The sequence below is a fragment of the Lepus europaeus genome, chromosome 2 (genome assembly GCF_033115175.1).
Source record: "Lepus europaeus isolate LE1 chromosome 2, mLepTim1.pri, whole genome shotgun sequence".
NCBI classification, from domain to species: domain Eukaryota; kingdom Metazoa; phylum Chordata; class Mammalia; order Lagomorpha; family Leporidae; genus Lepus; species Lepus europaeus.
In genome coordinates this window covers 76,645,650-76,934,007 of record NC_084828.1, presented here as the reverse complement: position 1 = coordinate 76,934,007, position 288,358 = coordinate 76,645,650, and the positions used below count along the sequence as shown (strand labels likewise).

The 288,358-nt window shown below is 45.0% G+C and overlaps 4 protein-coding genes and 2 pseudogenes across 5 annotated transcripts; 4 read left to right on the top strand and 2 right to left on the bottom strand.

Annotated features, from left to right (window-relative positions):
- Positions 1-10,383: 10,383 nt before the first annotated feature.
- On the top strand, positions 10,384-11,225 carry LOC133748261 (small ribosomal subunit protein uS5-like; annotated as a pseudogene).
- An 8,311-nt stretch (positions 11,226-19,536) lies between these two features.
- Positions 19,537-78,684, top strand: FSTL1 (follistatin like 1). The gene is made up of 11 exons (XM_062208670.1): positions 19,537-19,648; positions 19,801-19,857; positions 58,705-58,809; positions 61,648-61,777; positions 62,986-63,018; positions 64,357-64,487; positions 68,852-68,970; positions 70,307-70,419; positions 70,724-70,834; positions 73,255-73,331; positions 76,040-78,684. The coding sequence occupies exons 1-11, from the start codon at positions 19,646-19,648 to the stop codon at positions 76,082-76,084; spliced, it is 924 nt and encodes a 307-aa protein (XP_062064654.1). The 5' UTR covers positions 19,537-19,645; the 3' UTR covers positions 76,085-78,684.
- LOC133777142 (prefoldin subunit 3-like) lies at positions 30,962-31,882 on the bottom strand (annotated as a pseudogene).
- Positions 78,685-89,185: 10,501 nt separating the features above from the next.
- LOC133748252 (butyrophilin-like protein 2) lies at positions 89,186-112,382 on the bottom strand. The gene is made up of 5 exons (XM_062176937.1): positions 112,195-112,382; positions 108,807-108,859; positions 104,705-105,112; positions 103,160-103,444; positions 89,186-89,350 (listed from the first exon to the last, which is right to left on the bottom strand). The coding sequence occupies exons 2-5, from the start codon at positions 108,856-108,858 to the stop codon at positions 89,316-89,318; spliced, it is 780 nt and encodes a 259-aa protein (XP_062032921.1). The 5' UTR covers position 108,859; positions 112,195-112,382; the 3' UTR covers positions 89,186-89,315.
- A 5,877-nt stretch (positions 112,383-118,259) lies between these two features.
- LRRC58 (leucine rich repeat containing 58) lies at positions 118,260-137,902 on the top strand. Its single transcript, XM_062208666.1, has 4 exons — positions 118,260-118,816; positions 127,656-127,784; positions 129,131-129,408; positions 132,107-137,902. The coding sequence occupies exons 1-4, from the start codon at positions 118,317-118,319 to the stop codon at positions 132,313-132,315; spliced, it is 1,116 nt and encodes a 371-aa protein (XP_062064650.1). The 5' UTR covers positions 118,260-118,316; the 3' UTR covers positions 132,316-137,902.
- Positions 137,903-169,229: 31,327 nt separating this feature from the next.
- GPR156 (G protein-coupled receptor 156) lies at positions 169,230-282,843 on the top strand. 2 transcript variants are annotated; one of them, XM_062208663.1, is made up of 10 exons: positions 169,230-169,311; positions 218,405-218,847; positions 219,027-219,163; positions 254,572-254,701; positions 254,986-255,096; positions 262,550-262,675; positions 263,624-263,719; positions 266,843-267,079; positions 274,214-274,372; positions 279,869-282,843. In XM_062208663.1, exons 2-10 carry the CDS (start codon positions 218,752-218,754, stop codon positions 281,180-281,182), a joined length of 2,406 nt encoding a protein of 801 aa, XP_062064647.1. In that variant the 5' UTR covers positions 169,230-169,311; positions 218,405-218,751; the 3' UTR covers positions 281,183-282,843. The 2 variants fall into 2 exon arrangements, with proteins under 2 accessions (XP_062064647.1, XP_062064649.1); XM_062208665.1 differs by lacking the exons at positions 169,230-169,311; positions 218,405-218,847 and adding an exon at positions 237,779-237,861 and having other exon boundaries at positions 219,079-219,163.
- The last annotated feature ends 5,515 nt before the right edge of the window (positions 282,844-288,358 follow it).

The window sequence follows — 288,358 nt, the reverse complement described above, 5'->3', positions numbered from 1 at the left end:
GCACCTCAGAGGCAGCCAGAGGAGCTAGCCAGGTGCTGACCCGGAACTAGGCCTCCGGAGCCAGAACCAGGGCTTCAAGACCCTGAGACTCTGCGGCTCTCTCCCTCCCACTTGTCTCTCTACCTCTGCGTCCCTGCCTCTCTCCGGACCCCAGCGTTCTCATCCCATGCCTCTGGACACTACCACCCTAATGCACATGGAGTTTCTCAGCTCAAAGCCCGGGACTGAGGACCAGAGGCTCAGGAGTGAACCTTGAACTCAAGGACTTCTTAAAACATCTTTTGAAGGGGGCATGTTTTTTCCATCACATCAAAGAAGACTCCAAAGAACAGTACAACACACGCTCGTATACCATTTAGTGAAGTTTGCCAGTTGTTAGCACTCTCTGATGTTTGCATTTTCTCTCTCTCTAATATACATACACTTAAAAAAAAAACCTGGACTGCTTGAAAAGTAAAGGCAGATATCATGAGATGCTAATTCAATTTCTTCTTCCTGTGTCTCCTAAGAACAAGAATGATCCAGGAGGGAAATCGCAGTGACTCAAACACCAAATTAGCTCTCCCTGGGTGGTGTGTCCACCTCCTGGTGCAATCATTGTAGTGAAGGGGTCACAAGGCACAATCTCTGCACAGGGGGTGGTTCTCAAAGAAAGACATGGCTGGACAGGTATTCCAAAGGATTCTACTGCATTGACATTTTATACCTTTTAGAAATCTAGGTGGATAGATATGGTATATGTAAAATACCCTGTGGTCTATTAACAGCTAAACCTGTAAAACTTAAATCCACAAGTACCAAAAGTCCACTCCATTTTATAATTGACCCACATCTGCCCTTGGTAAATGTCTGTTTACCATTTCCAATGATGGAATTTGTATCTTGCAAAGTACAAGTAATAAAATAATCATGGAAAATGCAGTACTTATGAATGAATAAAATAAACAGCTAATAGTAATTGAGCAGTTACTCTGTGTTGGGCCCTATGTGACATATTTTCAATGCATTATCCAAATCTATCCTCACAAAAATCCTGTGTGATATTATTATGATCGTTATTATTACTCCCATTTCACAGAAGAAGAATCTAAGAAGTGCAGGGCTTGGGTCACTGGCCCAAGCAGCTAATAAGTTCAGATCTCTAAGACTCCTGAAGCTACAGCCTCAACCAATACTCTGGATTCAAAAGCTAAACTGTGCCCCAAATTCTTAAGGAAGCAACTCACTCACTTTCACCTGCCCCTAAAGGGGAAAAAAAGCCCATTTTTCATAACAAAGAGTGGAAATGACTCCAATACCCTAACTGGATAGGCCCAACTCAACCCTTATCGCGCTTACTGCAGGAAGTTCACTGGGGACAAATCTTCACAAAGTATGCTTTGCCATGGAGCGTTATCTCCGAACAGCCACAGAGTGAGCCAAGTACAACTAAAAGGCCACACGCCACGTAAAGGAAGGTTGTCCTTTCCTTAAGAAGGTGACAGTGTTGGAATGAAACTCTCCTTTCTAATCACAACCCTGCTTCAGCCGACAGCACATCAGTGGGCGTCTCTGTGGGCACTTAGTGAGAGCAGGAGGTGCGTCCTGGGACACCGATCCCATGTTCTGAGGGTCCTTTCCCAGGGACCCCTGGGGCTGAGCAGGGTCCACCAGGTACACTTCTAATTGCCCTCAGGCTTGAGATGGATTTAGTTCACACATGACAGATACACTACACTCCTGCCTCAGAGCAGAGGGTGCGTATTGGCGTCAAGGAACCTGTCAGGATGTTGCTGCTCACTGTTTGAGTCTGGTTTGGGGCCTCCGGGATCAGATCCTGGGGTTAGTGTCAACTTCTCAGCCCCTGCTGGCAGTCTCACCAAGAGGCACCCTTGCTCCTAGGATTGTGTGTGACAAGGATATGAGGGCCACTGGTGGGAGGACCTTAGTCCCCTCTCTGGCATCTTCCTAGTAGGAGAGGAATAGTCCCCACATATTGAATTTTTCTCAGTAACTGCATGTGGTTCCAACACGCAGGTAGATGTTAAGCTTTTCTAAGGCTAGTTGTGGCCTCTGCCACTGGATGGGATGGCAGGTGCTCTAGCGCCTCCTCAGCCACACTCTCTCACCTTTCCTGGGGTGTTCTCCAGGACAACTATTCTCGTTTTAGTTGCTGAACCCCTTGGTAAAGGAAGTATGTACCCCTACATGAGTAGGTCTTCTGGACTGCTTGGAAAAGACACATTCCCATTAGTGAGGAAAATGTGTTCATTCTTCCCAGAGCTCTGAAACAGCAGCATTGCTCTCGTTCAGTCGGAGCTCTAGCAGCTTTTCTTGCTTTCTCCAGCTGGGAGTTCTGCTTCCAAAAACAGTGCATTTGACCAGCTCATCACCACCCCGCCAGCGAGCTCCCCTTATTGGTCAGATTCTAGAACTCCTGGTCTCAATCATGTCTAGCTTATACCTATTAGCATTCAACTCGAGGAGAAATTCCTTGTTCCACCATGTATGGCCAGGGATGCACATGGTATGTGAACACCATCCAGAAGAAAGCTGGAGGCGTGACAGACGTTTGAAGCCTCATAGGCTATCTCCTAACTTATATTTATTAAATTCTGTTTCATAACTTTAGAGTTTCCTTAACACAGAAAATGCTATGGCCACAGTCGTGGAGATGACAGAAGTGAGAAGTTCCATTGTCACTGTGTGCAGAAGAGTCAACATGGCGAGCCTGGGATTGCTGTGCTTAGAGATCGCTCCATGTGTGGCATTAGGAAACTCGGGCTTTCAAGCTTCCTACCATCTCCAGAGCTGTTATGCAAACACTGTGATTTAGGATGAAGGCTGGGATGCGGTAGGTCGAAAGTGCCTCCATAACCAGCCCAGCCCTCATACGGGCCTTAAATACTGAATCTGTAGTGAGCGTCCCTGGTAGATGAGACTTCGCACACGTTCTCTCATTAAGTCACAATGTGTCCCTGGAGGAATTGTGTCCTGTGTGACTCTAACGGACGTGTTCTCTTCCCAGCTGTCACCTGATTTAACCTGGTTTTTGCCCCATGTGCCTTTTCCCCTTACTGACTTTGCTTTGTGTCCTTTTTGCTGTAATAACTCATGGGCCTGAGCATGACTCCATGCTCAATCCTGAGTCCTCCTCACCGAGCCTGGGCGTGGTCGTGGGACCTCCTACACACAATCAATGGGATCCATAGGCTTTCATTCATATTAGAGCTGTGTATTTCCACACAGTAAAAAAAAAGAAATCATAAGCTTCCCCCTTGCAGAGACACTACTTTGCTCCACCCCCTAATTTCATTGCAGCTCTTTAAGTCAGTAATTTGAAAGAGTCAGCTTTCTTTGGAAGTAGCCATAAGCATCTAAAGACTTAATGAGGGCAAAGAGGAGATGGCAGGGGGACAGGCCCAGCTGGAGGAGGTACCATCTGATAGGCTCCCTCTGAGCGATTATTCAGCAAGTTAGTGGCAACGTTTCTATTTACCTCCAAGAGCCGGTAAAAATGAGAGTTTTCTGCCGCATCCACACATTCCTAATAAGCCAGATGCCTTTCCTGCGTGACCTTTCTGTGCAGATAAGTTCCTTGGAGAAGCTGCATTTATTCTCTTCCATTCTTAGATTTCACTGGTACACTAAAAATAGGACCTGAGGGGCTGAAAGAGGCCCTACCGTTGCTCAAACATACCTGATTTACTCTCGGGGAGCAGCCCGGAGCCTGGGGATCTGTCAGTGCAGTTTCGTGATGAATGTCAGCAAATATGCTGATAATAGGGTGCTCCACCAAAACTAAGCGAGGAAGGCATTTTCTCTCCAGTGGGCTAAAAAGAGGCATAGGCATAACTTCTGCCTACAAAACTCATGGCTAGGGTGTTAGGATCCTACTGCTTCTCCCGAGGAAGGGAGTGGGAGAGATAGAAGGTATTGGAGGGAGGGAGAGCAACAGGGGGAAGACAGGGCAAGGAAGCTGCCGGAGAATGAGGCAAAGGCTCTCTCCAGCTTTGGGCCTCTATCCCTGGGGTCTTCTCAGAAGAACTCATCCCCACCCATAACTGGAAGCTTCCACCTACTCACCTGGCCTAGACCTATACCTCTGTTGACTATAAGAGGTGGGGGCATCATGTTGATCCAACATGCGGCTTTTCCGGTTTGCTCATCCTTTCTGAAGGCAGCCATCTACTCCTGAGTCTGGAGCTAGAAGGGGGAATATTCCATGTCCTGTGCTCAGGGACAAACTGTTGTTCTGCCCATGACCCTACATGTCCTCAAGCTGTCCCTGGGCTGAGAAAGAACCAGGGGAGCTGCCCAAATGCCTTGCAATGGATATTGGTTATTTCCGTCTGCCCCGTGTGCCTTCCTGGGAGATAGTTCTTCACCCATTCCACATGGTCTGGGAAGGTTTCAGTAAGAGTGTGTGGCCTCTCTAGGGATGGCATCATGACCCCACACACAGCCAATCACAAGGCTTTCCCCTTGACAATATGTTCTGTGCAAGAGCAGCACAGGCGAGGCCAATCAGAACTCTTCCCTGGGTTGGCTATTGGATCTTGGGAGAACAGGCTGTCCTTGTGGCAATTCAAAGCTGAGAGAATATAATCTGGGGACTGGCCTCAGCCTCTTCTCAGTTCTACGGGAAAACTAAGACATGGAATAAGCTGAGAACCTGGGGACAGAGAGGAGAGAGAGAGGGAAGGTAGTCTGCGGGATTAGGTTTTGCGTTAGTTTCCTAGGACTTCCACACACTTGGTGGCCTGAAATAACAGAAATTTATTTTCTCATAGTCCTGGAGGCCCAAAGCCTGAAATCAAGGCATCAGCAAGGCAGGGCTCCTCCCCAGCCTCTAGGGGACAACTCATTCCTTGCCTCTTGCAGTTCTTGGTGGCTGCCAGCATTCCCTGATGTTTCTTGGCTTGTGGCTGCATCACTCCCGTCCCTGTCTGTATGAGCATATTTCCTTCTCCTCCATGCGAATCTCCTCCCCTCTCCTCCCCTTTGCCTCTCTGTCTTTTTTTTTTTTTTTTGACAGACAGAGTTAGACAGTGAGAGAGAGAGAGAGAGAGAGACAGAGAGAGAGAGAGAGACAGAGAGAGAGACAGAGAGAAAGGTCGACCTTCCATTGGTTCACCCCCCAAATAGCCAGGTGCTTCCTCCTGGTCTCCCATGTGGGTGCAGGGCCCAAACACTTGGGCCATCCTCCACTGCCTTCCCAGGCCACAGCAGAGAGCTGGACTGGAAGAGGAGCAATCGGGACAGAATCTGGCGCCCCACCGGGACTAGAACCTGGGGTGCCGGCGCCGCAGGTGGAGGATTAGCCTAGTGAGCCGCAGCGCCGGCTCCCTCTGCCTCTCTCTTATAAGGATGTGTACTATTGCATTCAGGGCCTACTTAGATAATGCACACTAAATCCTGCTCTCAAAATCCTCAGGTTAATCAGGTTTCTGCCATAGAAGATAATATTCACTCTTTTGCCACATAAGGTACATGTACAGATTCCAGGAAGTGAGTACTATCTTGATGGTGGCATTTTTTTTAAGTGATCACAAGTCCCTCTCAAGTCTCTGGGCCATGGCCATTCGTTCCTTCCTGCAGCTCTTGCTTCAGCCCAGGAGCCAATGCAGCCTCCTCACCACTCATTAGGCTCCCTCTTGGCTTAGGTTAGCATGAGTTAGGGCTAGTCACCTGCATTAAAGTTCTTTTAAATGACACAGATTCCTGGATATGCCACAGACTGGGCAATTGTACAGAGGACAGAACATTTGTTCTTCTGCAAATGTTTGGGAAACTCACCTACCTTTATTAGTTCTGAATTTTACAACTCTGGATTTTAGGCTTCAAGGTCTTCCCTGATGGGAAAAAGAAAATTATTGGCATTGGATTTCATTTGCCCTATTGGCCTTCTTTTGTTGAATTTCTACTCTGAACTTTACGACTGTTCTGCAGGGTTTAGCCTGGGTCATTGCTTTACCTCCAGAGTGCGGTGGTGCAGGTTGCAGGGTAGAAGAGAAATGGTATCAGGAAGGAGCCTGGGCCCTGTTGCCTAAAGTGCAATTGAGAGCATGTGGAATGCAGAATCACAAATGTCCCTTTATTTATAAATAAATAAAATCCTTTTATTTATCCAAATTAATAGGTCTGACAAACTCATGATAAGCAGATGGATTATTAGCAATCATAATATGAAAACTTATACTACCAATTTACAGAAGTTTCTGACATCACCCTGGAGAAGAAGCCATGGGTGTAATATCTTTACATAGGACATAAATAAACACACATGTAACTATGCATTGTGAGGCCCCAGATTTTGGTACAGTTGGTTAAGGTACCACTTGCGACGCTGGCATCTCATATCAGAGTGCTGATTCATGCCTCCCAGCTACTCAGCTGATGATCCAGTTTCCTGCAGATGTGCCTGGGAAGACAGGATGGTGGCCCAAGCACTTGGGCCCCTGCTAGCCACACTGGAGATCCACATGGAGTTCCTGGCTCCCTGGCTTCAGTCTGGCCCATCTCAGGCTGTTGTGAGCATTGGCGGATTGAACCAGCAGAGGAAAAGCGTGTGTGTGTGTGTGTGTGTTGTTCTGCCTTTCAAATAAATCTTTTAAAAATGCATTTCTCTGGATGCAGCAATAAATACAAAAAAAAACTTTATTCCAAGTTTCTGAAGGCATCTTGTCATGGGTATTCTTAATGATACAATAAATTGTCGTAGTGAATGTGACTAATTAACTGTAATAAATATTGCACTCAATTCTCAGAGTGTCCTTTTGGCCTACCTGTGAGCTTTGGTTCTCTGTAGCAGTGGTCCTTAAACTTGATGGTCACGCACTCCTATCAACAACCACGGAGCTAACACATGCACTACAAAACACAGAACAATGTGAAATAACAAGAAGAAATGAAGACAAGGTAAATGGCATTTTAAAATATTTATTTTAGGGGCTGGCACTGTGGTGCAATAGGTTAACACACTGGCCTGAAGCCCCAGCATCCCATATGGGCACTGGTTTGAGACCTGGCTGCTCCACTTCCAATCCAGCTCTCTGCTATGGCCTGGGAAAGCAGTAGAAGATGGCCCAAGTCCTTGGGTTCCCGCACCCGCATGGGAGACCCAGAAGAAGCTCCTGGCTCCTGGCTCCTGGCTTTGGATTGGCGCAGCTCCGGCTGTTGCAGCCATTTGGGGAGTGAACCATTGGATGGAAGACCTTTCTCTCTGTTTCTCCCTCTCACTGTCTGTAACTCTACCTCTCAAATAAAAAAAGAAAGGAAGGAAGGAAGGAAGGAAGAAAGAAAGGAAGGAAGGAAGGGAGAAAGGAAGAAAGGAAGAAAGAAAAGAAAAGAAAGAAAGGAAGAAAGAAAGAAACTGTGCTGTCAATACAATGCTCTCAATATCACTGAGAGTGAGAGAAGGTACTGGAATCGGCGCAGCTCTGGCCGTTGCAGCCAATTGGGGAGTGAACCATCAGATGGAAGACCTCTCTCTCTGCCTCTCTTCTCTCTGTGTAACTCTGACTTTCAAATAAATAAATAAAATTTTTAAAAATATATTTATTTTTCTTATTAATGATTTTAAAAGCTTTCTAAAAATCTCACTGAAAGAAGAGTAATAAAAAATTTAGTGGAAAATGATGTCTTTATTTCCTTTAGAAAATATTTGCTTAATATTTTGTGACAGAAAGTCAACATTTTGACTCTAAGTTCAGTTTATTTTGACATTTGGTTTCACAACTCTCAGAGCTGAGAAAGATAACTCTTAGGCACTGAATAACGTTCCCCCAAACCCACGTGTTGAAGCCCTAATCTCTAAAGTGACTAAATTTGGAGACGGGGTCTTCAAGGAGGTAATGAGGTTAAATAAGGCGATAAGGGTGAAGCCCTAATCAGGTAGGACGAGTGTTTTATAAGAGGAGGAAGAGACCCCAGGGAAAAGGCAATGTGAGGACACAGTGAGGAGGGGGTCATCTGGAAACCAGGCCCAGAGGCCTCAGAAGAAACCAAGTCTGCTGGCACTTTGATCCTGGGCCTCTGGTTTCCAGAACTGAGAAAAAAAACATATTTTTGCTGTTTATGCTACCCTGTCTGTGTGGTATTCTGCTATGATAGTCCTTGAAGATGAAAACACTCACAAATGTATGTAGCCCTAGATGGAAGATATGCACCACTGGCTCATCAGACTATAACACATATTTTCAGTCTTGGAAACCGATCATGCAAATGCTATTGTTGACAGTAGGCTGGTAGATTTCTATCTGCTCTACAGATCACTTAGTCTTCATCTTAATTGGAAGTTATTGGATTTTAATACTATTTAAATTTTGTTTAAAGATTTGTTTTATTATTTGAAAGGCATATTGATAGAGAGAGAAGGAAATGCAGATGGAGAAAGAAATTTTCCAGCCTCTGGTTCACTTTCCAAATGGCTACAATGATTGGAGCTGAGCTATTCTGAAGCCAGGAGCCAGGCGCTTTCTCCAGGTCTCTCACATGGGTGCAGGGGCCCAAGCACTTGGGCTGTCTTCTGCTGCTTTCCCAGGTGCTTCAGCATGGAGCTGGATCAGAAGAGATGCCTGCACATGAACCTGAACTCTTACATGGAAACCTGGTGTTGCAAACAGCAATTTAACCCACTGTGCTACAATGCCAGCCCCATATTTTGATATTTTAAACAATTTTTTCATTTGTGGGTAACTAAATGATATTTCAATATATGTATAAACTGTATAATGTCCCATCAGGGTAAATATACCTACTTCCTCAAATATTAAAATTTCTTTTTGGTAAAAAAAAAATTCCAAATTCTATCTGTTTGGTGTATTTTTATTTTTTAAAAGATTGATTTATCTATTAGAAAGGCAGAGTTACAGAGACAGAGGGAGGGGAAAAAGAGAGATTGATCGATCTTCTATCCACTGGCTCACTCCCCAAATGGCTTTCATGACCAGGGTTGGTCTATGCAGAGTCAGCAGCCCAGAATTCCAGTGCAGAGAAGCCAGCACTCAAACTGGTGCTCTTCCGGGATGCTAGCATTGCAGATGGCACAGCCGAATCTGCTGAACGGCAACACTGACCCCTGTTTGTTTTAAACAGGGAAATACATAGTATTTTACCTGTGGACACACTACTATGCAATGGAACTCCGGGGCTTCTTACTCCTATCTAGCAATAACTTAGTATCCAGTAATCGATGTTTCCCTACCCTCCCTTCCCACTACTCTTCCCTGTCTCTAGTAGGCATCACTATGCTTTGAACATCCACGAGGTCACCTTTTTTCAGACTCCATATAGGAATGCAATCGTGTGACACTGTCTTCCTGTGCTTTGCTTATTTCACATAACACAATCACCTCCAGCTCCATTCCCGTTGGTGCAGATGACAAGATTCTATCCTTTTTTTGTGGTTGAGTAGCATTTGTTCTGTAAAGGTACCACATTTCTTTCTTTCTTTCTTTCTTTCTTTCTTTCTTTCTTTTTTTTTTTTTTTTGGACAGGCAGAGTTAGTGACAGAAAGAAACAGAGAGAAAGGCCTTCCTTCTGTTGGTTCACCCCCCAAATGGCCACCACAGCCAGCGCGCTGCGCCGATCTGAAACCAGGAGCCAGGTGCTTCCTCCTGGTCTCCTATGCGGGTGCAGGGCCCAAGGACTTTGGCCATCCTCCACTGCCTTTCCAGGCCACAACAGAGAGCTGGACTGGAAGAGGGGCAACCAGGACAGAACCGGCGCCCCGACCGGGACTAGAACCCTGAGTGCCAGCACCGCAGGCGAAGGATTAGCCAAGTGAGCCGTGGCACCAGCCAGGTATCACATTTCTTTTATCCACTCATCAGAGGATGGACACTTATACTGCTTCTGTTCTCCATTCCTTGGCTATTGTGAATAAACACAGGAGTACAGAAGCTAGGGTGCAGTGGGTTACAGCCACTATTGGTGAGACCAACATCCCATACCAAAGTTCTGCTTCCAGTCCTGGCTGCTCTGCTTCTGATCCAAGTCCCTGCTAATGAGTCTGGGAAGACAGTAGATGATGGCTCAACTGCTAGGGCCCCTGCCTCCCACAGGTGAAACCCGAATGGAATTTCTGGCTCCTGACTTCAGCCTGTCCCAGCCCTGGTTATTGGGGCCGATTGGAGAGTGAACCAGCGATGGAAGATGTCTGTCTCTGCTTCTCAGATAAGGATATAATTAAATCTTTTTGTGGGCATTTGCAGAATGAACCAGTGGATCTCTCTTCCTCTCTCTCTCTTTGTATGTATGTGTGTGTGTGACTGCCTTTCAAATAGACAAAACATTTTTAAAAGAGAATGTTTTTTCCAATATAGCTTTTAGTTACACACATGCACATGCACATTGCAGAACAAAACAAAAAACTTGCTTCTTCGAGAGAGAGAACACCAAATGATGCATGACGCCGGTGCAGCAGGAGGGCCCGGAGGCCCCAGGGCCCTGGAATGGGAGGTCTCGGGTGTGGCCAGGGCCGGGGCCGGGGCCAGGGCTGAGGCCGTGGCGCCCACGTAGGCAAGGCGAGGACAGGGAGTGGCTGCGGGTCACCAAGCTGGGCCACCTGGTTAAGGACATGAAGATCAAGTCCCTGGAGGAGATCTACCTGTTCTCCTTGCCCCATCAGGGAGTCCGAGATCATCGACTTCTTCCTGGGCACGGCCCTCAAGGACGAGGTGCTGAAGATCATGCCGGTGCAGAAGCCGACGCGGGCCGGCCGGTGGACCAGGTTCAAGGCATTTGTTGCCTTCGGGGACTACAACGGCCACATCGGCCTGGGCGTGAAGTTCCCCAAGGAGGTGGCCACCGCCATCCGAGGGGCCATCATCCTGGCCAAGCTGTCCATCATACCCGTGCAGAGAGGCTACTGGGGGAACAAGATCGGCAAGCCCCATACCGTGCTGTGCAAGGTGACCAGCCGCTGTGGCTCTGTGCTGGTGCGCCTCATTCCTGCTCCCAGGGGCACCAGGATTGTCTCTGCCCCTGTCCCCAAGAAGCTGCTGATGGCTGGCATTGACGACTGCTACACCTCAGCCCGGGGCTGCACTGCCACCCTCGGCAACTTCTCCAAGGCCACCTTCGATGCCATCTCCAAGACCTACAGCTACCTGACCCCCGACCTCTGGAAAGAGACCGTGTTTACCAAATCTCCCTAGTAGGAGTTCATGGACCATCTCGTGAAGACTCAAACCAGGGTGTCCGTGAAGAGGACCCAGGCTCCAGCTGTGGCCACAACATAGGTTTTTACAGGATAAAAATAAAGTGGATGGAGCCTGAAAAAAAAAATTTATTTGTGTATTTCATTATTGAAACAAAATTCAGCCAATATAAGAATCCAAGAAACATTTTTTTAAAAGATTTATTTATTTATTTATTTGAAAGGCTGAGTTACAGAGAGGCTGAGGCAGAGAGAGAGAGAGAGAGAGGGAGAGTGAGAGAGACCTTCCATCTGTTGATTCACTCCCCAGATGGCCGCAATGGCCAGAGCTGCACCAATCCGAAGCCAGGAGCCAGGAGTTTATTCCAGGTCTCCCACATAGGTGCAGGGACTCAAAGACTTGGGCCATCTTCCACTGCTTTCCCAGGCCATAGCAGAGAGCTGGGTCAGAAGAGGAGCAGCTAGGACTCGAACCAGTGCCCATTTGGGATGTCAGCACTGCAGGTGGCAGCTTTACCCGCTACGCCACAGCGCCAGCACCCAAGAAACATTTGAGACAATACATTTACAATCACTATATAACAAGCCTCCCAATCACTATATAACAAGTCTCCCACATGGTATAATATATTTCCTGCTAATCTTCAGCAATATATATGCACAGGTGATCATCCCTTGGTATCCTGGGAGATTGCTTCCAGGGCTTCCTGAGGATATTCCAACTCCGTGGGTGCTCAGATCTCTCATATAAAATGGTGTAATACTTGCATACAGCATACGCACATCCCTCTATATACTTTAAATCATCTCTAGGGGCTGATGTTATGGCGCAGTGGGTTAAGCTGCCACCTGTGACTCCAGCATCCCATATGAGCTCCAGTTTGAGTCCTGGCTGTTGCATTTCTGATCTAGCTCCCTGCTAATGCACCTAGGAAAACAACAGAACATGGTCCAAATGCTTGGACCCCTGCTATCCGCATGGGAGATGCAGATGGAGTTTCAGGTTCCTGGCTTCAGCCTGGCCCATCCCTGGCTGTTGTGGCCATTTGGGAAGTGACCCAGCAGATGGAAGATGTTTCTCTCTCTCTCTCTCTCTCTCTCTCTCTCTCTCTCTCTCTCATCCTGCTTTCAAATAAGTAAATAAATAAATCTTTAAAAACAATTAAATCCTCTCTAGATTACTTTTAATACCTAATACAAGGTAAATGCTATGTATTATTTAGGAAAGAGTGACAAGGAAAAAAGTTGGTATCTATTCATTGCAGAAGCAAATTCTTTTCCTGAATATTTCCCACTTAAGGATGCTTAAATCTACAAATGAGAAACTTATGAACTGGGGCTAGCACTGTGGCATAGCAGGTAAAACCCCTTGCCTACAGCCCTGGCATCCTATATGGGGGCTAATTTGAGTCCTGGCTGCTCTGCTTCCAATTCACCTCCCTTCTAATATGCCTGAGAAAGCAGCAGAAGGTGGCCCAAGTGTTTGGGCCTCTGCACCCCCACGGAGGCCCAGTTGAAGCTCCTGGCTCCTGGCTTTGGCCTGGCCCAGCCCCAGCTGTTGCAGCCATTTGGGAAGTGACCCAGCAGATGGAAGATCTCTCTCTCCTCTCTCTCTCTCTCTCTCTCTCTCTCTCTCTGCCTTTCCTTCTCTGTAACTTTGACTTTCAAATAAATAAATCAATCTTTAAAAAATAAAAAAACCCTATGAACACAGAAGGCTGACTGTGTATACTGGAGATCTTCTCATGGAAAACATGTGTGATAAAAAAAATGCATGGACTTCAAAAAATTTTGCACCAAAATAAACCCATCTTTTAATTCCATTTTCCATGAACTTTTTGAAATACCCTCGCATTTTGGTCAATCCCAATGGCATGTATTGACCAGAGTTGGTTTTAGGTTGTCATCATATTGTTTTCTGCCACGCCCACAGCTGTGATACCCGCGTGGCAAGATGTTGCTGCGTAGTTTTCCATGAGCTATTTCTACTATTTCTGACTAAAATAGGAAGACGATGATTTCTCCCAGAGTTATGTCTTCTCTGAATGAGTGAGGGATCTGAAAGGAAGTCTTTAAACATTGAGTGGGGGCCAATGTTGTGGCAGAGCAGGTTAAGCTACCTCTTGTGATTCCAGAATCCCATATCAAAGTGCAGTTGGCGCTCTAGTCACTCCACTTCCAGTGTAGCTCCCCACTAATGCACCTGAGAAATCAGTGAGAGATGGTTCCAGTGCTTGAGCCCCGGCCTCCCATGTGGAAGACCTGGATGGAGTTCCTAACTCCTGCCTTTGGCTTGGCCCAGACCTGGCTATTGGGACCATTTGGACAGTAAACCAGCAGATGGAAGATCTCTCTCTCTCTCTCTCCCTCCCTCCCTCCCTCTCTGTCACTCTGCCTTTCAAATGAATAAATCCTTTTTTAAAAAAACCTAGATAGTATAATCTATAAATGCATCCAAATGATCACACTGCAGAACATCAACAGTTTGTTCAGGAAACTCACTGCTGTCAGTTCCTTTGAATGGAAGAACGCCCACTCTCTCTTCATGGTATTTGGCAAACGGAGTTTAACTCATCATGACTGTCGCACATACCGACCAAATATGGGTGCAAAGTCAATGTATATGTTTGCAAAGTTGATTTCTACTTCCAGATAGAACATAAGTAAAAATAGAAATTCTCAAATCCTTTCACTGTGCCTTCTGGGGAGCTGTACCCCTCTTGGCAGAGCACTGACTGCACTGTGCAAGTTGCTGATTCATTGCTAACTAGACACCATCTAGCTACTCCCAGTGTCCAGTCCCTGTTTCTCCATTAGCCTGCTTTTCTACTAGATGTTCCCAAGAGTGGGTCCTCTTGACTTAAGGCAGTCAGCCCAACCCAGCCCCCCATTCATAGTAATCAGTTTGGTGATGTCAAGAAACTCAATTTGGGCTTTTAAAAAAGATATCCTAGACTCTATAGCAGCTCCAGAAAGATGTTATCTCCCTCACCCAGTTGGTGTGCTGAGGCCAGCCCTGCGGTCAATTTATCACCTTAAGAACACAGACCCGAGTTCCCAGGTTTCACACTCTGGACCAGGTATGAAATGAGATGGCTGAACCTACAAGAAGAGATGGTAAGAAATTTCATCCTTGGAGACTTTAACTTGAGCTCCCTGTTGAAGGTTTATCTAAGTTCAGTCTTTTCTCTAATGTCTCAGCTATATGGGCCAGTAAATTCCATAGCCATTTATCTAAGTTGGCTTGTCTTCTACAACCAAAAACTCTCCTATTGATGTAGCTGCCAACTCCTTCTTGCAGTTTGTTTTGTTGTTACTTCTATTTGTTTTGTTTATTGTAGGGTTAATCATACTCTGTAGCATAGGTACCTGCAAGATCCCTTTGTTGATTTATTTCCATAGTAGTGAAATTAATTATATGCTTTCGATGTACCAAGTATTATTCTAAGTACTTCACATATTGATACATTTAATCTATACAATAACCCTACAGAATCCATATTATTATTATTTAAAGATTTATTTTATTTATTTGAAAGATAGAGTTACAGATAGAGATAGAGCCAGAGAGAGAGGTCTTCCATCCGCTGGTTCATCCCCAAATGGCTGCAATGGCTACAGCTGTGCCAATCTGAAGTCAGGAGCCAGGAGCTTCCTCCGGGTCTCCCACGTGGGTGCAGGGGCCCAAGCACTTAGGCTATCTACTGCTTTCCCAGGCCCTGAATCCATATTATTTTATCTCCATTTTTCTGATGAGAAAACTGATATGCAGTGAGATTATGTTACTTACCCACAATTACATAGAAAATAGTAAATCCACGGTTTACAACCAAGGTAATTTTGAACCAATACAGTGTGTCTCATAAACCCTTGGTATTTAAAGCTACAGGGTACCAGAAAGACTGCACTACTTACACACCAATGTTTGACATTGACCAATTGTCTAATCTTCACCAATATCATGAGTATAAAGTGTATTTACCATTTATTACATAACATTGCACTAAAACTCTGTGTGTCCCAGGTTCCTCAGCTATGAAATGAAGATAGTAGGAGCCTTTGCTCCTGCGTGGTGAGTTAAGCTGACACTTGCAACCCAGATGCCAGCATCCCATTCTTATTGTCCAAATGGAGTTCCCCTTTTGGGAACTGCCTGTTCATACCCTTGACCCACTTTTCTATTGTTTTTCCTGTATTTTTATTATTGGTTTGCAGAATGTGTGTGTGTGTTTGTGTGTGTGTGTGTGTGTGTATATATATAATATGAGTTATGAATCCCAAGTCAATTTTAGATATTGATTTCCCCTCTATCACTTGTTTATGGTGCCTTTGAACACAAACCTTTCATTTTGATTTTTTTAATTTATTTTTTATTTATTTTTTAAGGAATATAAATTTTATAAGTACAACTTTAGGAATATAGTTATTTTTCCCACCATACCAGCCCTCCCACCTACACTTCCACCCTTCCTCCTCCTCCTTCTCCCCTCACAAGTCCCATTCTCCATTAAGATTCATTTTCAATTAACTTTGTACACAGAAGACCAACTCTATATGAAGTAAAGATTTAAACAATTTGCACACAGATTTCAACATGCACACACACACACAAAAAAAAAAACCCTGAGAACTAGTTTTACAGTTAATTCTCAGTACAACTCATTGAGGACAGAGGTGCATGAGGAGTTAGTGCACAGTGACTCCTGTTGTTAATTTAAGAATTCACACTCTCATGTATGATGTCAGTGACCACCTGAGGCTCTTGCCATGAGCTACCAAAGATATGGAAGCCTTTTGAGGCCACAAACTCTGTAAGTATTTGGACAAGGCCATAAACAATGTGGAAGTTCTCTCCTCCCTTTAGAGAAAAGTACATCCTTCTTTGATGGCCACTTCTTTCCACTGGAGTCTCTCTCATAGAGGTCCTTCATGTAGAACATTTTTTTTCCAGTGTCTTGGCTTTCCATGCCTGCAATGCTCTCACAGGCTATTCAGCCAGGAAGACTTAAGGGCTGATTCTGAGGTCAGGATGTTACTTAAAATGACTGTCATTCTATGAATCTGCTGTGTAGACTGCTTCCCATGTTGGACATTTACTCCTTTTTAATTCTATTATTATTACTACCAGGCACTTGATCCTATTTCTATGATCTCTTTAACACTTAATCCTATCCATATGTTCATTTTAACACTTAATATGATCACTTTAATAATGAAGATGTCATTTTTACCACCAAGATTAATGGGATTTGGAGTCCCATAACAAGTTTTTAAACGGTACCCTTAGAAGTAAGTCAGTAGGAATGTATGTAGAGCTATACAGCTTTACAGTTACAAACTTCCTCCTCCTTCTCTTATTCCAAATCTTATTTTTTACTGAGAGTTTATTTTTAATTGACTTTATACACATATGATTAACCCTATATTAAGTAAAGAGTTCAACACATAGTATGAAGAAAGAAAAAAAAAAAGACAAAAAAAACAAAGAAAATGAAACTGTTCCTTGACAGTCAAGACAAGGGCAGCTCAAGTCACTCCTTCTTGAAGTATCAATTTCACTTCTACAGATTTATTTTTAGGTGAAGCCTTTCATTTTGAAATACTCAAATTTATTAGTTGTACTCTCAAGTAGACAGGATAAAAATACAAAAAGCATTTCTGCTCTAAGCAACTAAAAATCTAGTTGAAGAATCAAGGAAAACTATATAAGTGTTAACCATTGCATATGTAAAAATATGCAATAAAATTCCAAGTTATGGGGCCAGCATTGGGATGCAGCAGGTTAAGCCGCTGCTTACAACATTGGCATCCCAGATTTGATTGCTGGTTCAAGATCTGGCTGTTTGGCTTCTAATCCAGCTTCCTGCTAGTGAACTTGGAAAAGCAGCAAAAGATGGCCCAAGAAGTTGGGCCCTTGTTACCCATGTGAGAGACACAGACTGGGTTCCTGGTTCTGGGCTTTAGCCAGTGGCCATTTGGGGAGTGAACCCGCAGATAGAAAAGTTCTCTCTCTCTCTCTCTCTCTCTCTCTCTCTCTCAGTCACTCTACCCTTCAAATAAATAAAATCTTTTTTTAATGCAAAGTTTCAAAGCTGTATAACCATCTCTATAATCTTTGGAAAGTATTTAAAATTTTTCTGAGCTTCAATTTTATTTGGAAAATGGAAGTAATGAAAAATGCCTTTCAGCTTGCTGAGATAATTAAATAAGACATGTTGAATGTCTCTCATAGTACCTGGCATATAGTACCAGCCTCAATTTAGATGCAAAGCAAATCAATGAAATTATAATGGTTCCATTTATAGAGGTGCTGCTAGGGTACCTACTGGGGCACTTTTTAAAATGCATCTACTTAATTTTCACTCAGTCAGATGCTGAAACCCAGGTTCAGAGAACATACATCTTTTGACCGAAGTTCATGCAGTAAATGGCATTGTCAGGCTGCGAAGCCAGCTTGGTTTGACCTCAAATCTCATGTGCTTTCTACCATGCCAAGCTGTTGTCAGAAGAGGTGGGAGACATGCAACGACGCTTGACATGGGTTCTGAAAACAACAACACAAGAATTTCAGCAGAGAAGGAGAAAGGGGGTCATTCCAGATTCCGCGGGGTGCTGCGAATGCACAAAGCTACAGAGCCTTGTGCAGTACAAAAGTGCAGAAGCACAGCATTGTCCTTCCAAGTTCCCTAGAGTATCTGGTGTGTATGCATGTGTGTGTGTGTGGGGGGGGGGTCTATTCTCTGCTCCTCTTGTCCCAGTAATAAAGACACTGGAATGAGTTGTCTGCCACCAGAGCCTCACAGAACCATGCGTATGTCACTCTCCTCACCCAAGTTTAGGGAGCAGGCTTATCCCAGGAAGCATGTTTTCTGCATTTCCACGCAGTTACACAGGAGCGAGTTTCCCAACTCTGCCTGGGATTGGGTGGGTATGGCTAATGTACAGCCAATTCTGGCGCACAGAAATAGAGGTCATTGCCCCTGCCACTCAAAAGCCATGGCTGCTGCTCCAGTGTTCACCAGGGGCAAATCTAACTTTGGCTATGGGGCAGACTCCTGTGGCTTTGTCAATGGAATCTGAAATTGCACAGGGAACACGGGTGTCATTTTGAAGCCCCTAAAAAGCACAACAGCAGCCATTCAAACCTTGGAAGAAGCCAGAACATGACAAGTTCAGAGGACAATGAGAAGACTGGCCTGATGGAGCCAGGCGAGCACATTGAGGTAGTGGAAGAGAGGTTAGACTAAAGGTGGACCCAGCAAGCCAGGGCTTCCCCAAGACAGAGTTTGGATCTGATACTGGTCGAAGAGAACAGAAAGTGACTAGAGTGAGGAGGAAGAGGGCGTTAGACGACACAGTGAGAGACGCAGTCGCACCTATGACTGTGGAGCAGACTCCGCGGGCAGAGGTCCTGGAGACGCGGAGCGAGCACGGGTGGTTTCCAGAGTGGGCAGGGAGGAACAAGAATGTGCGGCCTAGGGTACTGGAAGGTGACCGGGGAGAAGCGAAGCCTACGAGATCCAAAGGGAAAAATGCCAGGCCTCGGTGACCCCTGGGCTGGGGGAGAAAGAGCTAGTTGTCGAAGGCTGGGATCCAGGGAGTCAACATCGTGTAAGAGATACCGTGCCGTTAACGCGACTGGGAAGAAGTGGGTAGAGGTGGTGAACCCGAACCCTGAGGCCACGAAGGGTGGCATGGATGGGCTCAAGGACACAGGGGAGGAGTGGGCGGCAGGAACGGGACAGGCACGCTCCGGCACGAGGAAAGGGCAGGATGAGGCTGCCGGCCAACGCTGGGCTCAAGATCTCTGCAGAGCAGGACGACCGCCACTTCTCCCCCCCAGGAACCCACAGCTGCACCCAAAGCAGCCCTCTCCGCGGCGGGTCTGCGGCCTCTGCGGCCACTGTCCGCGCTCCGCCTGCAGTGACCCCTGGGGCGCGGGCCCCTAGCACTCCAGGCCCGCTCCCTTTCAGCTGTAGCGGGCGGCTCCGGCTCCCCAGGCCGCCGGGCGCCTTTCCCTCGAGGTTCTCCCCCGAGTCGGGGCCCAGGCCCCCAACGGCACCGCCCACCGGCCACCGCCGCAGCCCGCGCCCGCAGCCAGCCCGGGCCGCCCCTCCCCGGGGTGGGGTTTCGCCTCTGCCCCACCTCCCCTCCCCCCCCGCTCCGCCTTGGTTGCAGCGCCCCCAGGGTACCCCCTTGCTCTTCTGCCTCCGCGTCCTGGGGTCCCGGGGGTGCGGAGCGAGGGGCTTGCGTGGAGCGGGGCTCGGACGGCTCCAGGGCGCCGGGCGCCCGGGGCGGGAGGCGGGCGGGGAGCCGCCGCGGCAGAAGTGGGAGGAGACTGGGGAGGAGCTGGGGGGCAGGCAGGCGGGGAAGGAGGGGTCTTAAGGGGCTGCGAGCTCAGGTCGGATTTCCTCCCAGGCTGGCGATCGGCGGGGCTCCCACCTTGTCTTAGAGCTCGCCGCCGCCGCCCTGCCCCGCGCCTTCCGGACCCCGGGACCGACCATGGTGAGCGCGGGACGCAGGGCGCAGGGTCCGGACCCCGGCGGGCGGCCGGGGGCGCCTGGGCGGAGGGGGGCGAGCCTGCGGGACCCAGGGAAGTTTCCGGGGTGGGCGCGGGGCCCGGCGCCTTCAGCCCCGTTGCCCTCTCTCTTCCGCAGATGTGGAAACGCTGGCTCGCGCTCGCGCTGGTGGCCGTCGCCTGGGTCCACGCCGAGGTAGGTGAGGGGTCGGGACACGGGCCGAGGCCACTCGAGGTGCGCGCCGGACCGGCCGGGCGCGCGTCGCGGAGATGCGCTCCCGGGGCGGCACTGGGAGTTTCTGGCACTTGGGGTGGGGTGCGGTGCGGTGGGGTGGGCCGGGCCGCGCTGGGCTGGGGGGCGCTCGGAGCAGAAATGCTACTTGGGGAACTTAGATCTCAAGATCTGGGAAAGTCGTTCGGGCCGGGAACGGGAGCCCCACGGCAGCTAAAATGGAGGGAGAGTGGGGAGGGGCAGCGGGCACGAGCCGGGCCGAGCGGGACGGAGGCGGCGAGCAGAGGGGCAGCCGAGTTCAAAAGGGGGCCCGAGTTCTTCCCATCCCTTCAGAGGAAATTGAGAACAGTTAGGGACCTTCCTGAGGGGCCCGGGGGCCCTCAGGAGGCTCTCCTTGGGGGTTAAGATAACATTTCCTTTCTTTTTTATAAAATGATACTATGAGGCCCCGACATTTGCTTTTTCTTTGTAAAGAGTCCTGGGGTTCTGTGATAATACCCGGGCCACATAGCAGCCTTTTAAAACCTAACTTTTTCCCGGCAACTGCCGTTGCGCGCTGGGACGAGGGCCACGGCCGGCCCTCCGGGGACTAAGCGGCCAGCCAAAGCATTTCAGCGCTGCTCTCTCTAATGTTTTCTTTCCAACTCCGGTGACCTTCCGAGACACCCCAGACTGACCAACAGACCCTCCGCTCGCAGGCCCTTCCATTAACTTGAAGGTTTATGGGCACAGAATAAACAATTCGAAACTCCCTGGGCTCTGGGTCTCCAGAAAAGTGAGGTCAGAAGCTCAGCATTTGATAATGATGGCAGGAAATGTGGAAGGAATTAAGCATGAGAGAGAAGAAATGGAATGCACATTACAAAAGAAATAGCTCCCTGGTGGCTGGTTGATACTCCCTCCATGGTTTTTTTTCTTCTTCTTCCTAATGCAGTTTAGCCCCACCCTTTGCATCACAGCTTGATTCTGCCCTCAACAAAAACCATAGTTGCAGACAAGGTCTTCACAGATTTTGAAAAACCCACCTTGTACTGAATTCCCATTGAATTCACTACCACATTGTTGTTTGAGACGGAAACATGGGTGGTTTTTTTGCCCAGTGTAATACAAATGTTGGATAGCCGTATACTGTCATCAAATTTACCGTCATCAAATTCGACTCAGATGAGAGCAGCTGAGGGAAGGTTATATAAGGTATCAGACCCTCAGCCATTAAATTGCTAGGGGTGAGATTTGAACCCAGGCACTCTGGCTCCAGATGCTGGGTTCTTCATCACTGCCCACTCCCCTTCCAAGAACAAGCTTGGCATTTGCCAAGTGGTTTTTGTATGCCAAGCACTGGGCTGTGTGCATGACCTACCTCATTTCTTCTGAGGCTCCCCAAGCCTGGAAGGTAACTTCTACTATCCCCTTTTCTAGAGAAAGGTTTCTACACGCTTAAGGAGATTGGGTAACTTCCCAAGGTCAAACTGTAGTTACTTCTAAAGAAAGATCGGAATCCAGCTCTTCCACCTTTGAGCCCAGGTTTTAGTGCTGGCCTGTTTCTTATTCATGTTGTTGTGCAGGGTGCGAATTTCAGAGAGTATCCCCTTCCCTGACTGATGAGCCCTGGTTCAGGAACACTCCTCCATCCCCTGCTGTGGTCCTCCAAAGGCAGCTGCAGCCTGGTGATTGATGAGGTGAATCCCTGGTTGGTTTCACAGCAGGCTTAAGAATTGCCAGCTAGTGTGTGAAATGGCTCTGTGAACTGGAATGCACATAGGAGGTGTGAGGAGGCTGTTGGTTCACTCCCCTCAAGGCTGTGTGGCCCGGGGTCTGGGATCTATTCTAGGCAGCCTGCACTGCACCCTCCTCCTCTTCCTCCTCACCCCCCTGCATTGCAGGGAAAAGCCGAGCCTTAGTTGGAAGTCCCTGTGGCAGCAATTTCCTGCTGGAGGTGGAAGAGCATCCAGTGTTCTCACAGAATTCCCAGGCACAATCTATGGAGAAGTGCTGAAACATGAAATCCCAGGGAGCTGGGGCAGAAAGAAGGCTGGGGAATGGGAACTGTTCCCGTGACAAGAGTGAGGAGTGGATACGAGCTGGGCTGCATTTCCTGACTGCACATTATTAAGGATTATTATCTTTTGATGAACTCTATCTCTTGGTGTCTGACCAACTAACAGTTTTAAACCCAGGTGTTAATAATGTACCTACAATTATTAATGAACCAGGTAAATTAACCCTCTCTGTTGGAGACTTGTGATTTGAATGTTATTTTAAGCAGTTTAGCTATCTGCTTGGAGAGAAAAATATTTTCCTTGTTAAGTATAAAGGACATTGAGCAAACATAGGCAAATAATGGTCTTTGCAGAGCTTTTTGACTTGAATCCATTTTAATAAGTTTTAGATCAGCCAAAATCATGGAAACTTTTTAAAAATGAAATTTAGAAAATAAAGTGAGAATTCTTGGTGGTTTTTACTTTAATACGAACTCAGGGGAGTAATTCAGCATTTTTTGAATAATGTGGCTGCCTTACGAATTGTGTTGCTATTTGAAGGCCTTCCAGAACCAGTGGAGGGCCATGTGTGGGAAGGGGTTTTGTCAGCCCTGTGAATGCCGGGCTAAGCAAATCTCATGTTCTAGATCCGTCCAGAGGGCCTGCGGACCTGCTAGATCTCCCCCCAACCCATCTCCCTCCCATTGGGAATTCCTGCAGGTCTTTGACATGTGTTGGAGGCATGGTGTGGACCCTGGGAAAAGGTTGAGAAGCCAGGCGTAGGTGCCTCTTGAGTGTCAGTTGTTAGATCTCTGTCACTCTTAAGGGGCAAGCAGGAGAGCAAGCTGTGGCTCCTTGCGTCACGTGGGCTGTCTTGGCAGGTACCCAAGCATACCCCAACTCCTGCTTGCTGACTGTTGCTGGCATTCTGATTTCTAGCATTCCAGGTCTAGAAATTCACTATTGTATGTCACATGCCCAGGGGACTGATTTGCAAATCAGGACCCTCAGTGCAATAAGGGATTCATACCTATGAGTGTACCACCTATGAGTGTAGTAAGAACAGTAATTTTGTAGACAGGCACGCTTCACTTAGCTCTAGGCATGCAATGCTGAAAGGTTATTAGGGATTTGTCCCCCGGAAGCTACGCTCTTAACCTTATTTACACCCTGTGATCAGCATGTGGTTAACCACTAGGGGCTTCATGGGTGAGTCTGGGAGCTCCCCCACGTTCTTTAGAGCAATCCTAACGGTAAACTCATGTAGGCCTACAGAATAATCCACACCAGTGCCTGCTGCTTCTTGGAGCTGTAGCTTGTATAGTAATAACTAAAATGATCTCTTGTTTTTTTGTTTGTTTGTTTGTTTGTTTTGTTTTTTTTTTTAAAGATGTGTGCATCCATTTGAAAGGCAGAGTTAGAGAGAGAGAGAGAAAGAGAGACAGATATTCCATCTGCTGTTTCACTCCCCAAATGGCTGCTGGGCCAATCCGAAGCCAGGAGCTAGGAGCTTCTTCTGGGTCTCCCATGTGGGTGCAGGGGTCCAAGCACTTGGGCCATCCTCTGCTGCTTTCTCAGGCTCATTAGCAGAGAGCTGGATCAGAAGTGGAGCAGCCGGAACTCAAACCAGCACCCATGTGGGATGCTGGCACTGCAGGCAGTGGCTTAACCCACTATGCCACAGCGCCATCACAGCACCGTCCCTTGTTTGTTTTTGCTTTGGCAAATAAACTACTTACGATCGTGACGGCTGTTGTTGGACATTGGGATGCTAAACCATAAATAGCAAGGACTCTGCTGAATAGCCAAAACAGGTGGGCCAGCACCAGCACATCATGGTGGTGCCCACTGGCCACTTAGAAGGTGGACACAGTGTACTTCCCAGGCAGTCCTCTGGATTCAGTGACAGAAAGCAGGAGGCAACTTCCAGGCTCACGGGAGCAGGTTAGGAAAGAGCTGTGAGGATGAGAGGACCAGGGGTTTGGACTAAGGTGGTTGGGATGACCACAGGGGGAATGTCCCAGAGGAGAGTGGGTGAGGCAGAAAGACACCTGGAGCCATAAGAACAGCTGGTGAAGCAGAAGCTATAAAGACCAGTGGTCACAATTCCTTTCCCTACTTGTCTTCTGGGAACTGGATATCCAACAGGACATTTCTATTTTATTAGCTTGATGACACCAGATACTGAAGGTTTGAAAAAAAATTTTTGCACTTAGATGGGCTCACTTTTGCAAGACAGGTATTCACTGTCCTTGGAGGTCTAATACATACGTTTTTCTAAGGTGCCCTGTTCTGTGGCCACTTCTCCAAGAGTGAGCCATTAGTGGCGTGAGCCTTCCCTGCCCTGTGCCCAGGAGGCAGTATTCCGTGCTGCAGGTGGAGCACACCATACTTATGCAGTGGAGCCGTGGGTAAAGGGAAAGACAAGGACTCTGCCGGGGTTTCTTACAATCTAGTAGGGTGCCACTGCCATAAATTGTGGTAGTTACAATGTATGTCACTAACCACAAGGTGAACAAATATCTACATAGTTATTGTTGTTACATTCACATAGAGCTTAGAGAATGAACACATCTTTGATGTCTAGCTTGGTGAACTTTTACATCTGGATACACCATGTAGTCACCACCTGGTCCAGGTGGGAGTGCAGAACAAAGGCTGTGAACTCAGTGTGTGGACTGAGCAACAATGGAAACGGGGAGTGCTGGGGGTGATCTAAGGTGCAGTTATGACTCCTTGTCCAAAGATTATTAGCATGTAATCAGTCTACACTTTTCTGGTCTGGCCCTGGTAACACTGGGCAGGCTTTTAATCCATGTTTTAACAACTAGGAACTATTAATAACTAATGAAAAGATTAAGTTACCCTCTCCATTTAACTTGCAGTTTGGATATTATAAGCATTTTAGGGGGCCGACATTGTGGCATACCCGGTTAAGCTGCTGCCTGCAACACCAACACCCTGTATAGGCACCCGTACGGGTCCTTAGGCCCCTGCGCACACATGGGAGACTCAGATGAAGCTCCTGGCTGCTGGTTTGGCCTGTTCCAGCCTCAGCTGTTGTGGCTGTCTGGGGAGTGAACCAGCAGATGGAAGATCTCTCTGTCTCTCCCTATCTCAGTAACTCTTCCTTCCAAATAAATAAAATAAATCTCTGGGGGAAAAGAAAGCATTTTAACTTTGATTTGCAGTGCTGATGATGGAAAATTGCTTTCCTTATTAGCTACAAGGATCTCCAACAAACACATTCATGTATTTTTTTTTTTTAAGATTTATTTATTTATTTGAAAGGCAGAGTTACAGAGAGGCAGAGGCAGAGAAGGAGAGAGATCTTCAATCTGATGGTTCACTTCCCAGATGGCGTCAACGGCCAGAGCTATGCTGGTCTGAAGCCCAGAGCCAGGAGCTTCCTCCAGGTGTCCCACACAGAGGCAGGGGCCCAAGGACTTTGAGCCATCTTCTACTTCTTTCTCAGGCCATAGCAGAGAGCTGGATGAAAGTGGAGTAGCTGAAACTTGAACTGGCACCCATATGGGATGCTGGCACTGCAGGTGGCGACTTTACCCGCTATGCCACAGCACCGGCCCCATTCATGTATTTTTTTTTTTTTGACAGGCAGAGTTAGACAGTGAGAGAGAGAGAGAGAGAGAGAGAAAGGTCTTCTTTCCGTTGGTTCACCCCCCAAATGGCCATCAAGGCCAGCGTGCTGCGCCAGTCCGAAGCCAGGAGCCAAGTGCTTCCTCCTGGTCTCCCGTGCTGGTGCAGAGCCCAAGGACTTGGGCCATCCTCTACTGCACTCCCAGGCCATAGCAGAGAGCTGGACTGGAAGAGGAGCAACTGGGACAGAATCCGGCGCCCCAACCGGGACTAGAACCCGGAGTGCCGGCGCCACAGGTGGAGGATTAGCCTAGGGAGCCATGGCGCCAGTCATTCATGTATTTTTTAATGTGTATTTATTTATTTGAAAGGCAGAGTGACAGAGAGAGGGAGACAGAGAGATAACTTCTATCTGTTAGCTTCCCAAATGCCCACAAGAGCTAGGAATGGGCCAGGCTGTAGCCAAGAGGCAGGAACTCAATCCAAGTCTCCTGTGTGGTGGCAGGAATCCAAGTACTTAAGCCATCAACTGCTACCTTCCTAGAGTGCACATTAGCAGGACTGGATTGGATGTTGAAGGGAGACCTGAACCCAGGCACTCTGATCTGGGAGGTGGGTGTCCCAGGAGGCAGCCTCACTCACAGTGCCAGAGCACCTGCTCCACCTTCGTGTCTCCATTGGCATGAATCCATCTTAGCAAATATCACTCAGTTCTGCAGGAGCTTATTTCACTGTTTCGTGGATGGAAATTTCAGGGTTCACCATAATCTACACAGAGAAACTAAAGGAAACGGACACAAGTCATTCTACCTGACCACGCTGCTCTGGTCATTATTACTTTTAAAAGGACTCTGTAAAAGATGCCAGTCATGTTACTTACAAGAGCTAAAAGCTTAAAACTGACTAAATATCCAGTGCCAGGAGAAAGATCAAATAAATCACAGCACAGCCATATGTGCTGCGAAAAGTTGTGATTACAAAAAATTGTAAGGCTCTGGCCAATGATTATGATTTAGTTTAAAAGGCAGAATTCCCATTCCCCAGTGCTTTATCTTCAGAAATGGTGAAAAAAATTCATAAAGCAGCATAATAAAAATGTGTTAGAAATTACTTGTAGGTGGTGGAATTAGGGGTAATTTTATTCTTTGCTCTAGTCTTTATTCTGTTAGGTTTTTGTGAGCACCTTTTGTCAGAAAATAGCACATTCCCTTTATTTAAAGAAAAGAACACATTAAGAGGGTACATTCATCTTGAAAAAAAAGAGGGTCAGAAGAACCCTCATAATGAGGACACACTGGATGGAATACGCAGGGCCTAGGACCTCTAGGAATTGCTTAAGGAGAAAAAGGCAGGTGCAGGGAGATGAGGTTATAGTTAGCTACTACTGCTTCATCCCCTTTCAGAGAAATTACCAAAGGCAGTCAACAGGAATATGTGATGTATCTGCAAGACAGTGTAGGCAATAAAAATCAGTACCTCCCAGCACTGTGAGATAAATGCCCTGTGTAAATGATCCAAACAGAGCATACACGTCACCACCACCTACTCTCTTACACAGAACAGACATTGCTAATAAAATCATAGTATGCATTCCTAGTGAACCTGGTGGAGGTCTTAAAGTCCTACCCAACCATGTTCCAGGTAGCCATTAATAATCAATCAGAGGCCGGCGCTGCGGCTCACTAGGCTAATCCTCCGCCTTGCGGCGCCGGCACACCGGGTTCTAGTCCCGGTCGGGGCACCAGATTGTGTCCCGGTTGCCCCTCTTCCAGGCCAGCTCTCTGCTGTGGCCGGGAGTGCAGTGGAGGATGGCCCAAGTGCTTGGGCCCTGCACCCCATGGGAGACCAGGAGAAGCACCTGGCTCCTGCCATCGGATCAGTGCGGTGCACTGGCTGCAGCGCGCCAGCCGCGGCGGCCATTGGAGGGTGAACCAACGGCAAAGGAAGACCTTTCTCTCTGTCTCTCTCTCACTGTCCACTCTGCCTGTCAAAAAAAAAAAAAAAAAAAATCAGAGTCTATGTGGGATGAAAGCTATTTGCCATTCCTACTAGAAAAAAAGTGAATCCAATTGATAAACATTGACAGATTTTTAGCTGAAATTAAGAAAATTAGAAAGCAGAGCTCAAGACTGTGTGAACTGGTGTAGCAAATGGCTGAAAATGTCAGGAAAACGGCTCTTACCCAATTCTGGCCCAAACTTCTCCAAACACCTTTCTATAAGCCACACCCTCTAATGTTGGCTATCAACAAAAGTATGAGAATGAGAATTGTCTCGGCTGGTCCAGTGAAGTGAACAGTTGTTCTTGCTGAACTCTTAAGAGCTGCTGCTGTCCTAGATAACAGCCTCTGCCTAGTAGCAGTCTGGCAATCACCTGCTAATAGAATGCTCTTTGGGTATGAGAGTACAAAATATCTCCTATAAATCTGCATATTCTGCTGTGGTTGAAGGATTTTCATGTCATCTCTTCAAGGACTTTTTATCTGCTCATTTGAAGCCATCACCAATAAGCTATTTCCAGGAGTAAGTCTGAATTTATGGTGCCCTAGCATGTTCTCTGAATAATCCCAGACCCTCTTTGTGAACAGCCAAGCTGGTGCCAAATAACTCATGTGATCCATGGAAAAATCATGACATCCTGCAGGTGCAGATGTATATGCACACATATGTGGGGTGGAGGAGGGAGAGAAAGAAGGAAAGAAAGAGAGATGGGATCTTGGCTTGAAGTGACATAGGGAAAAATGTCTCTTTGTCTTTTTTCTACTTATTGCTTTCAAAATTTAAAATCCTGTGTCTGTTGCCAAGTTTGTCTTTCCTCAGCCTTCCATTCTATCCTTTAGTGATGGTAAATAGGTGCAATTCATTAATCTCCTACAAGCGACATATGTGCTGATCACTCTGCATATATGATCTTAGGAATAGTGTGGGACTAAAAGGCAATACCTCACAGGTTCCTGTTCTGGGGAAGCTGCCACTGCTATAGCCGTACAAATGGCCGTTGGCCAAATCTGTGGCTTTCCCAGAAATTGCCACCTGTCTCCTCATCTGCTTGCCCTGACTCAGGCAATCCTGCGGTGTGGCAGTGGGGTGGATGGTCCCCCTTCTCAGGATTTGGAAGGCTCCACTTGGGCAGCTGGAGCCATGTTCAGCCTGCCTACCCTGTTGACCTGATCAGTGTGTCCAGTAGAGGGCAGCTTTTTATGTACAACTTCTCTGAAATAGTCTGTTCTGGAGGCTTTGGTGTTTTCATGTCACTCAAGCCTTTCCCTGAGGTCCTTCCTTCACTGTCCGCTCTGTTCTCACACCTGGGTATCCCCAAGTCCGTATTTGCTGTGGACCCGTTTCCAGAACCTTTTCATCATGAAGAATGACGTTGTGGAATAGTGAAAGAGTCTTTGACTTAGAAGTCCTTTCTTGCTGATGTCACCTTTATTATTTTTTATTATTTTTGGTTATTTATTTCATGCTGTAGTTTTAATATCAGTGTCTTAATATCGGAAATGCAAGTATGAAACATTGTACAAGTATGGTTTTTACTACAGGGACAGAAAATAATACATTTGTGTTTTTACCAGAATCTTTTCTGTGTCAGCCAATACTTGCTCTTGTGCCCATGTCTTTCCACAGAGATTTTTTTAAACATTACTATGAGGGCTTTTTTTTTTTCTGTTGTTATCATGAATAAAAAAGCTCACAGCTCTTCAGCTATTGCAGATTTACACTTATCTTAATATCCCTGTTAAAGATGCTTCGGAGAACTGCTAAGAAATACAAAATCACCTTAGCTAGGAATTTTGATTGGGTAGTATTATCTCACGTTGGCAAGATCTTCCCTGTTGGCATTACAAAGACACTGTACACTTTTCTGAGGTTATCAAAAGTGTTGTCTCAATAGCTCTCTTCCTGTACAGGAAGGCAAATTACCATTGCTTGGAAATTTCAGGACGTCATGATAGTAAGTGGATAAGCAATAATTCCCAGAACCCCACCTGCAGAAGACAACTGCAACAGGGCACCCTTACATCCCCCGTGCACTAAAGAAAGGCAGGTTTGCAGTTTCTCACGTCTGTCTTTCCTGCCTCTACCATGGTGTAACCACAGCAAGAGTAACGTCAGCCAGTAACGCAGAAGTTCACTGTGCCAGTGTCCAGCATTCAGCTTCCATCAGAGCTCACGGTTTTCAGCCACTTCAGCTAGGACTGTTCTTTGTGACAGCCAAAAAATAAAAGCAAGAAAGCAGCATTAAGATGGCTGGGAAATACTGGGAAATATATATATATATATATATATATATACACACACACACACTAATTTTTTAAAAAGTTTTTTTTTTTTTTTATTTGAAAGTCAGAGTTACAGAGAGGGAGAGGCGGGGAGGGGGGGATCTTCCATCCACTGGTTCACTCCCCATAGCCGCAATGGCCAGAGCTGTGCTGATCCAAAGCCAGGAGCCAGGATCTTCCTCTGGGTCTTCCACATGGGTGCAGGGTCCCAAGGACTTGGGCCATCTTCTGCTGCTTTCTCAGGCCACAGCAGAGAGCTGGATCAGAAGTGGAGCATCTGGGACTCGAACCAATGCCCATAAGGGATGCTGGCACTGCAGGTGGTGGCTCTACCCACTATGCCACAGTGCCGGCCCCAAAATATACTAATTTTATAAACTATTTGAAGCCAATTTTGTTTCTGTTTTTGAAGATTTATTTATTCATTTGAAAGGTAGAGTTACAGAAAGGCAGAGGCAGAGAGAGAGAGAGAGAGATCTTCCATCTTCTGGTTCACTCCCCAAATGGTTGCAACTATCTGAAGCCAGGAGCCAAGAGTTTCCTCTAGGTCTCCCACATGGGTACAGGGTCCCAAGCACTTGGGACATCCTCTAGTGCCCTCTCAGGCCACAGCAGAGAGCTAGATTGGAAGTGGAGCATTCAGGACTTGAACCAGTGCCCGTATGGGACGCCAGCACTGCAGGCAGCGGCCTCACCAGCTATGCCACAGTGCTGGCACTGACCAATTTTGTTTTTATATATAAAATGCTGTCTTTTTTTAAAGATTTTAATTAATTTATTTATTGACAGGTAGAGTTACAGACAGTGAAAGAGAGACAGACAGACAGACAGACAGAGAGAAAGGTCTTCCTTCCGTTGGTTCGCTCCCCAAATGGCCGCCATGGCTGGCACTGCGCTGGTCTGAAGCCAGGAGCCAAGAGCTTCTTCCCGGTCTCCCAGGCTGGTGCAGGGGCCCAAGCACTTGGGCCATCCTCCACTGCCTTCCCGGGACACAGCAGAGAGCTGGACTGGAAGAGGAAAAATCGGGACTAGAACCTGGCGTCCATATGGGATACTGGTGCTGCAGGTGGAGGATTAACCAAGTGCGCCACAGCGCTGGCCCCAATGGTGTTTATTTTTTAAAAAATCATTCAAAGTTCTGTCAATCTTTAGGGGTAAATGTTGAGATAGTTTAAATAGCATGTTTGGAAAACAACCAAATTTTTAACTTTCAGCAGTACAGTTTATTCTGGGAAGAATCATCTTTGTTTCTTCCTTTCATTACGCAGTTATAAACTCTGGCCATGGTGACTTCTGTGGCTGTAAATTGATCGCGAAGAAAGTCAAGGTCTTCCTCAAGAGAATCAAGATTCTTTGTGGCTGTTAATAAATTCTTTCCCAGTAATGCCTGAGTCATCAATATCATGTTGAAGCGTGACACTAGCCCCTGACCACAGACACGCCCTATCAGGAGAGGGAACTGAAGCTTGGCAGTGCCAATGACCTGCCAGTAAGAATCCCCTCTCCAGTGAATTGGTGGACTCTTTTTTTTTTAAGATTTATTCATTTATTTGAAAGTCAAAGTTACACAGAGAGAGGAGGAGAGTCAGAGAGAGAGGTCTTACATCCACTGGTTCACTCCCCAGATGGCTGCAATGGCCAGAGCCGCACTGATCCAAAACCAGGAGCCAGGAGCTTCCTCTGAGTCTCCCACACAGGTACAGGGGCCCAAGCACTTGGGCCATCTTCTGCTGCTTTCTCAGGCCATAGCAGAGAGCTGGACTGGAAGTGGAGCAGCTGGGACATGAACGGGCACCCATATGGGATGCCGGCATTGCAGGTGGTGGCTTTACCCAATATGTCAGAGCACTGGCCCCAGTTGGGCTCTTTCTTCTTCTGCAAGTATCTGCTTAATCCCAGGAGTCTGATCCTTTAGGCTCCTTTTCTTTTGAGCAAGGTTGACTTGCATACATGTGTACTTCTGGTTTGGCTCTTTGAGCTTCTTTGGTACTGTGTCTGCAGTTTCATTCCCAGGCTGTTTCATGAAGGAGTCTGTGTCTTCCACAGACACTGCCTCAGGAATCTCCAGGGGAAGCCACCACCCATACCCTGTGGCCGCCTCTATGCCACAACCGTCCTTAGTGACCACCATCTTGGGGAAGCCTATTATTTCTTATTTTTTTTAAAAAAATTTATTCATATGAAAGGCAGAGAGACTGTGTCTGTGAGAAAGGGAGGCACACACACATACACACATAGAGATCTCAATCTTCTATGCTGGTTTACTCCTCAAGTGGCCACACTAGCCAGGGCTGGGCCAAGGCAAAGCCAGGAGCCTACAACTCCATTCTGGATTCCCACATGGCTAGCAGGGGCTCAAGCACCTGGAGCATCCTACACTGCCTTCCTAGGTACCTTAGCAGGGAGCTGGATCACAAGTGGAGCAGCCAGGACTGCAGCTGGTGCTCACGTGGGATGCTGGTACTGCAGGTGGCAGCTTAGCTCGCTGCCCCACAATTCCAGCCCTTACTCATGTCATATTAGAAAATTACCTAGTATCTCTGACTTACAGCCACACTTAAGAGGGATGGACTAGGTTTGAATTCTGGCTTTGTTTCCCTTTGAGACTTGTACAAGTTACGTAACTTCCCTGCAGTCGCTTTCCTGCCCTGTAAAAGGGGAATAGTATTCTCTTTCTCTCTGCCCAATGATTCAGCAATCCTGGGAAGGTTTCCTGTGTGACATGACATCTCCATCAGTGACGGGCTGCATATGCAATAGCGATTCCCTAAGATGATATCGTCTAGGACATTGCAGCTGTCTTTGTGTAAATACTCTTTATGTTGGTCACACGATGATGAAATCACCTAAACACACATTTTTTAGCAACAGCTGACTGTGCCTGCAAGAGGTTCAGCACCCCTGGCCAGTGCCTGCCAGCCTGACAAAGACCATCTTTTACAGTAATGATTTTGACATGAGAATTCTCAGTTTACGTACAGTCGCTAGGCATTGTCTCTACTTGTACAACTGTGCATAGTTCAGGTTGTTCCTCCATTTACTGAAGTTTCCTTGAGAAGAAGTATAGCATAATGGTTCAGCACTCAAGCCTGGAAGCTGTATAACTTGAGTTTAAATTCTAGCACTGCCCTTACTATGTGATCTTGGGGAAGTTACTTCAGACCTCTTTGGGGCCAATTTTCCCATCTATAAACTGGATTAATACAGAGTATCTACCTCATAGGTTAGTTAGGAAAATCAAATAAACTACTACACATAAGGCAGTTGGAAGAGTGGCTTGGCACCTGGTGTAAAATACGTTTCAGTCTGTATTATATCTGTGGGATCTCAGTTTATGGGGAAGAATTCCAAAAGTCGTGTGTGTGTGTGTGCGTGCATGCGTGTGTGCTCAAAGCATGTAGAACTCTCCTTGCCTCTTAAACTCTCTCCAGAGGCCTAAATTTATCATCTTCTTTCTTAAGAAAAGAGCTAGTATATTTATGGTAATACAAGCTTTGATGCTCAGAATTTATGTCAGAACCCTTGCTTCTACTGAGCCAATCTTCCTCTTAAACTTCCCTGAAGTGTTTTCTCTATGAAGCTGCAACTCAGTCATTCCTCCAGGAAAAGAATTTGGAGGACCAGCACTGTGGCGTAATAAGTGAACCCTCCACCTGTGGCACCAGCATCCCATATGGGTGCCAGTTCATGTCCTGGCTGCTCCACCTTTGATCCAGTTCCCCGCTGATGGCTTAGGAAGGCAGTAGGAAATGGTCCAAGTGCTTGGGCCCCTGCACTCACATGGGAGACCCAGAAGAAGCTCCTGGCTCCTAGCTTCGCATCAGCCTAGCAGCCATTGTGGCAATTTGGGGAGTGAACCAGCAGCTGGAAAACACCTCTTTCTCTCTCTCTCCCTCTCTATGTCTGTAACTCTGCCTCTCAAATAAATATATAATCTTTAAAAAAATTAAATTTGAATGCTCTTGGCTCCCCTCCTGTGTGTAGAAGGTGAGATGTGTGTACCAGCATTGGTTCGTTCTGCAGTCAGAAAGGATGAAAGAGATTGGATGACAAAGAGAACAGGGAGAAAAGGCAAAAGAGGAGGTACTCAACACCCCCGCTCCCCGCCCAGGATTTCTCTACACTGACCTTGACCCCCCAGTGTTCCTCCTTACAGAGGGGGCCACCAGACATCATAAATGGTCACTCCATATGGCTGTGGTCACCATAGCATGACCCGTTACCAGGCAGACACTGAATTCAAACCTGGGGGTTTGGAAAAGATGATTGTGCAAAGGAATGAGGTCCTCTGCCTTCACTGTGGCACAAAAATAAATACCAGCAACTCTCAAAGACAGGCTGGGATCTGTTCTTCCGGCAGCCCATGTGACAGCTTCTGCTTTGCACACACATTTTGAGTCCTGCCAGGGCAGTGGCTGCGCTGTGTGCAGCCAGCCGGGCCTGACCCCTCCCATCCTCAGGCTGCAAGCCTGGTCTCTTTGTTGCTCTTCCCTCTGCTCCTCTGCTGACTCCTCTACCTGCTTTCCTGGTCTTTGCTTCCTCATCTTCCTCCCCTCGCTGTTCCAGAGAGGTCATCCTGGATGGCTAGACTGCAGATGAGGCTGCAGAAGCCCCCCCCCCCCAACCCCGCCCCAGCCCCTGTGAACTCAAGCCCGGGTGAAACTGCACCTAGCCCTGATGCACTATGCTGCAACCCTCACCCAGGACGGATTTTGTGTGTCTGTGAGCATCAACTCAAAAGCGGAAGGTAAAAGATCCTACAGATCTCTTCTATGTCAGCCACTTTGTCACAGCCACTGTCTGCCTGTGAATAAGACAAAGACCTTGTCCCCAAGGAGCCTGCGGTCCAACGTGGAGCCGACAGGACCACAAGCTCAGAGTGACCCAGCGTGAGAAACACTGCGACGGGGCGGAGAACCTGAACCACTGTGGCTCTAGGAAGGCCTCCAGGAGGAAGTGACCTGCCAGCTGAGCCCTGAAAATGACTAGTCATTAGCCAGACAGAAGGAGCCTCGTTTTATTTCATTCTTGCCACTGAGGCAGTTATTATAATCTTCATCTTATCAGCGAAGAAGCTATGACTCAGAAGACTTTGATAGTTGACCCAAATCACCTAGTAAGTAGGAAAGCCAGGATGCAAACCCAGAACTTAAAATCCCAAGGTGCAGGCTGCGTGTTCTTTGCCCCCTGTGCCTTATTTCTGAAAGTGACTTTGGAAATGAAGCGAAGACACTTGTGCTTTGTAACGTGGACTCAGCACTGTACAGGCCTGGTCATACAGCTCTTCAGCTTGCACAGCTCCTCCCTGGCCTAAGTGCCTGCATTGACACCTAGGGCCCACTCAGCCTGCCCACATACACATGGGCATGGTCTCCACTTGGATTCCAGTCCAGCTGCTTCTCTGACCCTCACTAGAGGGTGATTTTTACAAGGCAGCATGATGGCCAGTGATTCAGATGTTTGAAGGCAATTTCTTTGTCCCTCAGAAGTACTCAAAACTCCTCTCCATTTAAATAAGACTGGATTGCAAGACAGCTACAAAATGCTGGCTGAGTCGCCACGTATGCTACTGTAGATTGTTTTCTTTGTAAGTGTCCCCCACCGAGGGGGTGAATGAGGCCAACTGTGTCCTGTATCCTGCTCACTAGGCTCTGTGCCTGCACGGAGCCTGTCTGCCCATCCAGAGGAAGGGGACACTTTTTATCTAAGTGATGAGCAAAGGTCTCCAAACCCAGCATTGCAGCTCCCGTGACAATGCCTAACTGCTAGGTTGGCTATTTCCGAATCTTTCCTTGTTACAAGTTGTTTTCATTCACAGTCTTAGAAAATGTTCCTAACTGGCTTCCATCAAAAGCCAGTTGGAGTACAGGCATGTAGGGCTAGCAGTTCACATGTCTGTCTCTTTCACTGAAAGACCTGGACTCAGTTCCCAGCTTTTACTCCTGCTTCCAGCTTCCTGCTATTGTAGACCCTAGGAGGTAGTGGTGATGGCTCAAGTAATCAGAATCCTGTCACCGTGTGGGAGACCTGAACAGTGTTCATAGCATCTGGCTTTATCTCTGGCCCCGTCCTGACCCAGGCCCAGCTCTAGTGGGCATTTGGGGAGTAAACTAGTGAATGGACGCTCGCCCTCTCATTTTCAATCTCTATTTTCTATCTGCCTCTCAACTAAATGAAATTTCTTAAAAAGAGCCAGTTCTGTGTTTGTCCTTGTGAATAAACTAAATTCTGTGTTCTGTGCGTTTTCCTCATGGAAAATTCTCAAGCCTGTTTTTTGCACCCACAGTGCTACTTTTGGCTGTTGCCCAACTCAGTCTACTTTGGGAGCTATGCTTTCCTAAGAATTGAGAAGAGCACACCCGGCCTCCTTTGGATGGCTGGATTAGCAGAACTTCCCTCAGTCCACAGCTGAATTCCAGCCCCTGGGAAGAAATGTCTCAGCCAGAGTGAACCCCCAGCCTGCAGCCTGTCGGAGGTTGTGTCATGTGTTTGCATTAGCTGAACAAAAAGCAAGCAGAATTCCGGCCTGGCTCCCTGCTCCCTGCTCGCCCTCCGCTGGGAGAGGCCGGTTAGCGTCTAGACAGTGTCTGCTTGGCCCTGTGCCTTCTCAGCACAATCCACACAGTTCTGCAGCTCTGGCTTCAGTTGCCTCTTCCTGCTTTTCTCCGTCAGCCTTAAACTGTCTCACGGGACTGGCGTGAGCGGCACGCAGAGGAAGCAGGTGCGTGGATCCGGGACACTGTCGGCATTCGGCTGCCTGGAGTCGGTCAGTGTAGGGAGGGTGAGCAGCAGAGCTGGCAGATGCTGGGGCTCAGTTTACAGAGATCTCTAGGAACGGGTTCCCAGCTGGCTTCACCCAAGCTTCCATTGAAGACCCTGGGACAGACAGGCACCCCAGGTTTGAGCCTCATGCTATGTGGATTTGGGCAAGTCACAAGACCCTTAGACCCTTTGTGTGAAAAATGGGGAGCCTAGAGCAGGTGAGCTCTGAAATACTGCCCCAAGTCCTATCCTCAGGCAAACCTTCCAGGGCCCATTGTCAAAATATCCTGCTTAATGGGATTAGGAAGCCTGATTAGTTCTTATCTTAATTTATGGCCTAGGGAGGAGTGGTTTGAAAGAGAGGCTGGGCCATGAAGGAGACAACAAAATGAATAAAAGCAGGAGGCACTCTGGGGCCCTTACTTCCTCTTGCATGCACAGGAACCCCACATGCTGCTTTCTGTACAGAAAGGAATTCCTTGATTTTCCACTTCAGAAACCAGCATCTCAACCACACTGAGCAACAAGTGAAAGTGCTGGGTCCCCATGGGGTCAAGGAAGGAATCTTAAAAATAAAAAAAAAGACAACTTCAGTTCCAAAATGTGCAAGTGGAGATTTATCAAACTTACGTTTATTAAAAAAAAACAAACAAACAAAAAAAAACTTTCTTCTGACTTTGTAAATGTTCACTTTTTCTTTTGAAAATAACAATTCAGTATTTTGCAAGTGATTTATAAAAATAGTTGTCTGAAAATGTTGCTTGAACCCTAATTTCGAGTTCTGGACTCCTTGCCTTCTCACCATGTTGCTTGGCCAGTGACCAGGACCCAGGGGCTCCCGCTCTGGTCCCCTAGCCCTGATCTCTGAGTTTTTATTACAGCCCACGGGTACTGGTGTTTGGCCTTGGCCTCTGTGGTTAAATCAGATAACTTGTGGGGCCTGCACCATAGTACACTAAGTTAATCCTCCGCCTGCGGCGCGGCGCCGGCATCCCATTTGGGCGGTGGTTCTGGTCCCAGTTGCTCCTCTTCCAGTCCAGCTTTCTGCTGTGGCCAGGGAAGGCAGTGGAGGATGGCCCAGGTGCTTGGGCTCCTGCACCTGCATGGGAGACCAGGAGGAGGCACCTGGCTCCTGGCTTCAGATCAGTGCAGCTCCAGCCGTGGCGGCCATTTGGGGAGTGAACCAACGGAAGGAAGACCTTTCTATCTGTCTCTCTCTCTCACTGTCTATAACTCTACTTGTCAAATAAAAAAAAATCACTTAAATCAGATACCTTGTAAGGGTGGGTGCTGTGAGGAAGCAGAGGTCAATCCAGTTGGTCCTGCTTGGCTGAACTCCAGTTTCTGCAGCTCTGGATAATCCCCAGTGTGCTAAGTGTGCTGATGGTTGGTCCTGAAAAGGGGTGGGGAGGAGGCAGATCTCAGTATTGCAGCTGGCTTTTCTTTAGTTTCTTTTTAAAGACTTATTTATTTGAAAGAGTTACAAAGAGAGAGGAAGAGACAGAGGGATAGAGAGACAGTAAATAGAGAGAACTTCTTTTTGCTGGTTCACTCCCCAGATGGCTACAGTGGTCAGGGCTGGGCCAGGCAGAAGCCAGGAGCCAGGAGCTTCTTCCGTTCTCCATTGCAGGTGGCAAGCACGTGGGCCATCCTCCACTGCCCTTCCCAGGCCACCAGCAGGGAGTTGGATTGGAAGTGAAGGAGCCAGGATTGGAGGTGGAGGAGCCAGGACTCAAACTGGTAGCCACATGGGATTCCCGTGTCACAGGCAGTAGCTTTACGTGCTACATCACAGTGCCAGCCCCTGCACCGGGCTTTTCTAATATGGGTGCCTGCATAGGTTAGAATTGAATTCAACATGGCTGTGTCCCAGGGTAGACTATGTTTCATATGTCTGCACACGTACATGTTGTCAATGTGTAGATATGTGCGTGTGCATACGAGCACACACACGCACACTGAAATTTCACCACTTGGAGAACATGACCGTTTACCTGTAGTTCAAATAGTGAGAATTCTCTCACAAAAATGAGTTTCTATGGAAACTGTTGAAGAGAAGTAAATATGTAAGCTTGCCTGCATTTAACTGTTTTATTTTAGTATAGTGTTGGACTTCTGTTACATTGCTCTGGCTACTTTCTGAGCCAAGGCACTGCTTATTTTTATGGTTATAGAATTTGGCTGTTACTGAACTTAGTAAATGTGTGGTATTCATTCATTCATTTCCTACGTCATCCCCGAGAGAAGAGGTATTTTGCCTTCTCTAGTCTTATAACTGGCGTGTCCTGTTAGCTTCTGTAGGGTTAGGCTCATTATTTGGGTCTCTGCTGGTGGAGAGGAGCTGAAGTTAGTGATGTAACATTTGTGGCAGAAGACGACCCTCACAGGGATAAGTGGCTCATCTGAACTTCCGTGTGAAATTGGCACATGTGAATTTCTGTCCACAGCGAGAAACTCTTGAATCCGGGGCACAGGTTAGCCGAGAGCACAGACTCCGATGCCCCTGAGTCCCTTTGACTGGCAGGTCCTCTCTGGAGGGCCGAGGGTGGCTTCTTGTAGTCCAGCCACTCACAGGATGCAGGCAGATGTTTGTGTGCCTGGCGTGTGCAGGTGCTCAGAACGCTCCACTTCACTTCTCAGGGCACCTCCGTGCTTCGTCTTCACTGCATGCTACCGTTAGGATGCTGGGGGCAGCCTGGGACCCACATCGGAAGCAGGTGTGTTCCTTGGCTTCCCCTTAGAGTTCCAGGAATCTTAAGGAATGCATCCTTTCTGCTTTGCTGTCTCTCCTCTTTCCTCCCTAACATTTTCCAATTTCCTTCTTGTGTGGCCTTGGCCTTGCCATCAGCCACACCCAGAGACGCAAATTTCCTGGCTTGGTTTTTTAGTTGAAGAGGAGAGCCTTGCAGTTTCTCAGTTGGTGCCTGCATCCTGTACAACAGAAGAGTGATTTTCTGGATGACACCAAGGGCTGGAGAGTGATCCCAGCAGCAGGGGGAGACAGCAGGAGGGATTTCAGGTGTAAGTTCACGTGGAGTCTCTCGGTTTCCTTTCTTGGGGGACGGAACTAGAAGGAGGGATGAGGCTGCAAAGTGTTCTGAGTGGAAGCCAGACATTCAAGTCTTTGCTAGTTGTTGCAGAATAACTTCAGTGCTCACTGTAGACTTATTTCTTCATAAAATTCCCTGAAGCTGCTTGTGGGCCTATTGTTTAAGGGATAATTACAAAGTTAACAGCTTCTCGTAGAGATGTAATAGGAAAAAAGAGTCTTTTGTTTCTTTGTTTTCTACAAAAGAACATGCATACTATATCCAAAAGATAATAAGAAACCATATAAATGAGGCTGGCCCCGGCTCACTAGGCTAATCCTCCACCTGTGGCGCCGGCACCCCAGCTTCTAGTCCAAGTCGGGGTGCTGGATTCTGTCCCGGTTGCTCCTCTTCCAGTCCAGCTCTCTGCTGTGGCCCGGGAAGGCAGTGGAGGTTGGCCCAGGTCCTTGGGCCCTGCACCCGCATGGGAGACCAGGAGGAGGCACCTGGCTCCTGGCTTCAAATCAGCACATCACGCCAGCCGTGGAGGCCATTTGGGGGGTGAACCAACGGAAGGAAGACCTTTCTCTCTGTCTCTGTCTCTTTGTCTCTCACTGTCTAACTTTGCCTGTCAAAAAAAAAAAAGAGAGAGAGAAAAAAAGAAACTATATAAATTGGGTCTGATTTTGTGTGTGTGTGTGTGTGTGTTTATGTTACTTGCCCTATGTCAGGCACTCTCCTTTTTTGGTTTAAGAATAAAGAGACCATAGTGGTGAGATGAAATCCTATAAGGGCAACGATTACTTGAGGATTACTGACCCCACTGTGTTGGTCATTTTACAGCTTGGGTAATTGCAATTTCTTTCAAAATAGCCCGTACCCACCTGATCAAATCCAAGGCCTTCACTGCCTGCCTGTTTCGTGCCACTGATTTGCTAGGTGCATTAGAGAGCAAGCTGGGGTCCTCCCGAGTGGCTGTGTGCAGTTGGTTGATTGGACTGTTTTCCAGGTAACGCCCTCATGATTTTGGCCCTCGTAAACGGCATTGTCAGTTAGTGGCCATAGTTACTCGTGTTATAGTGGCTTGGAATATAATGACCTCTTTGTTCCTCCAGTGATTTGTGTTTAACTAACTCCAAGGAAAATATCCCTCTGCCTAGGCTGTGTGTGTGTGTGTGGAGGCTGGTGGAGTGTGTGTGTGTGTGTGGAGGCTGATGAAGTTTGTGTGTGTGTGTGTGGAGGCTGGTGAAATGTCTGTGTGTGTAGGCTGGTGAATTTGTGTGTGTGTAGGCTGGTGAAGTGTCTGTGTGTGTGGAGGCTGGTGAATTGTGTGTGTGTGTGGAGGCTGGTGAAGTGTCTGTGTGTGTGGAGGCTGGTGAATTGTGTGTGTGTGTGTAGGCTGGTGAAGTGTCTGTGTGTGTGTAGGCTGGTGAATTGTGTATGTGTGTGTGTGTGTTTGTGCGTAGGCTGGTGAAGTGTGTGTCTGTGTGTGTATCTGTGTGTGTCTGCCTCTCGGCTATCTGGGAGCTATCACAGGCTCTAGATTGCTGCGGGCTAATATGTGACAGTAGCCACATACAGAAAGCCATGACGTTCCCTTTGAGAGAGGGACAAAAGTTACAGGTTCAGTGCATACAATGAGTGGTCCCCGCATGGTTCTGGAAATGCTGGGAGGAACTGGGAAGGAGGAAACTCGTGATGAGAACAGGAGGGAGGCCACGCTAGGAGAAGGAACCATCTCTGCTGACCACAGCGAGTCCTGAAATGAACAGGAGGTGATGAGGGAAAGAGCTGCTGTCTTTATCCTTCACGCTTCAGGGGGGGCACTGGGAGCACACTGCTGACACACAGGACCCCGCTAAGTGAATGGGCCGTCACGTAAAAGCTGTGGGTTCAGTTAGCTCCTGTTGAGAGCATGTAGTGAGGGAGGAGATGTAGCAGAGTGCCTTATGCAAGGTGAGAGCTTATTTAATAGTAGCTGCTATTATTCTTGTTGTGACCCTCGCTTGGATTCCGGGGAACATGTACACGGGGAGAGACGTGAAGAGCCAAGGCCGTGTTTCCCAAACTGTGTAGTAAGCGATGTTAGTGTACGTGCTAGGTTCAGTGGGTTTTTAGTCACCAAACTTGTCCGAGCCTTACAATATCATGTGTGTTTAATTAATATCTCTCTTGGAGGAAAGAATCTAATAAGCACTGTTTCCCAAACAGCTCACCACACAACACCACTTCAGAAAATGCCAGAAATTCCATAGGCCAGTCTGGACAGATTTTAGTGAACAGAGTCCTTGTACAGTGACCGCAGGCCTTAGTGAACTTGCTGAATTTACTTCCTTATCAGGGGTGCATGGGATTCGTCTGCACCCCAGGGCCCATCTGAAGGAAGATCCTTTGGGGAGTGACTTGATCACCTATCCCTATGAAAAAGTCTACAGTGTTCACCATTTTATTAAGAATAAAATGCTGAGGCTGGCACTGTGGCGTGTGTCTGCTGCCTTTGACACCGGCATCACAAATGTGGGCCAATTAGAGTCCCAGCTGCTCCACTTCCAATCTCACTCCCACCTGGGATAGCAGTAGAAGATGGCCCAGGCCAGCACTGTGGCATAGCGGGTAAAGCCTACACTTGCAGTGCTGGCATCTCATGTGGGCGCTGGTTCAAGTCCCAGCTGCTCCACTTCCCATCCAGCTCTCAGCTATGGCCTGGGGAAGCAGTAGAAGATGGCCCAAGTGCTTGGGCCCCTGCACCCATTTGGGAGACCTGGAAGAAGCTCCTGGCTCCTGACTTTGTCCTGGCCAAGCCCTGGCTGTAGCAGGTTTCTGGGCAGTGAAGCAGCAGATGGAAGATCTCTCTCTCTCTCTCTCTCTCTCTCTCTCTCTCTCTCTCTAACTCTGCCCTTCAGATAAATGAAACAAATCTTAATAAAAAAGTTGGGGAGTTTCTTTGGGTAACCCAAAGCAGTTAAGTGTGTTTTTTCTCCAGTGTTATTTAGTTGAAAATGAAGGGTAACAGCTTTGAGAACTACACTTAGAAAGTACTTGGGTATGTTTTACCGTGAATGATAATCCGTCCACAGCAACTAAGCAAGTAGGTGTTTGTGTAGAGTGTCTAATACAGTCGTTGGGGAAAAACAGTGCACAGAAAAGGAAGTCTGTGAGTATGGCTTGAGGGCCTCATGGGATTGGAATCTTTGCAGAAATAGTGAGTTTTGCTGCAATGGAACAGAATCTCTGGCAGTTGTTCATTGGTGGGCTTCCTGTCAACTCAAACCTGATTGGCCAGTACAAATAGGTTTTACAGCTGCTTCCCCCAAGCTGTGACTTCCCACTGCTCCAAGGACAGAATGCAAGCCAGGAATGTCTCAAAAAGAATAGAATGTGCACATTTTCATTGATTTCAGTTTAAGGTTCTAAAATTGTGCGTGTGCATATGCTTATGTGATATTGAAAGCTGATGCAAGAAAGTGTAGCAATGAAACCTAGAAAATGAAAAAAGATACCTTTGAGAAAATAATTTGTTCTTCTTAGAATAATTTGTTTTTCTTATATCCACCTCATTGCTAAATCTGTCCATGGATTTTTTTAAGGTGCCTTTAGGTAAAAGAGGACTCTAAATATGTACAATGTAATTAGCCCTTTGTTGTTTTCTGAGTAAACTGTACGAAGTCCTAAAGACAGGAGTTGGCAAACATTTTATCTCCTAGGGACCAGAGGCTGAAGTGGCCTGTCCATGGGTGTTGAAAGCAGAGCTAGAATTAGACTTAAGTACCCATGACACTTGCCCGTTTTCAAAGGATGAGGTATTCATGACTGCAATGGCCTGGTCCCACGTATAGGCCAGCATATTGTTCTGCCCATGTGTTCAGATGTCTGCTGGCTTCAACTAGACAGCACCACTCTTAAACCATTCCAAGTGACAGTCTCACTCTGTCTCCCCAAACTCTCCTCCTCTGACTCAGAAAGGCTGGAAGTCAGACTTCACTCTCAGTGTGGGCAGCTAGGAGGCACAAGGGACTGTTGAGCACTTGAAATGTGGCTAGTCCGCTGAAGCTGTGTGTAAGTATAAAATACTTACCAGATTCCAAGGATTTAATATGAAAAAAAAAGGCACACTTGGCACAGTGAGTAAGATGCTGTGTGGGACACCCACATTCCATGTTCGGGGACCTGGGTTTGAGTCCCAGCTCCGCTTCCATGCCAGCTGCCTGCTGACAGACGGAGTGCGGGTGATGGCTGCAATGCTTCATCCCTGCCACCCCCATGGGAGACACGGCTTGAGTTCCTGACTCCTGGCTTCGGCCTGGGCAGACATAGGCTGCTGTTTACAGCTGAGGAGGAAGCCAGCGGATGGAAGCTCTCTCTTTGTCTGTGGCTATTTCTGTCTTTCTCTGCTTTCACATAAAATATTTTTTAAAAAAAAATTTTAAGTGGAAACTATCTCAGTAATGTTGATTAAATATTCAGGTGCTAGTAGTTTGGATATATTGGCTTAGAAGAAATTATTAAAATGAATTTAACCTGTTTCTTTGACTTTTTAAAATGTAACTATCAAATGTTTAGTTATATTTGAGATTAGTATTAGCTTTCTTTTGGACACAGCTGTTCTACACAGGTGTCATTAACATACGTTAGTTACATTTAGCCACACTTTGGCTTGAATGATCTCGTTAAATGGTGGTGTTGTGTTATTTCAAATTTCACGTATTGACGCCGCAGCTCCTCACCTAAACTGAGCTCCTTAAAGATGGGAACGGTGCTTTATCGCTTCTTGTGCCTTTTGCATGCAGCATGATGGCTGGGATTTTATTGCTTAATTGTCCCATATGTTGTTTACTTGCTTGGAAATCATTTTCATCCGTTTCCACTTTGGACAGTGATAAAGAATTGCAGATTAATTTGTGTTTTGAGTATTGCTTTTTTTTCCCCCAAAAGAACAGATTTTCTGAGTTCTTAATTTGTTCCAGAAAGATTAACATTCCTCTTAACTGGACTGTTAAAATTCAGGGGCCTGGAGGGGTGTCAGAAGTGCCTGACCCATGCCTGATAGAGCAGTGGTGTGAAACTCCGTACTTAACAGGTTGTGGGGAGCTCCCTCTTCACCCAGAATCTTGGGAAATTTCAAATTCAGCTCAGATGCTTGCACCCCACATTCCAGGACCTGTCTCGGTGCAGGCACCACTAAAGGGGGCGTGCTGGCCCAGTGGCTCCCCGTCCTCAGCCAGTGTGGAGAAAAAGGCCACCACCAGCCATGGTGGCCACAGTTGCTGTCTGGAGCACCTACTGGATGGCAGTGATTCTCAGGGTCTCTGAGCTAATGCTAGGAGATAGACCCTAAGTGGGCCTTCCTCTTGAAACAGCCTGCAGTTTTGTAACAGAACTTGTGGCAGACTCCCATGCTCATAATATCAGGGCTGGCTGTGTTATTCCTAAAATACAGTCATTGCTCTGATCCCCTTGGGAGAGTCTAACCTTTCACTGCGTTTCCTGACCACAGGATTCCTAAGCCTCTGTTTCTGGTTCAGTTGCTAAGGAATGTGCAAGGCTGCGCCCCTGGAAACCTCCCGCTTCGGGGGGCAGATTTATTAGGTCTCGTGACTGGGTTTGATCCCACTCCACTGATTGCCATAAACAGCTCCGAGGGAACCATCCCCCCTTTGGTGACTATGTGTGAAATGAGTAATCCTGGCTTTGGAGAAGGGGTTGGAAGAATTTATAGTGGCCAGGGTTTAGCAACAAAAGCAGTCCCATTTGCCTAGGCTTCCCAGCTTCCCAGTGGCAACCCCCTCCCCCCAAAATCCTGCAGTTTCTGTCAAATCAAAGGAGATTTTAAAACTTTTTTTATCTTTTATTTATTTTTTTGTCAGGCAGAGTTAGACAGTGAGAGAGAAAAAGAGAGAAAGGTCTTCTTTCCATCGGTTCACCCCCCAAATGGCTGCCACGGCCGAAGCGCTGTGCCGATCCGAAGCCAGGAGCCAGGTGCTTCCTCCTGGTTGCCCATGTAGGTGCAGGGCCCAAGCACTTGGGCCATCCTTCACTGCACTCCCGGGCCACAGCAGAGAGCTGGACTGGAAGAGGGGCAACCGGGACAGAATCCGGCACCCCAACCGGGACTAGAACCCTGTGTGCTGGCGCCGCAGGCGGAGGATTAGCCTAGTGAGCCACAGCATCGCCCAAATCAAAGGAGATTAAGGCTACAAGAGGCAGTCCACGCCTATAGTAGTCATTTCTTCGGGTTTCTCCTCTTACATAGGTTATTGAGTTTGGGTTAGGATTTCTGGATATTTAAGCAAATATGCCCCAGTTCAGTCCCCAATGTCAAGGTTTCTGGGGGCCAACGGACTTCAGGTTAAAGTTGCCACTGTATAAAATAAAATTAACAGTTTTTCCCTTAGGCAGCTCAATAATTAATAATTAAGGTGGTCTTATTGTCCAAGTGTATCTATTTGAAAGGTCCTGTTTGCTCCCAAATGTCCCGGTTTGTGTGATAGAATGCATGGCTGAGAGCTCTATTCACACACTTGCATGTGTCCTGGGGAACCATCACCGCAGAGGAGCTGGGCTCGCTCGCAATATGTCAATCAAGCCTGCAGTCTCCCTGGCGGAGCCTCAGACTGAAGCCAGAAAGCCCCCCGAGATCAGAGACTGCCGAGACAGTCCGCACAAACTCTCCCAAAATTTCCAACTCCTTCCTCTGGATGCTGTCCGAGGGGAGCCCTGATTTGCACCGGAATGGCTCCAGGCCTCGGTCTATGCAGTGGGAGTGGGAATGAGGAGGCAGTGGAGGGAAGTCTGGAGTGGGTGCGCTGGAGGAGCCAGCCATGGGGCAGAGCGGCGTGGATACCACCTGCAGCCGGCAGTCCCTGGGAAGACTGCCATTCTGCGCTCAGGTCGCCCTCCACGGTGTCCCCGGCCAGCAGTTGCCATGGCAACACAGTGGCTGAGAACTTGTAATTACATCTGTCTGCTTCCCCTAGACCCATAGGTGCCACACATATGGAGACTTCATTCCGCCCCCGGGGTTTTAGCCGTTTCTGCATGCGTGGCCTAGAGGATCAGCTCTAGAATGCTGGAAACTAGATGTCTGCTCCAGCCACACTGGCCCGAAAGAGTCTTGGGGCTGCGCCCCTGTTTTCAAGTGTAGGCTCATTGCTGCTCTGCTCCGCTGGGTCTCCTGTGTCCCAGACCGCCCCACCAGCAACCCCAGTAGTCTAAAGGATGAGCCAGAGGAGAGTGATTGGAGACCCCAGAACTTTCTGGGAGTGGCGCAGGGGTAGAACAAGGCAAGACACTTCTTTTTATGGCCCAGAGAAACTCACCGCCCTGCCTCTGTCTACCCCAGGACCACATAGGGGCCGCATCTCTGAAAAGAGGGAATGCAGTTGCCTTGAGTAATAAGCCTCTTGGATAAGCCGCCTGTTCTGACGGTTTCTGTTGCCACCTTCTTGCTTCTCTTTGTGTCTGCTTCTCCCTGGTCTGGGCCACCACGGGGTCAGGCTGCTTACTGACGGCCCAGCCCTATACTCTGAAGTCCTACCCAGTTTGGCCATGCTCTGAGCTATCTCGTGCACGCTCCTTGCCTTGTCTTCCTCCTCCTTTCTCTTCCAAGTTCCCATTTTCTTAGCATGTCTTGCTAGGTTATAGGTTAACTGTAGACAAAGCAAGTGACTCCAAGCCATTTCAGCACCCCTGCTGCTCTCCTGTCCACCTCAACACATACCCAGTGTCTCTCTATGGGCCTAAGAGAACCTCTACTTAGTGAAATTCCAGGCTGGGTATTTATAGTCTAGTGCAAGACAGTGGGGTCTTGAGTCTCTTTCCCCTAAGAACGGATCCTGTATGAGCAACCACAGGTGAGGGGCTGACACAGGCACTGTATCTTTTTGCCCCTAACCCAAGTCCCCCAGGGGGCAGTGTGGTTCCCAGCCTCTTACACTTTCCACTGAAGACTGCATGGCATGGAGTCTTGTGTGAGGCCCTGCAAAAGAGCTCTACAACATAATTCTTGTTTGCCATGAGTTTATCGGATCGCTAGAAAGACAGATCTGCACAATTACATCTTAGACGTTAAATGATCAAAATGAGTTCACACACAGAGGAATCAGAGGTCAAACAAGGAAGGAAGAATTTCCCAAGGAGAAGGAAAAGGTCACTAAGGCTGGAGTGTGTAACCTGAGCTAATCCTTGAAGGACAGGAAGGATTTGGGCAAGCCAGACAATAAATCAGACTTCCCACATGGTGACATTATTTTTGTAGCTGGTCTTGTGGGACATCCTCTGCCCGTCGAAAGGTTAAAGAAGCAGCTAACAATACCTGCTAGTGCTGACATTTTCAAAGGGTAATGAGTTCCCATTGCAGACGAGAAGCTCGGGAGCGCTGCGTCCTCTCCCTGAGTCTGCCTGCAATGTCAATCCACGTGGCTCCCGGCTCTGCTCTCGGATACCTCCGAGGCTGCCTGGAGCCCGGGCCCCAGCTCCTGAGGCCTCCTGAGTGATTAAGTCACTCAGGGAAGAGGGAAGGTGACTCCCACCCACAGGCCGAAAGTAGATGACACACTGGGCATCCAGCTCAGGGCTGGGTCATGTGACCGCCATCCCCCACCCCCACCCTTGGAGAACAGTGGCTTCACTTGCAGGTTTAGGGGGAGCTAGGTACCAGTTGGCGGACCAGGAATCCAAATTCTCTGCCACAGTGGCTTCCTAACCCTAGAAGATATGTGGTATTAGGATCTACCCCGGGACCAACGGAGTCAGTGGCACCCAGGGCAGAAGAGCTGGGGACAGAGAACCAGATAGCCCTGGGCCACATGCATGCCTCATCTGCCCATCCAGCCTATCAGAATCCCAAAGAACCTGGATCCTAACAGGGACCCGGCTTGGGAGGTGCAGGGAGGGGGAGGGTCGGCTTACTCCCATGGCGTTCCGGGACCATGCGGGGCTGTTGGTCCAGATGTGGGTGGCCCTGCGTTGGCCTCTTCTAAAACTGGCTCTCTAATTCCCCCTCCACTACCCTGGACCTTGGTCCCCTTTTTGAGTTGAGGATATTGGGGTTTAGGTGTGTGAGGGTTTTTCTTTTTTTCCTTTAACGTTGGATCCACCATTTTCCTGGAGCCACACGTGGAAATAATTAGAGCATGGATGCCGAACCAGTGGAGCGTTGGCAGCCCCAGGCATGCGTCAGTGACAGGTTCTTGGCAGCAGCAAAGACTTGGGAATCTCCTGTGCGTTTCCTTTACCCACTCCCTCCTTTCTTTTCTTCCCTGTTTTCGTGCAACGCAAATGCAAGTCGAAGAAAACCTTGATTCATGCCGTTCTGGGGGAGCAGGGGTTGCAGCCAGTTCAGCGCGAGTGAAATCGGGCCACTCAGCTGGCATCCTATCCCGGCGCCCCTGGTCTGTCCTGATCCGGGAGGGAATGACAAAGCCTGGCTCATGAAAACCCTTCGATTAGGAGAGCCAACTCTCATTGTCCCGTCCAAACCCAGCAAAATCCCTGAAGCTCCCTGCTCTCCATAACCAGTCCATTCGGTCAGGGCATTTAGGCATTTAATTTGATATTCAGGATCACCTGAAATGGTAAGTTCTTGAGCTTCCTAGCTAACTCTTTTTATTTTATTTTATTTATTGTTTTATTTGACAGGTAGAGTTGCAGACAGTGAGAGAGAGAGAGAGAGACAGAGAGAAAGGTCTTCCTTCCGTTGGTTCATTCCCCAAATGGTCACTACGGCCGGCGCTGTGCCAATCCGAAGCCAGGAGCCAGGTGCCTCCTCCTGGTCTCCCACATGGGTGCAGGGGCACAAGCACTTGGGCCATCCTCCACTGCCTTCCCAGGCCACAGCAGAGAGCTGGACTGGAAGAGGAGCAGCCGGAACTATAACCCAGCGCCCGTATGGGATGCCAGCGCCGCAGGCCAAGGATTAACCAAGTGAGCCACGGCGCCAGCCCTGCTTCCTAGCTAATTCTGACAGTTTAAGGGACTTCAGCATCAGGCGCAACTCTTGCATTTGATAAATGGGGAAAGAGGTCCAGAGAGGTCAAGGTCCTTCCCTAAGTCACACAGTGTGTCAGAGACAGAGACCTGTCTGCAGTTCCAGCCTCCTTGCTGAGGTCCTCACTGCCTCTGCCTGATTCGCGTTTCAACAAAGGATTAAAAGCTTTTCCTTTTTTTTTTTTTTTTTTGTTATCCAAACGTTTGCCAACTCCATTTTCACGCAGTGACATTCGTCATGCATTTCTTGGAGCTTTCCAGACACCCTGGTTTTCCTCCCAGTTTTCTGAACCCCCCTTCTCTGTCTTCTTGGCCGCTTTGCTGTCAGAGCCCTCACACAGTTGTGCAGGCTGTTGACTGCACAGGGAGGTGAGGAGGCCAGCAATCCAGCCTGCACTGTCTCCTGGCAGTGCGTTGCATCTTCCCGGAGGGGAAGGGGCCTTTGCAGGTTTGCACAGAGACCTGTGTGTGATGGAGCAGCCTATTATCCGCCTGCTCTCTCTCTTCCTCCTTCCCCTTCCTCTCTCCGGCTGCCTCTGCCCTCCACTCCCACCCTTCCCTCCCCAGCACGGTTCCTTGGCTTCGTTTCTCACTCCTGCGCAGATGACGTCCAGATGTGTATCTTCCACCTGTCCTTTCTGCTGGCGGTGGGGTGGGGGGGTGTTCCACTGTCCCCTTAAACTCATGCCCGTGGCTGACCCATCACCACGGCCCCGCCCCATGCTCCTCTCTGATGGAGACGCAGCGGCAGCCGGCCAGGCCCTCGAGGCCAGACGTCTTGGCAGCTGCCTGGATTTGGCCTCCTCTCCTCCGCCCAGGATGGAGCTCTGGCAGAACTCATTCTTTCCAAAGTCCCTCCTGGGTTCCCTCCCTCTGTCTCCGTGCCACCGTCTGCGAGACTGCGCTCAAGCCCTTTCTAGCTAGTTTCCTTGCTCTCTGTCCCTCCTCGCCCATGCCTTCCCCTGCGCCACTGTCTAGCTGTTCTTTCTTAAAAGCCTGCAGGTTTTCTCGGTAGATCCTCTTGTCCCTGAGGGCTTGTCTGTGATCCCACCTCTCCCCGAAAGCCCGTCTCTTGCCATCAGCCCCTCACCGCAGGGTGCGCTGCCCGAATGTTGGCGGCATGGCCCCAGCCAGGCAAAAGCTCTTGTGAAGGCAGAAGCCGCATCTTCCCATCTTCCACTCCTCTTGGAGCTGGCCCCGTGCTGGACACAGGTCGTTACCGTGCTGATTCTCTTGCTGAAGGCATTGGTCAAGTATGCTTTTCTGTAGGTTCAGGTCATTTGCCTTGGCCTTGACCAGAGAAAACTGGAGAGCTATCCAGGTCTGCACGCCCCATCCCAACACTGGGCCTTTCATGTGGAGAAGTCCTAGGCAGGCAATTAGAGAGCAAGACATGACCACCACGCTCCAACCCCAGAGGCTCATTCGGGGCGGATATGTGGCCTGAATTAACGGGTCCCACACAGGCTCTCAGAAGAAAACTGAAGGGCGAAACTGCGAAATGGGGTGTCTTAGAAGGCACTCCAGAGGAGACTTACAGGATGGCTCAGCCCTCGCCAAGGACCGCAGACACACACAGCTGGCTCCTGCCAGGCAGCCGGCCCACCCCACCCCGTGTGAGTGGGGTCACGGGATGCTCCTCTGACAGTGAGGCAGCCTGGCGGTGTGCAGGGTCTTGTCCCCACTCGTCACTGTGCATTGTGAGCCGAGGCACGGGAACAGCAGTGGCCTCCCGTGGGATGGGCTCAGGCCACCTGGGTTTTGGGTTTGACTCTCACCTTGGTCCCCGCATGGCATTGGAAGGCTTGGATCCACTGGGAGTGGATCCGCTGGCCTCACGGACCCCGTGAGAGCACTTGCCATTATCTGGGAGAGGCCCTAACGTGTTTCTGACTGAACGTCTGTTGCAACTAGCCGGGACCCTGGCCGAGAACCTGAGTTTGTTCTGTAGCCAGCAAGCGTGTCGTTTGCTGTGCGTTGGCTGCGTCTCTCGAGAGCGACCTGAGTAGACGGAGCAGGGGGCAGTCCAGAAATGGCCCGCGAGCTGGCTGCGCCGCGCCACTGCAGACCCCTCTGTGAAAAGGCAAAGGCTGAGCGGATGTGACAGGTCTGTGGTACGATGAAATGGCTCAAGCGAACAGCATTGTCCCTGATGAAATTTGAATGTAGTCATTTGCAGGCGCACAACCCGTTGTCACATAATGGGGACAGGATGTCATGTGGATGCTGGATGCCGTGAGCTGCGAGAGAGACAACATTATTGAAATAAGTACAAGGAGAATTCCATGATTCTCAGTTGACAGGTTCATAATAGTTTTTAAATCTTAAAGCCGGTCCTCATCCCTGAGTTTGGTATCATGGAGCCCCACTCGTCCCTTCCTGGGAATGTCCCGACTACTGCTGTCACTGGACACTGACGCTGACATGCACCTGAATTCATTTGCAAATAGCTTTATTGAGTTATCACTAACATATGAAAATTATCTGTATTTAAGGTGTACAACTTAGTGTTTTGGTATTTATATGTAATGTGGAGTAACCACCTCAGTCAAACCAGTGAGGAAATCCATTGCGTACATCTATGTGCATTGAGTTCTAATTCAGGATCTGTCCTCTTAGAGCATGAAAAGGCACAGCATTGTTAACTGGTGTTACACAGGATCACCATGCTATACATCAGATCTTCGGGAATGGTCTTATATGATTTACATCACTGAACTGTGTACCCTCAAATGTCATTGAATGCACAGATCATTGATTGGGGATTTTCTCAGGCAGGACACTGGTGGTCCATGAGCCCCCAGAGTGCAAGGCACTCAGGGTCTACATGAGATAAGCCATCTGTGCATGAAATCTGAAGTGCAGACCTAAGAGACTAACAGGCCAGATGTCATTATTGGCAAGGCCTTGATTATGAGAGAAACAATTTGGCAAATGGAGAACAGGTTTACCAGGAGGCTAATGAAGCTTCAGTTTCAGGCCTTTTACTTACCAAGCCCCGTCCAACGTCCTGTGTCCCAGTTTTTTGTTCATGGTTATATATTCTCTTTTTCCTATGGAAGATTCCCTGAATTGTATAAGATTTCATTAACCTTGAGATCTGTTGGATTGGCTAGCTTCTTTTTTATGTTTAATATTTACTTATTTATTTAAAAGAGTTGAAGAGAGAGATGCAGATCTTCCATCTCCTGGTACACTCCCCAGATGGCCACAATGGCCAGGGCAGGGCCAGGCCAAAGCCAGGAGCTTTATCTGGGTCTCCCATATGGGTGACAAGGGTCCTAACACTTGGGTCATCTTCAGCTGCTTTTCCCAGGTGCATTAGCAGGGAGCTGGCTTTGGAGTGGACGTGAAGCCAAGACACAAACCGGCACCCGTATGAGATGCTGGCATCACAGGTGGTGGCTTTACCCACTTCACCACGATGGAGGGACACTTAGAGCTGCAGGGATGGCACAGCTGGTTATTGTCAAGCACATCAGAACCACTCTTAAGATCAGCCTTCTCCCTCCTCCTCTTCCCCTAGAATATGCAGGATGCCCCCACAAAGGAATCAGGGAGACAAGAACAGGGTTATGTGATGCTCCCGCTGAATTTCAAGGCCCTCAAGCCATCGTCCTCTTTCCCCTTGGCCTTTCCAGGCATTGCTACAGGGATCCACTCCAGAATGGCTGCCTGGGCGCAGCTGGCATTCCCCGGCCGCTCTCCCCAGTTCTGAGAATTCCTTTGTCCCCAGCTCCCTGGTGCTCTGTGTGTCTGAGGGGCCCTGGTGTTCCTGCGAAGTTTCCATGACTAATTCTGGCAAAGCCAGGAGAGCCTTTCTCACATCAGCAAAGCCGCTGCGTCACAGAAGAGAGGCAAATGGAGCCAGCATTCCACCTTGGCATACGCAGGGCTGTGTTTAAAAAAGAGAAAGTTGTAAAGGAAGAGAAAAGAGTGGAGAGGGCTGAGCCGACCCAGCCGAGGTAAGGAGGCAATGGTGGTGAAGCTGACAGCCGTGTGGCTTTGCTTACACACCTCCCCCCTCTGCCAGAGCACACTGGTCCTCCACAACCAGCCTTCTGACTTCCAAAACCATTCTAAATGTGTCTTCTCTCCAGTCAGACACACTCTGCTGGTGGTCTTGCGAAGAGCTCGCTTTTCCGTTAAAGGATCTTTTCCGGTTGCAAACAGAATTTCTCTTTTTTGAGATCTTGGATTGGAACCAAGGACCTGGGCCTGCAGCTGTGAGACCTTGGACCATCACACGTAGCTGTGAGCCTTGGTGTCAACTTCACCATTGGATCTTATGCCTTAAGGGCTATGGAGGGACCTCCGCTGCCTGCCTATCTTAAAAGGTCTTGAGAATCAAAAATCCTAGTAAAAATTACAGGTTCATCAGAATGCTGTACAAGTATGAGGTGTTATCACCACACAGTGGTGGACTGTGGCTCCAAGAGAATGTTTCCACCAGGTAGAATGTCCCTGGTGAGCCATTTACGAAAGGGAGTCTACAGGGTGAAGATTAACCCCAGGACCAGCCCTCCAGAGTCCTGTTGGCAACACACATCATGAAACAGGCGGGGAGCAAGTCGGGGAGAGGAGGCAGAAGGAGGAAGCTGGAACTGCGATGTTTCTGCATTCGGAGGCAGATATTTTACTGACCAAACTCTGGGTGTCCACACTTGTGGAACACACCTTTCACCAGCACTCAGTCAACCCCGCGCACAGCCACATTCAGGCTCACATACCATCCGTGCATCTGTCACAGTGGCCCTGCCTGTGAGCGAGCTCTGCTGGAGTGTATGCTTGTGCATAGATCAAGTGTTTTCACAGCCTTGCGCCCTGGCCTCTAAAGTCATCAAGAGGCTAAAGCAAACAACTCTGTTTGACTTGCAAAACCTGCGTTGTGCTCTGGATCTGGCCACCCTGTGGTCTGATCCTGACTCAGCTCTCCCTAGTTATGTGGCCTCCATCCATCATGGAGCTTTTCCAAGTCTCAAGTATCTCTGCCATTGTGTCGTGGGACCAAAAATACAGAAACCCGCACAGAGGCTGTGAGAACAGAGATGTCTGTGCAGAGCCTCACTCACAGGTAGTTGTGCAGCTAACATTAGCCCTGCCCCTAGACCCTTCCCTTCCCCCACTAAGTTCCTGCCTTAACCTACCAGGTATCCCTGCTTCCAACCTCACTCCCTGCAGGCTGCCCTGCGCTTTGAATCAGAATTGGAAGAGACCTTACCCAAAGGACATTCCAGAGACTCCCATTCGTCGTACCACCAGCCTGATCCCAAACATTTAAAGGGCCTTGTGACCCACCAGCTCTGGAGAGAACCCCTCAGATCAACTGTCAAGACTCGGCCCCTCACCACCGCCATCTGCTGTAGCCAATTGTCTGTTCCTCTCCAGGCGGCCTTTGCTGACCCATAAGCACGTGTGTGCTGTGTTCATCCTCTGTCCAGGTGCTTGCTCTTCTCTCCCACCCAGAATCAGCCATACAGCAGATGGGGTGGGGACAGGCGGCCCCTTCCACCCTAAGGAACTCTGATGGGGCTTGGGGGTGCACCTGATGCTCTTGCTCCCGAGAAGATGGGGCTTGGAGAAGAACTTTGAATGGTACCCAGAAGCCATCTCTTTAGAGAAAAATTTCTGTGTTGATTTCTACCCTGAAGCATGGCTGTGAGTGAGGAGAGATAGGCAGAACTGGAGAGACTGTGAAGGCTGCAGGAAAGATATCCCTACCCAAGTTGGCGAATCCTCCTGCCTGTGCATGGGGCGGGGGTCTGGTCTGGGCTCCCACTGCCTGCACCACTTCTCACTGGGAGGACGGAGCTGGGCAGAGCTGCAGGAGCCCAGACTGCACTTCTGCATTGCGGCTCTGGGCTGAGACAAAGCGGGAGATTGCCACCTATTGACAGGCAAACCTTTCCTGCAAAGAGGAAAGATTGTGTAACAGTGGCTCCCATCTCCGGGCTCTTCAGACAGGCCCCCAGGGGTGGCTAACAAGACCAGGCCTCCTGCTCTCAGGATTATTCCAGTGTAGGGGAGGACAAGGGGAAACTGTAGACCCCAAGGTGACGACGTGAGTGTCTCTGTGGGAAAATTGTCTGGAAATAAATCGCCCATCATCAGAGCCACTTCAGTCGTGTGGCAGGCGCCTGCTGCCTGCAGTCTTCTCATTTAACCCTCACAACACATGCGGGAGCTGAGGTTTAACAGGAGTTCCCAGCCCCATCATCCATGGCCAGGAAGGAGCAGAGGTGGGGTGTGGGAAGTCCCCTAAATTTCTGTCCCATTCAGAAGCGCTTTCTTCCAGTACTTGCTGATCATGCAATTCATACCCCCAGTTCAAATCAGAATTCTGTAACCCAGGTGATCTGGAAAATGTGGGCCCCGGTTCCTTTTGTTGGGTAGATGCTAGCTCTGCCGTTTCCTGTGTGATGACCTTCTAAGGCTTTGTTCTCTCAATGGTGAAACAGGGATAATGAAGATGTCTAATGTGGGTGTTATTGTAGAGCTTAAATAGCATAATATATAACAAATCACTCAGCGGGGTGCTAGGGATTTATAAATGGGAGCTTAGTTATCTGTGGTCTGAACACCTGGGTTAGAATCCACACTTCTCTCATTTTTAGCTCTGGGGCCTTGGACAAGGTACTTGACCTTCTGATACTCAATTTCCTTATCAGTAAAATTGGGCTAATAGTAATATATCCATTCCTTTTTAACAAAAGATTTATTTATTTTATTTGAAAGGTAGAGTTACATAGAAAGGGAGAGTCAGAGAGAGAGAGAGAGAGAGAGAGAGAGAGGTCTTTGATCCACTGGTTCACTAACCAAATGGCTCAATGGCCAGATCTGGGCTGATCATAAGCCAGGAGCCTGGAGCTTCTTCCAGGCCCCATGAATGCAGGGGCTCAAGGACTTGGGCCATCTTCTGCTGCTTTCCCAGGCCATAGCAGGGATCTGGATCAGAAATGGAGCAGCTAGGACTCAAAATGGCGCCCATATGGGATGACGGGCACTGCAGGCGGCCTTACCCACTACACCACAGTGCCAGCCCCAATATACCCATTCTTGCCAAGTTGTCTGCATGGAAAGGTAAAAACAGTTTGCAAATTTTAATTGTCCTATTCAAGTATTAGTGTTATAATTTCAGTAAAAAGATAACTCTTTCTTCAAATGAATTGGTGAGTTTTCCTAACAGTGACTTGGGTTGAATTCAACGTGTAAGTTAAAGCTTTTATTTGTGAGGCTCACTAGCAACAGCAACCTAAGATGACCAGAGGAGGCTCTGTGGGTGCCATAGCTGTGCTGCAGGTGGCTCTGGGAGGTATTCCTCTGAAAACCCCTGTTCCCAGTGCATCTTCTCCTTCCATCCTCATGGGCCAGGGTTGGCATTCACTGCTGTTTGCCAGGTGAGGAGACATGAGGCCTACAGAATTGCACTGGCTGTCACGGCCCTGGGGTGGGTCCGAGGAGGGCTAGGGTGTCTTTTGAGTGTGGATGTTGAGTCCAAACATGCTTTTATGCTTGCCTGTCTGGATCTGGTGGGACACACCCACAGGCTCAGAATGCTGTTGACTGGAGAACGTTATCTGAGTGTTTTTTTTAAAGCTGATCCGCAATAGCGTTTTCCTCCTCCTTTGCAGTGTGGTTTTGTATTCCCAGGCACGGTTTCCACAAGGGGGCCCTGCCTGCAACCACTGGATTTTATCTCAGATCCCTGTTTAGGAAACAGCAGCTCTCCACCCCCCTCCCTCTCAGCCTGCTGGGAATTACTTCCTCTTTTCTTCCCTGCCTGCCAGCTTTATTGAATTCTCCTTAGCAACATCCGAAGGAGAATTGCTCCAGCAACAGCCTGAGAACCAATGAAATGTGAACATGGGAATGGTTTCTAGACCAATGGGAACCCTCCCTGGCAAGCAAAATGGCTTACAAGAAAATAATAACCTGAAGTTTGCAAAGCAGCCTCTGGGTGGCAGCACACTGGCTGTGTTGGACACAGCTCTCAAACATCAACTTTGTTTTTTGCTTCTTGTGACCTATTCTTGATAAAAATCATCTTCCAACTATAAGAATTTGACTTTTATAAGCCTGTGTGATGTGGTAGACATGGACTAGAGGATGGGCTCTTGGCTTCCACCCCTGCTGTACCCATCCTATCCTGAAACCCCCTCGTGGCTCCCACCTTCTCTGCTGCTTTGTCACAAGCAATGCTGGTCCAGCGGGCTGGGGTCTGGAGGCCTTTGGTGACTCTCCCTGCCCAACCAGTCAGGGAGAGGAGCTGGAGAGGACACATTGTTTCTTCTTTAGCCACCTCTACGGCTGGGCTGAGAGGTGAATGAGGTGGGGTTGGGGGTTGATGGGCGGCCGCCAGTGAAAGAGGAAAGAATGTGCACTTGTCAACGTCACATTTCTGAGTGGCACAGACTGACTCTGCTCCTGGCCCCGGCAGTTCTGCCTCACACAGCTGAATAGCAGTGCCTGGCCAGAAAGGGGTCTGACGAGTTCTGCTCTCTGTCAGGTGGTTTTAGGCCTCTTCATCAGAGGCAGCCGTGGACGAGAGCTGCATAGGACAGTGGTGAACAATAGCAAATCCCTGTATCCAGTGGTGTAGCCATGCTTTTCATGAGATGTGACCTTGAACACCACGTGGTGAGGTTTTGGTCCTTCGGATGTTCACATTTCCCCAGGGCTACCCATTGCTGTCTGGCTTCCCTTCTCATCCGTAAACAGTCCGTGAAGTCCTGACTCTCCCAAGAAGTCCCCTTTCATTCATGCCCCCTTCTCCCCTGTTGCCATACTGTTTTCTGAAGGTCTCCTCCTCTGTCCGTTTCCGCTAAGGGTCATAGAGTTTCTGGAAGGCAGGGACAGTCCTTTGTATCTGCAGCCCTTACTGTAGCATCAGCCTGTAATAGGTGCACAGGAACATTTTTAGAAGAAAGGAAATATGCAACATATGCAAGAAATGAAGTCTGGCTCTCCAAGAAGCAACCTTAGGGAGTTTGTGGGCTGGAGCAGTGCCTGGGAGTATGGTGCTGGCTATAGGGGAAACTTCTAGTTGTTCCAGATCCTTCGATGTCATGAGCCACGACTCCAAACCAAAGCGCAAGCCTGAAATCAGTGACCATCGTGGGCCCATCCTGTGATTGGCTCATGTCAGCCACATGGTTTCCTTTATGATTTTATGTTTTAGGAAGAACTGAGGAGCAAATCCAAAATTTGTGCCAACGTATTTTGTGGAGCTGGCCGGGAATGTGCAGTCACTGAGAAGGGAGAGCCTACCTGTCTCTGCATCGAGGTAAGTCCCGGAGTGAGGGAACAAGGACAGCGCGGCCACCTTGCTAGAGCCGCCAGCGACTTCATCATCTATAAAAACACAACTTGTCTGTCAGAAGTGCGCAAAATTTTTAAGCAAGGTGTTAAAAATTGGATACCTGATTTTTAGTATAGGGATTTTTATATTTTCTTAATGTTTAGCTGTAAAAGACCTTTAAATTATTAAGTTAATGATTACTTTATATTTGTCAAATAATACAGGCAATTACAGCAGTTCAGAAAGTTTTAAATGAATGATCTAAAAGATAAGTGTATTTCAATCAAAATATTTTAAAATCCATGCATAATTTTTCCATAATATGCATTGCCCATGAACTTAGTGAAGAACCCTCCCATGCGTGGATTTCAATCTTTTTTGCACCAAAATAAACTTACCTTTTTATTCTATTTCCCATGAACTTTTTGAAGTACCCTTATACTTGTACTTCCCCCACTCTGATCCATTCAGTCTGAGGTAACCAGTGTTTGGTACAAAATGTTCCATATTGTTTCTTTTGTCTATGCTACTATAAACCTAGGGTTTCCCCTTATTTTTTGCAAAATGAGATCATAGTATTTATAGACATGTGCAGTTTATATCTTGTACTCATTAGTAAACCATGGACAGCACTACAGATTAGTTTGGTAATATGAATCAACTAGATTTATTGAGTCATTTCTCATAGATGAACATGTGGTTGTCTCGTGGGTTGCTTATACTACAAACTATAGCCTCCTGCACAGATATCTCTTCATTGTGCTGCTGCCTTTATTTCCTAGGACTGATTGCTAGGTCAAAGGATATGCAAAATTTGTTAATTGTAATGTATTTACTTGAGAGAGAGAGAGAAATCTCCCATCAACGAGCCTACTCCCCAAATACCTCAATGGCATGGACCTGGCCAGGCTAAAGCCAGGAGCCAGAAACTCCATCAGGGTCCACATGGGTGGCAGGGGCCCAAGTACTTGGACCATCTTCCACGGCCTTCCAAGGCACATTAACAGAGAGCTGGATCAGAAGCAGAGTAGCTGGGACTTGAACCAACACTCTGATATGGAGTGCCAGTATGACAAACAGTGGCTTAACTTGTGCCATAACACTGGCCTCTTGCCCTGTGGCCCCTACCCCCTTAAATGACATTTGAAAAACAAAATGAGCTTTTGAGAAATACAGCTTTTGTAGGCATGATTCTGATCCATTTTGTCTCCTAAAGCAAACATGTGCCCTTGCCCCAGACCTTTCTGTCAAACCAGTCCGGAGCTTAGAAGGACAGCGTTCTGCCCATAAATAATCCCGAGCTTAGTGGATCCTCATACATAGTCCCAGAAAGGAAGTCTCCCAACCCAGAAACCTAAAAAGCCGATCATGCCGGGCATGTGTTTGCTGTTGGAGATCCTTTCTTGAAATGTATATGGCCACAGTCCAGTCTCAGCTCAGCTGCACAGAGTTGTTGATTTTGAGCAAACTGCTTTCCACCAGATGCCAAAAAGGCCGGACCTACCTTGGTCTATGCACAGCGAGCACTGCGTAGTAAACATTGTGAAATGAGTAAGTGCAGTGTGGGCTTCAGTATCCTCATCGCACACTGGGAGGCTAGCCTGCCTCCCGCGTCCAGTGTTCCGTGGTCCTTGGTTCTTACTACATTTGATCTGTCTTGTTTTGTCCCTCTGTTAGATGCTTCCCCTTCACCTCTTTAAAAACCACAAGTAAAGAAATCGTGCTTCTTTGTGATCTTGACACCGTCAATAGGCAAAACAGAACCCAGTTGCCAAGTGAACATCATTCCATGTCTCCCTCCAAACTGGGTCTCTGTAGTACTTCACCAAGACCCATGGCCTCCGCCCCTAGGTAGTGAGGTGAGGAGGAAAGAAAATAGCCTCAACATCTTAAACGGAGCAACAGAACCTTAGAGTCAGGCCCTAGGAGAATTGGAGGGTGTGTATATGTGTGCATTCACGCACCTGCCTGTCTCTCCCGTTCCCAGCTCCTGGCTCTGGCCCCTTTGTGTCATACAGCATTGGAATTGTAAGGGATCTTAGGACACCTGAAGATATTGGATGACTTTTTCCAAAGTGACAGAGAATCCAAATTCTTGACTTTTCATGAAATTCCCTTCTTGCTAACTTGATAGGGTGAAGGGGGTGCCTTAGATTATTTGGGTTGCTCTAACAAAATAGCTGAGACTACGTTGTTTCTAAATAATAGAAATTTAATTACCTTAGTTCTAAAGGCTGGGAAGGCCAAGATCAAGGTAACAGGTGGTTTGATGTCTGAAGAGGGCCTGATCTCTGTTTCCAAGATGGCACCTTGAACGTTGCATCCCCTTGGTGGGAGGTAGAAGGGAAAAGGATCAAATGCCACGTGAAGCACCTGTTATAAAAACCTTAATCTCATTCGAAAGGGAGGAGCCCTCGCGACCTAATCAGTTGCTTTGGAGATTAAGTTTCAATGAAATGTGGAGAGAACACAAACATCCCAACAGTAGCAGGAGGTATTTCTTTTCTGAATAGAAGAAATGACCTTGGAACAGGATTGACCCAGAGGACCATGGGGGACTGGGATGGGATGAGATGCCTCCAGCGTCCACTGATGGCCACTGATGACCAGAGCTGAGGTTCCCAATACCCTGATAGGGGAAAGGCGCCATCTCTGATGGTGGAGAGTCCCCTCATAAGATGTCTCTGTACGTGTGTGTGTGTGTGCATTTGTGTATGTTCATGTATGTGTACATGTGTCTTTGTGGGTCCATGTGCGTGTGTTCGTGTCTGTGTGTGTTGGTACCCATGACTGCATGAATATCCCCCTGTGCCTCTGTTTTAGCAATGCAAACCTCACAAGAGGCCCGTGTGTGGCAGTAACGGCAAGACCTACCTCAACCACTGTGAGCTGCACCGAGATGCCTGCCTCACTGGGTCCAAAATCCAGGTTGATTACGACGGACACTGCAAAGGTAAGGCAGGCTCTCCCCACTGCACGGCAGCTGAAACCATGGGCAGCTGGAGAGCAGAACAGCTGGCTGGGCTGACCACAGCCAGCAACGCTGTGGAGACCACCAGGCAGCAGGCACGGTGTGCTTTTGGCATGCATGAACCTGCTGAGTTTGGCCTAGATAAAAGCCCAGGTTTGATCCCAGGACTTCCTACCTCAGACCCCGAGGGGACTTCCAGCTGTGTCTGCAGCTGGAAAACACATGAGGTGACCACATCATTAATCAAAAATAATAAGGAAGTCCTTAAGTAAATTCCATACTTTTTTAGAAAGTAGCTAGATTTCACTCTTCAGTGTGCTTTTGATTTTGGCACCTCTCAACCCTCAACCCTGGTAGTATTATGTTTCACCTGTTTTGTGCTCAAACTATTCCCCATTGGAGTAAGAGGACAGGAGTCCCACACCTGTTGCTAACTAGACACCCACCGCCTGCCAGTCCTAGCCCTGTCTCGTTCCTCTCGGCCCTGACCTTCCATGGAGAAACAAGAAGCTATTTGTCAAGTGTCGGTGTCCACCACATTTTCTGTCCAGATTCTTGATATGAATCTTTTTTGTTAAATATTTATTTATTTGAAAGGCAGAGCAACAGAGAAAGAGAGGGAGAGAAAGAAGAGGGGGGACAGAGAGAGAGAGAAAGAGAGATATTCCACTCTCAGATGGCCACAACAGCCAACGCTGAGCCAAGTGAAAGCCAGGAGCCAGGAATTCCATCCGGTTCTCCCAAATGGGTGGCAGGGGCCCAAATATTTGGGCCATCATCTGCTGCTTTCCCAGGTGCATTGGCAAGAAGCTGGATCAGAAGAGGAGCAGATGGAATCGAACCCATGCTGTGACGTGGGATGCCGGCATCTCAAACAGCAGCCTAACCCACTGTACCACCGTGCTGTCCCCTTGATGCAAATTCTCACACTCTCAGGACAGTGTCAATCCAGCAGGAGGAAGTGTGAATGCAGGAGGGCAACTCAGTGACCCCAAAATGTCAGACAGCACAGACAAGAAAGCATCCCCGTCCTTGGGCCCTGGAAGAAGGAGCAGGAAGCAAGGTTTCAGGACAAGATGATGAGATGTTGCAAACATCCCCTTAGTGTGGGGCTGGTTCAGTCCTAGAAATCCACAGACATTGTCTGCTTTTCTTCGCTTTGCGTCACATGCTCTCTTTCTGTCTTGCAGAGAAGAAACTTGTGAGTCCATCTGCCAGCCCGGGTGAGTGCTTATCTCTTCTGCCGTGTGCACGCACGTAGGAAATTCTCATTCTGTTCCTGAATCCCTGACGAGCTCACAAGGTCAGAGCTCGTGACCCGAAAGTGGTCATTCCTCACACTAGCTTAGAAAAGCTGCAGAACTGCATTGTTCTGTGCTTGGCAACTGAAACAGCCGACTGGGTCGCAGTGTTGGGCTGGGTTTCCCATTTGGGCTGAGCAGTGATTGACCTCCCCGTAGTGCCCAGTAAGACGCGCTCACATCACTGGAGCAGCTCAGGCTCAGAAGACACAAGTCCTTTTCCAAGGGGCTGGTTGGAAATGCAGAAAGACTTTCTGTGACTTTCCACAAACAAGAATGAAAATTTCACCATGATTTGTGGTTACAGACCCCAGGGGCATACACTTCCCTAGATCCTCACGACAGCCTGTGAGGCAGCTCTCAGGGATAGCCTGATGGGAAGAGGGAGGCTCAGAGAGATGAAGTGAGTTTTCCCAAGTCCACACGAAGAAATAAGGGTTGGGGGCGAATGCCCGGCTTTACATTCCCGGGCCCGGTGCGCACGTCACACGCCTGCACAAGTCGTCTTCCAGGGATTCCCTCTCTGTGCTGCTTCCTCCTCCACCTGTTGTTTCCATGTCCAGAGCTTCCACATCTCCCAGCCTCGGCCCTAGTTCCTGTTGTGTGTATTGAGGGGAGATACAGGTGAGGGGAAAGCTGAATGGGAGGGAGTTTTGATACACCAAGTTAGAAAGAGAGAAGCTACAGAAAAAGCATCGGCACTCCAGTGGCAGCGAGAATTGTTTTCATTTATCAGATATTATTTGAGCTCGTCTTTGAGCCAACAGAGCCACTGTGTGGATTTGCTTTTCTCTCCCCTTTTTTAGTTTGTTTTAAGATATATTTATTTATATGAAAGGCAGAGTTACAAAGGAGAAGGAGAGAGAGAGAGATCTTCCATCTACTGGTTCACTTCCCAAATGGTCTCAACAGCCAGAGCTGGGCCAGGCCAAAGCCTGGAGCAAGGAGCTCCTCCAGGGTCTCCCATGTGAGTGCAGGAGCCCAAGCACTTGGGCCGTCCTCTGCCGCTTTCCCAGGAGCATTAGCAGGGAGCTGGATGGGAAGTGACTTAACGCACTGTGCCACGAGGCCAGCCCCTTACCTCTCCTATCTAAAATTAATGAAAACATCGTTTTTCTGCCGACTTTTCCCTCAGCTAGCAACAGCATCTCTGTCGCAGTATTCTCAGGGTTTGATGTTTAAAGGTGTAATCCTGGGTTCTGGGTTAGACACTGCCTGGCCGTGGACCTTGGCTGTGATCACGCTGTCCCTCCCCTGCAGTCGTATGCTATCAGGCCAACCGCGATGAGCTGCGGCGTCGCATCATCCAGTGGCTGGAGGCAGAGATCATTCCAGACGGCTGGTTCTCCAAAGGCAGCAACTACAGCGAGGTCCTCGACAAGTACTTCAAGGTAATAACGCCGCTGAGGTCAAATCTGGCGGGAAAGGGACGCCTCTTCCTCCCGCTGCTCCATCGCATCTCCTCTTCCTCCCGCTGCTCCATCGCATCTCCTCTTCCTCCCGCTGCTCCATCGCATCTCCTCTTCCTCCCGCTGCTCCATTGCATCTCCTCTTCCTCCCGCTGCTCCATCGCATCTCCTCTTCCTCCCACTGCTCCATCGCATCTTTCCAGATCTGAGGCACACCCTACATACAGACACATACATTCAGAGGCCCCAGCCGGCCACCCTGCTCACACGCTCTCACCTGCTTCCCCCGCTAACCAGCCACAAGAGGGCCTTTTTAGCAGCTCTGAGCCCACCCAGCCTGGTCAGCATGAGGTCAGTCTGCATTGCTGTCTCTGGCCTGCACTGTGGACCCCACAGATGGAAGTCTACTGGGTTGGGATGAAACGGAGTTGGGGTCGTCTTAGAAGTCTCTCGTGTGACTGTGGATGGAGGTTTCTGTCCTTGGCTGTTGAAATGGAACCTGGCTGGGCGCAGCAGGATGAGAAAGCACTGCTCATGTGCTCTGTCTTCTGGCTTGGCCAGGCCCCCATTACTGAGTCCTGGGGGCAGGGCCGGGTCTTTCTCCAGAAACACATGGCACTGCTGAGCCCAGGGGCTTGGACAGGCACAGAAAGCCACTTAAAGGAAATGGTTTTTTCCCCATAGCTGTGTAAGTGGTACCTCCGGGCCTGTTGTGAGCAGTGTCTTTGCCCTGTGATTATAGCTTAGGAGCTGTTGGGCCCAGAACGCTTCTTCCAAGGTGCCACTTGGGACCTTGTAACCATGGGTCCTGGATCTCTGGTGGTGGCACCCCGCCCCAGGCACCACTGACACCTGCTATTAGATTTGATTGCCAAGTCCCCTGGCACCCCAGCCCCCACCCCAGACACACATACAACATCTCCACAACCTAGCAGTAACTGGCTCTTGCAGGCTCCCATCTAAAACCTGCACAGCCCCTGGAGAAAGTAGCTTTTCTCTAAGCCATTCTCACTCCCAACTAAGAAAGCATTCCAGTGCCCAGGTCCCTCCTTCCAGACCCTGGCAGTGTCTCCCAGGAGAAAGGAGGACCTTTGCAAACTCCCACTTCCTGCTGCAGAGGCCCCTGGGTGCTGGCCTCCAAGGCGGACTCTGCCCCTAGGCGACAGCTGCCAGTTGGTGACAGGTCCGATATTTCAGAGGCGTCTGTTTCTGGACCAGTGAGTTGCTCTCCTGCCCAGCTGGCATTCCTCACATCAAAATGAGTTGAAAAAACAAATCTAATGGGAATCTGGATAAGGCCCAAAGCTGACTTTTACCTCAACTAGTGATTCAGTTGCTGTTTCTGAAGTGAAAGAGCAGAACAGAGAAGAGCAGAGTCTTTGCTGCCTGTGTCCACACCACCAGCACCACCACCACCTCTACCACCACTACCACCACCGCCACCAACACCATCACTACCACCACACCACCACCATCACCACTACCACCACCACACCACCACCATCACTACCACTACCACTACCATCACCACCACCACCACCTCTACCACCACCACCACTACCACTACCAACACCACCACTTCCAACACCAACACCACCACTACCACCACCACCACCACCACTACCACTACCAACACCACCATTTCCAACACCAACACCACCACTATCACCACCACCACCACACCACCACCTCTACCACCACTACCACCACCACCACCATCACCACTACCACCACCACCACCACCACACCACCACTACCACTACCAACACCACCACTTCCAACACCAGCACCACCACTACCACTACCACCACCACCACCACACCACCACCACCACCACCACACCACTACCACCACCACTACCACTACCAACACCACCATTTCCAACACCAACACCACCACTATCACCACCACCACCACACCACCACCTCTACCACCACTACCACCACCACCACCACTACCACCACCACCACCACCACCACACCACCACCACCACTACCACTACCATCACCACCACCACCACCACCACTTCCAACACCAACACCACCACTACCACCACCACCACCACACCACCACCTCTACCACCACTACCACCACCACCATCACCACTACCACCACTACCACCACCACCACCACCACACCACCACACCACCACTACCACTACCACCACCACCATCACCACTACCACAACTACCACTACACCACCATCACCACTACCACTACTACCACCACCCACCCCAGGATTCCAGGTGGCAGATTCATGGTGGCCAGGCTGAAACTGGAGCCAGCCCACCCACCCACCTTGTCACCCATCACCCCAGTCTCTGTGTGTGAGTGAGGGCCTGGCTCAGCCCATCTGTGAGCCGTCTCCAAATGTGGGTCTCATCACCCACATCCTGCCTTTCCACAGCCCTACAGTGACAGAAGAAAAGTGTTGTTATCATAAACAAAGCTGGCAAATGCAGGCCTCCAGAGGTATGAGGGGGCTTCAGAAAGCTTATGGAAAGAGAATTAAAAGATGAGTATTTTCTTGGGAACAACAAGTTGGAATCCCTGCACAGTTCTTGCATAATATGCATCTTCACTGAACTTTTTGAAGGCCCCTCACATGCATGAGTTTCAAAATTTTGGGCACTAAAGCAGCTTACCTTTTAAGTTTATTATTCCATGAACTTAAATGTACTCTCATTCTTTGTAAGCAATTGGCTGAACATAGGCCAAGTGAATTGGTTGCTTCACAGTCCAAGCTCAGGACCCCACAGATAGACATCCACTCTCCTGCCCTGGCCAAGGCGTTGCAGTCTGTTTCAGGATCAGGTACCAGACTTCTGCTTTCCTATAAATTCCACCTGCAGATGTGGCCTGGGGAGGCCCAATGTGGCCCCTCTGAGACAAGAATGCAGGCAGACCACAATGGCCCCTGACCTTTAGGCCTAGATCCTGTTCCCTGAATTTCAGGTACATGCACATAGTATTGCTTTTTGAGAGCCTACTGGGCTCAGCCAGGTTCAGGGTACCCACAGGGGCCTCTGGCAGCCCATGCTGGACTGTCCCCCTCCTTACACTCTCTGTCACCAGGCCCTGAGGACACTGGGGTCTCTAAGGGTTGCTCCTGTCTGCCCACACAGGAAGACCTGGGCTACTAAGAATGGCTCCTGGCCAAGCTTATTTAATGACTCTCCATTAATTAATCAAGACATCATACAAGATCGACATTTACAGAGGGTTCCTCAGAAGAATGTATAATGTGTATAAGAACATCTGAGACTTGTTCCTAGGAATGAGGACAAGGATAATAAATAGATACTAAGCCAGGGCCCTGCAGTTGTTTCATATGTTCCTGTCATGCCACATGCCACAAAAAGACTGGCAATCTTCTGTGTACATATGTGACACATGACAGTCATGGAAGCAGACGTGGTAACTGTAGTCTTCCCTTCTACCTGGAAACCCAGAAAGACTTTTCTACAATCCCTTGACACCATCCAGGAGCCATTCTGAAAGGAACATGGGGATGCTGATCATTGCCCAGGGCAGCCAATGAGGCAGCCTGGGGAAAGAATTTAGGGATGAGGGGGTGCAGTGCCATTGGAACTAGTTAGGAGGGCAGCTGACACCGTCCTCCTGCAGCAAGGGCCTGGGCATTGCAAATGGTCCCAGTTGGCTGAGGTCTCAGTTTAGCACCTTTCCATACAGGGAGCAATGTTTGAGCTCCCTGTCCCCTCAGGCATGCTCATGGGGTATCAGCTGGGGCAGCAGGACAGCCTGCACTGAGTAGCCCTTCCCCACTGATACCCACTGGACAGGGCCTTTGCACCACCCTGCCTGCAGCTCACTGATGGGGGGTCTTTGCCTATGAGTTCTCTCTGATGCAGTCGGTTCTGGGCACCAGGATGAGAGTTAAGCCCTGATAACAGGGCATAGAGGCTGGAAGTCAAGCAGTTCCCAGAGTGAGCTTGGAGGGCCGCTTGCATCACCGCTCCCGAGCAGCCTGGTGGAGGCACACCTCTGGGCTCCAGCACAGAGATTTTCCTTCCCAGCTTGTCACTTTTCACCATCTTCCCATGCTCCCCCGGGTCAGAGCATGGGGTGTCGGCTGTCAGGACTCAAGTGTAAAGTCGAGAATGTCTGCAGGCCTCCTCCCTCCTGGGCAGGGCCTGGATTTGAAGGAGCCTGGGTGGCCTCTGTCAGACACTTTCACGCTCATCTGGGGACACAGGTGTCTTCTCTGGATGCCCCAGCGATTCCGGCCAATGTTGCTGGAACTCTCTGAGGCCAGAGTCGGACAAGGGGTCAGTGATGAGAGTTCTAACAAACATCTCTGAAGGGTCTTTTCATGCTCTTTCTAGAACTTCGATGATGGTGACTCACGCTTGGACTCCAGTGAATTCCTGAAATTTGTGGAGCAGAATGAAACCGCCATCAACATCACCACCTATGCAGACAAGGAGAACAACAAGCTGCTTAGGTGAGCAGAGTGAGGGTGTGGGCCGTGGACAGCCTGGAGGAAGCTGCCTGGGACAGGGGTTCTGAACCCATTCTGCTTGTCAGAGCCACCGGCGATCAGAGAACTGGAATTCTGGCCTATGCTGTCCTGTGAACAATGTATTGCACAACAATATTGCAATATTGCACAACACTGGTATCTGAATGGTCACTGTTTGGGACCAGGACTTTGTCAGAAATAGAAGAATGTAATCTTAAAGTAAATTACCAAGGTCACACCAGAGCAGAGCTGTAGAGGTGTTGTGGTTGTGGATGGTGTTTCACTGGCTCACTTTCTGAAGGGTTTACATTCATGCGTTATTTAACTGAAGGCCTAAAATAGCTTCAGTGTTGATTTTCAAGATAATCAGTGCCATTTCGTGTCGATTTCCCTAATGACTACTAAAGCATGTCCCTCTCTTTTTTTGCATCACCCCAGGATAAAAATTTTTCAAAATCAACCCCTACAGAACTACTGGTTTGCTTCTAGTGTATCAGTAAGAGTTAAAAACAGGAAAATAGCTCTGTTCTCAAGGAGCACAGGGCACAGCAGCTAGAAGGAGTCTTCCTTAATCATAGTTGCTGACCTTAAAGCATAGCATACGTCATACTCTGATAGCCTGAAATTCGATAACGCTTCACAATTTCAACGCTTGCTCCTCCTAGCATCCCAGTGAAGGGGAGCATCTTGTCCTCCTTTTACACATGAGAAAACAGGCACAGAAAGGTTGAAAAATTGAGCTCAAGGCCATGCAGTAGTAAGTGACGGAGCCAGGGCTCAGATCCAGCCAGGGGGAGAGAGGGGACGGAGACTCTATAAAACTCTTGGTGAAAGATCTCTCTCTAGAGTGGTTAGAATAATGCTTCTCACTGGATTCTTTGAGATTCCATGTTCTTTTCGTATCATCTGTCATCTCGTCTACTTTGGTTTTCTCATTTTTGTTGATGTGACCCATAAAGCATGGGGAAAGGCAGCTGAGCGCTCATGGAAGGTGTGTAGGTCTTGGAAACATCTGACAGTCATGGTGGACAAAGCTATCCACTGACTTTTGCCGTCTTGGAAGGAACAGTTGAGCAGCTTGAGTGATCTGATATCCAGTGCAACAAACAAAAGTGTCAAGGCTGCCAAGGTCAGGATGGGGGAAGGTTGTGGCAGCTCAGCACGGGAAGAAACCTTCCCAGTCAGCAGCCAGTTAGCAGCCATCTCCTTGGGCGCCCCGCAGGGCAGGCCACAGGTGTATGTGATCATGGTGCCGGCCGCCTTTCTTGGGAGCAAAGCTGAGGCCTGGCTAATGCATTTCTCTGTGTTTTCCTGTCAGAGGCCTCTGTGTCGACGCGCTCATCGAACTGTCTGATGAAAATGCTGACTGGAAACTCAGCTTCCAGGAGTTCCTCACATGCCTCAACCCATCCTTCAACCCTCCTGAAAAAAGTACGCCTGAGCCAAGACAGAGCCGTTGGGAGCAAGGCCTGAGAGGGAGGCCAGGATGGGGAGGACTGGGGGAGCGCTCCAGAGTGACCTGAGAAAATCCTCCGCGATTCTAGGCTGGGCGGCAGCTCCATCATCTCCATGCTGAGTGTAGGGTCCAGACATCTTGCGGCTGATGGTCACGTTTGCTCTGCTGTTGTGCCCCTGTGGGACAGGAAGGTCTTCCTTGGGAATGGGTAAGGTACACAGACTGTAGCAGAGACACCCTCCCAGCTAAACTGGTGCCGCTCTCTTTGTGGTCCAACAGAGTGTGCGCTGGAGGATGAGACCTATGCGGATGGAGCCGAGACCGAGGTGGACTGTAACCGCTGTGTCTGTGCCTGTGGGAACTGGGTCTGCACGGCCATGACCTGTGACGGTGAGCTGCGCCTCGGGCACGGGGAACAGGAGGAGGCCACATCACAAGATCGCCGTGGAGACATCGAGGGGGGTGGGGGCGGGTGGTGGAGAGGAGCGCTGGGGCTGGGAGCAAGGACCCAGACCCCGAGTTGTGATGCCAGAGCTCCCGGTGGGCATTGCTGAGGGCAGAGCACTCTCCCAGATGCCCAAGTGTGAAAATCGCCCCAGAGGCTTCCAGCAAGAGAGCCCTCAGATCCAGGGCCCAAGTAAATGTTGCTATGGGACTGGAATAATAAGGAAAGCAAATACTTAGGTAGTGAGAACTATATGCCAGACGCGCCTCTAAGTATTTCCCTGTTAATCCACTTATCCTTTATGACACCTTAGAAAATTCGCTGTGAAGACTCAGGAGGTAGGAGGACGGAGTGACCCCTCCTTGCCGTACCCAGAAGAGAATGGAAAAATGTCTCTAGACCTTCTTTCACCTAACAACACTGGGGAATCTTAAAAAAGAGAGAAAGATGAGGGGGTTGAGGCATGGGCAGGGTGAGCTGGGGCGATAAGCATGTTAGAAAGATTTAGGGGGACAGGGCGGGGGACACAGGCTCCCAGCAGGGCTGGGCTACAGTGATGCCAAAGTTCAAGAGGGACTGCTAGGTCAAAGCCAAGGCCCAGCCAAGGACCAGGGACGCTTGAGATTGGAAGAAAGACAGAGAAAGGTGGTGAAGCCAGGTCTGGAATGAAGAGTCACATCGGGTGTGAGAAGAAAGGTCAGTTAGAACCAGACCCAAAAGTTAAACTGAACGTGGAGAACCTAAAACTAAGCCCCACCGCACACATCACACAAAATCCAGATTGCCTCTGTGTGGACATCATTTCACAGTCAGACAGCCCTGGAGTGCTCATCCTCCCTCCCTGGGTGACCGCAAAGAGCAGGTCCACTGTTGTTGCCCCAATGGCCTGAGCATGTCTTGGTGTGTAAGCCAGGGATATTTGGATTTTAAGTAGCTAATGGAGGCAAGAAAGAGCAGTCTGTGCCTAGGATCCTGTTTAGGAACATCACGTAAGATGGTAAGTGGGATACAAAGGGCAAGGACCCAGGAAGAGGTTCTTCTAGACAAGGCGCTTAGGGGACCCCAGTGGTAGAAATGGAACCTGGTATTACCCAAGAGATCCCAGTCTGCCTCAGTCCAGCACCAAAGGTTGTCAGGGTGGGAAGGCAGGAGACCAGGAGAATTCCAGGGACAGTTTGTAAAAGAGCAGGAAGACAAACGAGATGCGCAGTAGCTACTGAAGTCAGCAACATCTCAAATCAGTGGCCCAGCCTGCCTGAACCACTTGTCTTCCTGCAACTCCCATCAGTACCTCTCCATGCCTGACTGTGCCTGTGTGGCTTTGTCAGGAATACCCTGCATTTCTGACACAGCAGTTGGGGTGCAGCTGGTGTACAGGACTGTAAGCACAGTTGTCTGGTTAACAAGCCCCATCATATGCATCAGATGATGGCCAGACTCCTACCCCTATGGACACTGCCCATCCACACACACACAGCTCTGGGCTGCTGGCCCTCCCTGCCTGGTTCAGAGCTCTGTATGAGTATGGGATCCTGTGCTGGTGACCAAGGTCCTGAGCGTGTCTTGATGCGTAGGCCAAGAATTTGAGAGGACGCAGTAGGGGTGGCATTTTACGGCATTTTCAGGTTAGTGCCTGAAAGTTAGCATACTGGTCTTAGATCGTAAATCCCAGTGAGACAAAGGAGAAGGTCATCAAGAGGGGAGGGCATGTAGAAGCAGAGCCAAGGGAAACTGCACTGAGGGACAGCTTGATGCCAGTGTCCAGAGTGCATGTCCTGGACCTATCTCCTGATAGGAAACATCACACCTGATAAACAGAGATTGCCGGGCTCTGTCCCAAACCTACTGGATCACAATCTGCAGAAGAGCAGCCTGGAGAACCTTGTAGCTTTTGTTTTTGTTGATCCCATTGCAAGTTTGGGAAATATTTCTAGGGCCAGTGCTGGTCAGCCTTGGCTGCACATCAGAATCACCTAGAAAGCCCTTTAAAAAAAAAAAAAACAAAAACAAAAAACACTGAGCCCCAGGTTTTATCTCATGTCAGCCAAGTTAGGATCTCTGAAGGTAGGACCCAGGCAATTTTATTTTTAAAAGATTCTCCAGGACAGTTTGAAGGGGTGTGAGTGGCTGCCAGTCACTGCCCAGAGGAATTCCCTGAGCCAGGATCCAGGTTTTTGCCACAGCTTTTTCTTCATGGTATGCTAAGCAGTTGAAGGAGCACGAGGAACAGGCCAGAGAGGAGCTGGGGTGAATAGCTTTGTTAACAGATGGGAGATGAATTGAGCACATACAGGGGAGATCTTGGTGGGACCTCTCACTGGGTTACCACAGCCGCCACTGCTCTGAGCTTCGGTTCTTCTTGCAGGAAAGCATCAGAAGGGGCCGCAGGTGCAGGAGGAGGAGGAGATGACCAGATACGTCCAGGAGCTCCAGAAGCACCAGGTGAGGGGCGGCCTCCATGCTGGTTCAGGCCCATTACACCACCCAGCACAGACACGACCTGGTGTCCCAGGAGACACACCCTGCTCAGTACAGCAGATCCTGACTGAAACCACCTCACCTGTACCGTCCAAATGTGATACCAATGTATCCCTGCTGGGTCCTCCCCCCAGGGTCAAGGAGATCCCAGCAGACGTAGTTACAACCTGGTGGGGGCTGCTCAAGTAAGAACCAGCCAGGTGGCGATTTGCAAATGAGGTGGAAGTGGTTTGCAAGTGAGCCTGGTGCTAATGTTTCCTGTCAAGGCCACATCCAGACAGGAAAATTCTGAGCTCCTTGAGAGCAGGCTTTGTAAGTAGTCACCATTGCACCCTCCCATAGAGCACAGGACCTGGAACATAGTCAGCACTCACCAAGTGTGAAGTTAGTGGATTTGGACCACAGCAGAAAGGATTTCTGTTAAGTGCCTAACTGGCTAGAAAACAGCTTGGGATTGACAAGTCTCCTTCCTGGAGACCCGAGATCATAAATAAGAATTCTGTTCGGGTTCTGTGTCATTAAGTTGAAGGCCTCCTTGGGCAAAGGCTTCTTAAGCAGAGTAGTGATCTATTGTCATATTAAGGAAATGTTGGGCACCTGGTCCTGCCTTTCCACTGACTTGTCATCATATAGGCCAGGTCTAGCAGTACAAGCCTTCTCTCCCACACAGATGTTTTTAACGAGTGTAATGGTCATAAGCACTGCTAAATTATTGAGATGAAATATTTGACATGAGTAAAAAGAGCCATAAATAGTAATTGCCCATACTTAGTGATAATTCTTTTTGTATATTTTATCATTGTCACTGCCGATATCAGTGAAAAAGCACAAGTCTCTAGTCTTGGTTTTTCTAAATTCTATCAGTGTTGGGTGCCCAGATGAGTTCAGCCACATAGCTGGGAGAGGGGGGAGGGAGCTTTCCAGGAATTCCTTTCATCTAGGGTGGGGCGATTCTCAGATTGTGGGGAGTGAATTATAATCACTGTTTGTAAGGGTCTCTGTTTCATGTGAGATTCCTTAGAAGCAGAAGATGCCGAGACAAGGACTCAAGTACAAGTAGTTTATCTGGGAGGTGGTCCCAGGAAACATCAGAAGGGGACTTGGGGAACACAGGGGGTGTTCCTTGTTGCCATCAAGGGCAAGTGCAGTTGAACCCTGTTGGGGAACAGTTACTGTGGCTGAGCGGCAAGGGAGCTGGGGTATTTCAACAAAAACTCCCATCAGCCATCAGAGCCTTGGAAAGCTGCTACCAGGAAACCTGAATTCCTTGGCATTTCTGGCTGGCCAGCAAGTGTGCACTGAGTGGGCTCCCATGGCCAGAGAAAGCCCTCAGACAAAGAGACGGAGCACTGGCAGAAGGAAGTTGAGTCAGTGTTCACCAGCACTGTCAACCCAACGGACTAGGGGAGGAGCACCAGCTGTGTGTGGTAGATAACAGGCCTTCACTATTCAAGTTTTAAAAACTGAGATGTCACATACCATGAAATTCAGTCCTTGATAGTGCATTCTTCACTGGTTATGTATAAGATTGCCAACCATCACCACCACGTAATTCACCGTCATCCTCCCAAGAGAAAACGCATAGCCGTTGGGTACTCCCCATTCTCCTGTCCCTCTAGTCCTTGGCAGCCACTAATCACTTTCCAGCTCTATAGATCTGCCTAGTCTGGAGATTTCACTTAGATGCCATCAGACAATATTTGCCTTTTCTGCCTGACTTCTTTCACTTCGCATACTGATTACAAGGCTGAATAACCTTCCAGGGTCTTACAGTCCATATTGTGTACCCATTCATCTGTTGCTGGATATTCAAATCATTGCAGTGTTTTGCCGGTGATGAATGACATTGCCGTGAACACTGTTGTACACCTTTTTGTCTGAACATACGCTTTCCATTCTCGTGGGTCCATGCCTTGGTGTGGAATGGCTGAGGCCCAGAGTGATTCCATGTTTAACCTTTGAGGAGGCCCCAGACTGTCTTTCCAAAGTGACTGCACCCTGATACACCCTCATCAGCTGCTCCACATTCTTCACAGCCTTGACAACATTTGTCATGGGATTTTTGTTTTGTTTTGTTTTGTTTGTGTTAGTGTGGATTGGAAGTGGTACCTCCTTATGGTTTTGATTTACATTTCCCTGTTGACTAATGATGCTGAGTATCTCCTGATATCCTTACTGGCCGTTTGTATATCTTGTTTGGAGAAATAGGCCAGGAACAGTTGTTAAGAGGGGCTACTTTATCACTCCTGTTTTGCAGTTGAGCACATGGAGACACAGAAGTTTTCATAATCGGTCCGAGGTCTCCCAGAAAGTATCACAGCCTTGATTCCAGCTCAGGCAGCCTGCTCACAAAACCTGTTGCTCTGAACCCTTCTCTCCGTCTGTTTGCTTCAGAACATCTTACAGCACTTCGATTTAGCATCATTTTTTTCCTCCTTAAAAACGGAGACAACAATATTTGATTTGCTTGTTCTAAAGAAGTTCAGGTGGGGTCAGCTCTTAATTTCAGTGACCATGTCACAGATGGGACATGGTCCTTCCTCCTGAGTTGTTCATTATCCATGGAGGTGCCAGACAAGAAAACAGACCTCAAATTCAGTGTCATCTTCTATCTGCTACATACCAGATACATGCCACAAGCGTGTAACATTCCCTGTTTTCTCTTCTCAAAGGAGACAGCTGAGAAGACCAAGAGGGTGAGCACCAAAGAGATCTAAGGGGGAGGCGCCAGGAACGGTGTCTGGACCACACCTTCTCTGCCACTTCAGCGCTGAGTCCAGGACACACGAGGGTCTGCTACAATCGCTGAATCACCAGTATTTGCTTGTATAGCAATGACTTTTATTTTGTTTATGTGTTTTGCAATAAAGGAAATGGGGGTGGCTGGCTAGGAGGGGAAGGGTCATAGCCTTCATTTTTGGAGTGGTTTGGAGGAAGCTGTAAACGATGCCCTGGGGCTGGAGGCAGGTCAGGAAAATGCATCAGAGTTGGGAGAAGAGCAGAGCCAGATCTGAAGCCTTTCCGAGGCTGCAGGGATGGCCTGCAAGGCCAGGCCAGAGAACTCAGCAGGCTGTCCCTGGAGGAGGGCTCTGGGAGGCTCAACAGGGAGGAACGCCTTCTGCTTCTGGCCCCTTCCAGTTGCACCAACATCTGTCCTTCCCTTCTTGGTCCCAGCCGCTGCCTGGACCTCCACAGCCATCCTGCTGGTTGCCCAGTGTCCCACAGGCTTGGATGGAGTTGCCGGGAGGGTGTGCTCACATGATGGAGATACTTGTCTACTTCAAGCCCCTTAGAGACCTAACCAAATTTTTAAAATACTTTTTACCAAAGGTGCTATTTTTCTGTAAAACACTTTTTGTTGGCACGTTGACTTCATTCTTCAAGTATTATCATTATGTTATTGTTGTTTTTTTAATATTTTATTTTCTTGGCTAGATATCGAGCTTTTGTAATTATTTTTCAGTAGTCCTACCATTTCAATGGTGAAAGGAGTTCTATAATCCAGAGCTTCCCAACCCTGCTCACTAGACCCAGTCCAGAGCCGGCCCCCCTGACTTCGAGCAGATCAGCCACATTTTAGGGGAGCAGGGAGTGCCTTGGACAGAAGCCAGGGGAGGAACATGCATCTTCATTTATAAAGCTTTCAGGATCCAAAAACTTCCATTTGTTTTCATTTATTCTGAGAGGTTCAGGCAAACCAGTATTCCACAGCATGGTGACAAACGCACCTGCCAAATGAGCTCATGGAGGACCTCTCGGAGCTGTGGCTCTGGCCCTGCCTCCCAGTTCAGGCCCTCGGGCTGCTCAGTGCATGCATTCACCTTTGGATTTGAGAAATCGTAAGCTCTGTGTGGTTCTGGTCATTGGTGCAGGGGAAGACAGGTCCCCATGCTTTTCCTTCTTTTCCTTACGGTAAATGAAACCTTGTTGTTAGGACATCAGAGGTCAGACAACCAAAGCCAGGATGACCAACTCTGAGCTCACTGTCAATGTTCCTGCAGGTGGGGCTCTGATGCGGAGCCTTTGCTGGCCCAGGAAGAGAGTGGCAAAGAGAAGCACCCTACTCAGTCTCCAGCTTTGCATTTCCTGTTTAACCTGAGTGGGAAACAAACGGCCTTTCCCCTTAGAGATGAGGACAAAAGAAGGTTTCAGATTCAAGGGAGCTAAAACACGGAGACTGAATCTTAAAACTGTCACTTGGGAAAAGCCGGCCATTCCAGTCAGCCCTGAGTCTTTTAGCCTCTCTGATTATTAGCTCGCTATCATGATTAGGAGGCATGTGGAATAACAGATTAAAAACTTGACGTAAGAGCTCACTGGCAAAGAAGCAGACTGCAGACCATCAGCGGGGCATTGAGCTTGGGCTGCCTAGGCAACGCTGAGAAACTCTCTCGTGCCGGAAATGGAATTCCTTTTAAATAGTTTTCCTTGTTCTCATTTGCAAGGAGAAAACTCCCTGCACTTGGTTTAGAATTCTGACCTTTTCTGTATCGTGCCACTTAAAATCTCTCTTGGCACCCCACTTTGCAGTCTGAAATGCAGCTCCCTGTCCCAGTGCCTTGGAACACTCCCAGCAGCACGCCTTAATCAAAAGTTTTGCCAGCCCTTAGACGCTATAAGAGAGGGCAGGGGGACCAGTTTGGTGAAAGCAAGCAGCACGGTGTCCCTTGGCCATCTCAGCAGCATTCAGTGTCTGTTCACATTGAGAACAGCCGTTACCACCCAAAGCTCCGGCCCACCCTGCAGCATTGAATTCCCCAGAGCAAATCCACATTCCTCTTGAGTTCTGCTGCTTCTGTGTAATTAGGGCAGCTGTGGTCTGCACTGTAGATTCACATGATCTGAGAACCACTCGTGGAAAGCTGCTCCCTAGCCTAGTTTGGGAAGTCTTGCATGGAGCAAACAGACAGGATTAAATCAGGTTCAGTTCCCTCAGCCCTGTGAAAGCACAGGGCAGAGACGGCCAGTCCCCTTGGGCTCTCTCCGTGTGTGTGGTTTTATAAACATGACGGCATTGAGATCCGTGTCCATGGAAACCTGCCCATGTGCTGTGACCCTGGACTCTTACATCATTGTCTCTGGCAAGCGAGGCTCCCCCACCTGCTACAAAGCCCGTGTGAGCCAATCTGAATGTCCTTCCTTTACACCCATGTTCTTCAATAGTCCAACTTCAGGAAACAATTTGAACAGGGTTCTATTGCCTGTGTGTTTGTGAAAACGTATTTGTATTTAGTATGCTTCCATATTGCATTTAACTTGTTCTTGTAACTCCTGATTCTTTTTGTTACTATTGATAAATAAAGAAATTAAAATAATAGTTTGATTGGTTTTCTTCTCCCCCCCCCCCCCGCCCCTTTAAGACCAAATAAAGTTGTAAGAACATTAACTGTTTACCTCAAAGAAGTGGATTTGTGATCAGGAGCTTTAAAAGAACCTGAAGAATCTCTCCTAAAAGACCTTGGGACTACAGCTGGGAGGGAAGGTTTACTCAGGGGCTGGTAGGATCAATCTTGTAGTTGGATCACAAGGAATATCTTGTCCATTCAGGCCACTGGGTAATTTTTAATGAACAATAAATTGCTGACAGTTGTGTAGTCTACAAAAGTCAAGATCAAGACACAGATTTGTATGCCGAGGGCTTGCTCACTGCTGCAAAGATGGTTGGAGCCTCTGTGCTGCATCCTCTTGGGGCAGAAGGGGTAAACAGGCTCCCTCCAGCCTCTGTAATGAGGAAATTGCCCACTTGTGCAGGTGGAGCTCTCACGACCTAAAGGCCTCTGACTATTGCTATGCTGGGGGCTAAGTTTCAGCATAGGAATTTTAGGAGGACACAAACATTCAGGCCACAAGTGATGAGCATCCTATTGGGAGGAGGTTAAACTCTGATTCCTAAAGTCCCCAGAGTTCTTATGAGCTGAATGGCCCCAGTGAGCCTGGTTACCAATAAAACAGAAACCACATAAACAGAGAAGGTTGGCATAGGGAACAAAGAATCATTGCCAGGGATGGGCTGGGGTACCCTGAAAGACTTCCTTGATGCACACATCCCACTGGGATAAACATTTCCAAATGGACTAATGTGAGCTGGTTAAGACCCTCTGTTCTGCTCCATCTTGGAGACATGAACAATACTTACTTTCCAACTTTGCATTTTTATAGGTGTGATGCACTCCACACCCCCAATAATTCTGCCTTTCAGAAGAGCACGTTAGGCCGATGCCGGGGCTCACATGGCTAATCCTTTGCCTGTGGCACCGGCACCCCGGGTTCTAGTCCCGGTCGGGGCGCCAGATTCTGTCCCAGTTGCTCCTCTTCCAGTCCAGCTCTCTGCTGTGGCCTGGGAAGGCAGTGGAGGATGGCCCAAGTGCTTGGGCCCTGCACCTGCATGGGAGACCAGGAGGAAGCATCTGGCTCCTGGCTTCAGATCGGCACAGCGCACCGGTCGCAGCAGCCATTTGGGGGAGGAACCAACGGAAAGGAAGACCTGTCTCTCTGACTCTCTCACTGTCTAACTCTGCCTGTCAAAAAAAAAAAAAAAAAAGAAGAACACGTTATAGTTAATGAGGTTTAAGATTTAATTTATTTCAGTCATATGTGTAGAAGTCTTTTTTCCCTAAAATTAACAGCCAGATCACCTTGATTAGATTTGAGGCATTACCCAAATGCTAGTCAAATATTAAGACAATCTCTTTGGCTATGTAACTACTACAGATTACTGATTTCTCTCATTACAATTTTATTATTTTAGTTTTCATTCTCAGAAGAGAATCTTAAACCCAGTTTGATGGGTGCATTGTTCACAACCATTTTTAAATCCTGGCCATTGGGGCAGGTTTCTTGGCACTGATGGTTAAGCTGCTGCCTGTGTCACCAGCATCTCAAGTCCTGGCTGCTCCACCTCCAAACAGCTCCCTGCTAATTTATCAGGGAAGACAGCAGCAGGTGTCCCAAGGACGTGGGTCCTTGCTACCCAAGTGGGAGACCTGGATGGAGTTCTAGGATCCAGGCTTCAGTCTGGCACACCCCTGGATATTGTGGGCATTTGGGGATTGGACCAGTAGATATAAGATCAATCTCCAAATCTCTCTCTCTCTCTCTCCCTCTCTCTCCTTTCAAATAAATAAACAGATCTTTACAAAAAAAAAAAAAATCTTGGCTGGCTTCTCCCAACCTTGAACTGTGCTCTAGAAACAACTTTTCCTACTGTATTCAGGAAGTGAAAATTCTCAGAAGCAGGCTAAACAAAGTTCAGAAGTAAGCTTCTTCTAATCAGAATTTATGAATTGTACAAATCAACAGGAGTAATTTTACTTTTTGAGCACCTCTATCATCTTTCTGTCAGTCCTGCTGGATTGTTTCTGAAATAGGAGGAAAGAGGGTTGGGGGAAATTTTTAATAAGTAGATCTAGGTAGCTATCCTCAGAGGCCTGGAGAAAATCATTCACAGATGTGGAGACATGGAGAGAGTAAAACCTGGGCTACTGCTGATGGTGTCTGTTTCATAATGTGACACAGAAAGCAAATTGTCACTGTCTGAATGGGAGGGTCTTCCTTTCAATAAGAGGTCATTTTGGGCCAGTGCCATGGCTCACTTGGTTAATCCTCCGCCTGCAGCGCCGGCATCCCATATGGGCGCCTGGTTCTAGTCCCGGTTGCTCCTCTTCCAGTCCAGCTCTCTGCTGTGCCCAGGAGGGCAGTGGAGGATGGCCCAAGTGCTTGGGTCCCTGCATCCGCGTGGGAGACCAAGAAGCAGCACCTGGCTCCTGGTTTTGGATCGGCACAGCGCCGGCCGTAGCGGCCATTTGGGAGTGAACCAGTGGAAGGAAGACCTTTTTCTCTGTCTCTCTTTCTCTCTCACTGTCTATATCTCTACCTGTCAAATAAAAAAAAAATAAATAAGAGGTCATTTTTTTCTTACTACGTTTAACACTTTTGGAATGGAAGAAGTAATATGTAATAATATTATAATACGTACACTAGTAAAAAAGAAATCCAAGTTGTATCAAAGAAAATATAAGAATAAATTCTCTTGGAGGGGATGTACATTTATGAATCTGCTTATAATTGCCAATTGTTCTTTAAAGAGGTTGTACCATTATGTACTCCCACCAGGAGTACATATACAGAGCATGTCTGTTGCCCTACAGTTTTGCAAACAGTGTGCGGCCAAAACTTTTATTGCTTCCAACAGAGGAAAAATGATTAACTCTTTGTTGCTTTTAAAAACAGTTATTTTATTATTCTCTTCATGACATTGAGCATCTTTCTATAAATTATCAGATCTTATCTTTCCCTTTCATTTCCTTCGATTGTTCTTCTGTTGGTTGTTGGCCTTTTCTTAGGCTTGATTTGTAAGAAGTCTTCATTAGTACATCATTAGTCCATTGTCTGCAGAGTGTGGTGAATATTTTCCCCAAGTTTTCTCCCCCTTTGACTTTATTGATGGTATTCTTTGCCTTGTAGAAAACTTTACTATTTATGTAAAACAATTTATCCCTCTTTTTCCTTCTGTCTTTAGGACAAAAGAACTTTCAGATCTGTGCCACTGTCAAAGCAGAGGACAGAGGCCAACCTCTGAACCTGTCAGACAAAGAGTGCAGAGAATGTCCACTCCAGGAAGCCCGGCCCAGTGCAGTCATTGCTGAAGTTAGGGAGTGTCCAAGCCAGACCAAAGGTTGTAATGAAGGATATATCCCAGGACAGATCATCCAATCAGTAGACTATTCCAACCAGAGGGAGTACAAACCTGACCACAATCATTCTATGATCAATTCTGTTCTATGATTTGTTAAGGGTGATTTCAAGTTCTTTTTGTGAAAGAAAAGTAGAAACTGAGATCAATACCATTAATATTAATTCAGAAAATGTTTTTTGTTTCTCTACTATGTTCCAGGCATTTTTCTAAATATTCATTCTAAGTGCTTGGAAAAAAAAAGATAATGACTTCAGCTTTGTTTCAGCTTACATTCTAGCAGAGAGAGACTGACAATAGACATAGAAATAAGTAAAGTTTATGATGTGTGAGAAGGTGATCGGAGCTATGTATGGCAAGAGAGGGATTGGGAAAGTGTGGAGTGAGAGTCTCCATTTGCAATTTCAGATTCACTGAGAATGTCAACAAAGACTTGAGCCTGAGGGAGTCAGCTGTGTGATGTGGAAACAAGGGCATTCCAGATGCCAGAGGTGTGCCAGAGAGTCAGTTTGGCAGGGCTACAGTGAATGAGGGAAAGAGCACAGAATACCAGGGCAAAGAGGAGATGGGGCAGGGTAACCAACTGAGTGTGTTTTGTGTTCCTAAAAGGCCACGCCAGGACTTTGACTTTTACACTGAGTAAGTGAGATGGAGGTGTTTCTAGGTTGTTATATGAAAATATGCAGAGTAAACCCTAGGTGATTCTCATTCTGCAAGTGTGCCCAATCATTCTCCAAAACTCCTTCAATACGTTTATGACAGCTAAATTCTACCCTCTCTAATACGTTGGTTTATACAACCACCCACCAGGTAGGTCTTATCAAGATTCTGACACACCATAGACAAAAAAGAGTTGTTTCCTGTAACGCATGTATGGAAGAGCTTTAGGTGTGTAAATACCATCAACATCTGTGAACAAAAAATATTGATACATATCCTGTTAACAGGTGAGACCAAGGAAGTCCAAATAAATGAAGTGAGCGTGTAGGATGGAACAGACATATACTGAGGACTGAGTGCCAGGTCCTGGGAAAGGGGACTAGGACTGGAATTGAACTTAGTCTCCCGGGGAGAAGACACAGCAGTCTGTATGGTATCTACTGATTATACCATCACGAGACAAGAGACAAGCACATGTTGTTGGCTGAAATTTGCACAATAGAGTTTACCTAGTCAAAGTCCACTGGAGGGAGTAGCGCATGCTGAGATGCAGGCAAGTGGGAGAGGGAAAACGAGCTTCAGGTCCAGACCTACGTATGAACGCTCCTCGCTTACTTGTTGCACAGCCTGGAGCAACTCAAGAGTCTCTGTACGTGTATTTCCCCATCTGTAAAATGGAAGCAATCAGAATTTGTATTTCATAGCATTGATATGAGAAAGAAATGAATGAAAGAACGTATTTTAAAGGGGCAGATGTGCTAAGTGTTAGCCTTTGTTGTTGCTGTTGCTATTCTTGTCCATGGAATGGAGGTAGCAATAATCCTTCATAACATTGCTGTGCAGATTAAATGAAGTAAATGTAGAGTGACTACTCAATAAAAAGTAATTGCCCTGTGACAAATATTGATGACCTTGCGCCTATTTGCACAGACTGTATCCTAAGGACAATAGAGGGCTAATGAAGATTTAATGGAGGAGAAAGCCATGATCAGATTCAGTTTAAGAAGAAATCTTCAATTCTGACACAGCACAGGAAGGAGCAAGACCCAGCAGTAACTCAATTAGGAGGCTGTATCAGGAATGAGGCAAGAAGTAATGGGGATTTGAATTGAGATAATGCATTGGGGTTGACAGAAGGTTAAGAAGCAGCATTGACAGGAATGGCTCTTGACTAGTTTATAGGAGTTAAGATGGAAGCAATGATCAAGAATGACTCCAGGGCCAGTGTTGTGGCATAGCGGGTTCAGCTGCCACCTGCAACACTAGCATCCCATATGGGTGCCTGGTTTGAGTCCCAGCTACTCTTCAGATCCAGCTCCCTGCTAATATGCCTAGGAAAGCTACAGAGGAGGGCCCACGTGCTTTGAGTGCCTGCACCCACATAGGTGACCTGAAGAAGCTCCTTGCTCCTGACTTCAATCCGGCCCAGCCCCAGCCATTGCAGCCATTTGGGGAGCAAACCAGCAGATCTCTCTCTCTCTCTCTCTCTCTCTCTCTCTCTCTCTCTCTCTCTGTAACTCTACTTTTCCAATAAATAAATCTTAAGAAAAAAAAGAATGATTCCAAAGGTCTGTCTTGGACAACTTTATAGATAGTGGTGTTGTTTTCTGGGTGTGGGAAGAGAACAGAAGTCAGTTGGCTGGGGGAGGAAAGAGTGGAAGACGATAAATTCAGTTTTGCAGCTTGAATGTGAGTTGCCATGAGACATCCAAATGGAGATATCTCGTGGACAGTTGGACAGAAAGTTTTTGGAAGAGATATGAGTTGGTGAGATAGATCTGGAAATAGACAATGTACAGATGGTATTCCTGTGCGGGGACACATGGCCCGTGGAGAATGTATGAAGTGCAAAAATGGGGGGAAATGTTGTTTAGTTGGTCATAAAGAAAAGCCTTGTCAGAAACTCTAGGTATATGTATTTCTCTGGTTTCTTCACGGCATCATTAACCAAAAGGGTACACAGATAGAAAACAATGGTACAATGTGTTGGGTTTGTCTATGAGAGCAAAACATGTGAAGCCAGAGGAGAAATGACTCTGTGGATTCCATCTAGAAGTTGAAACTTATAAGGAAGAACCCACATATAGAATGCAGAAAGGTAACTCATTGGAATATAGGTCAAATGAACTTAGGAGGAGAACAAGAAGTGCACCCTGATGCTTACCTCTGGAATGCACAGGCCTTATCTGGTGGCCTTTGATGGTTAGATAAGAAATCTACAGAAACTTGACAGTGCTGGGGCTGAAAAGAATGGACAGGGTCAGTGTTGTGGTGCAGCAAGTTAAGCCACCACTTGCAACACAAGCATCCCATATTGGAGTGCTGGTTCAAATCCTGGCTGTTCCACTTCTGACCCAGCTCTCTGCTAATGCACTTGAGGAGATATGGATGATGGCCCAAGTACTTGGGCCCCTGTCATCCATGTGGGACACCCAGATGGAGCTCCTGGCTCCTGGTTTCTGCTTTGCCCAGCCCTGGCTGTTGTGACCATTTGGGGATTGAACTAGAAGTTATCATCCATCTTTACCTCCCTATCAATCTATCTATCACTAATCTAATCCTCTTTCTGTCATTCTTTCAAATAAATAAATAAATAGAAAAATAAATAAATAGAATGGACAAGTATTGCCAGAAAAATAAGAAAGTCAAGATTGAAATAAAAATATTTAGTCAGAAAATTTGTACAAAATTGTTAAGAAAATGTAATGTTTGGAAGGAAATTTTTGCCTACAAAAGAAAAACTTTATCTTTCTAGGTCCTGGCCTAGATTTAAGTTGCACACATGATTCAGGCATTTGGCACAGTGGTTAAGATATCACTTGGACACTCACTTCCCATATCGGGGTAGCAGGGTTCAAGTCCTAGCTCTACTCCCAATTCTTCTTTCCTACTAATGTGCACTCTCGGAGACAGCAGATGGTAGCATTAGTACTTGGGTTACCCATGTTGGAGATCCAGAGTGAGTTCCCAGCTCCTGACCAGCCTGGCCCAGCCCCAATGGCTGTGGGTATTTAGGGAGTGAATCAGTGATATAAGATCTCTCTCTGTGTATGTGTGTGTATATGTATGTGTACATGTGTCTATCTCTACCTCTCCTCTTCTCTACTTTTCAGATGAAATTAAAACAAATTTTTTTAAAAATTTGAATTATACACTGTTGCTGTGGATTCGTTCTGAGAGGAGGAGCGTGGTGGGGACAAGAGATACAGAGTCACCACACAGACCCTGGGAGTCAGGTGAAAGAGGGCCAGAGGCGAGTAGCCCTCAGACTCGTTTATTTCAGTTGGTACAGCAGCTTATATAGCTGAGGCAGCCAATCCAGTCAAGGGGCAGTTTATGCCCTAACTGCTGCCAGGCAGTTTCCGAAGCCATCCAATCACAGCCTGTTGCCAGGCAGGCTCTGTTGCCAGTGGCCATCTTGGCATGGCCTTCTCATTCCACCACAATACACATTAGAAGAATTTGTTCTTTTCCAAGGACTTGGAACAACTCAAGACAAAATCTGTTTGCTCCAAAATTTTTCTATAAGACTTCACAAAGTTGGTAATCAGTGACCTTTATATCCTCACATATTCTTTGTTTTTCATAAATGCCAGTCATTTTAATTTTACATTTCAGTATCTTCCTAATTCATCTGCATTGAGACAGCATTCTTTTTTTTTAAGATTTATTTATTTATTTGAAAGTTTGAGTTACACAGAGAGAGAAGGAGAGGCAGAAAGAGGGAGAGAGAGAGGTGTTCCGTCCACTGGTTCATTCAAAAATCGGTCACAATGGCCGGATCTGTGCCAATCCGAAGCCAGGAGCCAGGAGCTTCCTCCAGGTCTCCCATGCAGGTGTAGGGGCCAAGGACTGGGGCCATCTTCTACTGCTTTCCCCGGCCATAGCAGAGAGCTGGATTGGAAGTGTAGCAGCTGGGACTTGAACTGGTGCCCATATGGGATGCCGGCACTGCAGGCGGCGGCTTTACCTACCACACCACAGCTCCAGTCCTGGGACATCATTCTTACTGTGATTGAAAATACACTGAGAGATAATATATTGTAGTACTTAAGAACTAAGCTTACTGGGTTTAAATCCTGGCTGTGTTCCTACCCTTTATGCTTCTGAAAGATATTTAATTTCTCTGTGCAATTTTCCCTTTAATGTGGCACAATAATAGTATCTACCTCATTTTTTCTGAAGATTAAATAGGCTAATGTATGTAATTTTTTTCAAACACTTTCTGGCACATAGAAAGTTCTATGCAACTGTCAAGTCATCATTATTATTACTAATTATATTTTCATCTATTATGTATTCTCCCAGTTCTTACAGTGAAACAGATATTTATAGATAAGGAACATACAAATCATAAAATTTAAGGAACTTTTCCAAGACTACATACCTAGCAATATACAGAGTCATGATTCAAACCCGATTCCTCTTATGTTCATGCTCCATTGTCACCATATTCCCTTTGATTTTTTTTTTTTGACAGGCAGAGTGGACAGTGAGAGAGAGAGACAGAGAGAAAGGTCTTCCTTTGCTGTTGGTTCACCCTCCAATGGCCACCACGGCCAGCGCACCGTACTGATCCGAAGGCAGGAGCCAGGTGCTTCTCCTGGTCTCCCATGGGGTGCAGGGCCCAAGCACTTGGGCCATCCTCCACTGCACTCCCTGGCCACAGCAGAGAGCTGTCCTGGAAAGGGGCAAGCGGGACAGAATCCAGTGCCCCGACAGGGACTAGAACCCAGTGTGCTGGCGCCGCAAGGCGGAGGATTAGCCTGTTGAGCCACAGTGCCGGCCCTGGACAGTTGTTTTTCTTCTCCCTCATTTTGCAATTACCTTTTCCTCCTTTCTTCTATAACCTAAGCTTGATACCTAAAAGGCTCAGCAGCCAGAAAAGACATTGTCCCTTGGAACTCCCAAGAAGGAACACAGAAGGATGTCTTGGTCAGTTTGTGCTTCTACATCAAAATACCATAGTCGGAGTGGTTCATAAGCAAAAATGCATGGCTCACAGTTCTAGGAGCTATGAAGTGCTGACAGACTGAGCCTCTGGTAAGGGCCCCCTTGTTGTTTCATAGATGGCACCTTCTCCCTGAGCTTTCAGTGGCAGAGAGGACAGGAGACCTCTCAGGCCTCACTTGCGAGGTCACTAATCCCATTCATGAGGGCTCCACCCTCACAACCCAATCATTTCCCATAGCCTCCTCCTCCTCCTCCCATCACTTAGGAAATTAGAATTTCAACAAATGAATTCGGGGGAGTCACAAACATTTGGATCCCAGCAGAGGAGAATCTATGTGCAGAAATAAAAGACGTAGGAGAGGTGTGGTAGGTGAGGTATAGGAAAAATAGACTCTAACATCAGTTGGGCAAATCAGAAAAGTTCAAAGGTTAGTCTTGCCTTCTTTGCATTTACAGGATTTCCAGAGCCTTTGTCCAGTAATGCCCAGAGAAGACTTAAACAGATATAATAATTTATATCCATAATTGTTTTTAAAATATCTATTTCTTTATGTAATTTGGAGGCATAATGAGACTGAGAACTCCCATTGGCTAATTCACTCCCCAAATGTCTAGTGCTGGAGCTGGGTCAGGCTGAAGCCAGGAGCCTGGAATTCTATCCAGGTCTTCCAGGTGGGTGACAGAGACCCAAGTACTAGATCCATCACCTGTGCCTCCTAGGGTGTACATTAGCAGAAAAGTGGAATCAGGTGCAGAGTTGGAACTTGAACCAAGCACCTGATATTGGATGTGTGTATCCCAAGCAGTGTCTTAACGGCTACAACAAATGCTCACCCCCATAATGTTTCTGGGGCCAGCATTGTGGCACAGTGGGTTAAGCCACCTCCTATGATGTCGGCATCCCGTATGAGCACTCTCCCAGCTGCTCTATTTCCAATCTAGCTCCCTGCTAATGCACCTGGGGAAAGCAGCAGACGATGACTCAAGTGCTTCAGCCCCTGTCACCCATGTGGGAGACGTGGATGAAGCTCCTGGCTCCTGGCTTCAGCCTGGCTCAGCCCTGGATATTGCAGTCATTTGGGGAATGAACCAGCACATGGAGGATCTCTCCCTCTGTCTGTGCCTTTCAGATAAATTTTTCCTTGTGTCAGTAAGGTGCCCATGTACCATCATTACCAGAAACAACAAGAACCAAAGGCCTGGCTTTGGGACAATCTACAGCAGGTTTCCCTGCTCTGAACTCCCCAACCAGTCACCCCCAATGAAAAACACACAAAGTAGACCATTTATCAGGCTTTTAATCTGCTTTCACTTTGCAGTTAAGATTTTTGAATTTTACTCAAAATTTTACACATGAGAGGCATAAGGTCAAATAAAAAAATGAACATTATTAATAAAACAGAGAAATAGAGATAAAGAAACAGACTTCAACACACAAGCCTAGGACAGGCAAAATACAGGAACTCTAATTACTTCACAGTACACAGGTAACATCCAGCACACTGGACCTGTTTCTTCCTTACTTACTTTTGTTTATGACAGGATAAGTGTCTAGGATAAAAAGAGACTCATCCACAAGAGAAAACTGGGACTCCGGTGGCTCAAGGCAAGACAGGCCCTTGGGCAGACGTTACTCAAATGTCTCAATAGTAGTCATACGTATGGGGATACTTTCTCTCTGTTTAAAAAAAAAAAAAGGAAAGAAACACAGTAGATTAGTTTTGCATTAGAGGCAATCCCTGTGTCCAGTTTCAATGCATTTCTTGAAAGTCACACAGGAACGAATGATCATGAACAATGAATTCTTTGGCCCCCACTGAAAGTGGTAGCCGTTGGGTAACTCATTCACCTTCGTTTACAAGATGCCATCCTAATTCACCTTCCTACAAGGCCAGCAAATAGCATTTGGAAAACCATTATAGAAGAGCAAACAGAAAAGGTAAGTGAGTGGGCTTATATTTCTGACAGAGAAGGGAAACAGGAGAAGCACAGAACCAGGGCCATAGCATGGCTGTCCTGTGTCAGTGGGCTTGTGGGCCTGAGACACCCAGAAGGGACGCTGAGGGCATCAGGTCAGCAAATGCCACCGCATTCCAGGGTACATTCCAGGGTACTCCAGCAGGAACTCAGTCTAGGTACGAGAAGGGCTGCAGAGCTTGTTTGATAGTTTGTGAGTTGTAGGGTAGGAAGGAGGAGGATATTCCCAATGGACCCTAAGACAATGAATCAAAAGGACACGCATTCTCACTTCATGGCTCTACATTATTTTGCATTTCTAGGGACAGGATGATTAGACTGGAAAGTTAAGAGCTAACAGCTACTGCAAGTACCGAGTATCTGTCAGGACCCAGAAAAGAGGAGAATTCTGTCCCTGCTCATGATTCGCAGTCTTGTGACAAGGTGAATAATCTTCTGTTGTCCGTATTTCCCCTCCCACCATTCAGTTATGTTAGCTGTTGGCTCTGTCCTAATTCTTGGTGTCACTATCTCATACATGATCCATCTTTTGACTTCTTTGGGCCCTGACCTCTACTCCTCCAAAGATCTTTTCCTCCATCTCAGAACTTAGATGATATCACTAGGAACAATCAAAACCTCTCCACTACCTCAATTTCAAGCATATCACCCTTCAACCACTACCTTCTATTCTTCCAACTCATTCTCTCTAGTACCCCAACTCTAACAACTCTCTGGCTGCCTGCAGGACCCAGAATCTAATAATCCTACCACTTTTTTTTTGCCATCCTCCTCCTACTTTGCATCCTTTATCCTTCTCACCCCAGCTTAAAGTCCATGGTTGATCATTATACTCATTTGAGATCTTGCATCTGTCTTCTTTGTCATGAATGGGTGGCAAAACCCTAACATCTGGTTAACCAAACCCTCTTGCCACTCTATGCCTATATCAGGCAGCTAAATGAGGCTGCTGGGTATTTTCACTTTCAATTCATGACCATGAACCTCAAGAATGCCTTTCATACCTACCCACAAATCTTGTTCCATAAACATTTCTTTTTTTTTTTAAAGACAGAGATCCTACATAATATTTTTTTTAAATTAACTAATTTTCTATGCCATTTCCAATTTAACACCAGGTTGTTTTTTTCATTTCCAATTATCTTTATATACAGAAGATCGATTCAGTATATAATTAGTAAAGACCTCATCAGTTTGTACCCACACAGAAACACAAAGTGTAAAAATACTGTTTCAGTACTAGTAATTTTCTCTTGCTCCCCTAGACGACTATGTCACCACTTCTCAACATTGTCATGCCCATCCTCACGGTCAGCTAATGACTTGCTTCTTATTTTACCAGGTAAGTTAAAAGAAGTACAAGAAAATTTCCACAAACTCCCCCTACTGCACTACCTACCTTTCGGCATCTATGCCCACATACCTTGTCTCACCTCCTTTTATGTGCTCTTGCCTCAGACAAACCCTCTAATTGTGTACTAGACCCCATCCTTCTGCCTATGAAAAGACATTACTCAACAGTTCTTCCCCTTCTCCTGGACAAGTTGTGACTGGTTGCAGAGGGGAGAAGGGTTGGATGCTGGAACGAATTTTGTGGTTTTTTTGCCTCAACTTAGTATAGAAATAAAAAGCCAGGAAACATTTTTGAGAAGAGGCAGAAACTTACTTGACAGAAAAGAAACTTTTAACTGGTTGGCAAGCAACAGAGAAAGCATCTGGTCAGGGAGGAGACTAGGCAGAGTGCCGGAGCAGGACACTGGCATTGAGGAAGTGTCTTGGATTTTTAAGACACTGCTGTTTTGTTTTGTTTTGTTTTTTCCATTGGGTCATTCTGGGGGTGGGGATGGGGATTTAACACACTGTATGTTAATTGGCTTGGGGCTCATGGAGATAGTGGGTATCTCCTGGAGATAGTCTGTCTCCTTAAGGGCTCAGTCCCCTCCTCTGTCAGCTCTGCACCCACTCTGAAGATGTGATTTAAAGCCACAAGGTCACACCTGCAGGACAAGAAGCTCTTAGCGGGGGAGATGCCAGTCGGTCTGCAAACAAGCTTTCCAGCCACAGCTGGCAGCCTGCTTGTGAAGCACACTCTACCCATGTCTGAGGGGCCCCCAGACCCCTGCCCCACTGGATGGCCTCACAAGTCTATCCTCTCTCTCTGTTCATTACCAATGTGAAAGCATGCTATTATTTCTGTCATCTAAATGGTGGAGGATGGGACACTACAATTATCCAGTTAATACACATTTCTCTGCTGCCCCTTTTGAAGCAAAATGTCCTTTCTTTTAGGGCTTCAGGGATCTGTTCTCAGTTCCCAAAAGTTGTCCATATTCCTTCTTTCAAATGATCTATTCCCAGTCCTCACCTTTCTTGACCCATCAACTCTCAACACAGTCAAACACCACATCCTTCCTGGAACGCTTGCTTCGTTTGGTTCCCAGGTCCTGACACTCTCCTAGTTTCCTTTCTACTTTAGTACCCACTTCTTGCTGTCCTCCTTCTCTGACTTCTCTTCATCTCCTAAACCTACAAATGCCAGAGGTCCCAGGCTTAGTTCCTTAGTTCTCCATCTATGCCTCCTCCTTTGTTGATCCCAGCCAGTCTCATAATTTGAAATACTATGTACAGGCTGACATTCCCAGGTTCCTGTTTTAAGCCTGGACCTCTTTCCCAAACTACAACTTCATGTTCTACCCCCTACTTAACATTTCCCCTCAAAGATCTCACATGGGCATCTCCAACTTCACACTTCCCAAGCCAAACTCCAGCACTGCCTACACAGAACACTTGCTGATTCCAGCCTTCCAGCCGCTCAGGGGAAAAGTCTCAGGCATCAAAGACCCCTCTCTTTCCCTCCTGTCCATGGTCTCATCTGCCAGCAAACCCTAGTTGCTCTACCTTCACACACACACATGAAACCCAGTCCTTCCTCACTGTACACTACTAACACTTTGTGCCAGGCCTCCATCTTCTCTTTCCTGGATTCTTACTGGGTACCCTCCTCTCACCCTTGCCTCTCTTGGGTCTATTCTCAAGGGTAACTAGAAAGTCCCCTCTACAATATGTTAGATCATTTAACTCCGGAATTTTAAACTCTCTTATGGCTTTCCATCTCTTTCCACAGTGTGAGCAAAAACCCAAAGCCTTACAATGGCTTATAAGGCACCACACAATCAAGCCTGCCTATGGTTATCTTTCTGCTACCGGAGCACCCCTTCCAGCCCCAAGGCACGGCTCCCTAACCGGCTTCAAATCCTTGTTAAAATTTAACCACTCAATGAGGCTTTCTCTGGACAGCCTATTTAAAATTACAATCCTCCCCCCTCTCACTTTAGTTTCCTTCCCTACCTTATTTTTCTCCTTACATAACTATTCACCATCTGATACACTACATGCATTTTATTTTATACTGAAAGCACACATATAGAAACATATATGCTAGGTGTCCAACTTGATTAATTTTCACAAATTCAATAGAACCCTGTAACCAGGACGAATATGAAAGAGACCAACACCTCAGGAGTCTCCTATGTTCTCTTCTAATCACTATTGTCCCATCCCTCAGAAGAGATGAATGTTTCCTGTTTTTGTATTTCATCCAAATGGACTCACGCAGTGACACACTATATATTTTAATACTCTATTTACTGTCTATTTTCCCTACAACTGGCATATAAGATTTAAGATGTCAGGAATTTGTTTTGTTCACTGCTGCCTTTCCAGGATCTAAAAGAGTACTTGACATAGCACTACAACCTAACTACTGTTCAATGAGTGAATGAATGAAATATTGTATGAATGGAAATGAGAGTAAGAGTGTAGCAGGGCTTAAAGTCTGGGCCAAATCTGGAAGGAGGAGCAGGAGTTCAAGAAGCAGAACAAGAAAACAAAGGCATTCCAAGAAGACCAGTTTGTCAAAGGCCTGGCCCAATGCATCAGAGCAAAGAGCAATGGCCATGTGCTGAAAAACAGGCAGATGCCAGATGTTGTACAAATAAGTACAAGAGAAGGGGTAAAGAAAAATAAAATATGGGGCCTTTCAGGCATTTCTAGGACTTTTTTTTAAAAGGTGTTGAAATTTTAAGGGGATAAGAAACAGAGGTTTCTTTGAATTCAGTTAATTAGTAACATATCTTAGAGTTCTCAGAAGAGAGTCTGAGGCCCGGTATTCTGTTCAAAGACCTCTAAACTACTCCTGAATATGTGCGAGAGACTGAAAAGTCTGGGGATGGAAACCCCTCTTTTCTGTCCTTGGAATGAACGGCCAACTCCAATGGGAAACTTAAATTTATGACTCTATCTGGTTAGTCTTGTTTTACTGGACTGGGGCAAGGAGCCAAGAGCTCTGCCTTCCTTACCTGCTGGACACGGCTTTGAGGAGAGGGTACCCCCATCCACACAGGGAGAGATAGGACAGAGGTGCTCTGGGTGTCTTCACTCCCCCAAGAGCCGACACCTTTCATCTGTACTTCTCAAACTTGAGAGCAGATTAAACAGTCAGCGGCCTTGTTAAATCACAAATTGCCAGGCCCACTCTTGGAGTTTTTCATTCAGTAGGTCTCAGACGAGCCCTGAGAATTTGCATTTCCACAAACTCCCAAGTTGTGTTGATGTTGCTGACCAAGGACAATGTGTGCAAAGGCACTACCCTATGCAATGCTAGCCTGCTAGGCCAGGTGAGCAGGCCCTGCTGCACCCAGTTTCTCTCCACCATAACTCTTCCCACTCTGCAGTGTTCACTCATTTAGCTCAAATTGACTGCTCCAGAAGGTAGGAGTTATATCTATCTCACTCATGTCCATGTTGAAGTGCCTCTATCTGATACTGACAAGGCATTCTACCAGTATTTGCTGAGTTAATAAACGATGACTCCAACTGGCTTCCAAAAAGACAGGACAAAGCAATAGGAAAGGGAGTGGCCACTAAGGCCATGATTCTGGCTTTCTTCTACACATAAGATGGAAAACATGAGGGAGCGCTTTAGTTTCTTCTTTCTGCTCTTACAGAGAGGTTTGAATGCCTTGCTCACCACCTTGGAGCTTCTAATTTCCCATCAATTAAATGTAGGATTGCCAGAAAAAATATAGGACACCCCGTTAAATATGAGTTCCATATAAATGACAATTTTAGTATACAAATATAGCGATATTGGCTTAGTTGAAATTCAAACAAATTGGCATCCTGTATATTTTCTAAATCTGGCAAAACTACTTATATTTAAATAGTAATATTACTTACCTCATGGTGCCCCTACAAGGATTAAATAAAGCCTTAGACTAGCAAATAGAACCAAGTAAGAGCTCTGTCTAAGCAGTTGCTATTATTTTTATTATCCCATAAAACCCCCACACAACATAGAATCCTGGCTGGATATTCAACACTTTTTTTCAGAAACCTATTTCAGTTTTGAAAACCTTTTTCATGATATTTAGAATTCATGTTTAAATGTATGCTTATTCCATTTTATTATCCTCTCCACAAATCTCATGAAGAGCTAGCTAATTACCTACTATATCAAGAACCTTTAAATATCTAAGCTCAAAATAAAGTAATCTCTTAATCTTTTCTTCTTAGGATAAAGTCCCAATTATTTGATCTTTCAGTATAATGATCCTATTTATCTTCTCTGAAGTCTTTTCTAATTCCTAACAGTATATTTTCTTTAAGTAGAAAAATATGTGTTTATTATAATAAACTCTTATAAAGGTGAAAGACTGTTCTTTCTTCTTGTAGCATTATCAGAATTTTCCACAGTGTGTTTTTAAATAGCACTGCTTTTTTTTTCTATTTAGAACTTCCTTCCCTCATTTTTGTCATTTTAAACTTAGCCAGTTATGCCTGGTTAACTTATTTAAATAACTTTCATGACTTATTAGTAATTTTGCCCATTATTAGTCAATTATTTTATGATTCTGGATCAATACGTAAACAGCATAATCTGTTTTCCCATCCTCTCAAAGATAATGGAATCCCATCCTCTAAAGACAAGTGCTCATAAAGTACTGGAATAACAGAAATAATAAAGAGGACATTATTAATGATGACAGCATCTAACAGTTACTTAGTATACTATGTTCAGAACTTTAACTTAATGAAGTCTTTTAATCTCCAACAGTGCCATGAGGAAGACAGTGTTACTACCAACCACAATCTTTTCTGCTCCGGTTGCTGGACAATTGCTCCACCGGGAGCTCTTGCTAAGGTCATGAGAGATCTGCAAGTCACTCAATGACATAAACATTTTCTGTCTTTATCTAACTTGGCCAACATATATTGCATCTTCCTCCAGGCTTCTCTTATTTCCTCTTTCTTATTTTTTTCTTTTCTCTTTATCTGTCTTACAGTAAGGTGAGTCTGAACCATTACACCCTTCAAAACTACAACAGGAGAAAAATTAATACTAAAGTCGACTTCACTTCTTTAGTTTGTGTCACATACCTGCTCTTTTCTCTCCAAACTCACTTAACTGTTGAAATCTTTACTTAGTATATACTAAATTGATCTTCTGTATATAAAGATAATTGAAAATGTATTTTGATGTGAATGGGATGGGAGAGGGAGTGGGAGATGGGATGGTTGTGGGTGGGAGGGAGATTATGGGGGGGAAAAGCCGCTATAATCCAAAAGTTGTACTTTGGAAATTTATATTTATTAAATAAAAGTTTTAAAAAAACAACAGTAGTCACTGTGCATTTGTTCTCCATGTTGGACCTCTGTCTTTAATGAGGTGCACTATCAGAATTAACAGTAAAACTTGTCTTCAAACTGTACTTTATACTTTGTGTGTCTGTGTGGGTGCAAATAGTTGAAATCTCTATTTAGTATAGAGTTGGTCTTCTGAATATAAAGTCAATTAAAAATGAATCTTAATGGAAAATGGAATGAGAGAAGGAGTGGGAGGTGGGGTGGGAGTGGGGATAGGAGGGCGGGAACAGGAGGAAGAAACACTATATCCCTAAAAGCTGTGCATATGAAATTTGTATTCATTAAATAAAAACCTGCAAAAAATTAAAAAATATACTAATGGCAATGCTTCCAAAATTGATCTACAGGTTCAACATGATCCCTATCAAAACTTACTTTTAACTAAAAGTTGATAATGATCCCTATCATAATATTCATATGGAAATGTAAGGGCTGTAGAATATCAAAACATCTTTTGAAAAAGAATAAAGCTGAAGGAGTCATTTCTCATGGTCAAAACGTAACAATAATGAGATGAAAACAGAACTCAGTAATGGGGTGGGCCTTTTAACCTGGCAGTTAAAATGTAGGTTGAGATTCCCACGTGCCATGTCAGAGTGCCTGCGCTTGAGTTTTGACTCTGCTCCTAATTCTGGCTCCCTGCTAACGCACAACTTGGGAGGCAGCAGCAGATGGCTCCAGCACTTGGGGCCCCGCCACCCACATGGAGCCCTATGGGTTGTGTTCCCAGCTCCCAGCTTCAGCATGTCCCATCCCAGCTGTTGCAGGCATCTGGGGACTGAACCAGTAGATGTAAGCTCTTTCTTTCTGTCTCTCTGCTTCTAAGTAAATTAAAAAAAAAAAAAAAAAAAAAAACACATTAAAGATAAATCAACAGAATGAAATTTAGGAAATAACAAATATTTAGGAATTAAACAACACACTCCTAAATAACCAAAAGATTAAAGAGGAAACATCAAGAGGTATTAAAAATACTTTAAGATGAAATAAAACATAGCAAAACTTAGAGCTAAATCAGAGCCAGAATGGAAATTTACCATTGTAAAAGCCCATATAAAATGGAAGAAATTCACAAAGCAGTAACCTAAACTTCCAACCTAAGTTACCAGAAAAAAAGAAAATAAGGGGGACAGTGTTGCGGCATAGCAGTTTCTTTTTAAAAAGATTTATTTTATTTATTTGAAAGACAGAGTTACAGAGAGAGGAGTCAGAGAGAGAGAGAGAGAGAGAGAGAGAGAGTTCTTCCATCTGCTAGTTCACTCCCCAGATGACTGTTAATGGTCAAAGCTGATCCAAAGCCAAGAGCCAGGAGCTTCCTCTGGGTCTCTCACATGGGTACTTGGGCCATCCTCTATTACTTTCCCCGGGGCCATATCAGAGAGCTGGATCAGAAGTGGAGCACCCAAATGGGATGGGGGCGCTGCAGGGCAGGCTTTAACCCTCTATACCACAGCGTCGGCCCCATGGCATAGCAGTTTGAGCTACCACATGCAATGCCAGAATTCCATCCCATAGTGCAAGTTTGAGTACTGGTTACTGTATTTCCAGTCCAGTTTCCTGCAAAGTACTTGGGCCCTTGCCATTGCTTCTGGCTTGAGCCTGGCATAGCTCTAGCTGTTGTAGCCTTCTGGGGAGTGAACCAGTGGTTGGAAGATCTCCCGCTCCCTTTCCCCCTCCCCCTCCCCCTCCCCCTCCCTCTTCATCAAAATCAGGAACTTTTCTGCTTCAAAGGACATTATCAGGGCTGGCATTGTGATGCAGTGAGCTAAGCTGCCTCCAGCAATGCTGATATCCCATATGAGCACCAGTTCAAGTCACAGCTACTCTACTTCTGATCCAGCCCCCTGCTAATGCACCTGAGAAGATGGCCCAAGTGCTTGGGCCCCTGCATCCACATGGGAGACTTGGATGAAGTTCCAGGCTCCTGGCTCTGGCCTGGCCATTGCAGACATTGAGGAATGAACCAGTGGATGGAAGATCTCTCTCTCTCTCTCTCTAACTCTGCCTTTCAAATAAATAAATAAATGATAAATAAATAAATCTTTAAAAAGGGACATTATCACAGGTAGGAAGAAAATACCTGTAAGTCATATATTTGCAATGAATTGGTTTTAAAAATATACAATGAACTCTTTTCATTAAGAAAAAGATAAATAAACTACTATAATGGGCATTCTATAAATAGACACTTTATACAAATAACCAATAGGCAAATAAAAAGATGATAAACATTATTTGTCACCAGGGAGATGTAACTCAAAACTACAAACACCACTCATACCTATCAGGACGGTTATCATGGCAAAGACAGATAACAGTGAGAGCTGGCAAGGATGTTAAGAAATCACCCTCTGCTGAAATCATATATTGCTGTTGGGGATTTAAAATTGTACAGACACTTAGAAAGCTTGGCAGTTTTTCAAAATTTTAAAAAGTAGTATGACTCAAATTCACTCCTATGTATAAATCTAGGATAAGTGAAATTCCAGAGAAAGATGTACACAAATGTTCATAGCAGTATCTTTCATCACAATGAATTTTCAAAAAGTGTAATATCCAAATCTCTACCAACTGATGATAGATAAATAAAATATGGTATATCCATCCAAATGGAGCAATAAAAGGGAAGAAGTACTCTTGTATGCTACAACATGGGCAAACATTGAAAACATTATACTCAGTGAGATAAGCTAGTTACTAAAGACCACATATCATATATGATTCCATATATTTGAAAGGCCAAAACAGGCAAACCTAGATAGTTAGAAAGTAGTTAGTGGTGGCTTAGGACCAGGGGACATGGTGAAGGGAATAGAAAGTGACTGCAAAGGTACAGGGCTTCTTTTTAGGGTGAGAAACATATTGTAAAATTATAAAGTGATGGTTGCACAACTTCATGAATGCACTAAAACAACTGTACTCTTCATATGTGTGAATTTTATTGCATGTGAATTATATTTCATAAAGTTGTTAAAAATCATTTTTTAAAGTACAGCCTTTTTGCAGACTATAAAAATAATCATATTCATTATAGCATTTACACTAAAGAAACAAGTACAAAGATGAAAATAAAATTGCCTATAATTCTATCATGCAGATGTAACCAGAAATCATTTTTAATAATTATGATTATAATAATAACTTCTATATTTTTCATCTGCATATAAACAACCTGGGCTCATGTTATACACACCAACCTATAGTCTGCCTTTAAAACTTTTACCATTGCTGGGCCTGCACTGTGGCACAGTCGGTTAAACCACAGCTTGTGAAACCAGCATCTCATCTTGGAGCGCTGGTTCAAGACCTCACTGCTCTGCTTCTGATCCAGCTCCTTGCTAATGTACTGGAGAAGGCAGCAGAAAATGACCTAAGTGTTGGAGCCCCTGCCACCCATGTGGAAAATTGGGATGGAGTTCCTGGCTCCTGGCTTCGGCTTGACCTAGCCCCAGCTGTTGCAGTCATTTGTGGAGTGAACCAGTGGATGGAGGAGATCTCTCTTTCTCTGTTTCTCTCTGTAATTACCTTTCAAGTAAATAAAATAAATATTTTTATTTAAATGCTAACATTGTGAGCCTTTTCCCATGTCATTAAAAGTGTAAAATGAATACCTTTAGCAGCTGTATAATATTCACAGCTGGTTACTGGGAGATCCAAGATTGTAATGGTGTCTTGAATGTTTTGATTAAGTTCCAGGCCCATACAGACTACACCTCAAAGCTGACCAACTGGCTTTGGCATGAAGCCAAAGACCCTTAACACTTCTTGTGCAGGGGCTGTACGACCTTGGACAGCACTCTCACCTCTATAGACTTCCGCTTTCTCCTCCAAAGTGGCTGGTAGAAAATGATGCCTAAGTACCCGCCACATCTAACCCCCGCTACCCTAGGTCTTCGTAAGGATCTCTGTCAGGACACAAGAAGGGAGGAATTACTTTAGGCAGAAAGTCTGTTCATCAGCATCACTCTCTCCTTGATGAGGAGACAGGTGGAGTCACTGTGGCAACACAGATCACTGACCACGGCCTGAGGCTGTGGACACTGTAACACAAGGAATATAAGGCCTCTGCATCCACCAAGCTGCAATGGAAAACGCCGAGGCCTTTCTGAGAGTCAGACCTGGGGTAAAGTCCTGGATTCTAACGCTACCCGCTGTGCAGCCTCTGACCAATAATTCACCTTTTCTCAGCCTGTTTCCTCCTCTGCTGAGTGGGATAATTTAAGTAGCGATCACTGTGTGGTTAAGTGTGGCAGGCAAGACTACCTCAGTCCACACTGGCATATGGGACACATTCAGTCAACACTGGTTCTTTTTCTTATGTGCTTCAGCAAGTCCTTGAGTATAGACAGTTAAGAAGAAATAGCACAGCTCTATAAAAAATTATCCATCAGATTTTCTCCCAAGGACCTTGTCATGGGACTGCAGGGGGCCACAGCACAGTTATAGGCCTCTGACAGGGCAGCATTAGGACTGCCCAGGGTGCATGTTGGGAGCATGCACCTCATGACTCATCACACAAGGGCACCCCTTCTCCACACAGGTAAGGCTTAGAGCTACTCAGGTATCAATGAACCCAGTGGGGGATAAAAAAAATCAATAAAACTCAGCTGGTGCCGTGGCTCACTTGGTTAATCCTCCACCTGCGGCGCCAGCATCCCATATGGACGCCAGGTTCTAGTCCCAGTTGCTCCACTTCCAATCCAGCTCTCTGCTGTGGCCCGGGAGGGCAGTGGAAGATGGCCCAAGTGCTTGGGCCCCTGCACCAGCCTGGGAGACTGGGAAGAAGCTCTTGGCTCCTGGCTTCAGACCAGCGCAGCGCCAGCCGTGGTGGCCATTTGGGGAATGAACCAACGGAAGGAAGACCTTTCTCTCTGTCTGTCTGTCTGTCTGTCTGTCTCTCTCTCACTGTCTGTAACTCTACCTGTCAATAAATAAATAAATAAATAATCTTTAAAAAACACCATTTTATTTATAAAAACATAATTGGTCAGTGCTGGCACTGTGGCATAGCTGGTGAGGCCGCTGCCTGCAGTGCCGGCGTCCCATACGGACACTGGTTCAAGTCCTGGATGCTCCACTTCCAATCCAGCTCTCTGCTGTGGCCTGGGAGGGCACTAGAGGATGTCTCAAATGCTTGGGATCCTGAACCCACTTGGGAGACCCAGAGGAAACTCCTGGCTCCTGGCTTCAGATAGTTGCAACCATTTGGGGAGTGAACCAGAAGATGGAAGATCTCTCTCTCTCTCTCTCTCTGCCTCTGCCTTTCTGTAACTCTACCTTTCAAATGAATAAATAAATCTTCAAAAACAGAAACAAAATTGGCTTCAAATAGTTTATAAAATTAGTATATTTTGGGGCCGGCACTGTGGCATAGTGGGTAGAGCCACCACCTGCAGTGCCAGCATCCCTAATGGGCATTGGTTCGAGTCCCAGATGCTCCACTTCTGATCCAGCTCTCTACTGTGGCCTGAGAAAGCAGTAGAAGATGGCCCAAGTCCTTGGGACCCTGCACCCGTGAGGAAGACCCAGAGGAAGCTTCTGGCTCCTGGCTTTGGATCAGCACAGCTCTGGCCATTGCAGCCATTGGGGAGTGAACCAGTGGATGGAAGACCTCTCTCTCTGCCTCTCCCTCTCTGTAACTCTGACTTTGAAATAAAAAAAAAAATCTTTTTAAAAAATTAGTGTGTGTGTGTGTGTGTGTGTGTATATATATATATAGTATTTCCCAGCCATCTTAATGCTGCTTTCATGCTGGGTTCTAGCCCCGATTGCTCCTCTTCTAGTCCAGCTCTCTGCTGTGGCCCAGGAGGGCAGTGGAGGATGGCCCAAGTGCTTGGGCCCTGCACCCACATGGGAGACCAGGAAGAAGCATCTGGCTCCTGGCTTCTGATCGGCGCAGTGCTGGCCGTTGCGGCCATTTGGGGAGTGCACCAATGGAAGAAGACCTTTCTCTCTGTCTATAACTCTACCTGTCAAATAAAGTTTTAAAAAAATCAATAAAGTTCAAAAACTTTGGATTCAGAAAGAATGGGTTCGGGGCCAGCACTGTGGCATAGCGGGTAAAGCTGCCGCCTGTAGTGCTGGCATCCCATATGGGCACTGGTTCAAGTCCTGGCTGTGCCTCCACTTCCAATCCAGCTCTCTGCTATGGCCTGGGAAAGCAGTGAAAGATGGCCCAAGTCCTTGGGCCCCTGCACCTGTGTGGGAGACCTGGCAGAAGCTCCTGGTTTCAGACTGGCGCAGCTGTGGCCTTGCGGCCATCTGGGGGAGTGAACCAGCGAATGGAAGACCTCTCTCTCTCTCAGCTTCTGCCTCTCTATAACTCTGCCTTTCAAATAAAATAAATAACTCTTTAAAAACATCATATTTAAAAAAAAAGAATGGGTTTGAATTCTGACTCTTGTGCTTCCTCACATAGCAGGGAGACAGTCATGCCAATCACCACTCAGAGTTGAGGAAGGACAGGCACATGGTGAGAGAGGCTCTCTGTGGCCACCAGGACCTCTCAGCCTGTCACATCACAAAGCCGATGCTCCTAGCAGAAGCCCGTACATGGTCACAGCCCCGTGTATCAGGATGAAAGCTGCCAGTCCCTGAGGCACGGCCATTTCTCCAACCCAGAGAGATTCCACCTCATCTCCTTTTCCAGCCCTGGGCCACCAACTGATATTCCTGATGCTTCTGGACATCCCCAAGGTGCCCAGGAGTGCCTGACACACTTGGCATTGAGTAAAAATTAATGAGAGATGACCCTTGGTGATGAAGTATACCCCCACTCCCACTCCTCTTTCAGCCGTGCACTTACTTGGGTACTTGCGGATGATTCTGAAGGGCCGGTTGTTCGCATCTGTCTCTGCTATGTAGCAGACGTATTTCTCATTTAACTTGACGGGGAATTTCAGGACAGAGAAGACCCTGTAGAAGCCATTCATCTGCTCCTCCAGAACCTCCACGGTACTGTGGTTGCTCAGGTCCCTCTCTGCGCGATCTAGCCAAGTCACGTTGGGTGCAAGATACCAGCCCTTGGAAATGCACGTGGCCACGTCCTCATCATCCACTTTAGCAAACTGCACCTGGGGCATTTCAGAGTCTGGTTGGAAAAAAATAACAAAACAATTAGTTCCTTTCTTTCAGCCTCAGAGTCTCAGGCTAGCATAGATCTTGCCCTTGGTTTTTAGATTAACCCCTTACTTAAGCAACACATCGTGAGGCTCCCCATGCCTAAAGTCCTGGTCCAAACAGAGTGAGAGAAGAACAGGAAACTTGCATGCCCTGGCCTTCCACGTTTCATCTATCCCTGCTGTTTTGGGGTCTTCCCTCCTTTGGGTTAGTGCACTGCAGTCTCTGGGTTGGCCTCAGATTCTCTGCTGAGGCCCATGGAAGGTGATGACTGACTCTCACCACCACCACCACCACCACCACCACCACCACCACCACCTTTCCCATCTCTCCCAGCTCTCATCCTGGAGGAATTCTGCCATGCTTTCCCCAAACCCCATCAGATCTCCCGTGGGAAGAAGACAGCTCTTCATGCAACCCTTTGAAGTGTAGGGATCCTTGGGGCACCATGGAGAGCCTCTCATCCAGTCCAACCTGTATTTTCATAGTGAGAAAAGCTAAACGAGCTACTGCTCAAAGTCATCCAGAATTAGAACCTGGGCCTCATGACTCCTAAAGCAGGGCTCTGCTCACTAAACTACACGCCACACCTGAGTTTTCATGCAGGATTATTGTATCATATTTTGGGGATTAACTCATTTGCAGAGTCCAGAATCAGACTAGTGCTTCTTTATCCTTGCTTTTTTTAAAACGTTATGTTTGTATGAATGAATGATGCGTACAGGTACAAACACAGCACCTTTTGTTCAGCGGGATATCTTTTTGAAATGTCTATTTGTTTTTATTCATTTGAAAGGCAGAGTACCAGAGAACAAGAAGGAGAGAGGGAGGGAGAGAGAGAGATCTTCCAACTGCTGGTTCACTCTCCAAATGCCTGCAATAGCCAGGAGCCTACAACTCCATCTGGGTTTCCCAAATGGGTGGTAGGGGCTGCCTTCCAGGATGCACACTGGCAGGAAGCTGAATTGGAAGCAGAGAAACTGGGACTCCAACAAGGCACCCTGATATGGAAGCAGGCATCCCTAGTGGCAGCTTATTGTGTTGTCCCCCTCTCCCAACAATATTTTAGCTAAGAAGAACTGACATTCCAAACCCCTGTCATTGTGAGGGCAAGAAGAACCTATAACAATGTGAGTAACAGAGAAAAAGTGAGAACAGCCAAAAATGGACAACTCATCCTTACGAACAGAGGCAGAGCTTGAAACCAAATTTGTCCAAATAGTTCCCTTACCTTCTACTATTAGCTTAATTCTACTTTCACCTCTTCCATCTGGTGTGACAGCTGAGCACTTGTAGACAGCTTCATCCAAGAAATCCACATTTCTTAGTAAAAGTGACAGAGTCCCCTCGAAAATTTCATCTCGATCCACAGAGACTCTTCCTTCATACAAGGAGTTCTGGTCTTCCAGTTGCTCTGTGTTATTGTGAAAATGGTAAACCAACTTCGAAAAAACTTCAAAAAAATCATAGTACCTGTAAAAGCGGTAATATTCTTTATCATCCTCTACCTCATATTCTTCTATGATGTCTTCTCTTTCCCAAGAAAATTCAAGATTTTCTGTGTCCTCCACAAAGGAGAAATGGCAAGAGAGGGTAACATCAGTGAATGGGTGGGCCCGCAACTCCTCTTCTGTAGACACTGAGAACGTCAAGGGAGTGAAGTTAGTCAAGACCAACCAACACTGCATCAGGCAAGGCTTGACGGCAAAGAAAAGAAACCACTCATGCTGTTTCAAGCAGAAGGCGATTCAGAACAGGGAACTACACACTGAAGGCCAGAAGATTGGGCCCAAAGAAGGACATGGAAGGTGCGATGTGCAATGTGTGTGTTCTGTTCTCCCCATTATGCATGGCAGAGAACAAGCCCTGCACAGCTGGTCTGCCTCTGCCTCACCAGGAATCTGCTGAATCAGGACGTCATCACCACAGGTGTGGCTTCCAGAGCCAAACTGCACTTGTTGGATTCACACTGGCAAAAGACAGGATGCTTCAATCACTATCACCTTTCTCCCCACTTTAATCGGTTGTCAACTGAAACAATGAACAAGTGTATCTGATTGGCAGAGTCCAAGTCACTCCTAGAACCCTAACTGCAAATGAGTCTCAGAAATGTCGGTTTTGTTTGTTTGTTTGTTTGTTTGTTTTTTACTCTCCAGCTTCAGTGATAAGGAAAGCAGATGAGAAAGTCAGAAATCGATGCCCAGTCCTTCAATCTGCTCTGTTGGCCATATAAACTAACCACACTGGGCAGGGTTAGCAAGAGGAAGAGCTGAAGGCAGTGGAGAATAGATCTGTGCACTATGTACTGTTCATAAGATCATGACATGATTCAATATTTCAAACTGTTGTCCCCAGATGTTGCCACTAATGGCCAGGAAAAGACCAAATCAGTAGCTCTCACCTTTCCACTGCAATCAGAATAATCCCTCTCTACTTTACTTTATCAATTAAGCTCCTAAATCAGAATTCTTTTGTCAAATGACTGCTACTGAAATACAAAACTGATTCCCAGGAAAAAAAAAATTGTCCACGATCATAAGATCAGATACTGGTAGCACACAGAAAAAAATAAGACCTCCTAGAAATTAGAAAAGATATTTAGGACATAGTTAGCAAGTTTTTGAGCCTAAAAGACTAATGAAACCCCCGATTTGAGCAAGAGTAATGAGACAAGCCTATGAAAGTAGGTTCTCTAATAAGAAAGCAATTTTTTTTGCTCCTAGAGACACTGTAGGTGACAAGCAGTGGAAAGGAGTGTGAGCACAAGTAAGGTTACTGTTTGATGTCACCAGGAAAGATGAAACAAAAGAAAAACATATGTGGAGCACCAAGAGTAAATCCCAACGATATGTTAGACTAGGAAGCTTGCAAGCCAGCAGCCCAGCAAGGAGCAGCTGAGACACTGCCAGCAGGGGGCATTCCAGCTGAAGAGCAGATTCAATTCCAGCGGCTGCAATCCCAGGCCTGTCGGAGGGATCATGCAGTTATGTGGCCACGCATCATTCTGGGTGCCTCTGTGAGGGTATTCGGGATGAAGTTAACATTTGAATGGGTAGATCCAGGAAAGCAGATCCCCTCTAATCTGAGTGGCCCTTGTCTACTCAGCTGAAGTCCTCAAGTGGATAAGAAGGTGGGTCCTCCTACAAATAAGGTGGAACTCTTCCTGTTGCATTGATTGCTCTGTCTTTTCCTGTGTGCAGACTCCAGCTGGAACATGGGCTCTTGGAACTCGAGCCTTTGGGCTCAGAACTCCACCATGGGCTCTCTGGGGCCTCTAGCTCGCTGAATGCAGGCCTTGGTACTTCTCGGCCTCCATATTGCACAGGCCGATTCCTTACGATCAGTTTCTCCCTCTCGCACCCCCTCAGGTTTTTCTGTTTCTCTGCAGAATCCTTGACTGTGTCAGGTAACATTTACCTAAAATGTGTGAAACATGTTCTAAGAGAGTTTCTGGCACTAATGCGTGTCATCTGCAAGCTGACATAGAGGTGGTTACTATTAGTATCCCTGGCTTACTACTGAGAGAACCAAGGTCACGGTGGGCTGAAGTGAACCGCTCAAGGACACACAGCTAGTGAGCAGCAGGGCTTTGCTTCAAACCCAGGTACCCTGGCTCCAAACATGCTCTTCCAGCTCCTAATCACAGGCCCTCATTCTAACTTTGACAAATGAATCAATGATGCATTAGAAGAATGAATGAATATAAGGAAGACAGGATGGAAGGAGGCAGACAAGGAAAAGCTATTTGTATAAACTGTATGAGAATGGATTTGCAAATCAAAAACAAACAAACAAACAAAAACACCCAAGTGCTTTCTTGCTCAAATTATTGTGATTTTTCTGATGCAACTATCATCAACTATTTTTTTTAATCCTGGTCTGCAGAATTGTAAATTCTAGTTTCAAGTACCGCCTTCCTCATGTTTTGTAATCTCTATGAGTTACAGTTTCCTCATGTGTAATTAGGAAAATAACACCTGCCCCAGGGTTGTTATGAAATACCTTGGGATCCTTTTTTATGTTCAGGGACTGTTTTTATCTGACATGGCTGAGTCATTTTTCCAGAGCATCAGAAAGAGCAGAGTGAGGTGCCCCTTCTCCCAACCACTTATGCTGGTCCTTGATTCTACTCAGGTGGTCTAGCTCCAGCTGTACCCTTTCTGGCCCCAGAGGAAAGTCCTGATTTAGGAATGCAAGCCAATGAATCATGAAACACGATCTACTGCTGATGTAACTGGTAATGCAAAAGCCAGCTTCTGACTGTCTGCAGATGGTCCTACTTGAATCTGAATAACCCCTTTGTGTATTGCAATTCATGTTATTTCTAGACCATTGTCTCTCTACCTACCCAAGCCCTAAGGGGCTGTGGCAAAAGCTCGGTAAAAACCCAATAATATAGGAAAATACAGGGAGACCCATAGAAAGATACTAGGCTAAAGCACATGCTATGGGATCTGGCACATTGGAATAGGTTGTCAATATTGCTGTGAGATGTTAAGATATTATTACAAGTAACAGACATACCTTTCTGTTTCTCACCTACATACTTCCTTTCATTTATTTGATTAGGATTTCCCTGAGTGGATTACCGCCTCACTTAGCCTTGGTGGACAAGGGCTTGCTCTAATCCCTGAGCAGATCTGCCCTCTTTAAGGGACTGGCAGAGCAAACTGTCACAGGTCCCTGAGAGATGGCACATGATTGAAGGCTGTCCATATGTTTGGTCACTTTGCAGAGTAGTTATACTGCAGGGTTTGAGTACATCATATTTTCTTTTCTCTTTCTTTTTAGAAATGTTTACTTAGATATTTTTGTTTTTTCAGAATTACATGAACATTTCCAACACCTATATATTGTTCATTGCTAAGAATTTTGAAGAACTGAACATCAAGAGTTACATAAACCCTGTGTTGGCTGCCCATACGGATTTTTCTGAATAGATCTGATATTCTTCAAATAAATTCTTAAGAATCAGCACTTGTCAAGAGTCACCTGAAGGAGTTTAGTTTTGGTTTTTGTTTTTTGCTGGTTGGGGAGTTCATACTGTAGATGTGAAGATTAGTCATCAAGATTTGGCTTCATATGGACAAATCAAATGGGGGTGGTGAGATAGGAGCTTTTCTTACATTAAAAAAAGAGAGAGAGAGTACAATAAACAATGAGCTTTACAATATGTGTCTGCTACTTCCCTGCACTCTTTACCAGTCCTGTGTAGAGAATACAGTAGGTGTTTGTCATTCCCATTTAACAAATGAAAAGACTGAGTTTGGAGGGATTAAATAATTTGCTTTCTTGCCTCTAAACCACCGTTTTCCTCACTAAAAGTGACTCACCTGCACCATGAACAAGTAGAAGTATGTTGACAGTCACCACAAAGAAAGACATTCTGTAAGGAACAAAAAGAAAGGCAAAATGTAATTTAAGGCCTCCCACGATGAACTGTATTCCCTGGTTTTTTTTTATACAAAGTTTGCAATATATGATTTGGGTAAAATAATTTGTTATAAAAATTCTGCTTACAAATTAAACTATAAAAGTATCCAAAGTCTAGAAAGAAAAGCAGAAAATTTGCAGCAGCCAAGAAAGAATGTGATCCCCAGAGTCACCTGCTATAGGCTCAAAGGACGTCTCAATACAGGTGATACCTCTAGACCACAGCCTGCTGTTCACCCAGGCTGACCCTGTGCAGGTCTGTATGTCCTACTGTACAAATCTAGTGTTCTATTTCTATAATGTGCCAAATCTATCTCTAAGTAAGCTGAGCTGAATTCATTTGAATCCACAGTCATCCCTGAAGGCCCAGTGACAGCTTCCCAAGCAATGGTCACTGGCCTCTCTACATGTTGCTAGGCCAAGGTGGAGGTGGAGGAGATGTGAGCAGCAAATATACAAATGCACCTGGGAAGTTATGGAGCCATGCTTCCAAATGGAGAAAAATAACCAAGAGATGGCAGCAACCCAGTCTGCCCAGCCTGGGTTGTATTTTGACAGGAGTGACATTAATGGACCTATGACACTTATGACAGCTCTGGAAGGGCCAGGAGACAGGGCCCAAGGAAGGCCCAGGCCCTTCCAGAAGCTCTGACTTAATACACACTACACACAGGTAAAGCCTCTAATACTCACAAGTTGAATCCAGCCTACCTCTCTGGCCCCATCTTTCACTACTCCCTCACATTTTAAGTTCCACAAGCAGCATCCCAAAGTCATGGTGCTGTCTAAACCCTCTGTGCCTGGCACAGTCCCCATCAACACTGCCTTCAACCCATTTTCCATTACTCAAACCTCTGCCCAAATAGCACTTTCCAAAGCTCTCCCCAGCCCCTTATCCAGTTAATTATTCCTTCTTTGTCTTGAACACACTTTTATGGTTCCATGAATCACATTATATGGCCATTTTTTCTTCACATGTTCTTTCCTCGCTTACTATCTCAAAGGAAGAAAGGTAGCTGTTATCTATGAAGGAGAAAACCCCCACCATAATCCTTCAGTTTACAATACAACATAAAATAGTGTCTGTATTGCAAGTGCTTGCAAAGACTCAGTTTAATCGTCAAGATAAGCCTAGGAAGCAGGTGCTATTATTCCCATTTTATGGGTGAGAAAAGTAAGGCATAGGGAGCATAAGCAATTCATCCAGGGTCACACAGAGCCAAGACTCTCACCCTTTAGGTTAGCTGAAGCCTGGGCATTCCACCTCAACTCTGTTCTCACAAACCTCTCCAACTGTGACCACAAACCTAAAGAAGCCCCATCACCCAGGACATCCGCCAAGGGGCCAGGAATTTCATGGGCCAATGAAGCGGATGGCTTGTGCAGTATTACAATAAGTCACTTTCCTAGAGGCCTATTCAGCCCTGGAAAATATTTGCTCTGTGGGTTGAATATTAACAGACACATAAGTCCTCAGATGAAGAGCAGGTTAAAGCAGCAGCCCTTGCCAGCCAATAACTCTTCTGGGGTTAGTAGAACAAGTGGAAAGATCCATTGCTAAATCAATACACTCTAACCAGGAACATGGCTAGTGATTGACATCATCTACTGATTTAGAGAGTTCTTCTTTGTGGTAGACATTGGACAAAAATTTTCATGTACCTAAAATAATATGAAACGTAAAAGAGAATATGGCAGATAACCACTACTAGTGCTATAGCGTTAATAGACAGGAAGATTACAACTAAATGCCATAGCGGGGAAAGTGGTAGGAATATAACATGAATTTTCAACTCAATAAAACATCATTATGGATTCCTAAGAGACAAACTTTTTTTTTTTTTTTTTGACAGGCAGAGTGGACAGTGAGAGAGAGAGAGACAGAGAGAAAGGTCTTCCTTTTGCCGTTGGTTCACCCTCCAATGGCCGCCGCGGTAGCGCGCTGCGGCCGGCGCACCGCGCTGATCCGATGGCAGGAGCCAGGTGCTTCTCCTGGTCTCCCATGGGGTGCAGGGCCCAAGGACTTGGGCCATCCTCCACTGCACTCCCTGGCCACAGCAGAGAGCTGGCCTGGAAGAGGGGCAACCAGGACAGGATCGGTGCCCCGACCGGGACTAGAACCCGGTGTGCCGGCGCCGCAAGGCGGAGGATTAGCCTAGTGAGCCGCGGCGCCGGCCGAGACAAACATTTTTGATCATTAGGAAAGACATAAATCCTTAAGCCTTCCAGATCCTCCCCCCCAACCAAGATGTAATATATATTTGCTCCTCTGCACTTCCACTGCTTTTGTACTGCTTTGTACTGCTCTCATTCCTTCAATAAAGCTTATTTTTAGTGACTCTAATATGAGGGCACTTCAAAAAGTTCATGGGGAATGGAATTAAAAAGTTAGGTTCATTTTGGTGCAAAAAATCCATGCATATGGAAAGTCTTCAGCAAATTCTCTGAAAATCCATATTCTGGAACAACTAGGCACGGATTTCGAGAATTTTTTGGCACCAAAACAAACTTCTTTTAATTCAATTTCCCCACAAATATTGTGAAGTATTCTATTAATACATGTTTATCATATTAGTTGCTTTAAAAATAGAAAGGAATAGAGAATATAAAATTACTTTTAACTCACTCAGACAACCACTATTATCATTTTACAGTATTCTTTTCAGTATTTCATATGTGGACTTTCTGCTACATCTAAATTTGTATATTCAGCTTAATGCCCAGTTTAATTTTCCTCATCACACTATTTTGTGTTTCTCCATCATTAAATAATAGGTTAACCTGAACTAGTTATTTATTTGCTTATCTTATCATCTCTACTAGGCTGTAAGGTTCTCCTGGTCTTTCACATATCATCATGGTGTTCCATACATCATGGGTACCCAACAAGTGTTTTTTGAATTAACTGAATCAAACTGAAATCTGGTGTAAAATTCTTACAAAGTTTCACTATATAATAGGAAAAAGTAAAAAAAGACACATGAACAAAAAGACACAAAAGAAATTCACATGCTACTAAAGATGAGCATAAATTATGCCAAAACAGAAAATCCCAACAGTGCACCTAGGTCTTAGGTCCAGGGCTTGTGCCCTTGTCACCTCTGGTTTGCAGAAAAACGATGAGAAGTCTGAAGCAGCTCTACGTGGTGATATAGCGTAGAGGGACCAGGCACAATGAGAATAGATACCCGAACACTCCAGTCGCATGACTGGTCATTAGGTTTTCCGGTTCACCATATGGCCATCAATTACTCCCAAATAAATAGTCCCTTCATCCACAGAGCTTACCTGTATCACTGCTGGTCCCTCTGATCAGCGGCGTGAGAGGCAAGTGAGGTGGAGTCAGCACATCTTTGAAGGGACCGTTGCATAGCAATCCCCAGGGAGAGGGCTTGGTTATAATCAAGCTGTTACTGCAAGGGCTCAGCAGAGTGCTCCGTGAGACTGAATACTTCTACAGCTATATTTATTGGCCTGAAAAGTGTAAGAATTCTGGTAGAAGAACGGAAGTAAAAGAACACCATAATTTCCGATGTTGGGGAATTACTCTGCACTCATTTTCTAAAAATCACATTTTCAGAGGATAATAAAATAACAAGAAAATGCTCACTATACAGCTTTTGGTAAAAAAAAAATCAAAATACAAAACTTTACACACTACACACACACACACACACACAATGGGGTACAGAGAATGAGAGTACAGGAAGAAGAGAGCAAAGGGAATTTATCCTTTGTATCTCCTGTCTGATGTCATTTCCATCAGCCATTAGGCTGCAGTTCCACAGTGGCCAGTTCTTTATCAGGACGCCTTGTCCTCTGCCCTCCCACAGCACGTGCACTACCATCTGGATCTGAATGGGCTGACCTGGTCCTGGCACTCAGCAGGTGACGGCTCGAGGTCCATTGCTCTTGGTTAGTTAGTTCCTCACCCTGCCTTTCTGTGAATGACACACTTAGTGCCCGGCCTGGGTCTGCAGAACCTCAAGGTTCCTCCAACCACCTTCAGTGGCTGAGCGAAGGAGAAACACCTCTGCAATTTCAACAGAAGGTGAATGCTACATCCACGAACATGAACAGTTGAGGGCTTTTTGTTCTTGTTTAGCGTCTGCAGCACCCCGTATAAATGTTTTTACATAGTAGGCCCTCACTAAAATAACCAGAGAATGGAATATACTGGAGAGGCATGAAATAACTGACCACTGTGTGTCACTTCTCTCCTTCCTGCTACACAGCCCGAGGCTTGACCTACATTTCTTTCATTCTGAGGCCCAGGAGGAGCATCCTAACGTGACCACAATGTTAGGACAGCGTGCAGAGTATTCTTTCCTCAGATATAAGGCTACTTCGGCAGGCGTCACATCCCACAGACTCTTCCAAGCTGTACTGCCTTTCAATGGGCCACTAAGGGCGTGGGGCCTGGAGCTCCCAACAAGAGAAGAATCAGAGGCAACATCCTTACCTGGTTTTCATTACCCGTCTACCCGCAGGGCATAGACAAATCGTCATTTCAGAGTTTACCCCCCTCCTCCTCTGGGCCATATTATAACACATACCTTTGACTTCTGGGGCAAAGTTAAGATTTTAAATATTTTCTGCCCTTACTCTCTGAAACGTGGCCATACTTGGCCATTGTAACCACCAGTAGAAAGCATGCCAGTCAAACCAGACCCTTCATAACTTCCCAGATAGGTACTGTAATTTTCTCCTTGTCTCTGTCATTCTTTCTCAAGAAACACCATTCTTTCCATCAGTTTCATATCCTCATTCCATCTCTGCCAATATCCTACCACCCCCTGAAGGCTGAATGTGTGTTTTGCCTTTGAACATTGATGGCATTTTGTCATGCCTTTGTATTAACAGTTACCAAATGCTACTTTAATATTTTAGTTACTTTGGGGTTATTTTAAAAAATAACTTGATTGCAACATAATTCATCAAATTTACCTACCTTGAGTGCACAATTCAATGGTTGATAGTATTTCAAAGGCTTGCAGTGGCTCTTTAAGATATAGAATATACTTAACAGTGTGGATGATGAAATCAATGTGCAGAGAAATTAAGCAACAAAATTAAGTAAAGAGAAATTTGATTTCTAGAGGTGTGTTTTGAAACTTTGAGCTGGTAAAGGCAAAGTCCACTCTTCTAACCACATCCCCATATTCTGCCTCCCAGCCAGCATGGTTATGAAAGCATTCTCCCTTCAGATCACTTACTGGGTTTTCAGCAGTCAATAGGTCAATAGGGTACATCTAAAGTAGGTATGCCAAAATTATTCTTGTGTTTATTTCATTCACTCATGATTTACTGAGTGCCTACTTTGTCTCACAGGATGTCATTCGAAAGAGACATATACCCCGCCCACTGGGAGCCTAGCCCGGGTGACTGAAGGAGAGGGCCATTCGTTTGGTCTCCTACCTTTTCCCAATAACTTCTAGTTGGGATACTTACCCTGAGATGTTTTCCATTTGACCAAGCATATACAGCATAATGGTCAACTTTTGCCAAGTGGAGAAACAGGCCAATCACTTTTCCACTTCCCAGTAATCCCGGGTCCTTTCCCCAGGTAATGCATCATGTGGTCTCCTGGGTCCTTCAAGTCCCCCAGCATACCTTCAGCTAGCGACCATTGTCGGCAGGATCCACAGGCTCCCAAAGCTGGCTCACCTCCCAGAAGGTCTTCACGACTCTGCAGCTGATTGGGTGGTTTCAAGGAACACCGCAGGTTTGGCGTGTTCTGCTTGCCTGAGGCTCATCTCAAAGCACTGAAGAAAGACACTTCCGAGGTAGCTCAAAGAGGGGTTCTTACAATGAGCAGTAGCCTTGGAGAAGCTGTACTTAGAGTGTCATTCTGGACATAAGGCAGCCTGAGTCCTCGGCAGTGATATTTTATGAATCTTTGCACTTACGAGGAGTCTACAAAAATTTCACGGAAAATTCACATTATTAAAAAACTGTGCATGGATTTCAAAACTTTTCTGCAATAAATGTGTATTATAACTCCATTTTCCAAGGACTTTTTGAGGTACCTTTGTATGTTCCACAATCAATAAAAATTAGCAGCTCTCTATGTGTCTGCTTCTTTCTGATCTGCTACCAATTAGGATTCCCTCTAGGTTCTTTAAATTCCTGGGAAAGAACGTAGGAAAAAATGACCTCTATTTTTCTCCATTTGGGCAGTGTCTTAAAACCAATAAGCCACCTGCCAGTCTGCCAACAGGTTTACCTCGTCAGATAGATCCACCACGGTTCTAAACGGTGGTGGGCCTGGAGCAGGGCCATGTGATATAATTTTCTATAATAAATTTCATTTGATTCATGTGCCTCTCATCCAAGTGCCCTACTCCAGTTTTGTGTCAGAGGCCCACAAAACTCCCAACCCCAAACAAATGCCCTACAATCCTAACAGTTCCAGTACTTTGAAGTACCATAAATAGATGAATTCCATTTGTTATACTGACCACACTCTATTTGCAAATCTTATAATTGCTTTGAATAATTTTTTTAAAGATTATGCTAGGTTCAAGAGAACAGTGTGGCGCAATGGAAGGATCATGGACTCTGAAGTCCTGTAGACCCAAGGCTGAACTGCTACCAGGCCTCTTACTCTCTGTGTGATGTCAGTTACCCAACACTTCTGAGCCTCAGTTGCCTTGTCTCTAACACAGGGAAATAAATTTCCTTTTGATAAATTTGATGTGGTCAATGAAATTACATTTAAAATTCTTGATAATATAGGTGCTTTACAAATATAACTTCAACTAAAACAGTATTTATAAATACATTCAGCTGTTCAAAAGATACAGAGTATCTACTTTGAACCAGCCATGTGTTACAGATGGAAGATGGAGTAGTGAGAAAAGCAGTTCCTCTCTACAAGGATCTTACAATCCAATCTAATTATTAAAAAAAAAAAAAAAAAAAGAGTTTACTAGGACACTCAATACAATCAATTCAAATTATCTGCAATAAATCATCCGAGGTAGTGGTAGTGTATGTGCTACTTATGAGGTAGAATACAAAATGAATAAAGATATATAGATAGATAATTTGGATCAGAGATAAGTATTTTTTACTGAAATTTATAGTTCTCTTGCCAAGTGTTTCAAAAAGCCAGACACTGTAATTTTCAGAAGATGGTTTCTGAGTTTTTTTTTTTTTTTGCTGTCAATAATCTGGTTACATTTATCTTAAATTCAATAACCAGATAGTTGAGTCTTTATTATAGCAAAATAGTTCATACTACAGCTCAGCAAGCAGTAGGCTTTCGAAATCTATCAGTTCACTTACTTCTTTCCTGTACGCCAGTTTTATTCTTGCAACTTCCATAGTTTCTGTCCTGAAGTATTCAACTTTCTCCCAGGTGGCATCTTTATTATTGGGAATATCTTTTCCCCTTTAATTTCAATGATTTGTAAACCTAATCATTCTATTTTTGAATCACATTCAAATTATTTTCCTCATTTTACATTATTCTTTATCACATTCTCAAAGCATAGAACTTTATTATTATTATCATTAAAGGCTTATTTACTTAGAAGGCAGTTACAAAGAAGCAGAGGCAGAGAGAGAGAGAGGGAGAGAGAGATAGTCTTCCATCTGCTGGTTCACTCCCCAAGTGGCTGCTCAATGGCCAGAGCTGGGCCGACCCGAAACCAGGAGCCAGAGCTTTTTCTGGGTCTCCCAGGCAGGTGCAGGGACCCAAGGACTTGGGTCATCCTCTACTGCTTTCCCAGGCCATAGCACAGAGCTGGATCAGAAGTGGAACAGCTGGGACTCGAAGTGGCGCCCATATGGGGTGCGGACACTGCAGGTGGCGGCTTTACCCACTAGGCCAAAGCGCTGGCCCCTATTTATTGCTATTAATATTATTTATTTGAAAGAGTTACAGAGAAAGGGAAGAGAAAGAGATCTTCCTACTGCTGGTTCACTTCCCAAATGTCCACAACAGCCAGGGCTGGGCTAGGCCGGAGCCAGGAGCTTCTTCCGGGTCTCCCATGTGGGTGCAGGCGCCCAGGGACTGCTGCTTTCCCAAGCTTACTAGAGCAAGGATCTGGATCGGAAGTGGAGCAGCCAGGACTGGAACCAGTGCCAACTTGGGATACCGTAACTGCAGGTAGTGGCTTAACCTGCTGAGTCACAGTGCTGGCCCCAGAACACTATTAGTTTAAAATCATTGCAGTTTTCACATACTAGGGCAACTGCCAGAATGTTAGCTTGATCCAAAACAAGGCCTATTTTATAAAGGACTCTTTCAAGCAGGAGACTCCAGAATGTAGGTTTTACAAACATTCCACCCTTGGATTAAATTAACAGTTTATCCTCCAGTGACTACAATTCAACCAGAAGTGAAAGTTAGGTTCTGGCTAAGAGACATAACATTTCTCAAATGACTGGCAAGAAAAACTTTTATCCTTCTTTCTTTAGGAGAAAAGCAACTTAATGTCATTGATTACAACCAATCATTTAAGTTTCTTTTGCATCTGCTTTGCTAGAAAATGAAAAAGCGCAGTATTTTTCTCATTCCTACTCATGACTTGTAAACATAAAAAGTAATTTCAGAAAACCTTGAGTTTGGAACAAAGATGAAAATATATTACTTAAAATTACCAAATTAAAGCCAGTTAGGATTTTTCCACCACGATTGTCAGATTCATTCTTAATCACAATTTAGAGCAACCACCTGAGGTGCCAGTACAATTAGGATAGGCAAAACGTCCTTACTTGACATATCTCTAGACTTCTTTTTAAAACAATCCTTTACCGCAAGTAGCCTAGATATTACCCATATTTTATGGCCGGAATAACTGAAACCAAAACCCTCGTCCAAAGCCACCAGGCTATTTAATAACAGGGTTCTGATTTCTAGCCCAGCTATTGCCCTTTGTTAATTCCCAGACTTCTGATGCCTTGGGTTGGCTGTGACCAAGCTGAACCACACGAAATTCCTGCGTTCTCAAAGAACCCTGCAGTCCCGGGGGCCCAGCCCTCACGGGGCGACCCAGTGGGCGGCGCGCCCATGACGCGCGGACCCACAGGGCCAGATAACCAGTCTCCTGCGGCTGTTTACAGGGGCGGTCCTGGAGCCCGGGGGCAGGGCAGCAGCCTCCAGCCGCTATAAAGCCGAGCCGCCCAGGCCGGCCTCCAGCCAAGGGACAACGGAGCGCGCCCGGGGCGGCTCCCCCCGCGCCGCGCACCCCACGCCGCCCTCCCAGGCCGTCCGCGCCGCGCGCCACGTGAGGCGGAGCCCGCCCCCGAGCAGCGCGCGCACCGCGGCGCCTGGCGTCGCGTGACTCGGCCGGGGCGCGCGGGGTTAGCGGCCGCCCGCGCCACTTCCGACGCAGCCGTCGGTTCAGGTTCCGGGGCGCCGCGGCGCGCCAGGCCTGGGGATCGCGCGCGCGGCGGCCAGGATGGAGGAGGCCGGAGCGGGGGTGGCCACGAACGGGGAAGCAGAACTGAACTGGTCCCGCCTCAGCGTGTCTCTCGAGACGCTCGAGTCGGAGCTGGAGGCGCGGGGCGAGGAGCGGCGGGGCACGCGGGAGGCGCTGCTGCGGCTGCTGCTGCCCCACAACCGTCTGGTGTCGCTGCCGCGGGCGCTGGGCAGCGGCTTTCCGCACCTCCAGCTGCTGGACGTGAGCGGCAACGCGTTGACCGCGCTCGGGCCGGAGCTGCTGGCGCTGCGCGGCCTGCGCACGCTGCTGGCCAGGAACAACCGCCTCGGCGGGCCCGGTGCGCTGCCCAAGGGCCTGGCCCAGTCCCCGCTCCGCCACAGCCTCCAGGTGCTCAACCTCAGCGGCAACTGCTTCCAGGAGGTGCCCCCCTCGCTGCTGGAGCTGCGCGCGCTGCAGACCCTCAGCCTGGGCGGCAACCAGCTGCAGAGCATCCCTGCCGAGATCGAGAACTTGCGGAGGTGAGCTGGGGGCCCTGCCAGGGGCCGGGTGGGGGTGGGGCTAGGAAAGCCTGGGGCGGGGTCTGGGGCCCCCGTGACCCCGAGCCTGGGTGCCCTGCGTTTGTCATTAACTCTCCTAACAGGCTCTCTCTTTACCTTTTGGGTGGTGAGTCATGCCCTACCGGCCCAGCAGATTGCAGTAAAGGTATCCTAAGATTGCGTTTGCAACACCGTTTGCTTGTTGCTTTTGATCTAAGCAGATTTGCGAAGCGGTTTTTTTCTCTTCTTCCTTAGGTCTGGAGAGTGATCCGAACTGCTACTCCAGATGGTGTAAATCTTACTTGTTCAAAAGCCTCTCTACCTATAGGTCAAAGGACATGCCCCTTAGCATGACCTGACTTTCCATTGCATGGCCAATTCTCTCTTCCCTGTAGCAAGAGAAGCACTATTCGTTTGTGGAGCTCAGTGAGCCAGGCACGTTCCCAGCATATAGGGGAAGCTGCCCGCAGGCACCCAGTGGCATCTAGTGGGTACTAAATAAGTCTGTGTGGAATAGATGCATTGTCTCTGTGCATGTGCTGTTCTCTTTGCCTGGAATGAGTTTTTTTGCTTGGCAAACTCCTATTCATCCTTCAGAACCTGTCTCAAGGGTCACCTCCGTGATTTCCTCCTTTAATGCTCCCTGGACAACTATTAGTTATTCCCTAACGTGTGCTTCTGTACTTCATTCATCCCACCATTACATTTACCTTACTGAGTATTATTCCTTGTCTTTGGAGGCTGCCTGCCTCAACCTTACTGGATTTTTCAGTTAATGGAAGGAGGAGGTAGAGAAGCAAGATAAGAAAAGTCCCCGAAAGGTGCCCCAAGCAGGAGAGGGAAATCCAGAGTGAAAACAGAAGGGTCTTCTGCTTTTAAAACATTTTCGTATCCTTTATTGAATTTTCAGCAACAACAGGATCTTATCTCTGAATGAGGCCTCAGAGTTAAGTGTAATGAGAGGACCATTGGCCTGGGAATAAGAACTCTTGGTGTCCCAGCCTTGGGCAAATCACTTAACATAGCCTACCATGGCTTCCTAATCTGCAAATGAGGCATTTGGACAAGATGTCCTTTTGTTCACCTCTCAGCAGATGCTGACGGAGTTGCTGACATGTGTCGGGCACTGTCCCAGGTGCTAGGGATGTGGTGGTGGACATGGTTTTCCCCTCATGGAGCTAACAAACCAGCGGAGAAGAGGGACATTCAACAACTGACTATAAGCCTCATTATAATTACAATGGCTATAAGTTCTAAGTTCTAGGAAGACATATAAGATGTCTTGAAACAAAATATCAGGGAAACCTGACATATTTTGATCCTTGAACAAGTGACATTTGAATTAAGCTTTTGAAGGGAGGCTAAGAATAACTGGGGGTGGAAGGCATAGGGATCAGCCCTGTTGGAAGGAACAGCATATGTGAAAGCTCAGAGGCAAGAAGGAGAGTAGCCAAAAATCTGAAGGGTAGACATGGGACGTACTAGGAAGTGAGCAAGAGAGAAAGTGGTCAGTCAAGCCATGGTAGGTCCTGAGGGAGGTGGTGAAGTTTGGATTTTATTCCAAGTGCACATGGAAGAGTTCTAAGCACCCGTGTCTTGTTGCTATGCAAGACTGAAGTAGGATCCCTTACAGAAAGTATGTTTGGAAATAGGAGCATATATTTTAGAAATCTCATTCTCACAAATCATTGAAAGATTTCAAGGCCCTAGAACTTTCGACATTACTTGAGTTTTAAATAAGTCTCAAAGTGTAACTTTAATATTCTAGTTGTGTAATGTGGTTAGTGATACCCATCAATTGCAAAACAAGTCTTAGGGTACATAATTTCAAAATTGTGGACTTGCTTTTTTGTTTTAGAACTTTGGATCTTTCTCTGCCAAAGTCATAGCTACTTTTTGGAATCCTTTCTATCTGTATACTTTCTCTGCCCATTCCCATGGAGAGAAGACATTAAGTAGCAGCTGACCACTAGAGACCAGTTTCTGTTCTTGTGTCTCAGCAAGTTTAGACTGCTATACAAAATAATAAACTGGGTGATTTATAAACAACAGGAATTTATTCTTAACAGTTCTAGAGACTGGGAATTCCAAGATAGGAGTACTGGTAGGTTCCATGTCTAAGGAGGGCTTCTCCCTGTGTCCTCATATGACAGAGAGGAAGCAGGCTCTCAGGATTACTACAAAGACATGAATCTCATTCATGAGGGTCTAGCCTTGTAATCTCATTTAATACTAGGCACCTTCCAAAGACCCCACTTTGTAATACCACATTAAGGGGTAAAGTTTTGATTTGAATTTTGTGAGGATATATGTGTTGAGTCTATAACATTGGCCTAAGTACGTAGAAAGGACACTCTTCCCTTCTTCACTTCAATTGTCATTGTTCCCCTAATAAACTATTTTGCAAGTTGTTTATCAGATCCTTTATTGAAACAACTTTCAAGTTTGGTAAACTTTTTCCTCCAGTTAGTGTTCTTACTACCCTTTTTCTAGGATAGTTTCTGTGATTTAAACTCCAATCATTCTATTCTATTCTATTCTATTCTATTCTATTCTATTCTATTCTATTCATTTTCATCATTGAAAAATAGGAACTTCTGAATAACTGAGCGTTAGCTTATTCCATCTCAATAGGGTCAAAAAGCCTTGCCTAGGAACTTTTTTTCACCCAGTGCTTAAGCCCTTACATAGAGGAGAATTCATGCAGTCAGTTGATGCTTGCTACAAGGTAGTCTTTGAAAGAGGAAAGGTAATATATCAAAAGTAACATATCAAATTAAAGTTGTCTGCTTATTTTTTCTGAACATTGTTAAGTCTAAGAAGAGAAATGCAGTGTTGAAAAGTTTGTGCATAATCAGAAATGGGAAAAATCTATTAACAAAAAGAAGAACTTCAGATTCAAGTTGGCTTTGTCAGTCACCATAAATCAAGGAAGGTTATGAAAAATAGAAGAAATGTAACACCTAAAAGAATTAATAACTGAGAAAATATTATAACAGTTCATAAAGAACTTTTCAAAGTGTATTTCCTAACTTCAGAGAAGTAAAGGAAGGAAATTCATCAGTGAACCAAGAATAGGAAGTTTTAAAACTGACATTCATGAAAGGCTCAATTAGAATTCCTAGAAATGAGAAAACATACAGCAGTCTCCCCTTACCTGACATTTCATTTTCTTTGGTTTCCATTCCCTGTGATCAGCTGCAGTCTAAAAATAGTAAATGTAAAATGCCAGGAATAAGAACTATCTAGGATTGAAATTCTGTCATACTGAGTAGTATGATGAAATCTTGTGCCATCCTGCTCCAACCCATCAAGATGGGAATTGTCCAGTGTGTACCCTGGATACACCACCCATCAGTCTCTTAGTAGCCATGTTGGGATCAGACCAGCTGTCACACTATCCATGCTTGTGTTCAAGTAACTTATTTTATAATTACCTGAAAACACAGGAAGCAGTGATGCTGCCAATTCAAATAAGCCAAAGTGAAATCAGTGTTTCCTTTAGGAGAGAATGTGGAAGTTCTCAACTTAATGAAAGAAAAAATATTATTGCAAATAGCTGTGTAAGAACAAATCCATAAAACTGTGAAGAAGGAAAAAAATTTCTGCTAGTTTTGCTGACACACCTCAGATGCTGAAGTTATTGCCACAGTGCATGGTGAAAGCTTAGTAGTGGAAAAGGTATAAAATTACAGAGTTCAGTCCTATGTGCGGTTTCAGGCAAGACTGGGTATCTTGGAACATATCTCCTGCTGATAAGGGAGGAGCTACTGAGATGATGTTTTCACCAAAAGGGCTGATTGTTGGACTGAAGTCATCTGAAGAGTGAATTCATAAGCTGACAGCGCTTACCAAGGCGTCCTCCAGAATGCAGCACAAATGGATAACTTCAGAAGAGTTGAGACACGGAGGGTGCATTCTGACATTCAGACTGCTGAGAGCAATTCTAGAAAGAAAATAGAGACAATGAAATACAGTGTATGAAGTAAGTAATATTGGCTCAGATTTCCCACAATTGAAGAATGATTCTCTAGTCTGGTTATTTTGACAAATCATAGTACAGCTTTAGAATAGTAAAGCTAAGTAGAGAAAAATATGCTCAGCATTCCTAATGAGAAGTAAGCAGATTATTGCATCTACGAAGGAAGAGTTGTTCTATTAAGATCATGGAGTAGCTAAAGAAAAGTGACTGCCAACCTAGAATTTTATGTCCAACTAAACTATTACTCAGTAATAGCTGGGAAAGGGATAAAAAAAATAACAAAGACAAAGGACTCAAAGATGGACACTGATGACTGCTAGCTGAAAGAACCACTAAAGGGTATACTTCAAAGAAAATGAACTTTAAAAGAAATAGCAAGAAACAAAGGTGAACAAGTAAATGGGCAAAAACACATTGATAAGTCCGAATAGTTATCTACTAGAAGTTATTTCCGGTCAATAAATTGCTAGAAAATCAAGGTAGAACTGATTGTAAAGATGATATGAAGAGAAGGACAGAGTGGATCATGGGTATGTTTGAAAGTACAAGAACACTCAAGCAAAATTGATGTGGGTAGCTGCTAGCAAAATAGAAATGGCACGTACAGTTCAGAACAGTAGAAGGGATGCAGACATTTGGCCCCACTGTTAAGACACCCACATCCCATATTGGCGTGCTTGGGTCCCAGTTCCAGCTCTGGCTTGTAATTCCAGCTTCCTGCTGATGCAGACCCTGGAAGGCAGTAGTGATGACTCAAATAATTGAATTACTGCCACTCAAATGGGAGAGACATGGATTGAGTTCCTGACTCCCAGCTCTGGCCCAGCCCCAACCAACTCAAGCATTTGGCAAACAGGGACTTAAGTAGTTAAGCCATTACCTGCTGCCTCTCAGAATACACAGAAAGCTGCATCAGAAGCAGAGAAACCAGGACTCATACATACCCCCCAGTAAAGGATATGGGCATCCCAAGTGGCAGTCTAACTGCTGCACCAAACGCCACCTCCCAGTCCCAATATTTATCCTGTTAAATAGTAGAATTGGGATTGAGGGGAATAAATAGCAAAAATAAAACTGATAGACAGTATTGAAAATCAGAGGAAACATTTCAGGGAAAATGGCCTAATTTAAAGGAACAAAGGAATGCTTTATATGAATTAAAGAACAGTTAAGATGTTTTAGTAGTCATGGACTTGAATGTCTTTGCAATATAGCTTCTATTGAGTGGGAAGAGAGCAACAGTTGACGGAACTCTGAGGGAAGAAGAAAGACCATGATTATGGTAGGAGACTAACCAGCAACACAAGAAGGCAAAATAATAATAAGAGAAACTATAACAAAAATGAATTGCTCAGCTTACAAGCCTGATGCTAGTAGCTGTACATCCTTTTAATACATTTAAAACATGAACAAACACAGACCTTGTTTATGCCACAAAGGAACAAAGTTATGTAGAACATGTATTGACAACAGAACTCTCAACAAATTCATGAGAAAATGCTGAGTAACCCATAGAAAAATGGGCAAGTGATGTGAACAGGCAATTCTCTGAAGAAAACATGTAAAAAATGCTGACCTTCACTAATAACAATGAAAAACTGCATATTGAAAGAACAGAGTAAATGCTGTTGCTATATTATGGCACAGAGGATTTCTCCGCTTCCAATCCAGGTTTCTGCTAATGTGCAACCTGGGAGGCCACAGATGATGGCCCAATACTTGGGTCCATTCCACCCAGTTAGGAGACCTGGATGATGGAGTTCCTGGCTTCTGATTTTACCTGGTCCGGTCCCAGTTATTGTGGGTATTTGGGAAGTGAACCAGTGCATAGAAGATCTCTCCCTTTTCCCCTCCTTTATCACTCTGTATTTTAAATTATGTATCTATTTATATTTTTTAAAAAGAATGATACCACCAAGTACATAAAAAAAATTAAAGTGGGTGATAATAGCAAGTTTTGACAAAGTTACAGGTTTAAGGAATGCTCTTAAATGCTAACTGGGAGTTGTACATAGCTTCGGTTCTTCACAGCAACTTGGCTTTATCTACTAAAATTACATACTGTACTCCAGAGGCTGCCACTTCAGAGGGCGCTTCTGCTGAACCCTAGATTTTAAAGCTTTAAAGTTATCCCACGTAATTCTTACTGTGGGATTTTGGGTAACAGTTTAATAAATTTTTTTTTCACATGCAAAGATATTTTGAAAGTGATGGCTCTACTGAGTTAGCAGATTTAGCAGGAGGACCAAAGCAATATAGTCATGGAAAAGCTCTCTCTATATGTGTGTATACATTTTATTTATTTGTATGTGGTGTAAGAGCTGAGTCTACAACCCCCTGCTAAACTTTGGAGGGAGCTCTTCCTTCATCACCACAGACAAAAGCATTATATTTTGGTGTCATATGTGCTGTATCTAAAATGTTAACTTATTGTTGGCAAGCAGGGTAATTACCTGTATCTTTTTAAAAAAATTTTTTTTTTATTTGACAGTGTTAGTGACAGAGAGAGAGAGACACAGAGAAAGGTCTTCCTTCCGTTGGTTCACCCCCAAAATGGCCGCTATGGCCGGCATGCTGCGCTCATCCGAAGCCAGGAGCCAGGTGCTTCCTCCTGGTCTCCCAGACGGGTACAGGTGCCCAAGCACTTGGGCCATCCTCCACTGCCTTCCTGGGCCACAGCAGAGAGATGGACTGGAAGAGGAGCAACCAAGATTAGAACCCAGGTCCCAAAAGGGATGCTGGCGCTGCAGGCGGAGGTTTAACCAAGTGAGCCATGGCTCCGGTCCCCCTGTAACTTTTTTTAAAATGTTCTTGTTTGCATTTTTAAAAAATAATTTATTTATTTGAAAGGTAGAGTTACAGACAGGGAGAGACAGAGAGAAAGGTCTTCGATCCACTGGTTCACTCCGCAACTGGCCACAATGGCGAGAGCTGGGCCTATCTGAAGCCAGGAGCCAGGAGCTTCCTCCAGGTCTCCCATGTGGGTACAGAGAGCCAAGCTCTTGGGCCATCTTTTTCTGCTTTCCCAGGCCATAGCAGAGAGCTGGATCAGAAGAGGAGCAGCTGGGACTAGAACCAGCACCATATAGGATGTCAGCACTGTAGGTAGAGGCTTAGCCCACTATGCCACAGCATTGCCCCTCTTTGCCTTTTTTTTTTTTTTTTTTTTTTTAGATTTTTAAAATTTATTTGAAAGGCAATATTACAGAGAGAGAAGGAGAGATAGAGATCTTCTGTCCACTGATTCACTCCTCAAATGGCCACAATGACTAGGGCTGGGCCAGGCCAAAGCCAGGAGCCAGAATTTCCTTCCTGGTCTTCCCTATGGGTGCCAGGGCCCAAGGACTGGGCCATCTGCTGCTGCTCTCCTAAGCACATTATCAAGGAGCTGGATCAGAAATGGAGCAGTCGGGATTCAAACCGGCGCCTATATAGGATGCTGGCACTACAGACAGTGGCTTAACCTGCTGCACCACTGTGCCAGCGCCTACCTATAACTTTACTTCTACAGTAGTGGCCAGTGTCACATATGAGGGTGCTTCAGAAGTTTCATGAAAAATGGAATTAAAAGACAATGTATGTTTTCCTTGAACCTTTTGAAGATCTCTTATAATTTACTTAGACAGTCTCTGAAAAATGCCTTTACTAAGAGCAAAGAAGAAATATAGAGCTCCCAGACGTGGTTTTCCATTTCCTATCAGTGTATCGGAACCCAAGCATACCAGCATGGAATCCAGGATTCCTGTAATGTGTCCTCTCCAGCTTTGTACTGGATTCCTCAAGGATTGTCTGCTTCTCTTAAAAGGTGTATTCACTATCCATTAGAAGTTCTCTCCTCCAACCTGAAGTGTCCTCCCTCTTATTAACATGGGTTAAGGTCAAGACCCAACTGTCTTTTCCAAGCAGTATTTCTGTGACCTTTTCTTCCTTCTCTTCTTTTTTCGATTTCTGTATCATTTACTGATTCTTTCTCTTATTTTGGTAGTTTAGTCATGTGTATTGCTTATTTTTAGACTCTTTTTTTTTTTTAGGTTTTGTAATTTATTCAGTGAGAGAAATACCCAGGAAAGTGAGGGCTTTATTTAAGAGAAAGAGGAGTTTAGAAGCTTAAGTTGGGTCCATACCAAGAAGAGAACAGGCCAGGAGCCAGGTGTGAGAAATCCACTGGCCAGAACCTTGTGGTGCAAAGCGAGTTGTTAGAAGTAGCCACAGGTAGCATAGTGGGTGGGCAGGAAAGCAGAGAGAGATGGCCCAGAGGTGCAGGATGACAAGGGAGGGGCCCAGCCCACTCCACACCTTTTATGGGCTTCTAAAGGGAGAGTGGTTACAAAATCTAATCAGCAGGTGGGCGTACAACAGGTGGGGCATGGTTTTCCAGCTCATGAATCTAATTGATTTAATCCTGTCTGCGTGCCTATATCATCCCCCTCTCAGAAATTCCAGACCTTAATCTTAAGGAATGCTGAAGGGCGTAGAATCATCATATCTTCTATGGCTGCTTCCTGCTGATCAGGAGTGTCAGCTGTGCCTGTCCCGGGTCCGGAGGCCCTCCCTATCTCATCTAACTAATCCTTTTCACAAGCTGCAGTGCTCTCGGGCACCACCAATAGCTGCTGGACTCATTTTATGCTTAACACTGACGTTGGTGTGTCCTTCCTGCTTAGCTATAGAATAAGCTTCCTGAAGATTCCACTGTTTCTCTAGAGACTGGAAAAACCTAGTAAATCCTAAGCAAATGTTTGTTGAATGAATAGATGAAATGTGTTCATTGCAATAGAGACAGTCAACTATCTTGTCCAACTTTATTTATTCATTTTGGTTTTCATTTATTTTTTTCAGTTTAGAATGTTTATATCTTGGAGGAAACTTCATCAAAGAAATCCCACCTGAATTAGCAAATTTGCCTTCTCTGAATTACTTGGTATTATGTGACAACAAAATCCAAAGTGTGCCTCCTCAACTTTCACAGTGAGTAGTTTCAGACGATGTGCATTCACACAGACATCCATGGTTAGGAGTTATTATCCTGGATTCACTTGTTTTTTTTAAACATTTATTTTCTGAGAGGTGGAGTTGCAGAGAGAGGGAGAGACAGAAAGGTCTTCCATCCTCTGGTTCACTCCCCAAATGGCTGCAGCTACTGGAACTAGGCTGATCCAGAGTCAGGAGCTTCTTCCAGGTCTCCCACGTGGGTGGAAGCATCTTCCACTGCTTTCCCCAGCCATAGGCAGAGAGCTGGATAGGAAGAGGAGCAGCCAGGACACAAACTGGCACCAATATGGGATGCTGGTGCCATAGGTGGAGACTTAGCCTACCACGAAACAGTGCCGGCCCCTTCTGGATTTAATTTGTAAATGTAGAAAAGAGTTAGGTATTCTCAAGGTCAGTGATACATTATAATTACAATTCTGTGGTAAGCTGGGTTATTTATGTTTAATTTTACTTTCAAATGCCCTGATTCTTTCCTTGGAATATTTATTCAGCCTGTTTTCTATAACCCAAAAATAGAGTATCAGTTTGATGTAGATTTCCCTAGGTTTTGTGCAATTTTTCCTTTTTTTTTTTCAAAATATTTATTCATTTATTTGAAAGGTAGTGTTACAGAGGCAGAGGCAGAGAGAGAAAGAGTCTTGCATCTGCTGGTTCACTCCCCAAATGGCTGCAATGGCTGGATCTATGCCTGTCTGAAGCCAGGAGCCTGGAGCTTCTTTTAGGTCTCCCACATGGGTGCAGGGGCCCAAAGACTTGGGGCATCTTTCACTGCTTTCCCAGGCAATAGTAGAGAGCTGGATTGGAGTGGAACAGCCAGGACTCAAACCGGTACCTGTTTGGGATGCTGGCACTGCAGGTGGTGGCTTTACCCACTACGCCACAGTGCCAGTCCCAATTTTTTCTTATTTTATAATTAATCAGAAGCACTTTTGTCTTGAAGGAGGCTTTATAATGTGAAAAATGTTCATTCTTGTTATACCTGAAATCTTTGTTGTTTTTTAGTTCTCGGAATGATAAAGCATATCTCTCCAAAGTCTTTAAATTTGGCATTTACTTGTATATCAGCTAGCACATCAGAGTAGTGTCAGTATTCGAAATTCTTTAGGATTCCATGGGCTGCAGTCTTGCATGACATTTACAGATGTGTGCTCTGGTCTAGTTTAAGCGCCTTTTAAGTTTACTTTCATTGACCTTACTCTTCATTTCTTGGTCTTATGGGGAAATCAAGCTCTGTACATCCATGCATACACACACATACATATATATGAACTTAGCTCCCTTGTTGCTTACTGCCATTGATTTTTGAACTTTGTCCTTTCTAGGTTGCATTCACTTCGTTCCCTCAGTCTCCACAATAACTTGCTGACTTACCTGCCTCGAGAGATCCTCAACCTTATTCATTTGGAAGAACTGAGTTTACGAGGAAATCCATTGGTTGTCCGTTTTGTTAGAGATTTAACCTATGACCCTCCAACTCTCCTGGAACTAGCTGCACGGACCATTAAGATCCGAAATATTTCCTATACTCCCTATGATCTTCCTGGGAATCTTCTTAAATACTTGAGTTCAGCCAGCAACTGTCCAAACCCAAAGTGTGGAGGTAAGTTAAGTTAGTGTTCCTGTTTCCTACTCAAAGCTGTTTTAAAAATTTGATTATGTAAGTATTGCTTTCACTGAGTCTTCTTTCAGAGGAAGTGGCTCTGTTTCTGTTCCCTCATCCTTTAACCATTTTCCCCAAAAGTGACACATTTCAGCCTCTGTGGATTTCTTTTTTGAATTCTTGTCACAGTATTTTAGAATACATATACAAGAAAAATAGCCACATAGTCTCATCCTGTCCCAGAACTGTCACAGATAATAAAGGGAGATGGTAAAATGGGAGGAAACACAAAGGAAGCATAAACAGTCCTAATTATGTGAAAAGAATCTCTGAAATGTTGGCCATCCTTCACATTTATTTTAAGAACATTTTCTTAGACTCACCGTTCTGTGTATCAGACATAATAGGGTCCGATTTAAGATGAATGAGAGTGGGCTGAGTGGGTGCCAGTTTCAGGATATACTTTAGAACTTTATATTCTTTTAAATCCATTTTTCACAATATCTTGAGTTTGATGCATTTGGGGAGTGAAACAAGTTATATAATGTAAGGCAGAGTGAAAGAACTATCCCAAGGAGTTCAAAATGCTGTTGACTATCTGCAGAGGGAGAAAATGTATTTAATTGGATTTGAAAAAGATGAAAAGATTGTTGCAGTTTGGGATAGATTTTGAAAGGATCAGATTGACAAAGGAAGCTTCTCGGGGAGATGACAGAGTAGAGCTACAACATATGGTGCGGAATGTTGGACGGGTGATAATTTGGCTCAGATGTACAGTTAAGAAAGTAATGGGAGACAAGAGTGAGTAGATAAATTGAGTCCAGCTTGTACAGGGCCTGAAGTGCCAGGGTATATGGGTGAGATTGGTGCTGATAACGACTCATGTTATTTTGGTTTCTTCATAAAAGACTACTTTGAAAGGGAAAGACCAGTTTGGTAGGGATAGAGAAAGGTTTTGCTGTTGAAAGGTAAATGTACACACTGAGAAAATGCTGCGTAACAACGGTCAAAACCAGATGAGATGTTTCCTGAGTCTTGTCTCGTCTTGAAGCTGTTGTAAGGTTAGAAGCGAAGAAAATTATTAAGTAAAAGATAAAGACACTTACGGGTTAAAAAAGAAAACAAGGCGCTCCTCACCACCTGCTCTGGGAAGTGGAAGCTGGGGTGCGATGCCTGCACGGGAGTGTGCAGCGTTTCTCTGCAGTCCTCTCCTGAATGACTTTGACAGTGGCAGGAGAGCACCCGGATGGCGTCTACGCCAGACTCTCAGGACAGACAGTCTAAATCTAATCTCTGCTTTGAATTCATCCTTTCCTGGAAAAAGACCACTGTAAGAATTTTCCTCTCTCTCATAAATGGTTTCTTAATGATTTCTTTATTGTACTGATATATCTTAGGAACAAAAATGCTTTTTTTTAAAGACATATTTTATTTATTTGAGAGACAGAGTTACAGAGAGAGGTAGAGACAGAGAGAGGTCTTTCATCTGCTGGTTCACTCCCCAGATAGTCGCAACAGCTGGAGCTGCACCAATCCGAAGCCAGGAGCCAGGAGCCTCCTCCAGGTTTCCCACTTGGGCCATCTTCTACTGCTTTCCCAGGCCATAGCAGAGAGCTGGATTGGAAAGAGGAGCAGCCAAGACTAGAACCAGCGTCCATATGGGATGCCGGCGTTTCAGGCCAGGGCTTTAACCCATTGTACCACGGTGCTGGTCCCCAAAAATGCTTTAAAAGTTACCAGTTAATACCAGGATCAGAAAACTACGAGGTTAATTGAGAAGGATCGGTGGGTGCATTGGGGTTGGGGGAGAATAGAAATCGCTGTTTCTCCTCTGCTTGGACCAACTCGTTGTTTTGGTCTCTTGCGTGATAAACACACAGAAATTGGGAAACGTAGTTAGAATATAAAGGTGGAAATTCCTCTCCAGAGAGGTGACAGGACCCAGAGTTCTAGATGTAGGTATTTCAGAGATGTGCGGTATCTTCACAACCAGCTAGGACCAGGCACACAGCAGCTGCCTTTCCCTTAGCGGAGGGCCGCAGTTCAGGAATCAGGAGAGTTGAACACTAGTTTCTGTCTCCCTGACAGTATGTAATTATGTGAAAGTCAAGGGAGATGATGTGTGAAACAGCTTTGAAGCCTGTAGATTTAGAGCCTCAGGAAATTAAGAGGAATTTTGTTTGTTTCGAGTTTTCCTTCCCATTGTGTAAGAGCCGGAGAATTAAGAACCATCTCTTTTCTGCAGATTTTGTGTAGAATAATTCTTGCAATATTATTAAAAGTGTTTATGTTTTTGTTTTTGTTTTATTTTAGTTTCCTGACTGTAGGGTGGTATCAAAGGGGTGCCTTGGGGAAGAAGGGAAGGTACTTTAGGTATCCTATGATCTCTGTCAGCAGCCACTGCTCCCCACCCCCGTCACCCAGAGAACAGAAGCCAAGTAAACAGTGTGCTTTCTGTTCCAGCTCCCTTTAAGGTAAATCCCCCTGACCTTTTCTTTGCAGCCTTTTCTTTGTAGCAAAATTGCTACCCCACGATCTTCCAATTTTTGTGTACTCAGCTATGGAAACAACGGCTGCTTCTGCTTAAGATTCACAAGGGGGAACACTGTATATGACATTACTCCACAGTGACGGAGAAAGGGCCGGCAAACTGTGGCTCTTTGCTTTGTAATGATTACCTTGCATTCCTTCTCTCTAGGAGTCTACTTTGACTGCTGTGTCAGACAAATTAAGTTTGTGGACTTCTGCGGGAAATACCGCCTCCCACTGATGCACTACTTGTGTTCGCCAGAATGCTCTTCCCCTTGCAGTTCTGCCTCTCACAGCTCCACGTCCCAGAGCGAGTCCGACTCAGAGGATGAAGCTGGCGTCGCTGCACACAGGATGCAGAAGGTTCTTCTTGGCTGAAAGGAGAGCAGCGTGGTGTGAGACACGGGACACTGACTAAAGGCGGGTAGAAAAAACTGGAGCTTCAAGTCCACTGGAACCCTTTCCTTCATCTTGAGTGTCTGTGACAGAGGTGGGCATGTTGTAAGAGAGTCTGGGTTTCGTCTGCATATTCAGCAGGAACAAGTCTATTCCATGGATGGATTCTCGGGATGTAATTCACTGTGAATGGCAGTTCCAAATTTGGCTGGTTACAGTTTTGACTCGAGTTTTGAATGACTCAGAGCAGAATGGTACATTCTGGAGAGCATTGCTAACCTAAGCCATGAATTCTATAAATTGTTGCAGTAGAGATGAAGAAATTATCGCCTATTAGAGATCCCTGGGGTTTAGGTTGAACACCATACCACAAACAGGATTCACCCTCTTATTTTGCCCATAGGTATAGAGTACAGAGCTATTCAGATAAGCTCAGAGGTAGTTACATAGGACTGAAATCTTTCTGACCAACCAACTCGTGAAGTAAGGAATAGAACTTCTAAATGGGCTGTTAAAATTCTTCAGTGCTTCTCTGTTGTTCTGTGTGATTGTTACTAGTCTTATGTAATTCAGCAGTGACTTTTATAGTGCCTTAATCCCAGCAAGAGTATTAGCAGTTTCTTCAAGAAATAATGCCAGAGCAACATGTATCCTGACATACTATGCAAGACACTGTACAATATGCTTTAACAGAATACGTAAACTGTGTTTAGCAGCTAAGCTCATAGCCAGCTTAACTTCATTTTTGTTTGTTTAAGCTTGCAGTGCCCCCTTTTAAGCATTCTACTTTTGCATTTAATGGAAAGCCACAGCCTTGGAAATGTGTTCATTGTAATATAGAAGATTTTGACAGAAAAATTTAGAAGAGATGTGAGCTAGGAAAACTGCTTTATGTATTGCTAAATAAGTGGGGAAAAGATTTAACAGTCAAATATTACTCCTTTGTCTGTGTCACGTACTGAACTATAGCTATCTTTAAAAGAAAAACTAATACATCTTGAAAAATAAGACAAGCCAAATACATTTGGGAGCAGAAGCTGTTTTGTTTTTAGACACAGTAGAAGAGTTTCCAAAACTAGCTTAGTCATGGAATATGTTTTGAAAATAAAGTACTTGTAAAACAGAAAAAATATATTAAATATATCATACCCTTAAAGTATAGCAGAAAAATAGTTCTACAGATTAGTTTTAGAAATTAAAGGTTTACTAACTAGTTTAATACTCAGTAAAATTGTATAATAGTATAACTACAAGTTGGAATTATAAAATATACAAGCTTTCTAGTAGTCATTAAGTAGCCAGCTTGCAATAACATGATGGTTGTTGGTAAGTGTTAAATACACAGGTCAGATGTGCACCAGAACATCAGATGATCTCTTTTCGGATGACTATGCACATCATTTCTTAAAAGCAGATTGTTGTATAATAATGATATATACTTAGGTTGTATTCACACATGTTATTTTTTAGAAGAACATAATAGTGTAGGGTTTAATAGTGTCAGGGTTTATGTGTTTATTTGTATGTTAATTCATGAAACATCATGAAAGTTTCATGAACTGCGGTTATGAAACGCTGCTATAGTGAATCCCTTCACCTTTACCCTGTTACAGTGTAGGAAGAATCTTTTTTCCTGTTGATTTAGAATTTTTTTAAATATGTCTATAAGAAGTCTAAACTGTTTCTAGTGCCTAGCAAAGTAGTTCATGAAAGTAAGTCTTTGCTTACTTCTTCCCCATGTGAGCTGCAACAACCTGCACACTGCAAAATTTATGAAAAGTAAAGATGACTTAGGCATGCTTAAGTGGTAAACCTAAATTTTTTGTAAGTGACTTAAAGATATTGTATTACATTTTCATAAAACATGAATGTATTTGTAGTAAAATACTCAAATTGAAGACCAAATTTTTCTGACTTAATTGCCTCTACTAATTGCTTTTCAGTTCATACCAGCTTGGACTAAGTAGCAGCTTAAATAATGTTCAAAGAGTTGATCAATGTAAAATAAATGAGTAGATATGTAAATGCAGCACTTACATGCCCTTCCCAGCTTCCTAGAAAGAGGGATTACTTAATCTTTTACAGATGAAAGTAAGCCTGCCAGAAACAGTTTCTAGTCTTTGCCATTATAATTTAGATATATATCATAGTGTTCTCTCAACAAAATATTTGTTGTTTTTTAATATGTCTAGTTGAAAAATCTATGATCAGTGTGTACCTACCAATCTAAGTTTTAGTGAAATTTACATTGTACTTTAATTTTATCTTTTTAAAATCTTTGGTCTTTTACAAGAGCTGCTAATAATTTCTAAGGTTTTTTGTTTCTTTACTGTCTTTTTTCATAATTGATGATTATAGGAATTAATGAGAAGATGAGAATCAAGGGTCCAGATCTTTTAAACTAGATGATCAGCTGCCAAGTCAGCTAGCTATGTGTTTAAAATGATAGACTATCTTTTTAGTTGCTTAGTCACATTTGTGTTTAACCATAATTAATAAACTTTCATTTTTTTAACAAATTCACAAAATCAGCAGTCTAATTTTCAAAATGAAAAAAGGTTTTGATGTGGCTGCAGTTGGACAATTGATGCCCAAAGTTTCTGTGGCTGAAATTACTTAAAGATTAATGTACTTAGAATGGTAATATTTGAAATTCAAATAGATATATTATACATTCTTAGTAATCTTTATTCCTGGCTTCTAGTTCTGTCAGCATTATCAGAATGATTTGGACAGATAACCCTAAGATTTTAGGAAATAGGAAGATTAGCTAGTGTGTTGTTTTGATTCCATGGTGCTGAGAATTGGCTGATGCAATAAGCAGCTGTCAGAGTTCTCAGTCTTCCCTGCATCTGAGTGGTAGTGATAAAACCAAAAATATTATTTTACTGAAGGTGTCTTATTCCAGAATTCTTGCTATTTAGAACTTTAAATTGTCCAACAATTAAAGCAAACACTTGCATTGTAAACCGTGCCTTAACCTTGAGAGATTTTGTGTTGATGTAAAGGAAAACGAAAGGTCATCCACAGTGGTCCAGTGTAAGCAGCAGACCTGTGCAGCCAGACTTTGTTAAATGGCAAGTGCGAACAAAAGATGAGTAGGAAAAGGCTGATCGTTAGAGTAGTCGATGAAATAGGTTTTTAAAAACAACAAAAAGGAATAGAAGAATCCCCAGATACCCAGACCTGTTCCTGAGCCAACCTTGAAGTAACAGTGAAATGTTTTACAATTAAGTTTCTAGCTGGCTGATTGATTGCCATCCAAAAGCCTGTCACTAAATTTTATCTGGAGACAAATTTATGTGGAGATAGTCCACATCTCTCTGTAGTGAAGAGCCAGCAGATAATAGGATTTTCATGCAGCCAACCTTGGTCTTCCCAAAGGGAGAAAGGAATACCTCATATACCTGGAATTTGCGGTCCAGCAAGTAGACTTGGTTAATGTTCACCTGTTGCTGTGTAAAAAAGAAAAAAAAGATACACTAAACAAATGATGCAAATAAAGTTTATCTTTTAAAGCATTTTAGTAGTAGCTATTAATATAAAAACTGATGGTTATTATTCCTAAATCTTCATAAGACTCCTTGTAGAAAAAACTTTAGTGTGTGTACATAAAACGTTAAGTTGCATTTAGTTAAAAATACTAATTTTTACCTGAACGATCCCCCATCTTCCCATCTAAAAGTCACGATTTTATTATGTCATTATAAATACTAGTCTGCATTTAGCCCAAATAATGAGCTTTTAAGTTGTGCTGGGCATTTAACAATGGTAAAGGCTATTATGTAGGTTTTTAGCCCCATAACCTGTAATACATAGTTCTAATTCCATCTGTATTGAAAAAGTGTTCTTGACCTTCATTATTCCTATATTAAACACTATAACCTGTATAAACATGAGTTTAATAGTATGCAATTTTGTATTTTCATTATAATCATGATTAAAATAACGTTGTCTTTAGTTGTGGTCAGAATCTACGTGCCTTAAATCCTCTGCTCTAGACCCAGAGTTTGTGGAACTGTTTCACTGAGTAACTTGTTTGTGCCTCATGGCCTTATACATTTGACTTGAGGGATACTGTGATCCTGAGAGATCATTTTCCCTAAAATCGGGGCCTCGTGTGTTGGAGTCAAAGACATCCCACTGGAGGGGGAATCTATCAAGTGTATTGTCAGAGGAGGTCAAAACCATAAGGATCAGGGTACCCTGAAATGAAATCAGTGAAAAGACATATTCTCTTATAAATTAGTCTATTTTAAAAATTTATATGATGCCATCAAAGGATGACAACAGTTCCTGACGAACTTCATATTTATAGTATCATGTGAGGATACTAGGGAGGCCCAGTATATTTTGTAATATAAGCTGAAAGGCAGCTATGTTTTAGTATTTGTCCATGTAAATATCTCCATTTGTTTTCTGTTTCGCCTTGGTCTATATTTGCTAAGATTTAATGTAAACAATAATCCACTGACAACCATTACACATTATTGAACACTCACAGGGTAATACTGATTTGGGTGCTACTAGACTTTTACCTAGCATTGGTCAGTCTCAGTCTTATAAGGGACAGTATTCAATCTAGTAAATATTAAAATCTGTTAGTTTAATGAAGGTTATTTATGTACTGTCTTACCAAAAGCCATGGCGAAGAGACCATCTGCATTCATTAGAACTTAACTTTGTTCCTTTGGCTGTGAATAATTTGGATAAAAATGTCTTATTCTGAATTCCAGCTATTGGAAGAAAGGATAAAATTCACGTTGCTGTTGCTAATATTGCAAACACATTATTAAATACATTAATTCTGTCTACAACTGTTGTTTAAGAGACTCCTTTTACTAAGTTATCTGGTTAACATTGATGTGTTGTGAGAAAGATATTAACCTCAATGGTCACACTACAGCATGTTCCTATAGCTGAGGTTTGTTGCATTCCTGAGCCCACTTTGTATTCATGAAAAACAAAAACATGATGGTGGAAAATTTTAGAATAACGAATAAATAGGGTTTGGGACTTCAAAGAATCAAAAAAGAATTCTGAAAATATATTAACACTTACTTTGGTCAGATTACTTTTTATGATCTGATTTCTTCATTTTCTGTATTTGAGATCTTATGAATTTAAATCTGTACACATGGATAATTAAAAATGGCAAGAAATGTAATTGAGCATGATTCAGAAATAAAGTTTTATTTTCAGGATACGATAGCTTATTGTACCAAATTGATATATTGTAATAGTAAATGCTCAAAAAAGAATAAGCTACTTCAATTCTAGTACCTCCTTTCCCTATACTCTTTCCCTGGACTTGGAGAAGAATGTGATCTTATATTTAACTAACAATATGTATGAATTATGCCTTTTCAAACATTGTGCCTTATTAAAAGTGTTTTCTTGAAAACCAATTTTATATTTTGGAAAAATAACAGTATTTTAATATTAATTGACAAGCATTTCCTTTTAAAGAAATCTAAAATCCTTATAATGTTTGTATTTACCTGATTACTTGTTATATCATTGCTTATCTGTTTATTGAATTTATTCAATACAAGAATTTGTACATTAAGCATGTATTAGCGTTTACTCTCTGTGCTAGATGCAAGGGATAAAAGATGAGGTAGACTAGACCCCTCTCTGCTAGTGCTCCTGTATATACAGTCTCCACACAATAAGGGGTGCCTACTGTAGTAAGTTGGTGAGGTCATCTTGCCAAGGCCAGTTACTTCATGCTTGTAATCGAGAATCCTGCAGTCTTAATCCGGAGTAATACAGTATTAACTGAGCACAGTGATGCTAAGACACTTCACACTGTCATTCTCTACTGCCATTTGGTGACCTTAGGACACTTGACATCTTTCTGGTTTCCAGAGTATGTGGTTGGTTATGAGTTGGAGTAAATGGGTTGGGTATGAAGGATATATTCTTTGAAAAATAGCTCAAGTTTCAAATTTGCTGAGAAAAAGCTCAGGATTTCCCAAGTTAGTATATAAGAAGACTTCTTAGTGAAGATAGGACCAGAAAATTGAGGAGCAAGAGGAACAATAGAGCATAGCTGATCTCTTTTCATTTTCAAAGGATAAAACTACTCCAGCCCACACAATTTTCTTTAGAATTAGTGTTACAAGGAAATTTTATTCAGTGATTTGCCCATCTCACTGCAGATATCAAATAGAAGGTTGGAACGTTTTACAGGATGTCTGAGATTAGGGCATGCCCCATCCATCACACTGGTCACTACCAGCTTCGTGAATAATTCATCAGCATTCACTAGAATGTTAGAAGAATCCTTTGAAGTCTAAAATTGATGCACATGTTTGAGAAATGGAAAAAATTCAAAAACAAGCTTGGCCAAGACTCCAGATGACTGAATCTTTAACCCAGGCCGCTGGATTCTCACTTCAACGTTGTTTCCATTATAGAATGCTGCTTCCCTTATATAAGTAATGACAGGAAATAAATGAGAGCATCAATAATCTTATTGTGGCCTGCGCCGTGGCTCAATAGGCTAATCCTCCGCCTGCAGCACACTGGGTTCTAGTCCTGGTCAGGGCGCCAGATTCTGTCCCGGTTGCCCCTCTTCCAGGTCAGCTCTCTGCTGTGGCCCAGGAGTGCAGTGGAGGATGGCCCAAGTCCTTGGGCCCTGCACCCACATGGGAGACCAGGAGAAGCACCTGGCTCCTGGCTTCGGATCAGCATGATGCGCTGGCTGCAGCGCACCGGCTGCGGCGGCCATTGAAGGGTGAACCAAAGGAAAAGGAAGACCTTTCTCTCTGTCTCTCTCTCACTGTCCACTCTGCCTGTAAAAATAAATAAATAAATAAATAAATAAATAAATAAATAAATAAGAATCTTACTGTATAGTTTTTATGTAGTTGTTAAGTGGTATATTGAGCCTACCAGCATTGAGGTGATGCTGGCTGCACTATATCTTAGTGTGCTCAGAGTTTAAGATCAGGTGGGAGGCCTTGGGTAAGAACAGATATCTGGGTAACTCTACAAAGAACACTGAAGAGCCCACCTTTTTAATTTTCATGACACTATTGAGGAAGTACTAGATTTGGTAAAGCTTGTTAGTATGGCTAGTCAAAGCCTTCCCCTTTCTCCTTAGAGTTTGAAATCAGTCAGGAAATTGTCATGGATCTGAGAAGTCTAAATGTCAGCTTTATCATCAGGATTTAGCTTTATTCCTCCATTAAATTGACTGTAACCAACCACAACCACAGATGCTTCCTACATACCATTCTCCCAAGGCACACAGAACACAGCACTTTGGGTGAGTAAATGCAAAGGAGAATAGGTCAAATCTTAAATCCCTTAGTGATGGCCAGTAGGGAAACCTGGACCAATTATCTTTAGACCCTGGCCATGCAGGCAGACCACAGCAGAAGAAAGCTCCTCTGGGCAGCTGTCCTCAACCCTGGCTACTCATCAGAATCACCAGGGTGGGCATTGTAGCACAACAGTTAAGACACCACTTGGGATACCTGCATCCCATATCAGTGAGTTTGAGTCCTGGCTCCACTTCCGATCCAGCTTTCTGCTAGTGCACACCCCGGGAGGCAACAGCTGATAGTTCCAGGACTTGGGTTCCTGCCACCCCCACAGGGGACTGGGATGAAGCTCTGGGTTCCTGGCCCAGCCCTGGTTGTTGCGGGCATTTGGGGAGTAAACAAGCAGATGGAAGATTGTCTTTATCTCCGTGTTGATCCGCTTTAAAATATATTTTAAGGCTGGCGCCGCGGCTCACTAGGCTAATCCTCCGCCTGCGGCGCCGGCACACTGGGTTCTAGTCCCAGTTGGGGCGCCGGATTCTGTCCCGGTTTCTCCTCTTCCAGTCCAGTTCTCTGCTGTGGCCCGGGAGTGCAGTGGAGGATGGCCCAAGTGCTTGGGCCCTGCACCCACATGGGAGACCAGGAGAGGAACCTAGCTCCTGGCTTCGGATCAGCGCGATGTGCCGGCTGCGGTGGCCATTGGAGGGTGAACCAAAGGAAAAGGAAGACCTTTCTCCCTGTCTCTCTCTCTCTCCCTGTCCCCACTCTGCCTGTCTATATATATATATATATATATATATATATATATATATATTTTAATAATCACTTAGGTAGCTTACAAAATATGCAGATGCAGGGGCCTTATCCCCTGACAAATGATCTTGAAAGATGAATTCCAGGCCGGCACTGTGGCTCACTTGGCTAATCCTCTGCCTGTGGCGCCATCACCCCAGGTTCTAGTCCTGGTTGAGGCGCTGGATTCTGTCGGGGTTGCTCCTCTTCCAGTCCAGCTCTCTGCTGTGGCAGTGGAGGATGGCCCAGGTGCTTGGGCCCTGCACCTGCATGGGAGACCAGGAGGAAGCGCCTGGCTCCTGGCTTTGGATTGGCGCAGCGCGCCGGCCGTAGCAGCCATTTGGGGGGGTGACCCAACGGAAAAGGAAGACCTTTCTCTCTGTCTCTCTCTCTCTCACTGTCTAACTCTGCCTGTCAAAAAAAAAAAAAAAAAAAAAAAAAAAAAAAAAAGATGGATTCCAGGTTTCCATAGTTATAGGAGCTCCTTTAGGTGACTCAGTTGCCCAGTGAGGGTGATCATGCTTTAATAAAAGTTCCCTTAAGGTAGCCTAAGGTTGGTGGAGTAAGATTTTTTCAACAGGTGAGTACATGGGACCTAAGTTATGAAGTAACTTGTCCAAGTTATCTTAGATACATAGTCACAGATCTGGGGCTAGAATCTACTTATCTTAAAAAAAATGTTGTTAATTGCATGCCTACTTTAGTACAGGCACTGATTGCTAATCTAGTGTTTTTTGCTTCTCCCTTCAATCGCTGCTGCTTCTTCTTTTTTTTTTTTTTAAATGAAAGTGTTTTGCAGGCATAAAATGGTATATTCAAGAGGGTTGGCCAGAGTGGAATCAACTGCAACTAAGGCAGAATGCTGAGTTGAAAGCAAATAGATGAGCTTAGCCAGAAACATTTGTGAAAACATGGTTTGGTCAAGCATTTCAAGTTACAGCCACGAGGCAGGAGCCATCATTTCACGCACGAGGAAGACCTTGCCAAGACATGCGCTGGTCCTTTTGACTTCAGAGGAACACGTGACTGACATCTTAAACAACAGTGATAAATAGTACAGCATTCCCAGGAAAGGTTAAAACGTAGACGTCTGACAAGGAGATGACACTAGCTAATCCATAAACAGATCCCAAAGATAGGAAACAGCAAAGTACAACTAAAGTATACACTCTGATTTGTATGTTTGGAATTTTTTGAAGGTTAATATAGTGTTAATTATTCAGAGCAGAACAGGAATGACCTAGGCCCAGGAACGACAAGGTCAGCAACTTTTAATGAGTCTTGGGTGGTCAAACTCTAGTCAGAATTTATGTATTCCGGGGGCCAGCGCTGTGACGCAGCAGGTTAACACCCTGGCCTGAAGCACTGAAATCCCATATGGGCGCTGGTTCTAGTCCTGGCTGCTCCAGTTCTGGTCCAGCTCTCTGCTGTGGCCTGGGAAGGCAGTGGAAAATGGCCCAAGTGCTTGGGCCCCTGCACCCACAAGAGAGACCCGGAAGAAGCTCCTGGCTCCTGGCTTCAGATCGGCGCAGTTCTGGCTGTTGCAGCCAATTGGGGAGCGAACCATTGGATGGAAGACCTCTCTCTCTCTCTCTCTCTCTCTCTCTCTCTGCCTCTCCTCTCTCTGTGTAACTCTGACTTTCTAGTAAAAAATAAATAAATTAAAAAAAAAAGAATTTGTGTATCCGTGACAATAGACTTTTCGTTGCTACTCAGTGAACATACACTGAAGCGTTAGGTAAGCAGAAGTAAAATCTCTCACAGTGGGAGGTTACTTTCTTAGAATATGGTTGGTTATAATCTTCAATGAGGCTACTGAGTAATTTTAAGGATTTTTCTGAGACTAGACAATAGACTGCATAGATAACAAAGGATCTTTGCAAGGTGAACTCTGGATGGCTAAGATGAAACCCACCCTGTGTGCACATCACTCAAGTCAAATTGGACCTGGTGAGTAAGATCAAGAGCTCTGTCTGGACACTCATCAGGTCTCCATATCTGTGTTTCTCTGGAATGCTTTGCAGCCTGTTGTAGGGGCAGTAGGTTCTCAGTGTAATGAAGAAATACAGAAACATTCCTCCCCCCACCCACTAAAAATTTTTTTTTGAAAGATTTATTTATTTACTTGAAAGTCAGAGTTACATAGAGAGAGAAGGAGAGGCAGAGAGAGGGAGAGAGAGAGAGAGGTCTGGTTCACTCCCCAATAGGTCACAATGGCCTGAGCTGCGCTGATCTGAAGCCTGGAGCCAGGAGCTTCTTCCAGGTCTCCCACGTGGGTGCAGGGGCCCAAAGACTTGGGCCATCTTCTACTGCTTTCCCAGGCCATAACAGAGAGCTGGATTGGAAGAGGAGCAGCCAGGACTAGAACTGGCACCCATATGGGATGCTGGCACTTCAGGCCAGGTCTTTAACCCGCTGCACCACAACGCTGGCCCCCGCAGTAGTCTTAAATGTTATTATAAGTATTTCTCCCTACAAATAAAGAATGAGTTTCAAATGTTGTTTTGGGGGTTTTAGAAGCTGAACTAGATGAAGATATATGAAATAAGCTTAACTCTTGGTAATTTATCTTATTTTACAGCTAGAAACTACAATTTTATGATTTTTTGGTCATTAATTTTATTTTTTAAAAGATTTATTTATTTGAAAGTCAGAGTTACATAGAATGAGAGGCAGAGAGAGGTAGGGAGGGTCTTCCACCCGATGATCTACTCCCCAATTGGCCACAATGGCCAGAGCTGGGCTGATCTGAAGCCAGGAGCCAGGAGCCAGGAGCTTCTTCTGGGTCTCCCGTGGGTGCAGGGGCCCAAGGACTTGGGCCATCTTCTACTGCCTTCCCAGGCCATAGCAGAATGCTGGATGGAAAGTGGAGCAGCTGGGACTTAAACCAGTGCCTATGTGGGATGCCAACGCTTCAGGCCAGGGTGTTAACCCACTGCGCCACATGTGGCACCAGCCTGGTGGTTAATTTTAACCCCTTTGTAACCCTAACAATGATCTCTGAAATTCTTCCTAACTTTGTCAACAATTACCTCTCTTCAAAACTTCTTTCCATTTTTTTAGTTCTCAATCATTTGTAAATTCTTTTATCACCCACCATACCCTTTTTAGTCATCTCTTTTAATCTTTCCTGCTAAGCCAAGCACACCCAGCCCAGGGCAGAGTTAGTGAGGGTAATGAGAACTTTACCCAGTCTGCAGTGAAATCCACCCTCCATATCACTTCCAAGGGTTTCTGGTGGTAGATGATTGGAATCAATAGTCATCTCTGAAACAAATATTCTTAGTTTTGTTTTTTTTTAATTTCTACTGAGGATAGCATCCCATAAAAGAACAGTATGTGTGTTATTGACCAATGGATGAAAATGAATCAGATGATTACCACATGCCTATGACTTAAGCTGTGGCATAATTGTAATTACATTTTAAACCCTAGCCTGCTATAGGAATTTCAGTCTGGTTGTAAGCAATCACAGAATCAAAAATTTAACAGTAACAGTTTGAGAAGCCATTTTCACACAACTTTATGCAAAAGGACAACTTAACCCTTGGGTTTCAATATCTCTGGGAGGAGTGTGTTCAGCATTTCTGAAGCTTAGCAATTACTAGTGGTGGAAGCATTTCCCAAGGTTCTTGTAATTTGTGCTAGCCAGATTAGATATGAAAGCAACTTTTAAATTATTTATGCCTGCAGACAGGCACGATGACACTGATAAGACAAAGCGTTTACTCCTATGAGATTTTAGCATGTACATGTACATACATATGCACATGTCCACATGACATTCTGAGAGAATGCCAAAATGTTTGTGGAAAGTGAAAGTAAAAGATAAGTTTATTTTGGTGCAAAGTATTTTTTAAATTTGATTTTTTAGACCTAAGTAAAAAATAATAATGGAAATAGGAGAGGAAGGAGGAAGAAGGGTGGGAGTGCCGGTGGGAGGGTTGGTAGAGTGGGAAGAGTCACTATGTTCCTAAATTTGTATTTATGAAATGCATAAAGTTTGTATACCTTAAATAAAAGGCTTCTGATGAAAATTTTTATTTTAACTGGCACATAAAATTGTACATATTTATGGGGTTCCATGTGCTATTTCTATACATGTAGACACTGCATAATGCCCAATCAAAGTAAACATACCTAGCTCCTCAAACATTTACCATTTAACATTTCTTTATGGTGAAATATTCAGAATATTTCCTTCTAGATATTATATTTTAGAGAAATATTATAATTATCTATAGTTACACTACTTTGCAATAGAACATCCAAACTTCTTACTTCTATATAACTCTAACTTGGTACCAGTTAATCAGTCTTAACCTTAATCCCACCTCCCTCTATCTCCCCAACCATTAGTAGCCACAATTATACTCTTAACTTCCTTGAGATAAATTTTCTTATATTCCACATACATGTGAGATCTAGCAGTACTTGTTTTGTTGTTCATGATTTATTTCATTTAACATAACGACTTCCAGTTCCATCCATGTTGTTGCAAAAGACACGTCACCTTCTGTATGGCTGAGTGGTATACAACTGTGTGTATGTCACACATTTTCTTTATCCATTCATCCATGGATGGACATTTAGCTTGCTTCCATTTCTTGGCTTTTGTGAGTAGTGCTACAGTAAGCAGGGAGTACAGATGTCTCTTCCACTGATGATTTCATTTCCTTGAAGGTATACCCAGTAGTGGGATTTCTGGATCATATGGTAGTTCTATTCTTAGTTTTTTGAGGAACCTCCATACTGCTTTCTACCATAGCTGCACTAATTTACCTTCCTACTAACAGAGTACAAGGGTTCACTTTTCTCCACATCCTCAACCAGTGCTTCTTATCTTCTTTTTTTTTAACAACCAATCTAACTGGAATGAAGTGGTTTGTCATTGTGGCTTTGATATGTATTTCCCTATGACTAGTGATGTTGAGCATTTTTTCGTGTACCTGTTGGCCATTTGTATGTCTTCCTTTGACAAATGTCTGTTTAGAGTTCCTAACAAATTTGTAATTGGATAGCTTTTCATCGAGTTGTTTCAGTTTCTTTTATATTCTGGTTATTAATTCTTTGTCAGATGTGTAACTTGCCAATTTTTTCTCTGGTTCTGCAGACTGTCTCCCTACCCTGTTAGTTGTTTCCTTTTCTGTGCATAAGGTCTTTAGTGTGAGGAGCTCCCATTTGTCTAGTTTTGCTTTTGTTTCCTGTGCTTTTCGTTCTGATCTCCCAAAAAAATCTTTGCCCATTCCAATATCCTGAAGCAGCTCCCCAATATTTTCTTCTGTAGTTTTAAAGTTTCAGGACTTCCATTTAGGGATATAATCCTTTTTCAATTGATTTTTGTAAATGAGTCTGGCTTCATTCTTCCACATGTGGATATCCAGTCTCCCCAGCACCTCTTGTTGAAATGACTATAATTTTTCCAATGTGTGTTTTTAGTACCTTTGTCAAAGATCAGTTGGCTGTAGATTTTTAGGTTTACTTCTAGGATCTCTATTTTGTTCCATTGGTTTAAGTGTCTGTTACTATGTCAATGTCATGGTGGTTTTTTTTGTAAGATTGATTTATTTGAAAGGCAGAATCACAGAGAGACAGAGGTAGAGAGAGAGAGAGAGAGAGAGAGAGAGAGAGTCTTCCATCTACTGGTTCACTTCCCATATGGCTGCAACGGCCAGAGCTGCACTAATTCAAAGCCAGAAGCCAGTAGCTTTTTCTGGGTCTCCCACGCAGGTGCAGGGGCCCAAGGACCTGGGCCATCTTTTACTGCTTTCCCAGGCCATAGCAGAGAGCTGGATTGGAAGTGGAGCAGCCGGGACTCAAACCGGTGCCCGGATGGGATGCCAACACTGTAGGTGGCAGCTTTACCTGCTACATCACAGCACCGGCCCCCCATGGTGTTTTAGTTACTGTAGTTTTATAGTATATTTTAAGGTAAAGTAATATAATGTGTCCTCCATTGTTTTCTTTGCTCAAGACTATTTTGGCTATTTGAGCACTTTTTTGGTTCCACCCAAATTTAGCAATTTTTTTTCTAATTCTGTGAAAATATTATTGATATTTGATAGGGATTGTGTTGAATTTGTCAATTGCATGGGGTAGTTTGGATGTTTTCATGACACCAATTCTAATATATGAACAGGGGATGTCTTCTCATTTATTTGTGTTCTCTTCAATTTCTTTTATCAATATTCTATCGTTTTCATTGTAGAGATCTTTCACTTTGGTTAAATTTATTCTCAGGTTTTTAAAATTTTTTTGGTAGCTATTGGAAATGGGATTTTTTATTTCTTCTTCAGATAATTTGTTATTGATGTATAGTAATGCTACTGATTTTTTAAAAGATGTATTTATTTGAAAGGCAGAGTTACAGAGAGAGGGAGAGGGAGAGACAGAGAGATAGACATCTTCCATGTGGCTACTCCCTAGATGGCCACAATGGCTGGGGCCGGACCAGGCTGAAGCCAGGAGCCAGGAGCCAGGTATTTCATCCAGGTCTCCCATGTGGATGCAGGGACCCAGGCACTTGGACCATCTTCTGCTGCCTTCCCAGGTACATTAACAGGGAGCTGGGTAAGAAGTGGAGCAGCCAGGACTCAAACTAACGCCCTTATGCTGGCATTGCAGGTGGCAGCTTAACAATCTACACCATAACGCCACCCCACAATGCTACTGATTTTTATACATCGACTTTGTATCTTCCAACTTAGAGTAACACTTTCAATAGTTGTTGGTTTTTTTGTTTTGTTTTGTTTTGTTTTGTTTTGGTGGGTGGGAGGGCAGGTGTAGTCTTGGTGTTTAATTAATTCTACTACAAGTAGTGACAATTTAACTTCCTCCTTTCCATTTTGGATGCTAGTTCTTTCTTTCTCTCCTCTAATTGCTCTGGATAGTAGACCTCCTGTACTACAATGGTTAAAAGTGCTGAAAGTGGCCATTCTTATCTTGTTCCAGATCTTGGAAAGAAAGTCCTCAGTTTTTCTCCATTCAATATGATTTTAGTTATTGGCTTGTTGTATGTGGCCCTTATTGTGTTGAGATATGTTCATTCTATACCTAATTTGTTCAGTTTTTATCATGAAGGGGTGTTATGTTGTATCAAATGCCTTTTCTATATCTATTGAAATAATAATAAAATTTTTTTTAATCTTTCATGTGGTTGATGTGCTGTGTCACACTTCTTGATTTGCATATGTTAAACCATTTTTGCATTCCTGGGATGAATTCCACTTTCTCATGATGAATAGTCTCTTTAATATGCTGTTGGATTTGGTTGCTGGTATTTTGTGGAGGATTTTTATATGTATGTTCATCAAGAATATTGGCCTGTAACTTTCTTTTTTATTGCTGTGTTCTTGTCTGCTTTTAGTTTGAAAGCAATGACCTTGTAAAATGAGTTTGGAAGTATTTCCTCTTCAACTTTTTGGAATAATTTAAGAATAATTAGTTTTAATTATTCTTTAAATATTTGGTATAGTTCAGCAATGAATCCCTCTGGTCTTGGCCTTTTCTTTGATGGAAGACTTTTTATTACCAGTTCAATCTTGCTACTCATTCTGGGGCTGCCTAGATATTCTATTTCTTCATGATTCAATCTCAGTAAAGTATATATGTATAGGAATTTATCCATTGCTTTCAGATTATCAAAATTGTTGCTAGGTAACAATCTTTTGTATGTCTGCAATGCCAATTGTAATCTCACCCTTTTTTCATCTCTGATTTTGTGTACTTAAATCTTTTTCTTTTTTTTTTTTTTAGTTTAACTAAGGGTTTGTGAATTTTGTTAATCTTTTCAAAGAACCAGCTTTTCATTCCACTGATGTATGTGTGTGTGTGTGTGTGCAGTCTCTAGGTCATTTACTTGTGCTCTGAATTTTATTATTTCTTCCAGCCTACCAATTGTTTGATTTGTTCTTGTTTTTCTAGTTCCTTGATGTACAGCAATAAATTATTTATTTAAAATCTTTCTGCTTTTTAAAATGTAGGCATTAATTGCCACAATATCCTTTTAAGTACTAGTTTCGCTATATTCCATAGGTTTCAGTATGTTGTGCTTCCATTTTCATTTGTTTCAAGAAATTCTTAAACTTCCTCCTTGATCCATTACTTGTTTAGGAGTAAGTTGTTTAATTTCCATGTATTTATGTAGCTTCCAAAGTTTCTCTTATTATGGAATTTTAAGTTTATTGCACTGTGGTCTGAAAAAGTACTCACTATGATCTCTAAAATTTGTTGAAACTTATTTTGTGATCTGCGTGATCCATCCAGGAGAATGTTGCACATGCTACTGAGGAGAATGTGCGTTCTGCAGCTGTTGAACAGAATGTTCTGGAGATGTCTGTTAGTTAGGCCTAATTGATCTTGGGTGCAATTTAGCTCCACTGGTTCTTTGTCAATTTTCTTTCAGGATGATTTGTCCATTTCTGAAAGTGGACTGTTAAAGGCCCCTCCTCTTATTGTATTGGAAATTTTCTCTTCCTTTAATCGATTAATATTTGCTTTATGTATTTGGGTGATCTGATATTGGTGTATATATACTTACAAGTGTTATTTCCTCTTGCTGGATTGAACCCTTTATCGTTGCATAATGATCTTCCTTGTCTCCTTTATTGCTTTTGACTTAAATTCTATTTTATTTAATAAAAGTGTGGCTACTGATGCTTTCTTTTGAATTTCTTATTCTTATTTCTTATTGCATCCTTTTACTTTCAGTCTTTGTGTGTCTTTAGAGGTGAATGAGTTTCTTGTCAGCAGCTTATAGTTGAGTCTTATTATTTTATCTGTTTGGTCACTTCATATTGTTAAGTTAGAGAATTGAATCCATTTATACTTAAAATGATTATTGATAGGTAAGATTTTACTACTGCCATTTTGATATTTGTTTTCTTTCTTTTCTTTTAAAGATTAGAGAAATCTTCATCTGATGGTTCACTCTTCAAATGACTATAACAGCCAGGGCTGGGCCAGGCCAAAGTGAGGGACTTCATCCAGGCCTCCCACATGGATGACAGGAAACTATATACGTGGGCCATAACCTGCTGCCTTCCTGCTGCATTAGGAAGAAGCTGGAGCAGAAGCAGGGGTGGAATTCAGTCCTAGGCACTCAGCCTCTGTTTATCTGAGAATGTCTTTATGTCTCCCTCATATCTAAAGGATAACTTTGCTGACTTTTTTTTAAAAAAGGATTTATTTATTTATTTGAAATACATAATTATATATAAGAGAGGGAGATGGGGGGGAGAGGGAAAGAAAGAGAGAGAGAGAGAGAGAGAGAGAGAGAGAGAGCTCTTCCATCCACTGGTTCATTCCCCAAATTGCCTCAATGGCCAGGGCTGGGCCAGGCCAAAGCAAAGATCCAGGAGCTTCATCTGGGTCTCCCACATGGTGGCAGGAGTCCAAGGGCTTGGGCCATCTTCTACTGCTTCCCCAGATGCATTAGCGGAGAGATGGATCAGAAGAGCAGCTAGAACTCAAACTGGCACCCATATAGGGTGTTGGCACTGCAGGCTGCAACTCAACCTGCTGTACCACAGCACCAGCCCCTTGGGCATTGATCTTATTGTTGACACTGGGTTTCAAGTCTAATATCTGTGCTTAATTTCCTCTCCTCCCAAGAAGGAGGCAAGGTGTCTCTCTCCACACTTCACTACCTGCAGCTGAGGGGAGAGGGGACAAGGGCAACTCTCCTTCTGTGTTCTTCATCTCTTATTGTTATACCAAACCGTGCATGCCAATCTCTCTTGTGAAGGTGACAGTGCATGAAGAGCTGTTCAAATTTGTGTCTCTGTAGAGAGCTGATCACCCAAATATCTTACTCCATGAAACCCTTGATACAAAGAAATTTTGAAATTCATCCTGTCTTTTCTCTTTTTTTGAAATATTTATTTCACTTATTTGAAAGGCAAAGTTGCAGAAAGAGAGAGGGAGAGAGAGAGAAGGGGATGAGAAAGAGAGAGAGACAGAGAGAGAAATCTTCCATCTGTTGGTTCACTCCCCAAATGTCTGCAATGGCCAGGGATGGGCCAGACCAAAGCCAGGGTCCCGGAGTTTTCCCAGGTCTCCCATGTGGGCTCAGGGGCCCAAGCATTTGGGTCATCCTCTACTGCTTTCCCAGGCACATTAGCAGGGAGCTGGATTGGAAGTGGAGCAGCTAATATTCAAACTGGTGCCCATATGGAATGCTGGCATTGCAGGAGGCAGCTTAAGCTGTTATACCACAATGCTGGCCCCCCAGTCTTTTCATAGTAAACATTTTCCTTGAACTTTTTGAAAACACCTCATATATATATTTTCAAATAATTTTTTGCACCAAAATGTTCTTATCTTTTAATTCCACTTTCCATGAACATCTTGAAATAATTGTGCATTATTTTTGCATCTTTGTCTGGCTTCCCCCTTCCTTTCCTTGCTTATTCTCCATGCAAAACTACAACACTCCAGACATTCAGCACCCATCAGAGTCATTCTTCCAATAGTTTCTACATTGCAAGTGTTTGTGCAACACCCAGTAGGAAGAGAAAATGAGAGAAAACAGAATCTGAGGTCCAAGCTATTGGGGCAAAAATCCAATAATAAAAGGATTGGACACCAAACTATGCTAAATGGAGAGAGCAGAAATTGATAGTGAAACCTTCAACCTTGACACTAAGCAGCAGCTGGACTAATATGGATACAGAAATTGATGTATCCAGCAGGAGGAAAGAAAGATAAGATAACTTCCCAGATAAGATACATCTGCTTATCACTATTGGCTAAGCAGATGTCTCCCAGCTGCCTCACTAAGGAAGGTTGGTGGTTAACACCTAAATCTCAGTGAAGTTACATCTTCAAATGATTTATAAATCATCATTTAGATGCATGTGTACAGTGTTTGTAAGCTTATCTCAAAGAAAAGATTCATTCATTTACTTATTCTTTGGTATTCTTATGAACTGTCAAGTAGTAGGTGTACAATCTCTTCAAGGTACTATTAAGTAGAGGAAATTGCATTGGGCCTCATAACTATCTATATTTAGATAAGCCCAAATCTTTATGCAGTCCCTTTACACCTACAAACCTAGCTACTCCATGCAAATACACACATATGCACACCTGAGACTTAAGTCCGACCGCTGAACACAGAGCAGAATGTGTCTTTCACTCTTGCCTGACCACGTGGCTCAGAAAGGAGCACATGAGCCATGAGGTGACGTGGACGCAGCGCTGGGCCCACTGTGTGCTGGGATTGCTTTGCTTAACCCCTGGAGAGATGTAAGGCCAAACGTTCTTCCGACAAAGCAGATGTCTCTTCTCAAATCAAGATTCGGAGACATTTCCTCACCATTAGTGAGTCTGTTACACTGATGAGGGTGATTTCTTCTTCTTCTTCTTCTTCTTCTTCTTCTTCTTCTTCTTCTTCTTCTTTTTTTGTCAAAGAGAACACCATGTTTTCAAACTCAATACTGTCTCTCTCTCTCAAGATTTATTTATTTATTATTTGAAAGGCAGAGTTACAGAGAGGCAGAGGCAAAGAGAGAGGTCTTCCATCCGCTGGTTCACTCCTCAGATGGCCGCAGTGGCCAGAGCTGTGCCGATCCAAAGCCATGAGCTTCTTCCAGGTCTCCCGTGCTGGTGCAGGGCCCCAAGTACTTGGGCCATCTTCACTGGCACCCATATGGGATGACAGCACTGCAGGCAGCAGCTTCACCTGCTACGCCACAGCACAGGCCCCATGAGGGTGATTTCTTGCATGTACCTTTTAGCTACAGGTACCCAGCATCTCATCTCTCTTTTGAAATGCAAGCTAAATTCCTAAACTAACAGATCCAGAAATACAGACCTCCTAAGGGCACATTCTCATAAAATTGGCCAGTTAGGAAGGTGAGAAGGTTATGTTAGGGGCAAGTTCTGATTTAAGGAAATCTCTTGGAGTTAAGAAACAATCTTCAGGGCCAGCACTGTGGGTAGTAGGCTAGAACTCCACCTGCAGGCCAGCATCCCAATATGGGTGCCCATTCGTGTGCTGGCTGCTTCACTTCCCATCCAGCTCTCTGCTATGGCCTGGGAAAGCAGTAGAAGATGGTCCAAGTTCTTGGGCCCCTGTACCCACATGGGAGACCTTGTCTCTCCCTCTCTGCCTGTAACTCTGCCTCTCAAATAAATAAATAAATAAATAAAATCTTAAAAAAAAATAACCAGCCTTCAAAAGGCAACAGCGCTGGGGCCAGTGTTGTGGCATAGTCAGTAAAGCTGCCTGGGACATTGGCATCCCATATGCGCACCAGTTTGTATCCTGGCTGCCCCACTTCTGATCCAGCTCCCTGCTATGCTAGAGGAGAAGATGGCTGAAGTGCTTGGGCCCCTTCCACCCATGTGAGAAAAGAAGCTCTTGGCACCTGGCTTTGGCTGGCCCAGCCCCAGCCATTGCGATAATCTGAGGAGTGAAACAGCAGAAGGAAGATCTCTGTCTCTGTCTTTCCCTCTCTGTAACTCTATCTTTAAATCTTAAAAAAAAAAAAAAAGACAGCAGCACCACTGAAGATTTTTGGCACTATTATCTTGCTTTCCTTTTTTCTTTCTTTCTTCTCATTCTCTTACTCTCCTCCCCTTCCTCTTTCTATTCTTCTCCTTCTAAGATGCCAATATTGGTCAAATTCACATTATTTTATAAACTCTTAGAAAAGTACTTTTCTAGCCTTAAAATTTTTGGTTTAGATTTACTAAAAGTGCTGCTACTTTATACATGTTTGTCATGTATCATCCTGTGCAGCCATAACACGGGAAATGCCTTTATATTCAGAGTCATGATCTCCTGAATCAATTTTCTATTCCAAATTAGTAATGTCAGTGTTTTTCAATAAGTTTGTTCACTATACCATCAAAAGCATCAGTAACATAAATAAGGGCCTGTTAGTGTTTTGGGATTTTTTTCCCAACCTGCTGGCATTCCCTTGGCAACTTTTTATGCCAACAGGTGTCAATGAAAGGTTTCAGTCAAGTTTGCACAGGCACAGGCACAAGCAGTGACAGCTGTGTCATGACTTGGGCTTAGCCAATGGCAATTGTCAGGCCACATCCTGATTTTATAAACACCAAAATGTGAAAAAATAGTTATCAGATAATTGGTGAAATATTGTAGTATAAACACAGAAAACTGTAGATTTGTCTCACTTAGGGAATATAGGTACAAACATTCTAGATAACTTGTTAGCAACCAGAATCACGCAATGCAGCCAAACAATAATAACCAAACTCCAGACTCTCAAGTCTGAGAAGTAGTTGGGCAATTGACAGGAAGAGAAATCAGGGGAAGGTAGTTAAGCAGTGTCTAAGAGTACTGGTGTGGCCTTTTTAAAAATCTTTAATTTTTGACAAAGCAGTACTTACTCAAGACCTGGAGCCCCCAGCCATGAAGCCTACTTAAGTCATTTACCAGCTGTGTGACTTGGAGCAGTTCAGGTCATTCTTGATCTCAGTGCCCTTGAGTGAAAGGAGACCATATCCACGGCCCTTTTCAGCTCTGATATTCCAGTGGCCCGTGAGTCTAGGTCACTTTCTCATCCACCAGGAATCCAGCCCTGGTTTTGTATAGGATCTTGTTCAAGCCAAATCCTGGTTACTCAGTGAGAAAACTGGTCACACTGCTCAATAAATCCTCCTGCTCTTTAATTTCACACAACAGTGTGGAGTCTAATCACAACTCAAATGGAAATAAAAAGTTGCCAGGTTCCCCTCCCCAACTTATTCCAGACAAATGTCCATGGGCTGGCTCTTTCTGAACCCCTCATAAAAGCCTGGGTAGGCCTCCTACACAGCCGCCTCAGTGAGGCTCACACAGCCAGCCCCAGCCGCTGCGCTGCTCTGACTGCGCCTCAGAGCTGCTCACGCGGGAGACTCTTCCTTCCCGCAGCTCCTCAGTCTCCTCGGGATATTTCTTTTCTTTAAAATGAACTCACATATTTTTATTTGCTTTTCTGTGGAAAAAATGCAAAAGAAAATTTACCATTTTAACCATTTTGAAGTACACAGTTCAGGAGCACATCACATAACTGTGCAACCTATTAATTTCCTTTCTACATAAAAAAAAAATCACAGGCCCTTAGTAATAAATTCAAATAGCACCTAAAGGTATAAAGTAAAAAGGAAAGTCTCCCAGTCATTCTTTCCAAAGAATATTCTCAAGTTTCTCCTGGAAACTCCCAGAAATATATTGAATGTACATGTCTATAAATATGTGTACTTTTATATTTCTATAGAATGAGCAAGTTTTTTTTTTTATTTTTAAAGATTTATTGTGCTGTCCCTTGCTTTTTTCATTTAATAAGATGTTGTAGGAAACAATATCTTGACATTGTTTCTATGTCAACACATAAACCCTACCTCATTCTTGTTGTTTTAATTTTATTTATTTATTTATTTATTTATTGTGAGAGAGTCAGATAAACAGAGAGATCTCCCATCTGCTGGTTCACTCCCCAATGACTGCAACAGCTGGGGCTGGGCCAGGCCAAGGCCAGGAGTTCAGAATCAATCCAGGTCTCCCACGCAGGTGGCAGGGACTCAAGTACTGAGCCATTCATTGCCTGCTGGGTTCCCAGGCAATAATAGGAAGCTGGAAATGGAAGCAGAGCCAGGACTTCAACTGAGACATTCTCATAGAGGATGTGAGCATCCCAAATGGAGTATTAACCACTGTGCCAAATAATTGGTCCTTTTTGTTGCTTTTAAACATATGATATGAGACAATTGACTTAACCAGTATCCTATTGATGACATGGTATTTCCAATTTGTTTTTGCCTTTGTTTTTTCCTTGCTGCTACTGTTGCTTTCCCTATTACAAATGCTGTCATAGTGTATATAATTTGTCACACAGTAGCTCATTTCTGTAGTCTCAATTTCTCACTGTGGAATTGTAGAATTAAAGGGAATGTGCATGTGACTGCTTTATTTTAAAGACCCTTTTCGATGGTGTATAAACATGTAGTTTGCTTTTTCAGTCATTGCTTTGAACTATGTTATATTGAATATTCTCCAGGCTCTTAAGGGTATCTTGAAAAGATTCCATAACTTTCCAGTGCATTTAAAACTTCAAAGCTGATTCAGTGTTCTCCTCTACCCTTCAGAGACTTGAAGGGGCTCCTTCAGTGATGGATACAGGTAGGAGGAATGGAGGTTTGGAAAAAGGCAAAGACCTCTCGACGTCTAACATTTCTTGTTGACCAGGCTGCTTCTCTGGCCAACACAGGTGGTTGTCACTTGTGTGTCAAGCATCAGGATTTTGAGTTCTTTGGGTGAGTGGGGGTTCTGGTGAGGTTTCCCTCTGTTGAAGAGTTCCCAAATCTTACTCCAGTTCAGTTTCTTCAGCCCACTGAACCACTGGAGTCTACCTCACAGCTGTTGGCTCCTGCATGGGTGAACTTCTTGGGTGGGTACTGGGAATTAAACCAAACCTAGACACTTTCCACAGGGTTTTCTCAACCCTCTCAACAAGCAAGTGTCCTTGTCCTACCAAGGGGTGTAAAGCAAGCAACTCTGCCCTTTCTCCAACTCTTGTCCCCACATCAGGCAGTCACGGGTGTGCCTATATAGCCTTCCATTAGGTAGTGAAACGTCTATCTCACTTTCTAGTTGGTATCTCTAACATAAACATATGTTGGTCAAAGGACTTGAGAATCATCCATCTTAAGATTTAAAAAAATATACCAGGCTAAAACAATGAAGAAGGAAAAGAGATGTGATAAAAGTTCATGAAGTCATGGTTATGGAGATAGTAACCAGTGAGGACTTACCCTCCATCAACTTTCTAAGTATTTAAATCTTGAAGGAGGAAAATTTAACACAAGCAATACGTACAATAGGTCACATCCATTTGAGAGAATCTACTAAAAAATAATGCAAGCTTAAATATCAAAAAGATTTGAAGGAAACCGAAGGAAGACACATCAACATCGACCATTTCTTGAGGAAGAATAAACTTGAGGGACTTTATTGTAACTTTCTGAGGCTATGGAACAGAGCCAATACACACTGTGTGCTTTGGATTCACTCTGGAGGTACAGCCCTCAGTTGAGATAAATGGAGATGACTCAGTTTCATGTCTCAAAGGAGGGGACCCAATTACACCAGACCTGGCTTGCCTGCTTAGGATTCTCTGGGTCTCCTTCTGTTGCCCAATCACTCTTTGACTTGCTGCTACTGAGTCTCTGACAAACTTCCATTTCTTTCTCTTTTTCAAAAAGTTTATTAATTTATTTGAAAAACAGAGTGACAGAGACAGGCAGAGAGAGAGAGAGAGAATCTCCTATCTGTTGGTTTACCCCCCACAAATGCCCACAACAGCCAGAGCTGGGCCAGGTTGAAGCTAGAAGGCAGGAAGTCCATCCAGGTTCCTGCAGGGGTGGGAGGAACCTCAGTACTTGGGCTATCATCTGTTGCCTCACAGGAGCATAAACAGGATCAGAAGTGGAGGAGCTGGGACTCAAATGGGCACAATGCCCATCCTAAACTTCCATTTCTACTAGTACTCTTGCATACTCAGGTGGAAGAGATACCAGACAAATCCTGGCAATTTGTTTTTTTGTTTTGTTTTGTTGACAGGCAGAGTGGATAGTGAGAGAGAGAGAGAGAGAGAGAGAGAGAGAGAAAGGTCTTCCTTTTTGCCGTTGGTTCACCCTCTAATGGCCACTGTGGCCGGCGCATCGCGCTGATCCGAAGCCAGGAGCCAGGTGCTTCTCCTGGTCTCCCATGGGGTGCAGGGCCCAAGCACTTGGGCCATCCTCCACTGCCTTCCCGGGCCATAGCAGAGAGCTGGCCTGGAAGAGGGGCAACTGGGATAGAATCCGGCGCCCCGACCGGGACTAGAACTCGGTGTGCTGGCGCCGCAACGCAGAGGATTAACCTGTTAAGCCACGGTGCCGGCCAAAATCCTGGCAATTTGTTATTATTCTCAGAGGAGTCTAGCTCCAGACTGAAATCCAATGTGTGATTTTTCTGGCTGACCACAGGCAATTTCAAGGCTTAGTCCAGCAGGCCTCGTGGAGGAGGAGCTGTCTCCTCACACCACACTTGATACAGGGCCAGTGTCTTGCAATTTCCTGGAACCGGTACTGGTTAGGACTCAGATGTTTTTCTCCTTCTGAAATGAGCCATGCTCATATAGATAACAACAGGTGGCTCCATTCAGAGGCCTCCTCTTGCAGCTTTGCTAGGCGCTTTCTTCCATTCCTAGCCCTTCTCTTTTCTTTCCATCCCCCTGGCCTTGGATCCATTAAGAGGCAGGAGCTTTATGTTCAAGGGTTGTTGACAGTGAAATGACTCCCTCCATATGCATTGCAAAACCGAAAAGTTTTCCAAAATATGAACATTCATAGCCAGAATGCTCAGGAGTAAGAATAGAATGAGTAAAATTTGGTACATCTAGAAGATAAAATATTATGCAAATATTTAAAGTGATAATGAACATAAATTTAAAAGTGTGTTAAAAATAGTTCCAAGTAGTGTGTACTCCACGTTTGCACTCATATAAAAAAGTGTTAACATAAGAGTTACCAGTGGTTACTGCTATAATCCAAAAATTGTACCTATGAAATTTATATTTATTAAATAAACCCTTTCTTTTAAAAAAAGTTAAGGTAAAGAGTTACCAGTGGTTATCTCCACTATGCTACCAATAAGTGAAGTTACACATGCTTGACTTTCTTGCCTATGCATAATTTTTAATCTAGGATGACCATTATTTCTTTAATGAGAAAAATTTTAAAAGTTATTATATTTAATATGTATCCTCCTTGAATGAAAAATTATGTCTCTAGGAATTCATCTTAAGTATATAATTTTAAGCACACATGTAAATATTTAGATATGGTAAAGTTTATTATAAATCTATTTATAATAGTGACAATTTAGAAATAACTCAATATCTAGTGTTGAAGACTGGGAAGGCACATTTCAACATATTCATAAACTGCAAAATTAGGTAGTCAAAATACTTAATTACCTGTGAAAAGTTTCACAATATATTGAGAGGTTAAAAAATCAGGTTACACAACAGTGTATTTTTATACCTTTGACCCAGCAATTCCACTTTTAGGAAATACTAGCACAAAAAACAAGTATAAATATCTTGGTTGCATCATCTCAGTAAAAAGTTAGAATCCACACAAATTTTATCAATGGAGAGTGCTGAGACAAATAACTACACTCACATAATGGATTACTAACAACTATTAAAAAGAATTAAATAAGTCACTAAGTAAAACTGTTAAAGAGAATAAAAGAAATGGAAAATGGCATAACATAGTCAAGATTTGTATGAGATTATGAAGTATGTTTTTATACTATTTCAATAGCTTTACTATAAGCACCTATAAATTTTGTTATAAGAAAAAGAATTTTAAGTCTGGCGCTGCAGCTCACTTGGCTAATCCTCTGCCTACAGCGCCGGCACCCCAGGTTCTAGTCCCAGTTGGGGCACCGGTTCTGTCCCGGTTGCTCCTCTTCCAGTCCAGCTCTCTGCTGTGGCCTGGGAGTGCAGTGGAGGATGGCCCAAGTGCTTGGGTCCTGCACCCGCATGGGCGACCAGGAGGAGGCAACTGGCTCCTCGCTTCAGATCAGCGCAGTGCGCTGGCCGTGGCAGCCATTTGGGGGGTGAACCAACGGAAGGAAGACCTTTCTCTCTGTCTCTCTCTCTCACTGTCTAACTCTGCCTGTCAAAAAAAAAAAAAAAAGGATTTTAAAATATATGCAATATGATCTATTGTATGTGTGTGTATTATGTGCATAGCAAAAACTCTGAAAGAATATTTATCAAAATATTTGAAATGGTTATTTATGGGTGATAGGATCAGTTGATTTTATTTATTATTTTTGTTATTTTATATATGAAATGTTTATATTATTTTTATAGTAATAAATTATTTAAGTTTTAAAACTTCCACTTAGCTTTTTTAAAGATTTTTTTATTTATTGAAAGACAGAGTTACAGAGAGAGGTAGAGACAGAGAGGTCTTCCATCCTCTGGTTCATTCTCCCAATGGCCACAATGGCTGGAGCTGAACCCATCTGAAGCCAGGAGCCAGGAGCTTCTTCCAGTTCTCCCATGTGAGTACAGGGGCTCAAACACTTAAGCCATCCTCAGCTGCTTTCCCAGGCTCATCAGCAGGGAGCTGGATCAGAAGTGGAGCAGCCAGGACTTGAACCAGTGCTCATATGAGATGCAGGCACTTCAGGCCAAGACTTTAACCCACCGAACCACAACAGTGGCTGCTAGTTTTCATTCCTAATGATGTCAAATTCCCTGCCCAGAGTCTTTCCACAGCTCCTGGGTTCCTCCTGCAAAATTGCAGCTTCTCACAGGCAAGAGGCAGCTTAGCTAAAGGCAAAAAAGATAACAAAACCCAGTCATGGAAAACCACATATTTATGGTTCCATTGGTATGAGAGCCCAGAATAGGGAAACCTATAGACACAGAAAGTAAATTAGTGATTTCTAGGGCTTGGGTGGGGCAAGGAGGCAGGGACTGGAAGGCACTAGTTGAAGAGTATGGGAGTTTTAAAAACCTACCTCCTTCTATGCTTTATGGCATCTTATGTTGGGGAGTACATGCTGCCGTGGTCTAAAGAATTTTAGATTTAAAGAAAGCTCTACACTCTCAAAGCTGTGCTGCTCTATTGTTCCCATTTTCCAGATGAGGACATAGAGGGAATGAGAAGAGGGTGTGTTGGCTGCAAGGCTTGCAGTGGAGGGGAGAAGCCTGCCTGCCTTGCAGTCCACGTCCATTCTGCCCTGCTGCTGTGGGGCTTTCAGACAAGTTGGAGACTGGGTATAACTAATCTTTCTTCTCAACAACTTCTTTTTAAAAATTATTTATTTATTTGAGAGGCAGACAGGCCAAGAAAGAGCCTTGGGTCTGGGCCAGGACCAAAGCAGGGAGCTGGGAATTCAATCTAGGTCTCCCATGTGGGTGGCAGGAACCCACTTGACTGAGTCATTACCACTGCCTCCCAGGGTCTGCTTTGGCAGGAAGCTGGAGTCAGGAGCTCTAGCTCGGAATTGAATCCAGGCACTCTAAACAGGATATAGGTGTCTTTTTAATTTTTTTTTTTTAATTTGACAGATAGAGAGTGAGAGACAGAGACAGGGAGAAAGGTCTTCCTTCCGTTGGTTCACCCCCCAAATGGCCGCTACGGCCGGAGCTATGCCAATCCAAAGCCAGGAGCCAGGTGCTTCCTCCTGGTCTCCCATGTGGGTGCAGGGCCCAAGCACTTGGGCCATCCTCCACTGCCTCCCGGGCCACAGCAGAGAGCTGGACTGGAAGAGGAGCAACCAGACTAGAACCCGGCACCCATATGGGATGCCAGCGCTGCAGGCGGAGAATTAACCAAGTGAGCCAGGGCGCCAGCCCCATGGATATAGGTGTCATAGGCTAAATGTGCACCACCACACCATCCCTAAGTAGCCTCTTTATGGTATTTTTTTAAAAAAATTAAAATGTGGTAAATTATAAGTAACAAAATTTGCCATTTTACTAATTTCTAAGTGCACAGTTCTATGGCATCATGTATTTCATATTGTCATGTAACCATCACCACCATCCAACTCCAGAGTCTTTTCATCTTCCCCAGCTGAGGCTCTATGTCCATTAAACACTCCCATTCTCCCCTCCTTGAGCCCCTAGAAACCACCACTCTACCCTTTTTCTATATGATTTTGATAATTCAAGGGAAATGGAATCAGAGAATATTTAACCCTTTGTGACTGGCTTGTTTCTGTTAGCAAAATGTCTTCAAAATTCACCCATGTTCTTGTGAACATCAGAAATCTCTTTCTTTTAAAGACTGAATAATATTCCAATGTACACTTAAGTCACATTTTGTTTACCCGTGAATCCATTAATAGACACTTAGTTTGCTTCCAAGTTTTGGCTGTTGTGAATGGTGGTGCTATGAACACAGATGTGTAAACATCTCTTAAAGTCACTGCTTTATTTTTTTATTTTTATTTTTTTGACAGGTAGAGTTAAAGACACTGAGAGAGACAGGTCCTCCTTCCATTGGTTCACTCCCCAAATGGCCGCTACGGCCGACACTGCACCGGCCCGAAGCCAGGAGCCAGGTGCTTCCTCTTGGTCTCCCATGCAGGTACAGGAGCCCAAGCACTTGGGCCATCCTCCACTGCCTTCCTGGGCCACAGCGGAGAGCTGGACTGGAAGAGGAGCAACCGGGACTAGAAGTCGGTGCCCATATGGGATGTCGGCGCCACAGGCATAGGTTTAGCCAAGTGAGCCACGGCACCGGTCCCGTAAAGTCACTGCTTTCAATTTGTCTGGACATATACCCAGAATTAGAATTACTGGATCATATACCAACTCCATGTGTAATTTTCCTGAGGAATCACCATACTGTTTTCCACAGTGGTTGCACCAATTTACTTTCTCACCAGCTAATGCTTCCTTTTTATTCTTTTAAGCATAAAATTATTCTAAAATTAACTATGGTGAGGTTTGCACATTTCTGTGAATACACCAAAAAACACTGACCTGTAACTTTTAAATTGATTAATTGTATGTTATATGAATACATAAACAAAACTTTTTAAAAAGGCCAGAAAAACATTTGCTTCAGAGCACTGAGGCTGGGGCCAGCGTTGTGGAGTAGTAGGTTAAGCCTTCGCCTGTAACTCCAGCATCCTATATGGATGGCAATTTGAGTCCTGGCTGCTTCACTTCCAATCCAGTTCCCTGCTAATGCACCTGGGAAAGCAGTGGAAGGTATCCCAAATACTTGGGCCCCTGCACCCACTTGGGAGATTTGGATGAAGCTCCTGGCTTCTGCTCGCCCCCCACCCTGTCCGTTGTGGCCATTTGGGGAGTGAACCAGCAAATGGAAGGTATTTCTCTTTCTCTCTTTCTTTCTCTACCTCTCCCTCTCTCTAACTCTGCCTTTCAAATAAATAAAATAAATCTTAAAAAAAAACAAAACACTAAACCTTTCTTGATTCCATCTCCAAGAAGGGCTGCACACCAGCAAGCTCCCCAGATTCAAAGGACTGACAGTTTCCATCAAATGTATTGGATCCTAGACCTCCGGCTTCAGGATTGATTGATTTATTTTATTTTATTTTATTTTATTTTATTTTATTTTATTTTATTTAAAAGGCAGAGACATACAGGGATCTTCCATCTACTGGTTCACCCCCCAAATGCCCACAATAGCCAGGACTGGACCAGGCCAAAGCCAGGAGCCTGGAACTTAATCTGGGTTTCCCACATGGGTGGCAGGGACCCAAGTACTTGGGTTACCACCCACTGCCTCCCGGGATGTGCATTAGCAGGAAGCTGGAATTGAAGGTGTGTCTAGCACTCTAACTCAGGCACTCCACTATGGAAGGCAGGCATCCCAACCACTGCTGTAACTGCTGTGCCAAACATCTGCACATCTGATTCTGTGGAGTCTGATGTGCTTGTTACATGGGGCCATAGCATATCAAATATTTGATGATGAAAATGGGCTGCTTAATATCCACTTTATTAACTTAATTATCCTTAATATAATGTTGACTTACATTCCCCACAGCTGTTCCCTGCTGTATCTTCTTGTTGCCCACCCGCAGAATTCACAGCCTGACAAGTGAAGCCTAGCAGACAGCCGGCCTGCTAAGATCAAAATGGTAACACCTTTCAGTGACCTCCCATTCATCCCAACAAGCACCAACAAAAGATGCCTCTTACCTTTTCAAAGCCTTGCTTTGAAAGTTAACCAAAGAGTCATTTAGGTGCATGACTGTAACATTAAAAAAAACACCCAACAATAAACTACTAATTACTGTGACTCAATGCCTTTGGTTCACACAGGGCTGGTATCCACACATGTAAGGACCAGCACTGTCCCACTTGCTTTATGGAAAACTACTTGATTTGTGCTCCTGAAACAATCCTTTCCCCTGTTATTGGACTCCTGGAGGGCATCTGCCCTTTTTCTTCAAATATCATACTGTTGACGCCTTTATTTCCTGGGATGGACTGCTCACACTGACATCATATTTAATTTTCTGAGACACGCAGCTGGTATTCAAACGAGTATTCACTTCATCTCACTAACTGTTTTTTCTTTATAAAATGAGGAGATTGAACTAGAATATTTTAAGATTTTTTGACACTCTCTATAGTCTGTGACTGTATACCAAGTAAATTTTTGAGGGAGGTATTTGGGGGTATTTTTCATTTTCTTAACAATTTAGCCTATAATGGGACCCTTGTTCTCTATTCAGGGTCACCAACACTAACCATACAGCTCTTCTACCTTAGAAATCAATCAAGAAGCTATCCAGTCTAGTCACAACCTATCTGTCCAATAATTTTCCATTACTCCCCTGTAAGAGCCCTCTGGTTCCATCTGAATATTCTTGCCTTCCTGTTCCTACTCAAGCTCTTTCCTCTACTTGAATATCTTACCCTTCTCAGACCAGTTCAAGTGCCCTTTTCTCTACGAAGATGTATCCCTAAGGTCCTTGACTGAAGAGGCATGACATATCTATCATCAGCACTTATCACAAATCCTTAAACTAGAAAATTATTCTAAAATATTTGGTGATAATATTTCCACTTGAATTGTCATTATTTATGTTAATATCTCATCTCTACTATAAAACTACAGATTTCTTGAGGGTACGGTCCAAGTACATAAATTTTTTTGACTTACCCATAGCTTCCAGCCATAACCTGCACAAAGTAAACATCAATAATCAGAGTTTGAGAATGAGAATCATATCTATCTTGCCTTGGGTTCTGAACAATACCACATCAATCCAGGAATCAGATAATTCAAGTGTTTTACCGTGATGCCAGATTTGAGAACACAGCTTGGCTTAGAAGTCAAAATGAGCTTCATATTCCTTCCCCCCAAATTGAACTTAGCCACCCAAGCACAGGCAGGACTTGTCCAAACATAGTCCCTCCATAAACATAGGGTCTATTATGGTCTACCATATAAGGAAGAGAATACTTCCTTACACATAGATCCTGTGGGAAGGGTCGTTCCAAAGAAAGTCAAAGAGGGATGTGGCCATGTGTATGCATTGATCCTTTTTCTAAAACAATTATGCAAACCACTTTCTCTCCCATAAGAGAAACAAATGGGAGGTAAAATCAAAGAGGACTGACACTTTCTCCCTAACACATCTGAGAAAGCCAAATAACTGTTTTTGGACCAAAGTTAAAAAAAAAAAACAAAAAAGAAAGGAAGAGGTTTGTATTCCCTATACTTTATAAGTATTTGTTGAAAAAAATAATAACAAAAGAATGAATGTCCTTCTGACACTAGTTAATTCTTAGAATGTTCTGTGGGGCCAGTGCTGTGACGACGTATTGGGTAAAGCTGCCGCCTGCAGTGCCAGCATCCCATATGGGCACTTGTTCCAGACCCAGCTGCTCCACTTCCGATCCAGCTGTCTGCTATGACCTGGGAAAGCAGTAGATGGCCCAAGTCCTAGGGCCCCTGCACCTGTGTGGGAGACTCAGAAGAACCTCCTGGCTCATGGATTCAGATTGTTGCAGCTCCAGCTGTTGCAGCCAATTGGGGAGTGAACCAGCAGATGGAAGACCTCTCTCTCTCTCTCTCTCTTTCTCTCTCTCTCTCTATTTGCCGCTCCTTCTCTCTCTGTGTGTGTAACTCTGACTTTCAAATAAATAAATAAATCTTAAAAAAAAAAAAAAGAATGTTCCACTCATAATTTAGCCACAGCACTCGAGGTACCAGTGGAAGTTGGGGCCAATCTATGGAGTTCAATTTGAGGCCAGGCAGGGAAAATTCGGGAACCTGAGCTACAACTAAACCTCAACTTCTGATGCCACCAATTGATTAAGAAGAGCAAGGCCTGGAGATTCTTATGCAGTTCCAGGTCAGTTTCAAGATACAAATTCTGGAGCTTTAGTTTCAATTCCAAGTGGAACAAAATGAAAAAGGAATCAGGATGAGAGAAGAGTGGAGAACAGAGGTCATCTTTTTCCTGGGAAGGGTTAGCATGGGTGACTGGAAGCGAAACACTATAGGGCTTAACCTGGTCAGGGTTCATGAACTAACTTGATTCAGTGTTTTGATCTTACTTATTGGAATGGCTAAAATTGTGCCTGGAAGATTGTTATAATCTTGGAGATGGCAACTTATTAACAATCCAAATAGACCAATCTCATATCTGATCATCATTCCGACAGAAATTAGAGTATCGGAGCGTTTGGATATACATAGGATATATATTGTAACACTGATGTCAGTGGTGATTTTTTTTAATTAAAAGAAGTTGAACGTCATGGGCAGGGGAACTCTAGAATAAATTTTAATATGTTTATATTGCAGAACATTATGGAGAATCTAAAATAAAAGAGTAAATTAGAATCTTACCAGTTGAATTGGAATTTTATCACTTATTATTTAATAAAAAACACAAGAAGCAGAAAAGTGTATTTAATATGATAGTCTGACTTTAAACAGCCCTTGTCTCAACTGTTGAGGAACAGTTTTTTTTTTTTTTTAAGCAAATTGTTGAACTCTTTACTTAGTATTCAGTTGGTCTTCTGTGTATAAAGTTAATTGAAAACATATCTTAGTGGAGAATGGGACTGGGAATGGGAGAGGGAGGAGGAGGAGGGGTGGGAGTGTAGGTATGGTGGGAAGCATCACTGTGTTCCTAAAGTTGTAGTTACGAAATGCATTAAGTTTGTATTCCTTAAATAAAAGGTTTCTTTGGAAAAAAAAAAAAAACCTGATATTCCTTTTTGTAAAACAAACTAGAATAAAAATTCAGATAGAATACATAGATATAGATATAAGCTTGGGAAAAATAAGGAAAACTATAAATTGCTTTTAACTTTTAAGTAGTTGGAAGTAAGAGAAAGTAGTGAGGGAGCAAGTCAGGTAAGAAAAGATTAGAATGGCCGGCACCGCGGCTCACTTGGCTAATCCTCCACCTGCGGCGCTGGCACCCTGGGTTCTAATCCCAGTTGGGGCGCCAGATTCTGTCCCGGTTGCTCCTCTTTCAGTCCAGCTCTCTGCTGTGGCCTGTGAAGGCAGTGGAGGATGGCCCAAATCCTTGGGCCCTGCACCCGCATGGGGGACTAGGAGGAAGCACCTGGCTTTGGTTCGGCGCAGCGGGCCGGTTGCAATGCACTGGCCGTAGCGGCCACTTTTGTGGGGGGGGGGTGTGAACCAACGGAAAAAGGGAGACCTTTCTCTCTGTCTGTCTAACTCTGCCTGTCAAAAAAAAAAAAAAAAAACAGAAAGAAAAGATTAGAATGGATTCAGAGGTTAAGATGCCCACATCCCATGCTGGATATAGAGAATAATGCTTGGCTTCTGCTCCCAATTCCAGTGTCCTGCTAATGTGCATCGTGGGAGACAATAAGTGACATCTCAAGTATTTTGATCTCTGTCACTCATGTGTGAGACCTAGACTGTATTCTTGGCTTTTGGCTTCAGCCTAGCCCAGCCCCGGCTTCTGCAGGCATTTGGGAGAGATCGCTGTCTGACTTCGGTTTCTCTCTCTTTCTCTGCCTGTCAAATAAAAATAAAGACCAGAAAAGAAGGAATCAAAACAAAAGACAGAATGCATAAAATGATTCCATTTGTGCATACATGTACGGACAAGTGCATAAAGAAGGCATGAAAAAATATGATCACTGAAATATTAACAGTGGCTATTGCAGGATGTGGAGATTTATTCTCTTCCTTATACTTTTATGTATTTGATTTTTTAAAATAATAAGCACACAGGTTACATACAACCAAAGAATAGCTATTTATTTTGAAATGTGTGTGGCCAATTGCTCTGAGAATGAAGATGAGTCAGAAACATACCTTGCCTTGCAGGCCCTGACAGTTGGTGGGGAGACAGGATGACCCAGCAGCTGTAACACAGTGGACTTCCTGAGAGCTGTCATCGAGGCAGGGAGTGCTGGCAGAGACATTAGCTGATCTCGCAGGTCCTACTGGGAAGGCATGGACGGAGACAGGTAAAGGAATAGGCACTTGAGATGGGTCATGAACATTTAGGAGCAGTTCATTAGGTTAAGGTGGAGAAAAAGAGAAATCCAGGATAAAGGAACAGAGTGAGCAAAATAAACAGAGGCATTAAAAACCCAGGGAGGGTGGTATTTGGCCCAGCTTGGTATAACTGGAACCCGGGCAGTGAGTGAACAGAAAGTTGGAGAGGCAAACTGGATTCCAATTGTGACGATTAAGACCTTAACTCCAATTGCACAGGGAGTTATGGCAGATTCGAGGGAGGGGGGAAGGTGTTTGTTTTCTTTGGTCACAAAAGTGACATTAAGTCTGTGTTGACAAACAAGAGGCAAGGAAACCACTTAGGCAGCCATTAAGACAACTCAGCCACCGCTACAATCCAAAAGTTGTACTTAGGAAATTTGTATTCATTAAAAGCTTTCTATTAAAAAAAAAAAAAAAAATCAGCGAAGGCAATCTAATCTAGCCAGAACAAGCAGTGTGGGGACTGCAGAGGACGCCACCCTTTCCAGAATCACTTCTGAGGTCAGTATAGCAAGGAAGACCAAAACTTTCGTGCCTGGCACCTGAGATGTTGGGTATACTCCAATCTGAGGTGGGGGCCAAGCTGGGAGAAAAATTCCACTGTCTTGCAGAATCCAGAGAGGGGCCGTGGGAATAACGGGTTCAGAATCTAGAGGAAACCTGGAGCAAAACCAGAAGGGCAAGCATCCCCCATCTAGACGCACAGAACCGAAGATCTGGTTCTGGGCTGGGAAGTCCGACGCCAGGGGAAAGATGGACGCCCAGTCTCCCGCCCGCTCCCCCCAGAGAAAGCGCCTGGCTGTGCACACTGAGGCCCGGAAGGACCCCCGGGGGAAAAATCCCACCCAGAATCCAGGCTCCTGGGGAGCCAGCTCTGCTCACGGCCTGGAGGAAACCGGGCTATCCCTTCTTCCTCCGTTTTCCTTCTCAGTAGAAGCCTAAGAAGCCTTGGGTGACACCGTGTGTACAACATCCAAGAACGTCGCTCCCTCTCGTCCCCGAGTGGGGGCGGCTCTGCCCGGCTTCCCCCCGCCCCCAAAGCCAAGGGCTTCCTCGAGGCCGAGAAAACTGTGGGACTTCCCGACAAGCGTAAATAGGTCTGAGGTTTTAAACGAAAAGGAACAGTCTAGATGGGTTCCCAGGATCCTTCGGGCCTCTCTGACTTAGCTCCTCTTCCTTCTCCTCCCTCACAGCGAGAGCGGCTGAGGGGACCGCGGACGGGGCGTCTTGTTCGCCGCCGCCTTTAGCGTTCCTGCAGCAATATCCTCGGCTTTCCGGTTATAAAATAAACACAAACCCAACGTAAAGAATCTAGAAGCCCCCGAGAATATACAAGGAAACGAGTCGGTAGCCCCGCCCCAGAAACAAAAATGAGCCTTTGCGTGGAGCGCTTCCAGGCCCGCTACCGGGGCTCGTGTGTGGGACCCGCACCTGGGGCTCCCCGGCCCGGGGCCAGCTCCTCCCGCAGCCGCTGGCCCCAAGCCCGGGAAGGGGCGCCGGAGGCGGGGCTGCCCCAGGGCGCCAGGCGCCTGAGCGAGGCGCTAGACGCCGGCAGCCGGACGGGCGGCGCGGCGCCTAGGGTCTGCGGGTGGCCGCTGGTCCGCACCGCCGAGCGCGGGTCCGAGAGCACCGCGTCGCACGGCGCCAGGCGAGCCCCTGGAGCAGCGGCCGAGCTCCTGCCGCCACCCGAGGCGGCTCCGTCAGGGCACCGCACGCGCGCGGCAGACGCGGGCGCCACCCTCCGGCCGCCCCCCACGCCCGACTGCCCTGGCGGCGATGGGCGCGGGTCCCGGCCTCTGCCCTGCCCGCTGGTCCCTTCGCGCCCTACCAAGCCGCGACTTCCGGCGTCCCGCGAACAGCCGCGAGCTCGGCGCATCGCCACCGTCGAGGACCCGGTGAGGTGAGCGCCGCGCCCCGGGGGAATCACCGGTTAGGGGTTTTGTTTGCAGGACCCTTCTGTGGACAAAACATCAGACAGTGATAGTGCACGGGAAGAGGGAGGGCCTTTCTCTCATCTCCAGAATCTGGGCCGAAACTTGCCAACGCCACCTTGTCACCCGTCAGGACCGCGAGTAGCACTGTTGGAAGAAGCGAGGGGCGAGTGCTGGGGTTCGGGGGGGGGGGGGGGAACAGGATGAGCGACAGACTGCTGCCCTGGAGAGACCCCGGCTCATTGTCCCGCCACCTGGAGACTCCCCAGAGCCTCGCAGCAGAGCCTGTCCCCAGTCTGCCTCTCGCAAGGGGCACGGTAATGCCCCAGGGTGCAGGGTGGCCTACGGGATGGGCGTCCCCGCAGGGCCGGTGAGGCCCTGGAAAGAGAACGTTTAATTGCCCAGCGGTCTGCCCGCGGGTTTTGCTCCTGGGCACAGGGGAGTCTTGCTCTGCCGCAAGCTGCCAGCCTCTTGTTAGAACTCAAGGTACACGTGGGTTACTGCAGAGCAGGAGCCGGGAGATCTTACTTTAAAATCAAGTTTTGTTGCTCCCATTTAGGAATAGGCATCTCTAAATAGACGTTTGGAGATAGAAATCTGCGCGGAGACAAGTCTTGGCCTGGCCTACTCTTAGCGCTTTGCTGGTTTTCTGGGTACTCGCATGCGTAACAGGGAATTACAGCCTAGAATGAAATGCTTTTGCCCAGGATGAAGAAGATAGCCTTGCATTTCTGCATCCCCAGGCAAAAGAGAGAAATGTTCAGGTGGGGGTTGAAACCTGGACAGCCTTGTAGGTATAGTTGTACGAGTGTGAGGCAGTCGGCCCATGGAGAAACTGGTTTTCTCCACGATGGCTGAGTTGTGTACAGAGGGTCTTCCAACAGGCTGGTTAGTGGCTGGGCTTGCAAAGCAGCTGTAGCTCCTTGGGCGGCTGCAGGTGGAGACACAGCTGGGGAAGCGCTTGCATGTGGATTAAGGCAATTTGAGTCTGAAGAACAAACTGCTCTCATAGGTGACCTAGGGACCTGGTGGGAGGGCTGGGAATGGCTCTCTGGGCCCCATTTTGGCAGCCTGATGCCACTTCAGGGCCACCACTATCTCTGGAATGTCCCCTGTGTTTCCACTTCTCTCTCATCTCCAGCTGTTAGCTTCTCCCTGCTGCCCGGTAAAGAGAGGAAGAGTTATGGTTGCCTGGGGACAGAGAACTTCCAGTCTGGTGAAGGCAGAGATGTAAAGGAGGAGAAACCCCAGGGGTGTGTGGAATGAAGCATCTTCCAGCCTTTCAGAGAGTGGGAGAATAATGACCACAGGAAAGAAATTCTCTGCAAGGGAGACTAGGCACCGGTCAGTTTGTTTCCTGTTGAGGGTTGGAGTATTTCTTTCTTGTGTTTTTTTGGCCATAAGGGCATTTCCAGAGGGGATTGGAGGAGGATGTGGCCTTCTCTGAAAAGTGACCCTTCTCCCTGAATTCTCATTTTATTCCAGTTCTTTATAAGTTTTCAGAGAGTAATTGGGGGCAGGAAGAGAGAGGGAAAAAATTCTGAGGCTCTGACATGGCACTTCATGCAATAAGAATGGAGGAGGGCGGAGAGGTGGATCCGAGAGTTGAAAGGGTGTTTTACATTTAGTACAAAGTCAGAGCCGATATTCTTCAGGAAGATAAACCACAGTCTTTGTATTTTGTCATTGATGAATTTTGCCAGATAAAGAGTGCAAAACCCACCTCCCTGTTTCCTCCCCTGTCATTTTGTTATGAAAAAAATGTCAGATGTGTAGAGAAGTTACCTATCTCTTTTTCTAAAAACATCTACTTGTTAACAAAGAGCAGAGTTTAGAATCCAGATATATGTGATCTGGCCTTGGACTGAGCTGGAATCCACAGGGGTGGTTAAGAAGTGGATGTGTGAAGGATATTAACATCTTGAGAAAAAAAACCTGAGCTAAAGCAGCCCTTTGTCCTTCAACCCTGCTTTCTCTTTCTTCATGGCACTTATCAGTACCTGTCCTTCTACAGTCTTTCTTTCTTTCTTTTTTTTTTTTTTTAAGATTTATTTATTTATTTGAAAGTCAGAGTTACACAGAGAGAGGAGAGGCAGAGAGAGAGAGAGGTTTTCCGTCCAATGGTTCACTCCCCAGATGGCCGCCACAGCCAGAGCTGCGCCGATCCAAAGCCAGGAGCCAGGAGCTTCTTCCGGGTCACTCACTTGGGTGCAGGGGCCCAAGGACTTGGGCCATCTTTCACTGCTTCCCCAGGCCATAGCAGAGAGCCGGATTGGAAGTGGAGCAGCGGGGTCTTGAACCAGCGCCCATATGGGATGCCAGCACTTCAGGCCAGGGCGTTAACCAATGCTGCGCCACAGCACCGGCCCCTATCTGTTTCTTTCTTAATTGTGCATATTCCCTCCACTCAAATGCAAATCCAGAAGGAGAAGACATTTTTGTTTTATTTATGACCATGTTCCTGTTGGCACATCCTAAGTAATAAATAATTATAGAATTAATCAGATAGTGAAATGACACAAACAAGGCATTGGCCCCCATAAGGGTTGTGAGACTCTTGGTAGAGCACTAGAAGTCCTTTCAGGTAATTTAGGCTAATCAATATTTTATAGGTAAGTGGTGATCCTGGAGATCAGTGGCTTCTTCTCTCCTCACCGGGCTGCTAAGCTGAATCCTGTGCTAGAGGCTGAGCCAGTTTTGAGAAACCCACAACCCAAACAAGCTATAAAAATCTTCAGTCCTGGAAATTTTCCCTAGGCCCCATGTAGTAACCTGCACCATCTAGAATCATAGCCTTAGCTATGATTTCTGTTATACTGTTGGTTTTGCTGGTTATTGAACTTCGTATAAATGCAGTTACCCAGGGTATACTTTTGTGTCTGGATTCTTTTTGCTCAGCACAGAGTTTGTGGGATTCATTCATATCAAGTGTATCAGTAGTTCATTCCCTAGTATTCCAAGGTAATAGTCATGGTGTGACTATCATGTGTTTATCCATTCTCTTACTGAGGGACACAGGTTATTTCCAATTTGGGGCTATTTTATTTATTTATTTTATTGAATAAAACTGCCATGACCATCTTTGTAGTACCCGCCTCATTTTGAGTTCTGTGTATGTTATTTGAACATGTACCTCATGTCACCACTGCGGATAGAAGTAGGGCAAGAATGTGGGGGCTGGGACGGATGAGGCAGCCTAACTTCACCCCAGCCAGCTGCAGGGGGCCCAGCTGTGGAGGGCCCTTCAGTGCACTGGAAGTGTTTGTAGACCCCTGTAGGGTGCCTGCTGCCATCTCCATTGTGTTCCAAACCCCTCCCCTCGCAGCCTCCCCAGCCTCCAAGCATCGTGCTGCTGAGTTTAAACATTAATGAGCAAGAGTCTTGTTCAGAGCCTGATGAAATATTAATGTGTTTCCATGGGGGCATTGGTTTCCATCTAGACTTCTCAAGGCGTTTATTTCTCTCGGCTGCTCGTCATCATCATAAAGTACTCAGAGATAGAGGATCGGGCCTGAGCGCACCTGTGGGATTGAACCCTCCCTTGCAGAGCCCCTGCTTTCCGGGGTGGGAGAGAAGGAGCACGCAGAAAATCAGGCAGTAATGGTGTCTGGATCAGAAGAAGGACCACATGTGCTGATGAAAATGGCTTGAGGAAAGAAGAGCCAGTTTATGTCGTGCTGTGAAGGTGTAGATTCAGAGTGGATAGGGAGAGGAACTTGCTGGAATGGTGAGGGATTCATTAAGGCAGGATGTCTGAATTCCAAATGGAAGCCTGGAGGCATTGCCTTTGTAAGAGGCACAGTTACACTGACACTGAGGTGGTCAAGGGCTACACATATAACTAAGCTGAGAGCTCTAATTAAGCTATCACAACTTGCTGTGAATCTGCAGGCAGTGGGGAAGGCTAGCCAGGGCTCCCAGATGGAAGATGGAGCACTCTTCCAGGAGAAATCATTAGTTTCCTCCAAAGAAAAAGGGGCTTTTGAGTCAGATTTTGAAGGAGGTGTGCCTGTTTGACTGGCAGGCGTGGTGTCGAAGGGCATTTCCAGTTAGAACCCTTGAACAGGTATTTGTGTCAGGGGCAAAGTGCAGGTGTGGTTTGAGTAGGGTGAGAAGGGAGGGGGGGAGGATCAGAGCAGGGTTGCAATAAGAGATTAAAACAGGGAGCTAAAGGCTGGTTTATGAAGGGCACAGGAGTACGGACTTTAGTCTGTTTGTCCTAGGGAACCGGATGACTTTTGCCCACACCAGAGATTGGTTCAAAATTTGAGCAAATTCCAGCACTAGCAAGACCTTGAGGTATGTTTATGTACACTGCACTTCCAGAATATTCTGCCGTGTCCAGCCCAGGTGAGAGACTCTCAGTGGTGTTCTCTAAGGGAGGTGTATAGGAGGATGTTAGATGGATTCTGTACTCCTAGGACTGACCGGAAGCAGACCTCACGGGAAATCAGAATGCCTCAAGTCGCACTGCATTCCCAGGCGGCACGCTGCATCCTTTGACCTCCTTGGGACCGCTTCACCTCAGGGAGGGAGCTGAGAAGGTCTAAGGATCTTTTTCTCACCTGAACCCAAATCTGAGCCATTGCACTGCTGATGTGGGTTGCCAGGCAACGGAGGAAGTGCTGATGCTGGCTGGGCCAGGAAGCTGAGCTGAGAGAGGAGATGGCTCAGGGGCTTGAGGTAATGCAGATCCTGGGTCCATGGACAGGACCGCTGGAGCCCTCCATGTGTGTTTTTCCCTTCAGGTTGCAGGCTCCTATTCAGAACTGCCCATGATGAAAGCAGTGAAGGAGAGAGGGTGTTAGCCTGCCAGACATCTGTGCCCTGTGCTTGTGATCAGAAAGACGTTACTGTGGAGGTTATGGCCCTGGGGAAGTCAGTCTTCAGTGAAGAGCTTTGCCCGAATACTTGTTCCTCTGTGCCCATCGGGGGATGGTTCCAGGATTCTCTATGGACACCAAAATCTGCCAGTGCTGAAGTCCCTTATGTATTTGCATATTAACCTATGCACATCCTCCCAGATATAAATCATCACTAGATTACCTACAGTAGCTAGTACGATGTGAATGCTATGTAAAATAGTTTTTTTACCGTGTTGTGTAGGGAATAATGAGAAAGAAATCCTGTACATATTTGGTACACAATTTTTTTTTTAGTATTTTTGATCCACAGTTGATTGAATCGCAGATACAGAAGGCCACATTTATATAGACTATATATAGAAATATCTGGAGGCCAGCGCCACGGCTCAATAGGTTAATCCTCTGCCTGTGGTGCCAGCACTCCGGGTTCTAGTCCCGGTTGGGGCGCCGGATTCTGTCCTGGTTGCTCCTCTTCCAGTCCAGCTCTCTGCTGTGGCCCAGGGAAGGCAGTGGAGGATGGCCCATGTGCTTGGGCCCTGCACCCACATGGGAGACTAGGAGAAGCACCTGGATCCTGGTTTTGGATTGGCGCAGTACGCCGGCCGTATTGGCCATTTGGGGGGTGAACCAACAGAAAAAGGAAGACCTTTCTCTCTCTGTCTCTCTCTCTCTCTCACTGTCTAACTCTGTCAAAAAATAAATAAATAAAAATCTGGAGTTCTGATGGGGAGAGATTTCTTGGGGTAAGAGTAGGAAAAAACATGGCAGGGCTTCTGGAAACTTTGTGATTCTGCTCAGGGCACTGCTGGTTGAAATTGCTCTGCCTCTCTCTCATGGGATCTTGGGAGCACCCAGGAATGTATGCTCTGGGCCTTCCCATTGTTGTCTGCCTATGCTGGAATGTCCAGCGATCATTGGGCATGCCCAGCTCACCATCTGGTTTTCCAAGGGTATTTGGGAAGACCTTGAGAAAGAAAGAAGGCAGAATTGAATTCTTCACTAGGGGAATGCTGAGGACCTGATGGCATGGTCTGGGCTGAGGCGTGGTAAAAGCCTGAAGTTGATAGTTTGGCAAGACCCCAGACTAACCAGGCCTTTCTTAGCTCTAATCTAAAATATTCCTGGCCGGCGCTGTGGCTCACTAGGCTAATCCTCTGCCTGTGGCTCCAGCACACCGGGTTCTAGTCCCAGTCGGGGCGCCGGATTCTGTCCCGGTTGCTCCTCTTCCAGTCTAGCTCTCTGCTGTGGCCTGGGAGTGCAGTGGAGGATGGCCCAAGTGCTTGGGCCCTGCACCCACATGGGAGACCAGGAGAGGAACCTGGCTCCTGGCTTCAGATCATCGCGATGCGCCGGCTGCGGTGGCCATTGGGAGGTGAACCAACGGAAAAGGAAGACCTTTGTCTCTCTCTCACTGTCCACTCTGCCTGTCAGAAAGAAAGAAAGGAAGGAAGGAAGGAAGGAAGGAAGGAAGGAAAGAAAGAAAGATTCCTGATGTTATGTGGGATGGGGTCTCTCCGGGGCCACATTAGCTGCAGTCTTTCCTCTGAACAGGAGAACAGAATGCATGCTTAATTGAATGCCTTTTCTAGACAGACATTTCAGTGATTCTGCAATTGGCTGAGCCATTGAGAGTTGCCTGCTTTTGGATGCTGCTGGGATAAATCCAGAAAATCAGAATAAAGAGAGAGAAAGGAAAAGATAATGGTAGGAGTCAGAAAAGAGAACAGTGGTGACCTGCTGGGGTCATAGGTACCCAATCATCTGTAAGTGAGAAACTGTAATGGAAGAAGATCAAATAACCACTCTTGGGAATCGTCACGTGCACAAATTTCTGACTTCTAAGGCAACTGTGAGGAGTAAAGAAGGGAGGAGACATGAAGGCTGCTGTCTGAGGAATATTAGCACAGACTTGTCATTGGGAAACATGTGGCCACAGCACATCAGGGGAGGAGGCACAGCGGAAATGCTCTGACCAAAGCCCCTTTCAGACTTACAGCCTATCGTATTTATTCATAGTGTTATGGACAATGGTACTTCTAAAAATTCATGGAAATGGAATTAAAAGATAAGTTTATTTTGCTGCAAAAAATATTTGAAATCAATGCACAGTTTTCCTGTTATATATACTTTCCATGGACTTTTTCTTGAGATTCATTTGTTTGAAAGGCAGAGTGATACACAGAGGGCAGGGGATGAAGAGAGAGAGAGAGAGAGAGTAGAAAAAGAGAGAAAGAGAGAGAGAGATTTTCTATCCACTGGTTCACACTCCAAATGGCCACAACAGTAAGGGCTGGGCCAAGCTGAAGCCAAGAGCATGGAATTCCATCTGAGTCTCTCATGTAGATTACAGGGGCCCAAGCACTTGGGCCATTGTCTGCTGCTTTTCCCAGGTGCACTATCAGAGAGCTGGATGGGAAGTGGAGCATCTGGGACTCCAACGTGGACTCTGATATGGGATACCAGCGTCACAGGCAGCAGCTTAACTTGCTACACCACAGTGCTGGCCCCTCCATGAACTTTTTGAAGGCCTTTCTTATGCATGAATAAGAAAAAAATTTGGGGGGCAGCGCCGCGGCTCACTAGGCTAATCCTCCACCTTGCGGCGCCGGCACACCGGGTTCTAGTCCCGGTCGGGGCACCGATCCTGTCCCGGTTGCCCCTCTTCCAGGCCAGCTCTCTGCTGTGGCCAGGGAGTGCAGTGGAGGATGGCCCAAGTGCTTGGGCCCTGCACCCCATGGGAGACCAGATAAGCACCTGGCTCCTGCCATCGGATCAGTGCGGTGCGCTGGCCGCAGCGCGCCTACCGCGGCGGCCATTGGAGGGTGAACCAACGGCAAAAGGAAGACCTTTCTCTCTGTCTCTCTCTCACTGTCCACTCTGCCTGTCAAAAATAAAAAAAAATAAAAAAAAAATTTTGCAGTTCAATAAACTTATTTTTTAATTCCATTTCTCCATGAACTGTCTGAAGTGCCCTCCTGTGTGAGATATTCATCTGTGTTTGCAAAGATACACAAATGCACAACACTAAAAGGGGTAAACGATTCCAAAATGTTGGTGAAATTATGAAAGGTTATTTTTCTTTTTTCAAGTCATCTGTGTTTTCCATGATTATTATAGTCGTGCCTGTCTATGATGATCAGGAGAACAAGAAAGATAAACCTATTAAAGAGGCTCAGAGGCAGCAAGAGGCATGAGTATGGGATGATAGGATTGTGGAAGGAGAAAAAAGGACATTTGGAAGACAAACAATTTAAAAAATCAGCTCTTCACAGATTGCTAGCTTCTGCATATCTTTTCCTCATTACTGAGTGTCATTTGTCCATTTACTCCAGAAGATCTGGAAGTATCTGCATGAAAACAAACAGCAACAACTGAGCCAAGTGTTACACATCCAAGGCCATTGCCTTGCCAGTGCCATTCTGCAGGTGACAACTGGAAGGCCATGGGTGGCTTCCAGGGGAGTCAAAGTGTCTTCCACCAAGTGCCAACACAGAACGCAGCTCGGGCAGTATCTTCTCTCCCTCTGAGTTTAATATTTACCCCTGCAGAGGCTGGGCCAGCTTTGCACTTCTCATCTCTGAAGCACAGAACAGGAGCCAACAAAGCCTGTCGACACTGGGAGTAGTGGGATTTTCCCAGACAGAAGCCGGTGCTATTCACGTCCACACCTTTGCTGGCTGCTCACTGCTCAGGCAGCTGCCAGGGAAGCTCTGTGGCTGAGGCTTTGGGAAAGTAAGTGTAGTTTTCATTTCACAACCACCAGCTTTTTACAGGGCACTGTCAGTTCTGTGCTTTAATTGGCTTCTGTTGAATCATGCAGGCTGAGCCTTCTCTCCTGGAGCAGACGTTTCTGTCTGTAGCCGCTAGGATGAATTTAAAGCACCTGCAAGGAGCTGCACACCCCACTGAGCTTCAGGCTCTGGCATTACTTGTAATTATACAGTCTTAACAAATCCATTTTTGTATTTCGACTGCATTGCATTTTTCAGCTATGCAAGGTACACACACACTGTTGCAAGTCTAAGACAGCAGTACATAAAAAAATGCTGCTACTCTGCATTCTCTCCCCTCTGTTGTCCTGACAAAACCATTATTAAAAGTTTAGTGTGAATCCCTTCACTGCTTTTCTATGTTCAAACATATGTAGAATTGTTTTCTATCTTGTATATAAACAGAATCATTTAATACGTCACTCTGTTGTTTCATTTTATTATATTATGTACATTATTCTATATTAATACATATAATTGATCATACACATTAATATTCTATATTAATTAATATAATTAATTATTATTTTAAAGATGTATTTATCCGAAAGGCAGAGTTACAAAGAGGGGGGGAACAGAGAGAGAAAAAGAAAGAGATCTTTCACCTGCTGGTTTACTCCCCAGATGGCTGAGGCTGGGCCATTTGGAACTCCTTCCTGGTCTCCCATGTTGGTGGCAAGGACCCAAGCACTTGGGCCATCACCTGCTGCCTCCAAGACCCATTAGCCTGGAGCTAGGTGAGAAGTGGAGTAGCTGGGACTTGATCCGGTGCTCATATTGGATGTTAGCATTGCAGGCTGCAGCAGCTTAAGCCACTGCACCACAATGCTGGCCCCCAATTTATTATTTTTTAATAGCTTCCTAATATTCCATTGTAGGAAATTCCAGGTTTTCTCACTATTTCTCTGCTGATAGATATTTATGTTGTTCCTCCATCTTTTTTACATAACAAATGATATCACAATAAACATTCTACATTCATGCTTACAGTTTGCATTTTATTTCCTAGAAGATATTTCCAAAATTGGCATCCTGAGTCAAAGGGAATCCACACAATTTTAATTCTCGCTGTGGGTCTTCCCTATAGCAGTTGCTTTGCTCCCTTCTTTTGCCTTCCCTCCCATCTTCCACTCCAGGAAAGCTTGTATGTTTAGAAAGGAGAACTTGCAGTGAGAACTCATCTGTGCCAAGTGTGGATTATCTCAGCTCAGTGGGGAACAGGGCCGCAGGATCTCGGTTGCATTGTGTCTCTCTCTTGCTTTTGGTTAGCCAGGTTGTTTATGATCCCTTTGCTCATTTATTCCATGCTGTGGAATTAAACATGGTTTACATCTGAGGTTAGTATATGCTTTCAGAGAGAATAGGTTAAGTCATATTGCTTTTCCTCAAAGCCATAGCTGGGACAGTTTTTGTATGTCCTTTCTTTAATAGTTGGATTGAGATGGTTCCCATCTCAGTCTTCTTCCTTCATTTTGAGAACTTGGGGTTTGGGGAGTTTTGTGAGTATAAAATCAATCAACTGTGAGTATTTGACAAGAGGATAATTAGTTTAGAAGGTAGGGGTCTTGGCGCTTAAGGATCAGTGCCAAGCAACAGATGTGAACACTTTTAAACAAATGATCTTAACAAACTTGACGTGAGGGGCGAAACTTCACAGGAGTACTTGGCTTTCATCTTAAGTCTAGCTCTTATTGGGTTGTAAAACTTGTCTAGTCCACCAGACTAGAGAGGAGTAGGATTCCCCAGGACACCAGGACTGAAGAAGATATCAGAGAAGCATTAAGAGAAGCTGGAGAGTATACAAATAAAATATGAACAACAAAATCTGTGCTGTGACCAGTGGGCCCTAGAAGGAAATCTGTGCTCTCTAATCCACATTAGAAACCCCAGTGTGAGTCTGTGTTCAGAAAGCGAACATTAACTAAGCAGGGGGGAAGAAATCTCAAGTCCTGTTGGCAAATACTTTGTTGTTAGCTTGTATCACACACGCTGCAATTTTTAATAGCTTTAGAATGGATTTCCTTGTCCTAGAGTGAAACCTAATTACAAGATAGTTGTTATTACAATTAATAACTAAGGAGAAACTTTAAACTTTGGTTTGCTGTGTTTATACCTGTAGAATAAGCATTACCCTTAGTGTTAATGCATTCTTTTACACACATGTCTAATTTTCAAGTATGCACTAAGAAATAATGATAGTAGAACTAGTTTATATAATAGGTTTGTCTTTTATAACTAAGAGATTCTATAGTGAATCTTAGTTGATATCACAGTTACTAGTAGGGGTAGTTATACTCTTTCCACTATCATTTGTGTTTGTGAAAATTATATTTGGAAGACATTCAACATCTGCTTCTGGCAATAATGAATTATCTAGTAGTATAGACTGGTGTTCCCATGGAAGATATCTAGAAAAGCTATACTTCAAAAATATATCTGGGGGCTAGTATTTGACCAGCAGTCAAGATTCTGGTTACAACACAGCACCTATTACAGAGTTTCTAAGCTGACTCCAGCTTCCTAATACAGACCCTGAGAGGCAGAGGTTGATGACTCAAGTAACAGGGTTCCTGCCCTGGATATGGGAGACCTGGACTAAGTTCCCGGGTCCTAGCTTCAACCTGACCCATCCCCAATCATTGCAGAAATTTAGGAAGTAAACCAGTAGGTGGGAACTATGTCTGCCCTTCAAATAAATAAAGAAAAAGTTATTAAAAATATTTGAATTCATGGAAGACCTACTAAGGCAACTAGGATTTGAGAACTAAGGCTCAGAAAGAAGAGAAAGTTGGTGTTGGCATTGTGGCGTGGAGGGTTAGGCTGCCCCCTACGGTGCCAGCATCCCATATGGGTGCCGATTCAAGTCCCAGCTGCTCCACTTCTAATCCAACTCCCTGCTAATGCACCTGGGAAAGCAGAAGAGGATGGCCCAATTGCTTGGGCCCCTGCCACCCATGTGGGAGACCTGGAGGAAGCTCCTGGCTTTAGCCTGGCTCAGCCCCAGATATTGCGGCCATCTGGGGAGTGAACCAGCAGATGGAAGATCTCTCTCCTTCTTTCCCTATATATCTGTCTTTCAAATAAATCTGAAAGAGAGAGAGAGAGAGAGAGAGAGAAACTGAGTGCCCGCCCATTCTATATTGTTTTTCCCTTTGAGACATTTACCATTTATTAAGTTGTACGTGAGGAGAAACTAAGAACCAATGAACAACTGCTTGCTAACAGAGAAGCTAATCAGAATATTCTGCAGTCTCATAGGATTGGGGAGGAAAAACAAATGGAATTCAAAGCTATCAAATGAGCCAGTACATGAGAGACCATGATTATAGAAAGAAAATAGATGCACAGAAATCAGCCCAGTAGTCTAAAGCAATTTTTCTTCAGAGTCATTCACTGATTTCTAAGTAGCACAGATCAAGAGGTAAGAAAATCCAGACAGAAAGCATGTGCTAAACACTTGAGAAGCCAGTCAGAGCTACTTGCTGGGAAGATAAGAATTGGAGTGTAGGGAGCACCTTAAAAACACCCACAGCTTTTCACTGGGACTCCTGGAGGATTATGCATGAGCAATTAGGGGAAACAAGAATTGGAACCTGGTTTTATTCCATTTTAGAATGCAGTTCCCAATCAGCTCAGCCATTGATTGTATTAAAGTGATCTGTTTTTATTTTAATACCCTAGCAGACTCTGGCCTCAGAATCGGCCCTTAAGGCATTTGGATCTGGCTGAAGAGCCCATGAGAGTATTTTAGGCATGGAAAGCCAAGACACTCTGGCCAAAAAAAAAAAAAAAAGAAAACTAAATGAAAGATCTCTGCGAGTGAGATCCTAGTAGAAAGAACAGGCCATCAAAGAAGGAGGTACCCTTCTCTGAAGGGAGGAGAGAACTTCCACTTTGACTATGACCTTGTCTAAATAAGATCGAAGTCAACAAACTCAAGAGGCTTCCATAGCCTTGGAAACTCATGACAAGAGCCTAGGGAGATTTCTGACGCCATAAACAAGAGTGTCAAATTGTTAAGTCAACAACAGGAGTCACTGTGTACTTACTCCTCATGTGGGATCTCTGTCTTTAATGTGTTGTCCAATGTGAATTAATGCTATAACTAGTACTCAACATTATTTTACACTTTATGTTCTGTGTGGGTGCAAACTGATGAAATCTTTACTTAATACATACTAAATCAATCTTCTGTATATAAAGAGAATTGAAAATAAATCTTGATGTGAATGGAATGGGAAAGGGAGTGGGAGATGGGAGGGGTGCAGGTGGGAGGGAAGTTATGGGGGGAAGCCATTGTAATCCATAAACTATACTTTGGAAATTATATTTACTAAATAAAAGTTAAAAAAAAACCTAGCAGAAGCCTTCTCTATAATTTTTGGAGAAGATAAAGATGATCCAGAGCCTCTTTATTTGTAAATGCAGAGTTTGCGTTATTTGGTGAAATAAAACAAAGCAAAAACAGGCATTCTAAGACACAGTTTCCACAATATGGTGCAAAGAGGGAGAGCTGAGACTCCCTGAGTCAAGAACACAAAGTTTCAAGTCTAGGGAGACGAAGGCAGCTAAAGTTTTCAGGACAGAGTATTGGAGAGGAGAAAGCTGCAGAGAGAACTCCAGAGAACCTCACAGCGCAGATATCAAATATAAAGCTGAATACAGATCAGTACATGCATATGAGGAAACTACCTAGGGATGGAGAAAGAATCACCCAAAAGGATTAGAGGGGACAGTACTCTGTTCACACAGAGCTGGGAATAGTGCTTGTTCCCAATAGCCAGACTAGCGAGAGCTTGTAATTCTTGAGGTGTTGGGTATTATGCTCTGAAAGGCTATGTCTTGTTAAGGAGGAATGCTTAGCCCTATACTGGACAATACTCTGATCCTGCCTAATAGATCTTAAAAGTACACTTGAAAAACCAAATGGTTCTCGAATTAACTATATCTCAGAACAAAGCTCAACACTATTTAGAGGCATTTAAGGTAGCAATATTAGTATCAGATGAAGTATATTGCAAAGCAAAGAATATGACCAGGGATAAAGAAAGTCATTTCATAATGACGAAGGAGTCAGTTCATCGGAAAGACATAACAATACTAAACATTTATGCATCCAATAACAGAACTTCAAAACACAAGGAGTAGAAATTGATAGTACTTCAAGGAGAAGTAGACAAATCCATAATTGTAATACAAAATTTCATTATCCTTCTCCCAGTAAATGATAAAACAAGAAGACAGAAAATAATTAAGGATATAAAAGAGAGTAACAATACCATCAACCAACTTGGCCTCATTGATTTTTATAGGACACTCTACCCAACAACAGCTAAATACACATTCCTTTCAAGTGTGAAACATTCATCAAAATAAGCCATATTCTGGAATATAAAACAAGTCTCAATAAATTTAAAAGGATTGAGCTCATACAAAATATATCATTGACTGGTGGAATTAATTAAGAAATCAGTAACAGGAATCTTCAAATATTTGGTAACTAACATGCTTCAGAATATTCATGAGACAAAGAGGGAATCAAAAGGAAAATGAGAACTTATTTGGGACTGAATGAAAGTGAAGAGTCACTTAAGAAAAGCATTACTTGAGGCCGGCGCCGTGGCTCAACAGGCTAATCCTCTGCCTTGTGGCGCCGGCACACCGGGTTCTAGTCCCAGTTGGGGCACCGGATTCTATCCCAGTTGCCTCTCTTCCAGGCCAGCTCTCTGCTATGGCCCGGGAGGGCAGTGGAGGATGGCCCAAGTCCTTGGGCCCTGCACCCGCATGGGAGACCAGGAAAAGCACCTGGCTCCTGGCTTCAGATCAGCGCTATGCGCTGGCCGCAGCGGCCATTGGAGGGTGAACCAATGGCAAAAAGAAGACCTTTCTCTCTGTCTCTCTCTCTCTCTCACTATCCACTCTGCCTGTCAAAAAAAAAAAAAAAAAAAAGCATTATTTGGGTGGAATTTATAGCATTAAAGGCTTATAAAACCAAAAGTTCCAGATCAATTTCCATATTAAGAAACTAAAACAAAAAAGAGCAAATGAAACTCAAAGTAAGCAGAAGAAAGAAAAGAATGAGAGCATAAATCAATAAAAATTGATTTAAAAACTAAAGAAAATTAATAAAAGCCAGTGCTGTTTCATCAAGAATATCAATAAAATGGATAAACCTCTAGACAGACTGACGAAAAATATGGGAGTAGACACAATCTAACATCAAAAAGAGGTGACATCACCATACATTCTGCAGATATTAAAGGATTTAATAAAGGACTGTGTAAACAGCTTTATTCTAATAATTTCAGCAACTTAGATGAAGTGAACTATTTACTTGAATAATACAAACTACCAAAGTTCACTCAAATTTTCAAGAATATTAAAGCCCAGATCTATTAAACATGAAGTCTGAACAAATTAGTAATAGAACTTCTCTAACCCGATAAAGGGAATCTAGCGAAACCTGTGTCTAATACCAAATATTGGCAAGAAACTGAATACTTTCTCCCTAATATCAGAAACAGACAAACAATTGCATTCCCACTACTCCTATTCAACATTGTAGGTTTCTAGCTAGTGTAATAAGAGAAAGAAATGAAAGACATCCAGCCAGGAAAGGAAATAGTAAAACCATCTTCATTTTTCCTATGTAGACTTGATCATCTCTATAGAAAATTCAGTGGAGTTTACAAAAGAGTTACCAGAACAAATTGAGTGAGTTTAGTATGGTTGTGAAATAAAATACCAGTATACAAATATCAGTTGTATGTCTCTATACTCAATGTTGAACAACTGGAATTCAAAGTTTAAAACATTTCTAACAGCATCTAAAGTATGAAAAATGTACAGATAAATCTAGCAAAGATGTACAAAATTAACACACTGAAAACCCCAAAATGTTTCTGAGATATTTTAAAGACCAAAATAAATGGAGAGATAGTCCTTTTCACGAGTTAGAAAACTCATTATTGCTAAAATGTTAAAATGTCCTCCCTAATTCATCTATAGAATTATAGATCGCCTTTATATAGAAACTGATAGGGCTGGCCTCGTGGCATCCCATATGGCTTTCTGTGGATTTGAGTCCTGGCTGCTCCATTTCTGATCCAACTCCCTGCTAATGTGCCTGGGAAAGCAGTGGAAGATGGCCCAAGTCCTCGGGCCCCTACCAAACTTGTGGGAAACCTGGAAGGAGCTCCTGGCTTCTGGCTTCTGGTTTCGGACTGGCCTAGCTCCCGCTGTTGTGCCCATTTAGGGAGTGAACCAGTGGATGGAAGATTCTCTCTCTAACTCTCCCTCTTTTTCTCCATAAAATCTACCTTTCAAATAAACAAATAAATAAATCTTTTTTTAAAAAAAGAAACCGAGAACTGAAAAATTCATATAAAATTGTATATTACTTAGAATAGTGAAAGCTTTTTATAAAAGAACATAGCTGGAGGACTGTCACTTATATGTGCATTATTTTGAACTTAAAAATGGATTCCTGGGTGTTTATGTGTCAAAACTTAGGAAACTGACATTTTAAATATGCATGGTTTATTTTATATCATTTATACCTCAGTGGAGCTGGTTTTCAAAAAGCTAATGGGGAAATGGAATAGTAGAAAATACCAAAAAAGGAGAGCGGCGAGATGGCAGAATAGGAAGGGAGCACACTGATAGTCCGGGAAGAGACAGTTTTTGAAGAGTAGGGGAAGAAACAGCAGAGGAAACTCTTCCAGAACTGGTGATTCACCGTGGACCTGCATGGAGAGCGTGGGAGCCCAAGTTTGGGACACCAGGGGCAGACTCAACGCACCAGTGCTGGAACGCGAGGTGAGCAGAAACTCAATAGCCCGAGACACCAGCGGGCAAGCGGAAAGAGGAGACTAGAGGGAACGAGGCTTGAAACTCCGTGGGGAAAAGTTCACTAGGCTAACTAGAAGAGAGAGAGGAAAAAAAAAAAGTGACCGATACGGACACAAGTTTCTCTCTCTCCGCTCACCTCTCAAAGGCGAGCAAGACAAAGAGCAGGCGCCATTTTGGACATACATCATAAGCAGGGTGACCTCAGGTCTGCACCTGCCCTGAGCCTAGCAGAAAAACCTGACTCTGGGGGGGTGAAATAACAGGAGATTAGGATCTAACTTGGCAACCCAGTGGGAGACTGCAGGAAAATTGGAGCACACACTGAGGGCAGCACAGATTCCTTGTGTGGTCCTTGGGAAAGAGCTTCCAATCTCTGGCTCCTGTGGGTATATCATTCGCCTGCTAACTATCTCCAATTAGGTTCAGCTGTGTGGAATTACATCCCTTTTGAATCAAAAAAAAAAAAAAAGAATGAAAGAAAGAGAGATTTACCACGCCTAACCTGGGAGTGTCACCTTTGGCACACCCTCAACCCTGAGGAACCAAACAGAGCTCTCATCCCACATGCATCTCAAGCCTCTAAGGCTCCATCGAAAGCAGACAGTCCACTTAATCTAGAGCCATAGTATAACAAGAAAAAACACCACAGTGAAGAAACCAAATATTCCCAACATGCCAAACAACAAACGCAAAAACCGAGGTAACAAGAACAAGGAAGACACTATGACGCCCCCAAATGAAAAAGACACCCCAATTCAAGATTATGAAGATGATGAGATAGAAGAAATGCAAGAAGCGGATCTCAAAAAATTGATAAGAACATTAAGAAGTTCTCAAAAACAAATTCTTGAACTACAGAAATCCTTAATGGACAAGATAGAAAATCTCTCTCGTGAAAATGAAATATTAAGGAGGAATCAAAATGAAATGAAACAACTAGTAGAACAAGAAACTGTGATAGTGAAGAGAAATCATAATGATATGAAGAATTCAATAGATCAAATGACAAACACATTAGAGAGCCTTAAAAACAGAACGGGTGAAGCAGAAGAGAGAATATCAGACTTAGAAGACAGAGAACAGGAAAGTATACAGTCAAACAAAAGAAAAGAAGGGGAAATTAGAAATCTAGAAAATATTGTTGGGAATCTACAGGATACTATTAAAAAACCTAACATTCGGGTTCTAGGAGTTCCTGAAGGCATTGAGAGAGAGAAAGGATTGGAAGGCCTTTTTAGTGAGATACTAGCAGAAAATTTCCCAGGTTTGGAGAAGGACAGAGACATCTTAGTACAGGAAGCTTATAGAACCCCTAATAAACATGACCAAAAGAGATCCTCACCACGACACGTTGTAATCAAACTCACCACAGTGAAACATAAAGAAAAGATCCTAAAATGTGCAAGAGAGAAATGTCAGATTACTCTCAGAGGATCTCCAATTAGACTCACAGCAGACTTCTCATCAGAAACCCTACAAGCTAGAAGGGAATGGCGAGACATAGCCCAGGTACTAAGAGAGAAAAACTGCCAGCCCAGAATATTATATCCTACAAAGCTCTCATTTGAGAATGAAGGTGAAATTAAGGCTTTTCATAGCAAACAGAAACTGAAAGAATTTGTTGCCACTCATCCTGCCCTGCAAAAGATGCTTAAAGATGTGTTACACACAGAAACATAGAAACATGGTCACCAATATGAAAGAAGGTAAAGGAAGGAAACCTCACAGCAAAAGATCATAGGAAGCTCAATTTCTCTTTGACATAGAATTAAACTCTGATGCTCTGTTAAAGCAATGTGTTAAAGTAATCTATTATGTTCTCTTGATGTCTGTTAAATTCTAATTGTTCAAAAACAGCTGAATTTTTATTAAGAGCTATGGGTTATTTAAATATGTGCTTTTTTTCAAAGATTTGAATAATCACCTTGTAACAATGATCAAATTTGGTCTATGTTATGTCATGATTTTAAGGAATCTTATTTCAACCAGATATTTTGGATTTTGAGCCTTCTTGGCATTCTTGACAGGCATTCAAAAAATCAAAGTTTCAAACAATCTGGACTCTAAAATTTCCAGTAAATCCTGGACTTTGGTTTTTCCAGTTTGGGCCCAACTGAAAAAATCGAAGGACCTATGTCTCTCATCTTATGAGACACCAACTAATCAGGCTATTTGGATTATATTAGAAGTACTGTCAAGATGTGATGTGGTACTAAATGTTAAGTTTCCTTAATGGAAAATGCTATTATTACAAATGTTTGAGAATTAAAAAGTCTAATGATCTTGTGTTACTAGACATGATAGTTATCTTAATGAGAAAGCTGCAGAGGCCTAAAGGGTTAAATACTTGCAAAATCCTACAGGTGCTTTCAAAAATACTGTGAAGTAAGCAAGTGCCTCTTGTTGGTTGATGAGTTTATAATTTTAAACATGGCGACTTAAAGTCTTTGGTCATCCACAGTTATATATGATTTGCTGCTCATAAAACTAAAGCGTTGTTGGTTCTGTGTTTAGCTGTCCTCCTATAGATTCCTATGGACTTTTTCCAGCCACTTCTATTGTATTCAGTACTTTGGGATGGCTCTGTAAACAGATGAAGCCAATAATGTATTAACAGTACCAACTGAGAGAAAGTATGGTTAACTGAGGTTACTAAAAACAAAAAGCAATTCAAATCAATTGGCAATCTATAAAAAGAGTTAAAGACTTTAAAAGCTATTATTAAAATTGCTATATTGGTCTACTATGCTATGTTATATGTGTGTACATGTTGTATGTCCACATGGGAAAATTTTATTAAGAATTTTATTTTAATTTGCTTGTAAATAAGATTGTCCATAAATTTAAGCTGCTAAAATTAATCAAAGATACATTTTAATTTGTGTGACCTGAATCTCTGCATCATATGTTTTATACTTGTTGGTAGAAAGAAACTAAAAACATTTTATATGGTTGTGCTTAAGTTTACTGGCTAAACAAACTACACCATCTTAGATATTTAAGAGGTGTTTCCAAATACATGATTCTTAAAATTTATAGAAGGCATTGGACCTTCTGGTAAATGTTTTCTTAAGTTGTTACCTAATGGTTGAAACTGTTTGCTAAGTATTCATGTGATATTGCTATTGTCAGCAAGCGATCTAGGACTTGCTCCCTCATTTCTCTATTCTAAGCCCAACTTGTTCTTTCATTTCTCTATTCTCTTCAAGGTAGGAAACTAATTCTATTATGAAGGAATCTGTAGGACGCACAATTTAATCTTTAGACCTTATAAAAGAGATGGCTAACATTTTTCTGTAATAGCATAGCCAAAATAAGAACTTAAATAATAATCTCATAGCTAGATTCACTTTGCCATCAGTGAAGTAAACAGTAAGTAGAAAAAACCTCCCTTTCAGACCAAAGGGAAAGAAAGTTTTAAAGTGAGAATATAATTTTCCTCATGGGCATTGTCTACCTTAGAAAAACTACTACAGAACATGCCTGTGACTATAGACTTGTAGTTCAGGCCACCAAAGATTAGAGATGGGACATGGGCACTCCCTTGACTTGCATCCTCTGGTCTGCTTTAACACAAACCAGGAGGAAAAGAAAGCTAGGCATCAGAAGCAATGGGTGGCAGGCCTATTAATGGCTGTTCTGTACAGTGATCTGCCCTCAAGGAGACCCAACAGGCCAGTCCACTGCAGTGGCTTTCAATGTGTTAAGCCTGGGCTTCAGCAGAAGTCAGCTTGGGAAGAGCCCTGGCAGCTCTGCCAAGAGCTGGATCACTGGAAATGGATCTGCCCTGGAGTCGAAGGATGCCCAGGTCAGAGCCACAGATCTTATTGGCTCTAAGCTGAAAAGCCCTTCACTCAGCCCAACTTCCAAAGTGACCACTGCAGCTGAGGGTATGGTCAAGTAGGGTCAGCAACATTGCAGGCAGAACTGTAAATTTCTTGTTAGAGATGCCCCCTGCCTTTACCTGGCCAGCTCTCCTCCCAGGCCAGCCAAGTAATGAAAGTCAACAGAGTGCCTTCCCCTAGGAGGTTCACACCTCCCTTAGGATATACCCCATGTGAAGAGATAGATAGGTCTGGGTCTCTTAACTTACAAGGCCTAAAGCCCACCAGATTATTATCAAGCCCCTTCTATCAGGTTCTATTTGCCTCTCAATCAGAAAACTTAATTGTAGCTTAGACAGCACCTTTCTTAGCTCCTCTAATATTGACTCTGTCCTTTGTTCTAGACCCTGTCTAGCACACTTGGGCCTCATTCCTTCATAATCATAACCTCTACTCTGCCTCCAATGGCTCTACTCCCAACCTGTGTGTACTGATGGTCCTCTTCCCCACTTAATGCTGTATAATTGTTCAAACCTGGTAAATGCCACTCTTAGGATCATTGGTTACTATCCTCACCCTGTCTTTTATGACCTTGTCTAAATATGATCAGAGTTGGCGAACTTGGAAGGCTCCATAACCTTGGCAACTCATGACGAGAGCCTAGGGTGGTTACTGGCGCCATAAACTAGAGTGTCAAATTGTTAAGTCAACAACAGGAGTCACTGTGCACTTGCTCCTTATGTAGGATCTCTGGCCTTAATGTGCTGTACATTTTGATTTAATGCTATAACTAGTACTTAAACAGTATGTTTCACTTTGTGTTTCTATGTGGATGCAAACTGTTGAAATCTTTACTTAATATATACTAAATTGATCTTCTGTATACAACGAGAATTGGAAATGAATCCTGATATGAATGGAATGGGAGAGGGAGTGGGAGAGGGGAGGGTTGCGGGTGGGAGGGAAGTTATGGAAGGGGGAAGCCACTGTAATCCATAAGCTGTACATTGGAAATTTATATTCATTAAATAAAAGTTAAAAAAAACAGAGCAGATTGGATAAATAAAACACAGAGTAATATAATAGATTTTCACTTATGCCTTAAGTGTTAATTGCTCTATCAAAAGATAGAGATTGTGAGACTAGAGAATAATTGTATTCAAAATAATTTTTTAAATCTTTACTTGGTGACAGTTTGTCACAGCCTTTATCATCTTAATGTACCATGCTTTATTAATGGTAGCCACAAGGAAATACTTACATTTATGAGAATGCCATAAGGAATAATTTAATAAACAGTATTTTTATCTCTGGCTTCAGCCGAATTGTAGTTTGAAATGAGGCTTTTTCCTAGGGATGTTTGGGCTTTACAAGGGGATTAATGGGTAGCCTATGGTTCCCCCACTCTTAATCTTATATGTAAAATACTGCGTATTTGTCCAGGAAAGAGTTAATGGCTTTCATTAGTATCTCATAAATAAAATATATGTAAGAATCATAATTTAGAATGGGAGAAGTAAGTGCTGTCCTACATATTTAATTTCTCAATAGTACATCCCTGAAATTGATTTCTAGAAAATGATTCAGATGAGTTGATCTGTATGTGTTTGAGTGTCACCACTGTAACCTAGAGCAACAACTTAAATGTTATTTTGAGGCTTTGTGTGGTTTAAACTCCGATAAAATCCCCTTATTTCTTACTGCTGCACCAGGATTCTCATGGTGTGATTCTCATATCAGCAGTAGCAGCAGCAGCTGGGAACTTGCTAGAAATGCATATTCTCAGGCCCAGTGCAGACCTTTGGAATCAGAAGGTCTGGAGGTGGGGACCAGCAATCAGTACTGTTTAAGGAGCTCTCCAAGTGATTCAGGTGTGCCCTAAAGTTTGATAACCATCAGATTAGACTACACTTACAAATTCATATCTCCTTCCCTGGTTCCAGGCTAAGTTTAGAACCATTTGTTAAGAAAATGGCTATAGAATGACCAGGCTAACATTGATGGCTTATATTTTCCATCTCTTTGTCCTCAAAGAGCCCAAATCGCTCTCACACAAGTGTCTTGGGTTGCACAGCAACAATGAACAACAGTTTAGAGAAACCAGTGTCCAGCTGAAACTGAATTTGGAGACACAGCATGAGTCCACTCTTAAAAATTCTGACCAGGCGGCTTTTCAGGGATGGGCCCAGCAATTCCAAGGGCCTTGGCTTTCAGCCTCCTTTGAAGAGTAGAACATTCAGACTCTGAGACACACTGAACCCCAGGAATGAAGTCTTATTTATCCCCTTCTAGCCATGTGGTACCCTCAAATGCCCTTTCATGCAGTGCTCAGGGTCCCCATGCTCCATCTGCAAAGTAACTTTATTAATTCACTCAGCCTATGTTCAGAGAACCAACGGGAAAAAGGTGTCAACATAAAACTTGAGCCATCCAAAACCAGCCTCTGAAAGCTTCAACTGATCTTTCTTTCTGGTCCTCCTGTTGGCTGAAGCTTGATTTGTTATGGCACCTTACTGTTCTGCTGACAGGAAATAGCCTAGGGTGCGTCACGCAGCTCTCATTAAAGGAGGGCAGCCAAGTGGAATTCATTCTTGGCTCTTAGCAGTTTTCAAATGAGAATTTTATTGCATATTAATGAGCCCTAATTGACATTTGTGACTGGTTTTTATGGAAATCATGCACGTATAATTTGCATAATAGTACCTAAGTGATTTTAGATAACAGGAACTCTGGGACATTGGTAAGAGCTTTTATTTTGTTTTGTTTTGTTTTTCTATTCCCAAACCCTGGCCTCTGGAATAGTGTGGAATATTACCAGGTTTCTAGGATTTGAGTATGAAGCCCAGTTTGTCTGGTTGCTCCAGCTTGTACCCATGAGTCAGAAGAACATAGCAGGGCTCCTGTCTGGAAGGCGGAGGTTCTCCTGTGGTAGTCAGGGGAGATGTCCCAACCCTCACTGTACTTTCATGAACTGACTCTCATGCTTCTCCTAGGTGGTAGGAGTATCTAGTCAGTCCCGAGGATTGTTCCTGGGACTTGGTGCTATGTAATGTTTTCTTTTTTAAAAAAATTATTTATTCATTCAAAAGGCAGAGGGACAGGGTAATGGGGGGAGAGAGAGAGAGAGAGAGAGAGAGAGATCTTCCCTCATCTGGCTCGCTCTCCAAATGACCACAATGGCCAGGTCTGGGCCAGGCTAAAGCCAGGAGCACCATCTGGGTCTCCCACATGGGTGGTAGAGATTCAGGAACTTGGGCCATCCTCTGCTGCCTTCCTAAATACATTAGCAGGAAGCTGGATTGGAAGCGGAGTAGACAGGATGGCAGCCCACACTCTGATATGGGATGCCAACATCAAGCAATGACTTGACCCATTGCACCACAATTCCTACCTCTATATAATGTTTTCTAAATATCTCTGGGTCATGTCAACAAACAGGTATTGGTAACTTACTGTGTACCAGGCACTGTGCTAGGTGCTAGAGCAAGACCACACTGCTACATCCCTGGCTCTTAATATAAAGACTCGTGGGCAGCAGTTACCAATCAATGTTTATTGATTTAATAAATTTGATCTCTGCACTCAGGAATCTAGAGTTCATTATTCTTACAAAATCTGTTTTAAGTACAATATAAAGAATATTGCTCTTCAAGTTAGAAAAAATTTTAATGATTCAAAACTTGGGAATTCTTTCAGGAACTGTAGAGAAACAAGATGAATAAGCTGTGTGCCCCAAGTCTTCTGTATAGATGGCTCTACTAAATAGTAGAAATGAAAGAAGACAATGTTTTTCTGAAGACCTATTATAAATCAATTTCTTTTGGATATCATCATAAAACCTGTGAGGTAGAGATAGTACTATCCCCATTTCATTGAGCAGGCACCTAAGAATTGGAGAAGTAATTAACCTAAGGTACTAAAGATAGAAAACTATGGAGCTGAGACTTAAATTCAGGCTATGGTTTGCCTGTTGCACTGCCACTTAGTACATTAGATGATCCTAGGATATGTGAAGTGAGGCTGCACTCCAGGTACTGGGATGGAGGGGTGAATTGGCCTAGGGCCCTGGGTATGCTGTACATTCAGCTGATGTACTGTGTATAGTAAACCTACTGTTTTCAAGTTTCCTGGATCCTTTGGGGACCCAAAGCGTAGCCAATCTGCGTCACTATAATGCTGCCAAACAGCCAGAACCATTTAAATACTGTGTAGGAAAGGGATAAATCAAGGTTTAATAGAAGAAATGTTGCAAGTAAGGTAAAACTAAAAGGTTGATTGTGATCTTCAATAGTGCTGAGCAAGACTGTTCTCCAGATTGTGGAAAGATCACTGTGGGCTAGGAAGGACATGAGAGGAGGGATTTGAAGCACTGGGATTAGAAGGGAGTGGCGGTACAGTTCAAGAATTCATCCAAAGTCCCCTGGCATCCCAAAACATTGTTTTTTCTGAGATTCATGCTAGACTAAGGGAGTCAGTTCCACTCCCCTCCACCCTGCCCCTTCCCACCCGCCAGAGGACACCCAATGGTCCCTCTTCTGCTTGTAGAATCCTCTAAGAAGGATATGTTTGGGGTGACCGTCTCTTCTCTCTGCCCTTCCATCTGATGAATCAGGATACCCCGTGCAAGCCCTGCCCTGGGGTCTTTGAGGTGATTATTCAGAAATCAAGAAAGTATGTGAAAATCTTAGCTAGAGGCTTTAAAAGAGAACCTATATCATTTCTTGCTCTTTTGTAAGGCAAATCTGAGTTTTTGAGAAGCAGATTAATTCAACCCACTTTATGTTAATGAGGAGAAAGCATAGGAGTCCCAGCACTTACTCCTTTGCCCCTTGGACTTGCTTCATGAGCTTCTAACCACAGTCCTAGAAATATTACTGCTCCCCATGACCCACCTGTTCCAGTTGTCTCCACTGGCCTTGGACCACTCTGTATACTCAAATCAAAACTAGTCACCACTCTCACACAGCATCTCTGCCCAGACACATGGTCTCCACTTTCCTTCCTCAAGTCCAGGCCTTTACTGCAGCTGCCCCAAATGCGTGAAAGGCCAACTTTGCCTCTTCCCTTGAAGGCCATTAAAGTAGTATAGAAAGACCTCTGAACGTGGAAGGCTAAATTCTGTTCTCAAGCTCAGTGTGTGATTCCCAAGCCTCTCATTTAACCTCTATGGAGCTCAAGTTTCCTCACCTATTAAAAAGGAAGAGATTGGATTTCATGATATCTAAGGTCGCTTCCAGCTCCAACATTCTGTGGCTCTTCACCTACTGTCCCTGACTAAGCTGTTCTTGTATACACAACACTTTCCCACCTCTTCTCATGCTCTTGGTCCCTTAGAAAGTAGTTATGACAGTGAGCTGTCTTCTGTGTTGAGGATTTGTGTGGCAGGTGGTCTTTGGGGGAGATTTTTATTCCCCTCTACTATGCTGACTTCTGCCCTGCTGCCCCCATGAGCAGCAATGTATACTTAGAGAATAAAGTGAATTTTACTATTAGAATAGTGACCCATATTCAGGATGTTTGTAAATTGGCTACCAAAACATAACATAATGCATTCAAAGGTAATTGGAAAATGCATTTTATCTTTCCTAATATTTAGAATTAGCCATGTATGAGCTGCCTATACTAATGTAGTGAATGGAGAGCTAAGACATCAGACAATCTTGGTACCAGAAAGAAATATAATAAATGCTGTCATTGCTGTTCATTTCAAAATGAATATACTTCAAAATGTACATGAAGGGGCTGACACTGTAGTGCAGCAGGTTAAGCTGCCACTTGTAATACCTGCACTCCATATCAAAATACGAGTCCTAGCTGTTCTGCGTGTGATCCAGCTCCTGCTACTGCACCCCAGAAGGCAGTGGAAGATGGCCCAAGGGACTGGGCTGCTGCCACTCACCCCGTACACACACACACACACACACGGGGGGGGGGGAGGTCTTCCATCTGCTGGGTCACTACCCAAATGGCTGCATCAACGGGACTGGGCCAGGCTAAAGCCAGGAGCCTGGACTTCTATCTGGGTCTCCACATGGGTGACAGAGGCCCAAGGATTTGGACCATCTTCTGATACATTAGCAGGCATATTATCACAGAGCTGGACTGGAAGTGAAGCAGCCAGGACAAGAAATAGTACTCATCTGGAACGCTAGCATTGTGACTTAACGTGCATCACATTGCTACCTCTCAAATAATTCTTTTTTAAGTTAATGAAAAATAGTACAGCAAGTTTTAAATCCATGTATTGTTTCTCAATAATACTTTTTTCCATAAACTTTTAAAAAACCCATCATATACATGTTTTTGTTTGAATTTGCATATGTCTGTCTTTTCTCTCTTAGTAGATAACCCAAGGCTCAAGTACTTCAAATAATGTATCTATTTAATCATATTTGGTAGGAACACTCATAATACTCTAATTGTCCCCTCTGGTTTTTTTTTTGTTTTTTTTTTTGTTTTTTTTTTTTTTTTGTATAAAGCATGTAGTGAGATGAAAGATAAAGAGGTGAAGAAATCAGGACTGAAAAAAAAATGATCACTAGATATAAAATGAGCCAGAGGCGCCTAAGACTGCATAGTCACTGTGTCACACAATTTTTTAAAGATTTATTTGAAAGTCAGTTACAATGGAGGAAAGAGAAGGAGAGAGAGAGAGAGAGAGAGAGAGAGAGAGAGAGAGAGAGAAAGGTCTTTCATCTGCTGGTTCACTTTCCAGATGGCTATAATGACCAGTACTGGACCAGGCTGAAGCTAGGATCCAGGAGCTTCATCCATGTCTCCCGTGTGGGTGGCAGGGGCCCAAGGACTTGGTCTGTCCTCTGCTGCTTTTCCAGGCACATGAGCAGCAAGCTGGCTTGGAAGTGGAGTAGCTAGGATGTGAACCAGTGCCCATATAGGATGCCAGCATCTTAGGCAGAGGCTTTACCCATTGTGTCACAGTGCTGGCCCCGAGCTGCATGTTTGATTCCAACCTTCTCAGTGGCCACATAACAGAGGAACATGATGTTATCTTGACATTAAAATGCTCTTCTGTTTCTTTGGATTTGAGAGGAAGAGAAATTTACGCTATGGATTCTCATGAGGTCGAAGTTGTAGACCAGTAAGTCAAAGTTATAGACTATACCCTCATCAAAATCCTGGCCGGCGCCGTGGCTCACTTGGCTAATCCTCCACCTGCGGCACCAGCACCCCAGGTTCTAGTCCCGTTTGGAGCGCTGGATTCTGTCCCGGTTGCTCCTCTTCCAGTCCAGCTGTCTGCTATGGCCCGGGAAGGCAGTGGAGGATGGTCCAAGTGCTTGGGTCCTGCACCCGCATGAGAGACCAGGAGGAAGCACTTGGCTCCTGGCTTCGGATCGGCTCAGCGCGCTGGCCATAATGGCCATTTGGGGGTGGGCGGTGAACCAACAGAAGTTAGACCTTTCTCTCTGTCTCTCTCTCTCACTGTCTAACTCTGCCTGTCAAAAAAAAAAAAAAAAAAAGATATCTCTCTTCTCTGTCTCTCGCTCTGTGTGTGTGTGTGTTTGTGTATTCCTGTCTCCCTCCTTCCCTGTCTGTCTCTCTGCCTTTAAAATAAAAGTGAAAATTTAAGAATTTTAAGACTCATTCAAAACATTAGGAAATAAGAATGTTTTAGAAAAAAAATTCCTGAATCCACATTAATATTTTCCATTTAAATTAAAGAGGAAAAGGTTTTTACTTAACTTACTTTATATGTGTAGTTCTTTTTTTTGATTTGAAATCTTGGCTCCCAATGACATGAACATAGTTGCTTATTTGCTTTATCCTATTAGATACATACTCCTATATGTATGTATGCGTAGGTACCTCTATATACAGAACAGGAAAAACATCCACATGATGTGATCTATGACTTCTTTATCAATATTTTTGTCCTTAGGATACTTAATCAAATTACTGTAACTTGAAATAATTCTCCTGGGGTGGGCATTTGGTGCAGCAGTTAAGATGCTGCTTGGATGGGTCCAGCATTGTGGTGGAGCAGGTAAAGTCACTGCCTGTGATGCCAGCATCTCCTGGGCACTGGTTTGAGTCCGGGCTGCTCCACTTCCAATCCAGCTCCCTGCTAATGTGACTGGGAAAGCAGCAGAGGATAGCTCAAGTACTTGGGCCCCTGCACTCATGTTGTAGACCCAGAAGAATCTTCTGGCTCTTGGCTTTGGACCAGTTCAGCTCCAGCCAGCCATTGTGGCCATTTTGGGAGAGAACCAACAGATGGAAGATCTCGATCTCTCTCTGTCTGTCTCTCTCTAACTCTACCTTTCAAATAAATAAATAAATTTTTTTTAAAAATGATACTGCTGGCCTGTGCCACGGCTCAATAGGCTAATACTCTGCCTGCAGTGCTGACACACCGGGTTCTAGTCCCAGTTGGGGCGCCGGACTCTGTCCCGGTAGCCCCTCTTCCAGGCCAGCTCTCTGCTGTGGCCCGGGAGTGCAGTGGAGGATGGCCCAAGTCCTTGGGCCCTGCACCCCATGGGAGACCAGGAGAAGCACCTGGCTCCTGGCTTCAGATCAACATGGTGCGCCAGCCACAGTGCGCTGGCCACAGCAGCCATTGTGGGGGTGAACCAACGGCAAAGGAAGACCTTTCTCTCTGTCTCTCTCTCTCACTGTCTAACTCTGCCTGTCAAAAAAAAAAAAAAAAAAAGATACTGCTTGGAATATCTGCATCCCCCATCAGAGTCCCTGGGTTCAAGTCTAGGCTTCCCATCCAGATTCCTGTTAACGTCCACCCTGGGAGCCGTGAGCTGTTGGCTCAAGTGCTTGTATAGCTGCCGTGCATGTGGGAGACCCAGAATGAGTTCAGACGCCTGGCAGGTTCCAGGCCCTGGCTGTTGCAAGCATTTAAGAAGTGAAGCAACAGACAGAAGAGCAAACACACTCTCTCTCTGCCTCCTGCCTTTAAAATAATGTTTTAAAATCTATTAAAATTATTTCTGACATAAAATTTATTTAATTTTTAGGGGTTGATTTTCTCTTTGATTTAATTTTGTCTTTAAGTTTTGTAAAGTAGTGTTTTGGGTTGAATCAAAACTATAAACAATGGGCAGTCTATTTTGTCTGCCTGTCCCTTCCCTCTTGTTATGTTACGTCCCTATTCTTCCATATACTTTTTGAAAATAAGCCAATGACCTATATATATCCTGTGCACTTTCTTCCAAAAAAGGTACCATATTATATACATGTTTTGCATCTTGCTTTTTTGAGAGTTTTTTTTAAAGTGTTTATTTGAGAGACAGAGCTCCAATCCTCTGGTTCACTCTCCAAATGCTCACAATGGCCAGGACTAAGTTGAACCAAAGCCTGGAACTAGGATCTCAATCCAGATATCTCACATGAGTGACAAGAACCCAATTACTTGCCAATATTGCTTACATCCCAGGATCTGCATTAGCAGGAAGCTAGAGTCACAAGCTGGAACTGGTGTCAAACCTAGATTCTCTAATATAGGATATGGGCATCCCCACTGGCATCTCAACTTTGGGCCAAATGTTCACCCCAGGATCTTGCTTTTGTTGTTGTAAACAACTTATGCTGCAAAATCATAGCTGTATATAGCTATTTCCTTGTAATTTTAATTTTTAATTTTTTTAAAGATTTATTTATTTTTTATTTTTATTTTTTTTCATTTTCAATTCTCTTTATATACAGAAAATCAGTTTAGTATATATAAAGATTTCAACAGTTTGCCCTCACATAGAAACACAAAGTGAAAAAATACTGTTGGAGTACTAGTTATAGCATTAAATAACAGTGTACAGCATATTAATGACAGAGATCCTGCATGATATTTTTTTTTAAAAAGATTGATTAATTTTCTATGTAGTTTCCAATTTAACACCAAGGTTTTTTTTTTTTTCATTTTCATTATCTTTATATACAGAAGATCGATTCAGTATATACTAAGTAAAGATTTCTCTTTTTTTATTTTTTTTATTTTTATTTTTTAACTTTTATTTAATGAATATAAATTTCCAGTGTACAGCTTATGGATTACAATGGCTTCCCCCTCCCATAACTTCCCTCCCACCCGCAACCCTCCCCTCTCCCGCTCCCTCTCCCCTTCCATATGCATCAAGATTCATTTTCAATTCTCTTTATATAAGAAGATCAATTTAGTATAAAGATTTCAACAGTTTGCACCCACATAGAAACACAAAGTGAAACATACTGTTTAAGTACTAGTTATAGCATTAAATCAAAATGTACAGCACATTAAGGACAGAGATCCCACATGAGGAGCAAGTGCACAGTGGCTCCTGTTGTTGACCCAACAAATTGACACTCTAGTTTATGGTGCCAGTAACCACCCTAGGCTCTCGTCATGAGTTGCCAAGGCTATAGAAGCCTTCCAAGTTTCCCGATTCTGATCATATGTAGACAAGGTCATAAAAGACAGAGTGAGGATAGTAACCAATGATCCTAAGAGTGGCATTTACCAGGTTTGAACAATTATACAGCATTAAGTGGGGAAGAGGACCATCAGTACACACAGGTTGGGAGTAGAGCCATTGGTGGTAGAGGTTATGATTACAAAGGAATGAGGCCCAAGTGTGCTGGACAGGGTCTAGAACAAAGGACAGAGTCAACATTAGAGGAGCTAAGAAAGGTGCTGTCTAAGCTACAATTAAGTTTTCTGATTTAGAGGCAAATAGAACCTGATAGAAGGGGCTTGATAATAATCTGGTGGGCTTTAGGCCTTGTAAGTTAAGAGACCCAGACCTATCTATCTCTTCACATGGGGTACATCCAAAGGGAGGTGTGAACCTCCTAGGGGAAGGCACTCTGTTGACTTTCATTACTTAGCTGGCCTGGGAGGAGAGCTGGCCAGGTAAAGGCAGGTGGCATCTCTAACAAGAAATTTACAGTTCTGCCTGCAATGTTGCTGACCCTACTTGACCATCCCCTCAGCTGCAGTGGTCACTTTGGAAGTTGGGCTGAGTGAAGGGCTTTTCAGCTTAGAGCCAATAAGATCTGTGGCTCTGACCTGGGCATCCTTCGACTCCAGGGCAGATCCATTTCCAGTGATCCAGCTCTTGGCAGAGCTGCCAGGGCTCTTCCCAAGTTGACTTCTGCTGAAGCCCAGGCTTACCACATTGAAAGCCACTGCAGTGGACTGGCCTGTTGGGTCTCCTTGAGGGCAGATCACTGTACAAATGAGAGCTTTGCAGGATATAATATTCTGGGCTGGCAGTTTTTCTCTCTTAGTACCTGGGCTATGTCTCGCCATTCCCTTCTAGCTTGTAGGGTTTCTGATGAGAAGTCTGCTGTGAGTCTAATTGGAGATCCTCTGAGAGTAATCTGACATTTCTCTCTTGCACATTTCAGGATCTTTTCTTTATGTTTCACTGTGGTGAGTTTGATTACAACATGTCGTGGTGAGGATCTCTTTTGGTCATGTTTATTAGGGGTTCTATAAGCTTCCAGTACTAAGATGTCTCTGTCCTTCTCCAAACCTGGGAAATTTTCTGCTAGTATCTCACTGAAAATGCCTTCTAATCCTTTCTCCCTCTCCATGCCTTCAGGAACTCCTGGAACCCGAATGTTGGGTTTTTTAATAGTATCCTGTAGATTCCCGACAATATTTTCTAGATTTCTAATTTCTTCTTCTTTTCTTTGGTTTGCTTGTTTCCTTTCCTGTTCTCTGTCTTCTAAGTCTGATATTCTCTCTTCTGCTTCGCCCATTCTGTTTTTAAGGCTCTCTAATGTGTTTGTCATTTGATCTATTGAATTCTTCATATCATTGTGGTTTTTTGTCACTATCACAGTTTCGTGTTCTACTAGTTGTTTCATTTCATTTTGATTCCTCCTTAATATTTCATTTTCATGGGAAAGATTTTCTATCTTGTCCATTAAGGATTTCTGTAGTTCAAGAATTTGTTTTTGAGAATTTCTTAATGTTCTTATCAATTTTTTGAGATCCGCTTCTTGCATTTCTTCTATCTCATCATCTTCATAATCTTGAATTGGGGTGTCTTTTTCATTTGGGGGCGTCATAGTGTCTTCCTTGTTCTTGTTACCTCGGTTTTTGCATTTGTTGTTTGGCATGTTGGGAATATTTGGTTTCTTCACTGTGGTGTTTTTTCTTGTTATACTATGGCTCTAGATTAAGTGGACTGTCTGCTTTCGGTGGAGCCTTAGAGGCTTGAGATGAGTGTGGACTGAGAGCTGTGTTTGGTTCCTCAGGGTTGAGGGTGTGTCAAAGATGACACTCCCAGGTTAGGTGTGGTAAATCTCTCTTTCTTTCTTTCTTTTTTTGATTCAAAAGGGAAGTAGTTCCACACAGCTGAACGTAATTGGAGGTAGTTAGCAGGCAAATGATTTACCCACAGGAGCCAAAGATTGGAAGCTCTTTCCCAAGGACCACACAGGGAATCTGCTGCCCTCAGTGTGGGCTCCAATTCTCCTGCAGTCTGCCACTGGGTTGCCAAGTTAGATGCTAATCTCCTGTTATTTCACCCCTCCTCACAGAGTCAGGTTTTTCTGCTAGGCTCAGGGCCAGTGCAGACCTGAGGTTGCCCTGCTTATGACGTATGTCCAAAATGGCGCCTGCTCTTTGTCTTGCTCGCCTTTGAGGGGTGAGCGGAGAGAGAGAAACTTGTGTCCGTATCGGTCACTTTTTTTTTTCCTCTCTCTCTTCTAGTTAGCCTGGTGAACTTTTCCCCACAGAGTTTCAAGCCTCGTTCCCTCTAGTCTCCTCTTTCCGCTTGCCCGCTGGTGTCTCGGGCTATTGAGGGTTGGCTCACCTCGCGTTCCAGCGCTGGTGCGTTGAGTCTGCTGCTGGTGTCCCGAACTTGGGCTCCCACGCTCTCCACACAGGTCCACTGTGAATCACTAGTTCCAGAAGAGTTTCCTCTGCTGTTTCTTCCCCTACTCTCCTTGACCCTGCAGTATCTCCACTGTTATTAACCTGTCTCTCCCCCGAACTAATAGTGTGCTTCCTTCCTATTCCACCATGTTGCCGCTCTCTAAAGATTTATTTATTTGAAAGTCAGAATTACAGAGATCGAGGGAAACAGATAGAGACGTCTTCCATTTGCTGGTTCATTCCCCCAGATGGCTGCAGTGACCGGAGCTAGGCCAGTTCAAATCCAGGTGCCGGGAGTTTCTCTCATGTCTCCCATGTGGGTACAGGGACCCAAAGACTTATGCCATCTTTCACTGCTTTCCCAGGCACATTAGCATGGAGCTGGATAGGAAGTGGAGCAGCTGGGATATGGAATGCCGACATAGCAGGCAGCAGCTTTACCCGTTATGCCACAGTGCCAGTCCCTCCTTGTCCTTTTTTTTGAAGTTAAGATATTCCTCACTCTTTTTGAATCACACGTTATTTATTTAAAATAAACACTAGAGGGGCTAGCGCTATGGTGTAATGGGTAAAGCCGCCGCCTGCAGTGCCGTAATACTATATGGGCCCCAGTTCGAGTCCCGGTAGCTCCACTTCCAATTTTGCTCTCTGCTATGGCCTGGGAAAGCAGTAGAAGATGGCCCAAGTCCTTGGGTCCCTGCACCCACATGGAAGACCTGGAAGAAGCCCCTGGCTCCTGGCTCCGAATTGGCCTAGCTCCAGCCATTGCAGCCATTTGGGGAGTGAACCAGCAGATAGAATCCTTCTCTCTCTGTAATTCTGTCTTTCAGATAAATAAATAAATCTTAAAAAAATAAACAGTAGAGTGATTTTTCTTGGAGGGGACACTGTGGGTAATTGGGAGTGGGTAATCTGGAAGGAGTATGCTAATGTATTAATGATTAATTTTGAATGCTTGTTATTCTCTTTTTCTGAGTTTTAAGAACAGCTACAAATTTAAATACAATCTAAAGCAGAACTGCATGCCAAGACAACCAATTCAGGAATCACTGAAATGTGAAAATCAGATGGGATTAGATCAAAGAGGGGACTTTCAAGTGAGGGTGCTCATGGGAAGGTTCTGTGGAAGGCAAAGCTGAGCCTAAGCAGTCTAGGTACTCTGTGTAGGACACCAGGAATGTGAGAACTGCTGTAGAAAAGGCCTCCCCAAAGTTAGTTTGCTTAGCTGATAATTGTCAGTGGACTCTGAGTAGATTACTCTTTTATCATCCATGCTGATATCATCAATGCCAATTCCCTTTGCTAATGAAAGAGAGATTGTTGTGGAAAGCTGTAATAACTTTTGCTATAGAATCACTGTTTGACATTTTAGGTTCATGAGGACAAATTGGACAATGTCTGTTAAAACTACTCCACACCTTTTTTGATATTCCCACATCCGCTTTCCCTGAGCAGCCTTTTCCTTCATTGTCCTCAATACCTTTTAACATATTATTTCATTCATTTATGTGTTGTCTCCACTGATTAATGTTTGCCTCCCCCAATGGAATACAAATTCTTTTAAAGTTAGAGATCTTTATTTTCTTTATTTTTTAAAACATGTTTTATTTATTTGTTTGAGAAGTACAGTTACAGCCAGTGAGATGGTGAGACTGAGAGAGAGGTCTTCCATCCGCAGGTCCACTGCCCAAATGGCTGCATCGGCTGGAGCTGGGCCAATCTGAAGCCAGGAGTCAGGAGCTTCTTCCAGGTCTCCCACGCAGGTGCAGAGGCCCAAGCCGTTGGGCCACCTTCTACTGCTTTCCTAGGCCATAGGCAGAGAGCTGGATGGGAAGTGGAGCAGCCAGGACAAGAACCAGCACCCATATGGGATGCCAGCACCACAGGCAGAGGCTTAGTCTACTAGGCCACAGTCCGGGATCTTTAATTTCTTAACCAATGTATTCAGTGGCTACAACAGAGCCTGTCACATTGTTGCTACTCAGAATTATTTTTGATAAGTGAATGAATACCAGCAGCAACAGAGTTTTGGAAAAAAAGGGAATGTGTAATTATGGAGAAATATATTAATGTATAAAAATTCTTCCCTTACACATTCATCACATCAGTTACTAGCCCTGCAACTCCATCATCATTCAGCTTTGTTGCTGGTAATTCAGGCTCCAACTCAAGGAGAACATGACCCCAGGCAACTGTGTTTAAAAAATGAAAGGCTATGTGATATGGGTGAAATGAGAATTCATTGTGTTATTTTACCAATAAGTACATGCTTATGAGCATAGCTTTTAAAAATAACAAAAGTGATTTTTTTACACTTGCTCACATTTATCTTTTATAGAACTCTGAATTCCTTTGAATAGATCCATATTTGCAACTAGTACCATTTTACTTCTGCTTTAAGAATTACCTCTAACATGTCTTATAGTGCAAGTCTCTAAGATTTTTTTTCTCTGAAAATAGATTTGACCTTCATTTCAGAAAGATATTTTCAGTGAGTATTATATTCTCAGTTGTCATTTTTTGGAGGTATCACTCTAAAGATAATCATTCCATTCTCTCTGGCTTGCATAATTTTTGTTGTAACTACTTTTTTAAAATCTTTATTAGTAATATTAATATTATTATTTATTTAAAAGTCAGAGTTACAGAGAGAGAGAGGGAGAGAGAGAGAAATCTTGCATCTGCTGGTTCACTCCCCAAATGGCTGCAACAGCTGGGGCTGGGCCAGGCCAAAATTAAGAGCCAGGAGCTTCTTCCAGATCTCCCACATAGATGCAGGGATCCAAGCACTTGGGCCATCTTCTGCTGCTTTTCCCAGGCCATTAGCAGGGAGCTGGATTGGAAGTGGGTGGAGCAATGGGGAAGCGAACCTGCACTCATATGGGATGGCGATGTTACAGGCAGCAGATTCACCTGCTTAGGCCACAACACCAGCTCTTGTTCTAAATATTTCTATTATTTCTCTCTATGTAATCTGGTTTCACCAAAAATTTCACCTTTATCACCAGTTTTCAGCAATTACAATTTGTGTTTGTGTGTGTGTGTTTTCTGTATATAGTTAGTTGAGGTTGAATCTATGGGTTTAGACTTTATATCAGACATGAAAATTTTTGGTTATTAGTTATTTCAAGTATTTTTTCCTACTCAAATGCCTCCATTTTTGCCAAAGCTCCAATTACATGTATGGTAGACCACTGCTGTTGTTCTGTTCATCACTGAGGCTATGTTCATTTTTATTGATTATTTTTTCCTCTGTCCTTTTTTTGGATAAGTTCTATTGCTGTGCCTTTAAGTTAACCAATATTGGGGCTGGCACTGTGGTATAGTGGGTAAAGCCATTGCCTACATTGCCAGCATCCCATATGGGCGCTGGTTCTAGTCCTGGCTGCTCCGCTTTCTTTTTTTTTTTTTTTTTACGTTTATTTAATAAATATAAATTTCCAAGGTACAGCTTTTGGATTACAGTGGCTCCCCCCCCCATAACTTCCCTCCCACCCACAACCCTCCCATCTCCTGCTCTCTCTCCCATTCCATTCACATCAAGATTCATTTTCAATTATCTTTATATACAAAAATTCAATTTAGTATATATTAAGTAAAGATTTCAACAGTTTGCACCCACACAGAAACACAAAGTGCAAAATACTGTTTGAGTACTAGTTATAGCATTAATTCACATTGTACAACACATTAAGGACAGAGATCCTACATGGGGAGTAAGTGCACAGTGACTCCTGTTGTTGACTTAACAATTTGACACTCTTGTTTATGGCATCAGTAATCACCTGAGGCTCTTGTCATGAGTTTCCAAGGCTATGGAAGCCTTTTGAGTTTACCAACTCTGATCTTATTTAGGCAAAGTCATAGTCAAAGTGGAAGTTCTCTCCTCCCTTCAGAGAAAGGCACCTCCTTCTTTGATGGCCCATTCTTTCCACTAGGATCTCATTTGCAGAGATCTTTCAGTGTTTTTTGTTTGTTTGTTTGTTTGTTTGTTTGTATTTTGCCAGAGTGTCTTGGCTTTCCATGCCTAAAATACTCTCATGGGCTCTTCAGCCAGATCCTACTGCCTTAAGGGCTGATTCTGGAGCCAGAGTGCTGTTTAGGACATCTGCCATTCTATGAGTCTGCTCTGTATTCCACTTCCCATGTTGGATCATTCTCTCCTTTTTAATTCTATCAGTTAGTATTAGCAGACACTAGTCTTGTTTATGTGATCCCTTTGACTCTTAGACCTATCATTATGATCAATTGTGAACTGAAACTGATCACTTTGACTAGTGAGATGGCATTGGTACATGCCACCTTGATGGGATTGAATTGGAATCCCCTGGCACCTTTCTAATTCTACTGTTTGGAGCAAGTCAGATTGAGCATGTCCCAAATTGTACATCTCCTCCCTCTCTTAATCCCACTCTTATATTTAACAGGGATCACTTTTCAGTTAAATTTCAACACCTAGGAATAACTGTGTGTTAATCAAAGAGTTCAACCAATAGTATTAAGTAGAACAACAAAAACAAACAAAAAAAAAACTGAAAGGGATCAAGTATTAAGTTGTTCATCAACAGTCAGTACAAGGGCTGATCAAGTCACTGTTTCTCATAGTGTCCATTTCACTTCAACAGGTTTCCTTTTTGGTGCTCAGTTAGTTGTCACCGGTCAGGGAGAACATATGATATTTGTCCCTTTGGGACTGGCTTATTTCACTCAGCATGGTGTGTTCCAGATTCCTCCATTTTGTTGCAAATGACCCAATTTCATTGTATTTTACTGCTGAATAGTATTCTATAGAGTACATATCCCATAATTTCTTTATCCAGTCTACTGTTGATGGGCATTTAGGTTGATTCCAGGTCTTAGCTATTGTGAACTGAGCTGCAGTAAACATTAAGATGCAGACAGATTTTTTGTTTGCCAATTTAATTTCCTTTGGGTAAATTCCAAGGAGTGGGATGGCTGGGTTGAATGGTGGGGTTATATTCAGGTTTCTGAGGAATCTCCAGACTGACTTCCATAGTGGCTTTACCAGTTTGCATTCCCACCAACAGTGAGTTAGTGTCCCTTTTTCCCCATAGCCTTGCCAGCATCTGTTGTTGGTAGATTTCTGTACATGAGCCATTTTAACTGGGGGGAGGTGAAACCTCATTGTGGTTTTGATTTGCATTTCCCTGATTGCTATTGATCCTGAACATTTTTTCATGTGTCTGTTGGCCATTTGGATTTCCTCTTTCGAAAAATGTCTATTGAGGTCCTTGGCCCATCTCTTAAGTGGGTTGTTTGTTTTGTTGTTGTGGAGTTTCTTGATCTCTTTGTAGATTCTGGTTATTAATCCTTTGTCTGTTGCATAGTTTGCAAATATTTTTTCCCATTCTGTTGGTTGCCTCTTCACTTTCCTGACTGTTTCTTTTGCCATACAGAAACTTCTCAATTTGATGCAATCCCAGTAGTTAATTTTGGCTTTGACTGCATGTGCCTCTGGGGTCTTTTCCAAGAAGTATTTGCCTGTGCCTATATCTTGCAGGGTTTCTCCAATGTTCTCTAATAGTTTGATGGTGTCGGGTCATAGATTTAGATCTTTAATCCATGTTGAGTGGATATGTGTGTAACGTGTAAAGTAGGGTTCTTGCTTCATGCTTCTGCATGTGGAAATCCAGTTTTCCCAGCACCATTTATTGAATAGACTGTCCTTACTCCAGGAATTGGTTTCAGATCCTTGATCAAATATAAGTTGGCTGTAGATGTTTGGATTGATTTGTGGTGTTTCTATTCTGTTCCATTGGTCTATCCATCTGTTTCTGTACCAGTACCATGCTGTTTTAATTACAACTGCCCTGTAGTATGTCCTGAAATCTGGTATTGTGATGCCTCCGGCTTTGTTTTTGTTGTACAAGATTGATTTAGCTATTCAAGGTCTCCTGTGCCTCCATATGAATTTCAGCATCATTTTTTCCGTATCTGAGAAGAATGTCTTTGGTATTTTGATTGGTATCGCATTAAATCTATAAATTCCTTTTGGGAGAATAGACATTTTGATGATATTGATACTTCCAATCCATGAGCATGGAAGATTTTTCCATTTTTTGGTATCCTCTTCTATTTCTTTCTTTAAGGTTTTGTAAATTTCATCGTGGAGATCTTTAATGCCCTTGGTTAAGTTTATTCCAAGGTATTTGATTGTTTTTGTAGCTATTGTGAATGGGATTGATCTTAGAAGTTCTTCCTCAGCCGTGGCATTGCCTGTGTATACAAAGGCCATTGATTTTTGTGCATTGATTTTATATCCTGCTACTTTGCCAAACTCTTCAATGAGTTCCAGCAGTCTCTTAGTAGAATTCTTTGGATCCCCTAAATAAAGAATCATATCATCTGCAAAGAGGGATAGTTTGACTTCTTCCTTCCCAATTTGTATCCCTTTAATTTCTTGTTCTTGCCTAATGGCTCTGGCTAAAACTTCCAGAACTATGTTGAATAGCAGTGGTGAGAGTGGGCATCCCTGTCTGGTACCAGATCTCAGTGGAAATGCTTCCAACTTTTCGCCATTCGGTAGGATGCTGGCCATGGGTTTTTCATAAATTGCTTTGATTGTATTGAGGAATGTTCCTTCTATACCTAATTTCGAGTTTTCATCATGAAAGGGTGTTGTATTTTATTGAATGCTTTCTCTGCATCTATTGAGATAATCATATGGTTTTTCTTCTGCAGCCTGTTAATGTAGTGTATTACGTTGATTGTTTTGCGGACGTTGAACCATCCTGCATACCAGGGATAAATCCCACTTGGTCTGGGTGGATGATCTTTCTGATGTGTTGTTGCATTCTATTGGTCAGAATTTTATTGAGGATTTTTGCGTCTATGTTCATCAGGGATATTGGTCTATAATTTTCTTTCAATGCTGCATCTTTTTCAGGCTTAGGGATTAAGGTGATGCTGGCTTCATAGAAAGAATTTGGGAGGATTCCCTCTTTTTCGATTGTTCTAAATAGTTTGAGAAGATTTGGGGTTAAATATCTGGTAGAATTCAGCAGTGAATCCATCTGGTCCTGGGCTTTACTTTGTTGGGAGGGCCTTTATTACTGTTTCAATTTCTGTCACAGTTATAGGTCTGTTTAGGTTTTCGATGTCTTCCTGGTTCAATTTAGGTAGGTTGCATGTGTCCAGGAATCTATCCATTTCTGATAGATTTCCCTGTTTGCTGGCATACAACTCTTCATAGTAATTTCTGATGATTCTTTTTATTTCTGTGGTGTCTATTGTTATATTTCCTTTTTCATCTCTGATTTTATTGACTCGGGTCTTTTCTTTTTTCTTTCTTTTTTACAGGCAGAGTGGACAGTGAGAGAGAGAGACAGAGAGTAAGGTCTTCCTTTTCTGTTGGTTCACCCCCAATAGCCAGTGTGGCTGGCACGCTGCGGCCGGCATACCGTGCTGATCTGAAGGCAGGAGCCAGCTGCTTCTCCTGGTCTCCCATGTGGGTGCAGGGCCCAAGGCCTTGGGCCATCCTCCACTGCACTCCCGGGCCACAGCAGAGAGCTGGACTGGAAGAGGAGCAACCAGGAAAGAATCGGCGCCCCAGCCAGGACTAGAACCCAGGGTGCCAATGCCTCAGGCAGAGGATTAGCCTATTGAGCCACGGCGCTGGCCTTCGCTTCTTTTTTTAGTTGGGCCAATGGTGTGTCGATTTTGTTTATTTTTTCAAAAAATGAGCTCTTCATTTGGCTCATCTTTTGTAATGTTTTTTTGGATTCAATCCTGTTGATTTCTTCTCTGATTTTAACTATTTCTCTTTTCCAACTAGTTTTGGGTCTGGTTTGCTGCAGTTTTTCTAGATCCTTGAGATGCATTGAAAATTCATTTACTTGGTGCCTTTCCAATTTCTTGATGTAGGCACCTATTGCTATAAACTTTCCTCTTAACTGCTTTTGCTGTATCCAATAAGTTTTGATATGTTGTGTTGTTATCCTCATTTACATCCAGAAAGTTTTTGATTTCTCTTTTGATTTCTTCTATGACCCAGCGTTCATTCAGGAGCATGTTGTTCAGTCTCCACGTGTTTGCATACGCTTAGGGATTCCTGAGTTGCTAATTTCCAACTTCATTCCACTGTTGTCTGAGAAGCTGAATTGTATGATTCTAATTCTTTTTAATTTGCTGAGACTTGCTTTATGACCTAGTATGTGGTCAATCCTAGAGTAGGTTCCATGCACTGCTGAGAAGAATGTAAATTCTTTAAATGTAGGATTGAAAGTTCTGTAGATATCTGTTATATCCATTTGGGCTATAGTGTCGATTAAATTTGCTATTTCCTTGTTGATCTTCTGTCCGGTTGATCTGTCTATTTCTGAGAGTGGAGTATTGAAGTCCCACATTACTATTGTATTGGAGTCTAATTCTCCCTTTAAGTCCCTTAACATATCTTTTAAATAAACCGGTGCCCTGTAATTAGGTGCATATACATTTATAATAGTTACATCTTCCTGTTGAATTGAACCCTTAATCATTATATAGTGCCCCTCTTTGTCTCTCTTAACAGTTTTTGTGTTAAAGTTTATTTTGTTTGATATTAATATGGCTATGCCAGCTCTTTTTTGGTTTCTGTTGGCATGGAATATCTTTTTCCAGCCTTTCACTTTCAGTCTGCATGCATCTTTGTTGGAAAGATGTGTTTCTTGTAAGCAGCAAATAGATGGGTTTTGTTCCTTAATCCATTCAGTCAGTCTGTTTCTTTTAACTGGAGAGTTGAGGCCATTAACGTTGAATGTGACTATTGATAAGCAGTGACTTTGCCGTGCCGTTTCCCCAAAGATATTTCTAATATATGCTTTGAACTTCCTATGATCTTTTACTGGGAGGTTTTCTTCCTTTACCTTCTTTCATATTGATGGCCGTGTTTCTGTGTTTCTGTGTGTAACACATCTTTAAGCATCTTTTGCAGGGCAGGACAAGTGGCAACAAATTCTTTCAATTTCTGTTTGCTATGAAAGGTCTTTATTTCACCTTCATTCAGAAGTGAGAGCTTTGCAGAATATAATATTCTGGGCTGGCAGGTTTTTTCTTTTAGTACCTGGGCTACATCCTATATCCATTCCCTCCTAGCCTGTAGGGTTTCTGATGAGAAGTCTGCTGTGAGTCTAATTGGAGATCCTCTGAGAGTAATCTGACGTTTCTCTCTTGCACATTTTAGAATCTTTTCTTTATGTTTCACTGTGGTGAGTTTGATTACAACGCGTCATGGTGAGGATCTCTTTTGGTCATGTTTATTAGGGGTTCTATGAGCTTCCTGTACTAGGATGTCTCTGTCCTTCTCCAAACCCGGGAAGTTCTCTGCAAGTATCTCACTAAAAAGGCCTTCTAATCCTTTCTCTCTCTCAATGCCTTCAGGAACTCCTAGAATTCGAATGTTGGGTTTTTTAATAGCATCCTGTAGATTCCCAACAATGTTTTTTAGATTTCTAATTTCCTCTTCTTTTCTTTGGTTTGACTGTATACTTTCCTGTTCTCTGTCTTCTAAGTCTGATATTCTCTCTTCTGCTTCGCCCATTCTGTTTTTAAGGCTCTCTAATGTGTTTGTCATTTGATCTATTGAATTCTTCATTTCATTATGATTTCTCGTCACTATCACAATTTCTTGTTCTACTAGTTGTTTCATTTCATTTTGATTCCTCCTTAATATTTCATTTTCACGAGAGAGATTTTCTACCCTGTCCAGTAAGGATTTCTGTAGTTCAAGAATTTGTTTTTGAGAACTTCTAGATGTTCTTATCATAAATTTTTTGAGATCTGCTTCTTGCATTTCTTCCATCTCATCATTTTCATAATCTTGAGTTGGAGTGTCTTTTCATTTGGGGGCATCATAATGTCTTCCTTGTTCTTGTTTCCTTGGTTTCTTCATTTGTTGCTTGGCATTGTGGAGATATTCTTTGGTTTCTTCCTCTTTTTTATTTCCTTGCTGTGGTGGCTCTTCTCGTTATACTATGACTCTAGATTAAGTGGACTGTCTGTTTTTGGTGGGTCTTTAGTGGCTTGTGATGGGTGTGGCCAGAGAGCTCTGTTCAGCTCTTCAGGGTTAAGGGTGTGCCAAAGGTGACACATCCAGGTTAGGTGTGGTAAATCTCTTTCTCTCTCTCTGTCTGTCTGTCTCTCTCTCTCCCTCTCTCTCTCTTTTTAATTCAGAAGGGAAGTAATTCTGCACAGCTGAGCGGAATTGAAGACAATCAGTGTCTTAGCTCTGGTCCCTGTGGATATAATATTCGTTTACTCTGTCCCAAGGACCACACAAAAGATCTGTGCAGTCCTCAGTGTAAGCTCCGATTCCCCTGCAAGCTCCCACCGGGTTGCCTAGGTTACCGAGTTTGTGGCTTTTCCCACTGAGTACTCACGTCTCAGGGACTCCGTGAGTTCTCTCACACACCCTCAGTTTTTTTTTTTTTCACAGTCTCAGTTACTAATTGCACACCTGTTATTTCTCCCCACCAGAGTCAGGTTTTTCTGTTTGGCTGAGGGCGGGCGCAGCCCTGAGGTGGCACAGCTTTTATGTATGTCCAAAATGGTGCCTGTTCTTTGTCTTGCTTGCCTTTGTAAGGTGAGTGGAGAGAGAGAATCATGTCCATACCGGTCCCTTTTATTTATTTAATTTTTTCTCTCCTCCAGTTAGCCTGGTGACCTTTCCCCCACTGGGCTCAAGCCTCGTTCCCTCTAGGCTCTTCCTGCCGCTTTCCCGCCAGTGTCTCAGGCTGAGACCTCACCTCCCTTTCCAGTGCTGGTGCATAGACTCGGCAGCTGGGGTCCCAAGCCGTGGGTGCCCGTGCCCTCCACCTAGGTCCACTGTGTCCCACTAGTTCTGGAAGAGTTTCCTCTGCAGTTTTTTTTCCCTAACTCTTCCCTGAAACTACAGTATCTCCACTTTTATTAAACTATCTTTTCCCAGACTATCAGTATGCTCCCTCCCTATTCCGCCATCTTGGAGGACTCCTCCACTTTCAACCAGCTCTCTGCTATGGCCTAGGAAAGTAGTGGAATATGGCCCAAGTCCTTGGGCCCCTGCACCCACCTGGGAGACCTGGAAGAAGCCTCTGGCTCCTGGCTTTGGATTGGCTCCGCTCTGGCCATTACGGTCATTTGGGGAGTGAACCAGCAGATGGAGGATCTCTCTCTCTCCCTCTCTCTCTCTCTCTGCCTCTGCCTCTGCCTCTCTGTAACTCTGCCTTTCAAATAAATAAATAAATCTTTAGAAAAAGATTTATTTATGTTAGCCAATATTTGTTGTGATGTGTAATGTGGTATTTTCAGATTATATTTTTATCTCTAAAAGTTCCATTTGAGTCTTCTTATTTTTCATTTCTCTCCTAATTTTGTTTGTGTTTTGCTTTATATCCTAGAACACATTTATAGTAATTGTTTTAAAGTCTTTGTGTGCTAGCTATATCATTTTTGTTATTTCTGTGTTTTTTAAACATATAGATCACTTTCTTGCCTCTGTGAATACATGCTAGTTCTTTATTGGATGTTGGACATTTTGGATTTTATGTTGTTGAATTATAGATCTTGTTATATCCTTAAGAGTATTTGATTGTGTTCTAGAATGCTGTTGAGTTCTTTGTGGATGAATTTGATCCTTTTGAAACTTTCTTCTGAGCATTATTGGGAAAGCTCTAGAGTAGCTTCTGATTTAGGGTTTAGTTCTAATAATGAGACATGGCTTTTCTGAGGATTCTACCCAATGCCCTGTATATTTTAGGGTCCTCTACTCTGGTTGATGGGAACACAGGTATTTCCAGCCCCATGTGAACTCTGGGAATTGCTCAGCTACTGCCTACCAGGAGCTATTTCTTCAACTTTGAGTAGGTTTTTCTTTCTAATGGTGTGATCAGTACTCAGGAAAACACCATAGAAACTGCCTGCATATTCCCAAAGTACTTCCTCTCTCTCTCTGTCTCTCTCTCTCTCGCTTTCTAGCTCTCCAGCTCTCTCACTCTCTCTTTTGCTTTCTCCCTCCCCCCTTCCATCCATCCCTCTCTCCTGCCTTCCCTCTCTCTTCACCATTACTCACACAATTTCCACACACCTCAACTACCCCATGCTTCAATCTGTTCTTCATACATCAGCAAGACTTCTAGATTTCTGTTGCTTTTCCCAGCATGTGCTGTGGTCCATAAACTGCCTCTAGACAGGATTTCTTAGGAAACACATTCCTATAATATGCATGATCCAATGCCTGCAAAGAGTTGTTTCATATGCTTTGTCTGGTTTTCAAGCTGTTTGTGGACAGAAAGTATTTCCAATACCAGTCAGTTTTTCATGGGATGAAGTAGAAATCATACCCACTGCAAAATAACTGTTATAAGACAGTTGATGTGTGACTAGTTTTTCAATGGCCATAAAAAAATGGAATATAAGAACAGGGGGCTGGCGCCGTGGCTTAAGAGGCTAATCCTCCGCCTTGCGGCGCCGGCACACTGGGTTCTTATCCCAGTTGGGGCTCCAGATTCTATCCCAGTTGCCCCTCTTCCAGGCCAGTTCTCTGCTATGGCCCGGGAAGGCAGTGGAGGATGGCCCAAGTGCTTGGGCCCTGCACCCCATGGGAGACCAGGAGAAGCACCTGGCTCCTGGCTTTGGATCAGCGAGATGCGCCGGCCGCAGCGGCCATTGGAGGGTGAACCAATGGCAAAAAGGAAAACCTTTCTCTCTGTCTCTCTCTCTCACTATCCACTCTGCCTGTCAAAAAAAAAGAAAGAAAAAAGAAAAAAAAAAGAACAGAGAAGATTTTGTGGAAATACTGGGGGCTGTTGAGAATTGTGAACCTGTGAAAGACCATCTTGCACTTGAGAACAGTGTACCCAATGCAGCATCAATTTTTATGATTCTAATCACTGGGAGGATTTTGTAATGTCTGTCAAGTAAATTTCAGTTACTACCATACATGGCCTTGAGTCTACTACTGTCTGCAACATAGATGGCTTATCCCTAGTGACTTTGTGTTGGGCATGTCAGGAGGGTTGTTTTTGGAGGGGACTGGAATACCTTTCTCTGTATGTATTAGATTCTGAATTTTATCTTGTAATCAGATGCCTCATCATTACTCTCTAAGTGCCACCCACTTTCCCAGTTATGCAATACTTTGACACCATTCAACTTTCAACTCTCTCTTCTCAATGACTGAGTCATTCTCTGTTTTACCAGCTCCTCATGTGTAGGCTTGTGTGACAATGTGTAGTTGGAGCTGGGAGCCCAATATCATGTTATATAAAGTTCCTACACAGGATATCCTTGGAGTGGAGGAGGGTCTAGCATTCAAACTTCCAAGCCAATAGATTAATTTTGTCAAAGGGGAGCTGTAGAATGTAGTCAGAAATTTATCCCAAGTCAGATTTGCATCCCACAGAACTTTATGGTCAGATAGACAATCCCATCTTGTTCATAGACTCTCTTTTTTTTTTCTTTTTTCTCTTTTGACAGGCAGAGTGGACAGTGAGAGAGAGACAGAGAGAAAGGTCTTCCTTTTCCTTTGGTTCACCCTCCAATGGCCACCATGGCCGGCGCACTGCGGCCGGCGCACCACGCTGATCCGAAGCCAGGAGCCAGGTGCTTCTCCTGGTCTCCCATGTGGGTGCAGGGCCCAAGCACTTGGGCCATCCTCCACTGCACACCCGGGCCACAGCAGAGAGCTGGCCTGGAAGAGGGGCAACCAGGACAGAATCCGGCACCCCGACTGGGACTAGAACCCGGTGTGCCAGCGCCACAGGCAGAGGATTAGCCTATTGAGCCGCAGCGCCGGCTGTTCATAGACTCTCAAAGATGATTTGGGCTTATTGTTGTCAGCCCTTCTGGGATCCATAAACATTCTCAATCTTAGCATTATTGACACCTGGTATGAGATAATTCTTTGTTGTTTCAAGCATACTGTGAATTGTAGGATGTGTACTCACATTCCTGGCTTCTGCCTACTGCATCTCGGTGGCACCAGCTTCCCATTTTGACAGCCACAAATGTCTCCAACGTTGCTAAATGTCCCCTGGGATGTAAAATTGCCCCGGTTGAGAAGCACTGGTACTAATGCACTGTGGTGTGCCATGCTCCAGGGGATTACAGGAGTGCAGCTCTGGGAACAAAACCTGGAGAAACCCAACAGGCTATTGATACGAGGGAAGTCAGTCCAGAGTGTACGCCCTATGTAGAGTGTGTACTGGGAAGACGTTGACCTTGGAATATAAATCCCTGGATTCAGGTTCTTCCTCTGCAGATTTGGAGCAAGTTTCTCCACTTCTCTGCTTTCACATTTTCTTATTTGAAAAGATGTTTATATCACACAACACTACAGAAGTAAAAACTAAAAAACATAAAGTAAAAGCTAAATTAGATTTTATATTTACACAACCATACATATATAGTCTCACTTCTCCCATACGATATAAGGATACATTAACATAGACTTCACAGTTCAAATACAAGTGTACTTATTCGCCAGTATGATTAAAAAGGTCATGTAGGAAAAAAAAATCTTCTTCCAGTCCCTCTTGTGGGTTAGTCCTCCCTGTGGTTTGTGATATTACTTTATGCTAGAAGGCTCAACAGGAGATATCTAATTTTTAAGAAAAGGAAAAACAAAAAATGCTCTTCTGTCATGAGTTGAAATCTCACCTAAATTAGAATGCAGATAGTCAGGATTTTATATTTGCTTCTTAATTTCACATTCAGTAATCTGACTCCACAAGAATTTAAATGTCTTGGTGGGAGATGGTGGCTTTTAATTCTTCTGGGATTTCATTGTAATAAACGTAAATAATTCAGGAACATTTGAGAGGCCAATGAATGGGCAGCACCTGGTGCTATATTGTTCATGCCTAAGCACACAGAATCCAAAGCTGGCATTCTACACCTGTCAGTATTGTTCTGGCTTAAAAGTAGGTCCTATGTTCAGTGCTTATTGGAATTATAGTAGTTGATATCTTTTTCCTTGTCCAAGTTTCCTCCACAATCAAAGAAAACTATGCTGTTTCAAGAACCTAAACCAGAAGTAGCATTCTTTTAAAAATTCCAATTAGTAAAATTTCAACTCTATTTTCTCTATTAAAGGATGGATTACTTCAGAGAATTATGGTTGTTTGCCTTTTCTGCTGGCGCTAATTTGAACTTTTACTTCTCTGCTTTTGTCCCCCAAGGTTGAACTTCTTTTTAGATTATAGTATTCATATTGCAAGCATCATCTGAGAAAAGTAACACCATCCTCCGGCCACAGACTCTAGGTGTTCCTACTTCCCTCAGTTTCTCTCCCAGTTACCTGGGTAGCCTGTCTTACTTCTGTTAGTCTAACAGTTTGATAAAGGACTTGGGTACCCTTCTGTGACCCCAGCTGATGGGACATAGAATTTTCCTCCATTCACTGAGGGAATGGAGACAGCATGGGGCACTTGAGCCTCGTGCCACCCAGAAGCACAGCCTAAGCCATGAGCTGCACAGAGATCTTGGAATGGCAGGGAGTTTCCCAGAAGGACAAAAAGGTCAACTTGACCATGTCTAAACTAAAGTTCTTATGGTGCTGGGCTGTAAGGGACCGAAGAGAAACTGCAAAGTCAAACCAAGAAATTGTTAAAGATGTTTTCCCTTTGTCTTTAAAATGCTGCTTAATATGATTTTTAAATAATTTCAAACCTTTATGGTCTTTATAAGTGTATACAAATCTATGAGAATACTTCAAAAAGTTCCATGAAAATATGTTACAAAAAATACATGATTTTCAAAATATTTTGTACCAAAATAAACTCATCTTTTAATTCAACTTTTTGAAGTACTCCATATATAATAAAAATATGGCTACATATAATTAAAATATGTGAAATGTTAGACCTTTGTGATAAATCGTCTGTGTTACATATGTGTTGTGTTTGTGTGTGTGTGTGTGACAAGTTTTATTGCTTTCCTTTCTTCAGGGTGTGAGTACTTGGAGCAGTGACTGCCATCTGGTGGCAAGCCAGAATCGCCGCTTTGTGGAAGCAGATGGTTGCAAAGTGGTCCTCTCTGGACTCCCCGGCAGCAGGGGACCCGTTAGACAATGTCTGATGCTGGAGGGCATCTGATGAAGCAGCCTCATGAAATAACCCTTCGCTTCCACGTGAATGGGTTTTTCATCCTGGATTCTGAGCCAGGAGCCAGCTCCAATATGGGGCCTCTGAAGAAAAGATTTGAGTTGCTCTTGTGTTTGCATCAAAGAGCTGCATCCCTCCCTGCGGGTAACCGAGACTGTGAGTAAGTGCACACCATACCAGTGCTTGGTGACATGGAGTCTGAAATAAACTGCTCTGACTTATGTGACAGTGTTCCTGGCCAGGAGTTGGATAAGAGACCCCTTCATGATCTCTGCGGGACGACAATTGTAAGTGAGACCTGTTGCTGGTGTTGGTAGTGCTGTTGGTGGTGGCGGCTGTGGGGTGGGGGCAGAGGAACCAGTCATGCAGGACATACTGTTTCCCAGCTCTGGTGATGATGGGGTATTCACGTTTGGTCTACGCAAGATCCTGCCGTCCTAACCATTTTCCTTTATTCTGTCCTCAGACCTCTTCGCACCATAGCAGTAAGAGCCTCCCTTCATTATCTCCTGCCCTCTTGGGTGTTGTGTGGACTTTGCTCAGCTGTGGCCTTCTTCTGATGCTCTTTTTTCTTGCCTTCACCATTCGCTGCAGGAAGAACAGGTAAGCAGCCCCATGCCTAGTTTCTTATTCCCCATAAACCAAATCCTGAAACCCCCAAGCTGCTAGCCAGAGTCAGCCAACTCGTCTCCCCCTCTCATGCATGAGTTCTGCCTGAAACTGGCCTGACTTGGCAGTACAGTTCCCTCGTGAGAAGAAGAAAGGTCTAGCCTGGGATTGTACTAACTGCTCCAGAGGTACCCAGCAAAGAGAAGGGAGCATCTCTCGCCCCGCAAAGGAGGGTGCAGTGCAGTCCCTGAGAGGGTGAGATGTTTGTATTTGTGTGTAATACAAACACACACAAAAAGACCATGTGGAGAAAAGTTTCTGAATGACAAGCCACTCTGGGTGGGTTAAGGCTTCTGCCAAAGCCCTACTGCACGGCTGTTCTGCTGGACAGTTCTGGCTGGCTGTAAAGTCACTGGCTCGCCACGGTAAGTATCCAGGGCTCCGGGCTGACCACAGAAGCAAAATGATGACTTCATCTGAAGGGACTCGCAGAACGCTGCTGTTGCTGATATTGGAGCCTTCCCTCAGGGCAGCCCCGGCTCTCCACCCCAGCACGCCGCCGTGCCTGCATCCCGCCTGGCTGTCGGCAGGTGCCTCCTGAGAGCTGCTGCCCCCTCCGCAGGCCCACAGCCTGCTTCTGCACGGTGCCCACAGTCGGAATGCGGCAACCCCCTCCCAGACCCAACTCATCCAGCCCCATACCAGCCTCACACCTTGTGGCCAGCAAGTGTGCTGTGCTCTGTTGCCTATGAATTTGGCACTTAGGTGAGGATCAGCCAGCTGTAGTTGTCTGGCAGGCCTTCTGGAATTTTAGGCACAGAGGATGGGCGATGGTTAAGCAGCAAAGACTTGGCTGGCTGGGTGAACCTCAGCATGGCATAAACACATGGCGCTCTGATCTGAGTATACCCGAGGCTTCCCCAGTCACTTTTCATTTGGTTCCTCCACCACACTAAGCTTGCTCCCATCTCATGGTTTGGTACTTCCTATCCCTTGTGGTTTCCTTTGCCTGTCAGTCTTCCCCAGGTCTGCCCATGACTGGCTCCCTTGCATCCTCTAGTTCTTGGCCCCCATGTCACCTCCTCATTGAAGGCTTCACTGACCAGGTATCTAAAGTAACATCTCTACCCAGGGGTCTCATTCTGTGCCCCATTATCCTTTTTAATTTTCTCAATACAGGGTATTGGGATAATTATTATTATATTAGTACTCTGGTTACGGCCACATCATGTTTTTTCCTGTCCCCATTATTTTTATATGTGATTTTGCAACAAGCAAGCTTTATCAAGCATTTATACATCCTGTAAAGACAGGAATAGCTGTAAACAGCATTGAAGTAGAAACACCTATATTTGCTTCATTCTCTTGAAGATTTTTCAGCTTGTTGCATTTGCTGTGGGAGCATGACTTGGCATAAAGAATAAAATAATAAGCGCTGTGAATGAAAATACATTTTGCAGTTAAGTAGCTTACAAGGTCAAACAAGGAAAGATAAAATAGCCACTTTGAAAATGCTTTGCTGAACAATAGAACTTGTTCAGCGGTGCAACATCCCCATCAGATGCTCATTTCATTTCAGTTCTGTGGCCTCTAAATCCGTGGCTGTGTGTGTGCATGTGCGTGTGTGTTTGGATGCCAGGTGAATAACACTATTTTAACAATATAATAATAGTTAGATCCAGTTGCAGATTTGTATTTTTGATAAAAATGTTAAATGTAGCCTACCAGAAAAAAATCCGTAAAGATAGAAAACTTCAACAAACTTGGCCTAATTGACATTTATATAACTCTGCACTCAACAACAGCACCATGCACATTCTTCTCAAGTACATGTGGGACATTTAACAAGACAGATCACATTCTAGGTCACATAAAAAATATCATTAAATTTAAAAGGCTGCAAGTCATCCGAAGTATATTTTCTGAACACAATGGAAGTAAATAAGAAATCAGTTACAAAAAAGTCTCTGGGAAATTATAAAATAATCAGAAACTAAACAGAACACTTCCAAATTTCTTACAATTAAACAGTTAATCAAGGGACTGGCATTGTGGTGCAGTGGGTTAAGCCACTGTTTGCTATGCTAGCCTCCCATGTTGGAGGGCTGGTTCAAGTCCTGGCTGCTCTGCTTCCAATCCAGCTTCCTGCTAAGGTACCTGGGAAGGCAGCAGATGATGGCTGAAGTACCTGGTCACCTGCAACCCATGTAGCAGACCTGGATGAAGTCCCTGGTTCCTGGCTTCAGCCTAGCCTAGCTCTGACTGTTGAAGTCATTTAGGGGAGTGAATGAAAAATACCTGTCTGTTTCTCTCTCCCTCCCTCTCTCTTCCCTTACTCCCTCCCTCTCTGTTGCTCTGCCTTTCAAATAAATCTTCAATAATAAATCAAAAGAATCTAGAAAGTCTTTTGAACTGAGTGAAAGTGAACATATAACATATCAAAGTTGGGGAATTTAGAGCACTAAACTCCATATTAGAAAAAAAGAATGATCCCATATCAATGACTGCAGCTTCTACTTCATGAAAAGAGGGGAAAAAAAAAAAAGCAAATGAGCCCTTCAAGTAAGTAGGAGAAGGAAATGGTGAAGATCAGAGTAGAGATTGGTAAAATGAAAAACAGTGGAAAAAAAGTCAGTGAACCCAAAAGCTGTCTCTTTATGAAGATAATAAAATTGACCAATCTCGAGGCAAAGAGATCAGGGAAAAAAAGAGATACAACTACTCAAATAATGAATGACAGAGATGATATTTTTATAAATTCTATAGATATTAGTATAATAAGATAGTGTTGGTTGCAGAAGGGCTGGTTGGTAAAGTCTCTCCCTCTCCCTCTCCCTCCCCCTCTCCCTCTCCCTCTCCCTCTCCCTCTCCCTCTGTCTCTCTTTTTCAGTGTCTTGTCTCAGCCATTTGGAATGTGCAGCCGAGGACCTTTCTCAAGCAGCAGCCATTCCACTATCCTTTAGATTATCTGTGCCCAGTTTTGGTTTGGGGATTCGAGGCCTCAGTGGCCTGACAGGTCCTAACAGAGGCAGGCAGGCATGGCTATACCTACCGGCCAAAGCCCGCCCCCCACCATGGTGGCTGTTTTCCTTACTGCCTGTCTCTACCCTAGCCAAACTGCCTTCTTTGACTGCCAGAGGCCCCAACAGACCAGACTAAACCACAGTTTTTAGGCAGTGCAATAAGGCAAGAAAAAGAGACAAAAAGTGACTACATTTTTTAAGATTTACGTATTTATTTGAGAGGTAGAATTACATACAGAGAGAGGGAGAGACAGAGAGAAAGGCCGGAATTCCATCCACTGGTTCACTCCCTAAATGGCCACAATGGCTGGAGCTGGGCTGATCCAAAGCCAGGAGCCAGGATCTTCCTCTTGGTCTCCCACATGAGTGTAGGGGCCCAAGGACTTGGGCCATCTTCAACTGCTTTCCGAGGCAATAGCAGAGCGCTAGATTGGAAGTGGAGCATCCGGGACTCAAACCAGTGCCCATATGAGATGCTGGCACTGCAGGCAGAGGCTTTACCTGCTACACCACTGTGCAGGCCCCAATAAGCCTATCTTTTAGTTTCATTTTTCATTTTAGTTTCATTTTCCATGAACATTTTGAAGCACCTTCATATATGACAAACTCTTAAAAACTCAATGATAAGAAAAAAATGCAAAGTTGTAAATGAGTGAAAGATTTAAGCAGATATTTCACCAAAAAGATAGATAGTAAATAAAGATATGAAAAGATATTCAATTCCATTAGTTATTAGAGAAATACAAATTAAAATGACAATAAATTACCACTACCCATTAGTACCTATTAGAATGACTAAAATGTAGAAAGACTAAATCAAGTCTTGGCTTACACTACTGGTGGTAATACAGTACAACCACTATAGAAAAAGTCTGGTATTTTCTTTAAAAGTTCAGTATCAGGTACCCTATGATCCAGCCATTCTACTCCTAGGTTTTTTTTTTTTTCCAAGAAAAATGAAACAAAATGAGGGATCTTCAGAAACTTCATGGGAAATTTGCATTATCTTCCAAAGCACAAACTTTTTAAAGTATCCACAGACATCTTTACAAAGACTTATATAACAGTAATCCTAACAGCTTTATTTGGAATGCCAAAAACTGTAAATAGCACAAATAACCATCTGCTGTGAGTGAGTAAATAAATTATACATGCAATATATACAATAGAATAGTACTCAGTGATAGAAGCAATTAATTATTGATACTTGGAACAACATGGATAAATCTCAAAATAATTAAGCTGAGGGAAAGAAACAGTGCAGAAATTTCATACCATCTAATTCCAACTATAGAAAACTCTAGAAAATTAAACTAATCTATTGTTAACTACTCTGTAGTGACAGAACACAGATTAATGATCGCCTGCAGGTAACAGGATTGGTGGAAAGAGGCAGGAAGGAGGAATTGCAAAGGACACATGGGAACTCCTGGGGTGATGAATATGTTCATTACCTTGACTGTGGTAAGTATTTCCCTGGTGCATACATGTTACAAAATTTACCAAATCATGTACTTTATTAGCAATTTATTGTATGTCAGTTATATATTGCATACTCTTCCAAAGGTCCCTACTAGCTGACCTAAAGCCATCTGATAACTTTGCTAGATATTAATGATTAATATGAGGGAATTTTTTTAATAAGAACTGTAATAACTTAACTCTTGGGGCAAAGTCAAAGCAAATAACTAAGGCCCAGAAAAAAAGCTCTCCTTGTGCTTCTGCTAAAATTTATATAAGGGCAGTGTTGCAAATCACTTGTGATAATGATTGCAGATGGTAGTTGTGATTTACATATTGCTACTTCTCATAATTAAAGGTAGCATTTTCACAATAATCCCCAGTGTGTGGGATTTTACTTTCTGTAAAATCAAAAAGTTTGAGTAACAAGAATTGAGTAGAGTACGAGCTTTTATCCTACATTCAAATTAACAAGTTAGCTTATTTACTGTATCATGGATATTAGCAAAATATATGAGACTCCTGGGCAGAAATAAAGTACTTTATTACTTATGTCAAAAGCGGTAATGAGAGCTTTATGCTGGGCTTGTGCTGGTTCCCCACCCCTGCCCTGCCATGTCCCATGAGGATAATGAAAGGCCTACTATGGATGTTTGCACTCACGGTGGACTCCTTTCAAGGAGGAGAGCCTAGAACCTGGCAGGTTGACCACTTTTAGAGTGAGTTGTTCCCTCAAGATTACTCAACTGCAAACATAATCCTAAGAAATAGCCGAGTAGAGAACATTTAGGCCTTGCCTCTTTGGTGTACCCAGCAAAAATGTACAGAGTTGCTCAGGGCCCATGGCAGGTTACCTCTTCCAACACTGAGAATTGTGCATGGAGGCAACTGCCACCTCTACTTGCACCCTGGACTAGCGTGGAAGGTGGAGACTCGGACACTGGTGAATGGCAGAATTGTGTCCGTCCCTGTGGTCTCCTCATGGCACTGTAACTTCCTTCCTGATGAAGGTCATTGTGCAGGCCCTCTGCCTGCATCTGACAAAGTTGTCTTACATATTGTAATGTCCCCTGGTGTGTTCATTTTCTCCGCCTTCGGAAAATCTGACATACTGCATGAGTCATGGTTCTCAAGCATGTTATTGCCATTCCCTCTGAGAATCTCATTATTTTTTGTTATTATAAAAGTCCTTGAGACCTCCATGCTTTTGAGGAGGATTGTACTCATTTTTTTCTTTATTCTTTTCTGATGACTCTTATTACCAAACTGAAGTTTATCCAGCAATATCAGCAAATACGTATTTACTGAGCTGAACACCGACTGTGCTCAGAATACTGTATAAATATAATCTCAGGGGTTCCTAGATGCATCATCTTGGAGGGAAACAGGAACAAGTGGAAAAGCACATTCTGGGTTTTTAAAACTAGCTTTTCAAAAAATAGTGCCTTGCTGCAGGAAAAAGAGCTGTGCTCATTTCACATTGGTTATTTTAGTTCTGTCCTTTTTTGTGGTTTGAGTAATTGGAGCTGACAATAATTAATTATTAGAATGAGTAAGAGTCAAGGCACTATTCCTGCAATACTGACGTGCAACCTAAGAGGCAGCAGGTGATCCCCAAGTAGATGGGGATCCCCAAGTAGATGATCCCCAAGTAGATTCCCAAGTAGATGCCCCCCATGTGGGGAACTTGTGTTGAGTTTTCTGTGTGTCTGTAGGTCTGTCTCTATTTCTCTCTGCCTTTCAATAAGGTAAATAAATGAAATTTTTAAAATAAAAGTAAAATAATAAGTGGCAAGGGGCTCTGGGAAGATAGCAGTGGCAGCATAGACTTTAGATCTTCCTGAATTTCCACATGAAAACAGAGAAGTAGACAGAAAAGACAAAAACACAATGGGCAACAAAACAAAACACATTTACAAGAAAACTTGATGACATGGTATTGCTCTGGGGACAGATCACCTGTGGCCACTGAACTGTGCTGTTTGTGTCTGTGGGGGAGAAAAGCAAGGAACATCTGACAGATCTGAGGACAGAGAACCAAAATAGCCTAGAGGTAGTCACTGGAAATTGTGAGTGGGGCAGTTTGAGGTCTAGATCTACTAGCAGACTCAATATTGTATAGATGTCATTTCTCCCCAGATTGATGTATGGATTCAATGCAATTGCAGTAGAAATTCCAACAGCTTTGTGTGTGTGTATGAAACTCCACAAGCTGATCCTCATATGTATATGGAAATTCAAAGGACCAAAAATAGTCTGAGGGGGAGAAACAGCAAAGTGACAGGATTTCCTCTTTTAGATATCAAGTTTATTATAAAGCTGGTAATTGGGACATGCTACATATGCTGTTGAGGGAAAAAGAGACAAACCAATGAAACAGAATAGGGAGAAATCCAGCAAGAGTTGAGCAAAGACTTTTTTTTTAAGATTTATTTATTTATTTGAAAGTCAGAGTTACACAGAGAGAGAAGGATAAGCAGAGAGAGACAGAGAGAGAGAGAGGTCTTCCACCCACTGGTTCACTCCCAAATTGGCCGCAATGGCTGGAGCTGAGCTGATCTAAAGCCAGAAGCCAGGAGCCAGGAGCTTCTTCTGGGTCTCCCATGCGGGTGCAGGGGCCCAAGGACTTGGGCCATCCTCCACTGCTTTCCTAGTCCATAGCAGAGAGCTGGATTGGAAATGGTACAGCCGGGACTTGAGCTGGTGCTCACATGGGATGCTGGCACTGCAGACAACAGCTTTACCTGCTATGCCACAGCACCAGCCCCTAGCATAAACTTTTTTAAATAAATGGTTTATGGTCAGTTGCCTATCTACACAGGTAAAAAATGTGACAAATCATTTGTAGATAAACTCTAAAATGGCAAAACCATTAAGCTTCAGAAAAATAGAGGAGAATGTATTCATGAACCTGGGACAGGAAAACATGTCAAACAGAGAAGAAAAGGCATTATTCATAAAGGAAAAGATTGTTAAACTGTGCTGCATTAAAATTGAGGAATTCTGTTTCCTGAAGACCTCACTAACAGAGGAAAAAGGCAAACTAACGGTTGGGAGGATACATTCACAAAGTGTATATCATCAAATAATTTTATCCAGAATAAAGAATTATGAATCAATAAGTAAAACACAGAGCCCAGTCTTTTAACTTCATTAGTGGCTAACTTCATTAGTCATCAGAAAAATGCAAATAAAAGCCACAATGAGATAACACAGTACTCACTTGAATGTCTACATTAAAACTAGGCTGGCAAAAGCAAGTGTTGATAAGGACAGGGCACAGTGGGAATTCTCATGCATTGTTGTAGGGCTATACATGTATACAATCACTTTAGAAATCTGTGTAGCACTATTTACTAAACCTGCAATTAATTCATACCCTATGTCCCAATAATTCTACATAGAGTCATTCATTGGTATCCACAGAAGATTGGTTCAGGGACACCCCATGCCCAAATTGTGGATGCACAAGTCCCTTATATAAAAACATAGTTCTTGCATATAATCAGTGCACATCCTCCTGTATACTTTCAGTCAACTCGAGATTACTTACAATACTTAATATAATGTACATGCTGTTCACACAGTTGTTTTACTCCATAGTTTGGGGAATAATGACCAAAAATCTGTAAATGTTCAATACAAACAATTTTTTTCATGTATTTTCCATCTGGAGTAGGTTCCATCCACAGATGTAAAACCCAAGGGTATAGAAGGCCAATGGTATTTATCAAAATACATGTATTAGAGTATACTTAGCAGCATTATTATTTCCAGCCAAGCTGGAAACTTTTCAGTTGTTCATTAGCAGTTAATATCTGAGTTCATCTCATTGATTGGGTCCCATACAACAATGAGAATAAACAATCAACTGCATGCCGCAATATGGATGACTCACACAAAATGATTGTTGAAGACAGGAAGCTAGATGCAAAGATCATACCTTATATGAGACCATGCTCATGAAGCACAAAAGCAGGCAAGGCCAATGTAAGATGTAAGAAGTCAGAATAGTAGTTAGGCTGGAAGTCAGGAGGAAGGGGAAAGGGTGATCAGAAGAGAGCAGAGGGGGGCTTCTGTTGCACAGGTGTTGTCACTTTCTAGACCTGCATGCAGTTTGCACAGGTGTGTCAGCTTTTGAAAATTCAGTGAATGTTTACTTGTATGCGTTTTATTTATGTTGATTTTTCTTCAACAAAGGTTTAAAAAATTATCTTTGGGTTTCCTGACAAGAGAAAAAGAAAACATCCAAAAGGCTACATGTCAGCTTATTAGTGGAGACAAAAATTTTTTAGATATTATTTTCTGAAAAAATTTCTCACCCACAACTTTAGATTATGGATATTAAAAGATGAAATGTATATTTTTACTATAAATGCAAGAGTAGATTTTATATAACATGACATAATTGATAATAGTAAAAAAGTTAATAACTTATGTCTATCAAAAGACAATTAAATGACACTAAGATCACAGAATCAAAAGGAAAAATAGGTTCATTCAGTAACATCAAAATTAAAAACTTCTGTGCCTGAAAGAACACCATCAAGAAAGTGAAAAGAACCCACATAATGAAGAAAGTGTTATCAAAGCATATGTGTGATAAGGGGCTTGTGTCTACATATACCAAGAATGCTTACAACTCCATAATAAAAAGACAAATAAATCAATTTTAAAATAGACTAGCATCTGAATAGACCTCTCTCCAAAGAAGAGACACAAATGGCCAGTAGGCACATCCCCCATGAGGGAAGTTCAAATCCATACCACTTTACACTCACTAGGATGGCTATAATAAAAAAAAAATTAACAAGTGTTTGGAGGATATGGTGAAATTAGAACTCTCATATACTGCTGTGCTACTGAAAAATGCTGTGGCCACTGTAGAAATAGGCTGCCAGTTCCTCCAATGTTAGATGTAAAACTACCATGGGACCTATGATATAGTCCCGGCTGCTTCACTTCCAATCCAGATCCCTGCCAATGGCCTGGGAAAACAGCAGAAGATGGCCCAAGTGCTTGGGCCCCTGCACCTATGTGGGAGACATGGATGAAGCTCCTGGCTTCAGCTTGGTCCAACTCTGGCCATTGTGGCCAGCTGGGGAATGAACCAAGAGGATGGAAGATGTCTTCCTCTCTCTTTAACTCTGTCTTTCAAATAAATCTTAAAAATAAAACAAAAGCATGTCCAAACTAAACTCTGTATGTGAATATTCATAGCAGCATTATTCATCCCAAGAGTAGAAGCAACCCAAATATTCATCAACTGATGAATGGATAAATGGAATGTGGCATAGTCATACAGTAAATATTATTCAGCAATAAAATGGATACACTGATTCATGCTACAACATGGGTAAAACTTGAAAATGGTATGTCAAGTGAAAGAAGTTGGGGCCGGTGCCATGGTGAAGAAGGTTAAGTCTGCCTGCTGCATTGGCATCCCATATGATCGCCAGTTCAGGTCCTGGCTGCTCCACTTCTGATCCAGCTCCCTGCTAATGGCCTAGGAAAGCAGTGTAAGATGGCCCAAATCCTTGGGCCCCTGCACCCACGTGGGAGACAGGGAAGAAGCTCCTGGCTCCTGGCTTCAGATCGGTGCAGCTGCGGCCATTGCAGTCATCTGGGGAGTGAGCCAGCAGATGGAAGATCTCTCTCTCTCCCTTTCTCTGTCTGTAATTCTGCCTTTCAAATAAATAAATGTCTTCAGAAAATAAATGAAAATAAAAAAGAAAGGAGCCAATCATAAAAGACTACAGGTTATAGGATTGCATTTATATGAATTATCAAGAGTAGACAAACTTATAGAGATGGAATTAGATTAGTGATTGTATAAGGATGGAAAGATGCAAAGTAAAACTACAATGAGATATGTAATAAGAGCTTATATTTTTAAAGATAATGTTGAGATAAAGATGTGAGGCTATGAAAGTCTGACCTACTTGTGTTCATGTACATGGTACAACCACCTTGGAAACATAGCCTCTAAAATTCATACATATACCTTGTGACCAGCAAATCTTCTAAATTATACTCAGTATAACTATGTACACATTTATAGCAAGGTATGTAGAAAAATTCTTAGTTGCATTGTTTGTCATCACCCAAAGTCATCATTTGATTTGTAGAAGGATAAATTACTTGTGGTGTGGTCCTGCAATGGAATATAATAATATATCAGTGAAAATGAGCAAGCTGCAGCTTTACCTAGCAACACGGATGAATCTCACAAAGAAGCCCACTGTGAAGTAGTATGTCCTGTATGATCCTCCTTTATAAAGTTCAAAAATCTGGCATAACTAACCATTGTTTAAAAGGTTAATACAGTAGTTTGCCTTTAGGGAGAAGGAAAAGGGTCATAATTACAGGGTGGGATTTTAGGGTATCGTAGTGTTCTCTTAGTAGAATTGGGTTGTAGTTATATAGATGGTTGTGATATTTCTCTGAACTATAATTGATCATTTGTGAACTTAAAAATACCTTTTCTAGCCCAAGATTTCTTTTAAATGGCAATCTGCCAGGGATCTACCATTGTAGGAGTCATGAATAGGAAGAAGCAATGACTTCAGGGGACTACTGAACGTGAGGACAAATAGTCAACTTCCAGATGCCTTCTTTATATGATAGCAAATGTTATGGACTGCATGTGTTCCCCCGAAATTCATCTGCTGAAGCCCTAGCCCCCATGTGATTATATCTGGACATAGGGCCTTTGGGGAGATAATTAAGATTAAATAAGTAGTAAGGGTAGGGCCCTAATTCAGTAGGGTTGGTGTCTTTACAAGAAGAGGAAGAGAATTAGATCTCTCTCCACGCTTGCCCAGAGAAGGGGCCACGGGAAGGCACAGTGAGAAGACAGCGATCTACAAGTCACAAAGAGATCTTACCAGTACCACTGCTGACCACTCCTTAATATTGGACTTCCAGCCTCAAAAACTGTGAGAAAATAAATTTCTGCTGTTTAAGCCACCCAGCCTGCAGTGTTTTGTTACGGCAGCCCAAATAAGCTAATCTACCAAATGTTCACATGTGTTCAACTGCCTCATCGTGATAGTTTTCCATCCTTTGATCAAATCACTACACCAGGATTTGTTCTTTAATTTGCTGTTCTCGTTGCTTTTGTAAATATAGCTGAGCATCCAAATCTCGCCCCGTTGGGATGCTAACAAGATTAGACAGTAATCTGACGTTCATCACTGCCGGATCCTATCCTGTAGCTTCTTCCATCACCATCCTGCTAAGGAGCTTGCTTTTTCTTTGTCCCTTTTGGTCAGATAGTAAACATTTTTCAGGCATTTTGAATTTTGCTATTGTTAGGGGTGAAAGATTGTGGGGGGGGAGGGGGCGGTGATCAGGATGCTAATCTATGCACAGTGACCTTTGTTTCTGTCTGGCTGAGCAGATGTAGGAATTAATCATTGTCACTCCTGGATGGTGCGGCTGCAGCTGTCCCCCGCTGCCTTTCTGCCCCTGATAGATTTATTACTGCTTTTTGTTTGCTGGAAAACATGCTTCAGCACAAAAGAACTACCAAATCAGAGCAGCTTATCGGTGAGAATAATTTTCTAGAAACGTATTATTTCTACACCTCTGTACTTATCGACTCTGAACTCTTGTTTTTTTAAAGGAGGAGGAAAGAAAAATTGAATACAAATATTGTCTCTGTAACATCTGAACCGTGATTTCCCATCCTGAGAATTTTCATGTTGGATCAGTGTCATGCCTAGGATTGCAAAGACCCCATTGTCTTCTAACCTCCATGTCCTTCTTTGTGCAACTGACCCCCTTAATCTGAACTATCAGTTTAGTCCCTCCCACCAGAACCTGGGAATACTTTGGCCCTAGGCACATGAAAATAAGTGATGTGGGTTTACTTAGTGTTCAGTTTATTTAACAGTAAGTCCCACTACAACCTCAGACCATAAATAACACTTTCTGGGCCCCAAGCATCCCTACTATGCAGATTTCCCTGCAACCTCACTAAATCCAACTCATGGTGACAGCAACACCAGCCTGGATGGAAATCAAAGTAGCCACATCCCTTTGGATGTTGGGAATCAGCCCCAAAGTCCTTTGCAAGTTTCCTGAACCTGTTTTGTTTTTTTGTTTTTTTTTTTTTTTTTTTTTTTTTTTTTTCATTTTTCCTCCACCTTGCACTCCAAATCAGGTCACCATTCCCTGGAGCAGAGGTTAAAGAGAAGTAGCCAGTGCCTATTGAGAGCCTGCTTGCTCCTTTCTGGTGATCCACTGCCTGCCTCAAATCCTAGACAGTCACTGGTGAGCCCCATGCTACCACCTTTCTAGTTACACCCCCCCTCACTCATGGGGAGCTCTGAGAATTTGCTGTACTCCCTGACCCTGCCTGATACCCTGTGATTCTCATTCATGGCTTTCTCTTTTGCTGACGCTGTATTTCTTTCCCTCTGAATCATCTGGTTTTAAATACCCTTGCATGTCTGAGCCCTAAATCATCCCTGCTTGTCTTTAACTTCACGTTCCTAGCATCTGGTACATGGGTCCTAACCTTATGGGTCCACCTGGACTCCTGAATTTAAAACTTCTGGTCTAAACTCTTCAACCATGATTTGAGCTTCAACTCTGACAGCTTTTCTGTCTTTGATAATGATATCAAGTGTATGAGAAGGCAAGTTAATCCTCCAAATGTCAAGTTTAGTGTTTAAGACCATCTTCCCAAAAGAGAGAAAGAAAAACTCCTACTAATTGGACAAATAATCGATCATGGGACCATTTTCTTGGTTTTTTAAATTTTTTTTTAATTTATTTTTTTGACAGGCAGAGTGGACAGTGAGAGAGAGAGACAGAGAGAAAGGTCTTCCTTTTTGCCATTGGTTCACCCTCCAATGGCCGCTGCGGCCGGCGCACCGTGCTGATCCGATGGCAGGAGCCAGGTGCTTCTCCTGGTCTCCCTTGGGGTGCAGGGCCCAAGCCCTTGAGCCATCCTCCACTGCACTCCCTGGCCACAGCAGAGAGCTGGCCTGGAAGGGGGGCAACCGGGACAGAATCGGTGCCCCGACTGGGACTAGAACCCGGTGTGCCGGCGCCGCAAGGCGGAGGATTAGCCTGTTGAGCCGCGGCGCTGGACGGGACCATTTTCTTAAAGTGGTATTTTGTAGCCTGCATCATCTCTTGGGGGATAATGATCATGCTTAAATTACTAAGTGTCTTGTGAAGTTTGTACTTCATTTTTCATGCCCTAAACTTGTATATCAGAACCTGTAAACGGTATCTTTTCTTGCATGTATTCTGGGATTCATTCTACTGTACTCAAGATCTCTTTGTGATTTGCTGGGTTTGTGTGGGTTTCTCTCTCTCTCTCTCTCTCTCTCTCTTTTTTTTTTTCTTTTTTGACAGGCAGAGTGGACAGTGAGAGAGAAAGAGAGAGACAGAGAGAAAGGTCTTCCTTTACCGTTGGTTCACCCCCCAATGGCTGCTGCGGCCGGCATGCTGCGGCCAGCACACTGCACTGATCCGAAGCCAGGAGCCAGGGGCTTCTCCTGGTCTGCCATGCAGGTGCCTTCCCAGGCCACAGCAGAGAGCTGGACTGGAAGAGGAGCAACCGGGACAGAACTGGCGCTCCCAGTGGGACTAGAACTCAGAGTACCAGCGCCACAGGTGGAGGATTAGCCTAGTGAGCCGCGGCACCAGCCTGTGTGGGTTTCTCTTTTTCAGACTGCAAAATGGTTTGTCTTGGTTTAATAATGACCCTCCTGCTCTATTTTTCCTTTGCTAGAATTAGTTTATTTCCTTGTATCCTTTTGTGTAAAGGTGACTGCAGCCAGATGTTTCATTGTGGCACACTGCAAGGCTTTCTCAGGGCACTAAACTCTCAGAAGAAAAGAGGTGAGGGAACCTGGTGTTGAGAGAATAAGATATGAAGGAAGCAGTACTAAAATAGAAATGTTATTGGTGAGAAGAGTCTTTCTCAAATATCTGTGAGTAATAATTGCTCATAGAACAATACTTCCCTTTCTTTCTTTTGAGATATTATTCACATAAATGAAACTCACCTTTTTAAAGTTTTAAATTATTTTTAGTATATTTACAAGGTTGGAGAATCACTGTTATCTAATTCCAGAACATTTTCATTACCCCAAAAAGAATCAATGTACTTATTAACAGTCTTCTTATTGTTCCTGCAACCACCGGTCTACTCTCTCTCTAAAGGTTGTCCTACTCCGGCATGTCAAATGAATAGAATCATATAAACAAAGGGCCTTCTAGGCCTGACTTCTGCCATTTAGTAAAATCTTGCATAATGTTTACAAGGTTCACCTATGTCGTAGCGTGGAGCAGTGCTTCATTCCTTTTTATGGCTAGATAATACATTATTCTATAGACATTCCACATTTTTTATCCATTCATCAGTTGATGGATATTTAGTTGTTTCTTATTTTTGGCTATTATGAATAACATGCTGTGAACATGTACAAGTTTTATATGCACATATGTTTTTATTTGTCTTGGGTATATGCTTAAGTGTGGAATTTCTGGGCCAAATGGTGACTTTGTGTTCAACATAAGTCCAGAACTGTTTTCCAAAGGTGCTACACTATCTGACCATCCCTCCAATAATGTATGAGGCTCGCAATTTCACCACTTCATTGCTAATAATTGTTATTATCTATATGTGTAGTTCCAGTCATCTTAGTGACTTTTATTTGCATGATGTTGAGTGTCTCTTCGTGTAGTTATTGGCCATGTGTCTATCTTCTTTGGAGAAATATCTATTCAAGTCATCCAACAATTTTTAATATTTGATTGTCTTAGAAATATACTTAAAGTAGTGCTTCTCAAACTTGATGATGCCCAAGCTTCACCCTAGATCAATTGAATTAGAGTATCTAGGGTTAGGACCCATGCAGCAGTTTTAAAAAAAAAACTCTAGTTACTAATGTTTGAGAATCATTGCTATTGGCTAGATAAATTGATGATACTGATATAGAAAAATCAAAGACTTAGAAACTTTGAAATCATGGCAGGCATTTAAAATGAAAGACTTGACCTAAATGTGAATTATAAAATACTTAATCAGATCAAGAGTTAGAAGCGAGTTTTTTAACAAAGGTTTTTTTATAAGATGGATTTTCCTATAACAGGAAGTTTCAACTCACTTACAGTTACAGAAAATCTGCTGGTTGTGGTTCTTGCCTTGTGACTAGGAGTTGGTTTTATGAGATAATCCTGGGTACACAAATAAATATGAGTATCACAATGCAATTAAATTCATAAGCCCAGAAAATTTATCAGGTATTCAGTGTTCACTAAGGAAGCTGAAAAAATATGAGTATTAGCTAGGAGAAAATTGAAAGGTAGGCTTTGGGGGCAGGTGTTTACCGCAGAAGTGCCATTATGGAGCCTACATCCCATATCAGAGTGACTCCACTTTTAGACTCCAGCTTCCTGTTAATCAGCATCCTGGGAGGCAGCCAATGATGACTCAAGTACTTAGGTCCCTGCTACCACACGGGAGACCCAGATTGAGTTTCAGGTTCCTAGCTTCAGCCCACCCAGCCTCAGCTGTTGCAGGCATTCTGGGAGTGAGCCAGTGGATAGAATCAGTCTCTCTCTCTCTCTCTCTCTTTCTCTCTCTCCACCCTCCCTTTCAAATAAAATGAAAATAAACTTTTAAAAAATTTTCAAAAGAAAGGCAGGCTCTTGAACATCATAGAAATATAGAAATTATAAAGAAAGCCTTACTGAAAGTATAGGGGAATAGTAACTGAGATTTTTTTTAACTCAAACACATAAAAATATGACAGTCACAGTGGTTATTGTAGAGGGAAAATGACATCTCTCAAAGAATGTAGAAAGCTGCCAAGAGGAGACCAGGAAGCCCACAGAGTGTGTCGGGTTAGGTACAAAATAGGTATTAAAAAAATCAGAAGCATCTTTGAAGGAAGTTAGAACATACAAAAGGATTATTTAAAAATTTATTGAAAGAGTCTTTTGCTGCTAATACTAGAGCACAAGTAGTGCTCAGGCACCAAAAGACAATTGACTGAATTAGTTAGTGCCTCTTGCCTCTGAATTTATTGAGAAAGATGTCAAAGTGATTATCACACTCATGGCTGCCAATGAATGGATAGTTGATCAAAGAGTTTTCTGTGTTTTCCATATTTCAAGTCAGGTGGAGGGAATAAATGCTGATTAATCTCCAGAAACTATTGGCTGTTCCTCTTGACACTTTTGAAGTCCTCCAGAAGGAACGCTTCCCTTAGTCATGCCTTTCTCTGAAGCTGTTGCCCCAGTCCTCTCCCACCTGTTCCCACTAACCCTCTTTACAGAGTTCTGTTCAGTACTATTCACTAACCAGCTCCACTGCCTCATCTCCAATTCACTCTTCAGCTCATTGTTCTGACTCCATTGAAAGGTCATGAAATCTGACTCATGGATAAGGTCGTTACATCAACCACTCTTTCAGACTTTATCTTTTCCAGCTATTAAGACATATAACACCATTAACTACCTCCTGTTCCTCCCTTCTAAAAACTTATTTTTTCTTAAATTCTGCTATACATGAATGCCCTAGTCTTCTTCCCTCTCTCATTCTATTTTATTTTTAATGCTTTTTTATTCAAAAGAGCGAAGGGGGGCAGTTTCTCTCTCTCTCTCTCTCTCTCTCTCTCTCTCTCTCTCTCTCTCTCTCTCTTATACACACACACACACACACAGAGAGAGAGAGAAAGATCTATCTTGTAGGTCACTTCCCAAATGCTGCAACAGCCAGGGCTGGGGCAAGGAGCTAGGAATTCAATCCGGTCCTCCCACATGGGTGGCAAGGACTCAGGTACTTGAGCCATCTTGTGCTAACTACCAGGATACACAGTAGCGGGAAACTGGGCCAGAGCACAACAGCCAAGACTTGAACCAAGCACTCCAATGGGGAATGCAGACATCCCAAGCAACAGCTTAAACACAGGGCCTACCCCAACCCCTGCTTACCAGCTGCTTTCACTGCCTTCAGAATTCCACCTACCCATTTAATTTTGGTATCACTCTGGATTCTAGTTTTGATTTATTTATTTTTTTAAAGATTTATTTATTTACTTGAGCCGGCACTGTGGCTCAATAGGCTAATCCTCCGCCTGTGGCGCCAGCACATTGGGTTCTAGTCCCGGTCAGGACACCGGATTCTGTCCTGGTAGCCCCTCTTTCAGGCCAGCTCTTTGCCGTGGCCCGGGAGTGCAGTGGAGGATGGCTCAAGGGCTTGGGCCCTGCACCCCAAGGGAGACCAGGAGAAGCACCTGGCTCCTGCCTTCGGATCAGTGTGGTGCGCCGGCTGCAGTGCGCTGGCCGCGGTGGCCATTGGAGGGTTAACCAGCGGCAAAGGAAGACGTTTCTCTCTGTCTCTCTCTCTCACTGTCCACTCTGCCTGTCAAAAAAATTTTTTTTATTTATTTACTTGAAAGTCAGAGTTACTCAGGAGAGGCAGAGAGAGAGAGAGAGAGAGAGAGAGAGAGATCCTCCATCTGCTGGTTCACTCCCCAATTGGCTGCAACGGTTGGAGCTGCACCGATCTGAAGCCTGGAGCCAGGAGCATCTTCCGGGTCTCCTACATGGGTGCAGGACCCAAGGGGTTGGGCCGTCCTCCATTGCCTTCCCAGGCCACAGCAGAGATCTGGATGGGAAGTGGAGCAGCTGGGACTTGAACCGGCACGCATATGGGATGCTGGCACTGCAGGCAGCAGCGCTGGCCCCTGATTCACTTCTTATACCACACCTTTGATTGTTTTTAATCTCTCCTAGGACATATCTCCAGCCTTGCCTCTCTCTAACCCCACTTTCTAGCTTCATAGTTAGTATAGTCATATAGATTTTCCATTGTTCATCCAGATCGAGTACCAAAACCAGGGTCATATCTTTATCTCCAACCATGTAATTCCTGTCTTGGTTGATAGTGCTGCCACCATTCATCCATTTCACATTCTGGATACCTCTGTCTCCTGCCACATCTAGGCAATCACCAAGTCTTAGATATTTAACCTGGGAAATGCCTCACCATCCCATCTCGCGCTGCTGTCTCTATTGCCCAGGTGTAGACTGCATTTGTTTCTCATCTGGACGATTGCAGTAGTCCTCTAACTGGTCTTGCCCACTTTTTCAGCTACTGCCTTCTTGACAGCATTTTGTTTTCAAACACAACCTGGTTTTCAAACACAGACTTCTACTGCCTGTGCAACTCCTTAGGTAAGTATTTAAGGTCTTTTTATAATCTGGCTTTAACACACAATTTCCACTTTTTTCCCTTTAAATTAAGTTGTACTCTGACTATATACAAAGAAATGGCCATTCCTCAGTCACAACATGCATATTCATCACCATGTCTAGTTCATGCTCTTCCTCAGGTCATAACTCTTCTCTTTTCTCACCTGAAAAACTCCTAGTTAACCTGTAGGACAAATCCTCTTTCTCAAAATGTGGACCCTGGGCCAGAAGCAGCAGCATTACCTGGGAACTTGTTAGCAGTGCAACTTTTCAGAGCCTCACCATGGTCCCTACTTAACCCAAAACTCTGAAGAATGAAGATCATCAACTTGTATTTTAATGAGCTGTTCGGGTTATTCTGATGCATTCTAGTATTTAAGAACTAATATTCTGGGGCCAGTGCCGTGGCGCACTAGGTTAATCCTCTTTCTGAAGCGCCGGCATTCCATATGCGTGCCGGGTTCTAGTCCTGGTTGCTCCTTTTCCAGTCCAGCTCTCTGCTGTGGCCTGGGAGGACAGTGGAGGATGGCCCGGGTGCTTGGGCCCTGCATCCCTGCGGCCATTTTGGGAGTAAACCAACAGAAGGAAGACCTTTCTCTCTGTTTCTCTCTCTCACTGTCTGTAACTATACCTGTCAAATAAATAAATAAAAATCTTAAAAAAAAAAACTACTGTTCTAAGGCAGGATTCCTCATCAATGCCCATAGCCCTGTATCACCTACTGCATTATTTTATAATCATGTTTGCTTACTCACTAATCCATCTCTCTGCTAAATTTTTGGGTCTTCAAGATCAAATAAAATATTTTTGAATTCTAGCACTTGTTATAGTTTCTGGCACATTGGAGGTGGTTAATAAGAATTCAGCATACTAGAGGCAGGCATTTGGCCTAGCAGTTGCTTTAATTAAGATGCCCACATCCCAGACACTGCATATCACTGGGTTTGATTTCTGGCTCCAGCTTCCAGTTCCACCTCCCACCAGTGAAAACCCTGAGAGACAGCAGATGATAGGTCAAATAACTAGCTTCCTGCCACCCATGTGGGAGACCTGGATTGCATTCCCCACTTGGCTCTACCTCCAGCCCAGCCCTGGCCATTGCAGGCATTTAGGGACTGAACCAGCAGATAGAAACTCAGTTGCTTTGTGTGTGTGTGTATGTGTGTGCGTGCACATACACTCTCTGTTTCTCTCTTTGTCTGCCTTAAAAATAAAAACAGAATTCACCATGCCAAAATTCTTCGTTTCCTCTCCAGAATTTAGTCTAGAGTACAAACAAATACACACTGATGATCAAATGTTCTCCATTGTTGCTTTGTGCCATATAAACCAAAAGTACACACACCAGCAATACCAAATGTGAGCAAGGATGCGAGAAATAGAATCTTCCTACATTGCTATACATCTGCTCTGGAAAAGGCAGGCAGTTTCTTAGAATATTAATCATATACTCACTGTGTGATTCAGCAGTTGGACTCCTGGGTAGTAACCCTAGAGAAATGAAAATGTATGCTCACAGAAGTTACAGCAGCTTTATTTATAATAGGCAAAAACTGGAAACACTAACAATGCACTCTTTGAAAAGGAAATAAAAACAATCCCCATTTATAATAACATTAAGAAATCAAAAGTTAGAAATAAACTTAAACAAGGAGGCAAAAGATCTGTACACTGAAAACCATAAAACACTGACAAAGGAAATTGAAGAAGACAAAAATAAATGGCAAGACATCTCATATCAGAGATTGGAAGATTAGATATTATTAAAATGCCCATACTACCCAAATGATATATGGATCCAGTGCAATCCCTACCAAAAATCTAGTGGCATTTTTTTATAAAAATAGAAAAAAAATTCTTAAATTCTCATGGAACCACAAAAGACCCTAAATATCCAAAGCAAGCTTAAGCAAAAAAGAACAATACTGGAAGAATCACATTAGCTGGTTTCAAAATCTGCTGCAGAGTTATGGCATCAAAACAGCATAATACTGGCGTGAAAACATACTAGAACCAATGGAACAGATTAGAGAACCCAGAAATAAATCAACAGATTTACAGTTCATTGTTTTTCAGCAAAGGTGCCAAGAAGACATGAAGAAAAAAGGACAATTTCTTTAATAAATAAGTAAATTGGATATTCACATGTAGAAGAATGAAATCGATCCTTTTCTCACAGCATAACAAAGATCAACTCAAATGGTTTAAAGAGTTAAATGTAAAATCTGATACTGTAAAATTACTAAAAGAAAACATGAGAGAAATATGTATTATCTTGACTACACAATATTTTTAATATGATCCCAAAAGCACAGGCAACAAAAATTAAAATAGACAAATGGTATTACATCAAACTAAAAAGCTTTAGCTCAACAAAGGAAACAACAGGGTAAGAGACAACTTGCAGAATGGAAGAAAGTATTTGCAAACTATTATCTGATAAGAAACCAATATCCAAGAATAAATAAATATCCAAGAATAAATAAAGAACTCAGCTCAATAACAAGAAGCCCAATACAGATATGGGCAAAGGCATTTAATAGGCATTTCTCAGAAGAAGACATACATACAAATGAGCAACAGGTATATGAAAAAATGCTCAACATCACTAATCTATGAAAATTGAAATTAAAACTGCAATGAGATATCACCTCTCACCTGTGAGAATGGCTTTTACCGAATGGATGAAAAATAAGTGTTGATAAGGATATAGAAATTATACAATGTTGGTGGGACTATAAATTAGTAAAGTCATTAGGGAAAACAATATGAGATTCCTCAAAAAATTAAAAACAGAACTACCATATGATCCAATAATCCCACTTCTGTGTATGTATTCAAAGGAAATGAAATCTGTATGTGGAAGAGATGTCTGCACTCCTATATTCATTGCAGAATTATTCACAATAGGCAAGATATGGAACTACCTTAAGTGTCTATTTACAAAAGAATAGATATAGAAAATGTGTTGGCCAGCTCCCCGGCTCACTTGGCTAATCCTCTGCCTGTGGCGCCAGCACCCCAGGTTCTAGTCCCGGTTGGGGCACCAGGTTCTGTCCCGGTTGCTCCTCTTCCAGTCCAGCTCTCTGCTGTGGCCCCAGAAGGCAGTGGAGGATGGCCCAAGTGCTTGGGCCCTGCACCTGTATGGGAGACCAGGAGGAAACACCTGGCTCCTGGCTTCGGATTGGCGCAGCGCGCCGGCCGTGGTGGCCATTTGGGGGGTGAACCAACGGAAGGAAGACCTTTCTCTCTCTCTCTCTCTCTCTCTCTCTGGCTGTCTAACACTGCCTGGCCAAAAAAAAAAAAAAATGTATTATATGTCTATAATGTAAAAAAAAATTTTTAAAGCAGGAAATCCCATTAGTTGTGGCAACATGAATGAACCTGGAAGACATTACGTTCAGTAAAATAAGTGAGACACAAAGACAAATACTATGTGATCTAAAAGAGTTTTTACTCAGAAGCAGAGTGGAATGGTGAATACCAAGTTTTGGCAGGGGTTGTGGGTGGAAATGAGGAGATACTGATCATGTCAAAAGCTGGAACGTTTCAGTTAGGATAAGTTTTGGAGAGCTGTTGGATTAATGTACACTTGAAGAATGCTAAGAGATCAGATCTTAAACATTCTCACCATAAAAGAACGATAAGTATGTGAGCTGATAGATATATTAATAGCTTGATTTTATTGTTTTGCAATGTATACATATATCAAAGTATCACATTATACACAATAAATATGTAATATTTGTCAATTATACCTTTATAAATCTGAGGGGGGAAACTAAGAACAAACGAGATGTCTCTCAACAGGTAAATTGATAAACTATGGGGGCATCCTACAATGGAATATTACCCTGCCATAAAAATGGAACAAAATATTGATGCATGCAACAACTTGGATGGATGTCAATGACATAATGCTAGATGTAAAAGAGCCAATTCCATTTATATAACACTCTCAAAAAACAAATTTGTAGTGATGGAGAAAAGATGAGTGGTGATTGTCAGGAGTTAGGGTTGGCAGAAGAGTATGACTATAAAGAGGCAATGTGAGGGAGTTGTGTGAGTAGTGGGGGAGGTAGTGGGTGGATATGTGTGACAGTTCAGGATCCTGATTATAGAGGTGGTTCCATTAATCTATACATGTGATAAACTTCACAGAACTACACACACACGTGCAAAGTGTGCATGTAAAAACTGGTGAAATTCTGAAGGTCTAGAGTTCAGATATTGGTATTACACCAGTTTCTACTTCCTGATTTTGCTTGCGTGTTCTGATTATGTAAGATAGTACTCTGGAAAGCTGGGTGAAGGGTACACAGCACCTCCCTGTGCTGTTATTGCAACTTCTTGTGAGTCTTAAATAATTTCAAAATAAAGAGAGCCCAGGGATGCCTGGTGAAGGCTAAATTAGCATGGGCTGCTCCTGACTGCTTGCCCCTGCATGGGGAGGAGTGATTTCGGGATTGGAGAGAGAGAGGAGAGTATCCTGCTAGCAGGTTTATTGGATGGTCTGTGCAGAGTACTTTGCAACTGCTAGCACATACTTAACATGTAATTAATGCTGGCTACTCCAATATTGTTCTATATCATCAACAATATGCATTCTAAGAGGTAGGAAAGAATGCGCTCAGATGATTCTGACTACATGAAATGTTTCACGATTCAATGGTGCTTCAGAATCCTTCAGTACTTCAGACTCACAAAATCAGCATTTAGTCCATAGATGCCTTAATTCAATTTAACCTAAAATGAATAGTTACTTCCAGTGTTGACTATTTATGTCTCTTATTGTGTCTTTGTACATGTGCTGCTGAAGCGAGCACTCCTATTGTATCTTTGTGTTCTGTCCTTTAAATGCATTATCTGCAACCTTGGAAGCATACAGGATAAATAGTATTTCCCTCATTTTCAGGTGAAGAAAACTGCCTCAGAGAGGTGAGGCAATTGACCTAACTCACACCACCAGTAAATCTAGCTGTTCTGATTTCAAAGCCCATGCTCTCTCCACTACACTATGTTACCACAGTCCACAAAAGATGCCTAAACACATACCCGCACACATTGTGTATTAGTTATTCCTTTAATGTCAGCTTACAAGACAGAATAACTAATTCATGTCACAGCCTAGGGTAGATCCTTGCAGGCCACTGCTGGGGCCAGGACTGAGAGACACTAGACAATGACAGAAACCAAGAACCCAAAGTGGGTTGCAATAAGAATTCAGTTTGGAGTTCCAGCCAGCAGACAGATCCAAGAGACATAATGGAAACTCTGCCAAAATCCAAGGTCCAAGCCAGCAAGCAAAACCTTAAGGGGCAGGCAAAACCCAGCAGAAGGCACGGCAGCCCAGAGCACTTGACTCCTTCTGAGTCCCCCTCTTGATGACACTGCCCGCCAAAGGAGGCCTTTTGTGGGTCCTCCGTTTAGGGGGCAGGCAATACCCTTGGACCTATCAGCACTACTTCAGAGCATTCAAATCTAGGGCCAAGAGAGCCCTTGGCCAATGTCCATTAATCAGTGGGATAACCGCAGGGTGCCAGGGAGCTGCAGTAACCAGGGGGAAGTGAAAGGAACTGGAGGAATCCAGGAGTCAGCACATCTGGATCAGCTGTGCCAACATAGTCCGTCTGGCCCTAAGACCCCGTGCAAGTCCCTTCATCCTACACTGAGGGTGTCAGAGCAGCTTACTGGAATCATTTGTCCTCCTCAGAGCCCCAGGCTCCAGGACTCTGATCCTGCCTAGGGTGTTGATGGGACAGTGATGGGGTCAAGTGGGAGGCCCTGCCTTTCCAATCTCTTCCTTTTAGCTACCCAAGATCCCTCTCATTTTAATGATTTTTCCAGTTTAACAAACATTTCATAAGTTTCTGCTAGCTTCAGGGCCCCAAAGAAGGTGTTGGGAAAGCTGAGCCAAACCCAGTCCCAGAATCCCAAATTCCCAGACTCTGGTTGGCGGGGAATGATTCCAGCAGCCGTAGGATTGTTCAGAATTCCGCTCAGATTCTCAGACAGACCTAAGCCCAAAGTTCTCTCACTGCAAAGTGAAGGATGAGAAAGAGGGTAGGGAAACTCCCTACTATGTCAGGAAATCTTTTGTGCCTGAAAGAGATCAACCGCCATGTCACCTGGCAGCTGGTGCATTCTGGTTTAGCAGCACACTCCCTGCGACTGGACGTTTCACACGGCCAATTGTGCCTGTGCTTTATGCCCTACTTAAAATCAGGGCATCCGCTGTGTCCTTTTGGAAGTGCTGCAAGTCTCCGGGTGGGAAATGCACAAAGCCTTGTCCCGCAGCTACGGAGAGGCAGCAAGTTGCCAGCACTGCCTTCTAAATATCAACACACGTCTGGGTTGTAACCTTGGGCTCTGAGGTTCCAGAAGGAGGACAACAGAAGGCTTTTTGTGTTTCTGGTGCTTTTCACCCTCGCATTTTAGAGCAGATTAAAAAATATTACAATGTGTGAGATGTGACAAAAATGCACTTGAAAACCAGATTTTTTAAATGATGTGAACGTGACCATAATATTACTAGGTAAAGCTGCATAGGCTTCTTTTCCAGGAAGTTTATCCTTTGGGTCTCTTTTTCTTCCTTACATCCAGTTTATCTTGAATTTATCAGTATGCTTTTTCACCAAACTGGAGCCCTTATAATGAAGTAATAGGGCCAGAGCCGCGGCTCAATAGACTAATCCTCCGCCTGTGGCGCCAGCACACTGGGTTCTAGTCCCAGTCGGGGCGCCGGATTCTGTCCTGGTTGCCCCTCTTCCAGGCCAGCTCTCTGCTGTGGCCCGGGAGTGCTGTAGAGGATGGCCCAAGTGTTTGGGCCCTGCACCAGCATGGGAGACCAGGAGAAGCACCTGGCTCCTGGCTTCGGATCAGCGTGGTGTGCCGGCTGCAGCGCGCCGGCCGCGGCGGCCATTGGAGGGTGAACCAATGGTAAAGGAAGACGTTTCTCTCTCTCTCCCTCACTGTCCACTCTGCCTGTTAGAAAATAATAATAATAATAATAATAATAATAATAATAATAATGAAGTAATGGGCCTATGGCCTTATATCTAGATTTCTGCATTTCAGCCTTTACTATAGTTGCAAGAATGCCATTTTAAACTGATCCTCAGGCTTGCATGTCATTCAGGAAAGCTATGAATTCAGAAATGTATATACTATAAATTTATATTCACATTCACACAGTGATATATAATATACATTTATGTACATAAATTTTGTTAATGGCCTAGTGTATACTGAGAAGACAACTTTAATCATTAAATTAAAACTTTACTCTATTTTGAGGCCAGCTCTGTGGCATAGAAGGTTAAGCTTCCACTTGCAGTGCTGGCATCCCATATGGGTACCTGTTCAAGTCCCAGCTGCTCCACTTCTGATCTAGCTCCCTGCTAATGTGCCTGGGAAAAGCAGCAGAAGATGGCCCCCAATTGCTTGAGCCCCTGCACCTATGTGGAAGACATAAAAGAAGCTCCTGGCTCCTGGTTTCGGCCTGGCCCAGCCCTCACCATTGCTGCCATTTGGGGAGTGAACCAATGGGTGAAGAGTCTCTCTTTCTTCTCTCTATATCTCATTTCTAATAAATAAATAAATAGGCCGGCGCTGCAGCTCAATAGGCTAATCCTCTGCCTGTGGCGCCGGCACACTGGGTTCTAGTCCTGGTCGGGACTCTGGATTCTGTCCCGGTTGCCCCTCTTCCAGTCCAGCTCTCTGCTGTGGCCAGGGAGTGCAGTAGAGGATGGCCCAAGTCCTTGGGCCCTGCACCCACATGGGAGACCAGGAGAAGCACCTGGCTCCTGCCTTTGGATCAGCGCAGTGCGCCAGCCGCAGCGCGCCGGCCACAGCGCGCCAACTGCGGCGGCCATTGGAGGGTGAACCAACGGCAAAAGGAAGACCTTTCTCTCTGTCTCTCTCTCTCACTGTCCACTCTGCCTGTCAAAAAATAAAATAAAATTAAAAAAATAAATATTTTTTAAAAATTACTCTAGTTTAAAAGAGGGAAAGAAAGAATAAGAAAAATGAAAAATGTCCTTTTAGTGAAAAAGTTAGAAACCAAGGAGGCCGTGACCTAATGAGCTGAGAGCAAAGATTATGTCTCATTTGCCCTCCTGTCTCCAGTTTTTAAAACCTTGACAAGTTGATATTTAGGACTTGTTGAATTATTGTTTGACGCAAGAAGATCATCAAAGAGATAATTAATGAAGTATGGGAACACTTACGCTAAAGAAGAATTTAGGGCAGGATATTTAATCAGTTTTCTTTAGTGCTAATAGCTAAATGTTTTGTTTGGTTGGTTGATTGATCAATTGGGATGTAAATTCTACTGCATCTCTCAGAACCAGCTCAGCCTGATGATGCTGATTAAGGAAGAGAGGCAGAAATGCAGGTCTGACCAGCTTATCAATAAGTGAGCAGTAGGGGAAAGACAGCTGGGGGAGAGAAGAGCTGGAAGGGACCTTAGATCTCATTATGTCCTGCCAGTACTGAGCATGGAGGGCAGAATGACTTTGTTCTTCCAGGTCCTCCAGCTTCAGCAGCTACAGGGCTGAACTGACAGAATGGTAAGGCGTTCACTCTCTCCATGAAAACAAAGCTATGCAAGCACTTAGGAGCACAGGAAAGAATTTAGAAAGGCCAGGCCCACCCAGCACAACAGGCAGTGCTGACTGTTTCAGCTTATGACAAAATATCATTTACTGGCTTTAGGATATAAAAAGAAGGCATGATTGCTAGCCCAGCTGCAAGCAGCAGATCAGGCCAAGATTGTCTGAAGCCCAGGAGTGGGATGCATGTGGTTAACCTGTGATGCAGATGTCAGCTGAGAGTCGGTAATCTGTGTGGTCATGAGGATGAAGACTCATCATCCATCAAATACTCAACAAGGGCTGTCATAGCTCGGGTCTCTGCGGCCCTCAGCACAAGCTGTGGATGGCTTTTTGGACAAAAGCATTTCCTGGGAGAAAAAGGAACCCTTCAAGTGGCCTGATCTCATGGAAGACAAATAAACATGTACGTGCCTGTGTGACTGTGAGGACGCATTGCCCCAGGAGGCTGCATTTTCCTACAACCAAAGAGAAAGGGAAAGCAGAAAGCTTCACCAGCATTCTGTTGAGCTCCTTTCTCTCTTGTATGTTTAGATTCCCTTCAGCAGTAGGCTGAGATGGGAAGCAAAGGAGGGGCTCAACCACGGGATGAGGTTTTTCAGCGAGAGTCTGGGGTGTGGAGTTTGCCAGGCGGTCAGTATCTGGTGTCTGTGGATGTCTGTGGCACTCAGAATGCCCAAAATATCTCTGACCGTTTCATGTTCAGTAATAGGATTTCTCAGTCAATCCCACAGGGACCATGGGATCTTCCTGAAAGCACTCCCATTACCCAGAATGTGCCTCTCTTGACCTAACACACAGGCATTGACCCAGCTCCAACTCCCAGGGATCTCTGGCACTTGCCATCCATTTGGCTCGCCTGCCTAGTCCTTGCACTTCCACCTCACAGAGGAGAGCTTTACTAGGGGAAAATGAAATTAGTGAAGAGGCCAAGGAAAGGAAGGCGGGCCTTCCATATCTTTTAATGAAATCATTCATTCATTCAACAAATGGTTATGGAATGTTTTCCAAAGACCACTAGAGGATGAGTTATAGATGAATCAGAAACAGCATGACTTTTGCAGAGTAGAAATTGTCTGGTGGGACAAACATAGCAAGGCTGTATTATAACATGACAATTGTATTGATACATGTACTTATGTACCCTGGAGTATTACAGGGACATAGCAGGCGACACCAAACCTAGACTGAAAACATCATGCAGACAGATACATGCCCTTATTTCTTTGAATCCAGTGAAATGAGTCACTCACAAAGAAAATGTCAAGAAATACCTCACAGAACAAGTAGGAAGATTGGCAGCAGCACAGTAATTTGACTGACTGATGTTGGAGCCCACATGTTTGGGTGGCAACAATCTGCAAGACTGTATCATTTTCTCCTGCAACACTCAGCTGCCTACAGGTAACAGCACACAACAGCTGCTAATTCTTACCTGAGTTAATTGGGCAGATACAGCAAAAATTTGAAAGGAAATTAGGTGTTTTAAGAGAAGAGTTTGGATGACCAACCAGAGAACTGAAATTGGGTGGATAAAGGAAGAGAGATGTAATAGACTGAGAGGAAGCAAAAGAACCAAGGAAATGTTGGTGTGTGGGCTGTCAGTGAGCAAGTGTGTTGAGAGTATCATTCATTCATTCACCCTGTGTTTATCAAGTGCCTTCAATGTCCAGGTAGTGTTCTAGTGCTAGGAGTACATCATGAACAATTCCAATTGGGAAGAAAAGACCAAAAAAAAAAAATCCCAATAGTAGTAATAAATTATGTAATATGTTAAAAGGTAGTAAGTACTGGGGCCGGCACTGTGGCACAGTGGGTTAAAGCCCTGGCCCGAAGTGCCGGCATCCCATATGGATGCCGGTTCTAGTCCTGGCTGCTCCTCTTCCGATACAGCTCTCTGCTATGGCCTGGGAAAACAGTTGAAGATGGCCCAAGTTCCTGGGCCCCTGCATCCACATGGGAGACCAGGAAGAAGCTCCTGGCTCCTGGCTTCAGATCGGAGCAGCTCTGGCCGTTGTGGCCATCTGGGGAGTGAACCAGCAGATAGAAGACCTCACTCTCTCTGTCTCTACCTTTCTCCTTAACTCTCTTTCAAATAAATAAAATAAATATTTAATTTTAAAAAAGGTAGTAAGTACTGTGGAGGCGGAGAGAGAATAGAGAAGGATAAGAAAGACTTGGAATTCTAGGACAAGGGAATAATTTTAAATGGGGTTGTCATTGTAACCCTGGTTGAGAAAGTGACATTTGAACAAGATATGAAGGGAGAAAGGGAGCAAGCTATGCAGATACGTGGATTTAAATATTCCAGGCCAGAAAACATCCACCTCAAAGCCTTGGAGTGTGTGAATGTGTAGTGTTTTCAAGGAATAACAAGGAGGCCTGTGAGGCTCAAGTGTGGAGGGGAAGGGGAAGAAGAAGAAGATGAAGTCGTGAGAGGAAAGGGTCCAAATGTGTAAGTGTTGTAGACCCGGGGAAAGACCAGCTTTTTTGCTGGCAATGGAGAGCCACTGCAGATCTTTGAACAGAGAAGTGAGCTGATCTTATTTACCTTTAGTGGATCTCTCTGCTTGCTATATTGAAAATAGACCATAGGGCAGTTCCAGGATAGAAGCAGCGAGACCAGGTAGGAGGCTATTGCAAGGAAGACTTAGATAGGTGGTGGCATCAGATGTGGAGAGAAAAAGTTAGATTCTGGATGTATGTTAAGGAAAGAGCCAACAACATTTCATGACAGATTGGATGTGGGTGGTGAGCAAAAGTCAAGGATGACTCCCAAGTTTTTGGTCCAAGCCACTGGAAGGATGGAGTTCCGATTATCTGAACTAGGGAAGAATGTAGGAGGAACATATTGAAGGAGAAGACTAGGAGTTTAATTTTGGATGACTAGTGGCCAAAAAGAGGCTACCTATGTTTAAAATTCCTGCCGTGTAACAATTCTGACTGAGCATAAGATGCGTGGTGTAACCCTGGGGATGGTGTCTGAACTGGAATAAAATGAAGTCATTATTATGATTATAGAATTTATAACTCTGGTAGTTGAAAGTTAATGAAATCTCCTGGGATGGTGGCCCGGGAAGAAGGAGCAAGGCCAGCTCTTATGCTACAAAGTTTAAATATAAATGATTAGAGGTCACATTAATAATAGCTTGAGGTATGCATAATTTGAATTGGGTTGAGTTTGACTGATACATTAGACACAAGAACAATAGCAAATTTGCTGGAACACATCAGATATCATTAGGATATAATTCTTTGGAACTTTAAATGACCTAGACGGATTTATAATCCCATTGTGACATGGATTAAAAATCAAACTGAAAAAGAAATTCAATAGATTTTCACAATTTTGTTAAAAATATTTTTTAAGACATTCACATTTGGTTCTGCATGTGTTAAAAGTCACTGATACAATTTTTGTAAACTCCTAGAACATTTGAGAAAGCATGGCCCTGTGACATCTGAGAATTTCCTTACAGTCACAGTGTACCCAGAAGTACCTTATATCTCATTTTCAGGTGATGTCTCCAGACTCAGTAACTCCAAATTTTGTAAACTTCCACATGCTGAAACCAGTATTTGATGAAGACTTTTAGAACACCACACTTGTGAGCTGGTGATTATCACTTCAGCATCTGAATTCATGAAAGACTATTGAGTTGATAATGCAGGATTGTACAAGCTCTGCAGGTGTAGATGAATACAAGTATTGAGACCCTACTTGAGAATAAAAAAAAAAAAATCAAAAAAGCCTGTGCCTTACATTTCTAGTCAATAAATGAAGAATAAGAGATGATGAGATAGCTATCTAATCCCTTAAAAGTAAACAAAAAACAAAAAATACCACTTCCTTGTTTCTGATGGCCAGTCACCCAGGCTAGGCTTTTAATTCTTCGTAAGGAGACATCATAATCTAGATGGCACTGGCTAGTCACAATTTAGTATGTAACATTTAAATCTACTTGCCTTGTGGAAATTATGTGTGCTTGTGGCTGAATGAAAATATTCATCTACGTAAGCTTCATCTTTCAGCTCTACAGAAAGGTATAAATGACAAATGATGCTGGTAGTTGAATTCCTATGAAAATGACAAATACACTTCCCAGACATACATAATTCACTGGCAGAATTGAAGATGATTCACCTTTCAGTGAGTTCACAGTTGCTCATTTGGCCAAACAAAATAGGGAAATCATGTTATATTCAATTTTTTTCCCTTGGGCAAATTTTCAGTAAAATTATTCAAAATATACATAATGCCATATAAGTTAATAGCATGTCTAATTAAACAATGAATTTGCACCAGCATCAGAGATGTGACAATGTAATATCTATTTTGTAGAAACTAAATTGAGGGGCTGTCATTGTGATGCAGAGGATTAAACTGCTACTTATGATGCCAGCAACCCACATCACAGTGCCAGTTCAAGTCCTGGCTGCTCCACTTCTGTGCCAGCTCCCTGCTAACGCTCAGGGAAAAGCAACAGTGATGGCCCAAGTGGAAGCCTCTCACCTGGGGAGACCTGATGGAGTTCCTGGCTCCTGACTTTGGCCTGGCCCAGCCCAGGCTGATGCAGCCATTTGGGGAATGAACCAAAGGATGGGAGATTGATCTCTCTCTCTCTCTCTCTCTCTCTCTGCCTTTATCAACTAATTAACTAATAATAAATAAATATTTCTTTAAAAGCTAACTAAGTTGAGTTCCTCCTAACTAAAGCAGCAAGGAGAGGAAGTCCAAATCAGGATTTTATGCAGATTTTATGCACTCAGAGGAGATCTGATTAGACAATGGTTTTCAAATAAAATGGATTCAGAGAAGAATTAAGTGAGAAACCTACCTTTTAGGGATCTAAACAAAATAGATACGTCACTGTGGGACCCAGGCTGTTGCTTTTTGAGGAGACCACCATAAGGTCTTTTGTAAATGTTTTATTTATTTGTTTGTTTGCTTCCATTTTATTTGACAAGTAAAGAGAGATCTTCCATCTGCTGGTCCATTCCCCAACAGCTAGAAATTGGCTTGGCCAAAACCAGGAACCTGGAAACTCAATCCAAGTGTGTGGGAGTGGCAGAGACCCAATTAATTTCTCTTTCTTTTTTTTTTTTTTTAAAGATCTATTTTATTTATTTGAAAGGCAGAGTTACAGAGAGGCAGAGGTGGAGAGAGAGAGAGGAGAGAGAGAGAGAGAGAGAGAGATGTCTTCCATCCTCTGGTTCACTCCCCAAATGGCTGCAATGACTGGAGCTGAGCCAACCCTAAGCCAGGAGCCAGGAGCTTCCTCCAGGTCACCCATGTGGGTGCAGGGACCCAAGGACTTGAACTATTCTCCACTGCTTTCCCAAGCCATAGCAGAGAGCTGGATTGGAAATGGAGCAGCTGGGACTTGAACCGCTGCCCATATAGGATGCCAGTACTTCAGGCCAGGGCTTTAACCCACTGTACCACAGCACTGGCCCCCCAATTACTTTCTTTCTTTTTTTTATTATTAAACTTTTATTTAATGAATATAAAGTTCCAAAGTACAGCTTATGGGTTACAATGGCTTCCCCCTCCCAAAACTTCCCTCCCACCCACAACCCTCCCCTTTCCCGCTCCCTCTCCCCTTCCAATCACATCAAGATTCATTTTCAATTCTCTTTATATATAGAAGATCAGTTTAGTATATATTAGGTAAAGATTTCAACAGTTTGCCCCCATATAGCAACACAAAGTGAAAAAAAAAATACTGTTGGAGTACTAGTTATAGCATTAAATAAGAGTGTACAGCACATTAAAGACAGAGATCCTACATAATATTTTTTTAAAAATTAATTTTCTATGCCATTTCCAATTTAACACCAGATTTTTTTTTAAATTTCCAATTATCTTTATATACAGAAGATCGATTCAGTATATAATTAGTAAAGATCTCATCAGTTTGTATCCACACAGAAACACAAAGTGTAAAAATACTGTTTCAGTACTAGTTACAGCATCACTGCACATTAGACAACACATTAAGGACAGATCCCACATGGGATGTAAGTACACAGTGACTCCTGTTGCTGACTTAACAATTTGACACTCCTGTTCATGGCGTCAGTAATCTCCCTAGGCTCTAGTCATAAGTTGCCAGGGCTATGGAAGCCTTTAGAGTTCGCTGACTTTGATCTTATTCTGATAGGGTCATAGTCAAAGTGGAAGTTCTCTCCTCCCTTCAGAGAAAGGTACCTCCTTCTTTGATGGCCCCGTTCTTTCCGCTGAGATCTCACTCACAGAGATCTTTCATGAGCCATTACCTGGTTCTCCCAGGGTGTACATAGAGTCATGATTTGGGAAGCCGCTGGTTAGCATTGTTCTTACTCTGTAGTTCATATTCACCATGTATTCTTTTTTTTTATTTTTTATTTTTGACAGGCAGAGTGGACAGTGAGAGAGAGAGAGAGAGAGAGAGAGAGAGAAAGGTCTTCCTTTGCCATTGGTTCACCCTCCAATGGCCGCCGCAGTTGGCACGCTGCGACCAGCGCACTGCGCTGATCCAAAAGCAGGAGCCAGGTGCTTCTCCTGGTCTCCCATGGGGTGCAGGGCCCAAGCACTTGGGCCATCCTCCACTGCACTCCCGGGCCATAGCAGAGAGCTGGCCTGGAAGAGGGGCAACCGGGACGGAATCTGGTGCCCCGACCGGGACTAGAACCCGGTGTGCCAGCGCCGCAAGGCAGAGGATTAGCCTAGTGAGCCGCGGCGCCGGCCTCATATTCACCATGTATTCTTACTTCTTACACAGAGAGGCAAAGGAACTCAGGAAGATCATGCTCCGTAAGTCCACAATTTGAAGACATGCAGACTGAGGAGACAGACCTGAATAAGTAGTGGATAGGGTGAGACCTCGAATTTGGTTATAGGAGATTTAAAATAGGCTCCCAAGGAGGATGATTTTGTGTTGGCTTTAAGGGGGTAGCAGGTAATCAAGAGACAGCAAAGAATGCTTTCCTCCTCTTTTTTTATTTTAAAATGGTAGAGGTAGGTGTCTTTAAGACACTGCTTGGGACTCTTGCATCCCATATTCAGGTCCCAATGTTACTCTCAATTCCAGCCTCCTGGGAGGCTTTGTAGCAACGATTCAGGTAACTGGGTCTCGGTAACTGGGTCCCTGCCATGTGTGTGGGAGACCCGGACTGAGTTTGAGACTGGGCAAGCCCCAGCTGTGGCAGGCATTTGAGGGCTGAACCAGTGAATGTGATCTGTCTGTCTCACTTCCTCTCTCCCTCCTTCCCTCCTACCCTCTTTCATGTAAATCTTTTTTTAAGTATAATTAAGTGTAGTTATCACCTGGCTCTTAGTAGCACTATTCCGTTTAAGTAGAATATACTATTTAGGCTACGTCTTAAATACAATTACATTCCTACTTGTTACTTTTACTTGTCTGTGATCAATCACTCCAATAGGCCTGGTTTTCTATTTAGACTAACCAAGTCATGTCCTGAAGCCCTGTTGGTGCCCAGGATTTGCCCACATCTCCCAGTAACCTCCAAACTGCTCTCTAACCTCCTTTGAAAACTACTGCAGAAGATACCTTCCCAAATTTCCTGCGTTTGATCCCTGCTTCCTCTTTCTCTCTTGATCATGTAGAAAAAGAAAAAGTCTGCGTATCAAATAAAATAAATAGTGTATGAAAAAATTCCCAAACCTCTTTCTGATTAATGATTTACCTTACAGCTCTTTTCTACAGGTTCCGCCCGCCTCTGTGGGTATCTATACCTGCTAGCTGTTTATTCATACCTGCATATAGAGCAGTCCCTTAGCAACCGTAGGCTTCACAGAGAAAATCCTAACTCTGACACCACCTGCTTGTAGGTAGTCAGCCTTCTTTTAAAAGACTTGGAATTATACAAGGGAGAAGTGTCAGGATTTAGTTCTTTTAGAAAATAAATTTAAATAAATCTTAAGTTTTCACAGGGCTGTGAAGTGCTTTCTTCCCACAGGGACCCTTCGTCTGGGGCTGCCTTGGAGATTAAGCTGGTGGGGAAGCTTTGGGGTCTTGCGGGCCCCTGACCCCAGGGCAGAGGGTCATGGCTGTGTCTCCCTGCCGGTCCACTCTAGGATTGTGAAGATGTCCAGCCCCAATCTGAACATCGTGACCTTACTGGGCAGTTGTCTGACTTACAGCAGCGCTTACCTCTTTGGGATTCAAGATGTTTTAGTGGGGACCTCAATGGAAACTCTCATCCAGGTATGTGATGTCTTAAAAAATTGTTTTGAATGTAATCTTAAAGTTTTGATACATTTTTAAAGCAGCTGCTCCTCTGGATGGTGGTTCCCTTTTTCTTTGTGGAACACTACTTCCTTTTTCACAAATAGCTTTACTGAGGTATGATAGTATAATGTCAAGGGGTCCCTGGGACACTTAGTTGGGGAGGTCCAGCTTCTACCCCCTGCCCTCTGTAGGTCTGAGGCTTTGCAGGTCAAGATGCGTGAAGAACTGACAGTTTCCTGTTGGGACTCTTCCACCTGTAGATCCGACTGTCCATGCTGTGCATTGGAACCTCCCTTGTGTTTGGTCCCATTCTGGGGAAGAGCTGGCGACTCTACAAGGTGTTTACCCAGAGAGTTCCGGACAAGAGAGTGGTGAGTAGGCATCAAGTCCACAGTGCGTGGCTGCAGATGGCGGCTCCACTGTGGATTAACAACTGCAGAAGCTTGTGTGGATTTCTGGGCCTAGCCGGTCTTCAGAACTTTAGGGGATCTGATGTTCTTGGAAGTCATGTGGCCTCAGAAAGCCCCAGGCCTAGGAGGCTGTGAGTCAGTGCTGTTGGGAGCTCTGCTTCAAGTGCAACTCAGGCCCTGTGAGGATGTGTGAGCTGGCGGCTACCTGGCACCAGTGTGAGGGAGAACTAGAAGCCCAGAGACTGTGGGTTGGTGCACATGTGAGCTAGAAAAGGAGGCAGAGTGTGGTGTCAGAGAAGCTGTAGCAAGGGAGTTACTTTCCTTCCTGGAGCCCAATCCTGTTCTATGTAGAAAGCAGTTCCCTGTGCTGAGCTGAGTGTGGCTAGAGCAGACAGCAAGGTAGAGACACCTAGAAGCAGCCTAGAGGCTATGTGGCAGCCAGGTCTCATACGTGCCACTCATAGCAGGCATCATCTGAACCACATTCCCACATTTTACCAGGTTCCGTGACAGGACTCCCCAGACTTCACAGCCTGGTCATCTACCTCTGTGGCTGTAGGCCCTGCCCCAACCCTAAAATATTATCCAGCTGGAGTTTGCTTCTCCAGAATGATGGGAATTTTTTTAAGCAAATGTTATTGAATCATGGTGAATATTTGTCAAGAGCTCAGTTGAAAGTAACCAAGAAAATGAAGAAGATTGCCTAAAGACACAAAAAATTGATCCATCACTGTAGAACATTAATTCCTTTTTCACAAATAGCTTTACTGAGGTATAATGGGCATGCAATAAGCAACACATATTTAATACATACAATTCAGTAAGTTTTGACAAATGTATTCACCCACGAAACATAATTTATAATGAACACATCCATCATCCCAACAGCTTCCTCATTCTCCTTATTATCTTCCTCTCCTATCCAATCCTTATGTCCCCTATCCCTATGCTCAGAAAACCATTGATTTGCTTTCTGTCTGTGTAGTTTAGTTTACATTTTCCAGAGTGTTATAGCAGGGAAGTCATATAGTATGTACTCTTTTTGTCAGATATATTTTACTTACTTATTTAATTTAAAAGACTTACTCATTCGATAGTCAGAGTTACAGGTTGTATAATAATGTATGTAGTAGTATCTCATTGTGAATTTAATTTGCATTTCCCTAATGCAATTTTGAGTATGTTTTTCTATGCTTACTTGCTATCCATATATTTTATTTAGTGGAGAGTATGTTCAGATCTTTTGCACATTTTTAAAAATTGGATTTTTTTGTTTCTTTACTATTGAGTTAATAGAGTTCTTTTTGTATTATGAATATAAGTACTTGCTTTGTGACACATATGATTTGCAAAGATATTCTTCCAGTTTGTGCCTTTCCCTTTCATTCACTAAGAGTACCTTTCAAGGGTTGGCATTGTGGTATTGCGAGTTAAGCTGCCACCTACAATACTGGCATCCTAGATGGGCACCAGTTTGTGTCCTGGCTGTTCCACTTCTGCCCAACTCCCTGTGAAGGCAGTAGAAGAAGGCCCAAGTATTTCTACCCCTGCCATCCATGTGGGAGACCCAGAAGAAGCTCCCGGCTCCTGCTTCAGCTCACCTAGCCCTGGCTGTTGCAGCCAAATGGGGGAATGAATCAGCAGGTGGAAGATCTCTCTCTCTCTCTCTCTCTCTCTCTCTCTCTCTCTCTCTCTTTCTCAGTAACTCTGACTTTCAAATAAATAAATCTTCGTTTTTTAAGAAAGAGTACCTTTTGGGGCCATTACTGTGGCACAGCAGGTTAATGCCCTGGCCTGAAGCGCCGGCATCCCATATGGGTGCCGGTTCGAGAGCCAGCTGCTCCACTTCCGATCTGGCTCTCTGCTATGGCCTGGGAAAGCAGTAGAAGATGGCCCAAGTCCTTGGGCGCCTGCACCTACGTGGGAGACCCGGAAGAAGTTCCTGGCTCCTGGCTTTGGTTCGGTGCAGCTCCGCTGTTGCGGCCGATTGGGGAGTGAACCATTGGATGCAAGACATTCTCTCTCTCTCTCTCTCTCTCTCTCTCTCTCTCTCTCTGCCTCTCCTTCTCTCTCTGTATAACTCTGACTTTCAAATAAATAAATAAATTTTTAAAAAAATAAAAAATAAAAAAGAGTACCTTTCAAAGAGAAGGTATTTCTAATTTTGACGAAGTCCAATGGTTTTGAAATCATAACTAAACATAATTTGCCTAAATTAAGGATCCAAATGGTTTTCTCTTATATTTATCACTAGAAATTTTAGAGTTTTAGTTTTTACCGTTAGGCCTTTAATCCATTTTTAGTCAATTTTTGAATATGATGTGATGTATCAATTTGAAATTCATGATTTTACATATGGGTAACCAATTCTTCCAATTGTTGAAAATACTGTCCTTTCTTCAATGAATTCTATCTGTGCCTTTATTAAAAATAGATATGAAGATCTATTTCTGGACTTTCCATCCTGTCTCATTGATGTGTTTGTTTATATTGACTGTAATACTATATTACCTTGATTTCTATAACTTTATATGAAATGTTGAAATCAGGGAGTGTTAGTTCTCCAACTTTGTTCTTCTCTTTCAGTGTTGTTTAGGCTAATCTAAGTCCTTTGAATTTCCACATGAATTTTGAGTCAGCCTCCTAATTTCTATAGTAATCCTGTTGGGATTTTGATTGAGATTGCATTGAATCTAAAGATCAAATTATAGATAGTTGATTTCTTAATAATATTGTATCTGTCTCTTAACCCATGAATGCAGTATATCTCTCCATTTATCTAGCTCTTTAATTTCTCTCAGCAATTTTTTTGTAATTTTAAATATGAGTCTTTGTTATCTTTTGTCATATTTATTCTATGTTATTACAAGGTAATTATTTTTAATTTTCACTTTCAGATTGGTTGTTGCTAATATAGAAACATATAATTTTTTAAAGATTTATTTATTTAAAATGCAGAGTTACAGAGAGGCAGAGGTGGAGACAGAGAGAAAGAGAGGTCTTCCACCTGCAGGTTCACTCCCCAGATGGCCGCAACCACCGGAGCTGCACCAATCCGAAGCCAGGAGCCAAGGGCTTCCTCCAGGTCTCCCACATTGGTGCAGGGGCCCAAAGATCTGGGCCATCTTCTGCTGTTTTCCCAAGCCATGGCAGAGAGCTGGATCAGAAGTGGAGCAGCCGGGACTCGAACTGGCGCCCACATGGGATGCCAGCACTGAAAGGGGCAGCTTTACCCGCTATGCCATAGCACTGGCCCCTAATTGATTCTTTTAGGCTGATCTTGTGTACATCAGCCTTGCTAAACTACATATTAGTTCTAGTAGCCTTTCTGTGGATTTCATTGGGTTTTCTACAAAAAGTTGATCAATATTTGCGAATAAAGATAACTTTTTTCTAATGTTTTGTCTGCTGGCACTGGCTAGAAAAAAAGGAACAATCTTGAATGCAAAAAGTGAAAACAGATATTCTGGAGTTATTCTTGGACTTATGGGGAAAGCATTCAGCCTTTTAAACCTAAGCCTGATGTCAGTGGTTTTATTGTAGAAATTGTTTATCCAGTTGGGGAAGTTCCCATCTAATCTGACTTTGCTTAGTGTTTTTGTCAAGCTTTTTGAGTTTCTTCAAATACTTTTTATGCGTCTATTGAGATGATTGTATGTTTTTTTTTTCTTTTTTAGTTTGTTCAATGGAGGATTACATTAAATAATCTTAGAATGCCATTTGCATTCCTGGGATAAATTCTACCTGGTCATGATGTATTATCCTCTGTGTGTATTATTGCATTCATTTTTTTAAAAATATTTATTTATTTGAGAGGTAGAGTTACAAACAGAGAGAGGCAGAGGCAGAGAGAGATGTCTTCCATCCACTGATTCACTCCCCAAATGGCCTCAACTGCCAGAGCTGAGCTGATCCGAAGCCAGGAGCTAGGAGCTTCTTCTGGGTCTCCCATGGAAGTGCAGAGGCCCAAGGACTTGGGCCATCTTCTATTGCTTTCCCAGACCATAGCTGAGAGTTGGATCAAAAGAGTAACAGCCGGGACATGAACTAGCGACCCTATAGGATGCTGGCACTGCAGACAGTGGCTTAGCCCACTATGCCACAGCCCTGGCCCCTATATTCATTTTTAGAAAAATTTTGCTTACCACTTTTGTATTCATGTTCTTAATTGGTATTGCTGTGTAATTTTCTTTTCTTGCAATATTTTTCTAGTTGTGGTATTAGGATAATACTGTCCTTAAATGAGTTGGGAAGTATTCCCTCTTTCAATTTTTGGAAAGGTTTGTATGTAATTGTATAATTGGCACTCACAAAGAGTTTAAGTACTTTACAGTAATTATTTTCATCTCTTCCCATTTCAATCATTGTTATTGTTTTTGCTTTTACACATAGTGTAAGCCCCTTATAATTTATTATTTTTGTTTAAAAATCAATTATCTTGGCCAGCGCCGTGGCTCAACAGGCTAATCCTCCGCCTTGCGGCACCGGCACACCAGGTTCTAGTCCCGGTCGGGGTGCCGGATTCTGTCCCGGTTGCCCCTCTTCCAGGCCAGTTCTCTGCTGTGGCCAGGGAGTGCAGTGGAGGATGGCCCAAGTGCTTGGGCCCTGCACCCCATGGGAGACCAGGAAAAGCACCTGGCTCCTGCCATCGGATCAGCGCGGTGCGCCGGCCGCAGCGCGCCAGCCGCGGCGGCCATTGGAAGGTGAACCAACGGCAAAGGAAGACCTTTCTCTCTCTCTCTCTCTCTCTCACTGTCCACTCTGCCTGTCAAAAATAAAATAAAGTAAAAAAAATCAATTATCTTTAAAAATATTTAAATTAATAAAAATAGACAATCTGATTTTCCATGTCCTGACCATTTGAAGTGCTCTGAATTTCCTCTGTAGTTCCACATTTTCATTCACCTGGTATCATTTTCTTTTGACCTCAAGAATATCTAACATCCTAGTGTGTGTTAGCAATGAATTCTTTCAGCTTTTATATATCTGAAAGTCTTTATTTTGCCTTTGTTTCTGAAAGATACATTGATGGGTATAGAATTCTAGATTAAGGCTTCCTTTTCTTTCAGTTCTTTGAAGGTGATTTTCCACTGTGTTCTCCTGTGCTCTTGTGCCGGAAAAGTCTCTTTTCTTCCTTCTCTTTGTTCCTGCACACACAGTGTGTCTTTGCTCAGTAGTTGTTCTGAAGGTTTTCTCTTTGTCACTGCTTTTGAGCAATTTGTTTAGGCAGCGGATCTGTATTTTCCACGCAAGTACCTGGAACCACCTGATTGTGCTGATTTTCTTGGGGGTGGCCAAAAGCTCAGATCCACATTTCTTTTTTTTTTTTTTTTTAAAGATTTATTTATTTACTTGAAAGTCAGAGTTACACAGAGAGAGAAGGAGAGAGAGAAAGAGAGAGAGAGAGGGAGAGAGAGAGAGAGAGAGAGAGGTCTTCCATCCGCTGATTCACCCCCCCAGATGGCCACAACGGCCAGAGCTGCACCAATCCGAAGCCAGGAGCCAGGAGCCTCTCCCGGGCCCCCCACGCGGGTGCAGGGGCCCAAGCAGTTGGGCCATCCTCCACTGCATTCCCAGGCCATAGCAGAGAGGTGGATCGGAAGAGGAGCAGCTGAGACTCGAACTGGCGCCCACATGGGATGCCGGCACGGCAGGTGGCGGCTCCACCTGCCATGCCACAGCACCAGCCCCAGATCCATTTTTCTATATCACTTTATGTGTGCTTTGTACACTGCTGGCCTGAGCCTTAATCATACTTCTTATTTCCTTTCTTTCCTGTTATTTTTCAGCATTTTCATCCTGTCACAGCATCTATATTTTCTGCTTCATGTCTATAATCACAAAAGTAGCACATTGTCTTCATATTAACTCTAATAGTTCATATGTACATGAAGAAAATCCTGGTAATTTCTCCTGTGTCTGCCTCTTTCCTCAATACCATTCTATGAGTTAATAGTTACCAAGGGCCAGTGCTGCGGCTCAATAGGCTAACCCTCCGCCTGCGGCGCCGGCACACCGGGTTCTAGTCCTGGTCAGGGTGCCAGATTCTGTTCTGGTTACTCCTCTTCCAGTCCAGCTCTCTGCTATGGCCCTGGAAGGCAGTGGAGGATGGCCCAAGTGCTTGGGCCCTGCACCCCATGGGAGACCAGGGAAGCACCTGGCTCCTGGCTTCGGATCCGCACAGTGCGCCAGCCGCAGTGCGCCGGCCGCAGCGGCCATTGGGGGGTGAGCCAATGGAAAAGGAAGACCTTTCTCTCTGTCTCTCTCTCACTGTCCACTCTGCCTGTCAAAAAAAAAAAAAAATAGTTACCAAAAGTGGCAGGTGTTGTTGTGCAGAGAGTTAAGCTGCCCCCTGGGATGCTGACATCCCACATCAGAATGCTGATTCGAGTCCCAGCTGCTCTGCTTCTGATCCAGCTTCCTGCTAATGCAACTGGGGCAGGGGATTGGGGTGGGAAGCCATGATGGCTCAGCTATTTGGGCTCCTGTCACCTATGTAGGAGGCTTGGATGGAGTTCCTGATCCAGCTCCAGCCATTGCAGACATATTGGGAGTGAACCAGTAAGTGAAAACTATCTTTCCCACCCTTGCTCTGTCTTTCAAATTAAATAAAGCTAAATAAACATTTTTAAAAATTATCACAATGATTTGATGTGAAAGCTGCCACATCTCTATGTGTTCATATAAACATATCTAGAAATATAAGTGTATTTATTTTATAAGACTCCTTGAATCCCTGGAGCAAAGGGAGGATATGAAAAAGTTGAGCAACGGTAAGGTTAATTGGGATAATGATGTTATCAATATAGAAGTCCCAGCAAGTGTTTAGCATCTGCTTCATCTTTTTTTTTTTTCATTTTTTTTTTTTTGCATATTTTTTTGATAGGCAGAGTGGACAGTGAGAACAGGCAGAGTGGACAGAGTGGAAGCAGCTCTTGGGAGAGGCCGCCTTTCTTTCTTTTTTTATTTTTTATTTTTGACAGGCAGAGTGGACAGTGAGAGAGAGAGACAGAGAAAGGTCCTCCTTTTCTGTTGGTTCACGCCCCAATGCCCGCTGCGGCCGGTGCGCTGATCCGAAGCCAGGAGCCAGGTGCTTCTCCTGGTCTCCCATGCGGGTACAGGGCCCAAGGACCTGGGCCATCCTCCACTGCACTCCCAGGCTACAGCAGAGAGCTGGACAGGAAGAGGAGCAACCAGGACAGAATCCGGCGCCCCGATGGGGACTAGAACCCAGTGTGCTGGTGCCGCAGGCGGAGGATTAGCCTATTGAGCTGCGCTTCATCTTTGATGACTGGACTTGAAGCTCCCCAGGAGGGCTGACCCTGGAGCCTAGCTCAGCGCACATGGGACACTTTAGCCCCGGTGTTGTGTGGTCAGCAAGCAGAGGGAAGTTTTAACCTTGACTCTTTTGCAGATTATCAAAGACCTGCAGTTGCTGGGGTTGGTGGCTGCCCTGGTGATGGCCGATGTGATCCTGCTTGTGACGTGGGTGCTGACGGATCCCATCCAGTGCCTGCAGATCCTGGGTGTCAGTATGACGGTGAGGGACCCAGTCCCTGGGTGTGTGCTGCACGTGTGTACTCGACAGGCTCTGTGTAGACACAGGGGTCATCTCCTAGCAACATTCACTGTGTGGTCATCTTGTAACAAGAAGATAAAGGGCCCAGAGAGGAAGAGTCAGGGGCTGTAGCTGCCAGGAAGGCCTTGTCCCTTCTGCCGGGCGTGCTGCCTTCCCCTCTGTGCCCCTGGCCCCAGGGGTCTTGTCATGGGCGGCCACTGAGACGTCAGCACACTGCAGTCTACCTGGCAGTTGTCTCCGCTTCCGCATCAGCAATGATGGGAAATGCCAGCTACGGGAAGTTGCCTTCCCCTAGCTGTTGAGAGGTAGAGGTTATATTTGGAGGTGGTCTTTGGTGTTAGTCAACCCTGGTTCAAATCCCAGTTCTACCAGGCTCACCAGTGTTGTGGGCTTGGGTAAGTTATTGAACCTAAGTCTGTGTTTCCTCACAGGGAAAAAGGAGATATATTATCTGTTTCTCAGGACTAAGGTGGAGGTTAAATGAAACAATTCAGGTAAAGGACTTAACTGTGCTGGTACTTAGTGCTCAGTTAATAGGAAGTATTGCGGGCCAGAGGGATATGGTAGAATAATGACAACCCGAATTGAATGTTTAAGGATTCAGCTGCTTGCCAACAGAAGGTCCCTGGTGTAAACAGATTTGTCACTTGGCCGAGGCCCGCATTTGAGTGGTGGTGGCAGGAAAGCACATCACTGAGGGGCAGGCCGTGCCGCCATGACTTCTTCACTGTCTCCTCCCACTCAGGGTCACTCCCCAGAGTTCCGGTGGGGGCACTGGAGCTCGCAGTTTGTACATAGTGCAGGGGCAGTGTGTGCTGGCAAGGAGCTCCCACTGTGGCATGCTCACGGAACTCTGCTGTGTCCCTGGTAACCGTGGTGGCCTCCGTCCTGACTCTGTGTCCCTCCTAGGTGACAGGGAGAGACGTGTCCTGCTCTTTGACCAACACACACTTCTGTGCTTCCCGGTACCCCGATGTCTGGATCACTCTTGTTTTGGGATGCAAGGTTGGTAGCCACATCTCCATATGAATCTGTCACCCACAAAATGGCTATGAAGAAGGAGACACGGGAATTGATGGGGTCTGCTGATTGAGGAGTTGGGCGAAGAACCTTGACTTCACAGGAGACCGCTGTCGATGTGCAAGTCTCACAGTCACGACCCTTTTCATTTCCAAGCATTTTCTATAGGTGGAGGTCACTCAGGGCTCCTTCGTTCAGTCTCCCCCGGACCACCTGGAAACCACCTACTTTCTCCCATGGCTTGGCCGGGTTTTTAAATTGCTTTGGCAGCACCATTTTTCTCCCCTGCTCCCCTGCAAGGGAGATTATGGGAAAACATCCTACCCACTGTTTGGCCTCCTAAGTGCCCTTATCATGCCTCTTGTGTTTTTCTTCAAGATTTGAGTCAGAGTACCCTGCTGCCTTTCACCCACCTGACTGCCTCACGCTGGTTGGAGGCAAAGCTGGCTCTAGACCACATCTGTGGTTTCTTTTAAGGGGTTCCAGCTGCCTCAGAGGGTCCCCCATACTGTCCCACAACGCCCTGTGGGGGAGGAGCCTGCATGCTGGCCGCGGGGGCAGAGAGGCCTGCTTGCCAGAGAGCAGACAGGGCAGAGGGGCCTTCTGTAGAAGGTGGCGTCCTGTAAAGGTCACTTTTCCTGCCTCCACCCCCAGGACAGCGATCAGGAGGTTGCTTCTGAGTCAGGCCTGGGAACAGGCAGGGCTGGGACAAGAAATGGTGCCTTTTAACCATGTTATTTTGATAGAAATATCATCATTTTACTAGAAATATTTTATAAAGGGGCTTCCAGGAAGTGACCAGGTCTGGGCCTCGAGGATCTTGCTGATGTTTAAGGTCATGGACAGAACCGAGTTTGAATTCGGACTCGGCCCCTTCCTAGCTAGCCTGGAGACTCACTGACCATCTCGGAGCGGTCCCGGGTTTCTGGAGAGCTCACGTGTGTTGTGAGTTTCCAGGTGTTCCTGGCCCATAGCAGAAGCTCCAGAGATGTCAGGTGCTGCTGTTCTTCCACTGCCCCCGGACACACAGAGCCTCTCCCGGCTCCTTGAGTCCCTGTAGCAGAGCGTGTCCTGCCCAGCCCTGCTCCCCCGCCCCCCTTGCCTTGTATGTGCTTCCATTTCCACCTGCTTCACCGTAGTATCTTTCTGTAGGACAAAGACAGAAATGGGGGAAGATGCTGGACATCAGGAAGCTGAGCCAGACCCCCATAGGCCGAATCTCCTGAGCAGGAACCCAGTCTCCACATTCAGTCCCAGGACTCCCCGCCTGAGCCTGTCGCCAACCCTTGTACCCCTTCCTTCTCAGTGAAAGTGAATAACACAAAGATCAGCCGTGATCCACTCAAACAGGAGCCATGATGTATAAAGCCCTATTCATACTAACCTCCCTTTTAGCAAGAATTTTAACAGAATTAAAATATTTTAATAGAATCGTATTTGAACATTTCAGAATCACAGAATTATTTTTGTTAAAGTTTTATGGATTTATTTATTTGAAAGGCACAACATCAGAGATGGAGTGGGGGGAGGAGACTGATTGATCAATCTCTCCATCTGCTGGTTTACTCCCCAAATGCCTATAATAGCCAGATCTGGGCCAGGCTGAAGCCAGGAGCCAGGAACTGCATCTTGGTCTCCCACAAAGGTAGTAGAAGCCCAAGCACTTGGGCCATCTTCTGCTGCCTTCCCAGGCACATTAGCAGGGAGCTGGATCAGAAGTGGAGCAGCCGAGACTTCGCCTGGCACCTTGATACAGGATGCTGGTGTCATAGGCAGCTAGGTAACCTGCTGGGCTACAATGCCGGCCCCTTTCATTCATTTTTTATACATTACTAATGACTCAGCTCTACCAAATGTCACCTGATAGTGTCAGTCACTCAAAAGTCAGGCCCCACTGGCCTCCTGATTTCTGTGTCCTTTAGCCAGTGATGATCTCACATGGACACATTTGGCCCCTGAGGCCTCATGTGGGACCCTGGACATTAGGGACACCTGGAAGGCATCTCGGCCCTGCTGACTCCTTCTCTACTGGCACAACCCGTCCTCCAAAAAATTATCTATAGAGCCATCTGTGCAGGTGGAGTTGGCCAGATCATGTGATCCCAGGGAGGTGTCTTGTAGACACCTGACTGTAACTTTATTATCAGTTCTCCCTCTGGGCACCCATCCCTCTCCTCACTCCATCTCCATTCTGTGATATAAACCTGGGCATTAGTGCGCTCCTCTGAAATCTCCCTACCACATGGAGTGCTTGGAAAGCCAGGCCCATGCCTTCTTCCCTGCACTGTTGTTTCCTGCCCTGTGCCTGGTACAGCACCTTGCACAGAGTCAGAAAGGGCTTTTTTATTGATGAAAGCTTTGATCTCTGTTTATATGCAGCTCCTTCTGGGAGAAGCAGCCCTTGACGGTGCTGTGACTTATTTTCTCCTTAGCGAAGACGAGAAACCTGAGAGCAGGCGTCTATTCATGGGAAGAGGAAAGAATAGGGCCCTGGGTTCCTTGTGTGGGGGCAGGGAATGTCACGGAGCGAGTGGAAAGTGTAGCTGGAGCATTCGCTGCCAGTGCCAGCCCTCCCCACAGCCGTGCCCAGGTGCCAGCCTGCCTTTGTTCTCTTTTTCCACCCTGCATCTCCCATGAACACCCACTGGCACAGAGCCGCTGCTGGCCTGGAGAGACGCTTTGTGTAGGGTGGAAAAAGGCATCCCTTCTAGGGAGACGCAGTCTCGCAGGTGCAGAGCTTGGCAAGCAGATGGTGCCTGAGGGCAAATTAGGAAAAAGAGCCCGTTCCCTGACTGGACACGCGGACCGCAGGTCAGTCTCAGCTTCCACGTGCCCCTCAGCTTTGTGCGGTAGCTCCCGCCACCAGCAGCACCGAGTGCCCACTGCCCTCCCTGTAGGAGAGGAAAAGCACATTTTTTAAGAACCTACCAGCTAGAGGCAGCCGCTCTCAGAGTGTTCCTGTACACTCTCTTTGTGAACCGGTGCAGCAGCCGTGTAAGGCGGGTGGTGTCGTCCCTGGTTTACGGAGGACGCTACCGGCCCTGAGCCCGCGGCTCCTTCACCTGCTGCCCTTCCTCCCTGAGCCATGGGTTCTCGTCTCACTTTCAGGGTCTGCTCCTGCTGTGTGGTGCCTACCTGGCTGGCCTGACCGACCACGTCAGCTCACCTCCCGTCAATCAGTCCCTAACGATCATGGTGGGGGTCAACCTCCTGCTCCTGACTGCTGGGCTGCTTTTGGTGGTCACCAGATACCTGCAGTCCTGGCCCAACCTGGTCTTTGGGCTCACATCTGGAGGCATCTTTGTTTGCACAACCACCATCAACTGCTTCATCTTCATCCCCCAGGTACGCTCATGGGGCTAGGGGGACGGGGTGGAGTGGGGCAGGGCCGAGTGTGTCGGAATAAACCCCTCAGCCACTCCACTGTTTGCTCCGGGCGTGAGATGGCTCATCTTGTTTTCTACAGATACTTTTCCATGTTTTTTAGAGTTAGAAGAAAGGAGGGGATCCTAATGAGCTGGGCCCCCTCCGTCGCTCCTCGCCGTCCTGGAGGGGGACAGCCCTGTTCCCCAGGCCAGCGCGGCCCAGCCGCAGCAGCTGCCCCATTCCACCCTGACACTTTAAGTGCCTGCTCCTTGGTGGCTGCCGCCCAGACCTGCTTTTCTACCCACTCCCTGCCCCTCCCCCGCTCCGCTTCACTCATTCCCCATCCCCCCTCTGTCTCAGCTAGTCCGGAAATGAGGAGTCCGTATTTCTTTCCAATCAGGGATTGCAAATTCACAATGAAAAATCCATTTGGAATTTTTTGATTCAAGACCCTTTCTTTTTTATTGGAGGAAAATGTAGAACATTCCTTTTCCTTGTACACCAAGGAGAAATAAAAAATGTGTTTCAGATTATGGGGATTAAGAAAGAAATCCAACTAGGGAGGAAGCTAGAAGCAGAAATACCCAGACAGCAAAGAGGAAGAATGGGAGTTTGAGGGAAAGGGCAAGGGTTCCATAGGCTCGGGAAGGAGGGTGATGTGCGCTCGTTCATGTCGTGCCCCAGGGACACGGAACAACACATCCAAGTTCATGAACTTGGCAGTGGGCACTTTCCTCTCTCCTCCTGGTTTGCCTTTCCTTCTCCTGTGAACCCTCCTTCATCCCACTCTCCTGCTGAGATCCCATGGCAACTTCCGCTTCACCGTGAGCTACTTCCTCATGAAAGAGCTAATCAGTGATTTTCGTGTGTGTATTTACAAAAGAGAAAAATGCACTTTGAGACATGATGGCGTGACACACGCATAGACCCTTTTCTCTTCATCCTGTTCACAAGTTTTCATGAGAATGTTCAACAAAATAACAAAATATAGAAAAATCTACAGCAGCAGCACTAGAAATCAAGGATAGGTATTACGTCTGTGGCAGAAACTGGAGGAATTGTTGCTGGATGTGAATGTTCTAAGAACAGACTGAAAGCAGCCATCGAGAGCTTGTTTGTCTCAGACATAATAGACAAGGCCATAGGAAGCAGCTTTACTTACTCCCCGTAAGGGCTGTTCCTTCCTGGGAGATGGGAGAAAGGGAGTGGGGTGGGGTCTTTTGGGAGGCCCACCCCTTAGGCCCTGAAACCAAAATTGTTGAATGGTACCCTCTTCATCAACCCCTTCCAATCTTGCTTGCCTCTACTCTATAAGCTAAAAGAGCAGAAACACTTGCTCCATCAGCCCCTTTATAGCCTCTTTGAAATGGAACAGCATTCTACATACTAGAAATTTCTTTGGGAGGCCTTCCCTTGAATCCCCAAAAAAGTGATAAGTATGGCTGGCATCACATCTTTTACTTTATATATATATAAAAGATTTATGTATTTATTTGAAGGGCAGCATGACAGAGAGAGGAGAGAGACAGGGACCCTCTGGTTCAGTCCCCAGATGTCCACAAAAGCTGGGACTGGGCCAGGCCAAAGCTGGGAGTCAGCAACTCCATCTGCAGTTGCCATGTGGGTGTGAGGAACTCAAGTCCTTGGGCCATCATCCGCTGCTTCTCTAGTACATTGCCAGGAAGCTGGACTGCAAGCAGAGTAAGCAGGACTCGACCCAGCACTCCAGTATGCGATGTGGATATCCCAACGGGTGGCTTATACCTGCCCCACCCCTTTTATCTTCTTTCTGCCTTCAATGTTTGTGATCCCTGGAACAGCTCTAGCTGTTTGTGACCATGAGGGAAAGACTAAGAGAATACAACACACACACTCACACAAAATACAGCTTTTCCCATGGAGGAATATAAATTCATGGGAAAAAGACCCATGAAGAGAGTCTGAGATCCACAAAAAGAGGACCACAAGTGTCTGAATATTGGCAGAAATCTCCTTCCTCTGAAATATACATTTTTAGAAGGCATCTGATTTGTCTTATCAGTAAGATTCAAAGGATGTTGCCTCTCTTCAATGACAACAAGCCACCGTACAAAGGACAAAATCTTAGATAATGAAATATTGAATAAGAATGAAAGATATGGTATTACATTTAAACCCTCAACAGAAGCCTTGAATAGGCAATGGGACACTACAACAATATCCATCTACTGAGTAATTTAAGGAAACAAAGCAAGACTAGCAGAAATGAGAGACTAAGTAAGAAATATAGAGAGCAGATCTATAAATAGAAGTTAGAGCGAACAGGAGTCTCTGAAAGAGAACACTGTCATTTGGGACAGAAGCAGTCATCAAGGAACTATTAGGAAAGCCTCCTTGATCTGAAACACGATTGCTGTCTGGGAGTGGAGTAAACCAGCAACTACGGGCACAGCCTTGCTCGTGGCTCCTCTCCACCCTCTCCTCTCCGCACTGCCCGCTTGTCCCCTAGGCCTCAGCCTGCTGTCATCCGCTTCCTCTGGGTCTGAATCTCAGCCCCTAGGACAATAGCGCTTTCTTGGTGTACTCCCACAACACACAGACACAAAATGCAGGGCCAAGCACGGCTTGAACTCGGACTTCCAGCTCTGAATTAAGCACCAACAAGCTGTTGATTTGGGGTGGGAGAAGGTGGGGGTCCTGGAACTGGGAGATACACAGAGCTCGCTTTTCTCACTCCCTCTCTCTGCCTGGCTTCCACTTTTCCTCCATGGCTTGCTTTCTCTTACTCCACCCTTTCTCTGTCCATTCTCATGATTCTTTTCCTTTTGAGTTGAGCGTGATGTAAAACTAAAAAAACACATCTTACAGTCTGCTTTATGTTAGGTGTAGGATGCAAGTTCCTTTTCAATATATGAACGTGTCACCGTGGTTTGTCCCTTTATTGATTTGCCCCTCTGGCTCGGAGGGCTTTGATATGGAAGAGCAGTTCTCCCTGTGAGCCTTGCACTGTGTATTCCCAAAAAAGTAGGACACTGGGTAAATTTGGAAACGCGTGTAAAGAGAGCTATGTGGAGGGCTGGGGCGGTGGTTTGCAGTGAGGGGGACTCCTTGCCCGGCAGCCTTCAGACTGCGCTGTGATGGGAGGGGTTTGTAAAAGCAAAGGCATGGATACCCCCCAGGACAGCTAGGCGGTGCTAGAGAGCTGGGTGAAATGGATGACAATGCACCAAGTGGACCACTCAGGAAATGCCTAAGTGTTTATGCCAAGCGCTGAGGTCATCCCAGCAATCATGCCGCCTCTGCTCTTTAAACCTGAGTGTGACCCTACCTCCACCCGCCACTCCCTCTCCGAGGCAGCAGGATCCTGAGGCAGGCTGTTGCTTTCTCCTCTAACCCCTAAAGTGTTTTCACCGGCTCCTCCATGAACTCAGGGCTTTTCACCTTGCCTAATGGCGATGGATGTGCCAGCACCCCTACCAGACCTGTGAGCTTTTTAAAGCTCATTTGTTCATTTGCCCTTCCACCCATCCATTAATTGCTGGCTATGTGCAGCTAAACCCATGGCCCCACCTCTAAGTCACAATACATGTGTTCAGTGCTACACAAGGCCAAGAAGGGTGCACGCAGACTCCCTGGGGAACTGGGGTGTTTGAGATCAGCCTGGAAGGGCTAGCGAGAGTTCACCGAGCATGTGGAGGGAGGACAGCGGGTGGAAGAGCAGGTGAGATAGCACCCCAACCAGCAGCAGAGAGAGCTGGGGGCAGCCTGTTACAAATGCATGCTTGGAGACCACAAGTCTCTGCTGAGCTTGAAGCACAGAGGGAAGTAAGGGGGGATTGGAGGAAAGGAGGGGGGCTCCTGTGGTGAGCCTCCTGTCCATGTGCCCCGCTATGGACTTCATGTTTAGCCTGTGGCATCAGTGTCCCATGGCTGCCACCCAGACTTGGGGGCTTAGCACAGCACGTATCTATCATCTTTCAGTTCTGGAGGTCAGAGTCTGGAATGGACAAAGGCCTGCCCCCCTTCGGAAGATGCTAGGGGAAAGCCCGGTCCTTATCTCTCCCAGCTTCTGGAGAACTCCTGCATCTGTCGGCTCACTGCCCCCTCCTCCACCTTCTGAGCCAGCTGAGTGGCATGTTCACATCTCTCTCTCTCTCTCTCTCTCTCTCTCTCTCGGGCCTGTTCCCATTGTCACACCTCCTCCGACTCTGACCCTCCTGCCTCCCTCTTCTAAGCACTACTCTGGCTAATCCAGAGTAGCTGCCCCATCTCACCACCCTTAACTTAATCACGCTTACACCATTCCTTTGACTGTGTGAGATAATGCATTCCCAGAGCCCCAGAATTAGGAGGTGAGCGAGCATCTTTCAGGGGCCATTACTCATACTATCTCGCCCACAGAGCTCGCAGGCTGTGAAAACAAGAACTTGCTGGTCCCTCTAGAGAGGCCCTGGAAATGGCACGGGAGGGTCATTTAGGTCTATATCCAGAAGCACTGAAGGGCCCAGTCTCAGGAGCCAGGATTTTCCCCCAGCTAGGAATTAAGGGAGGCTGGAGATGAGGGGCAGATTCAGTCCAGGGGTGCCTTGGCTCCTGCTACCAGCTCGGGGAGAGATGGACTAAAAGTCTTGGAGGTGCCTTTAACCTGTGTTGTGCCCTTACATGCGTGTTGGGCAGGTCCTCCAGGGGCCCGGCAGAGGGGGCTCACTGGGAGGAAAAGGAGGACCTGTATACTCAGGGAGATCAGGGCGACACTCCAGGGTCGCTGCTAAGAGAATAACCCCTCGAGGTCAGCCTCAGCCGCCTAAGACCAAGAGTGACGGTGACCCTGGGTGTGGGTGCCATCCCGAGTCGGGTGATGAGCCTATGGGCTCCGTCTGTAAGGAGGGGGCCGCCTGAGAGGGGGCACTCCTGTGGCGGCGCAGGCCAGGCAGACTCCTGGTGCCATGCAGACTCACGCTGAGTCAACGAAGGACTCCAGAGGGCCTGGGTGACAGGACGAGGTGGCGTTGACCTTGATAAGGAGATTCAGAATCCCATCTGAGATTTACAAAACCTAGATCACACGATCACAGGCTTCAGGGTTTGAAGAGTGAATCACAACAGTTCAGATGCCCTGGGCGCATATGCATAGCCACCTCATCGTGGCTCCCAGAACAAAGGTGCCAGTGTCCGCAGCACCCATCATGGGAACACTTTTTATGGGGATTCCTTGGGCACTGGGGATGCCTCCACCCCCACGGCACTGGCACTGAGCAGGTAGATGCAGTGTCCCAAAGGCTGCAGAACAGGAGCACCTGCTGTGAATGTTCTGGGTCCAGCCCCAGCCCTATTCAGTTAACCTGCCTGTGCTTCTGCAGGTTGTTTCCCCGGACTGGCTTCTGCTGAGGAACCTGCCTAGGACCACTGTAGGCGGTGGCCTCTCTCTTCACCAGCTGTGTGAGGACCCACGGAGTGGCCTGGTGCCCTGGTCACAGCTGTGGTTCTGCTGCAGACTCGCTGTGTGAACTTAAGTCACACTCCTTCTGAGTCCCTCCTCACTTGTCAAGGAGAGAAGGTGGCCTTGTCTCAGACCTGGCGTCCCGACATTTCTGTTACCATGTGTGGTTTTCTGTCTGCCTGAGCCTTGATTATTCATTGTATTGGGCATTCACCAACAAGGAACTGAGTTTCCTTTTTTAAAAAAAACGTATTTTATTTATTTGAAAGGCAGAGTTACAGAAAGAGAAAGGGAGGGAGGGAGGAAGAAGGAGGGAGGGAGGGGGAGAGAGAGAGAGAGAGACTCTTCCATCTGCTGGTTTACTCCCCAAATGGCAACAATGGCCAGGGTTGGGCCAGGTCAAAGGTCAAAGCCAGGACCCAGAAGCTTCATCTGGTGTCCCATGTGGCTACAGGGGTCCAACCACTTGGGCCATCTTCTGCTTTTCCAGGTGTATTAGCATGGAACTGGATTAGAAGTAGAGCAGCCAGGACTGGAACCAGTGCCCATATGGGATGCCAGCATTGTAGGCAACGGCTCACCCCACTACACCACAATGCTGGCCACAGAACTGAGTTTTCAACAGTAGCAAACACACCATTAGTCTACAGATAAAAAAATAATTAAAAAACAGCTATGTACAACTAGAAGCAATTCCATTTAAAACAAATGATGCTTAAATTGCTGGATCCCTGTGATAAGTCCTAATCTGTGGCTTTGGAACACTTCTGGTTTTCTTTGATCAGTTTAGTGATGGGTAGGTAGGTAGGCAAAGGCTTTTCTATTTTTTAAGTTATTTGTTTATTTATTTGAAAGGCAGTGACAGAAAGAGAGGAAGAGAGAAAGAGAGAGAGAGGTGAGAGAGAAAGAGAGGGATCTTCCATCTGCTGTTCACTCTCCAAATGGCTACAAGAGCCAGGAGCCAGGAGCTCCATTCAGGTCCCCCACATGGTGGCAGAGAAGTACTTGGGTTGTGATCTGCTGCTTTCTCGGGGGCATCAGAGGGAAGCAAGATGGGAAGTTGAGTAAACCAGTGCTCCCATATGGGATTCCAATGTCGCAAGTGGCAGATTAACCTGCTGTGCCACTACACCCACCTGTTTCATCCACCTGCCACATTCTTCCTTTGATATTTTTTAAAGATTTATTTATTTATATGAAAGAGTTACACAGAGAGAAGAGGCAGAGAGAGAGAGAGGTCTTCCATCCTCTAGTTCACTCCCCAATTGGCCGCAACGGCCAAAGCTGTGCCAATCCGAAGCCAGGAGCCAGGAGCTTCTTCCAGGTCTCCCATATGGGTGCAGAAGCCCAAGGACTTGAGCCATCTTCTGCTGCTTTCCCAGGCCACAGCAGAGAGCTGTATCAGAAGTGGAGCAGCCAGGGCATAAACCAGCACCCACCTGGGATGCCAGCACTGTAAGTGGCAGCCTCACTTGCTAAGTCACAGGGCAGGACCCCTTTGATGTTTTTAAAGTGAAATAACCTTAACATCATTCCTGTCTGCAAGTCATGCAGAGTGAAGAACACTTTGAGGAGAGAATAGTTTGTGCATGTGTGTATCCGTGACAGTGTCATTCCTTGATGTTTATGAGAGTGAGGGAATGTGTTTCTGGGTGTGTAATTAAATAAATAACATGTGTTCTTTTATCTAACAGCTGAAGCGATGGAAGGCATTTGAAGAGGAAAACCAAACAATCAGAGGCATGGCCAAATATTTCAGCACTCCCAGCAAAGGCACCCGTGCCCAGTATGTTGAGGAACAGAACTGCCACCCGAGAGGCGAGAAGAGCTCCATGGAGAGGCTCCTCACAGAAGTAAGCCACACCCCTGCCTGGCGGACTCCCTAGAGGGAGGAGCTCCCATCATGCACCAGGGCGGCACCTGCCCTCATTGATAGTGCTCTCTATTCCTCCCATTCTTCCACTCCCCTGACAGCAAGCAGAACCTCCGAGTTCCCAGGGATCCGCATCTACTTCATTCATTCTATGAACACATGTATATTGAGTCACAAGCATCGTGTTAAGTGTGATAAGCAAAGCAAAAGTAGTTCCTACCCTCACAGATCTCAGTCTAGTGGGGGGAACACATTGACCAGCTATGAGGTGGAAAATGGGGCCAGCCCTGTGGCTCACTGGGTTAATCCACTGCCTGGGACACTAGTATCCCATATAAGCACCAGTTCAAGTCCTGGCTGCTCTGTCTCCCATCCAGCTCCCTGCTAATGCACTTGGGAAAACAGCAGAAGATGATCCAGGTGCTTGGATCCCTGCCACCCACATGGGAGACCTGAATGGAGTTCTAGGCTCCTGATTTCAGCCTGGCCCAGGCTGGCCCTAGCTGCTATTTGGGAAGTGAACCCGTGGATGGAATGTCTCTCCCTCCTACCCTCCGTCCCTCCCTCCCTCCCTCCTTGTGTCTCTGTAACTCTGCCTTTCAAATACAATAAATAAATCTTTTTAAAAATGTGGAAAATGGAATTATAAGCTACATTTATTTTCATGCAAAAAATTTCAGAATCCCAGCATGTGAAGGAGCCTTCAGAAAGGTCATGGAAATGCATTTTTAATTATTTTTTTAATTTTTTTTTTTGACAGGCAGAGTGGACAGTGAGAGAGACAGAGAGAAAGGTCTTCCTTTGCCATTGGTTCACCCTCCAATGGCCGCCGCGGCCGGCACGCTGCGGCCGGCGCACCGCGCTGATCTGAAGGCAGGAGCCAGGTGCTTCTCCTGGTCTCCCATGGGGTGCAGGGCCCAAGCACTTGGGCCATCCTCCACTGCCTTCCCGGGCCTTAGCAGAGAGCTGGCCTGGAAGAGGGGCAACCGGGATAGAATCCGGCGCCCCGACTGGGACTTGAACCTGGTGTGCCGGCGCCGCAGGTGGAGGATTAGCCTATTGAGCCGTGGCGCCGGCCGGAAATGCATTTTATGAATGGATTTCAAATTTTTTTGCACTGAAATAAGCAGCTTCATACACACACACACACACACGTATATTTGAGAGGCAGAGAGAGGGGCGGGGGAGCTCCCATGTACCCACTGGTTTACTCTGCCAAATTCCCAAAGTGGCCAGGGGGAGGGGGCCCGGGGCAGGGGCAAGAGCCAGGGAACTCATTTCAGGTCTCCCACAAGGGTCTCAGGGGCCTCATTACGTGAGCCATCCCTAGGCCTTCCAGGGCCTGCATTAGCAGAAAGCTGGGACCCAGGGCCCGAGCGGGGAGTTGACCCCATGTACTCTGGTGAGACACAGGCATCTTACCTGGCAGGCCAAGTGCCCACCTCTAAACTCTCCTTTTATCCATTTCCACAAACTTTCTGAAGCTCCTTCATAAGCATGGAATCATACATTGTAATGAGAGTTACAAAGGAAACATTGAAGGTAGTAAGGGCAAAGGAACCGAACTTAGAGCAGTCAGAATAGACTCTTAGCAGAGAAACTGAAGGTAAAATACGAATTGACCAGGTAAGAAGTTTTGGGAAAAGTATTCCAAGCAGAGGAGACAGCAGTATAATGGCCTGGATTGTAGTGGATAGTGGGGTCTGTGTGATACGTTCCTTCTCTCCAGACGAGGACACTTCAGAAAGTTCATGGAAAATGAATAGAAAGCTAAGTGTATTTTGGTACAAGTTGTTTCAAATCCAAGGACAGTTTTTCATGAACTTTTTCATGAACTTCATGAAGACCCCGCGTATATGTGGATTTCAAAGTGTTTTGCACCAAAATGAACTCAGCTTTTAATTCTGTTTCCCATGACCTTTTCCAAGTACCCTCGCAGAGTAGCGTTGTCTTGTCCAAGATCTTAAGAGGCCCTCGCTGTCTGTCCCAGGTACCAGCGACTGATCTCCACATCCCCATCAACCTGGACAGGCCGACACGTGTACGGATGGGGACGGGGACTGGCCGGGGCCTCTGAACGACACCGAGGCACTGGGGTGGGGGTGCGGGGTGGGCAGCCCTTGGCCGTTTTTCTGTTCCCTGAGCCGGAGCCGGCCCCTCCCCTAGACTTGGGCGGAGCTACCGCAGCCTGAAGAGAGCACGTGGCTGCGCAAAGCCTGCGCTCCTCTCCTGGGGAGGGCACCAGCCTGGGGATCAGTCCGCGCGTGGACTGCAGCTGAGTGACGTGCTGCGTTGTTTTCAGTACAGAATGTACCTGCGTAGGTGCTCCTTGGGAAACTGCCTTCTACCTCGGAACTTCCACTGGGCATTCCCAGTTCCTAGCGAGGGGACTGAGTCCACACGGGTAGCACTGTGCACACCCCCAGCTCCCCTGGACCTCTGTTGCCCATCAGCCTGGAAGCGTCTGTTTCTTACTGCTTATGAAAAGCGCTCGGGACGTTATTTCAAAGCCAGCCCTCTTCCCACCTGGCAAGGGAGTAGCAGTGCCTTTGATACTCTGGGAAGTCTTCAAAGAAGCTTTTCTTTCTTTCTTTTCACTAAACAGAAGGCCAGAAACTTGGCTAGAACATCCACGATGGTTTCCATTCACAATCAGCTAAGGCTGGAACAGCCAAGTGGACTGGGAATGCGTGACGTGCTTTTTGTACTTGGGCCGTGCTACCCGCTTTCCAGAGCAGTGCCTGACTCTGCTCTCTCTGAAGGAATGCCCGGGCCTGCAGAGGGAGGTACCCGCACAGGTGCAGCTGCAGAGGCAGGAAAAACTGGCCTCAGCCGCCCACGCCGCACCTGGTACACCTTGGCCAGGATGGGCCTGCGACCCAGCAGCAATGCGGGCCTGTGGCAGGCCGAGAGGGGGTCTGTGGCCACACACCCGGCTCTGCAGCTCCTTAGGTAAACACAAGCATGCCTCCTGCATGAGGCCGGCCTCTGCCTTCCCGGAGTCCGTCTCTGGCTCCCTCCCACACGGCCCCCTCTGCTGCCCGGGCCTCCCTCTTACCTGGCCGTGATCTTCTCGTTCCTGCCCCTCTTGCCCGTACGACTGGGAGTCCACAGGAAGCCGTTGCGGGCAGCATCTGCCACGGATTTCCCAGTCTGTGTGAAGAACAGGAGCTAGCAGCTTCCAAGAGCTTGAAGAGTCCCCCTCTGAACTCTGCAGCAGAGAAAACTCACCTAGTGCCTTTGTTCCTTGAAGCACCGAAACCAGTTGATTCCATTTCTCCTACTGCCCGCACCCTGCGAAGCGCGGCAGAGGGTTCTTGGCTTCCCCTGGTTTGCCCAAAGTAGTGATTCACAAGCTCATGTAAATGCAGCTGCCAGGCTCCCGCAGGCTTTGCTCCCACAATGGCAGAGCCTCGCACTGCACCTCTAATTAGCATGCAGCCATGGGGACAACAGAGTCCCACTGCCTTTTCTGGAAGAAGGGAAATGCCCTGTGCAGGCCAACGGGTGTACATCTGTCAGCAGGCAGCGGCAGAGATTGCGTTTGCTGAGAGCCGAGCACTCTTCGGCGGTCACTGTTTATACTGATTTGCTATACGCAGAGGGGTTGGTGGGTAAGGCACAAAAAGGCAACGTCTACAACGCACTCACTGCAGTGGCTGTCACCGGCTAAGGCATCTCCCTAACTCTGTGAGGGGCTAGAAGTCCCCTGAAGGCAGCATGAGAATGTGCAGGGTGGGCTTCAGGAGGAGGGGCTGGTGGAAGAAGAAGAAGATCGGGGTCCTCCTGTGCAGCCATTATAGTGAGACCCTTGGGGGGGGATGGGTCTGGCACAGCCCAGAAGTGTAGAGCCTGAATGTCTCGCTGTTACTTATCCCCTCTGCTCCTGCTGAGTCCTTGAGTCATGAGTCATGCCCACGTACCCAGCAATGCCCAGACTCTACCACTCTGCAGGACAGGAGCGGGGAGAACAGGCAGGCAGGTGCTTAGCTGAAAGGCCCCTGCCTTATTCACAGTCGCTTCCTGGCCCTGGCCTCTGTCTTGATGGCGAAAGCAGTAGGCTACGCCAGGGTGAAACGGGGAGTAGTGAAAGCATCAGAAAACTCATCTTCTTGCTGTCGACGGGGAGCAGCGGGTTAGCCCTGTGGCTGCTGCGGGTGTTGGGCTGTTGTACTGCCATTGCTCTCCCACTTGTGCACAACTCTCCCATGTGAGCTTGAGAAGAAACCACAGGTCCCCTCCCTAGGCTGGGAATGTGCTTTGGTTTCCAGAGCATGCTCAGTGAATACCCAGATGCTCATGCTCGGCCTCTAACTTGGTAACAGAGAAACAGCCTTTTGATGTTCAGGCGAGCACTTCCTGGAACTTAAGGTCTGGCTACTGCCTTCCCCAAACCCTCAACCCAGTGCCGTCTGCCCCGGGACCTCCAGTTGCTGCTGAAGATCTCACCTCTGCTCCTCTGCCTCTGAGTGCCAGGAGTTCCCAAAAGTCCATGTAGGGTCTGAGCTGGAGCATCGGCTGCCGCAGCAAAGATGCAGGGCATAGCTGTACCCTGGACCCCACCACTCAGCTGCCACCCCTACCTCACGCCATGTGCTCTTGCACTCAGAACTGGCACATCTCTGCGGCTCCCGCCTGCCAGCCCTGCTGCACACTGCCTGGCTGTGCAGCACGAGGGCCGTTCAGCGGCCGCTGTGCCCCAGCCCCATTCATCTTCTGGGCTCCACACAAGATCTACTGGATCAAAAACCTGGGCCCCGCAATCCTTCTTTGCCCTTTTTATTTTTATTTATTTATTTATTTTTTTTTAGCTTCTCCAGTGATCCCAATGCACATACTTCTTTGAGAGGTACTGACAACTGCTACTGCCACTGGCTTTGGCCTTTCACCCGCAGAGGTTCAGCCTGGGCAGGTGATGACGCCAGCCCGAGATTCTCATTGGCCCTCCCCGGGTCTACTCTTACTCCTTCAACCTGGGAGTCTCCGCCCTCCTCCCTGTCTTTCCCATGTCTAGACTCCATAGCAAGAGGCAAATGCTGGTTGCCCTGCTTGTTCATCCTCTGGGGATGTGTTCAGATTCTATAAAAGTGTGGTAAACCTAGGACTGACCAATCCCAAACTATTCAGACTGGTGGCCTGCAGAGTAAGCTGGTGGTCTCAGTTCTGGGGGAAGGTGGGAGGGGGTTCAGCAGTCAACACGGAGCCAGAATGTGTCTTCCGCCTCCTCATGGACAGTGCCACACAGACTGGGGACAGCACGGGGAGACGAGAGTCGCAAGCATCAGTGGTGGCTAGCCTTACTGAGTGCTGCAGGTTGGTCACTGTGCCAAGCACTTCATGTGCCTCAGCTCCGTCCCCGATGGAGGGGCCCCGGCCTGGACATTGGAAGAACTGGGATTTGGCCCCAGGTCTTCTGGGAAACGGTGTGGAACCCCCAACAGCATCTTTCACTGATGGTTTTGCTTTTATTTTACAGAAAAATGCGGTGATTGAAAGCCTGCAGGAACAAGTAAACAATGCCAAAGAGAAGCTGGTGAGGCTGATGGCAGCTGAGTGCAGCTATGACCCCACTGAGGGCGCTGTCCCCCCTGCCTTTTCCCAGAGCGAGGGCGGCCTGCAGGTGGCCTCTGCCCAAGGCCTGCCAGCTCAGGGACCTTCAGACTGCCCCCCTGACGGCGGCATGGCTGCCCAGGGCTCCCAGTGTACCGCAGTGCCTTCGCCACCAGTGCAGAGCCGCCAGCAGCCTGAGCGGGACAGCAGCCACTCCCCGGGGCAGAAGGAGAAGACACCCGACATGAAAGACTTCTCTCACCCTGTGGACTTGGTTTGCAGCCAGAGTCCAGAAAGAGGGGCCCAGGGACCCGCGGCCGCTAGCCAGAGCGTCCTGCCGGGCAGAGGGAGCTCCGATCCCCAGAGTCTGAAGCAGCCAGAGAACTTGGAAGAGCCTGTGAGGCGGCTGCCCAGAGTGAACTCGGTGATCAGGGAGAAGCTGCAGGAAGTCTTAGAGGAGCTGGGCCTGGGCCCGGAGGCGCCCCTCCCCAGCCCCCCATCTTGTCCTCAGCAGCTCTGGAAGAACAGTGCCGCCCCTAGCCCCCAGAAGACGCCCCTCCGCAGGGAGCTGGGCTTCAGCCCGTACCTGGTGAGGAGAAGGCGGGTGGCACCTCGAGCTCGCTCGCTCGTTCCTGGCTCTGTGCCCTCGTTTGTGGGGCATCGGGTAAACAGGACTCTTTCTGGGACACATGGTGGGCTGAAGGTGCAGGATGGGGACAACCCCAGGCCGGACCCCCAGTGTGCTGACTCCAGGGTACCGAGGCCCTCTTCCAGGAAGCCTTTACTACTCCCCGATCCTCGGGGCAGGTTGGGCACCCTGGAGGGCAGCAAACAATGCCAGCCAGAGCCCGGGGGCGCGGGAGGAGGCAGTGCTGCCTTTCCTCACCAATCCTCGGCTTCTGGCCGAGCACCAAGTCCCACTACTCCACACCTACCCAGAGCCTCCGCCGACCTCCCTGAGCAGTGGCCGCTGCGGCCTCCGCGGTCCCCAGGGTGCCCCTCCCTGTCTTCTCGGTGCACCTACCTTGACACTGAGTCCAGCAGCTCAGATGAGTTCTTCTGCCGCTGCCACCGGCCCTACTGTGAAATCTGCTTCCAGAGCTCCTCCGGCTCCAGTGACAGCGGCACCTCAGATTCTGACCCTGAACCTGCTGTGGGGCTGGCCTCCTGGGAAAAGCTGTGGGCCCGCTCCAAGCCGATCGTGAACTTCAAAGATGATCTGAAACCCACGCTGGTCTGAAGAGCCTCAGAGCTGGTCTGGACAGAGTCCAGGACAACGGCCCCGAGGCCTTGGGAGGAGAGCCGGTTTCTGGTCTTCAGGGACCGGCCCAGTGGCCTGCATTTGACCAGCTCTTACCGTGTTGCAGCCACACTCACTGTGCTACTTGGGGCACCTCTTGATCTATAAAAAGAGTGGTGCTTCCTGTCTTGTTACTACCTCACATCATTACTATAAAAGACTGCAGCTGGGTAACTGTAAAAGATACTGACTCCTTGAATGAACCGGTGCTAAGTGAACGCATAGGGTTTCTGCCCAGGTCAGCCTGCATTCTACAAAGCTCTTCATGTACACAGATGGCTGGATGGCTGGAAGGACAGACAAGGTGGAGATGGACGGGAAGCATCTGCAGATCCTGAGCTGTGGCCTGTGACCTATCAAACTGGCTTTTTGGTGGACAGGCCTACCCGGAAGATAAGTCTCCATTGTCCTCGGGCCTCCCACTCCTGGAAGGGTGTGTGTGGTTGGTGCTAAAGGTTGTGAACAGCATCACCTCTGGCTTTCCAGCCTCTGGCCAGACTCAGCTGAGAGCCGCTTCTGTACCACTATTCCTTGTTCCTGTCTTTCTTCCAGCACAGCCCCTCACACATCATCATCCCTGAGTGTCAGGTCTCCTTGTGTCCTCAGGCCTCCCACAGCTCTCTCCTGGGCCCAGCTGGTACCCGGTCTTGTGGCCCACACCCTGACCATCCCAGTGGTGCAGAGCTGCGCTAGGGGGAGCACATACCAGCAATCTCTGTTGCATTAAAAGGGAGGCCTACTGGTCAAGAGACTTGATGCCATTGGGGTTGCATGACCAGCAACACTCACACAGATAAGAAAATAGGAAGAATTGGGGGACAGAAAGACAGGGAAGAAAACAAGTTTTGAGTTTGGCATGGTGCTTGTAATATCTAACTTCAGCAGTTCCTGATGATAACCATGCGAGTAGGCACTGTGATCTCTACAGATGGGAAATAGGTGGCTTAGAGAAGGGAGGTGACTCCCAGCATCGTACTGCTGGACAGTGGCTGAGGGAGCTCTCGCTCTCAGCCCCTGGGCCTCTAATTTGGTGGATTTCCCTGAGTACACATGTCTTCATTCACTCTTCTGGGAGTGACAGGTGAGGCTTGGCAGGCCAGACAGTGGAACAAGGGCAGTGTAGAGAAACTGAGATGTGCTCCCCCTGCAGTCCAGGATAGCGAGACTGGGTCCCTTGCCCCAGGGGCAATCCTCCCCTTCCTCACTGCCGCAGAGGTGCCAGGGAGTTGCCTGCCACCAAAGCCACAGGGGGAGTGCCGCTGGGTCCGCTTTGCTTGTTACTGAGCTGCTGGTCATTTACAGGCTGTCCCCTGCACCTGCTCCGCTCCCGTGTATGCATTTGTGGGCGTGCACAGGTTTATGGGAGAGAGTTTGGGCCTTGTGAGGTTGGCTCTAAATGTGTCACAGATCCATCCCAGACTCTCGGGGACTGCGACACCTTGTGACTCTTGAGGCTCTGGACAAGGAGGTTATCCTGGTGGCACAGCTTTGTTCCATTGACTCTGTTAAATACAAATTTCATAATTTATTCTGCGTGTGCATTTGTAGTTTCTGCTTGTGCTGTTGGTGTGCTGTCCAAGTGGTATCTGAATAAAAGAGAGATGAAGGCAAGTCTCTTCAGCAGTTGTAGTCTTGGGCCGGAGACGAGGGACTGGGGAAGACTGAATCCCCCAAAGGAGGGGAGGCGCAGAAGCTGTTAGAGTTGCTGCTCTGGGTTCCAAGAGGATCTTCTACCAAACATCCATTGGGAGCAGATTTGTCTGTGGTCTCTGTTCCATCCTAGAAACACTCCCCCAGTGGGAGGAGGAAACACTGGAGAGCCTGGGCTCCTCCTACCTCTCCTTGAACTCCCTTGTTGCCTTAGTGCCACCAGCAGCAGCCCCTGTTCATCCATGTGGAACGTACAGGCTCTTGGCCTGGCCCCCTTCAAGCGTCTGCACTCTGCCGCTAGACCCTCAGTCCCAGCCTCCACGCCCTGCGACCCGTCCATCCTTCTACCCTGCATTTCTTTCCCCACTGTGTGCGTCTTGTGAAGTAGCTGTGCTTCTATGTTCAGCTGGAGCGCCCCTCCCTTCTCAGCCTCTCCTAAACAGACCCAAGTAAACCTGAGGCTTCCACTGCCCATCTTCCCTCGAACAACTTTATAACCCTTGCCAGGCCTTGCTGAGATGTGGAGAATCCACCCCAAGTTGTTCATTTGGTTCAAAACCCATGTGCCAAACACCACGACTGCCTGCCCAAAAATGTCCCCAGATCTATTACTTGTTCTGTGCACACCCCACACCCCGATCTGTGCCAGCTCCTTTCCTAAATCTTTTGCCCGAAACCAGTGAATCCAGTGATGAAATCTTTCAAGGCATGAGTGTGCCTTGACTTCTGGCATGTCTTGGTTGTTATGCTGTTGAAGAAAGGGCAGTAAATTGTGCGGAGGAATCCTGCAGAAGTAAACATTGCCTCTGCTGCCGTCATCCCGGCTCTTTCTGTCTCTGTTGGTCCTGAGCGTGGCACGGAGCCAGGCCTGCTCCTGACTCCAGCATTTGTTCTCTGCTGATTGAGAATCTCAGGGTGGGAGGTGTCCACACTAATCCCAAAATCTGTCCCTTTGCCTCCCAGCCTATCCCAAACCCAAGGATCATCTTGGCCTTCCCAGAGTTCCTAAAAGAGAACACAAAGCATCAGATGTAGGAGGCGTGCTGTTTTTCAAGAAGCCCAGTGCTTGGCGGGTGGTAAAGAGAAAGGTCAGTGCACGTTCCACGGAACCTCGTCTGGGTCTGCATTTATCATGTTCCATCCAGACGCGTCTCCCGCACAGACTGAAAGTTCCTGGAGGCACTGAGTTGCCTCCTTCATCTTTGTGTTCCTTGGAGTAGCCATCAGAGAGCTTTGTCCAAGCTGTAAGCCCCGCAAATGCTTACTGGGTGCATAAGTGGGTGAAGCAGGGGAAGGCAAAGGCCCCACTCGGGCTGCAGGATGGCACAGAAGGCAGACTGAGCCACTGGCTGCGCTCTTTCCAAAGAGTTCAGAGCATGAAACAGCATCGCTAACAGACCCAGACGTAACCAAATTCTGAAAATGACGGGGCTTTAGGTCTCTTAGGAACAGCGTGATGGAGTTAATGCAGGGGAAGCAAGAAAGTTCTTTCGATAAAGGGCTTCTCCTCAAGATGTGTTCTTCGCAGGCCTGCTAGTGGGTAAGAAGCAGGAACAGCAGAACAGCTGTTCATCTTCATCACCATCAGCTTCCTGAGTCTCCTCTCCCGGAGCCCCACGTAAAGCAGTCTCCCTGTTGCCTCTGGCTGCTGCGTGTTCCTGGTGACACTCTCCAGGCCCTGTTAGGGGAGGTTCCAATGCGGTGATGGTGCTCAGGAGGCCCAGCGCAGGACAGAGCTCGCCCCTTTGTCCTCGGACTGTGCTATGCCTCGCCTCTGCTACCCACTCTGATGTGTTTTCATCCAGAAGTCTTTCCGACTTCAGCATCCCCTACCAAACTGCGCTTGAATTAGGCAACATCTTGGGATGTTCAGTTCACTGTTGAGGTCCCAGACAGACAGGAAAGGCCAGTGTCGCGAGGCAAAGTAACCTGTCATGAGTGTGGCAAGATCTGGGTTGGGCCTTCCCAAGTCACGCAGGCCCAGAGAGTAAGAGCTGAGGAGAGGCCCTGGGGAGGCCTGCAGGTGACAAAGAGAAAAGCAAAGGACAGGACAAAAGAAGAGGAAGGAGGAGCAGTCCAAAGAGCAAGGAGAGACAAAGGGAGAGGTGGTGGAGGAGGAAGTCAGGCAAACAACCAACCATTCTGCGTGGCCTGCTCAGCGGACATGGAACGGCCGCTAAGAAACACGCTGGCTCCGGTTCTGAGTCGAGACACAGCAAGGCTCACTTCCTCAGAGAAGGCAGAGAGACCTAGCAGCGTCCTTCCTGTAGCACGTGTGTCATCACCGGTCCATTTCTCCACTTTCCCCGCTGGACTGTGAGCTCCATGAGCCAAGCATTTGTTATAATTGGCTTGGTTTCTGCTGCGCCTAGCACAGAGCCCGGCCCCTGATTGATGGCCAGCACATGTCAGTTGAAAGAAACAAATCAAAGGAGGAAGAGTGGCCAGGCCGGGTCTCCAGAGGCACCCCGGCGAGGCGGCTCGCCAGTGTTCACCTAGGAAGCAGCCCTTGGGTGAGGGGTGACGGCGTTACTGATTCACCCAAGTTTAACCCCCCCTGTGAGAATAGCTGATCTCATCATCAAAAGAAGGCATTTTGGATGGGCTCTCCTTTCCATTAAAAAAATGGGGGGGGGGGCAGCACCGCGGCACACTAGGTTAATCCTCTGCCTGCAGCGCCGGTATCCCATATGGGCACCAGTTCTAGTCCCGGTTGCTCCTCTTCCAATCCAGCTCTCTGCTATGGCCTGGGAAAGCAGTAGAGGATGGCCCGGGTCCTTGGGCCCCTGCACCCGCATGGGAGACCAGAAGGAAGCACCTGGCTTCTGGCTTCGGATCGGCACAGCGCCGGCTGCAGCAGCCATTAGGGGAGTGAACCAGCGGAAGGAAGACCTTTCTCTCTGTCTCTCTCCCACTGTCTGTAACTTTACCTGGCAAATAAATAAATAAAATCTTTAAAAAAAATTTTTTTTTGGTTGTTTCTTTAAGTGGTAGAGAGAAAAACAGAGAGAGCACTCGTCTGCTGGTTCACTCCCCAAATGCCCACAACAGCCAGGACTAGGCCAGGCCAAAGCTGGGAGCTGGGAACGCAATCCAGATCTCCACGTGCTTGAGCCATCAGCGTTGCCTCCCAGGGACTACATGAGAAGGAAGCCAGAGTCAGGAGCTGGAGGTGGGCGTCAGACCAGACTCTCCAGTAAGGGACAGGGGCCTCTTAACCACTAGGCTACACATCTGCCCCTCCACTCATTTCTGTACAAGAATCTCTGCCCTCCCTGCAATGCCTACACTGAAAGTCACCCACACGCGTGTGTGGCTTTCAGCAAGTTGCATCATCTTTCTGTGCCTCACTTGCCCCAATTGTAAACTGGGCTGAGAACACCTGCCTCCTAAGGTTGCCATGAGGGCTGAGTGAATATTTCTAAACTAATTAGCACTGTGACTGGCCCACAGCAAGCACTTGTTAACTAAATACACACCACGCCTTAGAAAGGCACCTGGAAAACACAGATTTATAGTCAGAAATCCTCTTGATGCTTCCCTGCTTTAAACCAAAATTTCCCATTTTTTGTCTTCACTTTGTTCTGGATAGAAAAGATCTGTTGAAGTGAGGATAGGCCTTTGGGTCTGTCGACTTTGGGGGCGACAGAGTCTTCCCCCCAGCTCTTCTCATGCACAGAGTGCGTGGGGAGTGCGCGCCTTTGCAGGACTCAGACCCCGGGGTTGGGCCAGAGGGGAAGGTGCAGTTGGAAATGTCAGGAAATGGAATTTTTATTTTTTAGGGGGCGCCGAAAGTCACAATCAATTTCCTTTGCAGAAATGTTATGTACTTTGGAGTAGAGAAAAATAGATACCTACTATGTGCCACTTAATGCTTCTCATTTGAACTTCTAACCACCTCATAAAGGCGGTTATTGCCTGCTTCACAGATGAGGAAACTTTAATGGAGGAAGTTAGGGAACTTGTGGGTGGTCCTGCAGCTGGCTAGAAGCAGAGCCAGAGTGCCGAGCGGGCTCACGCCCCAAAGAACTCTTGACCCCGAAGCTCAAAGCAACAGGGCCTATAAAAGCAAAAACCACAAGGAGGGGAGGGGAACACATGGTTACTAGGGTCAAGCTGACCTAAGGCCTATGCAAAACCAGTATCAATTACAATCTCGACAATAGACAAATTACGATCTTAACATTAATCCAGGTGCAGCTTATCTGTTTTAAGGGATTTGATTCCAAATCCCTCTTTGGCCTCCGCAGCACACCAAGGTTGCACAGCACGTGCTGCAGGCGTGCGACCAGAGCAGAGAAGGAATTTCAAGCCAGTGGGGCAGGGACTCAGGCTGAGGTTTCCTTAGGACACCAAGGTTTCCTTGGGAAAAGCAAGCTGGTCTGGTTCTGCAAGTGGATTGCAAAACCTCCCATTGCTGAGTCATTGAATCAGCCTCCTGGAGGCTGGGAGGGAGCTTGCTAAAGCTACCTGCCACTCAACCTGTAGTCTGTGTTTAAAACAACTGCAGTCTGTCCCCCGAACTGAACTTTTTCAAGTGGCGCAAAGAGGTGACAGTGGGGGGCCGGTGCTGTAGAGTAGTGGGTAAAGCTGCCGCCCACAGTGCTGGCATCCCTTATGGGCTCCGGGTTCAAGTCTCGGCTGCTCCACTTCTGATCCAGACCCGGGGAAAGCAGTGGAAGATGGTCTAATTGCTTGGGCCCCTGCACCCATGTGGGAGACCTTGAAGAAGCTCCAAGCTCCAGGCTGCTGGCTTTGGATCCGCTCAGCTCCAGCCATTGCAGCCATTTGAGGAGTGAACCAGTGAATGGAAGGCCTCTCTCTGCCTCTGCCTCTCTGTAACTCTGCCTTTCAAATAAAAAAAAAAAAAAATGCAATGCTGGGCAAGAGACCGGAAGAGCCCCTGAGAGCTGGCAATGTACAGACTGTGGACCTGCTGAGGCTGCGGAAGAACCATGGAACCTGCCTCCTCCCAGTTCACCTCAGCATGGCTGGGAAACCTTTATTGCTCCCCTGTCCTGCCGGATGAAACCTGCCTGCGGCTTGGGATTTGAGATCCTCCATGATGGAGCTCTCCCATTAGTAACTTACCTACAATTCGCTTTGCTCCTGCCCTGCGGGTTCGCATCTGCCTCCACAGCATATCCACACATGTGCTCACACCAGCCCCTCTCCCCTGCCTTCTAACTCCCTTGGGCTGGAGTAGCCTCCTCTTCTCTCCAGTTCCAACTCTCCTCAGATTTATTTATTAGATTTATTAAATCATGTGCTCCTGATGCCCCTTCCCCGCCCCCCAACAGTCCTACTGTTGTCTCAGGCTGTTATATAAATCTTTTATTGTTAACTTTTCTCATGCTCTCATCTTGCCTCTCAAATGGACCATTAGAGACTGGAAGGCAAGAGCTGTGTTTAATTTCTCCTCGTGTTTCCACATGCCTGATACCTGGTAGATCTTAACAAACATCT

Coding starts and splice junctions, on each gene's coding strand:
- FSTL1 (XM_062208670.1), top strand. Junction 61,778..62,985: donor TTACGACGGACACTGCAAAG/GTAAGGCAGGCT, acceptor TCTGTCTTGCAG/AGAAGAAACTTGTGAGTCCA. Junction 70,835..73,254: donor CACGGCCATGACCTGTGACG/GTGAGCTGCGCC, acceptor TTCTTCTTGCAG/GAAAGCATCAGAAGGGGCCG.
- LOC133748252 (XM_062176937.1), bottom strand. CDS start 108,858: ATGTCTTTCTTTGTGGTGACTGTCAACATACTTCTACTTGTTCATGGT. Junction 105,113..108,806: donor TCTACTTGTTCATGGTGCAG/GTGAGTCACTTT, acceptor TGACGTTCTCAG/TGTCTACAGAAGAGGAGTTG. Junction 103,445..104,704: donor AATTAAGCTAATAGTAGAAG/GTAAGGGAACTA, acceptor TTTTCCAACCAG/ACTCTGAAATGCCCCAGGTG.
- GPR156 (XM_062208663.1), top strand. CDS start 218,752: ATGGAGTCTGAAATAAACTGCTCTGACTTATGTGACAGTGTTCCTGGC. Junction 262,676..263,623: donor TCCTGGGTGTCAGTATGACG/GTGAGGGACCCA, acceptor TGTCCCTCCTAG/GTGACAGGGAGAGACGTGTC. Junction 263,720..266,842: donor CTCTTGTTTTGGGATGCAAG/GTTGGTAGCCAC, acceptor TCTCACTTTCAG/GGTCTGCTCCTGCTGTGTGG.
- LRRC58 (XM_062208666.1), top strand. CDS start 118,317: ATGGAGGAGGCCGGAGCGGGGGTGGCCACGAACGGGGAAGCAGAACTG. Junction 118,817..127,655: donor GAGATCGAGAACTTGCGGAG/GTGAGCTGGGGG, acceptor TATTTTTTTCAG/TTTAGAATGTTTATATCTTG. Junction 129,409..132,106: donor TCCAAACCCAAAGTGTGGAG/GTAAGTTAAGTT, acceptor CCTTCTCTCTAG/GAGTCTACTTTGACTGCTGT.